At 42.2% G+C, this 280,615-nt stretch overlaps 7 protein-coding genes and 2 non-coding genes across 12 annotated transcripts; 4 read left to right on the top strand and 5 right to left on the bottom strand.

Annotated features, from left to right (window-relative positions):
- Nucleotides 1-24,403: 24,403 nt before the first annotated feature.
- NUFIP1 (nuclear FMR1 interacting protein 1) lies at nt 24,404-49,083 on the bottom strand. The gene is made up of 10 exons (XM_057426916.1): nt 48,615-49,083; nt 48,291-48,379; nt 46,375-46,479; nt 45,689-45,751; nt 45,296-45,372; nt 37,936-38,028; nt 34,197-34,459; nt 30,729-30,857; nt 28,798-29,030; nt 24,404-25,579 (listed from the first exon to the last, which is right to left on the bottom strand). The coding sequence occupies exons 1-10, from the start codon at nt 49,081-49,083 to the stop codon at nt 25,238-25,240; spliced, it is 1,863 nt and encodes a 620-aa protein (XP_057282899.1). The 3' UTR covers nt 24,404-25,237.
- Nucleotides 49,077-66,232, top strand: GPALPP1 (GPALPP motifs containing 1). 2 transcript variants are annotated; one of them, XM_057426925.1, is made up of 8 exons: nt 49,077-49,188; nt 54,076-54,217; nt 55,207-55,317; nt 59,125-59,233; nt 62,960-63,094; nt 63,304-63,468; nt 63,876-63,974; nt 65,908-66,232. In XM_057426925.1, the coding sequence occupies exons 1-8, from the start codon at nt 49,104-49,106 to the stop codon at nt 66,124-66,126; spliced, it is 1,065 nt and encodes a 354-aa protein (XP_057282908.1). In that variant the 5' UTR covers nt 49,077-49,103; the 3' UTR covers nt 66,127-66,232. The 2 variants fall into 2 exon arrangements, with proteins under 2 accessions (XP_057282908.1, XP_057282909.1); XM_057426926.1 differs by lacking the exon at nt 62,960-63,094.
- Nucleotides 66,233-86,005: 19,773 nt separating this feature from the next.
- On the top strand, nt 86,006-182,993 carry GTF2F2 (general transcription factor IIF subunit 2). Of its 2 annotated transcripts, XM_057426927.1 has the most exons (9): nt 86,006-86,198; nt 95,977-96,050; nt 96,519-96,537; nt 98,273-98,417; nt 106,194-106,232; nt 136,101-136,182; nt 169,744-169,843; nt 175,072-175,215; nt 182,132-182,993. In XM_057426927.1, exons 1-9 carry the CDS (start codon nt 86,133-86,135, stop codon nt 182,249-182,251), a joined length of 789 nt encoding a protein of 262 aa, XP_057282910.1. In that variant the 5' UTR covers nt 86,006-86,132; the 3' UTR covers nt 182,252-182,993. The 2 variants fall into 2 exon arrangements, with proteins under 2 accessions (XP_057282910.1, XP_057282911.1); XM_057426928.1 differs by lacking the exon at nt 106,194-106,232.
- On the bottom strand, nt 125,173-126,586 carry KCTD4 (potassium channel tetramerization domain containing 4). The gene has a single exon (XM_057426929.1). It carries the CDS (start codon nt 126,403-126,405, stop codon nt 125,632-125,634), a length of 774 nt encoding a protein of 257 aa, XP_057282912.1. The 5' UTR covers nt 126,406-126,586; the 3' UTR covers nt 125,173-125,631.
- Nucleotides 182,994-190,644: 7,651 nt separating the features above from the next.
- LOC130608740 (small nucleolar RNA SNORA31) lies at nt 190,645-190,780 on the bottom strand. Its single transcript, XR_008974633.1, has one exon. It is a non-coding gene; the product is annotated as a small nucleolar RNA SNORA31 (small nucleolar RNA).
- Nucleotides 190,781-191,465: 685 nt separating this feature from the next.
- On the bottom strand, nt 191,466-196,570 carry TPT1 (tumor protein, translationally-controlled 1). The gene is made up of 6 exons (XM_057426930.1): nt 196,408-196,570; nt 195,976-196,049; nt 195,388-195,578; nt 194,554-194,659; nt 193,091-193,207; nt 191,466-191,691 (listed from the first exon to the last, which is right to left on the bottom strand). Exons 1-6 carry the CDS (start codon nt 196,433-196,435, stop codon nt 191,689-191,691), a joined length of 519 nt encoding a protein of 172 aa, XP_057282913.1. The 5' UTR covers nt 196,436-196,570; the 3' UTR covers nt 191,466-191,688.
- On the bottom strand, nt 191,751-191,880 carry LOC130608739 (small nucleolar RNA SNORA31). The gene has a single exon (XR_008974632.1). It is a non-coding gene; the product is annotated as a small nucleolar RNA SNORA31 (small nucleolar RNA).
- Nucleotides 196,571-220,582: 24,012 nt separating the features above from the next.
- SLC25A30 (solute carrier family 25 member 30) lies at nt 220,583-231,980 on the top strand. Its single transcript, XM_057426944.1, has 10 exons — nt 220,583-220,604; nt 223,576-223,654; nt 224,695-224,842; nt 225,521-225,615; nt 225,888-225,973; nt 226,905-227,004; nt 228,733-228,853; nt 229,393-229,531; nt 230,431-230,511; nt 231,271-231,980. Exons 2-10 carry the CDS (start codon nt 223,591-223,593, stop codon nt 231,307-231,309), a joined length of 873 nt encoding a protein of 290 aa, XP_057282927.1. The 5' UTR covers nt 220,583-220,604; nt 223,576-223,590; the 3' UTR covers nt 231,310-231,980.
- Nucleotides 231,981-233,841: 1,861 nt separating this feature from the next.
- On the top strand, nt 233,842-267,087 carry COG3 (component of oligomeric golgi complex 3). 2 transcript variants are annotated; one of them, XM_057426938.1, is made up of 23 exons: nt 233,842-234,013; nt 236,730-236,876; nt 237,414-237,475; nt 239,177-239,342; nt 240,128-240,202; nt 240,324-240,416; nt 240,707-240,832; nt 243,153-243,233; nt 243,442-243,485; nt 243,688-243,814; nt 244,259-244,350; nt 246,781-246,920; nt 248,163-248,323; nt 250,666-250,771; nt 253,683-253,807; nt 255,411-255,500; nt 257,350-257,470; nt 259,677-259,765; nt 259,865-259,999; nt 261,173-261,248; nt 262,860-262,987; nt 263,868-263,966; nt 264,945-267,087. In XM_057426938.1, exons 1-23 carry the CDS (start codon nt 233,852-233,854, stop codon nt 264,972-264,974), a joined length of 2,475 nt encoding a protein of 824 aa, XP_057282921.1. In that variant the 5' UTR covers nt 233,842-233,851; the 3' UTR covers nt 264,975-267,087. The 2 variants fall into 2 exon arrangements, with proteins under 2 accessions (XP_057282921.1, XP_057282922.1); XM_057426939.1 differs by lacking the exon at nt 233,842-234,013 and having other exon boundaries at nt 236,862-236,876; nt 239,181-239,342.
- The last annotated feature ends 13,528 nt before the right edge of the window (nt 267,088-280,615 follow it).

Below are 280,615 nucleotides of genomic sequence, written 5' to 3'. Positions count from 1 at the left end.
AAAAAAAATCAACCAGGACTGGCGCTGGCACACGCACCAGATACACCCCTACTCGATAAGAAGTGAGCAAACAGGCTCAGATAAAGCTCAAACCCTTGGGAATCTGGCCCAGGCCATCCCTATTTGGTGCATCCATCTGTCCCGTGTCCAAAACATCACTGGTTTTATTTTTATTAGGAGATTATCTTGGCCCTGGTGCCTTCCTGTGAAATGCAGCGGGATCCACTGCCTCTGTCCCACCAGCCTCCTGCCTGCATTGCCCCATGAACAGGAGAGGCTGAGGGTGATGGAGATATGGTGGGGAAGGGGAGCAGGTCAGTGGTACCAGGGTGGGGGCTCCCAGCCCCTCGCCTTCCCCACACACTACCGCGCTGCCTACACCATACTTTGGGAGAGTTTATCTCATCTTGCCTTGAATGCATTTACTGTTTGAACCGTAATTACCTTGCTAGGCAAAGTACTCTGTTATCTGATGCTGCTCCTGGTAGATGTTTTTTTCCAGCAACATGAACTCAATTGGGCTTCTGTTAAGCATCACTCATTTATTCCTCCTTCTGCTTGGGGTACCCAGCATTTGTAATTGCCTTTTTTCTTCCACCCAAGTGTTATCCACCCAGTAGCTTCTTCCACCCCAGTGTATCGGTGCGGGAGAAGGACTGAATACGTAACTAGTATTTTACAGCTTATTCCACTTGCGTGCTTTTTATTCAAACAAGAATCTTCAAAATGTAAAAGCTGTACAAAGGGCTGCAAATGAAAATGGAGTCAAGCCTTTCAAATCTGTGAATTTCAGATGATTTCAGATATGTGAACAACAGCCTTTAAAATGATCTGCTCCTGCATGCTTTCGAAAGGTATTTAATATCCATCCAGAAGTTACACAAGCTGAAACTTCAGGAAAAAATAACTAGAGGAAAACAGAATAAGAACACAAACATGAAATATCTCTTCCTTCCCAAAGAATTTCTGAGCTTTCAAGCTAATGCTATTAGAACCCTCAGAAGTGAGCAGAAATGCCCTAAAATTAATAGGAAGTTTTGTAACTAACCAATGAAGAGACTTCAAAGCCAAAGCAATCTGATTAAATACTGTGAATCCAGTTGGCATCCTCCCATATCATTTTGTATCAGCTGCAATCTTTTAATAGCACAAGCCAAGAGGTACAAAAATAATGCACCACAATGGCATACGGTTTCCTGAAATACAATTAAACTTTTATTAGTCAGATTAACCTGCAAGAATAATCACTTTTGATTGAATACAGTTATATTCTTTAATCTTATTTGATACAATTAAAACAACAACAAGAAAAAAGTAGAGTAAGAAAAACCCCTAATACAGTGGTTATGAAAAATCAGGAACAATCCTTGAGGATGTGAGAAGAGGAAGAGAAATTACCCAGAAAGTGTATATGGAAATTCCGCACCCCACTCCTTGGCATCAGATCGAGTGGCTTAGGCAACAACAGGAGCAAAACTGTGGCTCGCTTGCCCTTTTTAATTGTTTTTCCCTTTTTGTATTGATACAAACCAGTGCTGCTCAAAGGGGACAAGCACTCCTATGTGCTGGGGCGCTGGAGCCTCTGACGTGAGAACAGAACTGTTTTCATAGTTAAGGCGTGATCATTACACATCCTCCAGAGTATAAACCAGAAGGCTTATGCAGAGGCAGGCATACCAGGAGGACAGTGCCTGGCTTGTCAAAAGCCAGTGTCTGGCACAGCAGGAACCAGACCTTCCTCTGAAAACACCAGCCACAGGTTTCCCACTGCACAAAGCAGCTCCCCTTGCACACATGTGAGAAAGGGCAAAGTTCAGCACACCCTGACACGAGGTAGGGGTCTAGGGGGGGTGTTCAGCTTCTTTCTACTTTATGGTTGCACTAGATCCTGAGGAAATAGACTCACCCTGGAACTTGGCAGTTTTACTTATTTTTAAATGCCTTACGTAGCTTCAGCAGCCGCTGAATGCACCTGTCATTGGCTGGGGTTGCACAGACCCTTTCGTGGTATTGTTGCAGTGATCTCCAGATTATATAGGAATAAACACACCAGGTTGTAGAATAAAACTTAAAAATAAAGTAAGAGTGCTTGGGCTTGGCGTGGGGAAACATCAGAAATGAAAAGCCAAAACATGCTGTGTGCTTGCAAGTGCTGTAAAAGGAGCAACCTGTTCATTAGAGCTGAGGGGCAATTTACTCATCCGAAGTATTTCCTATCTCACTTCAGGACCTGAAACACATTCTTAGATCAGCAATAAGGGAAGCAGTGAAAGCAGTGCCTATTTTTTTTCCAGACCAAGCCTTTGGGGTTAAAAGCCCCAGCAGTGGATCACAGCTGTGCTGGAGGCAGCCATGAGATTCCTTCTTGCCCACTCCCTCAAAACCATGAGTGGATCCTACATTTACAAGGGGTTAATTTTGCCTGAAGGGGACATGAGTTTAGCTTTGCCACCAGCTTTCAGAGCTGCTTGAGCATTTCCTATCAAACATTCCTATTCTACCTGTAAAATACTTATGGCACATTTCTGCATGGGTAAGAAAGATAACTGTTTTAATTAAATATCAAAGATCCCATTATTTTGCAACATCATAGAGAAAATTCAAAATACCCAGAACCTAAAGCCTGTCTTTGCCAGTGGTACTCCTGGCAGAGAGTTGTTTGGATCCATGGAATTTAGGACTTCAGGGTTAACTCCAGTAGCTCACATTGCTCAATTTCACCTTCATGAACCCTCCTGCACTGCAACAAATCACACACAATTTTGTAAGTGCCTAGGAGAAAACAAGGATATTAGTAGCAGCTAGCACACATCAAGCTCATCTAATTGTATTGAGTTATGTCAGGCTAGTCTAAATTTGTTTTCACAACAAGATAGTGGAAGAATCAGTAAATGTCACATATCTTGACTTCCAAAGCTGGAAAAGTATGGTCTAGATTAAATTATTTGAGGTAGTTGTAAGAGTGGCTAGAAAATCATTGCTGGAGAGTAGTTCTCAGTGTCATAGTGTTACCTCACAGTCAGACTGAGAGGACGTTTGGGCAGCAGTCTGTGTGCTCTGTCCCAATTCTGATGGCACTCCACATTAGGAGCCAAGTTGGACATTAGGGCCTGGAAGGCTTCCTAGAACTGAAGATAAGGAAGCCCTGGAGAAGATTATGTGAGAAAGCTGTGTCTTCTTGATCACTGAAGGTCTCCACCATTGACGGGTGGGCATACATCTGTCAGGAATGATGTCGCCCATGTGGAGAAGATGGACCTGAGACCCTGTGGAGTGGGTATATGCCCTGGGACAGGCAGTATTTCAAAGGGATCAGGAGATGAAGCTAAACTCCTGGTTTGAGGGGCCCAGAATGCTAGCCTTAAAATTGTGGCAGAGGTGCTCCATCCCATACTTCAGTTGGCGTGTAGGTTGCTGCAGCAATGTGCTAGGTACATAGCAGATGGACAACCCCCAGAAGATAATCTAGCTAATACCAGTTTGTTTGTTTGTTTGTTTGTTTGCAAAATCATAATGATACTGTCTTTACCAACCTGTTTGTTCTTAAATTTAGTATTCCCTTTGGATCCTTTCTATAAACATCTGTAAGGGCACAGTGCAGCCAAGTCATCATGCCACAGGAATGTAGCCTGTAAACCCTCATAAAGTTGAATATATAGGGAGTTTTTTTCACCTCTTCATTGTCAGACAAATATGAAAGCCAAAGCAGAGTCCAATTGCACGTACCAGCCATAGCAGAGGGAGCTGTCATCTCAGGCTTCCCGCTCAGCTGATTGAAATTCTGATTGATGCACTTAAAACACACATATATCAATCACTCTGAAGGTTAAGAGCTCAAGGTGGGGAGAAGGGGAACCAAAACAACAGGAAGTGTCCAAAAGAAGAAAAATATTCATCTTCCCCTGAAAAAAAAACCACAAGAAACCCACCCACCTCCTGAAAAGAAAACACTAAACCAACCAAAAAACAACCCACCGAGGCCAGAAACAAGCCACGAGCAAGTCATATTTTGGGTGTCCTCTATTCTCCACTGCCTCGTGTTCCCAGGATCGATTGACTGTCAAGAACTTTGAGAGGTGACATGAACGGTAGCAAGAATAGCTGTGTTTTCACTCTCCTCTATCTATTTGTGTGTGCTGCCTACATTATGGCTCAGGGTCTTACGCCAACTCCAATAATGCACAACCAGACACAGAACATTAAGCAATACCTCCAACTTTGTTTCCTTTTGAATTTCACTGCTCAGGAAGAGCACCAGCCTGACAGCTCAGATGCTGGCTGGTTACTTTACAGACCAAATGCATGAAGAGTTTTGTGATGCCAAATCTGACAGTGCAGAGCAGAGTTGGGGTGTCTGGACAGAGCGGGAGCAAGGGGTAATGTCTCTCCAGCCCAGCTACAGAACTTTTGGGCAATGGTTCTCAACATAAGAAGGATTTAACCCTGAACCTAATCGCTGTATTTCACAACTGCTCAGCACACATCCAGTGCCAAGGTCTGCTGACCAGTGAAGATGGCATTGGACATACATCTGGACAGGGGTCACCTGAAGCTCCTCCTGCACTCAGACAGCATGGACTTTGTTCCACAGCTCGTGCACCCCCATCCCTCCATCCCCAGCAATTCAAATTGCAACTGGTACAGAGGACAGAGATGAAGAGAATCTTTTTGGCCTTCTTTAACAAACACATAGTAAAACCTGCAGAGAAGCCCACATGGCTGCACCGAGTTTTTTTCATCCTGAAGAAAAGAAATAGAGCTGTTTTCAGCTGGCAAGTGAAAACTATGTGGTAGCTAGTTAAACAGCACACGTGATTAATAATTTACCCCAGGTATTTAGGACTTGAAGCCTTTACCCAGGTAATACCAGGAAGGAGTGGAAGGGAGCTGTGCAAGCCTTGCATGCTGCACTGGGACCTACAGATGATGATTTGCGTATGTCAGAGGTGGAAATGTTTTACGGCAGTTTCAATGCAGAATATCAGTAAGCTTGGAGGGAGTGGCAAACCTTGATAGCTACCATCATTCATCTTTCCTGTCTCTTGTGTTAGTCTCTTATTTTAAAAGTCAGCTTCTTTTAAGAGCCATCATTACGTTTTCAATCTCTAAACCTTCCAGCTTCTCTGGAGAAACAAATGAGGGAAAAAACCACCACCTTTTCAGAGCTCAGAAGGAAATAATGGCTTTAGCGTGATCATTTCCTTTTAGGAGATGGGATGGTAAAGGATTTCCAAGAACAGACTCAAGTCAGGGTGCGTTTTGTGTTCAGCAGTATTGCTGGAGAATTTACACACCTGTCACCTAATTGCCGCTTCCTTTGTAAAACAGAAATGACAAACCCAAGACTTTTATTGTCTCTTTTTTTTTTCCTTTTCTCAATAGCAAAGTGCTTGTCACCCTTTTGAACAGAAACCACAGATTTCCTCCATGCTTTGGGATTCAAAAAGCATCTGCAGTCTTCAAGATGTAAGCAGAGAGGGTTTCCTTTGAGTCCTTATGTTATCAGATGGTGCAATGTATTATTAAAATCCAATTTAAACTTCGTACTCTCAGGTGCCAGATGGCCACACTATGTTTGCAGTCCTGGAGCAGAGCTAGGATGGGCTTGTCACATGCTTCTGCCACTGTCACACCCTTCAAAATAGAAATTTCTAATGTCACTTTGTTTTTTAAGCAGTTGGAAGCCTCTTAACCATTTGAGCTCTAGCATGTCTATGTGCTTTACGGAGCTCTGTCATGATGCACGAGCACTCCCAAGACTATGGCGATCCTGCTTAATTCTTGCAAAACCGGGGTGGTCCTTAGTCGAGTGGTGGGAATGCAACTGGGGCTGGACCTTAATCCTTGTCTCTTGCTCCTCTGCCCTTGTGGCAAAGCCGTGAAAAAAGAGAGAAGTGATGGGCACAAGGAGCCTACATTCCCAAGCCCTGACCAGACTTTTCAGATTGAGACCAAACACGAGGTTGGGAGAACCTTGTTAAACAATAAAAGAAGAGAAATCAAGGAGAGAAATTTATGTACCTCCGGACTTCAGGGGATTTCTTGCCAGGAAAGTTTTCTTATTTCCATCACCACCCCCACTCCCCTCCCCCCCCCCCATGTGTTTCTCACTGGCATTTTCTATGCTCCACTACATTTCCCATTGCTTTGTAATTAGGGATTTTAGAAGACAGGACAACTTTTGAGGTGGCAGGCTAACAAGAACAAGAAAATTACACAGGACGTGGCTTGGATGGAATTTAGCCCAATGACTTCATGGCTGCATTACAACCTCTTCCAAAGAAAAGCAGCCCCCAGACCACCTACAGATCATCCTCCTTGCAGAACTGTCCCACGGTTGTCCTTGGGACAAACAGGATGCGGCAGAGGCAAATGCAACATGACTACAGGGGAGGTGGGCACGTACCTACCTACAGTCCCATGGGCTGGAGCTCCTCCAGTATGCTCAGCTGTATGCATGTCTCCTCCAGGGAGGATGTACTACTGCTTTGGGCTCATAAAGAGCACTCAAGCACTTCACTGAAGGCTCCATGCCTCTGAGGGTCATCTTCCCCAGAGGAAGAAGCCAAAACACCCACTCCATGAGGATGTCTCATGGAGCCTCCTGCAAGGTTTCTGTATGTATTTCCTTCAGAAAAACAAAGATAAAGCCAGGTTTATCATCTGTAATAAGGGGAAAGGAGGTCCCCCATGGGAAGGAGGAATAACAAGCCCAATCGTTACATCATTGTAATGGCTGCATGGGGGCTGGGAATGGTTCGAACTCTTCAGAAGCGCAGATAGCTCAGCGTGTTCAGTAGCATGGCAACGTCACCGAGCCATCCTCCTTGAAGCTAATATCACAGGAGATTAACTCTGAGCAAGCAGGCAACAATAACAGGCTCATTGATATGCAAGGAGAGCTCCGCTTTGACCACACTGAAATACCCCTTCTCCATTTCAAGTTTCTCTCGCTGCTGCCTGGTGTAGGTGCCTTGCCTGTGTGGCAAGTACCCCCTTTTTGTGGCTGTTGTCACCAGCTCTGCACCTTCAACAGCAGCGTGCCTGAGAGGTGTCGGAGTGATGTGTGGCAGTGGTACCATGGCAGGGAAGTTCCCAACCTGGCACAGAGTTGTGACAGGAAAAGGAGAATGGGGAGGGCGTTGTGAAACTGGGGGCAGGTGGCAAACTGAGATGCAATTCCCAGCAGAGCTGGCTGGAAGAGGCTGACTGACACGCTGCAGAGAGGGGATTTATCCCATCCTGCTCCCCGCAGGCCCCCAGAGGAAGTTAAACAAGGCGTCAGATGTTTCTATTTTAGGAGCAACCAGGGAGGCTGGCAACTACAAAATGAAAAGGAGGGGAAGGCAGAAGTTGTCTAGTAAAATTAACAACATGTTTCCCTCCCTGCCTTCCAGAGAGCGTGCCCCCTTCCAGCAAGTTGGGGTCTGCACAGCATCAATTATTCCTGTCTAAATTTGAGCTTGTGCTGTTGTTTCTGCCAAGTGTTTACTCTTGAAAGCCGTATTTTTTCAGGCACAGATAACACTGGCTGACATGTGTCATCACAGGACGTGTCCTTGAGAAATATATGCTGTGAAATTGCATGGATGCTCTCCAGGATGAGCTGCTCACGTGCACAGAGAACACAATCAGAAGGTTTTGGTCAAGAGGCTGCTCATCTGTCCCACCATGCCCAAGCTCTCCACTGCCAAATGTCACCATGTTCGCATGTCACCACTGAACCACACGTGCGTTTGGCTTGTACAGATAAGACCTCTGGGCACCTTCTCCCACAGATATCTCTGCACTTTCATGAATGAGACCTGTCCTCCTCAAGGCAGTGATTAAAGCCACAACTTCATCATCTGACACAGGTTTCTTAACATCCAGAAGCTGTTTCAGGTACATTCCTCGCAGCACAGCAATCTTGCACCACTAGCAATCACCATAAGGGTAAAAGAGAGATGCTGGATAAATATTTCACTGCCATTTGCATTCTCCCAGACCCACATTCCTGTTAATCCCTTTTGGCTACGTGCCACCTGCCAGCACCAAGACCATAGCTTCTTGAAAATGTTGGATGATCTCTTTTTACTCCTATTCAAATTGCTGAAAGCTCAGGTCCATGCAGTGTGAGTGACAAACCAAATCACTCGAATACTGTGCAGGTCTATTTTGGCTGTACCAAGTACTGACTTTTATGGCTGGGGATACAGTGGCCATATTCTATCATCAAAACAAACATCACTGGGCTAGGCAAGCTCAGAAGGCTCCTAATCAGCTTTGGCCTATACCTACTCTTAGGATTCTGTCCAATCTAAAGCATGCAGATTAAAATAAAAGGTATATTTAAAGAGAAGGCTTTGTACCCCAAATTATGGAAAAATGATTTAAGTTACTGCCATAAGGCCCAGCATGTTGAGGTTAGAAATGTTCTTTTTTCATCACTCTGACACCATATGGCCAAAGTCAACAAGAGGCTGATGTGAGTTTGATATATGGCAGCCCAGCATGATTTCATTTTTGGGAGGTCACAGGATTAGTGCATAAAACGGTCAGATGCAATTAACGTTAGGCACTGTAACAGTGCAGAGATGGACGGGTATATCGCTGTGACTACAGATGGAGAGCCAAAGCCAGATGAAGGTCAAACGGGGCATTGTGACTGTCCGGGCAGTCAAAACCTGTGCCATCCTACCCCATGTGGTGCTGCCATAGAGGAAATCCATTTGTCCCAGACTGCCTCTCAGTGCCATCAGCGTTACTCTGCTTTGCAGCCTTGGTTCGCCCAGCACACCTGTCTGCTCCAGCAGCACGCAGCAAATGGAGGAGGACATCTGTGCCGGGGAATTGGTTTCTGCAGTCTTCTGCTATTTTTACATGGTGGCTGAGAAAGCTTCCAAAATGAGACACATTGCCACAATTAAACTGAATGCATTTAATAGCAAACTAGATCATGAATTGCAGAGCAAAGCCACTTCATATCTCCATGGGGCTTGCTAGAAAAATAGCTCCAATAATGAGGCGCATTGTAGACTTGTTTATGTTCAGCTGACTCTGTTCAAGCAACAAATTATCTGTGTGTGATTATGAGGCCAAATTCACCCTATAATTTTTCATTTAGCCTTATTTTACTGGCTGGCCTGTTCCACTGAGCTGAGGAGTTATTCATGGAGCAGAACCTCCCTGTCCTTGCTCCCAAGCTGAAAGAGGTCTTTACAAGTGTTGCACAAGGTCACAACACCCCATGGATAGCCACCACTTGGTAGTACCAGCTTCCAGGTTCAGTTTGCAAGCAGAAGGCTGAGTCATGTTTCTGGCTTGGTTTGCTTTTCCCTGGACTCAGTAACCAGAATCTAAGCAGAGAGAATACTCTGGAGCCAGCTTGGAGTGGTAAAATTCATGTCAGAAGCATGCACCAGCTCCAGACAGAATTGGTGCCTCAGCATTTGTAGAGAAAGGGCCTGATCAGCTTTACCAGCTGCCCCATGGCGTTCGCAGGGAAGCACATCCCTGGCATGCCCTCACAGGCCATCCAGGTCCCAGCGCTGTAATTGAAACCACCTAACGCTGCAGCGCCCTGCCATGAAAAGCAGCAGAGGTTGCATTTCATCACTAATCTTGTGGTTTTGCTCACAGCTACAAGTAGCATTCCCAGTAAAACAGGCACAGGAGAATTCCTGTGTGCTCTTCGTGCGGCCGCGTAGGAGGGTCTCTGGGCAGAAGACTTCCCAGGCTGGAGTATTTTGGGGTAATTCATTATGATGTTTCACTGCATGTTTTAGAACAAGCCGAGTCTCTGTCCCAGCAATTCACTGCTGTGGGCACGCTGGGATTTCCATGCAAGCCGTGGTGAGGGAGGGATGAAGACAGACAGAATAGCTATATGTTATAACCCTGAATTAGGAGAAATGTTCTCAGCCCTTCTATAGTGCCTTCAGTTGTGCCACATGTGCAGTACCAACCTCAAAACACCAACCTTCTCTTTTCCCTTTCCTGAGCTGCTGGAAGAGGTACCCCAGAGCAGCCCAGCAGCAGAGCTCCCCATCACAGCACCAGTACCTTGGTGCTCAGTCCCAAGAACAGGGACATGGGAACCCTCATTTCCACAGTAACAATTGCACAAACCCTATATATTTATAGCATCCCACAAAAGTCCTGAAGAGGAAAAGATAACACAAAAGCACCAACCAGAAAAGCAAGCAGAAGAGCTCTGTGTCCTTGTGGTTCCACTTGTTACTCAGATGCCTTTTATTTTTGGTGCCTGTCCTAGAAGTTTCCAAGAAGTCTCCCCCTATCCTACTTCTATGGGGAGGTATAGCGTTACATTCCAACACTGCAGGCACAGACATCTGAGGATGGAGTCAGGCCGTGAGGTCAAGCCTGTATTTATAATACAAGACCTGAGTGGGCCAGGTCACTGGAGGAGACTGCACTTGTCCTCAACTAAAAGATACTCCAAGGGTCCCCAGGATGACCAGGAATTACCAGTGGAGTCCTGCAGGGTTGGGTCTGCAGATCAGCACCACACAGAAGAGCTGAATGTGAGACACACCACCTCACCCCTTCCCTGGGCAAACAAGTGCCTTGTGGCAGGGCTCAGCAGGGGATGGGCAGAACTGCCCGGTGCTAAATTCAGTCTCTGCTGTTTCAGCTGGTTTGAGTTTTAGCGAAAAGACACTCATTTTATTATACCAGCAAAAGTATGCCAGATAACATTCATCACTATTGCTTCTACAGGATTAAACCATGGGTGCCTTTTGCTATTTCAGATGTTTCCTTACATTAAAATTTATATAGCTGATCCATTTGTCTTTGGCAATAAGGTCCAAGTCAGACAGAGGTAAACATTATCAAGATGTACCAGGAGCAAACTTACCCAGGAGCATTCCTGTGGGCAAAGCTTTACCCAGGTGCCTCCTTCTTTTTTAATGAATGGTCTTGGAGACATTTTAACTTGTGGGAAAAAAAAACCACCTCCTAGCCCCTTAGGTTCCACTGGTCCTGTTATGAGAACATAATGCTTTCCAGTGGTAACTAGTTGGGATGTCACAAATAAAGGATTATACCTTCAGGTGAGGCAGAGCTTCTTATGAGCTTACTGCTTAGCTACTAGAGATCCTGTTCTCATGCAGAAATTACATACACATACGGATATGTGGATTATTTAATACAGAGCAGCAGGACTGCAGATGGCTAGAGCTTCTAGCTCAGGAAAGCAGGAGTACTGATTTTTGCTCCTCCTGTGTAGCCGCCCAATACTGAGGTGGAGAGGATGAAATATGTGGCATTACCTGATAATTCAGATATACTTTTAGAACACACTATCCAGCAGGGAAGTAAAAAGATGTCTTACTTGTAGTCAAGTGCCCCGTGCTGGATTTGGGTTGATGTTTTGACAGGCTGCAGTTGTCAACCCTGCAATAAGGTTATTCCACTTGGATATTTCTGACCTTGTGCTAAAACTTCAAGAAGAAAGTGCACTTACATTTTTAATGTGCATCCTGCTGACACACCACCTTTCCCTGTGGGAGAAGCAGTGTTTGAGGAGGGAAGAGTAAGAAAGAAGTTAAGTAATTCCTCTCATGAGGAATTACTCCTCCAATGACTTGGATAAACTCATGGGTTTCATGTGCACAAGTTGCAGAAGAACAGGAAGTCATCAGTGTATGGTTTTTATTATTTCAGTGTGTGGCAAAATGTTATTCTAAAAATAACATCAACCTACCATGGGAAGCCACACGATTTCTATCAGGATAATTGATAATTCAGACCTTTATCTAATGTTTCTCTTCATAGAAAATTACAGCCTTGGAGAAGAAAGTATTACTGCAGAGAAAGTCAGAGTGAACACTGAAGAGCTGACAGCCCTGGCTGGAGGCAGAGGTTGCTTTTCACTGAAAATGCAGTGTTTTGCCAGTGCTAAACTGATTTGGACCATATGACAACCAAAGTAACAACATCTATGGGGCTTAATCTGCTCTACGACCCAAGGAGTTGCAAGAAGATTGACCTTTTACTGCACTTACCATCAAAATATGTAATACATTTAAAAACACAAACTTGGAGGAAGTCTCCAAAGAACATGGGTTTTCCATCATTTTCCCCCTGGAAAAGAAGGATCAGCTGCCCTGACACCAGATGAAGCCATTCCTGAGACCTGTTTTCTAGCATTGCCTGGGCAGAAAGCCTACTGCGACAGCAAGCACTTCCGATGGCCTCGGCCATGGCTCCCATCTTCCATATCATCTTCTGCAAAAGGGAAGCCAGACAGCTGTTGAGGAGCTTTGGAAAAAATCTTGTCAAAAACTTAAAAGGAGACAGTGTGCTAGTGTCCGTGTGTGTCTCCAGCTGGCTGCTGGCATGGCCCTGGCTTTCTTCTTTGTTTCCAAGCTGCAAAATAACCATAAAACTGAAAACCTAAGTAATCTGTTGATGGCTTGCTTAATTTCACTTTTCCTGCGTATTCCAGCACTGTATTCATGTAGCCCCAGAGATCTTCCACTCTGTAACTGCAAACAAAGGAGTCTCTAACTGTGGAAGAAGGCAGAAGAGCTGGTGTGAGTTCACCAACAGTAAATAACACTGCTGTTTCATACATACAGTTTGAAAGCAGTGAAAAAGGAGACGTTTCAGCTCAGGGAGAATTAAGTGCTCTCTGACATTTTCCATGAGCACCTCAGAGCATGACAAAATGCAGAGCTGGGAAGATGGATAAATGATGCCTTGGATTCCCAGGGAAACTCCTGTTCCTTCATGGCACTGAATGCGGCACAGCAGTAGAAGATCTGGATTTGTACTGCTCCTACTGGCCTCAGGATGGTCATCCTGAAGGCCAAGCATGCTTTTTAGAAACTCTTTTCTTGAGAAAACAAGTCCAAGAACAGACAATAGGGAACAGTTTTTCTTTTGCTTCATTGCTTAGCTGAATTCAGGTTAATATTTTAAAAAATCACTCCTGAATCATTCAAAATCAATGCTGTTATTCAGATATTCGTAAGCCAGCACAAATGTTGTATCATCTTGCCTTTGACCTACCACTCTACAAATTCCGCATAAACTTACAAAACTACATGAAATTTAACTTAGTTAAGGTCTTAGTTCTGTATCCAGCAGAACACATACAAGCATGCACACACCTTTTTGGCATCTGTGTCGCAAAATGCCCACACCATTTAAAGTGCCACAATATACCACTAACATGATTATGGTAGGCATTACAGACATATCTTTTAATGATGCTTTTATTTCTTCTGCTTGCAAATGATCACTTCTCCTGGTGTTTTTCTCAAATATTACTCATTTTCTGTCACTGAGTGCAAGAAACCATCTGTCTTCTTTCAGAGAAAATCAGCGAAAACAGACAACCTAAATCCTGACCCTGGTCCTTCTACAGAGAGGGGTTGGTCAGGTTAAAGAAGCAAGGTTTGACACAACCTACCATCCAGCTGCATTTATGCCCTGCTGGCCTTATTGGTCATGAAATCGACATGCAAAGCCGAAGGACCCTCCTAAACACTTCATTTGCTTTGCTGCAGGTTCTTTACGCTGCAGAAGACCAAATTAAGAGCACTGCTAGATAAGCAATTCAGTCTTTCTCAAGACATACTGCTAGTGTTTTTGGCTTCAGAGTCCACAAGAGCAGCATGACGCCCTTGGCTTTTAATTAGCTTAAGCCAGAGGGAGCAAAGATCTGAGCTCTTGAGTTATACTGGAGAGATCGAGAGCTGAAGAGCTGAGGCAGAGCTGCCATAACCTTCCCCCCTGCCATCAAGTCCTCATCAGTATGAAAATTAATATGTTTACTCCCCATCAGTGGGTGAAATCAGAGCCCTCATGCAATTTCTGTCAACAATTACTTGATCACCCCATTTCTGTGCAGGCCTGATGACTTGGATTCTGTCCGGGGACCTGTGAGAGGCTGGGAGGGATCAACCTACTGCTTAAAACCAGAATGCGACACCGAGGAGAAGCAGCTCATGTTTTGCGGAGCCTTTTTTTATTCACATGCTAAAATTGTTTCATATTAAACAAGTTGGTCTAATAGACGTGGCAAATTAAGTGCTAAGTCAAGCCTGCCTTGTTCCACTGCTGCAGCTGTTCATCTGACTTTTGAAGCCACCAGCTTGCTAGGCAGTATGAACACAGTTTGCTGGATGCTCTCATGGCTGGTGGTGCAATGTAAGCACAACACTTGGAATACAATCCACCAGTGTCCCCACGCCAGATCCCATAACCTACTTCCTAGGCCTGCTGCCAGTGTTGTGCTATGAGTCACGAAGAGAAACAAACACAGGGAATGTCAGATTAAATAGGACGCAATGCTTTCACAGCATTTAAAAGCAGAGCAATTGTGCTGCAGCATACAAACCTCCCTGGACTCCTCTTGGATTGCTTCTCATCTTGGTAATAAGAAACATCCCTTTAATTAGTTCCACCTAATGAAATTCATAAGCCAGGGAGTGGGAGTTTTGCTCCTGGGTAGAAACTGAAAACTTCTCTCCACTTGATCTGCCCATTTTCTGCAGCAGTCATTAGCAAATTTTATCAAATCTCTGCATTAAACAGTAACGACTATTGTTCGCCCAGCACACAAGTCCATTTATGAGCTGCAATACGACACGTCTTGGAAACCCCAGGCTGAAAGGCACTTCTTTTTTTATTAAAAAAAAAAAAGAAGTTAGGACTGGCGAGAAAAAGACGTTTCAAATTGTCAAGAATAAACAATAGAGAAACTTCTACCTGAGCTTTGTGGCTGCTGAGATCAGAGGGGTTCCTTCACCTTTCTGGGTTTGGGCAAAATAGCTTACAAAATTTATTCCATCTTCTCTTACAGTTAAGGGGCATCCATTACCTCTCCAGCTGAAGCTCTGTGTGCTTCATGCTTCTTGCACCAGGGACAAATAAAATGACTCTAGGAAGCCTCAAGATGTGCATTTACTCCTATGGAAATATTGACCCACAAGGGTCTGTTTAAATCCAGTTTGGTTATGTGTTTCTCAAGACAAAGCAATATCCATGGCAACAAATAACTTCTCTGCAGAAGATAGAGCACATCCAGAAACAGTGTAATCTCTCTCTCTATCAATGACTAAAAGCCTGAAAGCACGAAGTTTGAGCTCTCAGGCGCCAGCACCAGTGCTCTGCAGGATACCAGGGCCTTTTACAAGGACACTTTTGCAAGGTCCATTGTAGAGGACAGTGAGGGAAATCGAAGCCTTGCCTGCTGTTTTAACTTCCAAACTCGCTTGCAAAGAGATGTGTGGTTGCAGTTGCCACTGCACTTCAAGAAGGTAACAGAAGAGAGTGAGGAGTGAGCCGATTGTCAGTTACATTTGGAGACAGCAGAAGCACAAATCATCACTAAGGCAACCTGTTAGGATGGTCAGGATTTTGGTATGAACTATTTTCAGCACCTACTGGGGCCCCTTGGTGTGTTTGCGTGTTTTCCACAAAGTGGCAGCTGACCAATATATTCATCCTGTTATTCCATATTGGGTCCCATAATTACAGAGCCTGATTTACAAAGTTGGTTATAGCTGCTATTGTGGGAAGCTACGATGCTGGACACAGTTGCAGTGCTGATGGGAGTAGGAGGGAGGAAGATGCATGCGGGCAGCTCTTGCGTGAACACTTGCCACACTGGGCAATGTTAACAGAGGGAAAGGAAAAACCCACAGCCCCTCTGGGGTCTGCTAAAGACTCCTTCCCACATACAAAACCATTTTTGATTTGGGCTGTGAGAGGTAATTTTCTAGTTCAGCACTCAGGGGTGAGTTTTTCAGAGCTTTCAGCAATAGCTTGAATCAGCTCTGCTCTCAGGACCTGCTAGAGAAAGGTATTGGTGCAGAGTACATCATGCTGTGGTCCCACTGGAGCTAAAGGATTGTTTTGCAGGTTCAGTGCATTTTATCTCAGGAGTGTCTTACCCTGCCCTGAAACCCCTTGCCCTCCTGGCTGCCTGCTAGCATTTGTTTTGCTCTCCAACCTCTGTGCTCCTGCCTCTATGCCAATGGATATCTCAATGAGATAAAAAGCCCCACCACCATTGCTCAAGGCTTCCAAGGCAATCTCCTGAGCTGCTGGAGTCCTACCTGCAAAACAGACCCAGCACTCGCTTGAAGATCTGTGGAGAATGGGTGCAGGGTTGCCAGACAGGCAGACACTGCTGCAGAGGGAACACAAGAGAGACCCAAGGCTAAATTTTTCAGGCAGTGTTTTGGTGCCATGACCTAAATGCTATGCAGCCACTCGCAAATGATGTGATTGATTACAGATTATGTCAACACCACCCTATCAGAGCTTCTTGCCTACAGTGGTGCTGACAGAGCACCCAGCAGCTTTATTTCTGAGAACCCATAAATGCAGGAACTGTAAGGTCATCCCCTTCACAGGGAAAAAAAAGGATCCGTGTTTTGAAAGCCAAAGTGGGTTTATTAGGAATTCCAGGTTAGGGTACTCAAAGGGTCACACATTGTCCCCTGAAGATTTATGAAGGGTGAGCACACGTCCCACAGAAAAGACAAAGTGCAAGGTGTTTGCTTTGTCCAGGAGAAAGACCAGGGTAATGGTTTCTTTCAGGGGTTTGGCTTCTTATACTTGGCCTTTCTGTCCCAAAGAGGAGCAGGTCCTACACTGCTGGAGATCAAAGCTTATCCATTGAGGACACAAAATTGTTTGATGATTAACACTGAATTTATAGCATCTCTAGTTGAGATCAGGAGTCAATTTTAGGGATTAGACTCACCTGAGTGGAAAAAATAGAGGCACTGCCTCCCCATCCATGCACTTGCAAGTGCCTATAAACTCCCCCTCCTGTATCTACCTCACCCCACCACCATTCATCTGAGAAACCCCACCTCCGTTACTGCAGGGGTTTCCATTTCAGCTGCAGTAGAGGGTGGCCTCTCTCTCTGCAGCAGCAGTGATATATTACCTACCCAGGTACTGACCAGGCTCTGTGCATCATCTTATCTGCCAAGGTCTACTCCCATGACCCTTTGTCCCTGTTAGCCTGCTGAATTTATGCTCCTCTGATCTACTGCTACATGAAGCTGAAGGCAATAATGAAGTTTTTCTGGTGGTGCAGTTAAAACCATGAAGGTAAAAAAAAGCCCATGCGCAGAACTGTCTCACTTTACCAAGATCAGGTGGGGTGCAACCTTGCTCCCTCATCTGGAACATGGTAAACATCAGTTGATCACAATGGCTTCAGGTATAGCACTTTTAATACAAATTTGAAAGGGCTATAAGAAAACATCAGTGCTGTCTCAAGGGGATGCTGGCCTGAATTTAAAGAGACCTTCAAGTGATTGGAGCCCAACTACACTGGTCAGAGTGATAATCTCTACTTCAGTGATTCTCAATGAAAAGGCAAAATGACAAGCTAGGTTTTTATTATGTTTAACCCTTTTGGTGCTTACTGCTGGATATAGACACATATTTAGATACTGTCATTGCCTGCTGGTTTAAACAGCATCTTCCTGACCAGAAACTGATGACTGGTTGCCCATCTGTCTCTTGGGTCTTTTCTCCCAGGAAATTGTGGGTATTTATAAGCTAGCACCCTCTTATTGGCTTACCTTTAATAGAGCAATGCATTCCCAAAGCCATCTATCAGAGCTGGGCTGGCTGGCTATGGAGACTGAACCATCTCCTCCTCTCTTCCCTTCTCTCCCACTTCCTGACCCATTATGCCTCCACTAGCAGTGGCCGCGATCCGGCTGAAGCAGATCAGATTTCAAGCTACTCAGCAATCCCAGCTCTCAGGGGAGCACAACACTCAGGCTGGAGAAGCCTTTTCTATCAATATTCCCTGGAGTCATTAACAGTCAAGAAGTGATCTGTGCCAGATCTCAGCTCTTCTCCGGTTACATCCCCACCACCCATGACCCTAAGCAGAAATCCCAGGCTTATAAAATTAAACAGGCCATTCCCACGAGCCACCCTGGGATCACAAGCCATCCATGCTTAGATGGGATCAGGGGAAGGAGTGGAGGCACGTCTGCTGCTGGAGTACCACAGTGTTTTTTTTCATAGCTGCAAGTCAAACTGGACACGGATGTAGCACAGTAACCTATTGAACCAGATCTCATTAGCTAACTACTGAGCAGTCTAGCAGACCATTAAAAATTAAGCTAAATATAGGCACATATAATAAAACCTCTAAGGCTCTGAGCCTAATCCACCAGGGAGCGGAAAATTGTAGCACGTGGGACGTTCTTCAGACGATGCAACTGCAGCTCTAGTGAGCCAGACAGCTTTAACCAGATCTCCAGAATCACAGGGACAATTGCTGTGCCTCTGCTCCACTGCCAGAAAACCCAGCCTCCTGCACACCTAGTTATTTTCCATGCCCAGACGTGAGCGAGCTCTCATGGCAACCCAGGGATGTGCTACCGTTTCTACTATCCTGCAGCTCACTCCTGTTTTCAAGGTTCACTTGATATCCCAGAGGACAGTGGAGGTTGTATTTGCCTTGAGACCAGGGGTGTTGGTGGCAATCAGCCTTGAACAGGATCAGCAACCAGGCACAAGCTCCTGGTCCAACCCCTGCAAAGCCACTGATATTGTTCCTGTGCTTTTGGCTCACACCTGGGCTGCAAGGACACCCAGCACTGTTAGCTGGGTGTCAAGGGCAAAGAAAATGTCTTTTAATTGAGAGACGGGTGCTGCACAGTGGTCTAAACACAAGGCTTAATGGAGAAACCTACAACCTTCCCACCTATTATAAAATTAAACAGGCCATTAAACAGGCCTTCAGGTTTTACCAGACAGATTGAATGAAGTAGATGGAGGAGAGACCTTACCAGCTATAAACCAGGATCTTCACACTGGTCCCATGAGGTTAAATTAGTTGTGCAAAGACTTTGGGATCACAAGTAAGCTTCTGGTTCAAGCCTCCAACATTATGTGAAGCACAGTCCTTTTAAGGGCTGAATTACTTCACAAAAACTTCACAGCCAGCAAATGAACTTGTACTCAATGACATTTGTGTGCAGTGCTTTGAGTGAGTTTTCTCTGCTTTTCCTAGTCGCTGTGCAACACTCAATTAAAAAGCACTGCTCTCTTTGTAGCCTTCACTGCAGTACGAGGTTTATTGTCCTATTTATCATCATTGACTGGCCTCAGGCTGAATTATTTATAGGGCTGGTGAAGATGAATTAAGTGGTAAATTCAAAGTGGGTCACAGGGATGTCGCCTTGGCCTTGCAACCCAGAAGTGTCAGTGGGCTGATGTCTTCACCTCCTCCGCTTCACAGGATGGAGCATCATTGTTCACACTCACCCCGAAACCATGAGCTGTTTGATTATGCCAGGGATTCCCCAGATACTTTAAATGTCAGAAGTTGGGGAGCCCTCCCACAGGCAAACAGACAGCAGGTTCTTGGAAAGGGTCATCTGAAAATGAGGTGGAAAATGTGCTCCTGGCCATGAAACCAAAGGACAAAAGAAGAATCTTTTTTCTGTGCTGTTGATATTTTCTCTACATGGTGCAAGGGCAAGCAAATTTCATTATCTCTTGTGAGAAAATCCTCTATCAACAGTATCACCTAATAGCACTAAAGATAGGACAGGCACTGAAATTCAGAATCAATCAGCTTTAATAGAAAGGTTGTGAAGCAGCCTCCACTTTTGGGAAGCTGCAATAACATTTTGTCCCTATGTGATGCAGTCACCTTCCCTTCAGTGTTGCCTGGTACAACACTGACATCTTGCCCTCGCAAATCAAAAAATCTCTCTGCCGAGAAACCAAATGAAAATGAAGAGGGGTTAGATTTAAGTACAGCAGGATGGAGTTTTAGCAACAGCAAACTTGCCCAGAGATGTGGCTTAAGTAATCCCATTGCTATTTTCAAATTCAGGTTGAATTTACTTAACAGCTCCAGCAAATGAGAGAGCAGGGACCAGACTCCCCAGCCCAGGCAGAGGAGGAGGAGGAAGCAGACAGCTTTAATTAGCAGGCATGTCAGCCAAAGCACTTGCTTAGGAAGGTATCACCCCAAGGACCTGGACCCCCACATCTCCCTGCCCAAGAATGCTCCAAGCATCACAATGCATCTCTCCAGTATCCTTGGGCTTGCTTTATTTAATTCAGTTTTGCAGAGGTCCAGCCTCCCAGGTGAAAGATGCAGCCCCTGAGCAAAGCAGCCTGTGCTCCTCCGATTATATACTGCATTTGTCCCAATTGCTTGTCCATATCATCTTGGTCATGATGATATTAGTTAACCTGAAAGAAAAAATGTTCAGCTGAAATCCGTGCTGGATTTCCCCTCACCCAAAACAACAACTGCTCCTGTGACCAGTTAGGGACTGTGTGAAGTGTGTGTGCAAGCTTTGTTTTACTGAGCTGGTATTGCTTTTAAACATGAGCACACACAGCTTCCCTTACATATACAATGGAGATTGTATATGAACTATACCATGCCAAGAAAGTTGTTTTACCAAACAAAAGCCGCCACCTGAAGGGTATATTTATAAATTAGAGGACATTTTCAGAAGGGAGTCACACAACATAAGCCAGAGAGTGATGAAAAGTAGGGGGAGAGTGAGAGTTTCTTTCAGGTATTGAGCACTCACAGACTGCATCAGTGAGTACCCAGAACACCACAACAATTTTTCACCTCGCCAAGTAACAGCAAAACCCAGCACTTGCACAGCATTTTTCATTCATGCATCTCAAACTGTATCTCAGTGACAGTTAAAGCACTGGATTTAGCATCCCTCCCTGTAAACTGATACACGGAGCTAAGTCCAAGGTTGTGCAAAGGCAAATGCTATGGACAAATGTAGGCCATGGAGTCGTATCTGTTGTTATGGATGCCGAGTCTGGACCTTCTCTTCAGCTCTGGAAGCAGCCTGTCAGCCTTGTGTGGGCCGGGCAGCCTGTGGGGCTGGCCCCCTCTGTCATTTCAGTAGGAGCAGAGCTTCCAAAGCAGGTGCCTTACACCAAGAAATGATTTCAAGCAGCACAGATCCTGTTCAGCTCACAGTGTCCCAGTGCTGCTGAGGCTGACGGGCACCTCTGGGGATCACCCAGCCCAACTCTTGCTCATGAGCAGGCTACTCAGGGCTGTGTCCTGCTGGGTTTTGAACATCCCCAAGGATGGAGATGCCACTGCCTCTCGGGGCAACCTGTGCCAGTGTTTGACACCTCACAGTTAAAGCGTTTCTTCCTATATTTCAAATAAATTTCCTGTATTTTGATTTGTGTTCCTGTCCCTGGGCATCACTGAGAAAAGCCTGGCTCCACCTTCTTTACTTCCCCCATCATGTATCTATCCACATGGGTAAGATCCTCTTAAGCCTTCTCTGCCCCTCATTTCAAAGGTGCGCCAGTCCCTTCAGCATCTTTGTGGCCTTGCACTGGATTCCCTCTAGTATGTCCATGTCTCTCCTGCACTGGGCAGCCCAGCCTGGACCCAGCACTACAGATGAACCTCACTAATGCTGATCAGAGGAAAGGACCATCTCCTTCAACTTGTTGGTGACTGATCACAACCCTCGGAGCCTGGCACTTCAGCTAGTGATCAGCCTACCTCATCATCCACCTACCTATCCCGTACTTCACCAAGGAGGATTTTATGGGAGACAGTGTCAAAAGCCTTGCTAAAGCTACAATAAGCAACATCCCCTGCCCTCCTGTTAGCCACCAAACAAGTAATCTCACTACAGAAGACCTGTCCAGCTGATCAAGCGTTTCTCCTTCCTAAATTCATGTAGACTAAAACCCATCACCCTCTTGTCCTTATTACGTCTGGAGATAGTTTCCACACTTATCTGCTCCACCACCTTCCCTGGGGCCAAGGTGAAGCTGATGAGCCTGCAGGTCCCCAGACCCTCCTGAACTGATACTTCCTTTTCTTCCAGTCCTCAGGAACTTTCTCCAGTTGCCTGCTGCTTTTAAAGATATTCAAGAGTACCCCTTCTTGACAACATGGGTCCACAGTATGCTAGAGTGCCACTTCTAGAGAGCTTGGGGAATGCAGTATTGCAGCCCAGACAGACTTTTGCTTTTGACAGAACAACTGGCCCGAAGGGTTTTTATTTGTTGCTCAATCCTAGTTAAATATCTAAGATCTGCTAGGACTGCAGAATGTTATTCCTGAATAGTGACTGCACCACATGACTTGGGCTAGTGGTCACAGGAACAAAGGGAAGGAGAGGGACACCCAGCCATAAGGAGCTGACACAAAGGATCAGAGCAGATAGCAGGGACAGCATCTCTATCAAACCACCTCTCCTGTGCTCTCAATGCAAGGATCAAAACATCAACATGTAAGATCAGCTGCAAAACTCCTCACTGACCAAGATACCATACAGATCAGAAATGCACACCTGCTTCCCTCACCCTCATGTGAGGAGCAGTTGTGACTTTGCTCACAGCAAAGTCTAGATTGCCTGAGCTGCACCACCACAACTGAGTAAAGCCTGATTTCTCCCAACTGTTCTAGCTCCGTAGGTGAGATGGATTTAAAACAAAAACACCACCAAAGCCCAAGGGTACCAAATTGAAACTAGACACCCACAATTACATTTTCAGTAGTTAAGCTAGAAAAGAAGAAAGATAAAAATAAGATTTAAGGAGTGTGAAGGTTGTTATGGGAATATTTTTATCTGAAGTGAGTCACAAAGCCTGAAGTAGGATTTTTTTCCCTAATAACACTGGAGAAAAAAAAAAAAAAAAAAAAAAAATCAACACAAAACTACCACCCCACACCAAAACAATGAGAAAGTTAAAAGCTACACAAGGTTTAATCGAGACACTGGCTCCTGCAGCATGTCAGAAACAGGCTTCCCTTACACAGAGAGGCATCTTATTAGAAAGGAGTCAACAAAACCCACCCCTCTCAACCCAGAACAGGAAAGCCACAGGGACCAGAGAAGCCTGTACAGATTTGACCATACCAGAGTCACTCTGGCAGCTTTCCTTTCCAAAGGCTGAATCCAAAGTACAAAGAAAGCACATTCTTGAAGAGCAGGAGGGGGTAAGGTGAGGTCTGACCATGGTCTAGAAGAACAGGAAAAGAAAAAGAAAAGAAGGGAAAGACCACTTGTTGACCAGACCGCAATTCAGGGTTTAACATCACTGCAGCACATGTCTCTACATGTCTGCGATGAGTTGGCAGAACTCACCATAAGAACAGCAACAGCAATTCTGCATGTATACAACAAGTCCTAGGTTAAAACTCCCAATTAATGCCATGTACAGCTCTCCCTCAAAGGAAACCTACTTCTTCCTATCTACATGAAACAGAACAGATTTTCTTTGGACAAAGCTTTTGTTTTTTTTTTTTTGTGAAAGTTTAATATTCTTACGTCCATAATGACAACAGAATAAAGAATTCAGATTAAAGGGCATTTGGGCTATTTTCTTTTTTTTTAAACAAAAGGTCAGAGTGTACAGTCAAAAAAAGCTCTGCCATCAACTTGATAAGGACAGAAGCATGTTAAGGGGTGTTTAAAGTGCAATTTAGTAGCAGTCCTAAGACAACAATTTCTTTTCCTGCAGCTGTTACCCATGCTTTCAACAGCACCAGTACCACTCCACTCAGAAATCAGGTTCTGCTGAAGTGCCAGATCTCTGTGGCTTAGAGTCCTTTGCTGGTATTTTCATCAGGGTAAAACTTTAAGAGCCATAAGCAAGCCAGTGAGATTGAGATGGCTCGTGGGATCATTATGGGAAAAATGAATCATCTGCCTTGAAAATATAAATGTTTATGATTACTGCTTCTATTCTGCATACGTATTCTTGAGACACAACTTCTACATGGGTGTTGATATTTATATAATACCATAAATTTAGATAGTGAATTACAAACCCAATATGCAGTCACAGCTATAAATAGCAAAGCAGTGGGACAGACTTCTCAACTATTTCTTGTTTTCTGTGCACCACAAATGAGATGCATGGCACAAGTTAAGGAAGTAGAGGAAAGAAATTACAGTTATTAGGCAAAAAAAAAAAGACAAACCACGTGAGTCTCCCCATTTTAGACGGTGAAACGGAAAGCTGGACTTCCATCAAAGAACAAAAATAAGATAAAATAAAAGCAGTCCCTGAGATTTAACCATGTCCCAGATTTAACCATGACTAAAAGACAACAGATTCTGAAGTGAAGGTTTTGGTAACAGATTATTCTCGTGGGATGTTTTCAGTGTCAATGTGACAAACTAACACCTGCCCTTGACAAGAAGCATTCTCACAAACAAATGCACAATGTAATCAAAAGGCTAAACTTGTTTCTAAACCTTGGCTGATGCTTTTAGTGTTCACAACACTATGGATGTACACACAGATCTATGAAAAACAGATCACTGAATGTTGTAGGAACACCATAATAATGCACCAAGGAAGGCATTCTTCCAGGAGGTCAACTAATAATCTCCCAATGCACATTAAAAAAGGTCAAACCAGTAAGTCTTGGTAAACTTTCTGAACTTTAATAATATTCTTAATATCAAGATTTTGCTTCAAAAGTTAGATCTGTCAGGCAATGACTGCAACAGCAGTTACGGCTTAATATTGGGTACCTGAGGTCAGCCAGCAACCTAGCACTGATGCGAGCAGTTAACAGCCACATCTTTATTTATTTATTTATTAAAAAATGCTTCTTGCATCAGTCTGCACCCTCATTTCCATTTCTCTGCTTGGGCAAGTTGGCTCAGAGAGGAAGAGACTCCTCCTGCAAGCACTGCTTTTAGAGCCAAGTCAGCTATATCTTCCATTTAATTTCTTCACTGTATACAGGACATATTGCATTTATATTGGATGTATTGTATCAATAACAGCTGGGAAAAACAAAACGTGCAATGAATTAAAATTTCAGAAGGACACTGAAATAATCCTGGATACTTAAGTTCCTCCCAGACACACCACACCAGACCACAATTTCACACAAGGAAGATACACCCTACCACAGTATTACTTGGCTCTGGTGATGGACTGACACACACTTCCTAAACAGGTAAAACATTCAGAACTCTGAAGCTCAAAAGTGAGGATCTGCACCTACTCTAGGCAAGGTCCTACTCTGTGCCATTGCTGCCTTTCTGCCACAAGGAAATGCAATTACTCAAAGCAGATAATGTTTTCACAAGGAAATGGCTACCTCAGGCAGAACAGATCAGAAAAGTGGCTTTAACAGTTCTCAGTATGTAATTTAATGATCATTTTGTTATACCAATGTTTTTCAAAAAGCATCAGTCAGGTAGAAAACATGAGCCTCTGCTTTACCGTCCACAACAGACATCATCTACAGTACTTGTTCACACTGAATTGATGGGGTTTCCCATGTGTCTTCATCTGCCAAGTGAGCCATCTGCGAAGTCTGATCCTCGGGTGCTTTCTCACCCTGGGCCATTAATAATGCATCTTCTCTTCCTCCTGCTAACTGAAGGTCAGAGCTACAAGAACAACTAGATTCATTGAGTTTGTCTGCCAAAGACTCTGCTGTATCTGTTGTAGAGGGCTGTTCAGTCTCTGTTTCAGCTTGTGGTTCTGTTTTAAAATTAAGTCCAAACACGTTATTCCGGATGAGGTATCGAATACACTGCAAAATCACATTCCTTTCGTGCCTGATGTCCTGGGCCAGTAACTGGAAAGAAAGAAGAGATGATGATGCACATTTCCCTCTGTTGCTCTGATACAAGACTAGAATATGTACGGCTCTAGTCAATAATTTTGAACATCTCTGAATTAAAATAGTTGGCTTTCTCACAGGAGTCCTGTCCTGGATACATAGGGCAGGAGACTACCTTACCAGACATAGCACAGAAAAGCCACATAATCCCACATTCGGTGTCTTCCCACTGACTGAGGCTTTGGCAGAGCCAGTGATTGTGTTTGACAGCACTACCACGCAGCTTGCTGGGCTGGGCAGTCTAAGGGCTTGCTGTCCCCTTGGCTAAGGGGAGATCAGACCCCTTACTGCATCAGTTCAACTCACCAGCCAGGAATAAAATGAGCCTGACAATTAGCAGCAAGTAGTGGGTGTTCTGGGGTTCTTTTATTCTTTGTTTAGGGTTTTTTTAGGGTCTTGTGTGTCAAAAACTGAACAGGGTCAGCAAAAGGCCCAGCACAGCAGAGAAAAAGAGGCGGGGAGCAGGCATTCAGAGAAAAGGCAGCACAGAGGGAGTTGCTCTTCTGGGCAGCAGCACACGTTAGTGGTCAAACACCATTTCTAGTGATAGAGGCTCATAATAGCCATGAGTCACTATGGTAGTGGCACACAGGTGTACCACTGAAAAGGACAAAAAACAGTTATGTGCGACAGTGCACATACTTAAGCACCGCTCATTAAGCACCATTAACGCACTAAGGCAGGTAGCACAAGCTGGTAACTCTCATGGTATCTCTGGATTAAGCTGATGGTTTCATTTTGCTCAAGTGGTAGAGAATCTCACTGAATATACCTATTCCTATATTAAGAATTTTCCCCCCAGTTATCCAAGTGCAGACCCAGATGACAATGTTCTCATACCATGGACTGTAATACTAGGCAACACATTCCAGTACATCAGGACAGCAAGTCTATTAGCATCTTTTACACTTCTCAGGTTATAGTGTATCTGTAATTTAACATCCCATGCATTTTTTTATTAGAAAACCCCTCTGAGTAAACGATAGTTATAAATTCAAGAAAAGGGCATGTTTCATCAAGTACTAGACTGGATTTAAACAGCAATAACTGGTTTAGGCTGTAATCCACTAATACAGTATCTTAAAGTGCTAAAGACCTCCTGCATCTCCTTTAACTTCACAGAAGTTCACTTGATGTTAAAAAAAATGAATCAGCCAGAAGGCTGAAGGACCTTTTGTCATTGTGAGTGTCAGCAGAACCAGTACTCTGACGAAACGAGTTTAAAGCAAGTGGCTAAATCTGCAACTACCTGATCATTTCACACTTGCAGGAGATCTAGCAAAATCTGGCTTGTAATTTCACAGAGCAGCTTTTCTGTTGCTGCAAGTTTCAACAGTGGTTTAACCAGCCACTTTAATGTGTGCATATTTCTATTTAGGCTAGTTACTACAAGGTGTTACAAGCAGCTGACACCTAAAATGGGTCTTCAGAAACCCCCCATCTGAACAAAGAGATGCACATTAGGGCAGAGATGGGACAGCATAGCCATGTTCTCTTTGCTGGACTAGGAGGAACTGCTGAATTCCCAAATGGCCAAATAACAGCACAGATAGGATGCACCATCACCCTACCCAAAGACTCTATCTTTGTATTATATTTTTTAATTCAGGGATAGGTATCAGTGGCGTGATGCTATCCAAGCCTTTTATCAGCATACAGAATGGCTAAACACACATTACTGTTTGCATGGCTACAATAAGAATGCTTTACTAGTGCCCAAGCCCACTGCTGAATGACTGCAATAGACATCTGCAGCTGTTCTCCTACCCGCTCTTTTATAGCAAAAAGGGGAGGTAGGAGAATGAAAGTATCATTTCACTGACACAACATCCTTTTCATAACAATTCTACTTCCTCACTTTTTGGATGAATTCTCAGCAACGACTCACTGTAAAATTTCAACCTTGCTTCCTCAAAGTTCTTACACAATGACCATTTCTGACAGTGGCAGCCTACCTGTGAATCTCAGGCACTCCTCTGTGATTCATAGCCACAGTACACATCCTTTGACTACAGTTTCGAGCAACATTAAAAGATAAAAAAAAACCCACACACACCAAAATACAGTTTTGAAAATGAACTATACTGGCAAGCTACAGTTCAGGCTTCCAATGTTCTGCCAGCTTCTCTCAGCTTGTGGGACTTCATCTGACTATTTCAGAGTCCTCTTTTGCTTTGATCACCAACAACTCTGAAGAGCAAGAGATAAAGACAACTGCATGCTTAGGGAGCTACACAAAGGACAAACATTTCCTTTTTAGTCACTAGGAGCTATAATTCTTGGCAGCGAACAGTACTATCTGCTAAAAGGACGATCAAGGGTCTTCTCCCGTATCTGCAGCTTGGGATTTGCCTTATCAGGTATCTCTTGCCTAAACATCCTGTGCTGTTTCAGGGCCCTGATGTCAGTGGCACCCTGCTTTCCACTGGGTTCTGTCCAGAGCAAGTTTTCCCTTGATGGGGGAGCTTTATGCAGGCTGTTCACAAAATCACAAGGGTAGCCTACTATCTGATACTGCTTCTGAGTCCTAAAAGCAATAAAAGCTTCAAAGAAAGCCACCAAGCTTTCAAATAGGATGCTCTGAACTATTACCAAAAACAGAATCGTAACACCCCAGACTACAAACCTCTCCTTAACTTTCTGAGACACCAACAAGTTCTTCAAGGTAGCAGTGCTGTCACTTCTTCAGATTGATGTAAACATGTCTACCTCATGCATATGCAGGTTGCAGCTCAACACCACTCTACAGTTTAAGACACCAACACCCTTATCAGCATGATCTTATTGACTGCATCTGAAAAAGTTATGTGCTCCTTGGTCAGAGGAAGGCAGCTGAATAGCAAAGTCAGGAGCAAAGGGAGAAAGCTGGAATAAAGCTGATGGGATCACTCGCAAACAAAACCTATTGGATAGGGGAGAAGGAGGAGTAAAGGTTTTGTGCCTAAAATGAGCTGCACAAAGGACATGTTTAAGCTGTCATCTCCTGCTCACCAGGGTACTTCTACCTGTGTATTTAAGCATCTACACCTTCTCCAAGTGAAATGCTCACTCTGCTGTTAAGACAGGACCTTTGCTAACAAACTGCTCTAACTTCCAAGAGGGAAGAGGAGAACTGCTCATGTATAGCACTGTTCTGGTACAAGGAAGCATTATTTTATCACTAAGACTGTTACCATTTCCAGCAGAGTTGGACGGCGCTTTGGAAGGAGAGGTAATGTTTTCTTGCTGCAGTTATCAGGCCCTCTGGGGGGACGTGCATTTGAATTTGAGCTTCTCAACATCGCGCCTGCATGTTCTGGACGTTTTTGCTTCGGGTTTCGGCTCCAAGGAATAGAAGCAGTTTGAGGCGTATTTTTGAGTGCAGGCTGGTTTTTCTCAGTTTTTGTTGCAGTCTTGACAGGGATTTCTTAAAGAAAAAGAACACACTTTCATCTCAAACTTAAAAGCCTTTTTAACATCATTATATCTCCATGCACTGGCAGTTAGTTAGCACTATTCTTGCTCACATAACCTGATGTGAAGATGTTCAAGGTTTACTTGAGGGAAGGGAGGGTTTTGTTTGGTTTGGAGTTCCTTTTAAAATACAAAGAATAATCTCCATTCACAGGGAAGAAAACAAGATATTTATATTCTGCAATACAAAAAGAAAAACAGAAGTAGTAAGAGCTGAACGAGATTTTCCAGCCTCTGCCTTCTTATCACCTAGAAAGTACATTGCTCCTGCTTCAAAAAATAGCTTGCCATAAATTTGGCCGCTGAGAAAAATCAGAATACAGTTAGGGCAGAGAATTCCCAAGTTAAATTCTAGATACTCTGTAACTGTGGGTAAGCCATCCAGGGCACATAAAGCATAGTAACTACCTGCAAAATTGAGAAGCAGCAGCAGTTCCATACCATACACTGATGCATACATTCAGGAGAAGCACAAAATTCAAGTACTAGAGAATTCACATCTTACTGCAACACCCAGCAGTCTTCTATGGAAAAAGCCCTTAAGGACATGGAAATTTGTTCACAGGGTGAGCATAACAGCTTTTTCCTGGCACTGTTCAAACAGGATTTGAAGTGAGACTGAGGACAGGTTTCTTTTTTCTTTGCCCAACTAAGAGTAAAAAAGGCTCGGGAAATTCAATTACTCATCAATTACTAACCAAAGGCATTTTATACTCCCCCTTTAACCCAGCACATGCTGCTGAGAAAAGGCAAGCAAAGAGGAGTGAAAAAACCCACCCAGTCTTTCAGTAAACTCTTGATGCCTTCTGAAGTATGCTGGAGGGCTGGGGAGCAGGGGCACGAGATGTGATACAGGCCAAGTGGAAAAGGCCATCCCATGCCATGTCTGCACAAACGCTGTGCTATGTCCAGGTGCTTCTCTGAGACTGGGAGTTAGCACCACACTGGAAACAAGTAATGGCTCACTCAGTAACCCTAGTTAGTGCTCAAAACTGGGAGGAGGGAGCAAGGGGGAAACAAGAGGAGCAGAATAATGGCATAACCTTTTACTCCTCCCAGTCCATCTTTATGCATGGCTTATACCAGTATGGGCTGTCACTGAAAGTAACCTGGAAAGGGTCTATACCCAGACTGCAACAACATCCATAACTTTTAACAAGTTTCACTTTTTACTTGTATAAGTCTAAAAATGAGCAGATACAAACCAGCTTATTCAGAGCTGGTAGGCAGGCCAGAAATTGAAAGGCATTTCCATAGCCAAGTATTTGGAGGTATAGCAGCTGAACTGCCATTACTTTAACATCTTTGCTAAATGGAAGCCACAGCTTACACATTATATTTTCTTCTGCAACACCCTTGATTTCTCTCAAAAGTTTTTTTCTCAAGAAATTGTAGTGTACTATATAGGTTCTGCTTTCAGCAGTTGGAGACGTAGAGCTACCACTGGGCTACTGCACTCATAAGTGATATATTTGTGAATACACACGGGCTGGGCAATGAGATGAGAGTTGACAAAGGACCAAATAAATACAGGAGAGGTGAAGCCTCGCCAAAGAAGAGTAATTTGTGATCAAGTTTTATCATTGCTTGGAGTCTGCATCAGCACAGTGACATAGGGTAGAAAGGGAAAAAGGGATGTGCTTCTACATACCTTCAGACTCGCTGTCAGATGCACTGCCATAGTTGGCTGACAAGGAACTCAGAGCAGAGGTGACTTGCTTGGGAACAACAGTCAAACCCAGCCTCCCGTCTTCAGCTGCTGCTTCATCCTTGTCGGATTCTGCAAGGAAAGAAAAGGCAAGAAGGGTTTTTTCAGTACTCCTGCATGCCAACAGCCATCCTTGTAGGTGAATCCCTATCTCATTACTACAGAAGCCTGACATTGGGCACCACTGTTCAATACCATGGACTGACAGGAAAGCCACACATTTGCCTACCCTCTACAGATACTCAGTGGCAAAGTCATCTCCCTGCTGGTTTACAGTCCTGCCAGCAAAACTACTGTAGCAAAAAGTTTCCTGAACAAGAGCTTGAGCTTTCTAGTTCTTTCTTTACATACCAAACATAATTATAGGTTTTTAGTATCAAGTGCAGGTAAAGAGAGAGAGAAGATATCATAATATGTTTTGAAGTCTTATTGGATTTAGTCCTGCGGAGGCGAGGGGTGGGGGAGAATGATTCACAAGCCAGTCGGGGGAGAATTAGGCTCATTCAAAGTGAGAATTGAACAGCAAAGCAATTTTTTGATAGTAGAAGAGTTCATAGGGGACATTAAGAACCAAGGTTACAAATCAAATGATCAAATTTCAGCTGTACTTCAGAACACTTGCAGCTGTAATGCCCTGCAGAGCATTACAGACATGCAGAAAGAGAGGTATTACAGTCTCAAACTACCAAGAAAAAGGATTTCAGGAAGATAGGAGGCAAGTAACCAAAAATGCTAAAATTGAGGATACTAGGAAAACAGAGCCCTAACAGAACAAGATTCCTAAAAATAAACAAGCAAAATTGTGACAGCTTTAGTTTGAAGCAAAAGATCTGTATGCACTAAAATCTTGGAAAGAATCTAAGATGAACAGTGCAAGAATTAGCAGGAAAACTAGGAAATGCTTTTCACTAATATACTTGCATATAAATTTCATACAAACACACACAAAACTCCTAGAAATAGTTTGACAAACCAGCTTGTTGAAACTTCTAGGGGAAGACTGATTGCAATCTTACTTTCACAAAGAGTTGTGCCTTCTCCCATCCTTTCTCCATCTGAGCCTGTCCCACAGGAAAGCTGCCTCACTCCTTAGAAAGGTTTACTGAAATACAGACTTTTGAGATCTTCATTTTGAAATCACAAATATTTCTCTACGCTCTTCTAATGTACCGTTAACAGCTTACAATTTGTTTCACTGGAGCTCATGCTTTTGGGTAAAACAACTGTCAGATAAATAGGTGCGCATTTATCTCAACTACTTAACCTCCCTCTTTCAACTCTGAGCTCTTTTTGAGGAAGGTTGATTCTCACCAATTTAATAATCATGCCAATTTACACTGGAAGCTCATGCCGAACACAGTGGCTTTTTCTAAGGGAGAATACATAGCACCTGCATATACTTAAGAGATTATAAAAACAGCATTTACTGCAAGTTATTCCAATTTTTTCTGTCTTCTTTCCTAGCTCATCCAAGATGTTGAGTGCATAGTGTGGTTGGGTGCCTTTTTATTAAAGTTTAATGAATTAATTTTAATTTGGTTTTTAGCAAATTAGGAAAACACATTTACTGCAATATATTTTCTCTTTGAGAGTAACACATTTGGAGGAACTGTTATGTATTACTGAATACAACTGAGTGTTTCTGGTCAGTACACACCTCAATTTTATGCCTGACAGGTCCATCATCCTACTTTGTTCCTGTTTATAAATCAAGAGGAAAAAATATTTGTTTTGTCACCTCCCATTCAATTTCTTATCTTTGAAGGAACTGACCACTACGCAGAACTTAAATGAATGCATTATACAAAAAAAATACATTCCTTCTAGAGGAAGGGCTGCTGCTGTTAGGATGGTTTAAAAACCTATACTGGAAAATCATGGATTTCAGTTGCATGTTTTTTCTGAAGTTCTACTTAACACTGTGTTGTTATTATCTGGGTAGAATAAAGACAGCACCTGGCTTTAATAATGCATAAGCAAGTACCCCATTCCTTTTCTATCTATTACAACAGCAGTTACTAGCTGTACTTTGGTATAATTAGACTTTTTAACATTAAGTAAAACACAGATGCTGTGGGGAAATAAAATTACATTTAAGCATACTTAATTTTCCCAACATGCAGAGATCAGTGGAATAAACAAATTGCATAGGGATGCTGAGTTCTTGTTCCCATTAATTGAAGATTGCTTTCAAGAAGAAAAACTCTGCATCAGACATCTTTCCAGGGGATGCATTCTAGCCTTGTTGCTAAAAATAGCTAGTGTAAGTCAGCTTACATGCCATATTCTAAGAGTACTGCATCACTCTTGACTATATTATAAATAGTTATATCTGGAGTTTATACTGCTGCCAGAACGTGGAAACAAGACATGCTCACCAAAAAAAACTAAGCAGCAATATTTCAAAGAACACACACATATGGAGAGTATCAAGAGTAACAATACAGCAAAAAAAAAAACCCCAGAATTAAAAGAAAAATGCTGACATTTTAAGTAATTCACTTGACTCCTACAAGGAAATCCATTTGTTCTCACATTCTTAAAACTGCAACAGGATATTTAATAGTCTTTAAAAATAATTTGATTGTTGAAGTACTTTATTCTTCCTCTGACTTTATAAAGATTTTATTTCACATTGGTTTAGCAACCTAAGCTGGTGCATGTCCTTTAGACTGTTGCACAGTATTTATGGCAGAACATGTAATACTGTACACAAACCTTATGGACACACTTTCAAACCCCTGACTAGCAAGGAGAAGCTTCAGCATCTAAATACAGAAGAACTCAGATGCTGTTTCTTTTCTTCTTCCTGAAGTTACTACAGCGTCACTTCCCTATGGCCCAAACCACTTCCTATTTGCTGCCTCTCCCATCTAAGTGCTTTGGACAACAAAGCATTTCTAATCAGAGGATTATAGGTACAATAGGATTATTATGATAAAGTGCTTGTTAAAACAATGACAGAATTGAGGTGCTCCGTTAACAGCCCAGAAAACCTCTTCAGTTTGCTAGCCAAATATTGATTTAAAGCCAGTAATGTATTTTAAAACACATAAAGCTAAGATAAGTAAGTATCCAGGGTGGTTAATTTTCAAATCCAAGACACACCCACATCCTGTCTACCAACATCTTTTCCTCTTTAGGTTAAGCATTCTTAGATGATACAGAATTGTACAGAATTCTTTAGAGAAAGCACTGACCCACTCTTGCACAATAACTATCCTGGGAATTTTCTTAGAAGACCATGTCCTGAATCAGGATCAAGCTTTACGGACATTTCCATTTAAAAGTTCTAAGTGCAAGTTTTAGGTGCGAGGATGTTTGACTAACCCAGAAGTTGCTAGTTACACAAAAGATCAGAAATAACTTCAGCAGTACTACTTAAAAGTACTCCAAGTTCCTTCATCTTACCAACATCACTGTTTGCCAAAAGACCAAGAGGGTCTACATCCTTCACGTATGGCTGAGATGCCAAAGCATGCTGGTTTTCATGTTCCTTTTCACACATGCCATTTTCTGCCCCATTTGCTTCATTTTGAGTTTTATGTACATTGTAATCGTCACCATTTTTCCTAAATTTCTTCCAAAACGGGCGCTTCTGTCTTCTCTTCTGTCTTCCTTGCTGCCCAAGCCTCTCTTCATTTCCTGAAGGTTTCCACATCCCCTTCATTTTGCTGGAGAATAGAAACACAAAGCTCATACAAATGACAAGCTATGAGAATAAACTTAACTGACAAAATCAAACAGCTTAGATTTAAGACTCAGCAACACAGCATGATGCCAGGACTTACTCCAGCTCAGCTAACATGTGGTGACAGACCAGACAGGCAGTCACAGCTCATCTCATTGGCAGGACAATATGACAAAGCTGGAACCTAAATGAAGAGTTTGAAGTTCATAACTTATTTTTTAACAAGGCAAAGGGTTCATAGGCTATGCAAGTTCCTTGATCTTCTAAGGTGCCAGGACACTGAGTGCTCATGTCACATTACCTAGACAGAAAAGCCAATATAGAAGGGATAACCTTAGCTTCCTGAAAATACTTATTTTCAAGCAACAGAAACTTAATTCAGCAAAGCCAGATTGCTACTCACCAGCTGCGCATTCCAACCACAAAAGACACACAAGATCTACCATCCTGGATGAGCCCCATGGTGCATTCTACCCGTACTCTATCCCTCAGCCTCACCTACAGCATGGCAGAGGTCCAGTTATTCCTAGTCAACTGTACCACACTTGGTACAACAGCTTCTTACTGAAATTTCTATCTAGATCTGGAGTCATGTACCTGCATGCAGAGTCTCACAGGTGTATTTCTAACCTGTTGCATTCTCACTGAGAAGCAGCCAGTGGAACAACTGAGGAAATTACAAAAAAAGCATAAAAACAGGGTGGCAGGGTGAATGGTCACTTTTCTCCGCACCTACTTTTCTGTGGTGTACCACTTAGTGACTTTCTCTCACTAGAGGTGCTCCCAAGACAACTGATGGTTTTGCATCTCACTCTGTGGGATGCTGTGTGAACGGCTGGCATCCCTGAAATCTTGTAGCAAGGTGTTAACATTTTGTGAAAAATTACTTCCTTTAGTTTATCTGCATTCTGATGTTTAAAATGGTCATTTGGTACCTTCCATCCTTTTCGAGCTGAAAAAAAACAATGCATAACTGCATTATATTCACCTCTTCCCACCTATAAAGATTTTTCTAGACCTCCATCATACAGCCCTTCCAAGCTACCCACTTCTTTTCTTGTAGAGAAACATTCTTATTACCAACACTCCTCTCTTCCATACCTTTCCAGCCTAATTAAGTTCTTCTTAAAAATAACTGGTCCTGCCATAGCATTCAAAACGGCTTTATATCGCAACAAAACACATTTCATTCTCCAGTCATTTCATGACAGTGTCTAACACTGACTGCTCAACCCTGAGAGCATCATCCACTGTAGCGCTCCTGTGGCACAAGAGGCAAGCCATCACCTTCCTGTTCATCAGTCTCTCATCCACTAAAGGAGATCAATACTGGCTCCCAGAATTCAACTCCATTTAGACAGAGAACTGCATTTCTGAATTTGTATAACCAGATTCTAAGTTCAGGATACTGTTGTATAACCTATAAGATATTGAGAAAATACAGACTCAACTAGAGGTGTTGTCCTTGACCAAGGGTTAAAAACAAGAGTTTGATTTCCCTGGGGCCTCAAACACCCAGAAAGGAACCCCAAGGTCAGAAACACATCCCAACAAACATCAGCCTGGCACGTGCCCTCTGCTTTCCCCTCATGAGAGATACACTAGTTTTCACACCCCTTTTAGAAGGGATAAAGAGCCATGTGCTCTTACTCAGCTGTTGCAAGACACCAGACAGACAACCAAAGTGGTCCTTTTGCATCTCTAATCTCACACGTGGGGATGCTGAGAATTAGCAGTGTAAAGCACTTCAGACAACCACAAATGGAAAGCACCGTGGAAGCGTTAAGTATCTAATCCTTCCTAAATCTTACTTAGCCATTTGCTTTAATAGTACAGCTTGCAGAGAATAAGCTGCATTCTATTTTTACCTCATGCATCAGTAAATTTGCCAGATAAGCACCAATTCCAGGATCTTCACTGTTGACATACAAAGCAGAAATGACAGCTCTTTGGACAAGTCATCAAGTCTATACCACTAGCAGCTCAGGGGAAAGAAAAAAAAAAAAGGTATTTCTAGAATCAACCACTGTTAAAGGTCACTGAGTGAAAGCAAACAACCTGTAATTTTAAGGACTCTTTTTCCAAACAATTTTCCAGATATAAAGTCACTAACAAACATAATAGTATGGAATTGCTGATTGACATTTAAGACTACATAATGCATCCGACTCACAGCCACAAAAGTTACCAAATAAACCTGCAGACATCAGTTTGTTACTGTGATAAGCAAAATTCATCTTTGTTTGTAAGAATCTCCAAACATATTATATGTTTGCAGCTTTAGTCTCAGCGCCCAGGTTTGGTTCCTTGGGCCCAAAGGACTTCTGCAACTTTATATCCTATGAAGGAAGCTTTACTTTCTTCAGACTTTTATAAATCTTTCCTTCCAAAATCATGAAAGACAACCAGCTAGAAGGGGTGGATAAATGGATCTTCTGAAACCCACACTGCACTAATGTAATCTGCACTATCACCATTTCACAAATTATACTAGCCTGACATGAAACCTATTCTGCACTGTTTCAACCACTTTACCACGGTGCAAGTTTTTATTGCTTTGGTGTCATCCCTATTAAGAAAACAACCAAAGAAAGCCCCTAGGCAAGGTCCAGCTTCACTTCCATGCAGCAGCAAATGGTATTTAGCAAGAGCCCTTAGGACTGAGTCTGCTCCTGCCTTCCACCTGAGTTGCTCTAGTTTAAATAGGTGACATTCTGTGAGCACAGATCATTATAACGTTTTTTTTTTTAAACAGCCTTCCCACAGGCCCTAAAGTAGAGCTAATGAAGTTAGCTGGTTCCAAAGAACATTGACACTGATGAGAAAAGAACAAAGACCATGCTGGAAAGTAATTTCCCAATCAAAGGGAGAGAACAGATACAAGTTCAAGAGGAGTAAGTATTAAGCTCATAACAAAGGTAACAGGTAGATAAAGATTACGGAGGGTATAAGAAAGAAGTGGTACTACTTAAGCTATGGAAATTAAGTTAAATCTTCCTCCCCTCTTCACCTTATTACTTATTTATCACCTGAAAGGAGAGAGTAAGAAGCCATATCCACTAATAAAAACTCCCTTGGCCATTTTCAGGCATTAAACAATTACATCATCTGTATTCATTATGCTGCACGACTTCTGTCCCCATTATGCCTTCTTCAGAGACCAAGGTTACACTGGTCTAATGAATGGCCACTAGAACATGGCTTTCTCAAACAAGCCAGAGTGCAAAATTCAGCAAGAGCATCAGATTTCTAATACAATGATTGTTTAATTTAACTGGACTACGAAGCACTGTAAACAAAAGAACATTATATCTGCAGTTTGTCAAATGACATGTCCCCATCAAAGGGCAGCTAGATAGTGCATAGAGTGGAAGCAGTAAGTGCTGGGAGACCACACCAAGAGAGTGTACTTCTGCACTCATGAGGAGAAAAGTAACTAGCTTGTTTTAAAACACTTACCCAAACTGCTGGGTAGTCAGCACTTCTCCCCTTTCTTCCTTCTGCATCTGCATCGCCTTCTTCCTTTCAATGTTTGCCGATGTAGGAAAATTTCTAGAAGGAAAAACAAATTCACTGGATCTTAAATGATTAATTGTACTATGCCAATTCCCTCTTTACCAAACCAGCATCCTCTATAAACATAATAAATCTTTTAAGCATTTCATGGAAGTTTAGCAGACTGTTTCCTTCTCTAAAAAGGCATTGGTTAGGAAAAGAAACCTGAGTTCACTTGGGCTTACATATTCAGATTATCAGAAAATAAATTATATCAAATTGGCATGATTAGATCTACCAAACAGTCAAACAAGCTACAGACAAACAGTGCAGTTACACTTACAGACCCTCTGCCTATCCCTACATATAACAGCATGATTTAATCCTGCAATTTGATTTCTATGGTGCTTCAACTGGAGTATTTGAATGATCTTAAACGGCACAACATGCCTCTAGCAAAGCAACTGCTGGGTTCTTGTAATATAAGAAGAAAGCTTGTAAGAACAGCTTCTGGGTGCACAAGATTCCTCTAATGCGTCAGTCAATGAAAAGCACACAAGTTTCCTCTCAAGCAATATTCAGTATTGTGCTTGCACACTGACCTCTAGTTCACCAAAATTACTGCCCCTTTTTAATTCAGCTTCAAGAAAAATTGCTAAGTCATGCAGATCAAAACAAATTTGCTGTTATAACCATATCCCAAACCACCCCTCTTCTATTCCCCACCTCCCTCCCTCCAGACAAACACCACGCTGGTTCTAACATGCAAAGGCTGCTGCAAATTACCAAAGCTCAAAAATGGCTCTGCTAGTTGCTCTGTAAACATCAGTTAGCTAAAACCCAGTGCTTTGAGATACAGGTGGCAAATGAGAAGCATATGTGCACGATCACCACTCCCCTCAGCTTCTGGATAGAAACACAACGTGTGTATTTGATAAATCTATTAAAATGGAGTAATAAGAAATTCGGAACAGCTACTCACTATACGCAGTTATCAAGAAGGATACGTATTCGTCTCTAAATATTTAATCTTACCACATGCATATTCTCCATTTTACAACATGAATGTTAAGTGTCACATCGATGCAAGACGGCTTCAACCACGTACCAAGAGAAAAAGATGAAAGCATTTCCTGTGGGACACACCTAAACATGCTACAGAACTTGTTTCCTTTAAGAGGATGTGAACATGGGATGTCAATGTCTATTTTCATTGGATTTCTCCCGGAAATCCACCATACAGCAAAACCGAGCATAGGGATGTGAAGTTTTATCTCCACTCTGCCCTGTTAGCTACATTTGCTGATCCATCATACTACACTCCCAGCACACAGCAAGCATGCAGTGAATTTCTTAATCTCAAGAGCTTCGCACTGGCAAAGACTCTTATGCCTGGCATCTCTCCACAGCTTTAGGACATGATGCTTTCCTTCACACAAATAAAGCTCACAAGAGAGTGAACTACAAAATAAGTAGTTATGCTCAGAAAAGCCTCAGGTTTGTCTTAGAATTTCTTTTTTCTTTTAAAGACATAAGGGAAGACCCTTAATCCTGGAGCAAATGAGTCTTCAAAGTGCTCCTGTAGTTATGCTGATTAAGGACATATTCAGACATGCTCTCGCAACACGATTTGAGATGTAACTGCCTCCCACTTTCATTCCTATGAGTTACCACTCCCTCCACCAAGCCACCATAATGGACGTCATGAATGCTTTCAGTTCAATGCATTGCCAAGACAGATTTCTCCTAAACCACCCTTCCAGTTGATACAGGCAGTAACTAACAGCTGATGAGAGCTCAAGTTGTAAGTCCAAGTATGCCTGCAACAGCACATCTGAAGCAACCTGTAGTGGTTGTGTTCATTTTCCCCAGCTCTTCTCAAATGTTAAGTAAAACATTAATTTTACTACCTTTACCTTGTGCAGAATCTGAACCTATTTTGACAATACAGGTGCAGTGTTTAATTTCATTCTCAGTGATCACACAAGCACCTGCTAGTTTATTATTCTATCTAAGGACATGGTGGGCAGTAAGCTCTAGATGCGAGAGTCCACAGGTCACCAGCCTCCATTTAAGGTAGGCTGGGTTCACTCCTCCATAGGTGCTCTGCTGTGTGAGGATGAGACTAAGCTAAGCCCACCAGTGGATCTTGGCCAAATCAACCCCAGTTGTCCTGCAAGGAGCAAGTGGACCAGAGAGTCATGGACCAGAGTTACCCACCCACCACAATGTACCAGCCCCAGTGCAAGTTCACAACCCATCAGGTACCACAGCCCCAGCACAAAGGGTCTGTGCACCTTCTAGCATCAGCTAGATTGACCCATAGAGGCAGGAAAACGCAGCTGGACCCTAAGTGGAGGCAGATGCCTACAATGGAAACATTACGGTCTTGAGGCACAACTCTATGTCAGACTCTGCAATTTTCACTATCTAAGGACAGCAACAAACTACTCAAGAGAGATCGAAAATCAAAGAGAGGAATTTATTTATTTATTTTAATATACAGGGGATTCTTATTCAGGAAGGCTGCTCCTGAGCAGAGGTGTGACAATGCAGAAGGAAGAGCCTATACTGAACTTCACATAAAAGGCCAAGTGTTAAAATCTGATGAACTGACTTGGGTTTGAATCCTTCTCAGAAGACATGCCCTCCTCCTCTCCTAACAAAATGAAGTTCTTAAAATGCTACCTACAAACACCACTGAAGTAGAAGTGCTTCTTAGTGAATAGGGCTTCCCCCAGCCCCTGGTAATGAGTGCACTAGCCAAAGTTATACATTTTTTATAAGCCAGCGTACTCTATCTTGCTCACATCAACATCACAGTAAATTAGCTCTTAGCAAACAGTGGAAAACCAGAGGTTTGCCAATGTGTAATAGAAGAAAGACTTGTTTCTATGGCAGTTTACACACTTTCTGAGTAGAAACCTATAAAAGTTTATCACCTTTATAGGAACAGCACTAGGATCAAATTGCCTCAGTAATTTCTTGAGCTGCTTTTGATTGCATATGCACAATCAACAGCAAAGTGGACATGACAGCCCAAAGGGAACAAAGATGACCCAACACACAGCTGATAAAAATCTTGGTTTAAGACTTCCAGGCATTTTATCAGGCATTGCATCTCTACAGTGATCTTACCATATGGTAGCTGAGGCAGTTTTACTGCTAACTCATCCCTGAAGTAAATTTCAGAGTAACTTTATGGTATCTAAGTTTACCTTGATCTACCAACACATTCCTCCTATTTGCTTCATATTCTCTACTTTTACTAGGTGGCAAGAAATTATTTTCCTTCTTACATATTTAACTGCTACAAACACAACACCAGGGAGGATTCCAAGCTACTTCAGGATTATCATTATTCAACTAGAAAACCACAAATTAATTAAAAGTGGTGTGGTTGACAGTACTGGCCTTCATTCATTAAGCACATGCTCAGCCTATGAGATGTATTGCAAGGAAATACAGCAGTCAATCCCTGACTGAACAAAGAAAACCAAGTAGGTGAGAGGAGGGGAAGAGAGGGAGAATTTACAGGCAGCACACAAGATCAAAATGATCCTCCAATGTTACATTAGGACCTGAGCAAAAATAAGTTTAATGATTCTCTTTAACACCAGAGTACCCTTGCCACATTCTAATAACCTTTGCTCAAGAAGAACTGTATTAGAAACAGATGAGCTGAAAGACAGATCTCACTTGGGAAAAAGTGAAGACAGTAACACCTCATTCTGACACATCAAGGAAATGCACTGTAGATACTTCCCTTCGAGCCTGTGTTTAAGAAAAAATATGCTGAAAACAGCATGTTTCTCAACACTTGGAAGGGATGGGACAAATCAAAACACGAAAAGTGATCGTTATCACCAAAGTTGATGTCAGACTTCACAACCATCTGTCTGCAAAACATAGGGGAACCCTGAGATTCTGCAGAATTTCATCTTTATTGCTGTTGGCTTAATTAGATTGCCTGGCTCAGCAGGTTCAACAGGCCACAAACCATTAAAGAATCTTTCAGGTAAGCAGAGGCATGAAGGCTGCAGCAATGAACAGGACACTGTACAGAATCAGGGAAACAGCATTCTAGCCCAGCATACTTCATCCAGAGATACGCACTCCTTACCAGCTCTCTCCCTTCTCTTCCCTTTACATCAGTAAGGCTGCTCATTAAACACAGACTCTTTCTAAAAGATTTTAAGCAGGAAACACAACTGAGCAACACAGCAGCTAATTAAGAAGAAAAAAAAATAATCTCAATTCTAAGTAATTATTTATAGCAGCTGAAAGAACAAGACAGGATTGTTAGGCATGCAGCATGGAAACACACATGTTAATTCACAGCAACCTAATTAGAAACAAACTACTAACGACCTAAAAGATTCATTCTCAGCTCTGACTGGAGCTTCTTGAAAGGAAAAGGCTTTTTCCTGTCACCATAAACCAAAACCGCCTAATAACTCAGTCTCCCTCTGGTGTCCTTTTTTCCTGTACAATGCAACGTTTACAAGTCAACAACAGACCTTCAGTACTAAATTGATGCTTTGCTGGCGACCCAATTAATGTGTCACAAAGGTTTCAGCTGGGTTTCTCTCCCCTTTTCCTTTTTAATTAAAGGAAATAAAAAAAGGCAGGATGCAAGTACAGTTTTTCTTGCTGTACAAAGAGTAACAAAAGACACCCAGGTAGTCATTCTACACCCATCCATTATAGCCAACTACGATGCCCACAGGACTGAATATACCAATATAAGCCACAGCTGCTCCACCTAGTGGCACTGGCTTAGAAGGTACCAATCCCATACTGCATTTTTTGGTTGTTGGTTATGACTATTGGACTTTCTTTCCATTGATTTTACTGCACTGCAGTGAATAAAAGCTTTCAGTACTGTTGTACTGCAGCCAAATTATACTTACCTGTAAAAAAAAAGCAACGGTATCCACCATGAGATTCTCTAGAAATTCAGCAAAAATAATCTCAGACAGAGCATCATTCTTACAATTAACAGTAGATAACTGTTGCTTTGTAGATAAATGTTGCTTTGTAGATAAAATGCTGCTCTGACTTGCAGAACATACTTCCCAACAGTATCGAAAACATGACTGGACATTCAGATCCTGCTTCCCTAACGTTCTACTATATAGTAGTGCATGTACAGACACGCACATCTTACGCATAATTTCAACACTTAAAACTTGGCATCAGCCACTAGAGAGGAACTTTCCCAAATGCCTCACAAAACAGAAAATTGTATAAAAAGTTGAAAATGAGTAGCAAAGACTCTGCATGCAAGCACTGATGTTTTTCCTTAGACCTAATGTTAGAAAATTAAATGTAGGCCATCAGACAGACAAATCTAAGGACATTTTGGTTTTTGCTATCCCTGTTAGCACTTCATATTGTAAGTGACAGAAGTGGCAAGTATCACTGTTGGGGGGAAAAAAAGGATAACAATATGTAGACCACAAGCATATAAAACCCAAGCCCTCAAGTATGTTATGAATAGAAGGAAAACTTGGAGCCAAAAATAATCTTATTCCAAAGTTACACTTGCACATATCACAAGCAGTTTTCATCTGGTTAACTATAGCAGGCTAACCATGTTTAAGCATGGGAAGTATTGAAAAAGCTGAACCGATGTCCAACAAAAACAGGGATCAGCTTACATGGGGAAAAATTTTGCTTCTCCATAGAGCAAAAAGTGACACAAGGCCATAAAAGAAATCTCTTCCCATACAGTCCACTCATTCTTCTGTCAAAGCCACCAGGTAAAAAATTATTAAGGGAAGCCACAACAAGAATTTTCACAATGAGAAAAATCAGCTATTGGAATATAATATTCCCTTCTCCTCAGGGAAGTGGTGGATTCCCCAACACTGGGGAGGGTGCTGGGACATCTTGTCGAGGTCGAGGTCATGCTTTGCCTAGAAAGGTTGGACCAGGTGACCCCTCAGGTCCCTACCAACCTGGTATTCTATGATTCTAGAAGTCAGGTTCAAAGCAAGAATGCATTAACACTGCTTTCTGACATAAACACAAGCTGGATTCATCATTATGACTGCATCAGGCAACTAGGTTTATTTTCATTTAAAGAAACCCTTGAAACTGAGTTTGTATCACTTCCCACTCTGTATATAGGACTTCTACACTCTGTATGGATCACTTACAAGACTATATTTTAAGTCAGGAAAAGTAGTAAGGAAAGCCTACAGCATCTTTCGCCTGCTGGAAAAGGGTAGATTTTAATCTGTTCAACTCATTTAAAAAAAAAAAAAAAAAGAAAAAAATCAGTGGTATAAGGCTTATGGAAGTACAGTGTGATTTTTTAACACTTCAACACTGGTCAACAGAAAAAAGCTATACCACCATGAATGAGAAATAATGAGAAATACTGGTTACATGGTAACTTTACCTTACACCATAGGTACAATGCAAATTAAGAGTACCCAAAACAGCATCATTCACAGATGCTGTTCTCTTTCAAGTAGAAAAGAAATAAGCAATATGGAAAGTATCTGAAGGGGGCCTACAGGGATGCTGGAGAGGGACTCTTCATTAGAGACTGTAGTGACAGGACAAGGGGTAACAGGTTAAAACTTAAACAGGGGAAGTTTAGGTTGGATATAAGAAAGAAATTCTTTCCTGTTAGGGTGGTGAGGCACTGGAATGGGTTGCCCAGGGAGGCTGTGAATGCTCCATCCCTGGCAGTGTTCAAGACCAGGTTGGACGAGGCCTTGGGTGATATGGTTTAGTGTGAGGTGTCCCTGCCCATGGCAGGGGGGTTGGAACTAGATGATCTTAAGGTCCTTTCCAACCCTAACGATTCTATGATTCTAAAAATCTCAAAAATTAGGAAAACTCCCTGTTGGGGTATACTTGCACAACAAGTCACCTGCAACAAGCTGCAGAAATTTTCACACAGCTGGAGGTACTGCAATTATAGCCAGTGTAGCAGTTCCAGATTTCTTAGCTATTGAAAATCCACCAAGCAAACACACACATTTCTGACCTAAAATGTCTCAGAGAGATCAGGCTAAAAGGAATGAGTTGTTCACCTTACCTGGGGTACCAAATCAAACATCTAGGAAATCTACTTCCTAGATGTTGGTATCTTGCCTTCTGTTATAACCATCCAAATGATTATAGTATCTACAGCTCACATCCTCCTGGCTCAGGCATTCTGACACAGAACACCATCACAAGAGTTTTGCAGAGTCCAAGGAACAGCAGCAGCCAGCATGTGCTGTTACTGCCCTTTAGCTATCATCTAACAATCACACAGGGAAAATACAGTAAAACAAATTCATAGGTCATAAGCCTTACTCACTTTTTTCTTTCTTCTCTCCATTTAGCAATCTCTTCTGGACTATCCAATTTTATTCTTTTAGCACCAGGTGCATGTGCCTAAGAAGAAAGTATTTCATAGGTGTTTAAAAGGGGAAGGAAATAAAACATACATGGGAAAAAGCATCATTCTCTCAAACTATAGCAGTATTGTACTGTTTACATCTCCAAAATTGGTGAGACACAGTGATAATAAACCCATTTAAGAAAGTCATAGCTTTCAACATATTCTCATCCACAGTATTGTCTTGCAACAGATTCTAGTCAGAGGCGATACATTTGCCTTCCAGAAGGATGAAAGCAAGCCTCTGAAGAGCAAAAGGGTCTACAGTAAACACCGCACAGATCCATATTCTGGACCCAGGGGGATACCTACATTCTTCCAGTGTAACTGAACTATCTTCTCGTGTGCACTGAAATTGCAACCTTCTTCTGTGCACTGCAAGACAAAGTGATGAATTTGAGACACACCGAGTTATGCAATCAAATTATAAACAAGCATTTGAGCACACTTAAAACTCAATGCCAGAAGCCTGTACATTTAGTTACACAGAACTTTTAAGCTACACAGTTTCAAAACAAAAGTGTTTGTAAAAACAGTCAGAAGGGATAATGCACTTTAAATTTCATCCGATCTTAGAATAACCAGTGAAGCCAATGTATCTGAAAAATGGAGAGAATGTTAACCTAAGAGAAGGATTTGCAAGACTCCAATTTCAAATGTTGATACTTCTTTGCAGTAAAGGAGTGGATTTTAAAATATGTTTTCCACAAAGTTTTTTCACATAAAAAATTTTTATGCTATACTGATGTCAATGAGTTAATTCCTACCATTCAGCAATGATCCACAAGACAGGCATTAAAATGACTTCAACAGTAAAACCAAAAATACAACTGAGACCTCCCTTACACACAACATTCAGAAAAAAATCTTCTTCTAACATTTTTTGCAGCTCTGGAATCTCTTTGCAAAGACTCATTCAAAGAGTGACTACAGCTAACTACTTATCAGGGACAGAGTTGAAACTCAAAGTGTAAATAAAATAAGCCGAACTCATCAACCTGTTTATGCTGTGAAACATGTTCATCGTACTTCTCCTGGTTTTTATAGCCACGGTCACAGGTATCACAATAATGAGTGAAGACGGGTTCTTTTTTCTTTTTGTTCTGCAAAACAAAACAAAATAAAAAAATTATGAGATCATGTCAAGAATACAGTTACAAGACAACAAGGTATTCATGGCTTTAATTAGGGACAAAACACTTCCATGAGTATTTTTGTTAATAAAGCCATCAATAAAACATGTTTCATCATTCAACAAAGACGAAGTTCAAATCACTTCTCTTCCAAACAAAGCAACCTGCACTCAGCTTTTTCCACTACCATCTTTCCATCAACTGTAATTTCTGCAAACATAGCATAGAATCATAGAAGAGTCAGGGTTGGAAAGGACCTTCAGATCATTTACTTCCAACGCCCCTGCCATGGGCAGGGACACCTCCCACTAAACCATATCACCCAAGGCTCTGTCCAACCTGGTCTTGAACACAGCCAGGGATGGAGCATTTTCCACTTCTTTGGGCAACCCATTCCAGGGCCTCACCACCCTCACAGTAAATAACTTCCTTATATCCAATCTAAACTTTCCCTGTTTAAGTTTTAACCCTTTACCCCTTGTCCTATCACTACAGTCCCTAATGAAGAGTCCCTCTCCAGCATCTTTACAGTCCCCCTTCAGATACTGGAAGGCTGTTATGAGGTCTCCACGCAGCCTTCTCTTCTCCAAGCTGAACAGCCCCAACTTTCTCAGCCTATCTTCATACAGGAGGTGCTCCAGTCCCCTGATCATCCTCGTGGCCCTCCTCTGGACTTGTTCCAACAGTTTCATGTCCTTTTTATGTTGAGGACACCAGAACTGCACACAATACTCCCAAGTGAGGTCTCACGAGAGCAGAGTAGAGGGGCAGGATCACCTCCTTCGACCTGCTGGTCACGCTCCTTTTGATGCAGCCCAGGATACGGTTGGCTTTCTGGGCTGTGAGCTCACACTGAAGCCGGCGCATATTCAGTTTCTCATCAACCAACACCCCCAAGTCCTCCTCCGCAGGGCTGCTCTGAATCTCTTCTCTGCCCAACCTGTAGCTGTGCCTGGGATTGCTCCGACACAGCGGTAGGACCTTGCACTCAGCATGGTTAAACTTCATGAGGCTGGCATCAGCCCACCTCACAAGCGTGTCAAGGTCCCTCTGGATGGCATTCCTTCCCTCCAGGGTATCAACCGAACCACACAGCTTGGTGTCATCGGCAAACTTGCTGAGGGCGCACTCAATCCCACTGTCCATGTCACCGACAAAGATGTTGAACAAGACTGGTCCCAACACCGATCCCCGAGGGACACCACTCGTTACTGGTCTCCAGCTAGACACTGAGCCATTGACCACAAATCTTTGTGTGGGGCCATCGAGCCAGTTCTTTATCCACCGAGTGCTCCATCCATCAAATTGATGTCTCTCCAATTTAGAGACAAGGATGTCATGTGGGACAGTGTCGAATGCTGGGACACCACCCACTAGACCAGGCTGCTCCAAGCCCCATCCAGCCTGGCCTTGAACACTGCCAGGGATGGGGCAGCCACAGCTTCGCTGGGCAACCTGTGCCAGTGTCTCACCACCCTCACAGGGAAGAATTTTTTCATAATGTCTAATCTAAACATACACTCTCTCAGTTTAAAGTCATTCCCCTTTGTTCTGTCACTCCATACCCTTGTAAACAGCCCCTTTCTATCTTTCTTGTATTCCCTGGTTAGATACTGGAAGCCTTCTCCAGGCTCTCTCTCTTCTCCAGGCTGAATAACTCCAGGCCTCTCAGCCTGTCTCCATAGGAGAGATGCTCCAGCCTTCTGACTGTTTCAGTGGTTCTCTGTGGCCTCACTCCAACAGGTCCCTATCTTTCTCGTGCTGGGGAATCCAGTCCCTACCTTTGGTTTGTTCTTTTCTTCTGGATGATGTTTGCCTGACCCAGGCCCTTGCTCGCCTTGCCATTTCTGGGAGAAATTGCTGTTTCCACCTGCCAAAAAAGTTGAAAAAAAAAAACAGTTATACATGCAGCTAGTAAATCACAGCCCCTGCTGTGGCGTGGAAGGGGCCTGAGAGACAAACCAGTGCTGCACAACCAGCAAGAACAGCAGGTCACGCAGTCAGAAGGGAAGTCCTCCACCCTCCATGGGTCAGGGAGGTCCCTACCAGTGAGGGACTGTGAGGAGTTCATGGGCCCAGGAGACTACTTTCCGCACGCCCCTCACCAGCGTACGGGCCTTGCCGTTGCTCTCCGTAGGCCGGGGGGTACCAAGCGACGGGAGGCACGTAGCTCTCTGTCTGCGAGTAGCGTTCACCTGGCGGGCAGCTCTCGGCGGATGGGCAGCTGTCGGCCGGCTGCGAGCAGCCGTCGGGAGGAGGGTAGTGCCCGCGGGACGGGAAGGCACCGGGAGGAGCCCAGAGGCTGGGGTCCCAGGGGGGCGGCGGGCAGAAGGGCGGCGGGGGGAACCCCGGCGGCGGGAACCAGGAGAACGGGTTCATGTCGGGTCCGGCGCTGGCCTGCTCCGCGGTGCGCTCCCGCCACCACGTGGGGCCACCCCAGCGGCCGCTACAAAACGCGTCACTTCCGGGTCTCGGCCCGCTCCCTAAGTCTTTCCGAGTAGCGCAGCGCCGGAAGTGTGGCGGCGGAGGGGCGGGGCTGGACGGAGGAGAGTAGGTGGAGTCCTTGTGGCGCATGCGCGCTGCGCAGCCTCGCCATGGCTCGCGAGCTGATCGGTCCCGAGCTGCCGCCCGGCTTCCCGCGCTGCGCAGAGCCGGACCCGGATGAGGACTTTAGCCGGGGTGAGGCGGGACGCGGAGGGGTCGGTGCGCACCGGCGGGGCCGCGGTGAGCGGGTGCTGCAGGGTCGGCCCGCGGGGGCGCTGAGCTTCACGGGGAGGTGTTAGAGTGCCTTCCTCAAGGGAAAGCAATGTTCTGTTCAGCCCGGAGCAGAGCAGGCTCCGGGAGACCTTAGAGCAGCTTCCAGTGCGGGAAGGCGCTACAAGAAATCTGGAGAGGGGCTGTTTATAAGGGCATGTGGTGAACTGCACAGGGGGGGATAGCTTTAAATTGGAAGAGGGTAGATTTAGGTTAGATGTTAGTAAGAAATTCTTCTTTAAAAGGGTGGTGAGGCACTGGCACAGGTTGCCCAGAGAAGCTGTGGCTGCCCCATCCTGGCAGTGTTCAAGGCCAGGCTGGAAGGGGCTTGGAGGGTCTAGTGGAAGGTGTCCCTGTCCATGGCAGGGGGGGTGGAACTGGATGAGCTTTAAGGTTTCTTCCAACCCAAACTATTCCGTGATTCCATAAAAAGGTACTCATATGATGTGGTACTGCAGACATGAAATGGCCTAAATTTTTTTTTTTTTTTTTAATACTGCATGGGTTTATTATTTTCCTGCATTTTTATGCCCGTGTTCATTAGTAGCTCCGAGTGTGAAGTTAGTGGGTAGAAAAATAAAACAAGGCAGTGATTAGGTCTTGCCTCCTGTTTTCCTGTGTCAGACCAAAACCTGTGAAACTGCTATGTTCTAGTCAGTTTCCCTCAGGATGCGGAGCTGGAGCTGGCCTGTGAGCAATGAGGCTGTGGTGCTGCACCTCCTAGGGTATCTGGTGTTGACAGCAGCGGGATGCCTCCGGGGCCAGCTGACTGCCAGGCTGGCTCTTCTGCAGTGGTGCTTGGATACCCCCACTGTAAACCCATACATGCTGTAATATCTCTGGAAGTATCAGTTTGAGCGTTAGTACTCCCTGCCTTTAATCCATCCTCAAGTCATTAGTGTATGTATGTTCAATTACTGGCAGTGTTTCAGTGAACATTCAATTATTCCCAACAGTGCAGCTCCAATGGGAAAGGTTTGGTGTGCTCATCTGCTCTTCTTATTTTTTAATCCAGAAGAGGGAGCAGTAGGAAGGAAAAGCAAGGTGCTGCCTTAGCAATCCCATAGCAACATCAAGCTCCAGGTCCGCAGCTTGGCTTTCCACTCAAGTCCTGACTAACACGCCTGTCTGAAATAATGCAGCTTTTCCTAATGATATATGTGGTGATGACTTAGTTTCCTTACACCAGCGTTCTCATACATCATACATGAGATACAGATATCTACATTGTGTATGAATCCACTGAACAACATAAGTCAAACTTACCATTAGACTGTGGTTTTGTGATACCAAGTGTTTTGGCAATATCTAGTCTAGGTTATTCAGCCTGCTGTGTCCACGTTTTGTCCAGGTGTACAACCCTCTGGACACATTCAAGGACCTGCACATCCTTCTTAAATTCTGGGGCCCAGAGCTGCACACAGTGCTCCAGGTGAGGCTGCACTAACTCATCTCAGTGGTTGTGCTGTGTTTGATGCATCCCAGGATGTAGTTTGCCCTCTTGGGTGCCAAATGCGACAAGGTGACCCACCTGGTTGATGAGGGAAAGGCCGTGGACATTATCTATTTGGACTTAAGTAAAGCATTTGATAGTGTCTCCACAGTGTTCTCCTGGACAAATTGGCTGCTCATGGCCTGGATAGGTGGATTCTTCGCTGGGTTAAAAACTGGCTGGATGGCTGAGCCCAAAGAGTGGTGGTAAATGGCATCACATCTAGTTGGCAATTGGTCACTAGTGTTGTCCCTCAGGGCTCAGTGTTAGGGCCAGTGTTTAATATCTTCATTGATGATCTGGATGAGGGGATTGAGTTCTACCCTCAGTAAATTTGCAGATGACCCCAATTTGGTGGGGAGTGTTGATCTGCTGGAGAGCAGGAGGGCTCTGGATCTGGGATCTGGACAGGCTGGGTTGATGGTGGGTATGGGGCTCAATGAGGCAAAATGCTGGTTGGAGTTGTTGGGCCACAACATCCCCATGCAATTCTACAAGCTTGGGGAAGAGTGGCTGCAAAGCTGCTTGGCAGAAAAGGACCTGGGATGCTGATTGACAGCTGAACATGAGCCAGCTTGTGCCCAGGCAGCCGAGAAGGCCAGTGGCATCCTGGCCTGTATCAGCAATAGTGTGGCCAGCAGGGCCAGGGCCGTGATCATCCCCCTGTACTGGCACTGGTGAGGCTGCACCTCAAATCCTGTGCCAGTTCTGGGCCCCTCACTACAAGAGAGGCATTGAGGTGCTGGAGGGGGTCCACAGAAGGGCAATGGAGCTGGTGAAGAAGGGTCTGGAGCACAAGTGTGCTGAGGAATGGCTGAGGGACCTGGGGGTGTTTAGTCTGGAGAAGAGAAGGCTCGGGGGACCTCATGGCTCTCTACAACTGCCTGAAAGGAGGTTGTAGTGAGCTGTGGGCCTGAGCTCTTTTTTGTTCCTCCTTTGGTCTGTATCTTTTCACTTTTCCATGTCTTCCAGGGAATTTCTTTCACAGACTTCTCATTAGATCTTGGCCCCCCTCTTTACCCTTTCCTTTCTTTGCCTCTAGAACCTATGCATAGCAATTCCTATTCCTTCCTTTCTACTCTTTCCTTGGCTCCCTACCCTGATCCATTGCTGTATCCTTACCTGTACTGATTAAAAGTCTCAATCAATAAGAGTCTCAATCAGTACCAGGACCATAGTAATTTTTAATCCCCATTCTCGTAAATCTCTTTCTCCACCACTTCTTTCACCATGTCCAAGGACTTTTCCTTCCACAGGCTTTAAATGCCATTTTCCCTTTGTGAACCATTCTCTGTTCTCTTATTTTGATTCTGGTTAGCCTTGCTTAGACTACAGTTTCACAAAGAAACAGTTCTTTCAGGGGAGTGTTGGGTTTTGCAGTGTTATTTTTATGCTCTTAAGTTCCCTGAGCCAGTTTATTGCATAGCCCACGCAAAGGGTTGTGCCGTCAAAACGAAGAGGAATTGGGATAAGAAGCATGTGTGTTAACCCTGATGTTAGCCAACACGTCGGTGGGACCAGTCTTCTTCCTTAAATAGTTTTGGTTTTATGAGTTCTTTCCAGTTCACAAAGCTGCTCCCTATCTTTCTCTTCCTCTGCAGTGTCAGGCTCCTCAAACTGCATCTCTCAGTTTGCCCCTTTTAGTCCGAGGCCTTCTCTTACTTGTCTGTGTTCAGAGCAAATAAAACTCTGCTTTCATGATATCAGGGCACCAGGTAGCTGGAGAAAGCCATTGTTCAGGCTTTGTCTGGTTTTTAAGTGCTCTTTATCCAGTGGTGTTTCTCATACCAAGATGGGAGACTTCTTAATAGCAGCCTTTATTCTTATTTATCCTTGATTTGTTGGTTCCCTCTCATCTTGAGCTTACTTTACCTTTATAGGCTGGGGTGTTGCGGGTTTTTTTTCTTTCTTAGTGCTGAAATGGATTTGTATATCCTGGTTAAAGTTTTTCCCATTAAAACAGAAAACAAAGTAAGTGGTAGATCTGTCGGGATGCTTTGTAACTAATAGACTGACCTTGTTCTGTGTCTTGTGCTAAAGATCAGTAAAAGCTTTATGAAGCTCACTCAAAGGACTCAATTTCTGCCTGGCCTTTGTCAGCTAACAATGGAACCACAGTCTGTATCAGGTTTTATTTTGAACCATCAAAAAGTCATAGTTCTTTATCTGAAGATGTAATTTCCTGGTACCCTTCATTTGTGTAGTTTTATTCCTCCTCATCTTTTCATCTAACTCTTGACAATTCATAAAGCTAACCATGTCTTTTCTCACCAAAGCTTCTTTCTGTCCTGTCAGTCTTGGACTCGGTGCTTGAAATACTAAAAGGAGGAGCAGTGTCTGTGTTTCTGGATGCTGAATCTTCAGTAGGATTAAATCTCCGTTATATCAGATGTCTTTTTGTGTTGTTTGTGTAAATTGTTGCTGGCCCTGGGTGTGGGAAGGCCTCTTATTTGGGGCCTTTGGTGGTCTTTGCTTACTCCAGCTGGCTCTGTTTTGATTGAGCCTGTGGGGGTGTCTGTGTTAACACAGTGTCTCATTTGGGGGGCATTTGGTGTTAGGATCAGTAGCTAAGCTGCTTCTGAACCCAGCGTACATGGCACTATATCCAAATAAGTAAAGAGTGTGCCTTCTTGTGGAGACAGTGCCAAAAGTGGCTCAGGCCTGTTAGCAGTGTTGGCATCTAATTCTTTCCTTTGCTGGGATATTCCCCCTCATACTCCAGAGTGTAAAGGGTTGACTGGATGATGAGAGCTCCATCCACTGCCCCAGCCTTCTGACAGTAGTGATTCTTTGAAGTATGAATGCCTAAATCATCCCTTTTTTCAGCAGAGTACTTAAGTCTGTGCTTGCTGTTCATGCTTTGCTGAACTGGGAATAATTGTAATTGCTAAACCATTCCTAAAGCAGGCTGGCAATTAAATTTCACTAATCTATGGTCTCCCATGCTGTGTATGCACAAATGGAGTGATTCTTCACCAGTAGTATGCAAATGTTTTATTAAGGTGATAGTTTCTTTTAAATATACCAGTTCATGCCATATGTATTGTGAATCAGTTGATAGATAAAATGGCTTTCTAATCCCGTTCCAGAAGACACTCATGTAGTAATGGATTAGTAATTTACTAATTTAATTCGGGGGGGTTGTTCATTGAAATGTGATGCTGAAAAAAGTAACTTCTAGAAGTTTATTTGTCTTCTCTAAATGCTAGACAGAACAATGATTGAATAAACTTAATTCCAGGTAGATGTTTTGGGAATACCAAAATAGATCATACTTATTTGAAATGTGTACTAAGTATCCCAAATACTGGGACATTCAGTTGCAGGACCAGCATTGCCTCCAGGCTATAAAAGCAGCTGTAGCTCAGAAACTCCTGACAGTGATGATGACTCGGAATCAATTCCTCTACCCAGAGATACAAAGAGAGATTCTGAAGAAGAGATAGGAGATCCAGCACCCAAGTGAGTGTATTCTTTGGTTATTTGTATATTGACACTGTATTGCAAATGAAACATTTCTGTATAAATTATGAGACAGGGACAGTATTATATAAACAAAAATTTAAACCCTGTACCTGTGTGAAACTTCATGACATGTTCTGCACGTTCTTTGTGGTCAAGGATGTCCAGCTGACCTGTCTGACACCCTCCAGTGGAATTAAGTTATTTTGGGCAATCAGATCTCTGTCTTTACATTAATTCTGCCATTAAAGTAATAAAATCCTTAGTATTTTGCTTGGGTTATACTAAGGTCAGACACCACTTATAATGTATGTAGTCGGTACTTGAGTTTTACCCTGTTTCTGGTATACTACTTCTCACTGAAAGGTCATAAGAACTGTTTATAGGCATGAATTTATGTCTATAAGTCAACTCTAATGAAAAAACATGGGTTGTTTAGCAAATAACAAGAGTGTGCATATACTCACATTTGGTGGGGTTGAGTACTTACAGCTGCTGTGTTAAGAACTTGTATGTGTTTGTGATACGCCTTGTATAAAGCACTTGAAGGGTGTTATGCCATCTTAAGAGTAAATATTACTCACTTTTTTCTTGTTTTACTTCACGGTTTTTCAGTTAATTAGAACTGAACTGGGGAAATTACTAGTCAAAATGCAGACAGTGTATAAAAATGCAGAAAAAGGTGTTGAATTTAAAATTTTGTGACTAGAAAATGGTATTTCAACATTACACTGTTCTTCCATCTACAGCAAAAGCATTCTTAATGTTTTTTTCAAATGCCAAAGCATTTTTGGAGTGAAGCTTATGCTCCCAGTTCTTTAATTGCTTCAAATTATTTTGGATCTTTTGCACTGTTTCCTTGGTAACAGCAGGATATTTAGTACATAGGACTGCTTGGAATAATTTTAAGGTTTTTTTTTCCTTTTTAAAATGTTGATAATTGCTGTGCATGTCGAGGTAATAATTAAGTGAAATCTTTTTATTTGCAGAAAGCCAAAAAGAAATCAGGAAGATGATGATGATGATGATGATGATGATGATGGCTTTTTTGGGCCTGCTCTTCCTCCTGGATTTAAAAAACAGGATGATTCTCCAGAGAGGTAATTGAAGTTGAATTATTTTCGGACTCTTTTCCTTGAAACATGGTTATTTAAGGTAAAATATTTTGTTGCGCTACTACAGAACACTTCCAATTGTGCACTTCAGGTTCAGATGATTAGAGTTGCTTCCTCCACATTCTGAGAACGGGAATGGCGTTCCTTTGAGATAGAACACACTGCCCTCCTAGTCCTGAGTGGAGAGAAAAATTAAAAATTTGAGTTGTCAGAGGAAATTTGACATTCAAAATCTATTTCTTATGGTAGGTCTCAGATCAGTGCAGAAAAAAACAAATTACAGGTGCAAGGACTCGGTTCCATGTTTAATTCTGGGCTGAATGTGTAGGGCAGTTAACTTTTGTGTGGTGCAGTGCAATGCAGGTTATTGGAATTGTCATTTGCTAATGCATCAGGGGTTGTTTTTGAGTCTCCAGGTACAAAACTAATCTGAACTGTGTAGGTTTCTAGAAAGCAAGAGCTCAGGTCTAAGAAAATAAACATTATTTATAACCTCTATCAGAAAGTTTTCTGTTAGTTTGCATGCAGTTATAAAACACTTTCCCCCCTCCCCCCAAAAAAAACCAAACAACTGTTTATGGATTTTCTGTGCAGAACTTAACCATGTCTCACAGCATTCTAGTCTTTACATTAATCTGTGCACTTCTTTCTATAACTTGAAATGATAATCCGTAGTGAAATTGGCACTTCCAAGGGGACACTTACTGATGGAAGGTACAAGGAAGTCCTTTGATCACTGTTACCTTACTCGGAGCAATAAAGAGCTGGTAGATAAAATGCATCAATACTTGCCTATCAGGTAGGAGTTTTCGGTTTCTAGGAAAGGGACTCAATTTGTTGTTGAGCTGTGTAAGTATCCTTTCTGTATCTGTCTGGTTACGCTTTGCTATAACTGACCAACTCTTCTAATTGTGGCTGTCATGCTCAGTGGGCTCATTTGGTGGTCCCAAGGGTAATATTTTTTCTTTCTTCTGTTTCATATGCATAATTGTTGATCGTAAAATCTAGGAAATCACTAAAATGTGATCTCTAATAAAGCAAGTAAATACTTGTAGCTTTTAATATCAGCAGTGGTAGCCTTCTTGTTTTCTTGATTTTTGACAGGACCACTCCTGTAGTAAAATTTTATGTCAGTGTGCAAAAGAAAAGAGGAAGGAAAGAGGCAATTTGTAGTTTGGAGGTTAGAGAGATGAGCAGTAATGCAGGTGCTGACCCATCATATAATATTTTTTTGTATAGTCACCCAACTTTTACTTCCACTTAGCAGTTTATTTCCAAAATGTTGGGTAACTTGCATTTACATTCAGAGGGCAGGAGTCTGCTCTGTGTCTAGAGTGTGAAAGATTAAAGCAGTAAAAGGCGCTTGCTAAGTTTTTTTTTTGTCCTAGCTCACCATACAATTGCTCCTAGCACACACGGAAGGCAGATTGAGCAGAGCCATTCTGCACCCTGAGTAGGTGGGAAATGTGTGATGTGGTTAGAGCTCTGTGTGTCTTCCACTCCCATACACCTGGGAGTCTGACACACTGAGGCATGTAAGCTGTGCAGGGTGTAGACACCATGCTGTTAACTATCTCCCTGCTGCATTGCCTTGAGCATTGAGCAACTTGGTAGCTCACTGTTTAACCACGAATAATTGAAGCAAATGCCAGCTGTTTGTTTTAATGTATAGACATAATGTTTATTAGCTGTGACATACTCATTCTTTTAGAAAAGCTTTTGTTCTGTTACATCTTCTCCAGACTTGCCAAAGCAACATATTCATGTTTAGGAGCAGCTCATGTGGGAATTCGCAGCTTGTTAAAAATAAACAAAATTGTTGTTAAAAATAAATCATTCCAACATAAAATATATACATGAATGGTTTTCCTTCGACTTTGGAAAGGATTTTGCTGTTTAGCAATGCTAGACAGAAGTGCGGCACTCATAAGTATTCCCAAAGTATTCACACATCACGGTAAAGAACAAAAGTTATCTTAAAAAATGTTGTTACACATCAGAGGAATGCTGAAATGCCCACCTTGAAACACCCTTTAGCAAGAGCTCCAGGTCCAACAACAGGGAAGAGTTTTTTGCTGTATATGAAATCCAGTATTCCTTAAATTAGAGCTTAATTCATGCTAAGGTTTTTTGGGGTGATTTTTTTTAAACACATATATAGGTAGAGAAGTTGCCAACAGCAGCAGAATGTGTTTAACAGAGTTAGATTCACTTTACCTGTTCAGAGAGTCTTTGGACATCCAGGAAACTGTCAAGAGTCATGTTAGCCATGTGTTGCTGAGGGAAGACCCAAGCAACAGTGTTATTCATGTGAAAAACAAAAGCATAGAAATGGAAAGTGTGGGAGGGATGACAATGGGAACTGTTTTTCCATTCTTTGGAAGAGCCTTTGGGCTGCAACAGAAGCAAGGCACATTATTTGACATGTGCTCTTTTTTGCAGGTTGCACAGATACAGCCCACAGCATTGATGTTCTCATATATTTTAGTAGAAAGCTTTTTTTATAGTTTGGTTTAACTGTCTCTCATTCTCCATTCATACTTGTATGCTAAAATAAGATTATTTTGGCCATATCTGCATAGGTTTAAATTCAGTCTCTTTAAATTATAATGGGACTTTAAAATATGGCCCTAACAAGGAAGTAGTCAGAAAGGAATGGAGGAAAGTAAAAGCTGCTTCTTTTTTTCAGCAGCTAGGTGGGGGTGGAACTTCAAATTTAACCCAGACCTCTCGTCTAGGTTTGAAACCTTACCAGTGCCCTTGTCCTGGCCTGAGCTCACTTTTATTGCTTGTATCTGTCTGTGATTTGCTTTCTGACAGGACTTTCTGCTTTTTATTTACCATCTTCAAATCTTGACAGTAATATCACTTACAGCAGGGCTGTACTGATTAGATTATGCAGGATTTAGTAGGAGACCACAATTAGCATAATTCAGTTCATGTTGTGTTACGCTTGATTGCCCTAAAGCTCAGAAACTGAAGATCATAATAAAGTCTCTGCTGATGCATTGTGAGGATACTGCCACTTGGATATCTCTTCAGGTGTTAATTGTTTGGGGGTTTAATTAGCTTTAAAGATTATCTTGGTGGATTATTAAGAGGAACTTGTATAAAAAAAAGTCTTTCCGTGCTGCAGACACAGTCTGTAGTATACTTTGAACTGTTTTAATGACTGAAAAGAGATTCTCACCTTTCTGTATTCCTGGAGACAATCAGATTTCCTGCTTGCTGAGCTGCGGCAAAAAAAAACAACAGTGAAGTTACTTGGGATCACAAAACTTCTTCTCTCATCCCCACTCCAGGAGAAAATAAATTCAAAATCAGAGCAGTTCACTGAATCTGTTTATTGAAGGGCAGCAAAACTGGTGCAAGACAAGAAAGAACAAAATTGGCTTTGTTGCTAGGGAAAGAGTAGTGTGTATTTGACCTCCCACCTTTCATGGTTCTTGAGTCTCCTGAAGGAAGAAAAATGTGGATTTCCTTGAGTACATGCCGCAACTTTCCCGGTTTTCTTGCATCCCAGCTATTTGCAGAGGTCCTCCTGGAGAACGGAGAAACTCTTCTTACTCAGTTATTTCTGTGGTGTGCGCATAGGGGCACACTTGGCATGGGGAAGAAGGAGAATTGCATTTCTCATCTACATTTAATTTTTATATTAATCTATTACATGTTTTCCTGCAGCAAACAGTGAAAAGCTGTCACTGAGAATACTGTCTATGTTGCTTATGTTACTTCTTGGGTTTTTCCTGTCTCCCAGTTGAAGATAAATTAATTTTTTTTTGTTCCTTCAAGGCCCATTATAGGTCCTGCATTACCTCCTGGCTTTAGGAGACCTTCACAGGACACTGGGAATAGCAGATGTTCCATAGGACCGTCTGTTTCATCAGAATTCCATACCCAGGTTTGTGGAAACAGAAGCCTTTTGTTTTAATACAAGCTATCAGTAGGAGCCTGAAAAAGTCTACTAGACATACTTCTCAATGACAGTTTAACTTTAAACCAGAAAGTGTCTTCTTGCAGAATGACTCTAAGAGCAGGACCATAGAGCCCTGGAGGACTGTGCGAGCAAGGCAGGGGTGGCCCCCACAGGTAACCAGAGACCGGACATGGGAGGAGAATGTGGAGGAAGCTGTGTGGGGCTAACCAATACTGTTGTGCCAAGAAGGAGTGGCTGAATACCACTCCTATATATGTGTGAACTGCGTCACAAATAAAGTAGAAGTTTGCTTATCACCCATATTGGGTTGGCCTGTCTGCTTCTTCTCACCACTTACAGTGTCTGGCATATTTTTTGCCTGAGTCAAATATTAGAGCATAAATAAGCCTTGAAAAAGAAAAAGGCTGGTCTGGTTTGTTGTGATTTTGCTGTTTGACATGTTGCACTCAGTGAACACAAGAGATGTAGGCATCCTAAACTGCAGTCACAGTAACACTTCCTCGTGCTTTTTTATTTCTTTTGGTGTGATATCCTTCACAAGTGAACATCTTGGCAAAGTTCAAATTTTTAAAGGCATGAAAGAAGTAATGCAAGCTGTAAAAATGAAAATATTTACCTATAATTCAAGCTTTTACTCTGTTGCTGTTGGGGAGCAAAATGATTGAGTATTTCGCATATCTTCGCCTCCTTAAAAATGTTTATTAGTAGATGTGTTAACTAAGTGTATCTGAAAGGATGCAATCAAGAATGATGCCATGGTGTTGCTAACTGTTCTTATCAATAGTCTGATGATACTTGTAACTGGGAGTAAAGTAGAGCAGAACAGTGATGCTGACACGATTTTTTGGGTCGTGTTTTTTGACTGTTCTCATCAGGTTGGGTAAAAACTAGTTAGAAGTCCTATAGCTGATAAGCCCTAGCCACAAAATGATGCGTGTACTCCTAAAGAACATTCAGGACTAAGATCTGTGATTAAAATACAACCAGAAGTATGGGGAAGATTCAGCTCCTTCAACAGGGCCTTTTAGCACCATTCCAAATGATCTGTATTGTCTGCAGTAGGCTGGCAAATAGGGAGTAGCACCTTAGAGAGAAGCCTACATCCTTCTTGAACAGCACGTCTGAAGCCAGGCAGGATGCTCTAAGACATCAAAAATCATGTTGGATACCAGCATTTACGCAATTGAGTCTCTCTCATGCTATAATTAAATATTAATTCCTTGTGAGAATTAACAGTTACTGTGTTTATTTCTAAAATACTTACATTCTGAAGTTTAACTCCCAGCCACTGTGAGGCATGCTAGGGAGGAATGAGGCAATGGCTGCTCTGGAACTTTACTTTTTTGGTTAGAAGTTGTGTGGTGCATCGTTCTCTAGCTTCCTACAGCAAAGTGTTGCCATAATCCTTCATGAAGGATGATTGTCTGACATTTTGAAGATACTCATCGTCTTGCAACTCCAAATAACAAGCAATTTATCATAATGACAGATTTCTTGAGGCAGGGATGTCAAAAGTGGCCTGCTTGTATATTTTGCAAACGTAAAGGTCTGTTTTAATCCTAAATAGATCTAGCATCAGCTTTGTTGGCTTACTTTTTTTTCCTCTTCCTAATAATACTTTATCTTTTACCTTTGAATATGAGTGAGGTTGTTTATTTATTTTGTATTCTAGCACATCTTTAGAAGCAGCTTATTCTATGCTGACTTTTCACCTTCTATTGATTTCCCCTTTAAACTTTAAGGCAGTATTTTTTAATCTTCGTTTAATTTCATCTTGTTTGAAGCAGGTGGTAATGGAATGAATTGAACTTCAGACATGAGAAAGGAAATGAGACACACTTCAATTAAAACTCAGCCTGAGATTTGTCTTTCATTCTCAACTACTTCACACTACTATTTGTTGTGAAAGTGTTATATATTTGCATTTTTATTTGTTTGTACACAGAAGAAGGAAGTGGTTTACTACTTTGGTTTCTCAAGATGGTTATTCTTTTTCTCCACCTGCTCCCTCTTTGAAAAGAGAGAGAAAATGCAGTTATCCCATTCTCTAAAAGCTGAAGCAATATTGCAGCGGTAGATAATCAGTGAAAGCTTGGCTATGTAAATGTGTTTGAGAAAAATCATGAGAGAACTTGGTGTTACCACACTACATTGATGGTGTTTATAAATGAGCAGCTATTTATTACCTTTCTCAGTCTTTCAGATGCAATTGGTCATACAGCCATTAAATTTGCTAAGCCTCTTCTTGCACCTTGTGGTTTATAGCCACATGAAGCTGTGTCTCTTGCTCCCTGAAGCTTGCCTTTCTGACCGTTTGTACTTCCGTTGACTCCAAAAGGCAGACATGCCAACTGGCTTCACCAGCTTGGAGCAGTGTTTCTGTTGCAAATGGCACACAAGAGTGAAGTAGCTAATTTCACATCTCCTGTCTTCCTTAGCACAAATCCCTCTACAGCAGAGAAATGCCAGCTATGAGCAGCCTGAAGTATTAGGCTTGAACTCAGTATATGGATAACTTTCCTTCTCTCCTCCTCTGTTCACCCGACCTCCATTCCCCATGCTCCTATTAGGTAACTCTTCCAGTGAGGTTCTGTACTCCATTATTGTATCCTCCACTGGGTCACCTCTGCCTCATGAGCCTTATTTTATATGGAGGGATACTGATACTGGTTTTCCACTGCTCATCACTCTTGAGCTGCTACATTCTCTGATGATGTCCAGTCTTGATTTTAAGATGCCCACCAGGTAACTGAAGTTTGGCATGACAAAAGCAAGCCATTCCCCCCAGCCATCTTTCATTTGAAACTCATTTACTACCACCTTATATTCTGGAACAATGCTCTCTGCTTCCTGACTGTACAGCGTTGTCCTCATCCTACTCCTGTTGCTTTATCACACACGTTCAGGCCGTAGCTGAGTCTTTTCACTTTGTAGATGCGGGGTACCTCAGCTTTGCTTCCAAAGCACTGTGGTGTCATTATTTCATGTCTAGTTCTGCCTCTGTCCACATCTGTGCTGTTTTAACTTGAAGGGACGTGTGAGCTTTCAGTACAACCTCTGGCATCCGTAAAGGGTCTTATTAACACCTAGTGCCTTTCAAAGTTTGGGGTTTGGGTTTTTGGAGCCATTCTCCAAATAATTGCTTGGAATGTGATGTTGAAAGGGTTTGAAGAAGAGCGTAACAGAACCAACAGGTGAGACTGGCAGATTACTATACACCCAGGGATGTAGTACCATGCATGTTACTGTGCCGTAGCTTGCATGCAACTCTTCCTAGCACCCTTACAGAGTCTAAACTTGAGACAGCTGTGATCCTTATTCCAGAGATTGATCCAAATGTTGCTAGTGATGGTGAAGCGCAAAGTATCAAACATGTAAGTTTGTGTGTTGCAACTTTACCTGGGGCCACAGGGGCTACATGGCTGCATGCAGAGAACATAAAGTAGCAGGACTTTGCCCCCGTGTTAACCAGCTGTTTTGCTTCAGATGAGATGATGCCTTTGGAACCATGGACACTAAGTATCCACGTTAAAGTACTAGAACAGGTCTAATCTGGAGTTTTAATCCAGGTTTTAGTTGCCTGGCAGGTGCATTGCATTAGGTTTATAAAATCATTCTAATCCTGTGAAGCTGAAGTGTTTCTTGATGGTCTTAGAGCTCTGGATGACAGAAATGTTTTATTTTTGGAAGGTAACAGATAGTAGTGAGGAAGAAGAAGATATTATAGGCCCAATGCCTGCAAAAGGACCAGTGGAGTCTGATGTCACTAAAGAATTTGAACGCAGAGCTCAGAGAATGAAGGAAAAACTTACTTCAGCAGACAGCGTAAGTTGCATTTCTTAATTTCTAGTATTTTGTTGCTGGAGCGTATTTTTTTCTTTGCCTGTTTCTGTGTGAACACAGTTGCAGTTCTGCTCAGGACACTAAATCTTTCAAGAAAAATTCATTATTTCTGCTGGAAGCCAAGAGATTCAGACAGCAATTCTTTATTATGCTCTTTTTACTCTTCCTCTGCACCCGTTTCTTTTATAAAGGATGAACCCAAGCAAATTACCAGGGAATCATGGATGACAGAGCTTCCACCTGAATTGAAAAGCTTTGGATTTGGCCCAAGAACATTCAAGAGAAGAGCTGATGACAAATCGGGAGATAGATCTATTTGGACAGATACTCCAGCTGACAGAGAGAGAAAAGCCAAGGTGAGCATTTACTCATCCACGTACACCTGTGGGCAGTGTGGATGCTGTTGATATTCTGTGAAAGCAAAGATTCCCTGAGCTGGTCAATTAAATTTGTTTGTTTTGAGTTTATCCTTTGTTTCCAAAACTTACTAATTGGGGCTTAAAGGTAAGGGCAAGGAAATAATGATTTTAAGTAACATTGACACTCATTATTCCTTCTTCCTTCTGTAGTAGTCAGGTACTCTGTATCAGCTCATTCAATTTCCAGTTACAGTGTGTTGTTCTTCTTTTATCAAGCTGAGCAAAAAATAGCTGGTAGCCTCTATTGTGGCCTCTAACCTTCAGATTTAATTAAAGTAAATATAGATTTCCTCACTTTTTTCCTTCGGACATTACTGTAGCATGTGATTGCTTCTATTCATCAGGAAAGAGAAGAGGCAAAAAAGTCAACCAGTAAGGATGATGAAGAAATCGTGTTATCTGGGAGAGATAAGAGACTTGTTGAGCAAGTGGCTTCATACAATGTAAGTGTGATAGCAAAATACTTCCTTTTCCTGCATTTCTTTTAATTCTTCATACTTTTATTCTGGTTCTCATTCCTAGCACTGCTGGTTTCCATGATGATGCTACTACAGTCTTCCCTTTTAGTGCCCAAACCTAATGCTGCGTAAGTCATTAGAACATTTGCCATTGAATTCAAGAAGAGCAGGATCGGGGCAGCCGACGGCTGCTGAAAACAGTGTTACAGAGTTGGGGTTTGTGTGTATTGGCTGGTCTTAGGTGGGTTTTCCTTAAATCATCTTCACATCAGGACATGATTGCTGGCAGTAGACAACCTTCATTCAGATACTAGCTTGCTTCACCAAGTTACCAGCTTTCCAGGAATAAAACAGTAGTAAAAGTTTAACTTATAGGACAAAATATGCATTAACCCAAAAGAAGCTTGATAGGCTAAGCAGGTCAATGCATTAATTATACTTCTTAATTAATTACATTAACTGCTCATTACAGCAACATTATTATTTGAACTTTTCCTCAGTCTCTGGAGAAGGAGACCATTTTCACAGGCTGATGTTGGTTACTAGAAATCTGAACTCCATGTCAACTTCCCTCCCACTTCTCTGTCTGCCAGCCCTGTTCACCAGAGAATATGGACTGGTGCCTTACACCTGTTCGTTCCTGTTCGTCCTTTATTTAAGGCCTGATGCCTTCAGCAAGTCAGTCTGGTCTCTTGAGAGTATAATTCTTGAGAATCACAGCCTTGGCTTATATTACATGATTTAAGTTTATCTGGCACTTTTAATTGTCATACATTAAATCACATGTGCCTCTTGATTTAGAGGCTGGCAAATCCAGAGTTATTAGCATACTGCCTTAAATTCCTTCTGTATTGTCTGTTTCCACTATCATTCTGAATATAGTTCTTTTCAGGAGCTTTAGTTCTTAAACTGGTTTCTTACAGTTAGTTCTTCAATGCTGCTGCCATATACATTCTCTAGCGCAATGCTGTCAGCACTGATGCAGTTACACCATGAATAAATATTACCCATTTTCTGTTTTCATTTCTTATGCTATGTATGAATTATTATTTGTATGTGGGACGAAGTGTTTGCACAGGGAGTGAGGGAAAGTGAACCTCTGGAATAAAGATGTCTTGTTCCTAGACATGAGGAAACAGAGCTGCTCACCCTTTGCTCTTTCTGATGAGAGAGTTGGTTCAGACTTATCTTTTGGATGGTCTGTAATGATTTGAGAGTCTGAGAAATTGACTGCTGTGAGATACACAAATACACGTAGGTAAAGGAGGGGATGCGTAGCCTTGTGAGAACTATCCTGCTCCTGTGTGAAATCAGCACAAGTTTTATGTAATATTTGAGCTGGATTGCGTGTTTAATAAATGGAACCAAAGTATGTGACGTGGCAAAATGTGCTCTAGCTCAAACCTGTGACTGTCCTTAGGCTTGCAACAGGCAATTCAAATACTAAAGAGAGCACACCTTAAAACATCATAACACATGAGAGTAAGATCGGAAGGGTATCTAGCTTGTTGCTGCCCTTAGCAGTGACCAAATGCAGATGCTTGGGGAAGTGTATCAGAAACTGAGCCTGTGCTCTTGATATGTTGTCTGTATTTGACTCTAAGAATGGCAGAGCAACTTTTGTATTTCTTTTGCATTATTTTTATAATTAATCTCCACAGTTTGCAGAGATTCAACATCCTTATGGGTATCTTTAACATCAGTGGATTATTTGCATTTTATTCAGTGTAGAGAAGATTATACGTGCTTTCTGCTCTGTTGTGTATGGCGTATGTATCATTCTCTTTTACACTTCCTAAGCTGTCTTTTTTTTTCTGGAATTTTCAGCCTTCCTAATTCCAACCTTTCTACTTGGATTTTCTCTCCCTTGTTGATGCTTGTAATACTAACTTCCTCTTCCTTCTTCCCATTTTTCCAGGAGTCAAAGAGGTCGGAATCTCTGATGGACATACATCAGAAAAAGCTAAAGAGCAAGGCATCTGAAGAAAAGAACAAACCTCAGGAAAGAAGGCCTTTTGACCGGGACCAGGATCTCAAAGTCCATCGATTTGATGAAGCACAAAAGAAAGCTCTTATAAGAAAATCCAGAGATCTGAATAGTAAATTTGAGCACAGTAAAGGCAATATGTTTTTATAACATATAAGCATGAAGCTTTTTTGAAGTCAGTGAAAGTCTGAATACTTAATTTTTTAAGTATTTTCCTGTAAATATTTCTATGCAAAATAAATATCCTGATGTTTAATTATTTTTCCTTGTCTGTAAATATTCTGTTAAGGAGGATCATCTCTACTAAAGCTAAACTGGTAAAGGATAATCCTAGTATAAAAAAGGTAATGTAAATTTGCTACTTTAAAACATTAAGATATTTTTTGCTAGCATAAAAATACTTAAATAGGTATTATTTTAAGGAGCTCTACATTTGATTCGTAGATTCCTTTAGCTCCTGTGTGTATGTGATGAAGCTGAAGGGAGAGTTGTGTTATGTATTTAAAATTAGGCTTGCACTTACATCCTTTTTCTCTTGAGTAATGTTTGGGATCCATTCTGAGGAGTTATTGAGAGTATCTGTGTATGAAAGTAATCTTATATGAGAGATGCTGGCAACTTGTTCAGAAATGTGACATATTTTGTGTGTTAAATACCATGAGATTTACTGTAAAAAGGCTACCGTGGCAGACAGTGTCTGGGTTGGTTTGTGTTAATGAAGCAGTGGCCCCACAAGCCCCAGAAATAAGTGGCTAAAAAGTTGGTCTTATTTTATTGCCCATGTGCATGAGCCCAAGGCACAGGCTCCATGTGCTGCAAAGTCTTTTGAGAATGTTCAGTATCGCAAATCAATGATTACATAAAATATATTTAGGTTCTGCTTTTTTTAAATAGACAATTCATTTTGCCATCTGAAAAATCTGCTACCTTCAGGAAGAAGTGGGACTGGCTTTGTACTAGGTTTGGTTTTAATCAACTTTGAGTTCCTGAGTCTTTTCTCTTTGAGGTGAGAGGAAGGTTTAAACAAGCACCTTTTAGTTTTCCTCCCATAAAACAGGCTTTTCTTAGTGCCCCATGCTTTTTTAGCCCAGCAAGCAAGGCCTTGCTAAGTTTTTTTAACTCGTGGGTTGTTGCCTTCCCTTTTTTGGGAGCTCCTCTGCAGCTGGGGGTTAAATAACATGTCTAGCAATTCAGCAAATGTAGGTTCCTAAATTGGAAAGGCAGTATTAGGAATATTTGGGAGTTTTTTAGGCAACTAAAGCAATGACAGGGTGAGCATCACATGATTGGCTAAATCTCCATGGTTGACAAAAATGATCCTTATACCCTTTTGGATACCCTACTGCCTTGAGAAATCAACTATCAAGCATTGCCTTATGCTGAAAGAGCTGCTCTCATGAGCACGTTGTGCAGTTCAGATATTGTGCATCCCTCATTCAGACACGTCTGTAGCAGGAATGAGGGCTGTTTGTATTAAGGTTTTGTTGCTGTTACATGCTGTGTTTCCATTTTTGTTCTTTAGTCTCTCCCCCTCCAGACTGAGGACTGGTCATCACATCTGGCAGATGGTCAGGCCTTGCCCTCCAGCTGCATCCCTGCTGTCTGCTTGCTACCCTTTCTGATCCCATCATGGTCTCCTGCCCCCTCCAAGGATGTGATGGAGTGGAGGCTCTGTGGTGTTGCTGGAAAGGGGAGCTGTAGTAACAGGAGTGCAGGCAGATCCTGCACAACTGTGTGGCAGTAGGTTACACCTCCATGTGGGATGTGTGGTTCTAATTAGTGAAGCCTTGATGTGAGCTGGGAATTTGTTCTCTCATCTGCTTCATCTTTTTTTTCCACTCTGAAGCAGCCTCTCAAAGACTCAATGAAATCCCTGTTATGAACTTGAGATAGGGGGAAGATGGAATTCTTGAGAGTTAAGATTAAGCTTTTCATTATGTTGTGTAAATTGAGTGAACTATTGAATTGCATTAATACATAAACTAATCTTTTTACTGACGCCAAACCATTCCCTCCAACAGTCATTAGAACAAGCAATAACTCAGTAAACTACAAGCTCTGTAAGCTTTTGGGGGAAAAGATGGGTTGTCCTCTACAATTTGGACAAGCTATAAACAGTTTCTGCAGAAATGTTAGTGGGCGATTCTTCAGAATCTCATTTGAAAAACCAGAATTTACCTCAAAGAAATTCCTCCCCATAATTACTTTGTAGCATTACTGGTAACCGGCTCCCAATGCAGATTTAAAGGATCCTATTGCTATGCTGCACTGCCAGCGTGTGTCACAGTGTATCGACTCCATGCATATCCGGAAACTGTTTCCTCAGGGAGGTTTTCCTGCATGGGAGAAGCCCATCAGCCTAAATTTTAAAGCACTTCCTTTGTTTTCTGCTGGTACAGATGTCCTCTGTTAATACTGATGGTAAAAATTTCTGCTCAAGAGTTATGGTCCCTTCCTTCTGAAAAGTTAAATATGTGTGGAATTCATAGTGAATTCAATAAAAAGGCTTCTGTGGTAGGTGTATCATAAACTGGGTGTTTATTTTTAAGGAATATTCTATGTTAATAACAAAAATTTAACCCTGTTGAGTCTGCTTTTACAAAGGAACAATTAAAAGCAATAAAGCTATATGAAGAGAACTTACTGATTTGTTTGTATGTATCTTCAGGACAAAATACTGCGCTACCATGATGTTTGAGCTGGAAAATTTTGTTGGAATATGGTATTGCGATACTGTCACCTGAGGAAAATCTCTGGTGTTCTCATTTAAACATGTATTTATGGAGGGTTACTCTTCGCTTCCGCTCTTGCAGGCAGCGGATGTGCTCTGTGTGTTGGCTTTCCTGGATGAAGTGTTTATCAAATAATAAACATCAATACAAATGCATTTTATTTAAGGCTTTGGTAGTGTCATGGTGATAGCACAAAAGGGGCATTGTCAAAATAGCCTTCTCAAAAGAAACATTGAGGTGAAACATTGACATGTTTCTCTCCAGTAGGAACGGAGGTTTTCTGCATGAAAGAAGCTTCAAAATGCTCCAGGAGTCCAGGGCTGCTTGTGCTTTTGAGGGCTTGTTTAGTTTCTGAAATGTAAACTTTGTTATTTCTTTCCAATTATAAATTTTACATTGATTTAAGAGTAATTTGGCATTAAAAATCAGAATGTGAGAGACCTTTATGTGCATCTTTCAGCTGCCTCACCTGTCTACAGTGCATATAGTTTCTAATTGTGCAATTGCCTAACTCTCAACTTCATGCATGTGATTTTCTGACCTTACGAACAGTGTGCAGCAGTTTATAGGCTGGGGAAAAAGAATCCTAATGTTATGTGGTGTCTGCCAGCCACCAGCTCCGGATTTTTCTCTCATGCTCACTCACTAATGAAGGTGGTGTCTTGTTAGCTGAAGTCAGTGAGGAGCACTAGTGGGGGGTGCCGTTGTGCACCTGTGAAGCGCATCTTCCTCATGCTTCCTGCTCTGGCACCTGAATGAGAAGCGGTGACCCTCAACTGTAACTCCCCTACATGTGGCATTTCTGTTGTTTTCAGTCACAACATGAACACAGAGCTAGTCTTTTCACAACAGCCACTTCACAGTGGCCATCATGGCAATCAGCAAAGCCCATTTTCTAACATCCCACCTTTGTTCCTTGTTCCAATCATCTGTTTTCTTATGCTGGTCTTTAAACCAGTAACAAATCTTATTGAAATTATACGCGTTTTGCATCTGCGTGGCAAATCAAGCCTTATTTTGAAAGCTGCTCTCAGGGAGTGGGAACTGCAGGTCTCTAGGAGACAGCAGCACAGGCTGTCACTTCAGCAGGAACAGCTGCAGCTGTGACTTCTTCCAAATAAGCAATTTAAACATAAATATTCAAAAGCAAGTCTCATGGGCAGACTTCAGAGGGAGAAAAAAAGAAAAAGGTATCTAGCCCAGGTTCTCAGGTATTTAACACTGCCGTCACTTCCTTCACTTCATAGGGTTGTAGCCACTTGTGCTAACACCTGACCATGAGTTAGACAACTGCCCAGCCTCAGGGCAAATTACATCTTCTCTCTGTCCGTTCCTGTCTGTTTCTTTCAAGGAGCCTCGCTCCCCATGATTGCCAGTGCCTGAGCTGCTACACAACACTTGCTGTACGTCAACAAATACTTTTTGCTATGTCTGAAGTTGTGTCAGCCCTGGAAGAGCCACCGCAGCTCTCCCCATCGTGGCTCAGATGAGTCACATTTAGTGTGACCACAAGCTAAGCTATGGGAGAACAAGGCGGTCCCTTCCCACAGCCTGCAGCAACAGAAGGCAGGCTGTCCCCATCTCACCTGCACTCAGGGACAGGGACTGCACTGGACTGCGTCCACTCCACCATCCACAGGCTGATCTGACCATGCTAAAATACAGAAGGCCTGGAGAGCATTTATACACTGAGGCCATGGAAGACTAATGATCCTTTCTGCTGCCTGGGGTTTGCCCCAGAGCACCTGGAGGTGGTAAGTCAAAGATGATGGTTTCAGAGGCACAATGGAACTTCAGGAATAGGAGGCCGGCCGGCAGCTGGTGTGCACAAAGCCCACAGCCTGGAGGAATCTGTCTAGAAACCATCAAGAGCTGCCTGTGTTTCCAAGGTAACTTCCATCTTCTGTGACCCAGGTGAGGCTCAGCCTTTATAAACACAAGGGCAGAATACAAATAGTGGGTCTGAGGTGAAAAACAGCACCCATGAAACACTTTGTGTTACCCCAGCTGCTCTCCTACTGCCTGCTTGCCTTGCGCCCTTCCACATCTGCTCACAGAGGCAAAGGGCCAGGAATGAGGAATCACAGAATCGCCTAGGTTGGAAAAGACCTTTAAGATCAAGTCCAGCTGTTACCCCAGCACTGCCAAGTCCAACACCAAACCGTGTTACTGAGGACCTCATCTACACGGTGTTTGAACGCTTCCAGGGACAGTGATTCCACCACTGCCCTCGGCGGCCTGTTCCAATGCCTGAGCACCCATTGGGTGATGAAATTTTTGCTAATATGCAATCTAAACCTCCCCTGGTGCAGCTTGAGGCTGTTCTATCACTTGTTACTTGCGAGAAAAGACAGACCCCGCTTCACTCAATCCTTCTTTCAGGCAGTTGCAGGGAGTGATAAGGTCTCCCCTGAGTCTCCTCTTCTCCAGACCAAACAACCTCAGTCCCCTCTGCCACCCCCCATCAAACCTGTGCTCCAGACCCTTCACCAGCTCCATTGCCCTTGTCTGGACCCACTCCAGCATCTCAGTGTCTCTCTTGTAGTGAGGGGCCCAGAGCTGAGAAACTGGGAGTTTGGCCACTGTGGCTGAATCTTCACAACTTGCTGTCAGAGGGAAGCCAGGTAATTCAAAATTACCATAGGTGGCTTTCCAGCTGGAGCCATGGCTTGAGGGCCCAGGGACCCTGTTAACGCACAGCTCCTCAGCACCCATATCACATGGCTTCAACTTCCCCATGGGCGCACCTGAGAGCATCCTCAGCCCATCAGCTGGGCTCTGCTGCTGCCTCGAGGACATCATGGGATTTTCTGAGGAAATAACAGAGTCAGTGCTTCCCAAACTTCATCTTTGTGGCTACTACGGGAGACCTGGGCTGCTGCCACAGGAGAAATGGGGTCACACAGATCAGGTACTGTTCACCTCTGGACTGCCTGCTACAAAACCACCACGTTTTAATTGCCTCTTCAAACCCAGTGCAAGAGAGGAAAACAAGCACAGCGAGAAGATGCACTCACAGGCATGTACTGAATGCAACACCTGAATTCTGTAATGTATGAATTATCGTCTGCAAAAAAAAAGTTTCCAAGAGCAGAGAAACCAAGGCCATTGACAAAGGCTTCATGCAGTTCCTCTTGTCGCTATCATGCTGTGCACAGGTAGGGAGCCCACCCCAAAAATGACATCTTCCTGCAGAGCTGACAGACACATGACCAGATCCTGACACTTGCAGGTGCCCCTGGTCCAGAATGTGCTTTCCATCACCCTTATGCAACCAAGGCCTCAACTGGGAGAGGGACACAGGTAACAGGTTGAGCCTGTGAGGGCAGAAGCTAGCACAAGTCCACTGCTGCCATGCTGTGGGTTATGGGTGATGCTCTTAGAGAGGTTTCTGCACAGTGCTGAGGCTCTGCAGGAACCAGAAGAGGGCTTGGCAATGACACCTGCTGCACAGATGGTGAGAAGACACTGGTTGGAGCTTCAGGAGCAGCCCCCTCAGACCTGCTCTGGAGATGCTGTACCCCCAGGCAAGGAGGGAGTGAAGATCTCATGCCGCAGACAGGTAAGTGCTGCAGCAATGCCAGGCTGAGCAGAAATGTGAGCATGGAGCCTGTCCACCCCACAGGACCAGCCTTCTCCCTCTATGAGGCTGCACTGGCCTGCAGGAATGTCATGGCCTGCTCTGTTGAAGGACACAGAGAGATGCACTTTGCCTTTCGCACTCCTGGGATGAAATGATGTCTCACCATCAGCTGAGGCAACCAGTGAAGTTTCTGTCCCATTCCCATGTGTTGAATCCTGCTCATCAAGGTCCTGGAAAACTGTGGGTGGAAGGAGCTGCCTGGCCACAAGTTGGTGGTGACCTCCACTAGCACTGGGAGACGGGCACAGCCCAACAGGCTAATACTTCCTGGAACATGGACCTCAGGCTTGCTCCTTTTGACACTTCCTGTATCCCTGCTGCCCTAAGGAGGAAGCATTGCCCAGAGGTGGACTTGGAACCCTTTGGCTGGCTTTAGGCACACAGAAAAGGCACGGACCCCCACCAGCATCCAAATCCCAACAGTGAGTGAAATGAGGCATGATGCAGGCAGCTGAGGCGTCATCCTATTTTGACTGCCGCACACCCCTCAATTAGCAGCTGAGCAGTTTTAGTTGCAGTCACATTAAAATCTCTTCACAGGGAGGAATTCTTGGCATAGCTGACAGTGAAGATCTGCCAAATGCTTGGGAGTTTAAATTCAATAGGCACAACTTCGCAAAGACAAAAGAAAGGTTTTTTCTCAGCCTGTCAAAAGATACAATCTTCAATTCTTCATACAATTCAGCTGGGACGAAGCACTTCCAACAGGCAACGTGTCTTACAGTGTAGTCATTCCACCTCTGATCTCCCAGCCCCGATTCTCAAAATTACAGAACTCTCCCTTGGTAAAGCTGGGAACTCCATCTCATGACTTTTCTGGATACTAACATATTAGAGCATGTTACCTTCCTGTTCTTTTCACCATTCCCACTAATCTCTCCGTGCTCTACATTGTGCTGCTACTTTTCTACAAATTACCTGCCTTACTTTTTCCCTCAGGAGACAACCACCAATATCCTCTTTCAATTCCACAGGTGCTGTCAGATATCTAGCTCAGACATAGGTCTAATTAAACCCAGAATAATTGTTCCCCATGCGCAGTTAGGTTTGAAATTCACTGCGTCTTTCCCAAGGAGTTTGCATGCCCCAAACCTTATCTGCTTTCTCCAGCTATATTAGCTGTCTCCATAAAAGCTACTACACCTACCTAAAAACCTTTATCTTTAAACCTTTGGCTCTAACAATACTGCCATGCCAAAAGGCTGCACATAGTGGAAAGAGGAGGAGCAGCAAGCAGCTGGTTCTGTTTTATAATATGCAGAGGTATAACACTATGACATGCTTCACAAAAGATCTTAAATTCTGTTTTGCAGGACTCAGTCAGGTTTGAGCACTAGTTTAAAATCAGTGTTCATGTTTGACTAGCAACATTGATCCGTGGCTAAAAGCCCCAGTGCAGCTCACACTCCCCTTCTCTCCTTCAGCCCCTACTTGGAAGAAGCACCTCTTCACTTCTTTCTCCAGAAGGGAAGCAGCCACTGAGCTGCCCTTTAACTGAGCCTCAGTTTCCAGTCTGTAGAATAAGGAGGAAATGGTCTCCCTCAGTCCTGGGAGGACAGACTCATGTTTAGCCACTCCAGCCTGCCATCAGCCCCACTGGTTATACACCACTGCTTGTGTTTACCCACCACTGCTTGTGTTTACCCCTGACTATGCCCTGTCTCTGCAGGAAGCCATCTGCACTGCTGTCCTCCAGGGGTTTGTACCAACAAACCAACTGGCTACCAACTTACTTCATGAGTAGGACAGTGTGTCCTACCAATACCTCCCAGGGCACCTGCATGATACCCCTAGTTACACAACGAGAGAGAACCTGAATCTCTTCTCCTTGAACCTAGCTATCCACATGCAGAGCTTCTGAAGATGGCTTACCAAATGTCTGCGAAGCCCTCACATGCTACAGTAGCAGCTGCCATGGAAGATCTCATGAAGAAGGAGCATTGCTCATGGAAGGCAGCGTGCAGGACAGAGAATGTGCGACTCCCCACAGTGTGGGCGAAGCCAAAGCTGTAGCAATGCCCCCATGGTAAGCCCTGGCCACATGGGGCTGGGCTGTGCAGGAGAGCAAGGAGCTTTGAGACCAGCAGGCACCCAGCCTGCAGGGTGACCTGCTGAAGAAACATCACCACAGTATGTATTTATCCCATTCAGAGAAACAACAGAGGAGGTAAACCTTGACTGTGGCCAAGTGTTTAATAAAGCAGGGAGACCAGCTGAGTTTCTTCTCATACCTGGAGTATTTTTAGCATCTTTTTCCTCAGGTTGCTTTTCTATGTGCCTAGTGAGTGCTAGGTTTACACTGCTCCCTCTCTCACTGGATCTCTAGCAGGACCTCCTTCCTCCATTAGACCTCCAATTTCCATATATTTATGGCAGTATAGTATCTTTAAGATTTGTTTGAAACTGGTGCATGGTTTCAAAAGTAAGGGAGGGGACAACTGTAAAGCCGACATACACCTACACAAACAGCATGACTGCAGGGGCCTCCTTCCCATAGGAAAAAGAATGCTATGTAGACATGACATTCAAGGCTCTATTATAATGCAGTAACATAGATGCACATAGTGCTGCATGGGCAGCCTAACATTTTGTCCTCTTTTACCTTAGGTTACTTGACATTGCAATTTTAATGACTCTTAGAAGGAAGTGTTTTTATACGCAATGCAGTGATGGCATATTAACTTTGATGGGCTGCGTTTAGGTGGAAGAAGACACCTTTCAATTTTGTGTTGATTTTCACCCTTTTACATTCTTCCCACACTCTCCCCCGCTAAGAGTAGATTCACAAATATGTGCACACATACACAGAGCATCAGCAATGCAAAAGCCCTTCATGTCTTTGTCCCAATGCTACAGATGATGCAAGGCCAGTGAGTCTGATCCTCGAGCCTTGCACTTGACAGACTTACTGAACTTGACCGCACCACCTGCGTGCAGATGGTGTGACTCACTTGATGAGAGGCTGTGGGATCTGCCCCTAGTTGTGGAGCCGCTTTATTCATAGCAAATATTAGCTGTTCAAACAACACTCTTGTTTCTATTCTAGGTCACTGTTTACAAGTACAAACAACAGCTAAAGAACAGGAATCTGCTACCAGCCAGTGCTCTCATGGCACTCTCAAAAGCAGCTGACAGAAGCTACATTTCTGGAGAGGGTCAGAATAGACAATTGCTGTACACATGTTAAAAAGATGTTATAAGCTGTCAGAGATTTCACATTTCCTAAGAGGAAGACGAATATCTGGCACTTTCTCTAGCATGTTAGAGGAGTAATTATCAGTGTGGAGACTGAGAGGCTGACTCTTACCTTTGACAGGTTGTCAATGATTTCTGAGACTAGGGAAGTTTTACAGTGTTTTCAAAATACCAGCAAATTTTCTAGTGAAGAGCTGCACTGTTTGGGATACTTAACTGAAGCACCTCCTAACGGCTGTCAGAAATAATTCGCACTGTCACTCAGCAGAGGCAATGGATGGTTTAATATCCAGGCATTTTGTTAGGCACAGACATCTCAGATAAGTACATATCTGGCCCAAATGAAATTGCTACCCATTCTTTTCTCCAATAGCCAGTTCAAAGTCCCTCATCAAAACCATAATTGTGGTTCAATCAATAACGTTTTACAAGAGGGAAAATGCTTTGACCCATAAGAGCTCAAAATGGAGGTCAAGCCAAACCCACAACACAGAGAGATGTGAGGACATTCAGCATGACCTGCCTTGATTTTCAAAAGCTGAGTTTTATTGAGTAGTCACCTCAATGATTTTATGTTGTTCACATTTCTAATACAGCAGTGGGCTCCTCTCTGTAACAGAACTCTGTTCTAATGCCTAGAAAGCCCACAATGGCAGTGGCTGGCAGGCACAAGGGACCTCCCATGTCTGACGTTTCTTCAGCAGAAACACAATTGTATGGCACTGAGAGCACAACAAAAGGGCTAGGAAGGCAAGTCCCAGAAATTTAATCGCAGATCTGCCACTCACTTCTCCACATGGTAAGAAAATCCTTCAATCTTTCCCTTTTTCAGTTTTAGCCCTTTACGTGTTGAAAAGTAACATATAGCTGTTAATGTAGTACTAATATTTAAGATTTAATGGTGGTGAAAAAGCCTGCCTGAGCCAGTCAAGCAAGACACTGGATGAGAACGACAGTGGATGAGAAATCAGACTTCATTATTCCTAGGAGTACCAGAAAAATGCCTTCTCTCTCACACCAGAATATCTCCATGCAAACAAAGACGGTCCAGGTAGTTTAACTACCATGCTGTTAGGGAGATGTTATTGCCTAGTGGAACATGCCAGCAAACGAGGATAAAGCCTACAGCTGGCTTGAGGTCATGGCTGTCTCAGCTTCTGATTAAAAGTGTTAGGATCTTCAGTGGTAGCCTGGCACCATCAGAGGTGCTGGTGGTGCACACAGGGATGGCAAGATGAGCGAGAAGCTTAGCTGGGGCCAGCATTGTTCTTTGGTGTTTGTTTGTGAGATGGCTGAGTCAGACCCAGCAATGACAGCAAATCTTTAACAGCAAATCACTAAATTAGGGGCAGAGAAGTTTAAGGTAGGAGACGCTGTGGCTGGTGTCGGGGTGTTCCTAAAAGGATTATGTTCCATTTATTTTCTAAGAAATAACTAGATAACGTGCCATGCAGGCATGAATCACATCCACAGGGCAAAGCAAGGCAGGCAGAGGGGGAATACTCGCTCTTAAAGAACAGTGTAGAAAAGCAAGATGCTGCTAATTTGCTGAGCAGCTCTGAGCCCCAGATTGAGGAAGGACAGATTAGACAAATGGTCTGCTAATAAGAATACTGGAAGGATAATGTTAGCTGTAATTGATGTAGCACTGGTCCTGCACAGAAAACAAGGTTTTAAGAAGGTGCATAAGAACAACAGTAAAGCCTTGAAAAACTGTAGCAACCAGGAAGGTTGTTTAAGTGAGGACACCTCTGCATGTTAAAAAGGAGCGCAATTAAGTAATGTGATAAAGTGAGGGCCAAGAGCTCGAATTCATAGGACACTGAGAGCCACCATAAGCCAGAGGGTAAAAGGAGGAACGGTCCTGGGAATCTTTGCGCAGGGAGAAGGAATGGGATGGGGCTTGTAAAGGCAGTGAAAATATTGCAGGCCCTGAAGGGAAATCTCATTGCAGTCAGAAATGGCCTTTTGTTATTTATGGCTTTTTCTTCTGGTAACTTTAAGAAAGAAGTTAATGTTCAGCTTTGTTAGAAAAAGCTTTAGTGATTCATCCTTAAGAGTATATGAAGTGTTGAACTTCTGATCACGACGGGTCTCCAGAAATGAGAAGGGTATGTGAAAGAGGGTGTGAGAGTAGGGAGGTGGACATATCCTGCAAGATGCCAGTGCTGACTTGAGGGCTGCTGCTGCCAAATGCTCGGTCTCCAGGAGAAATCATTCTCAGTGATAAGCTTGCAGTTTTCAGCAAGAAGCAGACTATGAGGAAATAGCCTCTGATGATAAATAATCCCAGAATAATTGTATTTCTGTTCCCCAGCCTCATGTGCCATTTTCCAGAAGATAAACTGAAGGAACGCAAGGCTGTCAGGATTAGCTGGGGTCCCTGCCCTCTCACCACGTTTTGGCACCCATGTTCTCATCAGGTCTTCTTGTTCTCACTGATTTTATTTGCTCGTCTGCTTATTTTCCTCTCACTGACTGAAATGCCGGTTTTATTCTTCTTTCATGTTTAACTCATAATAATTAACTAGACACCAAAATTTCAGACTTATTTAACCTCATTCATCAACAGGAATCCAGTAGAATGCAATCCATTCCAGTTTATTCATTTCAATTCAGTGGGATAGCCCTTCTCTGTGGCAAAGAGAATGTATTTTGCTCTGGTCTGTACTAGCATTATTAGCTTATGCAATGAGAAGACAAACCACTTCTGTAAAATCATATTTATTGGATTATTAGCACTGTTTTAGAGAAGTGCCAATAACTGGCACTTAGGGAAGAAGAGAGCTGGTGGTAAAGGCCATTAGGTGGAAAGGCTTTGGAGGGAACCTGCAGGCAGTTTGCAGCAGTAATGAAGCAGACATGTCTGATGCCTCCAGTTGATTATCTCATTGAGAGCTTGCTGGGAGGCACTGCTGTGGCTGAGCTGCAATCAAGTGCTAGGGTGGGACATAAGGTTGGATGCAAATACATGTGATTCATTTGCTTTAATGATACCACTTATATTTGTGGCATTGTAGGGTACCAGAACAATCACTTCTGAAGCAATGATGCCCACAAACTAGATGCCTTTATCACATTTATATACAGAATCATAGAATGGTTTGGGCTGTAAGGGACCTTAAATCTTGTCTAGTTCCAACAAGAAATAGGATGCAAAATAACACCTCAGAGGAACATATACACGATCCCAAAATTGTACATACCTGCCTGTGCTTTCAATCGTGGGCAGCTGCAGGAGGTCACCAGCCAGTCTCTTACATGTTCAAACAGTGTGACTCCTATACAACAGGCTGTCTGCCTGGGTTCCCAACAAGAACATCCTGTTTTAATTTAGTAGCCTACTAGATTTGTTCTTCTGGTCACTAATGTTTTAGCTCAGCTTAGTCACACAGTCTTCTTCTAGGGTCATTGGAAATCAAAACAATAGTCCACTAGGAGATAATAAATGTATCAATAACAAACCCTGGCAACTCTGTGTTGTCTATACCTACAAAATTATGGCAATATCGCTGGTGTATAATCATGTTTGTTTAATTGTATTACAAGGGAAATAAATCCATTGAAAACCTTAGGGATTTTTTTGGTAGCTAAATGGAAAATGCCTCACTCTTCACCAAGTTATTAGCAGAAAGTTCAGAAGATGAGTGCCTGTAGGTACTGCTGACCTTTTGTGCTGAGGTGGTACATCATCAGAGAAAACTCAAGGATCAGAAAAAACATAAAGGAGTAGAGGACTGGAGAATGGGTAACACTCAGTTCTATGTAACATCTATTCAGCTATAGTGAAAAGGCACTTTAGAAAGAAACAAGCTGCTCAGTGCTCACGTTACTTTTGTGCTATTACTGGATTAAAAATGTTGCACGCTTAAATGCCTTCTTGAGAAATGCTGGTGAAAAATGCTAGCTAATGCTTTTTTATGTCAGAGAGAGGCAAAAAGGACCTTGATTTAAAGAGATAATGTCAATTTTATGGTCACTTATAAAGAAATTATTTTAAATTAGGTTCAGATCAAATATCTCTGAAATTCTCTGACAATTGTCCTTTGCTTTTTTTTTACAAAAATTTTGCATCTACATCTTTTAATTCTCTTTTTTTCTTCCTCGATATAGTGAAAATAAAAAAAAAAAAAAAAGAAGCAAGCAAGCAAGCAAGAGACCAAGCTGCCTATAGTCAAGCTCAGTGCACATTGTTAATGCGATGGAAGTCACGGTCTGCATGAAAATGTAAGCACAGCAGCAATTTCACTAACATGAAAACCAGGTATTCCTCAGTGCATAGCATACATAAAAATGTGTGGCTGTAAACACATAGTAAGAATTTAAAAGGGTTAATTAATGACTGAAAATTGCCTTCTGATCAGAACTGAAGCTCTAAGTTGTGTTTTCAGGCAGAAGTGTGATCAGGTTTTCATACTGCCTAGCATTGTACTGAAATGGGAGCTCTGCTGTGAGCTCGATGTTTTGCACTCTGACACAGAACAGCTTGGGGTGAACAAGTCTGTTATTAATGTATTGCTCAAAGGCAGACTGAAAACACAACGAATGTAACATATTTTTGGCGTTAAAGAGACACACTGAGAACCCTTTGCTGCTGGAGGAAATAGATACGCAGCGTGATGGCCCATGCTCTGTTTCAGGAATAAGCTACATAGAGTTACCTTTCTTTTATTCCTAAATAAATTATTAATCTCTGCCCAGGTGTTTTTTACCTCTCTGGAGATGATTTCCTCTCTTTTTTTCCAGGTTACATGGAAAAGCAATTCTCTTGCAGTGCAGGCAAGAGAATGATGCATCACAGTTAAAAATGGTAAAGGTTTGCCATCTGCTTGCCTAGACAGTTCAAGGTAGTTTTGAGACTCAAAGAGGTGGTGGTCCTGCAATATGCTCAACACCAGCAGCCAGAAAACAAGGGTGCTCCAGCTGTCCCTGAGGAGACTTGCCATGAGATGGAGTGTGAAATCACCCAAATGAGGTCTCCTAGGTGCATGAATCTAAGTGAATGCCTTGGTCTTAAATAACCAAGTTTCTGGGCTGTGAGATGACCAAGCCACATCTGACCACAGGAAGGAGGTTGTGGCCTCTGGATTTTAGAGCTGCCCAGCTGGGTGGCCAGCCCTGTGTCCTCTCCCAAGCTTTTTCCACCCCTATGTTTCCCCAGCCACAAGAGCATCGTGATGGTATGGGGGTTGCTGGCTGTACTCCAATGCCTTTCACAGGAAGGGGAGCCTGTGGCCCAGTGGTTTGATTTACCTTGCTGGGAGAGCCCACTGGTTGGACGCCTGTGGCACATCTGGAGCATGAGTCCCAGAGCAGCAATGTCACTGCAACAGTTGAGGTAGGAAGGGGCTTTCACGTGCTTAATGCGATTTCACAGGACCATAGCCAGGAACTGCAGTCTCTCTCTTCCTCGCCTTGTGCCAGATACACACCTTTCCTCTACATGGAAAGTTATAAAGACAGGGGGTCCACAAACTCATTGCTGGCAGAGCAGTGAAAAGGGAGCCAGTCGACTGTGACTCTGTTTTTGTCACTCAAACTAATGATCTTCTCTGCTGCCCTGCACCTGGAGCAGGGAATTTTTGTTCCTCTTGTTAAAATTCCACACATGCACTCTGCCTTGTTTATAAACTAAAACCCAAGTTGGGATCCTGCTCATCTCCCCTTATCCTTGCTGGGCTTTGAGAGATGTTCGTGAGTTCCTGATGGCAAAACTCAACTTAAACAGGCTAGCATGAGGCTTTTTGCATCCTCTGCTGTGCTGGTTTTCAACCAGCAATTAGCTTCTTCCTAAAACCAATGGAGAGAAACCGTGTGCGGCTTCTGCTGACACTGCAGACTCTTCACCTCACCTAGTAGGATGGAGGGAAAAAAAAGATAAAAAGGTTGTGTAAGTCTGTATTTGAGCACCTATTTCCTCAGACACGTTTCCCTGCAAGCACAAATAAAATAGGTGACTAACATGCAGTTCTGCTGCTCAGCAGCTGGCCCCCTGATCCTCCTCCATGGCATTAAATGTGTCCCTGGCAAACAGGAGGTTGAGACTTTAAATGAGGAATTAATGAAAATGCACTCTTTTCCTGCTTGTTGTCCCTTGAAATTCAGTTTCCATGGGAACGGATCTGGAGAGGCTGCCTGGAGGGAGCCAGGAGAGATATCTGCCTGTCCACCCTCCCCTCTGGGTTGCCAGCTGAACCACCCCAATTGCCAGGCTCCTGCAGAGGTTTTTGCTATTGTTGTTTATGCCTGGAACAGGAGCAATGGTTCCTCATGGGTCCTTCTCTAAGAGTGGAGGTGGTCAGTCACGCTGCTGTCACAGGTTTCTTGCAAGCAGCGCTCCTCTCCTTCCATCAGATGCCTGGTGGACCGAACCTGCCGCAACTCCACCTTGCTGAAAATGTTATTCCTGTCAACATCATCAATTCCACTGCTTTTCTTTGTTAAAAGTGGTGGTGGGTGTGATGTGAGCACACAGACTGAGCTGGGAGCATTGCAGAGGGACATTGTCATTAATTCAGTGTTTGTCCTAGGGAAAAATTTGAGACCCTACCCAAAGTACTGCATCCAGCTCTGGGGTCCCCAGCACAAGACAGACATGGACCTGTTGGACTGAGTCCAGAGGAGGGACACAAAAATGCTCAGAGGGCTAGAGCACCTCTCCTGTGGAGATAGGCTGGGAGAGTTAGGCTTGTTCAGCCTGGAGAAGAGGAGGCTCAGGGGAGATCTTATTGTGGCCTTCAGTACCTAAAGGTACTACTAACTTTTCATCATGCCCTGTACTGACAGAACAAGGGAGAATGGCTTTAAACTGAAAAAAAGGCAGATTTGTATTAGATATAAGGAAGAAATTCTTCCCTGCGAGGGTGGTGAGACACTGGAACAGGGTGCTCAGAGAAGCTGTGGCTGCCCCATCCCTGACAGTGTTCAAGGCCAAGTTGGACAGGGCTTGGAGCAACCTGGTCTAGTGGAAGGTGTCCCTGCTCATGGCAGGGGGATGGAACTGGATGAGCTTTAAGGTCCCTTTCAATCCAAACCACTTTGGGATTCTAGGAAAATTGTATCACTAAGCCCCTCATTTCTGCCAGACCATCACCAAGTTGTTTTATAGCATCATGGGGTACAGCAGGTATCCTAAAAATATGGCCTGAGAGCTTTTGGCTGCAGCCAAGGGTGCAGTGTTTCTTGGAGTTATGCTGGAAGACTGTGCTGGGTACAGAGTGCAAGGCAGCATATGGCTGCATCTATATAACCATCTTGGATATCCAGCTCTGCCCTTGGAGGGAATTCACTGCCTCGTTCTGAAAGAATATACTGTCCTATGTACAGCACAGAGAATCAGTGGAACTGGACCCAAAAGCAATTAGTGGAATAAGACCCACTGTAAAGTGATGGTGTTTGTCTGTGTAGATCCACCCTTTTTCCAGGTAAACAAAACCTACAGATCTTAGACCTATAGACCTGTAGGCCCACTGATGAACGGGATGGGTGCCCTGGTGACAGAAGATACAGAGATGGCAGAGTTACTGAATGCCTTCTTTGTCTCTGTCTACTCTGCTGCAGGTAGTCCCTGAAGAGCCCTGTACCCCTGAGACCTTAGATGAAGTCAGGTCGACGGAGCGGTTTGCCTTAGTTGATGAGGAATGGGTTAGAGACCAGTTGAGCAATCTGGACATCCATAAATCCATGGGTCCAGATGGGATGCACCCGCAGGTGCTGAGGGAACTGGCGGAAGTCATTGCTAGACCACTCTCCATCATCTTTACCAAATCTTGGGAAACGGGAGAGGTGCTTGAGGACTGGAGGAAAGCAAATGTCACTCCAGTCTTCAAAAAGGGCAAGAAGGAGGACCCGGGTAACTATGGACCGGTCAGCCTCACCTCCGTCCGTGGGAAAATAATGGAACACCTTATCCTTGGTGCCATCTTAAGGCATATCAAGGATAAGAGGGTTATGAGGGGCAGTCAACATGGCTTCACCAGGGGGAAATCATGCTTGACCAATCTCTTAGCCTTTTATGAGGAAATAACAGGGTGGATAGATGATGGCAGAGCGGTGGATGTGGTCTACCTTGACTTCAGCAAAGCATTTGACACAGTCTCCCACAGCATCCTCACAGCTAAATTGAGGAAGTGTGGTCTGGATGATCAGGTAGTGAGGTGGACTGCGAACTGGCTGAAGGAGAGAAGCCAGAGAGTTGTAGTCTATGGGGCTGAGTCTAGTTGGAGGCCTGTAACTAGTGGAGTGCCTCAAGGGTCAGTACTGGGACCGGTATTATTTAATATATTCATCAATGATTTAGATGAGGGAATTGAGTGTACTATCAGCAAGTTTGCTGATGACACTAAGCTGGGAGGAGTGGCTGACACCAGAAGGCTGTGCTGCCATCCAGCGAGACCTGGACAGGCTGGAGAGTTGGGCAGGGAATAACTTGATGAAATATAACAAGGGAAAGTGTAGAGTCCTGCATCTGGGCAGGAACAACCCCAGGTTCCAGTACAGGTTGGGGAATGACCTGTTAGAGAGCAATGTAGGGGAGAGGGATCTGGGGGTCCTAGTGGACGACAGGATGACCATGAGCCAACACTGTGCCCTTGTGGCCAAGAAGGCCAATGGCATCCTGGGGTGTATTAGAAGGGGGGTGGTCAGTAGGTCGAGAGAGGTCCTCCTTCCCCTCTACTCTGCCCTGGTGAGACCGCATCTGGAATATTGTGTCCAGTTCTGGGGCCCTCAGTTCAAGAAGGACAGGGACCTGCTGGAGAGAGTCCAGCGCAGGGCAACGAAGATGATTAAGGGAGTGGAGCATCTCCCTTATGAGGAAAGACTGAGGGAGCTGGGTCTCTATAGTTTAGAGGAGACTGAGGGGTGACCTTATTAGTGTATATAAATATCTAAAGGGGGAGTGTCACGAGGATGGAGCCAGGCTCTACTCAGTGGCAAACAACGATAGGACAAGGGGTAATGGGTACAAACTGGAACGCAAGAGGTTCCACTTAAACTTGAGAAGAAACTTCTTCTCAGTGAGGGTGACGGAACACTGGAACAGGCTGCCCAAGCAGGTTGTGGAGTCTCCTTCCCTGGAGACATTCAAAACCCGCCTGGACACATTCCTGTGTAACATTATCTAGGTGTTCCTGCTCCGGCAGGGGGATTGGACTACATGATTTTTTGAGGTCCCTTCCAATCTCTAGCATACTGTGATACTGTGTAATATTTCAGGGTTGCCCAGTGCCAGGAATGGTGGCTGTTTTTACCACTGTGGAGATGCGTTTCTTACATTTTCATTAGCATTTGAGGAGATGCCTCTGGTGTGTCTGTGAAAGGTTGTCTTACTGAAATCTGAACTTTTAGTGGACGCTGACTAACGGTACAAGCTTCATCCACACTCCCAGCTGCATTCTGCAGACAGAAACATGTCCAGTGTAAAAACAAAAGTAATTTTAAAATGCAACTGAACTTAATCAGAATAGTTCAGTGTTTGTTGTTGTTGCTTCAGGTACACATGAAAGCATTGTTGTCCTTGGTTACCTGGATGCTTGGCTGTAATTAGAAAGACAGGCTACCGTATCTGAAATGTAATAAAGAGATTGCTTTCTGCAAGCCAGATGAACAACGTCTTACTGTACCAGACATACTCCCTGCTTGCTGTTGGTGCAGTCCCAGAGTATGACCTTCACTGTTTTGCAAGCAGACTACAAGGAGGATGTAAACCTGTACTCGAGAGAATTCAAAGAACAATGGGCATGACCAGAGGTCTAGGAAATATGACCTATGAGCCATAATTGAACTGTTTAGTATGAGTGGAGACAAGACAAAGGAATACATCTCAGTGAAAGTATAAAGGAACACTGCAGAGAGGAAGGTAATAAAATGCTTTCCATGTCCACAGTGGTGTCCCCGGTGTTAGGAACAGAGACATAAAACAGGGACTTTGAGAGGTTACCAAAGCCCAGCACCCCCACCTCAAAGCAGGACGGGCAGACGCTCCCTCCTTATTTAATTTCAGTGTCCAAGACACCATCCCACCTTCAGCCTGTTCCACTGTTTCACTGTAAGTCTCCTTTGCGGAAAGCTAAGTCTAATTCTTCACTTTTTACCTATGGTAAAGGATTCACCTGCTTTATTTTTCCTTACTTTTGTGACACCTGGGGACACTGTGACGCTCTGACCCCTTTTCCCGGAGCCACTCCCATAGCGCCATTTCCTGCCCACAGGGAAGAGCACTGTTACGGTGGTGTCTTCCTCTCCAGGCTGCTCCTCCCGTTTCTGTAGAACGTGTTGCTGCCATTCTCCAGCATGTTCAGATAACCCTTCCTGTAAAGGGGGGGGGCTGTAAGAGGGCTGGGGGCAGTAGATTTTGTCGCCGACATGTCGAGGCCCTCCTGGCCGGCGACCGCGCCGGGGCGGGGACTCAAACAGGAGCCCCACCTCTCTGCCGCCGTGCTCCGCGAGCCGAGGAGGTTTGTTCGCCGCAGGCCACCGTCTGCCGGGGGTGAGCTGCCGGGTGGGTACAGCGGCCGCAGGAGCCGGAAGAGCTGGTCGCGTGTATCGCCCGCGAGCCCCGTCCTGCGCCTTATCCCGGCCCTGCCATGAGCGAGAAGGGCGAGCTGGACCTCACCGGGGCCAAGCAGAACACCGGCATGTGGCTGGTGAAGGTGAGAAGCCGCCGGTGCAACCCTAGGCCCGGCCTGGCGCGGCCTGTGGCGACTGAGCCTGTCTCACCCCCCACACACTGTGCTCGGGCTGCGGCTGGCGGGTCCCACGGAAGAGGCCGGGTAGCAGCGCGGAGTTGGGCCGTGCCATGCCTGGGGCGCGACAGGAGCTGGGCTTGCCCGTGTGAGGCTTCCCTGGGGCTGAGTTGCCCCGTTTCCCGCCTGGTGGGCGAGGGACTGGGCGAGTAGCGGGACGCGGCGTCTTCCTGGGCAGCTGCCGGGGTACGCAGATTCACAGGATGGTTTGGGTTGGAAGGGGCCTTGAAGATCAACTAGTTCCAATCCCCCTGATTTGGGAAAGGATACATCCCAATAACATGGATTTCCCCAGGGAAGAGTGGGCTACCTTCGGGCTGTCCTTGGCTTGGGCTTTAGTAGGGGTAATAAAAATGGTACTAGTTTTCCTAAAACTCTCGGAGTTGGTGAAAGTTTGAGTGCTCCCAAATTCACATTTCGGTTAAACAAACAAACAAAAATACCCCAAAGAAAATAAACGCCTTTGTCTCATCACTACAGCTCACCTCGTGCTAAAGAAGTACAGCTATAGCAAAGGTGCTATGAAAAGGTACAAAAGTCAAAGCACCTATCTGGTGCAAGGCCATGCTTGCAGCTACTGACAGCTTGTCAGCTCTCCTGTGTGGAGGGACTTTCTATCAGGATGTCTTGGTCCCTTCTGCTGGACACAGCAAGCACTGGTTCAGAAAAGAGGAGACTTAACAGCTGAGGGTGGGGAAATATGTGCCCTATCTCCCTTCTTGTCCTCTGTAGATTTGCCCCTATTTTTCTAGTCCTGTGTTTGCTGTGTCTGAGGAGAAGCAGTAGTCTCCTCCTCTTCCTGTTTTGGGGATATAAGGAACAAGCTCAGACCATCAACTTGAAAGACTGTGGGGACATGGTAGTACTCAGCTACTGGTCCAGGGTAGTGAAGGGCTGTGACACAATCATATATCAGCTACCAGAATATCTCATTGTGGCCCGTGGAAATGGTGGGCAGTTTCTGACTTGCTTTGCTCTCTAAAAGTTCTGGTTGTGGGTGGGTCGTTACATCTGGCTTCCTCTTTTGTACTGACACCTGAATGTCTGGTTTTGTAAAACCATAATGAGCACTCCATGGTGCTCTAATTGTAACAGCTTATCTAGGACAGTAAAAATGAAAGCTGACAGCAGAAAGCTGCAGAAGTATATCGAGACATACCAAGTGACAGGATGATAAATGGCAGATGAAATTCAGAGTAGAAAAGTGTAATCTGGTGTGCACAGAGAAAAACTATCCTAATTATACATACACAGCAATTAGTTCTCAGCTGGTTGCTGTCATTCAGAAGGAGGTTTAGGATTTCAGTAGATGTGGATAACCCCTAAGAATGTTGTGTCAGATGAGCAGATTCAACATTAGGCATGATTGCAAAAGATACAGAGAACAAAAGAGAAAATATTGCGCTACCGTGTTTCCTGTATCTTGAATATTGTGTGTAGTTCTGATCTTATCTTCCCCGTTGTGGAAGTTATAAAGTGGACGTCTATAACCTGTATAGAAGCAGTACAGAGAAGTGCACCTGGGATGAGCTGAAGAACAAGGAACGGTGGCTATGGAGGAAACTCCTATATATGTTGTTACCTATCAGGCTGGCAAGATGATTGATGTGGAAAGCTTACAGAGGTCTGAAGGCATGAGTAGTGTCACAGGTGAATGAGGAAGAAGTGAGTAGGGAAGAGTCAGCTCGAACACAAGACTTAGGGGTGTGTCAGTTCATCTGATGGGACTCAAAGCGGTACCATTTTGCACAATATGTAGTTAAATTTTGGAAGCTGTGAATGTCAAAACTGCAGAAGCTCAGAAAGCCATTAGACAAATTCAGACAGGAAAATCATATTGAGAGATTAAAAGTAAATATGTGTCCGTACTCCAAGGTTTCCGAGTAAAAGATCCTATAAATTAGAAGAGCATGTTGGAGAAATACCTTTTCTTCTTATGTTCTCCTCTTCTGTGAAGCACCCACTGTTGACTGCATTTGGAGGCAGAGCCCTGAACTTGCTTGTCTTTTAGGCTGATACAGTTGGTGTTTCTTGAAGCAAGACAGGAATTTTTAGGCACGTCTGTGTTTATGGTTGATGCCACTCAGCACAGAGCCTGGGAAAGCTGGTCTAAAAGGGACACTTAAATATTGCTCTTCCAAGTAAGTGTTAATCTAATCCTTCATGCACATGATCTGAATTTATAATTTGTCTGCCGCCTTGTATAATAATGATGATAAAAAAATATTACAAAGTTGCTAATGTTAATAGCCGTAGCAAGGGATGTGTAGGGTTTTATCTTTTGAATTCCTTCAGACCTGAACTTGGAAACAACCGTCCTTGTTACTAGGACTTTCAACACATGCAGAGGCATGACAGTGTGTAGCACCTGTACTTTTTTTTCTTCTTCTTTATAAGGTAATAAGGCTGAAATTATCCTTTGTCTGAGGGAGAGAGCATCAATTCTGCTGGAATAAAAAATCTATCTTATTTAATTTCCTTTTAGCATATATTGTGCCAGCACAGGAAATATTCCAGAGAGGCTACTTAACAGGCAATAAAAAATGTAGTGATGAGTCTTTTAGAAGCATAAGCAGTAAAAAGAGGTACCAGCAATTGCGTTGCTTTAGTACAAACCCAGAAAGCAGCACAAATATTTTTTCTGTGTTTTCAGTGAAAGCTAAGATAAGGAAATATTGTAAGATCTGTTGGTTATGTACTTGTGATAAAGCGAAGCCCATTTAGTGTTAGCCATTAGAATTGGTTGTTTGTTTTTTTTTTATTCCCTGTGTGGTGGTTTGGGTTCTTTCTTTATTTATTTAATCTGCTGCATTGATCTATATTTAGAAAGATGATATTTTTATATAATTTTTGGGGGGGGATGTTCAAAGGAAAATGAATACATAGATAACTGACATCAGCCTTACTCAGTTTCTGATGTACCTACTACGTATGGATCGCTATATAGAGAAAGAACTGATTAAATTTCGCACAGAAAATTGGAAGTGTTTTTTTTTACAGAGAGGGCCTGCTTTGCGTTTTTTGTTCCAAAGGCAGATAGAAAGCTATGAATAAGCTGAAAGATGCATGGAGCAGGGGCCCTCGTGTCATACCCTACCTGCAGGGTGCCTGGTGTACTGGAGCCCAGGTGTTTGTGTGATATGAATAGCAAGTAGAAAGCAGAAGTGTGAAGAGGTCTTGGAGTGATGCTATTTGGTACGTCATATTTCTTCTCGTGATTAAATTGTATGGGTTTCTGAGAGAAGAGTGTTCTTACCTACAAATCTCATAATAAAAGCCTTGAAAATGTTTAATAGTCTTTTAGTATGTGAGGTGCTCTGTCCACAAGGAAGTCTTTCTGTGGGTATATATTCTTCAAAATCCTGCTGTGGGATCTTTGAATATTCTTTCTGCTCTTTCTGTGAAAGCTGGTCACCCTTGTTTTCTGTATGTTCTTTCAAGGAGTATTAAGAGCTTGAAACCCAACTGTTCTCCAGATGTTAAGCTTCTATTATGCTAAAGCTAAAAGAAAGTGGCAAATTAAGATATCTGCAGTGTGTAAGACTAGTCATTCCTGTGATTGTTTGCGCCTCTAGTGTGGTTTTGAGAGAGCCATCTGGTTTTAGCAGAAGTATCTCTGTATAGATGTAATCCTTTGATCACAGTCCTTCATATCCCTTTTTCTTCCCCTGCATAGCCCTTGACTGCAGGTAGGCCAGGAGAGACATTATTAATTGCATTCTTTGATACCATTTCCCATGCAGCTGAAAGAAATAGGACTGATCTGCAACCTCTTAATCTGAAAAAAATCCCTGTCTGACTACATTATTAGTCATAGTCAGGGATTTGGGTGTCTTGAACACGAGACCCAAGTTTGTAGACCAGGTCTACTGCAGGCTGGTGGAGCTGCTCTGATGAAGGGAAAGAGTGGTTTTGGTAGAAGGCTTGCCAGACTGGTCAAGGATACTTTAAACTAGATGTGCTGGGTGGGGGGGGGCTTCATTCCATCCCAACGCACCCAGTCAGTTGCCAGCACCTATAATAAATGCTTGGAGCAATGTAGAGATATTCCAGCCGCTCCATCCAATGAGCCGGCTTCAGTTGGAGCTCGGCTCAGATGCCTCTATACAAACACCCATAGCATGGGGAACAAACAAGAAGAATTAGAGATGTGGGCACATCTGCAGGGGTATGATATAACAGGCATCATAGAAACATGGTGGGATGGCTCCTATGACTGGAGTGCTGGAGTGAAAGATTACAGGCTCTTTAGAAAAGACAGGTCTGGCAAGCGGGAGGGGGAGTTGCCCTTTATGTGAGGGGTAGGCTGGAGAGTATGGAACTCTGTCTGGGGACAGGTGAGCAGTCAACAGAGAGTTTGTGGGTCAGGGTTAAAGGGAGAACAGCCATGGGAGACATTACTGTGGGGATCTGTTACAGACCGTCTGACCAAGGAGAACCTGCGGATGAAGCACTCCATAGACAGATCGGAAGAGCCTCACACTCACAGGCCCTTGTTCTCATGGATGACTTCAACCACCCTGACATCTCTTGGAGGGATGGTACGGCCCAGCAGAAGCAATCCAGGAGGTTCCTTGATTGTGTGGAAGACAACTTCCTTCTGCAAGTAATAGAGGAGCCGACAAGGAGAGGTGCCCATGCTTGACCTCGTGCTCACCAACAGGGAAGGGCTTATTGGAAATGTGATGTTCCAGGGCAGCCTTGGATGCAGCGATCATGAGATGCTGGAATTTGAGATCCTCAGGACAGTGAGAAGAGCGTGCAGCAAGCTCACTGCCCTGGACTTCAAAAGAGCAGACTTTGGCCTCTTCAGGAACCTACTTCAGAAGGTTCCATGGGATACAGCCGTAGAGGGCAGGGGGGCCCAAGACTGTTGGTTGATATTCAAGGATCACCTGCTGCAAGCTCAGGAGTGTTGCATCCCAACTAGAAGGAAGTGCATCAGGAGGGCCTGGAGACCTCCTTGGGTGGATAAGGAACTGCTGAGGAAAATTTGAAGGAAAAAAGAGGCTTATAAAAAGTGGAAGCAAGGACAGGTGGCCTGGAAGGAGTACAAGGATGTTGTCTGGGAAGCTGGGGACCAGGTTAGGAAAGCTAAGGCCCAGTTAGAATTAAACTTCGCTAGGGATGTTAAGGATAACAGGAAGGGATTCTATAGGTATATAGCAAATAAAAGACAGACTAGGGACAACGTAGGCCCCCTCCGGAAGCTATCAGGAGAACTGGCTACCCTGGATTTGGAGAAGGCTGAGGTTCTTAATGACTTCTTTGCCTTGGTCTTCACTGGCAAAGGCTCTGACCACACTACCCAAGTCTTGGAAGGCAGACACAGGGACTGTGAGGATGAAGACCTTGCACCCACTGTAGGAGAGGATCTGGTTCATAACCATCTTAAAAACCTGAATGTACACAAGTCCATGGGACCTGATGAAATCCATTCGTGGGTCCTGAAGGAGCTGGTGAATGAAGTTGCTAAGCCACTGTCTATCATATTTGAAAAATCATGGCAGTCAAGTGAAGTTCCCGATGCCTGGAAAAAGGGAAATATAACCCCCATTTTCAAGAAGGGGAATATGGATGACCTGAGGAATTACAGACCACTCAGTCTCACCTCTGTGCCTGGCAAAATCTTGGAGCAGATTCTCCTGGAAGGCATGCTAAGGCACATGAAAAACAACAAGGTGCTTGGTGACAGCCAGCATGGCTTCACTAAGGGGAAATCCTGCCTGACCAATCTGGTGGGCTTCTATGATGGACAGGGGTAGAGCAGTTAATGTCATCTACCTGGACTTGTGCAAAGCATTTGACACTGTCCCACACAACATCCTTGTCTCTAAATTGGAGTGACATCAATTTGATGGATGGACCATCAGCAAGTTTGTCCGATGACACCAAGCTGTGTGGTTCGGTTGATACGCTGGAGGGAAGGAATGCCATCCAGAGGGACCTTGACACACTTGTGAGGTGGGCTGATGCCAACCTCATGAAGTTTAACCATGCCAAGTGCAAGGTCCTGCACCTGGGTGGGAGCAATCCCAGGCACAGCTACAGGTTGGGCAGAAAAGAGATTCAGAGCAGCCCTGCGGAGAAGGACTTGGGGGTCCTGGTCGATGAGAAACTGAACATGAGCTGACTTCAGTGTGCACTTGCAGCCCAGAAAGCCAACCGTATCCTGGGCTGCATCAAAAGGAGCGTGACCAGCAGGTCAGAGGAGGTGATCCTGCCCTTGTGAGACCTCACTTGGGAGTATTGTGTGCAGTTCTGGTGTCCTCAAGATAAAAAGGACATGGAACTGTTGGAACAAGTCCAGAGGAGGGCCACGAGGATGATCAGGGGACTGGAGCACCTCCCCTATGAAGATAGACTGAGAAAGCTTGGGCTTCTCTTCTCCAGGCTGAACAGCCCCAACTTTCTCAGCCTTGAGAAGAGAAGGGTGCGTGGAGACCTCATAGCAGCCTTCCAGTATCTGACGGGGGCTATAGAGATGCTGGGGATGGACTATTCATTAGGGACTGTAGTGACAGGACAAGGGCTAACAGGTTAAAACTTAAACAGGGGAAGTTTAGATTGGATATAAGGAAGAAGTTCTTTACTGTGAGGGTGGTGAGGCACTGGAATGGGTTTCCCAGGGAGGTTGTGAATGCTTCATCCCTGGCAGTGTTCAAGGCCAGGTTGGATGAAGCCTTGGGTGGCATGGTTTAGTGTGAGGTGTCCCTGCCCATGGCAGGGGGTTTGAACTACATGATCTTAAGGTCTTTTCCAACCCTAACTATTCTATGATTCTAAGTCAGTGATTTTAATAGCATGCGAGTCCTTCAGTCCTTGTCCACTCATATTTGGTGTGTGTCTACCTGGCAATATAAATTAGATAGAGATTAGGTGCGAGCACATAGTACTATTTCTATTGAGTCAGTTGGAGCACATGTCATAGCATTTATCTTGGCTTTAGAAAGAAAACGATATCTGATCTGGCATGAATCCAATAGAAAATCCACTGTAGAAAATTATCACTTTGAAACCTGTGGGGAAAAAAAGTCTTTGTTGATTGATTGTGCCAATTCATGGATTTCTGTTGTGCATTTGTGGTGTATTTGACCCAGTGTTAGGACTTTATGGATACCTGGACTGACATTAAGTTTGGCTGAGCAGATGGAGGACCTCCGGATTTTTCTAGCTATTCCACAGCACTTCATAGGGTACTGTGAGACCAAAAAAAGTGCTAAGCACTGGTACTGTGATGCTTTCTGAGGTTGTTTTTTTTTTTTTGAAGAACAGGTAAATGTAAGTTGCTGTTTGTCAGCGAGTTCTTGGAACAGGCTCTTTGCCTTCTGAGCTGTGCAGTGGAGCTTAGCTTATTTTTTTCTCAATACAAGACTATGATGTGCCTCTTTGCTATTTGAAACAGCAAATGCCACAGGCATAGCTTAGTACTTTCTCACTGTCTGTGTCTCACACCATTTTTCTGTGTGGGCACAGATGTTTTCAGTAGCTGTGGACTGTGTGAGCCAGAATAAACTTTTCTGTACCAGTAAAGAACATTGCTGCAAAATTACAGATTGTAAATTTGTCCTGATGTGTCATGAGCATATGAAGAAAAAAGTTAGAAAGTTCCTGTCTGGAATACTGTAGTATGTGGCGTTGGAACAGTAAATGTTTTTTCTTTTAACAAGTCACTGTTTTGCTAGGCACTGAGACTACTGTAGGTCTTTAAGATGATCTCACAACAACTGCTGCATCTTTATTAGAAAGAAAGAGGTTATAAAGAAAGAATAGTAGTTTCTCTTAGGCTGCGTTCAGCTCTTTCCTTTAGAAAACAATCTAGGTTTCATATCACTTGAACGTGTTACATTTAAACTAGATGTGAGATTGTCCCGTATTGCCTCAGGTCTGTATTCCATCCCTTAATGGGCCGGAGTACTTCTACGTCTAATAGCTTGTGTGTATGGGAAAAACTGCTCCAGTCTCACATTGTGCTAATATGTCATGTCCAGTCTTTATAAACAGCCATCATAGAAAAGACAGCCAGAATTGCTGAACGGTGGAGATGGGGAAACTGTGATCTGCAAATCCATGTGATCTGCAAAACACTGCACTCTGTGCTTATAACTGATTGAGCTGTCTTCTTGCAAGGAAAGGTAGACAGGGCTACGACTTGATGGCATGCAGTGAAGGGCAGTAGATAGACAAGTTCCTCATTGCTCTGAGGATAAACTGCTTGAGGCTTGAGGTGTCTCACTAGGGCTGGATGCGTGGACATATGAGCTGAGTTGGGACCTCCTCTCTGGGCAGGCCACCTTTTGAACTGTGCACTCATACAAGTATTGAGGTTTATAGGTGTTCATCAGCAATAGCACCTTATATCAGAACAAACACTTATCATTTGATTTCACAGATAAATGTCATTTTTAAACTTGTCTGTAAGGAGAACCAGGGTAACTCTGTTGAGCATGGGACACATTCTTCAGGCATTACTCTGTCCAGAAAAAAGAAATGCTGTTGCTGCTGCACAGAGCCGTGCATGCATCATCACATCTGGGACACATGTGGGAGTCTGTAGAGCATGAGCATACATGGGCATACGGCATGGCGGCAGCAGCAAGGCGCTGAGGCTGGCTGTGGAAGTGCACTGGCTCTCGGGGTGCACTTTACGTGGCAATAGTTAGCTGGTACATTTTTGGCCAGAGATTGAAGAGGTAGGCTGTGATTTCACCTAACAGTACATTGATGGGAAAAGAAGAGAAATGGGTCCACTTGAAAAGACAGCTTCCAGCTTATTGGTTGGTAAAGGAGGTGCCTGTACTGTCCATTATGAGCCCCGGTCACCCAATGCTACAGACACCAAAACCTTTGTAACTGAAGGAATTTGTGTGGTGTTATGTCCTTGCAGCTTGGACAGCTTTTATTTCTTGAATGTATGAGGTTAAGCAGGGCTGCTTGTTCCTGTCCCTGCACTGACCTCTGCTTTGTGCAGCCATATCCTGGCCTGCATCAAAAGGAGCATGACTAGCGGGTTGAAGGAGATGATCCTGCCCCTCTGCTCTCATGAGATTCCACCTGGAGTACTGTTTGCAGTTCTGGTGTCCTCAACATAAGAAGCACATGGAGCTGTTGAAGCAAGTCCAGATGAGGGCCACATTGATGATCAGGGGCTGGAGCACCTCTCTTCTGGAGACAGGCTGAGAAATTTGGGCTTGTTCAGCCTGGAGAAGAGAAGGCTCTGCGGAGACCTTAGAGCAGCTCCAGTACCTAAAGGGGGCCTCAGGAAACCTGGAGAGGGACTTTTAACAAGAGCCTGTAGTGACAGGGCAAGGTGGAATGGCTTTAGCATGAAAGAGGGTAGATTTAGATTAGATATAATGAAGAAATTCTTCTTGAGGCACTGGAACAGGTTGGCAAGAGAAGCTGTGGCTGCCCCGTCCCTGACAGTGTTCAAAGCCAGGTTGGATGGGGCTTTGAGCAACCTCGTCTAGTTGAAGATGTCCCTGCTCCTTGCAGGGGAATTGGACTAGATGAGCTTTAAGGTGCCTTTCAACTTAACCTATCCTGTGATTCTGTATTGTCTACTATATTTGGTTCATATTGTAATCTGAAGTGGTCAAGGTAAAAGCATTTAAATATATACACATACACACTTCATACAGAATTTTAAAATCTGCTTTTTTTGAGATCTGTCTTCTTTTCTTAGGTCCCCAAATACTTGTCACAGCAGTGGAATAAGGCTTCAGGAAGAGGTGAAGTGGGAAAACTAAGGATTGCCAAGTAAGCCTTTACGGTACCTTTACTGCTTGCATTTTATAGAAGTTACCTGTGGCAAAGTAGATTATGTTGCTTCTTTTATAATACATAACTCTGTTTCTTGCAAATACTGTGCATATTTCTCTGATACCTGAATGGTACCTGCTTGTGTAGTGATTATGAAAATAAATTATATGAAATTATAGTGGGGAGTGGTTATGTGGTGTTTGATTTCTTAAACTCAAGAAATATGCACAACTAGCTGGAGAATGTTCTTTAACTTACATGTGCTATTTTGCTGCTTCTGTTCTCACCTGCTGACTTTTCCCATTTATTCTTGGGCATCAGCATGACAAAAATAAAAGAATACTAAGCAGCTCAGGAGCAAAGATGAGTAACAGAACTAGAATTTGAATTTGCTTTTTTATCAGGGAAGCTAAACTTGTGGAATTAGATTATGGAAACTAAAACATTAAATATTTTCTTTTGCAGAAATCAAGGAAGAACAGAAGTAAGTAATTATTGAATACAGAGGCTGTGAATGTGTTACATTTTGAATTCTGAAAATTTGTTTAGAACATGCTAGTTTCTATTCAGTTTATTCATGCTGATTTTCTATTTTATGATTAGAACATGCTGGTCACATATTTTTTGCTACACCTGTAATGACGCATTGTGCCAGAGAATCAGGAGGTGCAAATTCTACACATATGAGCTCTGTTCCTGGATTTTTTTTGGTCTCTCTTCGCTAAGTTTGTTTACCCATCTGTAGCAGCAGTCTTATATCACCCTTCTCTAAACATTTTGAGATGTGTTTGTGCAGAAGGCTGTCAGAACTAAGAAGGATGACAGTAAAGCAAATGAAGTTGAGATGGAAGGTTTGCAGTTTCAGAAGGTATTCTATTATATATTTGGAATTTGGTCCTACTAAATATAAAGCAAATTGAAGATTGTTCTGCATGCAAAGGTAACTGCTTTTATTAGCAGCCTCAGTGAATGAGAGTAACTTCCTGTATCCTTTATAGGAGGTATGGGAAGTTTCATTAGTTAGAATTACTTCAAATGCCACATAGGCCTCTAACTGCATTGGAAGAAGCTGTGGACAAAAAAAATGGCAGGGAAGCAAGCTGCATTTGCTGTTTGATTACCTGGCCAAATTCTTTTCAGAATGAGTGGAGAGAATTCTACTGGAGGTTTGGATGTTTGGTTGGTCTCTTCTATGCTAGAATATGAGCCAACCTTCCTGATTCAGTGAGCTCCACACCAAAATCTTGATGAGAGCCACAGAGCTCATTTTGCAGTCCGTGTAGAGCCATGGGGTGAAGAACCCCATGAGAAGAGGTGGCTTCCTAGGGACTCTGTTGCTGCATGGCAGAATGGGGCTATAGCAGAACTTACGGGAAAAGCACATAGCCAGCCAGAAATAGCCCCCTTTTTCTCTTATAGCAGTTTCTCCCATGTGAGAATCATAGAATGGTTTGGGTTGGAAGGGACCTTAAAGATCATCCAGTTCCAAACCCTCTGCCATGGGCAGGGACACCTTACACTAGACCAGGCTGCACAAAGCTCCATCCAACCTGGCCTTGAACACTGCCAGGGATGGGGCAGCCACAGCTTCTCTGGGCAACCTGTGCTGGCACCTCACCACCCTCACAGGGAAGAATTTTTTCCTAATATCCAGTCTAAGTCTACCCTCTTTAAATTTAAAGCCATTCCACCTTCAGGTTTCTTGCTGTGTCCTGCAGCTAAAGATTCTGGCTACCCAGTCCCCCCAGTACTCCTCAGCTCCTGTATTGGGCATACAATGTAAACAATAGTAAAAGAACTGTATTTAAGCCTCTGCATGTGATTCAGGAGTCCTCAGACTAATGACACTTGCGGTACATTAGCAATTTTTTTGGAACTCAGCTGTCTCTGTGAAACATTTTAAAGCACTTGTACTGAACAGTGTCTGGAAACCTATCATACTTTACATTTTAATAAGTAAAATCAAATTGTTCTCTGATTTCAGGAGGAAGTAATTTACAATTTTTTTAAAAGATGAGTAGATTTTAGTAAGTATATGAAAGCTTTGAATTCTGTGTTTCAATAAGAGATCAATATAGTAAGACTCTTATCCCACTTGTTATGTTTTTGCAATTAAAATGTGCTATACTACTCGGGTTTTCTTTCTTTTTGTTTCCCATAACTTGTAAAGCTGAGTAATTGAGTCTGTTTAGTAACACTGTGGTAATTGTGACTGTTAGGTGTCATTTACTTTGAATGAAGAGCTTGCAAGTATCAATGATATTGGAGGAAAACCTGCTTCAGTCAGTGCACCAAGGGAGCATCCATTTCTTTTGCAAAGTGTGGGAGGACAGACCTTAACAGTGTTCACAGAAACTTCAGTAGGTAAGTTAGAATTCAGCTTATTTGTTACAGTTCCAGTATGTTCTGTGATTCTGTGACAGGGTCATGTTACACTGTACAGTAGGTTCAGCAGACTGCCTTGTGTGTAGTTCTTGTGTGCTGTAAGATTTTCTACTGAAATTACATGGTTGTGTTCTGGATGTTCTGAGACAGAAAGAAGGTGTCTGCAGAGCATATCTCATTGTCTGCAAAAGGTATCTCAGTTTCAAGCACTTAAGTTATGGTGTCCCTAGAAGACAAATAATAGTAATACTTTCTGCTACTTCTGTCTTCTGTGGGGCAGAAAGCTACAACATGACAACCTTCTGATTTTTTGATGTCCATAGGCTGGCAAATAATTGCTGTAACGGCAGTGTGACATTTTATCAGATAAATGGGGGAAGGAGAATTGTAACTCACAGGACAGAGCTAGAATACTTAGTAAGATTGACCACCTCCTTTTAAAAATCCATTTAAAGATTTAATGGCTGAGCACTGAGATATTAAACTACAAATAGTTTGGCTGTCTCAGTTGTGTTTAGAAAGCCGAGCTCTTGCATATTTAGAAATGCAAGCTTTTATGCTACAACTCAGGCACTTTTCATTTGTTATCATCCCTTTACCTGAAACTAATGTAATTGTGTTACTGGTTTCTCACTTAAAAAAAATTTGTATTTTAGAGTGCGTGACTTGCAGCACTAAGAATACTGGAGTTTATAATTCATAGATTACAAATGTGAAAAGATACAGGGAGCAAGTTTTCAAGAATGTAGCAAACAGTGCCTCATCTTTTTCCAGTTCTCTGTGCCTTAACCTCAGAATGCTTGACAAGGGAAAGAGATTTTAGGTGTGAAGATGTATTTAACATTATTTGGTGACTTTTGCATGTTTGATGCAAATCTCATGGGATTTTGATTTCCAGGACACCTTTTGATACAAAATACTGCTTCAAAAACCTCTGATGATAACTTAATCTGCAGTGGGTGCATATGCTTAACTAGAATGTGGAATATTTGTCATCAGTTAGAATGAAAGTCATTAGAATGTTATGACAAGAAGTTGCCCATTTATTTCTGGTTTACCATCTGTAATACCAGTGTCTCAAAAACTTTAGGTACTTAGAACCTGTCCAATCTTTATGTAATCAACTAAAAATTTTGCATTTCTTAGCAACTAGAAAAAGTTATTCAAGGACCATGGATCTTTTGAGTAGAAGTTATTATATTAATTGGGAACAAAGGGTAGTTACTGACATTAGAAATGTTTGGAATGAAGCACGGAACAAGCATATACCCTGTCAAAATTGTTTTTGCTTGAGGTTAGCAAGCATCACATGCAGTCAGTGAGTTTTCATGAAACTTGCTTAAATGCAAAATGCCTAAAATGTGTTGCTGTTGTATTAAAGCTGGCATTGGCAGCACAATCGAAAATAAACTTTAATGTGCTTTTCTTGTGTGACTCTTTTTGGTTGTAAAGATGAGTATGACACAGGTACTCCAAATTCGTCAAATTTCTTGCAGACACCATGTTCCTGCAGCCACACTCTTGTGTTTAAATGTGTATTGGCAATATGTTTTGAGCTCCAAAGCCAATTTCAACAAGTTTTGTAGTGAATTATGGCTAGTGTGAAGAATCTGGTGTCTGAAGAGTGAAACAAAACTATATGGCTATCCCAACTGAAATAAAGTCTGCTGCCCTGTTTGATGCCAGAAAGTCCACATGGAAAAAAACACTATAATTATATCAAGCATGCAAAAAAAGACTCAATAAAAACTTGCACATCTTTGTACATCAGTCAATCCACAGTAAGAAGGAGTCACAGGAAATTGAAATTCATTAATTCTTACGTTCACAGACAAGTATTTTTTTTCAAATTAAAATTAGTGTATTTTTGTGAAAGGCATTTGTAATCTGGTTCCATTTTCTTTTGCAAAGTGCACCATGTTACAATATCAAGATGCCAATTTGAACTGTGGGCCAAAGATTAAGCTGTTTTGGAACTGCAGATGGCATGGCTAGTGCTGCATCTGGAAGGATGTGTTTGAGGGATTATGCAAATGAAATATGAATAAAAAAAGTGCTTCATGCACTGCTGACCTCAGTCAATACCCTTCTGGAGGACTGAACCTAAAATGGAGCAAATGGCGTAAATCAGTTGGGTTTCTCCCGTAAAGGGTCTCTTTGGTGGTGGGTTTGTTGGATTGGTTTTGGTTTGGTTTTTTTCTTCCCTTTTTTTTTTTTGAGCACATTAAAAGCCCTAAGATCTATTCAGTGTGCTCTTCTCTAATCCTGGGATCCTTGTGTTATAGTGGCCATCTTTTTTTGATGCTGTTTCAGAAAATGAGTGAGGGCTAACAAAGCTGCCTCTGAAATATTTTGTAATCTTGGAAGATGCTGCAGGGAGTTTACATATTCTGGATAATTGAGCACTTCACATTGACTCGTCAGGTCACTTAGAGCAGGCAAAAGAGATCAGATTTGACAAGCAGTTTAATTTTTCCTGCATGATGTAATTTCTAGACTTCTGAATGTATTTTCTGTGGGTTTTGTTTTGTCTTAGCTGAACTTGCTTCTAATACCTGTTGTAGTTGAAAGAAGTCCTTTCGCTCTTACATCGTAAACCTCTTAACCTCTGGTGGTCCTGTATTAGTTAATGGACAGCAGCAGTCTCTTTTGAGGTGCCATTTGTTGTGTCCAAAGTGTAATGAATTGCAGTTTCTTGGTCTTCTGCAGTGTGTAGTAGATCTAGGCTAATATAAAGCTGGGTAAAGTGGATTCCATCCCAGATACTATTAAAAATCTGGTCTATGCTGGCTTTTGTACGTGGTGCACTTTCTGTTTAGACTAGCTGTGGGGTTTCTCCTGTTTCTGTTTCTCTTTTTAAATAGCTCTAATGAATAATACAGAGTACAGTACACTCCAAAAGTAGTAATTGCAAAATAACTGTCTACTTCCTTTGCAAGGCTGTTTGCACATGTGAGACATTTTTGTTGTCTTCATTGCTGGGCAAATGACTAAGACCTGCCATGGTGTTCCCGAGCATCAGTTTAGCAAAGCTGGTGGGAAGTGTGGCTTCTGCAGAGGCATCCAAAGCGCAGTTGTCTCTTGCTGTCTAGGTCTTGCTGTCTAGGCTGGTTTCAGTATTATTTCAGCATTAAATATGAACTACATTCTGTTCCATAAACATCACCATATGTACATCAACAGTTGCTATGCAACAATGCTATTTGTGCTTCTAGTCATTTTGTCTTATCTTTGTCATCCGCTATCATAGCTGTAATTTTTTGGGTGGGAGGAAAGCAGAGCATTTTGCATATATTTCAATATGTTGTATTGAAGAAAATGAATTTTTCTTGTGTGTATGTAGCTAAGAACTACCTAGGGGCCTGATACAGGATATGTTTGGTTAAAATTGTGTTTTTTTTCTGAGCTTCCTACTGGCAGACACCCTGGCATAAGGAAGTGCTATAATTTGACAGTTTCATTCTTGGTTGAAGGAATGGGAACATGCTTTTGTTAAACATTTAACAGGAAACTTTTCTGATTGTGGTTATAAATTAATTCCCTTACTGTTTTAATTGCCTGTTGCTTAATTTTTCTGCCAGCAGGTAGTTTTGGATTACTGGGTCTAAATATAAATAAAAAATGCAGCTATGTTACAGATAATGGTACAAGTTTCTTACTGAGCTAGTTCTTAGACAAAATGTGCTACTAATGTGACTTGGGAAAACACAGACCTTGGCAGGCAATTGCATCTCTAGCTGTAAAGGACTGATGGGTGGAGAGGAAGGTTTTACACTGTAGGCACAAATAAAGTATAAGCTATTTCTGTAAAGTTGGGTGAGATGACTCATTTTATTGAAGTTTTGAATATATTTTCACAACTCCCACTTCATAAGTGGGATTGCCTTAATGCCTCTTTCAGTGACTTTAAATTCCTTCATGCTCATTCCATCGTGTGGAAAGCACAAAATGTTCAGAGAATTCCATTGACAGAATGACTAGCAGGCCTTTGTTTCTGAGCAGCATTCATGCATGGATTGTTTCACTGTTTCATGCTTCACAGAGGATGGCTATCTCTTAACATTGCATCCTTCTCCGGTTTTCTGAGCCTTCTCTTTCAGAATCTCAACTCATGAAATTCAAATATTTTTGTATTCTTGTTCAGTAATACACATAACTCTGCCTGTATATCTTAGAACAGCTCCTTTATTCCCATACTCTTTGAATCTTCTTGCCTTGTTTTGGGTTGATTTTTTTTTTTTTTTCCTTTATACAGCTTCTCATATATGAAAGATCCTTTTCTGAGTTTGTTTATCAATCACACCTACTGTGTAATGTGCAATGTGCAATTGTATTTCAGGGAAAATGAATATTTGGAGGGTTTTATTCTGTATTTTGTATATTTGTATTTTGAAATATCAGATATCATATTTGTATTTTGAAATATCAGCCATTTAAAGAAATGTGAAATGAAGAAACACTAAATAAAATCCCAGAAGGATGTTTCCTTCATTAAAGCAGTTACTCCTTTAATTACATTTAACTATTTCCAGTAAAATATGTAGTGCTCAGAATCTTGATGCTGTGTAATGTTACTTCCAATCGTATTAGATGAATGTTTGACTTCTGAAATTCCTCATCAAACTGCTATTTAGGAAATAAACATCCCTCCTTCATTATTCTGTCATCTTAGCTCTGCCTGCTGAGGGGTTTTGGTATATACCTCTCTATATCAGCAGAACTTTCCAGGTGTCTCTGTTTGTTCAGGCTGTCCCTTAAGCACACATTCCACTTCCAAAATGCTCTGGGGTCTTACTTAATGCTTGTTTGTTCCTTTATGTACTTCAGTCTCTTATGGACTGTTAGCAAAGGAAAACTTAACAGCAGCCTCATGATCAAAAGAAAGAGAAGCAACAGCAGCCTTTCAGATCTCTGGCATTTATGCAGATTTCCAAATATTTCTGAAGATCATAAAGAAGATGCAACCCATGATCAGAAAAGCAGAGTATGACTCAAGCTAATCTAATTACAGACAGCGTTTTGATGGGGCAAAATTCCATATATATTATTGTGACATATGGTCCATTTAGAAAACAACTGAGACTGCTTGGATCATCTTTCTCCTCCATCTCTAAAAGATTGAAATTATATTTATTTACTTCATATGGGTGTTGCGAGGTTTAACAAATTACTGCAAAGTGCGTTCAGCTGGCTGGGAGGGGTAAGCTAATTTTCTTTTCATTTTTGTTATTAAAGATATAGGCTGTTAATTCTTGTACAAATTTAAACAATTGAGATTGGATGCACAAAATATATGGTATGTTAGAATGGGCTCAGTGTGGTAGGAATAGAATTGGCTTTCTGCCTAATTCACCTCCTTAAAATTTCTTTATTTCTTTAAGTCTCACTGATTGTGATAAATTCCCTCCCCCCCCCAAGAAAAAACAACCCAACCCTACAAGCAACAACAAAAAATATCCCAACCAACTTGCTGACATTTATCTGTGAATCTTGCATGTTGTGGAGGAGGCTGAGCAGCTGTAATCTGCATTGAGAAAATATATTTAATAGGCAATAGTACAACTTCCTTCACTTTCTTCATTGTATTAGTACAGAGAAGATTTTTAAAGCAGAGACTTTTTTGTTACGATTGTGACCTAGTCATAACAAGACCAAATTGTCCAATGATGAGGAAAAAACCACCACTTTTTTGCAAGGCTTAATTTTTGTCTGTTTTTTTTGTCTCTGCTCCTCTTGAGGGCAGATTCTGTTGATACCAATGAGCAAGCACATGCACTCCCCCTGTAGACATGATATACATTTATTTTTATTTGAATCAGAGATGCTGTTAGCAATTTTGAAGTATGATGTCTTATGCCGTAGCTTTGGTTAGGCAGCTAGTCTTTCACTGAAGCAGAATTAAAAAGAAACAGTTTTGAATCCAGCTGCTTCTTACATTTCAGTTCAGTCAGTATCTTAGTGTGTTTGCATATTCTTCATTATGTCCTCTTTGCTTCTTGTGTGTGTACTAAATGTTTCCTTGATTAAGTTGCAACTCAGTTAGGATATTGGTTAGGTAATAACATTATGCTTTAAGTGTGCTAAATGCACACAAAAAATTATGTCAGTGAAAAGATACATGTTTTTCTCTACACAGGCTATCCTGCATGTGTGTCTGAATGTTGGCAGGCATCTTAACTTGCTTTGTGAATCCTCATGGGTGGGAAGAGGCCATATAATGATGTTTTCTTGTTGAGAAAGCATGTTGCCTTCAGCTACTAAGACAGCTACTGGTAAAGAAAGAAGGATCTGTGAGATACTGCTTTTTCTGTTTGCATTAGTCCTCAGGCTGTCAGCCATCTCAATGAGAAAACAGGGCTACCAGCCGTGAAAGCCAGAGAATCAGTGGCATGAAAAAGGTTTTGTAAAATATTTCGTGTTTTCAGTTCTGTTAATACCCAGCTTGTATATGGCAGAAATGATCAAATGAACTGAACTCAAAAATTACTCTCTGAGTTAGAGCAGTAATTCACTCTTGCCTGTAAGTAAATAGTCTGTAATGATAGCTGTGACATGTCTGAGTTGAAAGCTAAGGATAAGTATATTTCACCATTTTTAAACTGTATTTCAGATAAGTGAAAGTGTTCTTCTTTATTCTCTACCTTAGAAGATGTGTAAAAAGGAGAAATACAGGAAGAGTAGTCAAATTTCAGATTGACAGATTTATGTAGGGGTTTAATTTCATAGGGCTTGGTAAGTGTTAGAACTCAGTTTACCAAAATATATCCACCGGCTGCCATTTCTTGAAATGTGAGATTGGAATTTCATGCAGAAAACTGTTTCTGATTCTGACTCTGCCATTCACCCGAGTGATCATCTTTTGGCAAGTCATTTTTCAACGCTTGTGTCTCTTTTTTTTCTTCAATGCATACTTATATTCTCTGCCCTGTGAAACAGGAGATGCTTTTGATTATGTGGGTTTATTTCCTAACCTGCTGGGCTATAGTACCATTTGAGGTCAAATGATAAGAAAGAGAATCATAGGATCACAGAATGGTTTGGCTTAGAAGGGACCGTATGATCTTCCACTTCGAACCCCCCTGACATGGGCAGGGACACCTTCCACTAGACCAGCTTGCTCAAAGCCCCGTCCGACCTGGCCTTGAGCACTACCAGGGATGGGGCAGCCACAGATTCTCTGGGCAACCTGTGCCAGTTCCTCAACACCCTCACAATAAAGGATTTCTTCCTGATGTCTAATCTAAATTTACCCTCTTTAGTTTAAAAAACCTATCACTACATGCCCTTGTAAGGGAAAGATTGAAGAATACTTATCTGCAGAAAGGGTAGAGAAGAGGTTGGTCAAGTTAAAAAATTCACCAGTGCCAATTAAGAGCATTCTTTTGCAGAACTTTGATTTTTTTTATTTTTTAAATACCCCAAAATAATGTTGATCTGTCCAGAGTGTGATAAATGGATACTATCCATTGCTTAAGCATAACCCTACTACTGATTTTGTATAAATGTGTAACTTCATTCTTGAATGAGGTGTAATAGAGTTCTCTCATTGAAGTTGTGAATTTGCGTGCTAAAGATGTTTATTTTTTTATTCCCGTTGGCAAATTATCCTTCAGAAAACAAATTTATAAACATCAGTCAAACCTAGTGATTGTGATTTTATCATCATTTACCTTTCTTTGCTTTGCAACCCACTTTGTCATTTCACATAATCAACATAGAAACATTTCCTTTTTTGTTCATTTGTTCTTTCTCCAGAAAGCCAACCAGAAGAAAAATCTGAAAGCAGCAGCACTGGTGAGTATGGACACTTTCTTTGCAACACTTGAGAAATTAATTATGACTGCAGCTTTTCAGTTCTACTTTTCAAGAAAAAGGAGTCTTTTTTTTTGTTATATTTGTAGGGTAGAATACCATAAAATTGAAACATGACTTCATAAACTGATCATCTGCTGTGACTAAATGCTTAAATTACTTATTTTATTTAAACGAAGGGGAATATAATGATGAGGGAGAGATTTAGAAATGTAATGTTCTTTCGAATGTTATATTATTTTCTTTATTCCTCAACTTTTTTATTTTTTCTAGGTTCATTGACTCTGTTTTTAAGTTTGAACTCTTTCCTCTCAATTGGAAAGTCTGGCAAATTTCCAGATCTTTTATTATTTGATCTTAATTGCACAGGCTGAGCAGGCAGAAAAAAAAAAAAGATAGTGTTCTAGTATTGTACTTTATTCAGTTTTTCTAATAAAAATGAAATTCTTGTGAAAGACTTGTCAGTTCTTCGGAAAGAATCAAAAATGGTTAGTTCCCTGATATTGCCTTCCAGTTACATATTAGTCAGTCCAATGATATCTTTGGTAGAGTTAAAAATTCTAAGGGTGTTTCTCAAACTGCCGTTGCTAGAGTAAAAGTGTTGGGATTTTTACACAGCTCAGAGTAGTAAATAAAAGTATTGCCCTTTGATTGGTATTTTTGTGTAAAATGGGCAACATGCTTATTTCATGTAGGATAGCAGCCTTAGGAATCTAAATATTTTATTTCAGGTCTGTGCAGGCTTCCTTTATAGCCACTGAAGGACATCGTTCCAGAAAGTCTTATTCTAACGTAGGTATATCTGAGTGCAATTCCTCAGCAGCTGGAGCAAAGCTCTCTTTGAGGCTCTGTGTTCCTAGCTCGCTGCTCCCTTCTCTTCTGCTAAATCCTTTGGGTTTGCATTACTGAAATTCCCCGGTAGGTACACAACAGCATGAGAATCTTACAGTGTCAAGTAGTATTTAACAAAAATCCCCTTTTCTGCTTTTATTAAAAAGGTGTTTCAAAAATAACATTAACGTACTAGCGCAAGTAAATGCCAGTGTTAGGAAGAGCCTGTGAACCTGGGAAACTAGGCACAGCTAACACAAAATATATAGACAAATCTCAGTTTTGTTAGTAGAAGGATTACCTCTGATGCACGCATATTAAGTAGTATTGAAAGTGGGCTGGCACTCGTAAGTGGTAATGGCAGAGGCAGCAGATGGACTGGGAAGAGTCTCATGCCTTTCTTAAAAAGCAGTTCCTAAGCAGAAGAGTAATGCTGGTGGGTTTTCAAAATGTCTTCTTGAAAGTAGTTTTTTGGACACTTTAACATGGAGATACCTGTTTTTTTAATATTTTTTATTTGAATTTCATTTCAGCATCAGATATTGTCAAAAGTGTATACTTTGTGTCTGCGAAGAGTAGGGTTTGGGTTTTGTTTTATTTAGGATGGAATTCTGTATAATATTGAGATTCATTTTATTACACTGGCTTAAACATAGCAAAACACTGGTGTTAGAACTGTTATAGCCTGTAAACTTGTACTGAATCCACAGTGTGTTTTATAGCTTGCCATTTTCCCAATTACTTATTAAAATCTGGTCACTGGTTATATGTTAATCATGGTGCAGTTTTAGGGTTATATAGGGCTATTTCTAGAGATTAGCTTTTATCCCACTTGAAACCTGAGACTCACTGCTGTGGGATGTCTCAGATAAAACAGATCTTGAGAGATTAACTGCTAAAATGAATCAAAATTTTGACACTTACATTGCATTTCTCTGATGTCCCTTAGTTGTAGGGGCACACCCTGGTTTTGCTTTGCTTGTGGAGTTTTTATTCTGTTTGGGTTTGCTTTTGAATGATTGTCTGCTCTTCACTCTTGGTGTCTCTTTGTTCTGCAAATACTGTGTAAGATGGTCACGTGTTTAGTTGTTTGTATTTTTGCTTCGGTCAGAAGAATGAGTTACTGTATGCTGGAGTCTATTTAAATGTGCTGACAAGATTAGTGCTAAACCCATTTGATGGAATCTGGCTGGTTGTGGATTCAGTTTCTGAGTAAATGGTAGGTGGTTACACTGCAGCATTTAAAGGAGGAGTCTTGGCCATCAACTGCACTTCTTTGCCTATTCTTTTTTTTTTCTGAAAATCATCATGAAACTCAGATGACATTTTCCAAACTGCCTTTCAAGTAATTCAGGTTATGGAGTGCTCCATTTTGCTGTTAATCTACTTTATTTTGGACTGCATAAGTACTTTGAGGCAAAGATGGTATCTTTTATGCATTTATGTAGCATTTAAGTATAAGAACACCCAGGTAACTGCTTTTGGGTATTACTATAATAAAAGTATGTAAGGTTTATGTGTAGTTTGGTAGTAGATAAAGGAGGTAAATGAGGTAAATAACAATCAGAAATCCTTTGATTTACATGCTTAAGAATTTCCCCGACACTTTTGCATTGGTACTATAAATCTTCAGAATTTTTTATGTTGTGAATTGTTAGTATTAAATGTGACTAAATCAGATTTATTGTCACAATGGTTGTAAACCACTTACTGAAATGCGAGATAGTACCAGCACTGCTATTCTACTTGATACCATTTGGAGAGAAATGACGTGATCCTGGGTCAGTCCAAAGGTTGGCTAGCTGGTATCTTGTCCTTGGTGGTGGTGAATAGCAGATGCCTTGGGAAGAGTATAAGAATGATGTGAAAACATAGTGATACTTCCCCAGAATACTTCTTCTAGCCTTTAATGATTCACAGTTCAGAGAGATCCAGAGCCAGGGGTGATAGTGTTTTATTTAACAGGTCCTCATGGATTTTCCTTCTGTGAAATATCCCTGTTTGTTGAGCCCATGTAAACCTGAAGTATCCATAATATCTTGAATGATGCTATGGTTGTGGTCAAAATATTCAGGAATTAAGATAAACGTGGAACAAATTTACTGAAACTAAGTTTGAGCTCCTTTCGCATTGTTTTAGGTCACTTTTTCCATACAGATATCCTATTTGATTAGTGCTTATGATGAGCAGTGCTTGGTGATTCAGCCAGTATTCTTTAGTGCCTGAAGGCTGGTTTCTGTCAGATAGGAAAGGAGTGTAGCAAATTGCGCACTCAGCTAATGGAAAAGAGAAATGAGAATTGGCTTTGCTTGTTCCTATATGATAATGAGCAAGTGATTTAAACTAAAATATGTATAAGTAGTTCCTGTTTGCATATGGCTTTGCTTGCACCTGCCTCTAGGTGCTACTGGAGGTGACAGAAGTTGTGAACACCAGTCATTTGTGACAGTTAAAGTGTGACATGCTCCTCATCTCTCCCCAAATAAAAATACCCAGAAGCTGCTGTCGTGAGTCTGTGTAGTGTGTTAAGAATGATGTAAAGAAATGCCTTCTCACGTAAGAGCAAATGTAACTAGGTACTGTCCTTGTGCAAGTGCGTAAGTGAAAGTTGCACAGGCAGCAATTGATTATGTTACCTAACCTTTGAGAATGTAGTTTTGAAAGCACAGCATTGCTTTTGGGTGGGAGGGAGATGTGTGAGGAGGTATTATCCAGGTCTGTACGCAATGTACAGATGCACTTTCTTCTTTAAGAATGTGTGTGTCAGGCAGTGTTATGTGCAACCTCCTAGTTGAAATTCCTGAACCTTCTTCAAGCGAATTGAACTCCTGGTGAATCCAGATTTCATCTCTTGAAGTCTCTAATGTAAGTTTATAGCAAATACTGGCCTTCACTTCTTAATGTGCCTTAGGACAAGGTGTTAGTCTTTTCTTTTCCCTAAAGCTGCCAGTGAGTAGTACAAGTGCCTTCTAGTGAAGGGAGAGGCAGCACTGGAATAATTTCTGAATTTACTTTTATTAAAAGGAATAAATTATCTGAGCTGCTGCAGACAGTACAGTGTGAATCTAGTATTAAAATGTTGCCAGTTGTTAATGTGCACTTGCAGAGACAAATATACACTTGAATTGTCCTTAGATGACACTTGCTTCATTTTTTGATGTTGCAATCAGGTTGTTGTTTGTACATGTATCAGAATATTTGAAATTCAATGTAAGCACGTTGATAAACACTGAACTGCAAGCGGCAAAATCAGTGATTTTTTGTTAAAGGGACAGAGTTCTTACATTAGAACACAGGACTGTGTAAAGCTGCTAAATGCACATTTGATTTTCTTTAAAGCAGTTAACATACTAATTTTACTTCAGAAGTGAAATTCTAACTGAAAAATTATCAGGAGGGATAAACCAGTAATTCTTAATTTAAACACTAGCTTGCAACTCAGTGTTGAAGATAACTTATTTATGCAATCTGCCATTTTCAAGCCACAGAAAGACTTTTGTCTTGAAATTATAATTTGTTTTGTTGGCAAGTAAATGCAACAAAGCTTAAAGTACAAGCTTCCTAGTAGTTTTCCAGGAGCCATAATGAGTAATGAGACTCCATTTGTAGCTGGTAAAACACACAAAGAAGCAACAGTTCCTGCTTTAAGGTATATGTACTCATTGTCTATCATGCTGGTTATAATATATATAATATATATATATATATAAAGAATCATGGAGTCATAGAATGGTTTGGGTTGGAAGAGACCTTAAAGATCGTCTAGTTCCAACCCCCCTGCCATATATGACAAATATATATAATACATATATATATTAGATATACTGGTTATAATAAATATGGTGGAGAAACAGGGAAGGTGCACTGGTAGAACAGCAAAAAGGATATGGATTTAATGTAGGTCAACACTAACTGGAGTTAAATTTTTTAAGAACTTGCCTTTGTGTGGCCTTCGTGTTCTTAAATACTGGCTATTTATTTTAGTATACTGTAGGAATATTCTAACATTTATATTTGCCTGAGTGGCACTGATGTATGCATTGTCATGCAGCCTCTATCCTGAGAACAGTCCCCAATATAAATCAGTGGGAGTCAATCCCAGAAACCTGTGCTGTCCGTTAGTGATGTCTATGTCCAGCTTGTCGAAGTACTGTACTAAGCAGAAGTGTGCTGTTGGCTCATATCAGAGTTCTTGGTCTTCCCTTCTGGCTCTTGAGAGATCCCATGAATTTCAGCTGTGCCTGGCATCACAGATCATGACTCCGCAAATGGGTTTGTGTTTGTCTTCTGTGAGCTGATTATCGCAGCTCACCCACCTGCTAGTATGATCACATCCGATGGGTTCAGACCTTTGTAGTATTGCAAATTAGAACCTTGAGTGATGGATCAAAGGGGCAGAGGGAGATCAAATGCTTGCTGCATTGGCCCGTGCAAAGCTGGCATGTAGCTGATGTAAAACTAGCAGGAGGCATTTTTAAAGTAAATAAAAAGGTGGTTCTGCATTCAGGATATAATTGAGCTATTGAATTCTTTGCCACAAGATGTGGATGTGTAGGTGGTATTTGCTAAAGGCTTACGTGACTGACCTTAGGGAAATCAAAGAAAATCCGTGAAAGGGTACTAAGCTTGAGAGGACATCTGATTTAAGAGATCCCAATCCACAAAAGCCTAGTGAACACTGGGATGCGTACCCAGTGGAAGAATCATACATGGCTGCGCTGTCCTTAGGCTTCTTCATAGATAATTTGCTTTTGGCCACTTTGCTGGAGTCATGATGCTGAGCAAAGCAGACCTTTAGTCTGATCCAGTACTGTTACTCTCAGGCTCTGCTTCCCTCTGTTACACAGCTTGCATCAGGGATAGTTGAAGTATCTTTTTTTAACCATGGAAGTAACTTTTTGAGAGGGAAGGCAATGAAGGCAAAGAGCAACTCTTCTAATGTTGTGTGTATTCATTTTCTTCTGCCTTTGCTAGCTGCAGCTGCGAGAGCACTGGAGGCTTTAGCACAGTTGACTTGAGCTTTCTGTATGCTTGAGTATGGAAACAATCTACCAGAGCTCATTTTGTGTTCTTCCTCAGTTATAAGGCTTTTCCAGCCCCAGCATCATGCCAACGGCCATGGTGATAACAGGAGCTGGAATGGTGTGTAGCTGTGCCACAGCAAATTGTCTTACTCATGGAGATTGTCTTAGGGATTTCTGTATGCTGTGAGTAAACTCTAAAGTCATCATCTGTGCTTGGCAGAAAAGTCATACAGAGATGGACTTTTATCATCATGTGAGAACGTATAAAAGAGACTGCATGTTAGATTTCTGCCCTATTGGGAAAGAACATTATTTGCTGTTCATTTTAGAAAATGTTTTGGAAGTACCACAAGACCTGGCAATACTGCAGGCCTTAGATAAAGTTAGTATTGATAACACTCTTAACCCACGAGTACCTTTTTCTCTCTTTAGCTGATTCTTACCAGCTTGGCTTCCAGGCTCCTCTGAAATTACCAGTTTCAGCACTGATAAAATGTACTACTTTGTCTCTAATACTTGCCAAAGGCTTTATTTAAGTAGTAGAGAGGTAATAAATGATTGGGTTTGGTGTTAGAGTTGCTTCTGTTTACATTTTTTTAATGCTTAGCCTGTTCATTGCTAGTTTGTTTGCTTAATTTTTCTTCCTAATTAAAAGAGTCTGTACCCACCTCTGACCTGTGCTTTTTTTCCTTTATCTGTTCACTATGGTACAACATCAAGAGCCTCCTTTGAGACAACAAGCAGCTTTCTGTGGAGCTGTGACAGTAGATCTGTAGCTCAATGTTTTCTATTAACAATTTTTTAAAAATGGGAATTTCTCTGACTTCTGCTGCAAAAAAGAAAATTGTCTTTCTGAAACCTGACATACGAGAAGCCAAAAGAGAATTTTATATTATTTATTTTCTTAATTTGTTTTAATGTAGTGCTTTCAGGATAATTAGATGTTACTTGTGTTATACACCCGCAGTGTTGCACTGTGTTGGCATCTGCCTTCTCCATGTCGTGGTTTAAACCCTAGCCAGGCAGCTTGTTCACTCCCAGTGAGTGGTGAAGGCCTGGAAGCAATCGAGGGCCCCCCCCCCCCACCCTGGGGCTCTCCCCTTCCCCGCTCCGGAGGAACGGGGAGGAGGATCGAAAGAGTGCAACTCCCATGGGTTGAGACAAGAACAGTCCAGCAACCAATGTACAACACAAATCACCACCGCTACCACCAACGACAACAATGATAAGGGAAAATAACAAGGGAAGAGAATACGATACCACCGGCCAAGAAGCGAGTCCCACCCGGAAGCCCGTGTCCTCCCAGTTACCCCCCACCCCGGCCATGACGTGCTGTGGTATGGAATACCTCTTTGGCTAGCCTGGGTCAGGTGTCCTGTCTCTGCTTCCTCACAGCTTCCCCTCCTCCCTGGCAGAGCATGAGCCTCACAAAGTCCTTGGTCAGGGTAAACATCACTTAGCAACAACCGAAAACATCGGTATCACCAGCACTGTTCCCAGGCTGGAAGTCAAAACACAGTGCTACACCAGCTACCAAGAAGGAGAAACATGACTGCTACTGCTGAACCCAGGACATTATCCACCCCTTATTCCATACCATTCACGTCATGCTCAGATCCCACATTTTCAATACACCATCGCTCTCCCACATATATACATCCATATACACACAGACCAAGAGAAAAAAAATCATTTTCTTAGTACATGGACCAATCCCTATAATACTGCCAAGTCCATTCGGTCCATGATGTCAGGTTCCATCTCTTGTAACAATCTTTCAGGGCAGGAAAGGCTGTGTGCAGTATTGGATCGTTGCCTGCTGATGCTGGTCGTTTCTTTACTGTGGAACTCATCTGGTTCTATCAAAGTCCATTCTCTGTTGGGATGATGGTTGGAGGAAAGTCAGGGCTATTCACTGGTGACCTGGAGACATCTAGTTGATGGGCTATAAAAGTATTACACAGCAGGCAACAGCATACAATTAAGTTCATTGGCTGTTTTCCCCTAAAATCAAAACCCCTTGAGGTATACATCAGACTTCCCCATCTTCCCGCATTACCCACCAAGTATATCCAGGTCCCTGAGCAAAAGCAATCCCACGAGTGGGTTTACATTTACCTGAAGCAGGAATAACCCAGACTGTCTTCCCCAGCAAATTCTTCATATGCACCACGGGAACTTTGTCCCCCTCTACAATATATAAAAGTTCTGACTGGGCTGGGCCAGCCCTGTTGACAGGTGCTCTGGTGTTGACCAACCAGGTGGCCTTTGATAAGTGTGTATCCCAATGCTTGAAAGTTCCCCCACCCATTGCTCTCAGTGTATTTTTTAACAGCCCATTGTACCGTTCGATTTTCCCAGAGGCTGGTGCATGGTAGGGGATGTGATATACCCACTCAATGCCATGCTCTTTGGCCCAAATATCTATAAGGTTATTCCGGAAATGAGTCCCATTGTCTGACTCAATTCTCTCTGGGGTGCCGTGTCACCACAAAATATGTTTCTCAAGGCCCAGGATAGTGTTCCGGGCAGTGGCATGGGGCACAGCGTATGTTTCCAGCCACCCGGTGGTTGCTTCCACCATGGTAAGCACATGGCGCTTGTCTTGGCGGGTTGTCGGCAGTGTGATATAGTCAATCTGCCAGGCCTCCCCATATTTATACTTCAGCCATCGTCCTCCATACCAAAGAGGCTTTAACCGCTTGGCTTGTTTAATTGCAGCACATGTTTCACACTCATGAATAACCTGGGCAATAGTGTCCATTGTTAAGTCCACCTCTCGATCACGGGACCATCTGTATGTTGCATCTCTGCCCTGATGGCCTGAAGTGTCATGGGCCCACCGGGCCAAAAATAATTCACCTTTATGTTGCCAATCTAAGTCCATCCGAGCCACTTCAATCTTAGCCGCTTTATCCACTTGTTGGTTGTTCTGGTGTTCCTCAGTGGCCCGACTCTTGGGTACATGGGCATCTACATGACGTACCTTCACCACCAGGTTCTGCACCCGGGCAGCAATATCTTTCCACAGTGCAGCAGCCCAGATGGGTTTACCTCTGCGTTGCCAGTTGCTCTGCTTCCATTGCTTCAACCACCCCCACAGGGCATTTGCCACCATCCATGAGTCAGTATAGAGATAAAGTACTGGCCACTTTTCTCGTTCAGCAATGTCCAGGGCCAGCTGGATGGCTTTCACCTTGGCAAATTGACTCGATTCACCCTCTCCTTCAGCAGTTTCTGCAACTTGTCGTCCAGGACTCCATACAGCTGCCTTCCAGCTGCTTCCTACAGCTGCCTACCCATCAGTAAACAAGGCATACTGCTTTTCACTTTCTGACAGTTTATTATATGGTGGGGCCTCTTCAGCACGCATCACCTCCTCCTCTGGTGACATTCCGAAATCTTTGCCCTCTGGCCAGTCCCTGATGACTTCTAGAATGCCTGGACGACTGGGATTTCCTATTCGAGTTCGTTGTGTAATTAGTGCAGCCCATTTACTCCATGTAGCATCAGTTGCATGATGTGTAGAGGAGACCCTGCCTTTGAACATCCAGCCCAGCACGGGCAACCGGGGTGCCAGGAGGAGCTGTGCTTCAGTGCCAATCACTTCCGAAGCAGCTCGAACCCCTTTATAGGCTGCCAGTATCTCTTTCTCAGTTGGGGTATAGCTGGCCTCAGATCCTTTGTATCCCCGACTCCAAAAGCCAAAGGGTCGACCTCGAGTCTCCCCTGGAGCTTTCTGCCAGAGGCTCCAGGTAGGACCGTTCTCCCCAGCTGCAGTGTACAGTACATTTTTTACATCTAGCCCGGTCCGGACAGGTCCAAGGGCTACTGCGTGAACTATCTCGCATTTAATTTGCTCAAAGGCTTGTTGCTGCTCAGGGCCCCATTTAAAATCATTCTTCTTCCGGGTCACATGATAGAGAGGGCTTACAATCGAACTGTAATTTGGGATGTGCATTCTCCAGAACCCCACTGCACCCAAGAAAGCTTGCGTTTCTTTCTTATTAGTTGGTGGAGACATTGCTGTTATCTTGTTGATCACATCTGTGGGGATCTGTCTACGTCCATCTTGCCATTTTATTCCCCAAAATTGAATCTCCTGTGCAGGTCCCTTGACCTTACTCCGTTTTATGGCAAAACCGGCTTTCAGCAGGATTTGGATTATTTTTCTCCCTTTCTGAAAGACTTCTTCGGCTGTATCGCCCCACACAATAATGTCATCAATGTATTGCAGGTGTTCTGGAGCTTGCCCCTGTTCCAGTGCAGTCTGGATCAGTCCATGGCAAATGGTAGGGCTGTGTTTCCACCCCTGGGGCAGTCGGTTCCAAGTGAACTGGACACCCCTCCAAGTAAAAGCAAACTGTGGCCTGCACTCTGCTGCCAAAGGAATTGAGAAAAATGCATTGGCAGTATCAATCGTGGCATACCACTTGGCTGCCTTTGACTCTAGTTCATACTGAAGTTCTAGCATGTCCGGTACGGCAGCACTCAATGGTGGTGTGACTTCATTCAGGCTACGATAGTCTACTGTTAGTCTCCATTCTCCATTAGACTTTCACACTGGCCATATGGGGCTATTGAAGGGTGAGCGGGTCCTGCTGATCACCCCCTGACTCTCCAGTCTACGGATCAGCTGATGGATGGGAATCAGGGAGTCTCGGTTGGTGCGATATTGCCGCCGGTGCACTGTTGTGATCGCAATTGGCACTTGTTGTTCTTCGACTTTCAGGAACCCCACAACGAAAGGATCCTCTGAGAGACCAGGCAAGGTGGACAGCTGCTCACTTTCCTCAGTCTCCAAAGCAGCAATACCAAAAGCCCATCGGTACCCTTTTGGGTCTCTGAAGTACCCTCTTTTGAGGTAGTCTATGCCGAGGATGCATGGAGCCTCAGGACTAGTCACAATAGGGTGCTTTTGCCATTCCCTCCTAGTCAGGCTCATTTCAGCCTCCAGCACAGTCAACTCTTGGGATCCTCCTGTTACTCCAGAAATATAGATGGGTTCCACCCCTTGACAGCTTGATGGCATCAGGGTACACTGTGCACCGGTATCTACTAGAGCCTTATACTTCTGTGGGACTGATGTGCCAGGCCATCTGATCCACACAGTCCAGTAAATCCGATTGTCCCCTACCTCCACCTGGCTGGAGGCAGGGCCCCTCTAATGGTCGTCACAGCGTTGGACACTTAAGTCATGGTGAAAGGGATTATTCTTTGTTATCACAGGAGCTGGAGTAAAATCAGCTCTTCCACTCCATCTGGGAACCTGCTCACCAGAGACTGAAGCCATAGCTCTCATGGGATGATCAGTCTTGGCCCTTGCTCCCCTCTTCAATTCACTCACCCATTCCTCCAAAGCTGAAGTAGGTTTTCCATCCCACTTTGTCATGTCTTCTCCGTGATCCAGCAGGTAAAACCATAGGGTAGCCTGTGGCGTATACCTCCTTTATCTTCTCTCTTGAACAATAGGACGCCTTTTGTTAATAGCTGAGACGTGTGTTGGTACATGTGAGGAGCTGGATAAATCAGATAGATCGTCCCTCAATTGTTCGAGGTCCTGGGGCAGTTTTTCCACAACTGAGATGATGGAAGGGGTGAGATTGTCTTCGAACTCTCAGAGTTTATGAACCATTTCATCCACTGTTAGTGGTACTACGTCATTCCAGGTTACTGTTGCCAATGAATGGGCATATGATGATGGTGCATTCCGTGTAAGTTTTCGCCACATGTGTCGTGTGCATTCAACTTCATCTGGATCTATGGGTATATCCTCGTTATTTGCCTTGATGTGATAGATCATCTCTACGATGGCCGATTCCCTCAGAGACTGGATGCCTTTGCCTATAGTAGTCCACTTGGCCGAACGACTCATAACATCGTCCTTTTATGGAAACCTTTCTTTCACAGCTGCCAAGAGCCGCCTCCAAAGGCTGAGGGACGTTTTCTCTCTTGCAATTGCTTTGTTAATTCCCCCTTCTCTAGCAAGTGATCCCAGCTACTTGGCTTCTGTACCTTCTAGTTCGTGACCATCGGCCCCATTGTCCCAGCATCGGAGTAACCAGGTGATGATGTGCTCCCCTGGTTGACGGGTAAAATCTTTTCACATATTCCATAGCTCAGTTGAGGTTCGAGGTCGAGAAGTTACCTCTTTTTCTTCTTCGTCATGTGATGACTGGGAGGGTAAAAGGATGTCTCCTTCACAGGTTGAGCACCTGAGAAGGAGAAAAAATATGTGTAATTGCTAAGCACTCCTATTATATACCTCCCAAAGTATAAAGATGGTGACCACACTGGGAACATAAGCCAGATCAGTTTCATGATCAATGATTCTATTGTATTACAAGTCATTACCATAAAGTACAATGAGACAAAAACCTTAGCCCAAGCCCCACACTTGAAAAACACTAATACAGCAAATACCAGATGGAAGTAAGGTATGATATATTGAAACTGTGAGATCAAGAGGAACAACCTTGAGAGCCAATAAATCAGCATTGTGACGAGTGACTATTAATCTGGTCAGATCTGTTGTTATCTCAACCCCATCTCTGCTTCCTCACAGCTTCCCCTCCTCCCTGGCAGAGCATGAGCCTCACAAAGTCCTTGGTCAGGGTAAACATCACTTAGCAACAACCAAAAACATCGGTATCACCAGCACTGTTCCCAGGCTAGAAGTCAAAACACAGTGCTGCACCAGCTACCATGAAGGAGAAACACGACTGCTACTGCTGAACCCAGGACGCTCCATAAACCCAAGGCCCTCAGGTGGCGGTTATTGACACAGAGTTCCTCCGCCTTCCTCGTCATCATCTCACAGTGCTCAGATATTGTAGACTCTCTCCCCACACTGCTTCCTCCCCATCCTTGCTGCTTGGGGAATCCAGCCCTGCAAGCTTCTCTGAGTATAAGGCCCACAGCTTTAGGAAGACCCTTGGATCCTCATCTTCCTGGGGCATTTCTGTAGCAAGAACGCTTGGGCTTTTAAATCTCAATTCTCAGCTCTCTGGTGTGCTTCTGTGGCTGGTGAAGTGCCACCCCTTTACAGAAGACATCGAATCTCCCTTCAGGTGATGTAAGCAAGAAAGCCTGCCACCTCTTTTTGGCCCAGTTTTCCACATCTGGAACAAAGCTGCTGTTGAAGGCTTGGGTTGGGGTGGTGTCAAAAGGCAAAAAATGATGCATCCTAGGAAAGAGTAGAGATCTAATTTTTCAGGTAACTGAGATAAAACCATAGAATGGTTTGGGTTGGAAGGGACCTTAAGGATCATTGATTTCCAGCCCCCCTGCCACGGACAGGGACACCTTCCACTAGCCCAGGTTGCTCAAAGCCCTGTCCAACCTGGCCTTGAGCATTGCCAGGAATGGAGCAGCCACAATTCCTCTGAGCAAGCTGTGTCCCAGTCTATCACCACCTCACAGTGAAGAATTTCTTCCTTATATCTAATCTAAATCTATTCTTTTTCAGTTTAAAGCATTCTCAGTTAAAGCCTAACCCTTGTCCCGTCACTACATGCCCTTGTAAAAAGTCCCTCTCCAGATTTCTTGTAGGTCCCTATATAATAAAAATATGTATATACAATAGCATATTTACATATATTAATAAATATGTATGTAGCAATATAAAATATTATCTATGGTATGTAATTTATATTTACATAATATTTATATATAATATGTATAATGCTTTAGGTGGAACTAGTGGAATCACCCTTTACTGTCCACAAAGCTGGTGGGTTCACGAACTCTCTGTAAACCAAGGTCCTGTCCCCCAAAGTCATTTATGTTTCACCAGTGAACAAGGCAATACCATAGTCATTTTTAATGTTATCAGAAGTTTACATACCTTCAGGATGGCTAAATTTATAACAGTCATCATCTAACTACTTGGTTTTGAAACCTTAACATGTTGAGCTTGCATGTCATTGTGTGCTAATAGTGTTTTAAATGAGTAGCTGCTGTGTACAGCTGTAATTATTGTACCCGCTTTGTGAATGATTTTGTGTCTGAAGTCAAAGAGCAGTATTCTCTTCTGAAGCTTAAAATGAACAAGTGTGGCATTAAGTGATAATGGCAATGATGTTGAACTGTTACCAGCAGAGATGGAAACAGCTTTTTGGGAGACTGTTGCTTTAGCTGTGTGTGGTACTCCTACTAAACACATTTTTAGGAAAAGACATCCACTGTCTAGTTCCACAGGATATTATGCAATTTCCCTCAGAAAGAAAGAGAGCTGTGCTTTCTTTTCCCGAGTGCTTGCTCATCTGCATTCTTCAGGTGTCATCATACATCTCCCTCCTACTTTCCCCAGTCCTTGCTGTGCTGCTTGTTTTCTGGCATTTTATTGCGAATGATGATGGTTTATAGCAGCAGTGTTCTGCAACGGTGTTCTTTGTGATATACCAGCACAGAGGACTTGGAGAACGTCTATTTCAAAAGTAATTGAAACCCATAATGTTCATTTTCTGATCTTAAGTTTCTTGTGCCATATCGATGGCTTTTGTCTCAACCTTGTGAATTACGCAAGCCTATCTCTTCATATGAAAACACCTTCAGGTTTATAACTAGTAGTCTCTTCCCTGTCAATAGTAATTTCTGTCCTTTGTTGCAGGACAGGAGACAAAATAAGGGTTAGGCAATAATTATTTATCAAAGATGAAACAGTTCTAGCTGAAGAAAATAATACTTATTTTGTCATAGACCCAAGTTAACTTGTCCCCTTCGTCCCCAAGCCTGATTCATAAGTCAGCAGAATCAGGGCAACATGACACTTCTACCCAAATAAATTCATGGATGAGGCACTGCCATTATTAAATTGTAGTATTTGTTGCCTGCCGTTATTCTGCTTGTATACTAATGGGGAGAGGAGGAGGAAGATCATTTTCTTCAGCTGTTCTCATCTTACTGAATAGAAACCTTGTAATGCTTGTAAGAGGTGAAAATAACAGTACCACTGATTGCTGCAAATGATGATGTAATTTTTTTCCCCTTTAAGATCTAGAAAAATATTACCTACTGTAGAAAAGAAGTGACCAATTGCCACTTATACAGTCGTATTAAGTACAAATGTAAAAAGGCAATTAAAAATAAGACATGAGTGAAAATGTCAATAACGCAATTATGACGCTGTGAAACACTGGTCAGTGGGTGAGCAGGTACTGAAGGTGTAGCTGGAGCTATAATTTGACCTTGTGCAGCCTGCATGTTTCACAGCATCAGTGCTACCTCCAGAAACCACATCTGGCTCTAGAAGTCATTGGGCAGTAAATGGCTGGAGACTGAGGAAGTACTTCAAGGGAATATCTTATATATTTTTTTTTCCTGGGTTTATCTTCTTACCTAGGCATCCCTAACAAAGCACAGTAACGTGTCTAGTGAAAGGGAGAGGTATGGTGAAAGAAAAGTGAAAAGTAGTTGTATGGTGGGGTAGAGGGAAACAAGATAAGGGGAAGGATGTGAGGGTCAAAGGATCAGAAATGGTGGTTCTACTCAGAGATGTGGGGGATCAGGGCATGGAAACAGTTCACAGTCACCAGGGGACGCTGGGCTAGACAGACCTTAGTCTGATGTAGTGCATCAACTCTTAGGTTTTGTCCTTATGTAGAAATAAACCAAATAGTTGGTACCTACGCCAGCGTACTGCCAAGTGTGATAGAAGAGCAGCTGACTTCTCCTCCACTGATGGAAAAGGTGGGTTTCCAAGTGTGGGTGTTTTGGTCAGTTTGTCATTTACCTGTATTTTTTCAAGGAATTCATAGGGGCAAGGATATTCTTTTTGTACTGCATGGGGGTCAGTCCTGCCTTCAGCTCCCTCTGTTCTTTCTGCTTGGTGGCTCCTTTTCTCAACCAAGAAAATGGTCAGGGAAGCAAGTGGAGCTGCCCAAGCCTGGGAGCAGGTTAAAGTGCCTCCTTGGGGAAGGGGAAGGAATTTTTTATTGAAGATCATCAGAGAAATTATGGAAATTGTCATTCCTTGCTGATACTTGTAGGACTCTTCTGCTAGGTTCATTGTGATCCAAGTCTTAATGAGAGAAGGAAGAATAGAAGTACTTTGTATGCACATCATATTTGAAGTAAAGTTGTTCCGATAACTGTTAGTATTTCTGACTTAAGCACTTGGCTGTGAACTGTTCTTATTGTCATAGTATTAGTGCCTTTTTCTGATACACCCTACAATGGTGGAACACAAATAGCCACCTGAGTGACTGAACATATGCAAAGTATATTTATGTTATATTTAGTATATTTACAGAGTAAAAAGCAAATGTTATTCATAGTATGGAGGTTTTATGTGGTCATTTTGGTCATACATGAAAGCAAGACACCTCCGTGCCCTGGTTTGAAAAACTGCTGAAGTTTTTAGCTAGCTTGAAGTGGTATGGTGTGATTCATCATGGTTGTGGCTTTGTTCAGTGTGAACAGGGAAGAGAATGATTTTTTTTTACCCCTATTTTCCTTCTGTTTCTGCTGTGTGAATCAAACAGCAGAGTGAGGTGCCTTTGATCAGGGATGGCATGTAAAACTCTCAAACCCTGACACTTGTAGAAATGTATGAGTGCTCATGAAAATGGGAAGACAAGATTGAAGTTAGTGTTACAGCAGATGACTTTACCTGTGTGCCATAGATGTCAGGGTTATTCACACAGAAATAAAAAAAAATATATCAGTGAAAAGTACTTTAAGGTAATGAATCATTCAGTTTTAAGTAACAAAAATAAAACAACACAGGAATTTATTTTTACTAATGCTTAGAAAACACTGTAACATGGAACAATTACAAGTACATTTTTCACTTGGGGAAAAAAAAATGGTATCAAGTTCTCTTTCTTTTTCATAGGCTTAAGAAGGAAGCCGGTTCTCTGAGCCAAAGCCTGGCAAATAAAGATTTTCCCGTAAATCGTTGGAGAATAGCTATAGAATATTCTTAAAAGATGTTTCAGATTGTTTGAATTTTACCTGCAATTATGAGCTTGTGAATAGCTTATATTCCAAAAGCGTTTTCTACAATAAATGCAGTACAATCAAATTCTCTACTGCTTTTTCATGAGTTAAGAGAGGAAATACCGGTAATGCTTTCGGATACTAAAGTGCTAACAGTTCCTTGATGTTTGCCATCCTAAGAGCCCAACTGAAAGGCAGGCAACCACAATATATTTAACTTAACATGTATTACTTATTTGAAAAAAACCCTGATTTTTGCAATTTTTTTTTTGTACTTTTCAACTGTAATGATCTTTTAAATCTCAATCAAAGATCCGTTAAAAGTGAAAGTGATAACCAAAAGTGTTTAAGTGAAAATGGATGATTTGACATCCTAGGAGCAACAGCCTCCTCCAGACATTGTGCTTCTGCAGGCTGTGTACTTGACAGCGCTGGGAACATGCTTCTTTAAAACTTGCAAATAACTTATGGACCTCTTTTAGATTGTCTTGCCACTTTTTTTCTTGCTTATGTAGACAGTTGTGTCCACAAAGGGCTTTTCATGTTAATTGTTCCACGTTATAGTGTTTCTATCTCTTGACGTAGAAAATCAGCAGGATTTTGGATTTCTTTAAGGGAATTTTCACATTTACTTTTCACAGAATTCCCACAGATTCTTGTATGTACAAGGTTAGTGGTTAATAAGGAATTTTTTGAAGATACCAATTTGAAAATAACTTGCAGGAAGCAAAGGAGGGGGGCTGACACATGGTGATGGTGTATGTGAAGAACTGTATTTTACTATGTCTTTTGTTTGTAGGTAGTTAATGAAATAGAACAAACTCAGAGAAGTTTTGGGATACATGAACAGCTCTAGAGCTCATATGCTTGAAATGTGGAGATTTTTAAACAGTTCAGTTTGAAAAAGTTCTACTTGGAACCACATCTTTTATTGTCTGTAACATGGGGACTGCATAGAAAAGTTTGTTGTTTCTAAACAGTGGGTTCATTCTGATGGAGTATTCTGGAAAGGATTTCTCCATTTGATAAAATCATATTGTAATGTTTCGGTCACTGCTGCCTGGTCTGGAGATACACTGTCCCTCTCTCAATTCATCTCTGTAAGGGACCTAGTTAATGACACGCATTAAATGTTACAAGTGAAATAGTATTTAATGTTGAAGGATAAGCAGACTTTGCATTTACATTCCCAGTCACTACTACTAAGGGTGGATTTGTTCCCCCTAAAAGCTGAAATGAAACTGTTCTCAGCCTATTTTGTGTTAGCTATTTTCCTCGGTTGTCACTTCTTGCATGGAGTGTACTGCATTTTGTTGACATTCTTACTATGTCATTTATTTCTATAAAAGTTGATGTTTTGGGAAAGTTGGGGAACTGGTTGGTTTTTTTTTTCTTTTATAAAATTTCACTTGAATTTTGAGTTCATATGAGCTGGAATAACAGTTGGATTCAGTGATGAACAAAGCTTAAATTTAGAGTTAGTGCAGCTTCTTTCTGCCTCTTGTGATGATTTTTCAGTCTGCTTTTGCAGAGTGGCTGGTTTGTAACACTTGCAGTTAAATTAGATATAGTTGTTTCATAGAAGATAGTAAAGCTTTGTTTGAAATATAAATGAAAAGATTTGATAAATAGTGGAGATGGGGAGAAAGAAGGTACTTATTCTGTTACTTAGAGTGTAATGCCAGCAGGTGGTCTATTGAAAGCTAGTAGTACTATTTGCTTTTAGTAAGCCATTGTGGAAAGCAAGGGGTCTGTTACTCGACTGTCCGCACAAGCACAAGTGATTGGTAGGAAATAGTGACTTCAGCAGTATAGGATGTCATTACTGGAAACCTGTTACATGAAACTTTATGTCAAATATTTTTATTAGACATTTGAGATGTATATATAATTATAAAATTTAACATTCTGTGCAGATTCAACTCATTTCCAGTAATAGAATGAATTCCCCCCTCCTTACATTATTTTGTTGGTTTACATGCTTTGGCAATTTTTATTAATGTAATAACACAGCCGTAAGTTTAGTTTTAAGTGAATTGAGAAATCATTTAACTTTAAAATCAAGTTGGTTAATCTTAAACCCTTTTTTGCAAATTCAGTACAATAGATTAGCATAAAGACTAATGAACATTTAAAATAATTTATTCCAGTTAAAATCCACTCTGAATTTGTTGTAAGCAAAACATATTTTAAGCCTGCTTATTATATGAAAATGCTTTCACTACTTGCTGTTCAGCAGAGCAGTTAGGTGTATGCATGTTAATCACCCAAGTACACAAAGATTCAGCTAGAGACTGGTTGAAAGACAGCATCCAGAAAACATGTATTACAAACAGCATAAAGCATTCAGTCTGTGTTTACAATGTTTAGCAGATAATTTTATTAAAGTCAGACATAACATTTTCTTTCAGCTTAAGTAAGCCAGAGATGGATGTCATTGTGAGATTTACATACCATTAGCTCACAGCAATTGATCAGCAGCCAGCTCTGTGGTACAAGGCTAGTTAGATATATTATCGTGATGCCAGGAGGCTGCAGGTCACGGAGGCTTACTGGCTGCATGCTCGTTTCCTTTGGTTTTGTGATTACTTGATAAAATGAAGTGCATCGCTGTGAACAATTGACCCTTTCGAACAATCCAGACTGGTCAGCAATCTGAATCCACATTTTAAAGCTGTCATTATAGCCTCAAACTTAAGAGTTTCCAGGGTGCAGACAAAGGTGTTGTCCTCCTTCAGTACCAGCCGTGTACCGTTCTCAGACTTTATGAAGTACTTGAATTGAATAATATTTGAAGATACAGAAAACTCCTCTGGAAATCCATCCAGCCTGCTTTTGGACACCAGTACAATTCTGGATTTTATTTTTGCAATGAAATCAGGAGCATTACAAAAGATTCTAAGTCCTTGTGAACGGTCGTGGCTGTCAGTTATTTCCAGGAAAGTAGTCTCCCGAGATGCTAGCTGTTCCTTCTCCCACTTTGATTTCACTGCATCCGAGAGTACCTTAAGCTGGAAAAAATCCGCTTCTTGTGCCAAAAGTTGATTTTCTCGAAATCCTTCTGGTAGAAGAAGTTCTCCATTTCGTAGGAAGTTGAGAATGTGTCTGAAAAGGAGTCCATCTCTGTCTATGAAGTAATGACCATCTGCATCAAACGGGCACATTATTTTACCATTTATGATCCCTTCCAGAAAAGAATCTGGATACTTGGTTAGTGTCTGTTTTTGTGTGATGTATAGATAGCCACCAACATTCAGAGTAATCAGAGACGTTTTATAGTCCTTGTCTTGCTCAGAGCCTTCGGAGTTGCTGTGTTTTTCTTCGCATTCATTTTCTCTTCTGCTTATTTTTCTCTCCATTATCAAAGCAAGGACAAAAAGCCAGCTATCTTGCTTTGTTCTTGTCAGCTTGAAAAAAGAATTTTTTTTTCTTTTTAAAAAAGCACCTTTATTAAGCTCCGGCACGATGTTGGAATGGAAATGCTGCTAGCATTGCTCCGACTGTCAGCTCAGCTTTGCAGTAGGTGGCGTATCAGCTGTGTATGCAGGGAGATATCAGGAATATGACTGTAAAGGAGAATTTGCATTTAACTATATAAGGGACGAATGATATCACAACTGTTTGTCTCTCTCTTTCTTTAAGAAGTTCACATAGTCTCAGGGGTTATTCACAGAAATGCACACTACTATTCTAAATGGCACCTTATTTTTAATATTTAAGATACATTTGTAGTATTAGCTGGCCAAATCATCTTTAGTACTTGCAGTGTTAAACAGATAGCTTCATTTATGTTTCAAAGGTTTTAATTTTCACAAAGCCTCTTTTCACATTTGTTTTGGTCCTGATTACAGTACCTGATGCATACAGCAGGACAGTATGTAAAGGAGAGGTGTCCCTGTCTGTAGAAGGGCGGGGGGGGTCATCTATGAAGTGCATGGACATACATATTCCTCCTTTATCAGACATGTGCTCAGTGGTAAGATTTTTTCACAGAAAATACTCTGGAAGTTATGCTGAGGACTTGTTGGTCTGACTGGTTTAAGTTTGTAGTGAAATCTTCCATTTGCAGTCGATGGGAGTATCTGCACCAGCAAAGAACTGCAGCCTGATGAGGTTGTGCTTTATCCTTCTCTGTGCCATAGATAAAAATTGGTTTAGAGAGGGATTTACTCTTTATATTGGTGATGTTTTTTAAGTCACCAAGGCTATCTAGCATCAGTTTGTTCTTTCTCAATAGAAATAACTCAGCTGCCCTGCGGAACAAAGGGTTAGTGTGCCTGAAGATAGCTTTGAACATCAGATAACATTAGAGCTTAGCAACACTTGGTACAGGGAGGGGGGAAACATCGGCAGAGCACGCTTGAATCAAATTGCTGTTTTCTCTCCATGATCTGTGCTCTGAGCTTACTCTCTGCCTCTTGGAACAAGGTTTCCTTTAAACATTTGCAGCTTGGAGCAGGAAAGGGAAAGCTCCTTGCACATCTCTGTGTGCTTCCTTGTGGAGGGGGCAGGAGCTGCAGCATGTGTTCCCCAGCACGGGTGGAGCGAACATTTACCTTGGGCTGGACCTGGAGAGGTCCCACCGTTTTCAAGATGTATTTGTCACAGGTAGATGTTTCCTGTTTTGTGCAATTAGCAGTGAAAAGTGAGATTATTCTTCTGTAAATTCATCTGCTCTATTACGAAATACTCCTCCTGCTCCCACTGTCTGTAAGCCTGTTTATCAATACTGTAGAGTCATCACTGTAATATTTTATTAATTGATAACTGAAGATAGTAAAAATAAATGCACTTTTTTTATTTGCTGTTCTCCCTGCCCAGGGTATCCCTAGTACTGGTATGCAAAATTTTTCTGCTGCTGTATGTGGTATATTAAGCAGATATTATTCATTAGGTGTGATTTATCAGGAATTAGTCATGGTTTTAATTTTAACTCTTTGCTGTCATTGGTATGTTTAGTGTAACTTCAGTCAAAGACATTTCAGGCAGCTTCCGATGTTTCTGAGGATTTTTTCCTCAAAATTAACTCCTTTCACAATTATTGAGTGTATAAATGAGAAAATGAAAAAGCCAATTAGTTTCAAGTGTGATTTTTTGTTGTTTTTTTTTTTTTTTCACCATAATAGGAGGCATCCGTTCAAATTTAATTTACTGTCAAGTAATGGAAAATTCAGTTGATGTGCTTAGACTGTGCATAGTTACATATCTTAGTGGCTGTTAAACCCTAAAAGAATGATTTCTGTGGTGCTTTCATCTTGCACTGTGATCTTGAAATACTTTGAAGCTGAGCTAGGAATGTCCTGGCCCAAGTATATAGGGATTTCCAAGGAGAGACATGACATTTTTCATGGCCAGCTAAGCTGTCTACATTTTAAGACACACCAGTTACAGAATCCTTAGTTTTCATGCTCATCATCTTCTCAGCGTTCTAACACTTGCAGTTGAAATTTTCCACTTTTGTGAACGAGTAAGCGTTCTTTGAAAGTTCATGTAAAATTTTAGTGGTTTGTATGATAAAATATTCAAAATCAATTTGATGTGGAAAACACTCTGTGGAGATCATGAATATTTACATTTAAACCTTTGAAACTTGAAAAATGTTAGAGCTGCTGTAAAATTTTCATCAGCACCAACCCATGTAACTTCCTTCACTGCAGCTGACAGTCATCAGTAGCACAGAATTAAAGCCTGGCATATCTTTGAGAAAATTTTCCACTTTTTGTGCTATACTACAAGACTTTTCCAAAGAGCCCTCATTCTTCCTGTGTACTTAGTGATACATATGGTATTGTGCCGTGTATAGTTTTAGTGGGGTGGTTCGTATAGCTCACTGTTCTCTGAAGGTGTAGCTGTGTCTAGAGGAACTGGATGTCCCTTTTTTCTGGCCTATTGTCCATGCACTGGAAGATCATTCAAAAGTTCATTTTGGTAAAGGTATGCGAGTATTTTTGTTAAAGTTAAAGACTTTGATCGTTCTTGTGCTCTGAGGGTCTCTGTGTTGTGTACCAGGCATGTGATAGCTGAGATGTGCCCTGTACATCCCCGCTCTTCTTGATTCCCACTTAGAGACAGAGCAACTTGCTGCTGTGTGCTGTCTCATACTTTGAGCGAACTGTCTGTTTCTGCCCTATCCAGCTGAAGTATCCTGCTTGCCACTGTTGGTAGCTAGCAATCCTGAAGTAACTGATGCTTCCCAAATTGTTGGTGTCACCTGTATGATGCAATGGCTATTCAAGCAAGGAATAGCGCTGGAATCCAGCAACTGAAAGGATATCATTTTGATTCCAGAATGAGTCATAAAATATACTTAGCACTCTTGCACACACTTACGAGACTGGCTGTAGTAGTACTCTTCCATTTCCAAGTTACAGCCTTTAGGCTGTGCCAGAGAGGACAGTCATCCAGAGAAGCTGTGGCTGCTCCATCCCTGGCAGCGTTCAAGGCCAGGTTGGATGGGGCTTTGAGTAGCCTGGTCCAGTGGAAGGTGACCCTACCCATGGCAAAGCGGTTGGAACTGGTTGAGCTTTAAGGTCCTTTCCAACCCAAACCATCCTGTGATTCTAGGATTCTTCTTGGTCAGGCAAGCTGTGCTGGAGACAGTGAAAATGCAGTGCTGGTGTCTATCAGCTACACAGGAGAAAAAGTCCAAGAAGGAGTGGGCTAAGCATCTGCCCCTCATTCTGTCTGTCGTGGTTTAAACCCAGTCAGGTAATTCGTTTGCTCACTTCCCCCCCCTTTCTTGCCCTCCCCCTGCTCTCGGAGGGACGGAGAGGAGAATCAAAAAGAATGCAACTCCCACGGGTTGAGATAAGAACAGTTTAGTAACTAAGGTATAACACAAATCACTGCTGCTGCCACCAATGATAATAATGATAAAGGAAATAAGAAGGGAAGAGAATACAACACCTCAGCACCAGCTGACCGATAACTCGCCCCCCAGGCCCGACCAAGCTCCGACCGATACCTCCTCCAACCCTGCAGTCTCCCAGCCCTTCCGGCTAACTCCCAGTTACATCCTGGGCATGACGTGCTGTGGTATGGAATAGCTCTTTGGTCAGTTTGGGTCAGGTGTCCTGTCTCTGCTTCCTCCCAGCTTCCCCTCCTCCCTGGCAGAGCATGAGGCTCACAAAGTCCTTGGCCAAACCAAAACATCGTTATCAGCTCTGTTCCCGAGCTGAAAGTCAAAACACTGCACTACACCAGCTACCAAGAAGGAGAAAAATGACTGCTACTGCTGAACCCAGGACACTGTCCTACATGTTTCCTTTTGGAAAGTAACCTCACTCCTCCTCAACTTTCATCCTCTTCCTGTACCTCCTGCTCTGGAAGCTTAAGTATGCCATGGAGCTGAGGATTCAGGACTGGAGCACAGCACAGGAAAGTTGGTGCTTTACCAGTGTTTCAAATATGTTCAAATAGCATCAGCTTCACTGAGAGTCCTGTCAGTAGAAATGACCTCGGTTACAGAAAACAGCTACTTTTATTTATTACAGTATTAAAGTGTATGAGGAGAAATCTCAGGTATAAGAGGTAGAGAATTTTTGAAGTGTATTAGGAAGCTGTGCTAATGCAATCTGTTGGGGTTATTGAGGTAATTTGCTAGTCATAACACAGAAAATTTGCCAGGTTATTGGACAATTAAGCCACTCAATAGTTACTGTCACACAGTGTTGGTAGCATAGGCATTTTCCTTCTAATAATAACTTCAGGATGTTGATTAACAGCTAGTGAAGACAAACTCTACACACTAAGTAAAATTGAAGATTTTCAAATCAGCAAGTCTGAAGAATTTGCGTTCAAGAGATTTAAAAGAGCCATCTAAGAAACTCTTATCAACAGTTGCCGCTGAGGTTTTTAACAATTTTTGAGCACTGCAGTCCTACAAGACTGAAAAAGCAGAAGACGTGCCAGTATTTGAGAGGTGAGTTGGGTGGGCCAGGTATTTAAAAACTAGGAGGGACTGTACAAAAACCAATAAAACATCAGACTTGGAAGTCAATCAGTTAAAAAATTAAAAGAGAGTAATATAATCATAGAATCATAGAATAGTTAGGGTTGGAAAGGACCTTAAGATCATCCAGTTCCAACCCCCTGCCACGGGCAGGGACACCTCACACTAAACCATGCCACCCAACGCTCTGTCCGACCTGGCCTTGAACACCACCAGTGATACTGTGGGTGGAGGTAGAATGATTGTGCCAAAATTTTTTCCCCTTTTCTTGATTGCAGTTTGTTCGGCAAAGCAGGTGATGCTTTTCTCTGTTAAATCTCTCACTATGTCTCATTTGTCATTTCAAATTAGAATACATACTGTATTAGTTTGCCTTTCATCTAACTGTACAGAAAATATCTGCAGGCTTTAAACTGGCAAATGTTAGGCAAAGAATTACCATTAAAATGTTGCTGTGATTTGGTCCTTGGTCCTATTTATTTTTAGTCAGTGATCAAGGAGATAGTTCCTGATAAGTCTGGAGATGATGCAGGCTGAGGATGTAATCAGAAGGAGATATGTTGCTGACATACAACCATTTCACAGAATCATAGAATGGTTTGGGTTGAAAAGGACCTCAAGATCATCTAGTTCCAATCCCTCTGCCACGGGCAGGGATGCCTCACACTAAACCATGTCACCCAAGGCTTGGATAGTTGGGTTAGGATCATGTTTTAATATGACCAAATATAAGGTCAGGTCTACAGGAATACACTGTAGACACGCTTGCAGTACATGCGTTTGCAGGATGGTTAGGGCAGAGGCTCTGTCCTACAACTGAACGTGAGGTCATTATTGTGAGCAGTGGTCAGTAGAACAAGTGTACTGTGTATCTTTGGATGCCTGAATAAGGGAGTGACAAGTGAAGACCAGGTGATCCTGTTCTCCAGCTGCTTAGGTACCAGGGAAAGAATGTCTGAGAAGGGCATCAGCTTCGAGGCTGCCCTTTGAATGGCTGAAAGGTGCCATAAAATGCCTCTGGTCTGGAAGATCAGAGCTGAAGTCTAGTGTAGGAAAGGTCTGCTTCTTGTCCAGCCATTATATGCAATAGCCAGGGAAGGTGCAGAGTAGTGTAAGTGGGCAGCAGGAACTACTGGGGCTTCTGACTTGGATGCTGGGAAGCACAGCCCAACTTCCACCTACCGAGGAGCTGGAGTCACACATGCCTATATCCTGTACTTTCTTCCAGTTTTTCCTGCTGCCTGGGAATTGTGTGTCCTGAGGCAGGTCTTCATCTCCTCCTTTGTGAGCAGCTGGCACTGCTCACAGAGAGCAGGAGCTGGTAAACTCCAGATACTGTCTCACAGGCTGTTTATTCTGGCTGTGAGAGGCAATGTCTCAGGAGAGACGTTAGTGAACTGAACTTTCTCAGGCCAATAAGAATGATTAAGAAGCTGAAAAATAGACCTCATGGAAGATTTAAAAAAACGCTATTTTAATTAGGCTTGATAAAGGTGGATATTCCACAAGTGCTTGGATGGGAAGAAATGCTTTCATAGCCGGCTCTTCAACTTTGCAGTCGATGGTCCAACAAGGCCTAGTGGCTCGAAGTTGGAGCTGGGTGCAGCAGACTAGAAAACTCATTAAAATCTCCAAGCCAGTCCATCTCTCTCTAAACTCCTCAAGCTGTAACCAAACACAAAAAAAACCCATCACAACGCCTGTTAAACTTTTTCTGCACAATTTCAGTAAATTTCTCCATTGCCTCTTTATTAAGGTTACCTTAAGCCTTTTAACTAAGTTCTGTTCATTTGGTGATGATTGTCACCAGGATTTGAAGCTGGAATTAGCATTTTCCTGACACATCTCCCTATCCCTGTTGCAGCTGTGGTCATGCAACAAGTGAAGACAGACCTAAGTTTCTGAACTTGAGTTTGGTGTGTGAGAACTAATTAGACTGGAAAGGGAGTAATGTCCATGTTCCCCATCTACAGTCACTCATCCAGAGGTTTGCATGCATCATTGCAGATTTATTCTGGTAGGCTCTCTGGATGTGTTAAAATGCCCAAGAGAGTCCAAGGAAAGTGGGACATAAACCTCGGCTTTTGGAGCATGGATGAGCTTTGACAGCAGACTAGCTTAGCTGCAAGATGTTCTTGGGAGACTGTGGACAGCCTTGTACTGTCAAGTGACTGGAACATTAAAGCCAAATCTGGATCAGGAGTAATTAAAAGAGGGTATTAGTCAAAGACATCAAAGATGAGATATTACTAAGAGTAAGCATGTTTAATTGGCACGTTCATTTCCTAAATAGTTGGTGTGTGGGAGCTGTCTGGTTCACTGATCCTGACTCTTAAAAATAACTTGAAAATTAAGCAAGGTGCAGAAACTCACAGCAGCAAGTTGGTGTTCAACAGCTGGCCTGGGTGGCTGAGGTGGTTAGAGGCTAGTTAGCCTTGAACCTGTACCACAGAAACTAGTGGGAAAATTGTCATGGAGTTCAAGAGGTAGAACAGATCAGAAATATAATGAATGCTGTCGAACATGGCTTTATATAAAGTTTTTTTTGTCAAACAGACTGAATTTTGTTTATTTTGGAGATCATGAGTTTAAAGTAACATCATGTTTGCAGCTTGTTTAGCATTTTGTAGTATTGCACATAATTTAGAATCTTGTGACATTCTGATTTATGTCTAAAAGAAAAATAGCAAGCACAGAACAAGATTAAAAACTGGCTGACAGTTATCAGAAACTAATTATGAGTAGGAGGCCACTTGGGCTGCAGTTTGAAGGGCTTCCTCCAAGATTAGCAAAAGGACAGTGTCCTTTAGTGTCATAGTTGACTCAAATTCTGGACAGGCAGTGAAAAACTGTGACAGGACTTGCATGGTGTGACTGGGATCCTTAATTCACAGAATCTGTTTAAAGACAATGCATTTTAACCAAGCCAAAGGCAATTATATACCTAGGAACAGGGCATGCAGTGCCCATGGGTAAAATGTGAGGCTTAGAGAAAACCTGAAATACTTGTGTTAGCAGTAAAATAGCCAGTCAGCTCTGTCAGTACCCAGATTGATTTTTAGAGACTAATTGATCTTTACCCAGTTTTAGCCGTGTAAACATGAAGCACAGTTATGGGACATAGACAGACCCACCACAAAAAGAATCCCCAAAACTACAAAAACCCTACCAGTGCAGGGCAGATCATTGAATCTTAAGAGATGAGACCAATTTTTCCTCTGACAGTCTCCATTCCTCCCTCTCTCAGCTGAATTCAGATATTTTGCTGAATAATCTTGAGATGGCTGACGTGAAATAAGAAAAATGCCAGCTCCTTTATCTGTTATTTTACCTCTGTATATGGTTATGGTAAGATCAGTACAATAGTGTTGTATCTTCTGGTGTCTTTATTCTGAAACCATCATTGCAAGGCCGAACAAGGTACAGAAAAGACAAAAGATCCAAAACTGATTTAAATGTGGTGAAAATGCTTTGTGGTGAGATAATGCAGGAGCTTGAATTACTCCATTTATTGAAGAGAAGATTGAGAAGTGACTTGATTACAGTTTGTAAGTACTTTCAAAGGGAGGTAACACCAGGTACTAAAAGGCTGTTTAGCCCAGTATAGAAAGCCATAGGAAGAATCAACTGCTAGAAGCTGAAGTCAAATTCATATTAGAAATTAAGCAGCAATATTTGTACCACTTTCAGCCACAAATAAGGTTCTGTACGTAAGAAAGAGGATAACATTTATCTATCTGTAATACACAGGAAGTCAGGCAAATTTGCTAAGTTTGCCTTTCCTGACCATAAACTTTAGGAATCAGCAAAAGGTTTAATCCAGAACTACCTGGAAAAGTGTGGCATTCTTACTCTTTTCAAGGCTTTAATTTAAATCAAACTAAGAAATTTTAGGTTAAATAATTTTAAAATACATGCTTTTGAAGTAATCACTCTCTGCGTTATTCAAGGAGAGCAGACTTTGATTTCCAGATGTAGTAATATTTCAGTCTATAAGTTAATGTTAAAATTAGTGGTGTCCCAGCATGCCTTGTGTTACTTTGATTCAACACTTCTAAGCATTTTTTAGCTTCTGTGACATTGCCAGCTGAAGGTGACAAGTGACAGTGTAGTACCCTACACTGATAGCACGATGAGACTCTGTTGGAAAGATATTTTAAATAGTGAGAGATAATCAAGCCATTAAAACTCATCCTTTCATGTTTTCAGGGCTGTTCCAGAGGTGTTGGTTTAACAGATATTGCACTGGCTATGGCCAAAAGCAATGGATAAATTGCCACACACACGTACTCTGCACTAGAACATCATAATAGAAAAGCAGGTGTTTGACCACCATCGCTTCTCTCTTCCTTTCTACATGAAGTTGCTTCTAATTTTTAGGGTTTTCCACCTTTACAGGGTAGGCTGGTACTATTGTACCACTCTGTTAGTCATCTTTGCTTTAGGTGTTCACATTGGATTACAGAGTGACTGTGTTACAGTGAATGTACAGAAAGCAGTATTAACTAAAACTTAGTATGTGCTCTCTGCAAGTTTTTATTTCTTTTCTCCAAGTGTTAGCATATGCAGTATAATTATTCTATTGCATTGTGTTCCTTTAGTGAACAGTTTGGGGTGTTTTTTATTGCAATAAGGTGAAAATAAGTTACTCTTTTTTTGAGGATAAGAACAAAATTAGTCCTTATGATATCTTCCACTGATTTTGGATACTTTGATGATTGGGTTCTCGTTATAGGTCATGTTTTTCATGGTCACTGACTGTATTCAATGCACATTTCCCAAAAACAGTTCCTAGATAATCTGAGTGCATCAGTCTGAAGAAAGGAGGACCACACATCGCTCATTTCAGACTTGGTCTTTGTGATTCATTCTTAATATGTAAAACATCTGATGGCAAAATAAGGAAGTCTACAGGATACCAGCTGTGCAAGCATATTGCTTCAGTGTGTAAATAGCAGAGATTTTAGAACTTAATTTGAGGTTTGAGAACTTATGATTACATTATATTTACTAAATTCTTAATTAGTGAAAAATAACCCAAATGTTGACGTGTTGGTGAATCTTATTTTAATGTCCAGGTTTACTTTGTTTTTTTCATTCTAGATAAACTTGCCTTGGAAGGAATAGTGGTGCAACGTGCTGAATGCAGACCTGCAGCTAGTGAAAATTATATGAAACTGAAAAGGTAGGAGTGCTCTATGACAAATGGATATGTGATATCTGACTTGGATGCTTTTATTATTACCTTACTAGCGATGGATGACTTTAGTATTATCATGGCCTTACATAGGATTTATACAGGGTCAGAACTGTTCTTGCTTTTGGGGTGGGTTTGCGGTAGGGAGGGTATGAAGGCTGACGTGGGGCTTATACCTCCTTCTGGTATTGTCTGATGGGATGGTGTAGTGTTCTGCATTCCATCATGTGCAAATCTCTTAGTAGAGCACACATTGTGCTTCTTAGTACGTGAACCTGTGAATGTATAGCTGTCTTCAAATGAGATTGAAGCTGAATTTCCTGAGGACTTAAAGGTTTGCATTGGTCTGGTCAGGACATGCTTCTTGAGTATGAGTTTCTGTGTGGATTATCCAAATCTAATTCTACGTAATACTGTGCTATACTAGGAAAAACGCACCTCTGGAAGTATATTTAAAATGCCCCAAATAGGAAAGAATTCAGGGAGAAGTGCTAGACCTAAACTGGCATACTTGCTAGAAAAGGTAATGGCTGAAAATGTCAGAAATGGGATGGAAATCACAAGATATACATTTAACAGAATCATTTAGTAACTTTAGAAAATTTAATCTGATACATCCAGAATTTACTATGTGATTCATATATCATATGGATAATGAACTTGATGATGTTCTCTAGTAATATATCAGAATTAGAATTTAATTGTGCATGGTATTAAATGCATATATAAATATTTTAAGCATGTGGGTTTTCATTAAATCACCCTTTTATATTGTGAATTTGTTGTCATTAGAGAAATACAAAGCAGGATATTTCAGGAAGAGGATTAGTTTATGTGACTAGTTTATGACTAGAATCGTCAAAAGAAGTGCAGAAAAGGCAAAGTGATGTTTTCCCCCAGTTTCTGATCTGTTTTCTGTATATCATATGCTACATTTACAGTATCTTAGGTTTTATTAACCTCCTCTGTCATCTAAACTGCTCCAGTATTTCCTTATTTCATCTATTCAATTCCAAGACTTTATGTTCTAGCTATTGGCAAATCAGTACCATAAGTTTGCTCATGTACAGTGAACTGCTTCATTTCAGACTGAGCTCTGTCATTGCTATAATGATTTTTGTCATCAGTGTGAAATGGAGTATGAAGCAAATGTGATGTTACTAGGAAAAGCCTCATTTCAATCTGGCAATTTTAAATTTATACAAATATAGTCTGTGGAATGTATTTGCTTCATAATTATTTTAATCACAGGTTGCTTGATCCAAGTGCTTGTTTGCATTTTGTAGTTTTCTATTAGTTGATCAGATAAACTTCTGGTAAGGCCACAGCAGGAGACCAAAACAAAACTGATAGCTTTAATGACGCACTACCCAAACTTTGATCTTTTTTCAGCATTCTTTCTGTCACACACACATGCATGCAGCCCCTCCTCGTCTTTGATTTTGTGATGTTCAACTCCTACAGGAGCAACAAAGATACAGACATGAAAGCAGGTCTTGTGTTTGGAAGCAGCGGCAGCTGAAACCTGATGCTACCGTTGTTTTTTCGTTACTGTAGAAAAATTGTCAGGCTGTGTATGACTAGTTTCTAACATTCCATGTTGTTAAAAATTTTTTGCCTTTTACCAAAAAGTTGGGGTTTTTTTTAATCTTCTCTGGTGGGAACCAGCATGGGATTTAGCAGATCCAGCAGTCACAGGCTCAGGAGAAATTGGTTTATGTCCAAATAACATCTCTGGTATTTGAGTAGTAGGATCTAACTCTTCTTTTCACTCCCTTTACTCTCTCCCACCCTCAACATGCCACAGTCTGTATTTGTGCTTAGAAAAAAAAAGTGACAACACTGGAGATAAACCATTTAAGTTATAGAACTGTGTTATATTAAACCATTTTTATTCATTTTTCTATTTACTGTTGTGCTTTACATGAGAGAGACTCTTCAAAGGGTGGAATTGGTAATATTGATTAAACAGCTAGTCTGTTGAGTAGGCTTTAAGTGCTACAGTAGTAAGTTGAGTTGGGTAGGAAATAAAATTAAAAGATAAATGCAATTGCTTCAAACTTTGAAGATCCAGAAAATGAAGTTAAGCTGCACACTCCAATAACTGTCATCATTTGTCTTCTGAGAGCTAGCAGTGACCAAAAGGGATTATATACCTTCCTGGTATTAAATGCAGATATGGATCCTGTCTGTTTTACTGTCTGCGTCTGGGCCAAGGATACCAGCTGATGGGTGCGTGGCGTGGCATTTGATTTCCATGCTGCTCTTCAGAGTTTCAGTGAGAGGACAAAGTGATGGTCTTGTGATGGGGCTGCCAGCCGTTAGGTGGGAGATATGTGTGACGTGGGGGTTTCAGGGTGGGTAATGAAAGTACAGGATTTGGTGACGTGTATGCGTGAAAGTGTTATAGAATATAGCAGACGGGAGGGGTTTCTCCCGGGGAGCAGCTTTTTATTTGGTTACAGGAGGTTGTAGATGGCTGATGTAGAACACTTTGAATACAAGGCATAAATGTGTGCCTGCAGATAACTAATCAGAAAGGTAAAACAAAAGTGATGTGACCTTCCCTTGGTATTTTCCATTTTGGAAGTTTTGTTGTTGGCAGGTTTATTTATCTTTTTCCATTTTCCTGACCTTCAAGTTATGTAAGGGGAATAAATACCACTAAACACCTGCTATCCTTCACTAGGAAAGCTCCATCCTATTGAATTTCCTGGAATTTTTTATTAACAATGAATTTGTTCCTTGTAGCACCTTAATGAATAGTTATACATTTGCTGGTGATGCTGGTGATGCAATTGCGGCTAGCTGGAAAATAATGTGTGGTTTCCAAGCACCTGTCCTAATTTGTGTCTTGTAGGAGTGGATCTCATGGTCCCCCTTAAAAATACTGGGATTGTGTGGTGAAAAAAATAGGCAGACTGTTCCCAGCTGCAGACTGTTTGACTATATGGTGGTCACAGAAAATACTGCTCCTACACTGCTCTTTCTGGTTGATACTTCCCCCCTAGCCCCATAAAGCCTGGCAGATGAAGGAAGATGGTGACATGTGAACTGTTGTAGCAGAGGGTGTGTGTGTCACAGATGTGACACACATGCATGTCACATGCATGGCTCATTGTACAGCGCATACTGTATTTGCACCAGTCTTGTGCCCTCACCATCTGAGTCACCTTAAGTATGCATCCTTTCCCTTCTGCCAGGCTGCCCTAGGTAGGCTTCATGGACACCACAGCCAGTCCTACCCGAACTAGACTATTTTCCTCATCTTACTTTAGTCAGCTTTCCACCATGAGGAGTCATTATATGTCAATTAATTTTGTTTTTCTGAGGCTCAGGAGACTTTTGTTTCCATTACGTTCATTCTGTGATGCCAGTGTTTAACCAACTTGGAGTTAATGACTCCCTGAAGAGAGAGGTCCACCGAGACGCTTGTCTGCACTGGGAAGGGAGAGAGAAGTTCCCCAAGCATTTGGCATTGTCTCTGGCTCCAGATGATTCAGAGGAGATGAGAATGAGATTTTGATACTTCCAAGGGCCTTTTGCTATGCACAGAAGATGGAAAATGGGGTCCTGGTATGCACCCCATCTCACATTCTCTCTGCCAAATTACCTGTTTCCATCCTTGTACTGGTCCTCATATCTGTACTCTTCATCTCTCTGACGATAGCAAACCCTCTTCTTCCCCAATTCTTTCTCAGTCCCCCTTTCCCATGTTCTAGAGTAATAAATGAACTTTGAGAACTCACATTTCTTTACAGACATATTGTATGGAGGCCACTAGAAGTCCTGACACTTGATAGTCTGGGCCAAGCAAGTGAAATTTAATTAGGGCAGATGAGTTGCTCATCTTCTCTAAAATACTGTAAGAGTATTGACTGACAGCTCAGTATATTGCTAGAAATGAGCATTATGCCAGGATTGTTGGAGCAATCCCAGGCACAGCTACAGGTTGGGCAGAGAAGAGATTCAGAGCAGCCCTGCGGAGAAGGACTTGGGGGTGTTGGTTGATGAGAAAATGAACATGAGCCGGCAGTGTGCGCTTGCAGCCCAGAAAGCCAACCATATCCTGGGCTGTATTAAAAGGAGCATGACCAGCAGGTCGAAGGAGATGATCCTGCCCCTCTACTCTGCTCTTGTGAGACCTCACCTGGAGTATTGTGTGCATTTCTGGTGTCCTCAACATAAAAAGGACATGGAACTGTTGGAACAAGTCCAGAGGAGGGCCACGAGGATGATCAGGGGACTGGAGCACCTCCTGTATGAAGACAGGCTGAGGAAGTTGGAGCTGTTCAGCCTGGAGAAGAGAAGGCTGCGTGGAGACCTCATAGCAGCCTTTGAGTATCGGAAGGGGGCCTATAGGGATGCTGGAGAGGGACTCTTCCTTAGGGACTGTAGTGACAGGACAAAGGGTAACAGGTTAAAACTTAAACAGGGGAAGTTTAGGTTGGATATAAGGAGGAAATTCTTTCCTGTTAGGGTGGTGAGGCACTGGAATGGGTTGCCCAGGGAGGCTGTGAATGCTCCATCCCTGGCAGTGTTCAAGGCCAGGTTGGACAGAGCCTTGGGTGATATTATTTAGTGTAGGGTGTCCCTGCCCACGGCAGGGGGTTGGAACTAGATGATCTTAAGTTCCTTTCCAACACTAACAATTCTATGATTCTGTGATTTTTACCAAATACGCCCTACTAGCAAAAGAAAATTAATAATTTGACCAGCATGCCACTTCACATATATTCTTGTAGATATGCTTGGTTGCCTGTGAATTCCCTTTTAGAATGAGTATATATGCCTATATTAGTGCCTTTGCTGCAGAAGCTGGCACACTGCTTAAGTGCTGTTCAGTTTATTTGAAGTGGGAGGCCATTTTTTACACAAAGCTGAGATTGCACCTGCCTGTCAGTCAGTGAAACCTTGATTTTTCAAGTATCGAAGACCAATTTCTTTTTCTTGAAGTAAGATTCAGCATAATACAAAAAGACGTTCCCTAGGATGTTTTGTGGGTAACTCATCCTTAAGTACAAAAAAGATACTCTTTTCCATGTATTCGTAGATTTCCAATCCCAACTGTTCCTGGAGAATAATGTGCAATTTGTAGAAAATTGTCTAATGATCATCTTCGTAAGGGTTAAGCTGTATTGGTAGGAGTTGTATTTTATATTTGCCTTATATTCCTGGACACCCACCATTTTTATGAATCAAGCAAATCACATTCTACTTGTGAAGAACAGGACTGCCAAATAGCAGGCACACTAGTGTTTAAGTTTCTTTGTCCATTTTTGGTCCATTTTTCACATTATTTGAAGAGAGTAACGGAGAAGAGCAAGAGAGAAAAATAAGGTTAAAGTGAGATGAGTTCAGCAGCACAGAAGGGTGGCTATTTCCCATTTCAGAGGTCAGGAGAGTTGCTTCTGTTGATTTGCGACCAAACCAACTTTGTGACCTTAGGCTCTTTTCTCTGTCTCTTGTTCTTTCCATTTTGTCTGTCATCTTTTACTGTTCTTACAAGTGCTATTCTGAGACTGGATTTTAATAGGTCTTTTGTAATACCATACTTTCTTGTTCAGTGATATGAAAATGTCCTGATTTTGGTCCCTGCTTCCAGCCATTATAATAATGCTAATAAATAAGGAATAACCTACTGGTCGTAATGCAGTGGATATTTTATCATGTTTCTCTTAAACCTGCAGCTCCATGCAGAAGGTCAACATGTCCTTTTTACCCTCCTGTTATTTTCAGCTTCTAGTAGCCAGGTGTATATGGGCCACTTTGGGGAGGGGAAAGAGGCGTGATACATTCTTCTTTTTGCAATATATTTTTGCAATGTACTATCATATGAATCACAATAGTTATGGAAACTGCTGCTCTCTTAAATTGTGGGAGAGATCATTGATCTGATCGTTTGTTCTTAGATTTCTTCCTTTTGCAAATGCCTGGAGACAGAGGACGTAAAAAAGTGGGCTTCCTTGCTGGCTGATTTATTATTCTCCTTTTATTTACCTTAAAATGTCTTTGTTACAGCATGGCGTGAAATTTGACTCCTTTCTGTCTTCTAAATATCCTTCTGTCTTTTAAATACCATAATTTCCAGGTGACAGGCACAGAATCGCAGAGTGCTTGAGGTGGGAAGGGGCCTCTGGAGGTCATCTGGTCCAACCCCTTGCTCACGAAGGGACACCTAGAACTGGTTGCCCAAGACTGTGTCCAGAGACCCCTGCATTTCTCTTGAATTGAAATCATGTGATAGGGTGCTGATGGGATGCTATCATGGTTCTTGATAGTGGCCCTACTGAATGTGTTCTGTGCCTCTAAGAAAAGTACATTGTTGAGAGGAGCCTAACATGAAGGTCATCTTCAGAAAGAAGAAAGATTCTTAAGGATACATATTTAAGAAGAGTTTATGGCAGATACTGCACAGATTTTTCTTTGTACACTGGGGAAGGAAATCAGTAGTCATAGTTGGGAGTTCTCGTGGTCCTGTTTCATTAACACAGAGTTCATGAAACATTATTCCTCTTCTGCTGTTTACGCTGCTCCTTTTCCCCTGCCATCAGAGGTGTTGCATTGAATAATGTATCCAGTTTGCCTTTGTGGTAATGAGCCAAAAAGCATCCATTTACTTCTTACGTGCTGAAAGGGGCAAGGCTAAAAATAGTCACCCTGGAATACATTTAGGTTTCAGTCATAGTCAGTTTTTTTAGGCTGGAAAAAGCCTCATTTGGAACCGGTACTCAGCACCTGAAGTTCTGCGTACTTGTATTTGCAGTAAATTGAAATGTCAGTGGCACAGTTCCCTTCTCTTGAAACCAAAGTCTTTGGTGTCATACAATGCTGGAGGTCTTTTTACCTTACTGGTACTAGGACTACAATAATTATAAAAATGGCTCTGCTGCTAAGGTGCTTTCCAAATGTCAATGAGGGGCTTGTTTAGTACTTAGGGATATCCTTCCTGTTCCCAGGGCAGCACCAATAACTTACTTTCCATCTTCTTTTCCCATCTGTAGTATGAAAGTCACACTATAATGGGTGAAAATCTCTGAAAGAGAGTGCAGTTTAAACTATCATGACTTACCTTGTGTTACTAGGCATACTAACCTTCTGTTCTTTTCATTTACCACTATATCTGACTCTGTCAATGAAGGCAGGATAACTACCTGGTATAAAAAAGGCCGTTTCTACATTGGTGTCAGAGTTTGGATGTAAATCTTCCATTTTCCGTGTTGCAGAGCAGAGCTCACCGAAGCTTATGGATCTATTCCTGGCCACCATGCTAGATGCTGTAGTACTGCCGGTGTTCTGAGTTCTGCAAAACTGCTTTGGCAACTACCAGGCTGACGAGCTCAAATTTACACAATATGCAGAATGTCAGCACCGCAGCACATCTTCTATTTTTAAGCAACTTTGTTCACATACTACTGATGGTATTTGCAGTTTCTGAGAGATCAGTAGATTAGTATTGTCCAGCAGTTACCCTGCTGCCAAGGAGCTCCAAAAATTGTATGATATCATTGACTGCAAAAAGTTATCCTTGTGTAAAAACAAAGATTAGAATAGTCAGATGGCAAGGTCTGGTGGTGACATTCTCTAAATATATCAGATGTTCATAGCACATAGTGAAGCACTGCAACCATCAGTTAGTATTCAGATGTGATACTGAATGTTTTCCAAAGAGAGGATATTGTGCAGCTACCTGCCAGTGCTTGAGTTTGGGACATTTTTTAAATGGCTTGGGAGCTGAATTCTGAAGAACACCATAAAATGAAAAAGAACAGTAAGTTACATTTTTTGAAGAGAAAGGTATAATGTAGGATCCTTGTGTTTAAGTCATCTAGAATCCTTAAACTCACTTTCTTTCACCTTGAATTACGCGGAAAGAAAATGAGACTGCAAGTATCAGAGACTAACAGATTATACGAAGTTGCAAATACAGTGAAGGAAGTGTAAGATCCTAGGGGGTTTATTTACATTTCAAATCAAGTGCAAATCATTTTCAGTAGTATTTTTCACAAAAGCTTTTCTGCAGAATGTTACTTTCCACAGCTTGAAAGAAGCAGAAATGGGTACAGAGAAACACTGCCTAAAATATTTCTTGTGTACATTCATGTGCATGCACAAATTTAACAATACTGAAAAAATTATGGTTTTCAACTTCCTTGTATTTTCCATGCCTGCTTTTAAATACAGACACATCTGCTTATGGCCTTAACAAAATATATGCTGCTATTTTAATTCGGTTACTATCACAAGGCCAACATGGCTTTGAGAGAATGAGATGGTGTCCCTTTGAAATGGTATTCTATCAGCAAAATGTGACTTAAATGTCAATGTCCACTCAGTTCCTTCCTTCCCTGCTGCCCATGTAGAAAGTTGAAACTGAGCAGATTTCTGACAACTACCCATAATCATTAAGGTTTAGGGTCTGTGTTACTTCAGTTTACAATTTTGTTTGAGTTTGTTCTTGTGTAATGTGGTTGTCTTCTGTAGCATGCACATGTATAGGATAATATGCAAGGTCCTGCACCTGGGTCAGGGCAATTCGCAGTATCAGACTAGGTGATGAATTGGTCAAGAGCAGCCCTGTTGAGAAGGACTTGAGGAAATTGGTAGCCGAAAAAGTGGACATGACCTGGCAATGTGTGCTTGCAGCCCAGAAAGCCAGTCATATCCTGGGCTGCGTCAAAAGAAGCATGACCAGCAAGTTGAGGAAGGTGATTCTCCCCCTCTACTCTGCTCTGGTGAAACCCCACCTGCAGTGCTGCATTCAGCTCTGGGGATCCCATCGTAAGAAGGACATGGAGCTGTTGGAGCAAGTCCAGAAGGAGGCCACAGAGATCAGAGGGCTGGAGCACCCCTCCTATGAAGACAGGTTGAAAGACTCGGGGTTGTTCGGTCTGAAGAAGAGAAGGCTCTGGGAAGACCTTATTGTGGCCTTTCAATATATAAAAGGGGCCTTTTAGAAGAAAAGACTTTCAGAAAGAAAAAGACTTTTTACCCAAGGCCTGTAGTGACAGGAAGAGGATAAATGGTTTTAAACTGAAAAAGGTTAGGTCTAGAGTGGACTTCAGGTGGAAATGTTTTACAATGAGGGCGGTGAGACACTGGCACAGGTTTCCCAGAGAAGCTGTGGATGCCCCATCCCTGGCAGTGTTCAAGGCCAGGTTGGACGGGGCTTTGAGTAATCTGGTCTAGTGGAAGGTGTCCCTGACCATGGAAGGGGGTTGGAACTGGATGAGCTTTAAGGCCCCTTCCAACCAAAACCATCCTGGGACTCTGTGGAAGTAATACATGGATATAAGACTGGACAACCAGTTTCATGCCTAAGGCAAGGAACTGATTTGTTCCCATGCAGTGAAAGCAGAGATGCCACGTTGCACAGGAGTTTTGGATATCTGTTTTTCCTTGGAGGCAACTGTTCCAGGTGGCTGTTCTGTGCTTTCCCAAATCCCCCCAAAAAGCCTGAAATGTCCAAATACAAATTTAAAATGGATAGTGTGGCATCTGAGAGTTATCAGCTCCTCCTGTTTCAGGAACTTGCAAACCATGAGTTTGGAAGGAAGGTATTGCGTAAAATGAAACTGAGAGAGATTATATGTTGTGTTCATTGTGAAATGAAAGTTTCCAGTTGAGTGTATGTAACACAGGAAGGCCACTAAATAGACAGAAAATGGAAAGGTGTGCTTATCTTCACCCAAGTTTCTGACCCACTGAAACACCGAAAAGTTCTGCACTAAAAGTGATTCTGCAGAACTGAATTATTATCCTGATGATATCCATATACATCATATCAGTATATATTGATGTATGTCACCTGCCCTATCAAAGTTTTCATTTTTTTCTCTTTGGAATCCATTGTCTTTTCTAAGGCGGCGTAATGTAGCTGTCTACAGACATTTCTAGTTGTGCCATCTCTGAACAATTTAGAAACCACTGTGTGCACAGGCCAGAACTTTCATTTACAAGGTGGAGGAAGGCAATAGTGAAACCTGCACCTGCAGACTGACTGAAGTTGGGAAGTTTTGGAGGGCAGACTGATCTTTTTCAGTTGCTCACTCTGTGTCTTTTCTGCCCCACACTTTTCCTTCTCTCATCCAGCGTTTTTACCTCACTGAAACTTTTAAGTGTGCCAGATGCTCCTACTGTTGCCAAGCACTGTTGAAGATTTGCTTACAGGAATTTAGGGTTGCCCTTTCTGACTCAGATGAAACTGTGAGTGAGTTTATCCAGGGGTCGTCTTCCTCAGCAGTTTTAAAATATAAAGCAGTTTAATTCTGTGTTCAAATATACAATGTATTGTATTGACAGTTTACATTTGATTTTACAAATAACTAATGCCAGGGATGGCAAACTTCCACCTTCATTAATGTATTAATCTGTCCTGGCAAATGTTTCACAGAATTCATTCTACTGCAAATCCAAAAACACCTGCCAGAAGTTAACAGGTACAGCACTATCTCACAGGTCCTGAACATGCTGAAACTGAGAGAAGTGTGGATAGACTGGGTTCTAACCACAGTTAATGCCAACAAAGTGTTTGCTTCAGTATTTTTGCAGGAATATCTGGCTAACCCATTTTTTAGTGCTAGTGGCAGAACCAGGAGGAACTGTATACTGTGAATTTTAATACAAATTTGAATTTGACCTTGACATGCTTGAGTTTAAGCTTAAGAGGGGAAGTTCAGGTTAGATATAAGGACAAAGTTCTTTACTGTGAGGGTGGTGAGGCACTGGCAAAGGTTGCCCAAGGAAGTGGTAAATGCTTCGTCCCTGACAGTTTTCAAGGCCAGGTTGATCAGAGCCTTGGGCAACGTGGTCTAGTGTGTAGAAATCCCTGCCCATGGCAGGGGAGTTGGAACTGGATGATCTTAAGGTCCTTTCCAACAAAAAACATTCTATGATTCTATAAATTACTGTCCTGCTGTCCTGTCAGATGTGTGTATGTGCCTGAGTGCTGACTGAGACCTTGCCAAGGAGGAAGATAAGGAAGAAATAGTAATGAATTAGGAAAAGAAACAGCTCTCCAAAGAGCTTTCCTATGCTCCTTCTGCTCTTGGACTGTATTCAATCCTTGGGCTTTGCATAACACTCCCATGAACAGGCATAGTGAAGTCTGGGATTTTGCAGAGTCCATTTCTGTGAATAACATGAGGCTCTGGCTTCATGATTCCAGTATGCTCTCCAGTGGAGACACATTGGCTTCTATCCTTCTGCAGAATTGTTTATTAACCATGTTAGCTCAGGTTAGAATAAGTTAGGAATGTGACAACAGCCAGGTTGGATGGGACTCTGAGCAACCTTGTCCAGTGAAAGGTTAGAACTAGATGATCTTTAAGGCTCCTTCCAAGCCAAACCATTCTGTGATTCTGTGAAGACTCTAAATGTCAAAATATTGGCTATCATGAGTGCTTAACTTTTTGTGAACCCAGGCTCCTGTTAATCTGTAGACCATCATGACCATGACGATGCAACAGATTTAAAAGCAGTGGGAGGTGAAAAAATAAGTTGCAAAGTTGGTTTTTGAGGGGAACACAAAAAAAGGTTTAGTTGGGAATAGATGCAATGAGACACACTTTCTGGCTGTTAAGCTCATTTTTAAAAGTTCCTGTGTCATATCTGAAAGAAAGAAAAGAAAGGTTCCTAGCTTTCCAACAGCATTAACTATAGCTGTTTCTGAGGTTAAAGAAAGTCCTATGTTCAAAACCTGTTACAGGGCTGAACATTACCTGTATCGTAGTTCATTTCATTTTTCTAACTGGAAAACAGACAGGAGAAACAGGAGCACAAATATATCCAGGGCCAGATTTCTTTATGTATAAAAGGGGAAGAAAATCCCAGCTTTCTGGAATATATTTTGAATTGAGAAGTCATCTTGAAAGAGAAATTTCAGTGTATCTGATTGTAGGCAGGGAGTATAAAAACGTGTGATAAAAATAGCAGACTGTATGGTATGTGGATGCATACCTGGAGATGTACATGGTAATATCTGAAAGAGAAATATGCTTTAGGTTTGTATTTCTATAATAAATTTCAAAATAAAGACATAAAATATGATTTTCAAATTATATTTCAAATCATCCCTTTATTTTGAATTCTAATTTCAACTCAGACATTGGCTCCTGTTCTCACCTTTGGGAGCTGCTTAAAAAAATCAAGATCATTTAAGTACTTTGCAATTGGTGGCACATGTTGGAAAGGAACTTTTCAACAAAGTCCCTGAAAAGCAGGTATTCATACTCTGTAGGAAAATGCAGGGAACCAGGACTGCATCCTAAAAGTCTCAAACTGATTAAAATGGTTAGAGCACTAAGAAATAGCTGTATTGCAGAAATGGCCTTTCAGTTGACAAGAGGTTAATTGATCAAAATCATTATTTTAAAAACAAGTGGATGTTTTCATAAAGCACTACTATGGGTATAGCATATTGAGGATTTTCATGCACAGTTCTTTTGGTATCAGAAGCAAAAGATACATTTTGTAGACTGACAAAGCATACAACTTCATGAGGTTAATTTGTTTATACTGTGTAAAATAAACTGCCCTTTGAGTCAGTATGGTAAACCAACTAGGAAAAACATTGATACTTTCATTTAGCACTGTTTAGTGGTTCTTTTACTGTGCCTAATGTCTTCAGAAAAACACATTTCAAATGTGCTCTTAAGTGTCAGTTGATCTTTGTTATTATCAGCATGATGCAGGAGCAGCATCTGTCTATGGGAATGCAAGTTATGATAAAATACAGCTAATTAAATCCCTGGAGGATTTATAGTCACACATGCTGTGAAACTGAATCATAGAAAGTTGGGTCTGTTCAGCCTGGAGAAGAGAAGGCTGCGTGGTGACCTTATAGCAGCCTTCCAGTATCTGAAGGGGGCCTGTAGGGATGCTGGAGAGTGACTCTTCATTAGGGACTGTAGTGATAGGACAACGGGTAATGGATTCAAACTTAAACAGGGGAAGTTCAGGTTAGATATAAGGAAGAAAGTTCTTTATTGTGAGGGTGGTGAGGCACTGGAACAGGTTGCCCAGCAAAGTGGTAAATGCTCCATCCCTTGCAGTGTTCAAGGCCAGGCTGGACAGAGCCTTGGGCTACATGGTCTAGTGTGAGGAGTCACTGCCCATGGCAGGGGGGTTGGAACTATTTGATCTTAAGGTCCTTTCCAACTCAAACCATTCTGTGATTCTATGATTCTAAATATTTCCTGTTAAATTGCAGCAGGATTAAAGTGTCTGCTTTAATATCTGTGCACCCAAACCCTTTTTCCCTGTATTTTTACCACAAATGTAAAGTAATGTGAAATACACTCTATTACTGCACTATCGACCAGGAGAGATACTCGGGGTAATTTGGAGAGAAACACCTACAGCATAGTTATGGTGCTGCGTAATGGAGTAGGAGTAATGGTGTAGGTTTTATAAATTGACACCTGAATCACCACATATGAGTAGATTATTAAACCTTAAATTTTATTGCTGTTTCTTTTTTTTTTTTAACTCTTTTTAGCTCATTTTTATATTAGAAGACAAATATTCAATGTAGTATCCTCTTGCCATGGTTTAAGCCCAGAAAGTGGCAAAGTGGAGGATAGGATAAAGTTTTGGGGAAATAAATAGGATTGTATTTTTATCCCAGTGTATGTACTAGGATTTCATCTGTATGAAGGAGAGCAAGATTTGTGAAGGCTTCTTGAAAAGCAGCTGTGTGGCCTAAACAGGGCACAGTCATTCATCTGATGAGAGAAAAGCAAACAAATCATAAACCTCAAACAGGTAAAATAAGCATTTCTTTTAATACAATAAAAAAAAAAAAACAAATCTAAAACTGTATGTAAGGAGTCACAGGTAGAGTGTTACTAGCTTTAGTGAATCCAAGCTGGTGTGTTTTAGCTGTAGGTGCACAAATTAGGAAATAAAATGGCATACATGTTTTACTTGTGGTTTTATTTCTCTGAAAGGGTCGGTAAATTCAAATGAACTTACACACCTCAGAGACTTCTTGGACCCTGAACATCTGGATGATGAGGCTGGAACTAGGCCCTTGAAAACAATATCCTCTCTTGTAGAGGAGTACAACCAAATTAAACGTATTGTTTAGTGATGTGTTGCAGTCTGTACATGGGCAGCTGTACAATTGCTGCTGTTACAGAGATAAACATGAGTAATGAAAATCAGGAAGTGCCTAATTACGCGTGAAGTAATTTGGAGTTACATAGATGATGGGCAGATCAATTTCGGAAACTAATGAGTGAAGCACAAGTGTCCTATATATCATCCAGAGAAGAAGCGGATTTATAAGCATATTTACTCAAATGTTGCATATGCTGTTATATTAATAAAAGAACAAACATAAGAGTTCAGGTCTGGGATTTAGGAAGCCTGGTGAATGCAAAGTAGAGATGTCCAGAACTTGCTAGAAAGAAGTGCAAAAGTTCTTGCAAAGTTCAGAAGGACCTGTGACCTGGTTGGAAGGAAGGGAAACATCTAGTTACACTGTCAGCTTTGATGTTTAAGTGGGCCTTTAGATATATATAAAAAGTGACTGATGTACAAGACATTTATTTGGCCATTTAAAACCGAAAAGGCAAAAATTAATGTTTTAAATTTATGATGCACTACATCAACCAAATGGTTATTAGAGCTGTTAGGGCCTGATCCCTAAATCCTACCAAATGCAAGGAATGCAAGAATCAAGTGCAGCAGGTATTAAATCCAGCCCTTTAGTGCTGGTGCAGAATCCTATGTCTCAGCTATATTTTGTTGTCATACGCTACTTGGTTTTGTTTTTCTCACTGGCCTACCTCTACTGTCTAAGCAAAATACTGCTGTAATGGTGGGGTTTTATTTTTCTTGAAACAAAAGGCAAGGTTGAGGCCACCCACCCTGTATCACTGCCTTCAGAAAGATTAAGTGTTGCTTTTTCACCCAAGAGCTCTTTGGATAACCTGGCTTCTCATACTGGCTTGACAGTTGCATCTCTTCTCTTTATTAATCACTGTGAACACAAGCAAGTGGCCTGGACTTAGTTACTGTCTGAATGAAATGAATTAAACCTGGCTTTGTCTTCAGTTCTGAGTGTGAATTGAAGGTCCCTTGTGAAACGAATTGAGGCTAAAAAGTGTTATCCGCACTGAGCTCTCAGGTACCAGGCAGTTAGCACACACTTCCTTTTTTAGTTCTGTTAAGGCAAATCCGTAGTTTTCATTCAAAGTATAGGCATCTTTGTTACTTTAAAAAAATAATGTTTTGCTTTGATGTTGTTCAGAATGTTAAAGAAAAAAAATGTTGAAGGTTTGACAGGATGCAGAAGTACTTCCAGTTCATTGCAGTATTAATGAAGAAGGGAGAGAAAAGTCAGGTTTAAAGGATTTAGCTATAGCAAGGCCAGCTGACAAGAGAATCATCTTGTTCATACATAGCTTCTGGCTGCAGTAGATAGGAGCTTTTTGGAAACAACTCTGTCAAAGTAAATGACTCAAAACAAGCATCTCGGAGCCCATCTCCAAGGAAGACAAAGCTGTAGACTTTTTTTTTTAAATAAACAAGATTACAAGAGAGAAATACTTGACTCCATCGATAGTTTCTGCTGCTCATTGAAATAACCTCGAGGATGCCCTGGTTTGACTTTTGGATGGAGATTGTAGTACAATAGCATATTCCCTATCTCCACCTGAAATGGACATGTTTCTCCTAAGAACCCCCAGTTTATGAACAGAACTCTATCTGATGTACCTAATCTTCTGTGTGGAGTACAGAAAATTAGTGTCTTATGGCTGTCTGTTTGCCTCTCCTTTCTGCTTGCTGATTTTATGTTCTCCCCCATATTGCACCTTTACACCTTTTTGAAGAAATCTTTTATTTATGTAATTTTAGCTTCCTCATTGTATTAAAAAAAAACAACTCTTCCAAAAAACCTTCCAATTTTTTATGATATTTTTCTGCCTACATTTTTGTGCTTCATTTTCTCTCGCTTTAGGAGATGGGCCTGTCTGAATGTCTGTACAGGTGCTTAGGGTTCCCTACTTGAGACTGTCCTCATCAGGTGATGACTATGTTACTTTATCCTACTAAAATGTAGTAATTCTCAAACTTGTTTTTTGCTTTATTTTATTTCTTCTAGTTCTTTTTGTCATGGGTGTAAATGCCCAGCTTTCTCATGGATGTCCATCATGAACAAGTAATTTAATTTATCTGCAGTTTCATTGGGCAGCAGGAATAAATGTTTCACTTTGTAGTTCTTCTGCCTCTTTTTGGCTCAACTACTTAGCTTGCATGTTATTCCGAAGTGGTACCTCTGTGTTTATTTGCATGCTGTGGGCATGGCCCAGTGGAGTTTGTTAATACTCTGTGTAATATGCCCATATCCAGGAGTCATGACAGGCTTTGCATTTAGATCATCAATTTTCAGCTGAATTTTCAAGCAGGGAAATAGACACATGAAGAAGCTGACTAGTCCAGATTTGGCAAGTGAACTGATGGTGGTGTTCTGATGTCCTGACAGAAATTCATTCTGTAGCATGGTCACTTCCCAGCTTCAGGCAAAAACCAGGTTCATCTTATTTTTCTTACAAGATCTTTCTTCCCTCCAGGAGTCTGAAGTCAAAAGCCTTGCTTTTGAAATAATACTTGGCACAGAAAGTCTTCCTTTCAATTTTCTTTCTCTCTCTTAGACTTACTTCCCACAATAGGATTGAAACAATATATGCCTTTGTGTCCTTGTATTGGATCCCATCCTTCTGTTAAGAGGTACCTTTGAGCAGAAGCTAATTAAATCTACCACCCATTTTGAATGACATTAAAATCCTTTTTTTTCCTTCCCCCCCCCCCATCTACTGTAGCTGTTTATGACATTTGATTACTGGCCCCGTAATTAACATTTCTCAGGACTGTCATTTCAAGTGAGTGAGCAGAAATCACAACAATGTCTGATATGTGTTCTCTTTCTCAATTGTCAATTTTATTGAGTTGCAGCAAGCGTTTAGCACATGCAAATCTTCCAGCTATGTCTTACAGACCTGCTTGTAGCTATGCTGTAGTTCCAAAGGAGAGACTACATGGCTGCTCACTTTTGGTGTGCAATAGAGGGCACACCTCATACCTTGCATTGCTTGAGGGGAGGGGAGAGTGCACTGTCCCTTCAGTTTTCCTGCTAAATTCAGCACATTTTGCCCGTGCTGTGGTACACATAATGTTACTTTTGATGCATTCTACATGTTTTATGCCTGAATTTAAGACTGTCTTTGGTGGTTCAGAGCAAAAACTGTGTCATCCAATGTGAGATAGAAATAATAAGTGGCTTAGAGAGAAGACTGTTAGAATGTGCTTCCTCAGCACAATCCTTGAGTCTCCAGCAGTTCATACCTCAAGGACTTTTGGGTTGTCCTGGTGTTTAAAAGCCATCAATACAGTTATTTTTTTAGGAATTTATCCTTTAGCATCCATAGTATCCTGCAAGAAGTTCCGTCACTTATTTACAAGTTGTGTGAAGAATACCTTTCCTGTGGTGTTCTGAGTTTTCCTATCTTACAGATTTAATGTGTGCTAGTTCTGGTATTCAAACCATACAATTGTTCTTTGTTTGTTGTCTTGCTGGACCAAATGATACTGTAGACCTCAGTTATGTCTTCATCTTGTCATTTTTTGCTTTTCCAGCCCTGAAGAGTCCTCCACTCTGTTTTCTCTTACAACATAGCTTGTTCCATACCTGTACAAATTTATACTAGGGCATATTAATGCCCCAATAGTTCGTTTCTTTGACTGTCCTTTCAAAAAAGACTGTCATACCTTATGAAATACTGTTTCATTAGTTGCAATATCTCACTGGCCTGGAAATAATCATCATTGCTACTGAGGATAATAAGAAAACTAGAATAATAATGCTAAAATCTCACCCTGGCTTCTCAAGTGTTTATCTCAGGTTCTTTTTTGTGATCCCGGTATATCAGATGAGCGTCTAACCATTGTGTCAGCCTGACGTTTTAGCTGCTTATGAGAAGACGTCTTGAGTATGAGCTGTCAGCGTTTCTGAAGTCATCTGGCCGGCTGCCCTGATGGTGGGTGGCATGAGGAGTCAGCTGGCCTGGGGATGCAGGGCTCTGACATTCCTGGGCAATTCACACAGCTGCCCTGCCAGAGACAAGGCACCATGTAGATGCTCTGGCAGCCCCTGGGCTGGAGTCTGGGGTAGCTTTTGTCATTTTTGTCACCACAGCAAACCATGGAAATGACAGGAGTTGCACTGATTTCAGTCAGCAGCTGCTGAGGATACTGGGAAGGCATATTTTGTTTTGGGAACATCATGTTTGGGTTTCCAAAACAAAATTTTGAAGCATTCCTGTTCCATGAAAACTTTAAATGTTGGCTTACCTCCTGATTCAAGGGTTTTTTCTTTCTTGAGAACACAAAAGGCGTGTAATAAAAATTCAGATTTCTGGCCATCTCTGCTTAGGCTCCAGCTGGAAGATTATTTCTCTTGTTTCCTACATGTTATTAGTAAGAAATCTTATTACATCTACGCTTTTTGCGTTTGTATTTCTCTCATCACTGCAATGACTGTTAGTGTCCCAGTGTGCTGCTTAAATTTTCTTTTGCCTAATTTGCTTGCTTTATTTCATTGCACAGCCTTCAAATAACCTGCTTCTCTGTTACACCCTTGACATCCTTGACATAAATGACAGTGCTTCTCAGTCATTCCATAGACTAAGCTATCGCTATTTGTCTTACAGTCTTCTGATTACAGAGTAAATATGCAGTTATGGAAAATACACATTCTCTAATGTATATTAGTAGAAGCAGATGGTGCAATCTGCTCATCGATGGAATTCAGTTTCTAAAACTGATTTAATCTGGTTTGGAGCAAATATCACTCCAGTACCGTCTGTCATGGAACATGTGCTAAGGGAGAAGTCCCATTTCAGGTTGTTTGTATTTAATTGCAGTAAGGTGTTTATTTCATGTGTTACACAGGGTATCACATACCAGAACACCTACTGTAAAGACATGTTGTTTCAGTGCATAAAACTACATTCTTTGTTATTTGACATTTTCATATATTACTATTTGTTATTACCCTGTCTGCATTACAAAGCTGTGTACTGCCAGTCCCTTTGGCAAACCTAGTTTTCATGCAGCCATTAATAAAATTTGCACTGGAGTAGAAAGGGTGGTGAATTATTTTCTCAGTTTTTGATGTGGAGAGGAATTAGAAATTAATTATAACAGTGTTTTGCATAAGTTGGCATTTTTCCCATTGTGAAAAATAAGTTTCCTATTTTCTTCAGAATGGAGGATTTTCCGAAATAGTCAAGGCCAGAAAAGCTGTTTGTGTTCTGCTTCTGCTAAGCCAGAGGCAGGAAAGAATACAGTGTGTAGAATGTTGTCTTCTTCAGCTCAGACAGATCCTGTAACCTCTAAAGCAGGAGCTACTTAGACTGAAATGGTTAACTGCTGTAGGAGTCTTGAGGCTTGGTATAGCTGAAGAAACGTACTAGCAGAGACAGCTTTCTTCTCCCCACTTACACAAGCACAAAATGTTTGTGGCTCTAGATACAGGTGTTGCAAGCAATAAGGATGGGAAAGTGGTAGGTAATTTCATTCCGTTTCCTTCTGCACTGAAGGATGTGGGAGTCCTCCAAAATCTTGCAGAGTTAATAAAGGGTGTGATGAAACAAGTAAGTCTGAACAGTATTGCAGAAATAACATGATACAAAAGCATCCATTTGGAAGAAACCTTTACAATTCCTTACCTTTCTATGTAATTGCCTGACTGTTCTCTGCATTTTGAGAATTAAATATTTGCTACAGCTGCTTCTTTCTTTGAAGTGATTCTTTTTCCCTGTTCTTTTCTCTAGAGTGCCCTCAGCTCCTCTGAACTTAGGGCTAGAATTTAAAAATTGATCTCCCACACAATTTCAACACTGTCCACCAGCTCTAAAACTGTCAAATATCACTATTTTAACAATAAATGGTTTGCTTCCTGGTTCCCCTGGAGATGCTTATAGCTTTATTTTTGTACAAAGCCAGTAATTATACACAAGAAAAATTAATACACATTCTTCAAGGTGATAGTATTGTGGGGAAAGAAGGGAATTTAATACAAGACATGAGTGGGGAAAATAAAAACTGCCTTTTTGTAAAGCATTAAATATATGTGATATACCACAAGCATTCCTAAAAATATACCATGTATGCCACTGAAGAGAGGACAAATACCCAGCAGTTCACATTGTTCTGATCTGATCTGTATTTACTGCTGCATATTCTCTGCAGTATATATATGTAGTACAGAGTACTTCTCACATCAGTGTTAGAAGTTTTTAAAACATCTAGAGCTCTCAAAATCTCTAATCCCAAGGTAACTTTTTATAAAATTACACATTTATTAGTGCTTCTAAGTGTGGTGCCCTGACCTTGGTTTTGGCCATCAGATGCCCGCACAGCTGTTCTCACTCCCTGGCCTACTGAGGGCAGGGGGAGAAAATAAGATGGAAAAACTCATGGGTTGAGGTAAAGGCAGTTTAATGAAAGAAAACAAAGGTTGTGTGTGGAAGCAAAGCCAAAATGAAGGAGATGTATGCTCTGCTTCCCATCAGAAGGCGATGTCCAGACACTTTGTGGGAAGCAGGGCCTCAAGATGCATAGCAGCTGCTTCGGAACACATGTGCCTCAATAATGAATACCCCTTTCTGCCTTTCTCTTAGCTTTTATTGCTGAGCACAACATCGTATGGTGTGGGATATCCCCTTGGTCAACCGGGGTCAGCAGTCCCAGCAGCATCCCCTCCCAACCTCTTTCCCACCCTCAGCCTAACAGCCTTTGTGGGGTGTTGGAGAGACAGCCTTGGTTGTCTGCTGGTTCTTGCTCATCAGCAGCCAACACGAGTGCATTACCAACACACTCCTAGCCGCTATCATAGAAATCAAAGAATCACAGAATGTTTTGAATTGGAAGGGCCCTTAAAGACAATGTAATTCCAACCCCCTGCCATGGGCAGGGACACTTTCCACTAGACCATGTTGCTCCAACCCCCATCCAACCTGGCCTTGAACACTACCAGGGATGGGGCATCCACAGCTTCTCTGGGCAGCCTGTGCCAGTGCCTCACCACCCTCACAGGAAAGAATTTCTTGCTAATGTCTAATCTAAATCTACCTATCTACATTAAAGCTATTCCCTCTTGTCCTATCCCTACATGTCCTTGTAAAAAGTCCCTCTCCAGATTTCTTGCAGGCCCCCTTTAGGTACTGGAAGGGTGCTGAAAGGTCTCCCCAGAGCCTTCTCCAGGCTGAACAAGTTCAACTCTCTCAGCCTGTCTCCATAGGAGAGGTGCTCCAACCCTCTGAGCATCTGCATGGTCTCCTCTGCGTGGCCTCCTCTGCGTGGCCCCAGCCTTCTTTTCTATGTGGGCTGCTGTGGGGAGCATCCCAGCCAGACTTCGTATACTTAAGTTTTTGGTTTTCACACTGCTATTTGATATGTATGTGCACACTGAATTAAAAATTATGCAAGTTTTTGAAAACAGTTCTCTTTTCTCAGTAATAATAATTTCACAGTATATCGTACTTCATGTTTGAATTACTGACTAACAAATCCAGTTCCATGGGGGTTTATGACCAACCAATAAAACTGGTGTGGAACATTCCTTATTGTATATATATTTTTTTAATTGCAGCCTTAGGTGCAGAAAAACTGCACAGAGCAGGCTTTAAAATATAATAGTCCTGAAGCTTCTTTCAAGACTTCATGGGTCTTTTTTCTGCGGAGGATGTATTCAACCAAATTACACCTGCATGGAGTCTGCTTTCACACAGATCTTATGGACAAACCCAATTATCCAGCTTCCTGTTAGGGAAGCTAGACAACATTTGTGCTTCAGCCATTAACTGGTTGGAGAACTTTTCATGCCAGGCAAATCTATAATCAAATCTTTGAGGGGGTGTTATTTAATAACAGAATAGGTATGGCTGCACAAAGTCCGGGTCAGTTTCTTTGTGTTCACAAATAACAGGCACTCCTCTGAAAATCTCTAATTAAGAGGAGAATAGTAATGTGGCAGAGCTCAGAAGTGTATGGAGCTAAGTTTATTTCTTAACAAATAAGCTCCCTAGGGAGTGTTCAGAAGATAGTATTCTGAGCTACCAAGCTCATGTTGTTGTTTTCTCCAAAACAAAGACGGAGTTAGCTTTTAAATTCTATTTTTAAAATGCAGAATGAAATCTTACATTTTCTGGGCTCAGTTGCCTCAAAACCTTCTTGTGCCTCGTGGTCATCAGTGCATTTTTAAAAGAAAGATACTTTGTTATAACTTTTATAATTTTTGGTTTAAGGCGGTAGCAGAGCTCAAAGCTGACTCTTAAGCCACAGCCTCCAGATCCTGAAGGTATTTTCAAAGTACCGAGTGATAGGTCTTATCAGGGGCTAACCTGTGGCTGTGATGAGAACCATTCACACTGAAGATGATGCACAGAAGCCATGTAAGGCTTTTTAAGAAAATGACATTCATGTTTGCCCTCTGCAGCAGGGTTTCAAAGACCGGACCTTGGGGAAGGTGACTGGAGTGAGGCTGAGCGATGCAGGGCTGGTGTAAAACCATCCTTCACACAGCCTGGTGAGCGGGAGCAGAGGTCTGCAGCGGGTGGCCCCACGGTGGCTCTTCCTTCCCTGTTGCCATCACCTCCCGGCCTCAGAGCAGCCTGGCAGCTCCCACCCCTATTGCTGCTTCCTGGGCTCCCTCCACACGGCTGCTTTCTGCCTCTGGCCTCTCTGTGCTCTGCTTATTAGGGCATGGTCCCTGCTCCAGTGCCTGAGGGATGTCATAACAGCAGTTCTCAGGCGGAGGTGGGTAGGTACGTGGTGCATCTGGAGAGGGAGCTGGGGAAGCACTTGTTTTGCAAAATAAGAGGAGGTAAAGTGTAATTATTTTGAACAAATGCAGCAGAGCATCAGTGCTGTACAACTAGCAAAGAAGACACAGTTGGCCGAACGAATGATGATCAGACTTCATAAAAAAGCAATCTGTTTTCTGCTTTAACTGATACATCTTTCAGTCTGCTCTTCGGTTGCATTGCATTTTTTTTTTCCTGCAGCTTGCAGGAGAAACTGTTAAGTTTTCCAGTGGGAGGATAAACAAGACTGCTTTTTCTCATGGACTAGGGAGAAAAACAGGTTTCTTTCTCTAATGCTGATTTTGTTTGGATTAAGCACATTTTCAGAGTTCAGTTAAAACCAACTTGGTTCCCTTTGCTTGCAGGGAAGAGTGTTGGGTGGATTAAATCAGCAGTTGAATATGAGCTAATTCAGCTGTTTAGTGCAAGCATATGGTTAACCTATTTAACAGTAGCTGAAATGTGCAAGATTACCTTGTAAGCTATTGATGACAGTATACAGTTATTAATACATTGACCCATAGGCATGCACATAGCATGCCTATGACGGTTTCATTTCAGTACCCTTTGCAGCAGTTCCTCACTGGTTGATTACAAGTTTATTTTAACAGAAGGAGGTGAATGTCCTCAAAAAGGCGTTGTGCTATCTGGCATTTTAGTTCTGCAGTCTAAGGAAAGAATAGGCCGAGAAAAACTCATTGAACTTGAGGAATTGAGCCAGCTAGGTTTTCTAGGGAAGCAATCCAAATGTTTCCCAGATTGCCACAAACTGTTAAATTGTGTACAGTAAACTTAAACTGGAAGATGCCCAATGAAGCCAGATGCCATGGCTGTTTGCAGAGCTGTCAGGGGAGTGGCGAGGTATCTGGGAAGTGGAGTTGTAGGAAGGGGGGCACGTAGTCAGATGCAGAGTGCTGTCAGCTGTGACTCCCTGAAGACATTTTTCAGGAGAAGAGGAGAAGAGGTTCAGATTGAGGAGACTTAGCTGAGGTGCTGTAGCCTTTGGGTTTAGGTTTTTTTTCATTTAAGCACTTGTAGCCAACAGTCTGCCTCTTTCTTTCCAGTGTCTCTTTAGCTGTGAGCAGTTTCATTGCAAAGTTAATTGACTGAGCTTGTAAATCATCCACCTTTTTACCAGTAATTGAAGACATAGGCCTTTCAGGGCATGGTAAAGATGTAGCTTTTTCGTCTAGCAGACTTCTTCCTAAAATTCTCCTTTCTTGTTCCAATTAGCAAATTGTTAAACCCTTTCTAGATCTGCTGACACTGTCAAGAAGCGATTGGCTTTGTGTTGCCTGGACTCGCAAGTCCCCGTTATTTATATCATTGGTTTCAAAGCAGAAACAAGCACTGCAGATTAGTTTTGGCAGGAAAATGAAGATTATGCGATTTGGAGACCAAGTCTGTCTGTTTTACTTTTAGAAATAAGTAATAGTTGCAAATTTTAAATTCCTCTTCTAAAATCTAAATTGAAATAGTGTCTTACATAAAGCTGTTATGGAGAATTTGGGGGATTGAGAAAAAGGGGAGCAGGAAAGGAAACTGCATCTTTGAAAATGGAAATGTGAAAGGAGGCTTTATCTTTAAAAACATGATATAAAGGCATAAACATACAGTGATTCTTCATTATTTTTGTTCTTTTGGATCATGACAGGATGTTTTTCTATAAATGATAGAATCACAGAATGGTTTGGGTTGGAAAGGATCTTAAGATCATCTAGTTCCAACCCCCCTGCCATGGGCAGGGACACCTCCCCGAAGATGGTGTAATGTAGCAAAATTGAAATTATATCACTGGGTACTCTTCAGGTGGTAATTCACAGGAGAAAAATTTTGACTATCATTTCATGATAATGATGGTAAATTCTGTCTTTGAAACAGATAAATACCTGAAAGTAACTTCATTTTTAAAGATATTTATCTTGGTTTTTACGCTAGGGTGTCAGATTTTTTCATCCATCTTATCTCCTCAGGCATCCAAGTATAATATTGTTACTAACTGGTTTACAATACCAATGAAAATATTCAAGTTTTTCTTAAACAGGAAACAGTTTATAGCAGCAAGTTCCCAAGTACAGGTACATACACTTTCAAACACATTTGTATTGGTATTGGTTGGAGAGTGGGCAACCCAGGGTAGTCAGGACAGACCCAAAGTGTAGAATGTGGTGGTCCTCAAAGTTTGGATAAGAATGGGACTCCAGACTGCGTAATTTTCAGGAAGGTGTACTTGGTGGTGTAACAGGGTACAGGACTTGACCTTAAACACATTTTATCCCAGGTTTCTGTTCAAAAATCTCAGGGCCACAGGTGTCATTTTGTCACCTAGATCAAAACTCAAAGTGCTTGGCACTTGCAGGGTTTAACCCTTTCCTCCATGCTGTCAATTTTAGCAGACTGTATTTTGTTAATGATGTTTCATACTTATACATACTTTACTTATGTATTGGTTGGTTGATTTTGATTGTTGACAATTTAGAATAAACTTCCCTTTTAATAAGAGGCAAGAAATTTCCAAACACCTGGCTGCAAAGGAAGAAAAAGTCTTGAGCCAGATAAAACTATTCTATGATTCCTTACACTTTTGCCTTAATAATAATGAGTTCACATCTTAATAATGTTTTTGCCCGTATTTAAGCTCACTTGTATATTTTCAAAAAGTCTCACCCCCCCCGAAACCACGCAGTCTTTATTTTCTTTTCCAGCTTACCGTCTAAACCATCTACTAGGATAAGAAAGGGAGAATTGATGTTGTCAAGTTGTTTCTTGAAGAATCTTGTTTGATAGGAATAACAAAAATAGGTGTACATGCATAGTTAAAATTGTATGTGATCCTTTTGAAGAGAGTACCTCTGGGTTTAATTTAGGATGATAATCTTCATGTTAAAATTAAAGGGATGGGCTTTTTCTGTCCTCCTTAGATCACTAATGAGTCACTTTTCCTAGAGCTCCAGTCTTCACCCTCTCTAGTATTAGTAATGGGCTTGTGAGATTTCTCGTTCTTCCCTCGAAGCAAGGAATCGCTTTCCTTGGTTATTCATTCCTAGTGATATTTAAGACACAGACATCTGTGTATGTTGTGCAGCCTGTTGTACAGATGATGTTGAATGGTTAGCTCAGAGGTAGAGAGGTCTGTAGATTTTGGCGTACATGTTAGGCTGAACAAACCCAAAGGAAAGCTAAGACTTTTTAACCCAGTTTTTTCCCTTTCTTGCTGTTTTTCTGGAGTATGTTCACCGCAATCCTCCCTATCCAGCCCATTATGTCATGCTTCTCTTCCAGCCTCTGTGTCTCTTCCGTATCTTCTTCCACGTGAGACTGATGTGTGTCATGTAGATGTCATGCTCTCTTCAGAGCTCTTTCTGAAATTTCACCTGTGTTCCCATTTCTTCTGTCATGCTGCTTATTTCTTCTGCTTGGCCAGCACTGTCACTCTGCCAGTCTTATGCCTCATCTCATACCTGTGCTCGAGGTAGCACACACGCTCAGGACAACACAAATCCAAGTTTTACTTCACCTTAGTTTTAAACCTTTCTGTCACTGGAATGAACCACAAGTATAAACACCCTGGTATAAAAAGGTACTGTGTCCTGCCGTTTTATCCACTTAGAAATTAGGATGCGGTGCCCCATATAGAGTAATAGAGCAGGCATAGATGCACTTGTAACCCTGGCTTAGTTCTAAGAGAAGAGTGTCCCCTCTAGTTCTGCTTTTGTTTGTTCTTGATCTTTTTGCTTGTGTTGGGCTGAAAAATGAGCAGAACAGAGCCATTCATGGTGTGACTGTTAATAAGAAAATGTTGAAAGTATGGTAGGAATCAATAATGGAGGGTTTGTTTCCCCCTTGGTCACTAATTGATTGAATGTGATAGCCACAGGATAGAAAGGACTGCAAAATCCTGACATTAGCAACAACTACAGAGCTGCAGATCTCTCTGCTCTTCCAGAGGACACGAATTGTAGTAAGAAATGTTCATTTCTTTAATGAACAAGAAGTTACAGGGCAAGAGGAAACAGCCTCAAGCTGAAGCAGGAGAGGGTACTAGGAAAAAGTTCTTCACCAAAAGATTTGTGTAGCATTGGAACAGGCTGCCCAGGGAAGTTGTTGAAGTATTTAAAAGACATGTAGGTGTGGTGCTTAGGCACATGGTTTAGTGGTGGATTTGGCAGTGCTTCATTAACAGTTGACATCAATAATCTTAAAGGTAATTTTCAACCTAAACTATTTTATGATTTGGTGATTCTATGACTAACTGCGCAAGGTCTTTCCGTTGACTCACAGCATGATAGCAGTAGAAGGGCCTTTTCACCCAGCTACAGGGTGATGCTGGGTTGACCCAAGTCCTTCTGGAAGAACAAGGAGAGTGCAGAGGCTGCTTTGCTTCTCAAGGGTAAATCGGTATCTGCACCCTTAAGGATATATGGTCAGGGACTCTTTCATCAGTATCAGACACTTTTAGAGGAAGTATCTATAGACACATGTGAGCTTGTTTAAAAAAATATGCAATGTCAAGCAGATCTCATAAATTTCTTCATGGTAATTGCACTAGAGCATCACTTAAAATGTTTAAAGTTGAGATCACATAATAAACTTACTCAGTTATATCACTCCTAGAATGCAAAAGTCAGTCTTGCTTTATCTTTACATTATTTATCCTCAGAACCTCAGCCCAGAAGGTTTTTAATCATTTGCAATGCTAAATTCAGAGAGGAAAAATGGGGGGCTTAGTGGTTTTATTCAATTATTTCCATTTTAGCAAACCAGAAAATAAAATGCATAAGAAATTGTTACTTATTGTTGATTTCCTATTCATGTCACCTCATCTTCTGTGCTGGAGAAAGGTATGTAGAATTTGAGTCTTCAGTTATGACTATGGTGCCTATCTCAATATTAGACACAAAATTATCTTATATTCATATGATTCATTGCTCAGCCTTCAACATATGTAGTTGAAGATGTCAACTTCAGAAAAACCTAATAGATTTCCTCAACATATAATAATTGCAGCACTTTTCTTGTAATGCCAGGATTTCAGGACTTAAAATTAGTTATAAATCATATTCTATATTAATAATCTGAAACATTTTGTTATTTAACACTGACAAATGCACTTCTTAATGCCACTTTCATTCAGCTTATCCTCTTCTCTGTCTGCCTGTCTAGTCTTTATAAATGGGGACAGGCTCACTTTGCTTTGACTGGGTGTGTGTGCTGGAGTAACAGTGTCTGAAGGAGAACAGTAAGTTCATCTGCGCAACAGGCTGCAGTCATCTGCCTCCATTTAACACGAGACAGTAGGACTTCTTACAGTGAAACACAACATGCTGAACTGGCATGTTGCTAATTCTCATCTTTTAGAATATATGACAGATTGTCTAACAACAGATTGTCACCATTATTATTAGATAATGTATTTTTACTCATGTGGACATTCTGGTAATGTCCTGTGTTGTCTGTGGTTGGGCACTGCCATGGGGTTGTTTTAGCAGGATGTGCTAAAGTTCCCATTGTTCTCACAGAATTACAAAAACATTAAGTTTCAGCAGTCTCGTGGGTGTTTTCATCTCTTGCCCATCATCTGTTCACTTTTTCTATTACTAATACTCTTGCCTGGAAGAAGAGTCAGAAAAGATGCTACGTGAACCTCCGCAAGTCACAGTAGTCCAAACGAACATGAGAGAAGTAGGTGTGGAGCAATATTATTGCATTTATTTTATTAGCTTGTTTTGGATGAGATTTTGCAGGGTGTAGGTACATCTCATCATGTTTGGGATGTTTGGCAATATAAAAAAGCAAACAAAAAACTTGGTTGGCCATATTGGGTATCATGAAACTTCATGTAATGCAGCTCCAGTGTCTAGTTCAAGTGCAGAATTAGTGAGTAAAGGACTAAGAGAGCATTAGTCCTTTGTTTTCACTCCCCTGGGCTGGGAAACCCTGCAAGGAGTCAGAACAACTGCAGAACTGCGCAGAGCTGGAGAGCTTTGGGCAATGGGCTTGCTCTCTTCTAGTGCATCTCTGTTGCATGATACTGCACAGGGAGAAGCAAACCAACTTTTCCTTCATTGCAACAGTAGGGTTGGCTCCTTACTTGCTAGTACCGCGTGTAAACACAGCCAAGCACAGAAGGCCAAGCACACTGAAAACTTTTCAGTCCTGTGCATAGAACAATTTCTTTAGAAATGTCAAGTCCTAGCAGCATTTCTGATTAATAGCTGCTTCTGGTCTTTGCAACATTTGTTTTGTGGCAGAAGATTAATCACAGGAAATCATCTATTCTAAAGGTCTTTGGTTTATTTTTTATTTCTGGAAGATACATATATTTAAAAGCCTCTCCTGAGGCTTTTTCTCAGTTTCTTCTCCTAGGAATGTACATATTGCCTTCATCTGTCTCCCTTTATGAGCCTGCTGCATGTTGACAAGTTCTATAAAATTATTTCCAGCCTGTTTGAATGTTTTTTGCCCGTCTTCAGCTGGAGGCACAATGACAAATCAGAGTTGCAGTATAAAATGTATTTTGCTGGGCATGACTGTGGTGAATTCAATGCCTTGCTGGTAACTCACTGTATTTCAAGGCGGAAGAGCTATATTTGATCTTGGGGGTGGAAGAGAAAACCAGTGTACAGGCTGGTGGCTGCTGTCACTAATTTATTGGCAGTTTGAGGGAAAAAAAACAAACTGCATTTTCTTTTTATCTTTAGGCCAGATATTAGCATGAATTATGGCACTAGCTATTTCAACAAGAGTTCAGTGGAAAATCTAACTCTTTGGAGAGTTGTGTGTAGTTCTGAGCCATAACTAAGGCTTTTAACTGTCACACTCCTGCAAATCATAATAAATGGTAATAGGTAAAAAGCCACTGCTCCTTTAAATCAGTGTCACCAGTGACTCAGAATATCTATTGATTTTTTTCTCTTTATTCCTACCAACAGTTTCAATTAAGATTCACTCTGAGAAAACCCTGTATAAAACACTTCATAATATTTTGGTTTAATACTGCCTTTTGAATTCTGTGTAAGAAATGAACATTTAGAGGTAACTATTAAACACATTAAATCATTGATCTAAAAGGCTAGTATAATGCCCGATTCATAGCTTTTGTTATAAATGTTTGAGTGTATAATTACTAGGCTGTATAAATATATATTTCATCAACTTTTTTTCAAACAACAGCTATACAAATTTTAAAAGTCAATTATATTCACTCAGACATAATACTTTCTGAATGCAGGAGAATTACAGCATGGTTTGGGGAAAAAAGAAAGGGAAAAAAACCAAAACAAAACCACACGATATTTTTCCTTGCAAATAGTGTCTGTACCAACAAATCATGTGGACAAAATGATTACAGGCTATTTGTCTTTACTCTTTGTAATGCAGTAAGCAAATTTCAGTGCTTCAGCCGTACATGAACCATTTGCTAATTTGGGGTCTCTACCGCATTTATAGCACATTTGTCAGGCCCTTTACCTCTATGTGTGTGTTTTGGGGAGGCTGTCTCCAGATGGGCAGCAGCTGTCATTCCCCGTAGGATTGTGTGACCATATTCTGCATGGAAGCCCAGTGGAAAGAAGGCAGCCTGGGTCTTTGTCATTCTCCAGGAGATCTTGAAAGCTGCAGAAAAAGAAACGTGAAGGGCAACCATTAGGGAGAAGAGCAAGATGCATGTGTACAATAAATGCATATTAATAAAAAGGTTTGCCTCCTGAGTCACCGTGCTTCCCATTTAGATTTCCATAGTGGCATGTGGCAGCTGCATTAATTGCTTGCATTAAAAGTAATACTGGGAATATAATACATTTTTAGCAGACTGTGTTTTCTAGAGACCACGTGAAATTTGTGAGTTGTGATTTGGAAACCTCTGGCAAGAAATCTTGAGGTACAACACTGACATCTCTGAAATTTCTTTCAGAGATACGTACATTTGTAGCCAGTACCTTTGTTGGTTCGTACATGTAGATCTTTCTGAAGTCCTCTGCCATTTCAGAAACAAACTTAGATTGTCCATTTCCATTTTCACTTGGCAGGCTTCCATCCTGCTTCCTAAGCAGGCCGGTTGTTCTTAGCTTTCAAGATGGTGTGCTGGGGAGCTTCACATGTTAAACATGATTTCTTTGCCATCAACCTTTGGAGGCCTCTGAGAAGTGCATTAGTTGTCCTACACATTCAGTTTTATACCAGTCTGGAAATTAGCAGGTTAAAATAAAAAAGCTGGAACGCACATCCTGCATGGCAAGTGAAAAATGTTAAGAAATAAATTGCTGGTGTTCTTTTATGCAAAGAAGGATTAATTTCTGGAAGAGGCACTAAAACGGGGGTTGAAATTTCCTGTATTGTAATTTTAAAATGCCGGAACAGGACGAGACCTTCACCACTGAGTGGTGTTTGAAGTTCATGATAAGCTAAAGAGCCATCAATTGTTCGCATACTTAAAAATCTGATTTATTAAGGAGCTGGAGGGCATTTGACACCACAATTCTAAGGCTTTTCCCTCTGAGGACAGTCTGAGGTGTTCAGTTCAGGTGTTTCAGTGTTCTGGCGTTTCAGTGTTGAAGGGCCAATGTTCTTTGGCTGTTTTCCTGAAGAAATGGAGGATATTGTGAATCTGTATTGTAAAAGAGTAATGAATATAAAGCCTGGTGCAAGGAGGATCTAATCCTGCAGAAATACCACCACTGAAATCCTAGTGCTCCCCAAAATCTTGAGACCACCCGATGTATCTGAATATTGTTAGGAACCTTGTCTATTCCTACATGTGCTACAGGTGTAATAAGAAGGAAAAGCTTCACAAACCAAATAGCTAAATCTGGTCCAGGTGAAGGTGGTGCAGTGGCGTTGGAGGGGAAAGGAGCCCCTTCTGGAGCCACTGTCTCATGAACAGGAGCAATATCAGTAAGTAGGTTGGGCAGGAAATCTCCTTTACAGAAAGGAAAAATGTGAGAGGAGAGAAGTGAGATGAAAAATAGCAACAGTGGGGGAGAGGAGGGAGTGGAAAACTCCCCCGGTCAAAACAGTAGGAAAACTGGTGAAGAACTGCAAGAAAATATAATATTTTTTTTTAAATTTAAATATTTTAAAAGCCATTGAGACAAAAAAAATAAAATCAATGAAGTGAAGAAAAAGACTGACTTGGAGAAAAGGGACTGATTTAACTTTAGGCTGAGCCTCTTTGTGAAACATGAGTTTAGAAGACCTTTGGAAACCAGATCAATGAAATCTTTAAAATCATTTAATTATATTGAAGGCCAGAAGATAAACACTCATGATAAAAACTTCCACTTTTATTTGCCAGAACAGGAGTAAGACTTGTTCGCTGCTCTTTTACCTTCTCATTGATTTTCCTTCAAGCAAAGGAAAAACATGCTACATTTGGACAGAGGAAGACATTGATGTACCTTCTGCTGATTTAGAAATGTAGAATGCAAGGCAATGGTCACTTAAGGGCAATTAAAACCATAGAACAAATGATAAGTCTACACAGATTCAAGAGGAAGCAAGTTTGTGTGTGAGATGAAACTGCCAGCAGCTGTCCAGCAGTGCTGGCAATGAAGTATAATTAATTGGCTTTATTTCCAGTTGCTGCAACTAAAGAATTTATTTCTTCATTTACTGCTTACTTCAAATGCAATTTATTTAGTTTGTTCAGGTGTTAAACCAGAGCATGCTAAATTTAAATGTAGCTTTTGGGGTGCATTATATTTTTACAGAAAGACAAAAAACAAGCTTTTTTTGTCTCAAACACTGTTTTTTAAGTACTGCCTTGTTTAGCGAAAATTGATTTTTCTGCCTGGAAGAGACACTTCTGGAAACACAGTAACTACACTGATGGTAGCATATTAATTGCATGTACCATAAAACTATATTCTCTGAAGGGACTTTGTCCTGTACCTTTCTAAACCTTGGTTTCTTGCATCTTCATTTCAAGTATTAGTTCTTGGAGTGCTAAACCTGAAGTAAACAGAGCACTCCTTCTACATGATCATGGATAAACTTTAAATTACATACAGGTGAGCTTGACAAAATGCGTTCAACCTGTGACCTTCTCAGAGTCTTTCCCAAAGAGGACTGAAGGTCACCTATTGTTAACTCTATGACTGAGACTTGATTGTACGTTGGTTTGAACCTGGGTGGATTTACCTATCTTCATGGTTTTAAAAGTGCTCGTAAAACAGTAATTTGTGCTTTGTACTATAATGCCAGAAGAAAGGCCAAGATATTTTACATTAAAATATCAAAGAGAAGGTCATGGAGTCTGGTCTTTATTGTGCTCCGTGAGTCAGCAGGGATGGATCAAAAGCTGGTTCAGCCCTCAGCTGAGTCAGCTGGGTGATTCTGGGTTCATTTGGGTTGGATTAGATCTTTTTTAAGAGTAAGGGCTTCTCTTCCACCTGAGTGTTAGACTCTTGGACTGAAATTTGTGTTCAGACATGGTCACAGCTGCTTGGTTTTCAGCATTTCGGTATCCTCTATAATACATAGTGTCCTAATAATTCACAGTGTGCTCGAGCAAAAACAGTAGGAAAAACTTAATTCACGAGAGTGCATCTGTTTTGCCTTATGATTTGTTTGCATCTGACCTTTGATAAGGGCTGGTTCATACTTGCAGATTTTTAGAATTATTGAGTGTGTTCCTGTCTAAACTTCTTATCAATTCTGTTTTTCTTCTCTTTTGCAGGTTACAGATAGAAGAATCTTCTAAACCTGTAAGGCTGTCACAGCAACTGGACAAAGCTGTAACCACAAACTATAAACCGGTGGCTAATCATCAATATAATGTAAATAGCTTTCAGCGTTTTCCCTTCTTCTCTTCGGGAGGAGTCTGGCTCAGGACTCACTGTTGGCCACTGTGTTTGGAAACACTCCCATGTTATCTGGTTTCTCCCTGATTTGGTCTTCTGGGGATCTTCTTTCTGTCTCAAGACCAGTATCACCACTGGGGCTAAGGTCTGTCAATTCTGACAGTCCCATGTTACCAGATGGAGGGCAGACCAGCTTTACCTAAGCCTTTTCTAGTGACTTTATTACATTCTTCCTCTAGTGTTTGTTTTTTTAAAATGTAATTTTAAAGTTTGGGGATAAAAGGCAGTTCTGGCTCTGTGCTATGAGATGTGGAAGCACTCCTTTGAGCCAAATAAAATACCATACGGAGGTGGGTAAAAGGCTTGAAAAGAATCATTAGTTCCCAGTCCTTCGGAGGAACTGACAAGTAAGAAAGAGTAACAGCTGATAATTTTTCACAGTTTCATACCTTCACAGTACGTGTTATTAGCATCATTGGCTCTGTCAATATTACACCCACACTGCTGTTTCAGATCAGTTGATGTACATACAAACTATAATGTCCTTTTTCTTAAAGATCCTCTTTGAGTAATTTGTAAGTATGCATATATAATCCCTGTTACTGTTGAATGGGGGAAATGTTAAGTCATTCTGAAAACGAGTCACTCTCTTAGTCATTTAAACTTTTATGCTTTTTATTAAGATTTTATTTACATAAAACAAATGACAATACGCAGGATGATATTTAAGCATTATTCTGAAAGGCAGTCTGTTTCCACAGAACCCAAAATAATTGTTTCTTCCTCATGGGACTGTTTTGTAGTAGTTACTGTTCAGAGCCTGATCTATACATAGATGATCATACCAATACAACTATTTCAGCTAAGGGAATGACATTTAACCAAAATAGTCACACTGGTATATCCTGCTATGCAAATGCAATTTTATACGAGACTGTTACTCTCCTCCTTTCATTCTGGAAGAAGCCACAGTGATGTACAGCTTCTTTTTTTAGTGGGATATTGTGTCATTTCCCTGACACTAGCATAATTACAACAGCATGACTTCAACCTGGAGATAATATTTCAATTTTCATTCCAGTTACAAACTGCTGTCATTGTATCATTACAGAAATCTAAGTCTTGTGTGAGCTTTAGGGGGTATAAGCAGGATGTAACCATGCTTCTTAAAAGTTAGGGTGCTCTTCTGTCCTAATTATAATGTTTTTATTGGCTACGTAGCTGTCCATGCTAATGGCTATCTGTTGGCAGTGTGTTTACTTTTCATATCTAACTTAAAGGAGTTCTAGTGGGAAAAATCTAGTAGGAATTACTTGTACTTGAATCACTCTTGGCCTTGCCTTGACTCTAAAGGGCCAGGCACGACTACTCTCTACACCACCTTCTTTTTCATTGAGTCTTTTATTAAGGTTCGTGTTAGATGGCTGAAGGGGTGTCCAACCGGGAGAACAAGTCCATGAACTTTTTAAACCTCTTGGTTAATTTTTTTTTTCCTGCTGTTTTCAAGAAGCAGTTGCTTTCTTAACACTGGCTGCACTGCTGGTAATCGTATGACATGGTGGGGACAAGACTTCTCACAAGGAAGAAGAAAAAATGTACAAACTACCACACATACTGATACATTCAGTCGTCTTCTGGGGAGCTTCTGAGGAAAAAATTAGTGTCTACTAAGTAAGAAAGAAAAGAGTAACATTTCCTGAACGAAGATGATAGAATACTAAATGGGGCTTAAGCTTATGTACCCATAAATGAACATACAACAGGAAGGAAGAGGGAAATAAAATACATGTAGATGGGAAATAGTAATAGCTTGCCTGAATACAAGGATGGGGAAAATGATTTCTTTTTTTCCCCAATAAATTGTAATAAGCCTACCATTTTATTGGAAGAAATTGCAATGCCAGTACAATATATGCCAGGATTGTAGCCTAGCTTTTCTTCTCTGGGAAAGTGATATGGAACTTCATTTTCTTTGTATTTGTAACTATTACACATATATAAGTTTATAAGGTTGCGGTGTTGATATTCTTGCAGCTGGAATCCTTCTGCAACTGAATTCTTGTTTCTAATACAGCAGAAAAGTACTTTAGTGGTGCTGGTTACCCCTTCAGAGGCTTCTTTGTGCTTTTCCCCTCTTCCCACTCTCCCATACTGTAGAGGTTAGTATCTGTGCACCAGGAGATGGGAAAACCTTTCAGACTTATTTCGGGTGAAACTTCAGACTTAGTCTCACTTTTATATCACCTTTGTACTAGCTGTCTACCAAAGCAGTGTAGTACATCAGCTTCAGCATTAATGATACCTTCAGGAAGGCAATTTTGGCAGCTTTTCAGCAAGCTTAGCAACATCCTGGGAAGGTAAACAAAGAGAAATTGATTCCTGTATGAAGTCTTGCAGGGATAAACTCACAAATGCTGCACTCAACAGCCAGTTCTAAAATGGTCCTTCCTTGAAATCAAATCGTATTTAGATGCTTTTTATATTTAAAAACCCCGCAAATTTAAAGAAATCTTACTATGTACATGTGTTCGGTAATACAAGTCTCAAAAAGTGCTTTAAGCCTCCTGCATAAAACATCCTGATTGCTCATAACAAGTTCCAATGCAGCCTTTCATTTTTTTTCATTCCTGTTTTCTTTGCAGCATAGGCATAAGACAAAAAGAAGAAAACAGCAACATATACCATGCTTTTTTTCACTTCACAATGTGCTCCATGTTTTTTATGCAGCAGTGGGAGCTGTTGCTGGAGTTCAAGGAAAATGCTGGAGTGTTTTCTAATTAAAATATGGGCAACAGGGACACCAGCTGCAAATAACTTTTCAGCAAAGGGAGGGTTTGATATTCAAGTGTTTTTCTGTGGACTGATTTTATACATTAATCACAGAATGGTTTGGATTGGAAGCTACCTTAAAGCTCATTCAGTTCCAACCCCCCTACGACAGGCAGGGACACCTTCCACTAGACCAGGTTGCTCCAAGCCCTGTCCCGCCTGACCTTGAACGCTTCCAGGGATGGAGCAGCCACAGCTTCTCTGGGCAACCTGTGCCAGTGCCTCAACACCCTCACAGCAAAGGTTTTTTTCCTGATATCTAATCTAGAGCTACCCTCTTTCAGTTTGAAACATTTCCCCCCCTGTTCTACCACTACATACCTTTATAAAAAGTGCCTCTCCAGCTTTGTTGTCATTCATTAATTCTTAATTAATTAATAATAGTAAAATATCCACATTACATTTGTACAGGGAATACAGACACTCTTCTTTGATTTACTGTAGCTTGTCCAGAGAATGTAAAATGGAAGCTCCTGCTGGCAAGAGTGTGCTGAGGCACTAAAATAGGAGAGAAAGAATGCTGGGCCTTGCAATTTACTAGGGAAAAAAAAAAAAAGATTGTGTTTTGGTTAAATAGGCCACTTGATGTTATTTTCTGGGAGACTGTTATTTGTGTAATTAGGATTTTATACCTGGTCATGAAATAGTCCTGTCAGAGACCTAACCTCTGGGAGAGAATGTTGAGAATTTCCTTCTTGTTACTTTGCTCCTTTGTGTGGGAAGCATCCATTTTAAAGCAATTTTTTTCTCCTCATGGAGGGAGTTGTACTAGTAGCTAGTTGCTAGCTAAGCGCGTTTTCACTGTATGTCATTTGAAGAGGTACAAACTGTACTGTGGATTTTTTGTTGTTGTTCACAGAGATTGTCTTGAGAGTCTGGGTTTGTGTGGAGAGGTTGTATTTTTTATGACATACATACAGCTGGAAAAGCACACAAGTATTTCGTTGCCCAAGCCCATCTGAGGTTTTAAGCAGAAACAGAGAACTTCAGGCTACAAGTTGGGAACAGTTGCTCTGCATTCAGTTTAATGAGGTACATCTGTTTCAGGATTTGAACGAGAAGGTTGACTGGCCAGAGAGCTGTGAGGAATGGCAAAGGTGGTAATGGTCTTTAGCCATTTTGGGACAGATACCAAGATACAGGCTATTTTCACCGAGAGGGTAGGAGGGAGTTAGCTGGGAAGGAAACATAGGAAAAAAAAAATTGTGCCAAAAAGCTAATCTCTCTTATTAAAAATAAGATTTTTAGTATCCAGTAGAACTGTGATTTTCATTTCTAGGCTTCTTCTCTGAAGGTCTTCCTTCTGAGGATCAGGTTTGAGACGTGAGAGGCAGAACAACTCCCATACAAAATTATCTCACAGCCAGGCTTGTGTCCCTTACTGGTCACGAGGATCTTTTCTGCTGTACATTGTGCCTCTTCAGATTCACCCACACAGTGTGTCTGAAAGCACTTGATGGTTACATGAATTATATTGCCTTCTGGGTCACCTTTGTTGGTTCCAAGGAGCTTGATGGTTTTCTGGTATTGAGGGTGGTATTGGGGGTGGATGGGGTGATGTGATGGGAGATGTTGGTGATTGGGATTTGTTTGGGATGTGCTGGCCTGTGCAAATCTTGCTTCTGATGATTAATCTGAGGAAATGTTGGAAGTATTTTTGGAGGCAGTCTTGTGCAAACTGTAGTAGTTCAGTACTTTTTAATACTCATTCTGAAGTAGGGTGATGTGTGGCAACAAGAGGCCTCTGCTTGAAATAGGTTTTTTCAGAGCACTGTTTAACTTTGCATGTGCTGCTCAGGTTTCTCTTGAAGGGATACCATCTGCATGCTCAAGTGTGTCTTCAGTTGATGAAGTTTGGTTTTATATTGGTGGAGTGATTGCCTTGAATGCTGTTCCTGGAGCAGATGGCACAGTGTCCAAGGGCTGTTTGAGCATCCTTTGTGCAGGTGGTTGTTGTGATAGCCATGCTGGTCTGTGGGCTTTCTAGAGAATGTCATTTTGTAGGTTTGAAATTTGTCATTAAACTGCAGAAGCTGATACCAACAGAGGTGGAGTGAAAATACCATCTCAGGATGTATTCCTGTACTAATACTAATTCTCTCTCCAGGTTTGGGCACATGGTGCAGGCTGTGTTACTGAAGCTGGTTAAGGCAGAGATACCTATCTGAAAAGCTTAATTGTGCTGAGGACAAAATGCTTAGTTTTATGTTCAGAAAAGAACATTTGAATGCTCAGGAGAAAATTTTCCAGACGAAAAGCACTGAGTCATTGAACAGTGTTTTATGAAATAGGTTTTTTATGCCTTAATGTTCAGCACTGAGAATTAGACAGTGTTACATATGAATGTCTTTAAAGATGTGTTTTCCATTTGATAGATTGAGTATGAGAAGAAGAAGAAAGAAGATGGAAAACGGGCTCGAGCTGATAAACAACAAGTGTTGGACATGCTTTTTTCAGCTTTTGAGAAACATCAGTATTACAACATTAAAGACCTGGTGGACATAACCAAACAGCCAGTGGTATGTACTAGCTGTCTTGTAATATAACCATTTTCAGTAGTTCCTACTGTGTATATTTTCCATATCCAGAAAATAGTTTACTATGTATGCCTTTGAAACAGCTCTCTAAAACATAAATCATCGAGTTTTAAGTTCACCATCATAAGACTCTGTAGGAGTTGCAGTGAGTATGCTTTTTCTTGACGGAGGTGGTTTAGACAACCTAAATGGTTGCTTTAATACTAGAAACGAATTTCTGCACTGCTCTGAATGTCTCCCATGCTACTCCTGTCCTCACTGAAGTAACAGCCTCATTCTGTTACGGTTGGCAGTAAAGGGTGTGAGTGGTCAGCCCTTCCTTCAGTTTCTGAACTTTATCTTGGCATAGCAACAGGGGTTACTCTTTCTCTGTGGTTCTAGAAAACTGTGTTCCATGTGACTAGTATTAAATGCGCTCATTGTCCCTGTTAGGAGCTCAGGCATCATGTCAGCCGGCACTCCCAAAATCACTTTGTTTCTTTCACAAACAGAATAATTTTTAGACTAAGAGTTATGGGGTTGATACATGGGATTTATTTTGATTTTTTAAAAACATTTCTGATGTTTGTTTCCACAAACAGGAAAAGCTTGAAGACGTGTTTACGTGCTGGTTTTGTTATCCTGCAATATCTGACAGCCTCTTCATCTATGAACACTAACTTCCCAGTTCTTTCTCCCCTTCCCCCTTCTTGAGCAGACCAGGCAGGAGATGGGGGAGACAGTGACATGTGAAGTATGTTTGGTGCTTTTGATGTTTTTCACTGCTAACTTTGATGCCTGTCCTAAATTCAGCTGCAGTTTCCAGAAAACTTAAAGGGACTTAACTATGCTTGAGTCTAAATGCAACAATTTCAAAAGTTCTTAGGGCTAAGGCAGAAGAAGGAACAGTGACAACTGGATTATGGGAAAAAATATTCCTCTGTAAAAGAGGGGGAAAATGGAGATGGTTTTGTCACTTCACATTTAGTATGAAGTGGACCTGTATCAGAGTGTATCAGAGGATTTGTATAAGGTGCACAATCTGTTTGGTTAAGAAGCTGCACGAAGATGTTAACCCAATTCAAACACAGCAGGTTCATGGTGTTCCAGTACCTTGGGAGAAACTACCTGGATAATGTATTCGTGTCTTCTATGTCATTCATTTATCTAATGAGTCAACTCTTATCTGTGTGGCCAGAAGGTGTTTGGATCACGGGAGCTGAGAAGGAAGAAGGAATAGGAGGAAGATGTGGAGAGAGGGGCAAGAAAATGTATAGCTTTTTTATTTTTCTAAGAGATAGGTGTAACAGTCACTATGTTGATCACTTTGAATGTAAGACTCATAGAATAAAATCATAGAATTGTTTGGGTTGGAAAGGACCTTAAGATCATCTAGTTCCAACCCCCCTGCCGTGGGCAGGGACACCTCACACTAAACCATGTTACCCAAGGCTCTGTCCAGCCTGGCCTTGAACACTGCCAGGGATGGAGCATTCACAACCTCCCTGGGCAGCCTATTCCAATGCCTCACCACACTAACAGGAAAGAATTTCCTTCTTGCATCCAATCTAAACTTCCCCTGTTTAAGTTTTAATCCGTTACCCCTTGTCCTATCACTACAGTAAGTAGGTGCAGATTTATCCTGTTATCCCACCTAGCATGACTTCAGCTTGAAATAGTCACCCACAACTACCATTTAAGCCACGGGAGAACAAATGTTTTCTTCTTCCTGTGATGTGATTTACCTCTTAAATGTACCTGTCTCTGCATCAGCTCAGAGAAGCCTGTGCTTCTAACACAGATTTCTTCATTAAGCACCAAAAGTTGGGCAACATTAATCCCAATTTTTGTCTCAGTCGCTGCCCCAAAGATTAGATTTATAGGGTAGCTATTAAATTAGATACATAGAGCAAAATACCTCACATGAATTCTTCTATTACACTTGCAATGAATTTCTATGCTTATCTATGTATCTCCGCTGTCATCATATTTCCTGAATATATTCTGCCTGTAGTATAGTGGATCTGTGCTGGTACTTTCATCTCAGCAAATCTAGCCTTTTTGTTTTTTCTTTTTTTTAATCATTTTAGTAATAAAGACGTATTAGTAATAAAGACATATTTAGTAATAAAGACATATTAAAAGGAAATTGGAGACTAATTTGACCCAACATCACATGTGATTTGGGCTATATTTTTGCATCTGTGTTTCTTGAGTCTCTCTGTTGATGGCTAGAAGTTCTGTAGGGCTCCGGAGATTAATCAGACCATTAAGCCCCCCCTCCACTGAGTGCCATCTCAGTTTTGAGCTGTGTGTGGGAGTTAAGGGGTTTGTGTTCATTACCAGCCAGGTTTTTGACATAGGTGTTGGTGCCTATCCAGCTTCCACAGACCCTCTGAGAAAATAAAGGACCCAAATTTTCTTCCTGATGCCTTTCTTCAGCCAGTATGGTGATAAATTCAGAACTATCTTTCAGTGCATCATCTACCCCACATCTAAAGCTATCCTAATTTCCCGTCTGCGTTCCCATTAAAAACTTGTGTAGGGAATTGCTAATAGCATCCATTTCCATTTAAAAATACTGTCCCTCTGTTCCTGCCACTTAGCTGCTGTTTGCTCTGTGTGTGTGCACCGCTGGTGCTGCCGACTGCAACCTCTGGTGTGCAGCTATGGGGATTTTATCTGAAAATGAAGTATCCATTCCTAATGCCCACTGTGACTTTATTGTTTGCAGAGAGCTATAGCTGACAAAAAAAAAGCCAAATGCCAGCAGGTGAACAGGCATCCGTTCCCCACACTGTACAGAGGCTGGCTGTTAATTAATCTCTACTGAATGCTCACTGCATTATTTTCTGTCATACTCTCTAAGATTGTCTGGGTATGTAATTTCTCCTCCAAGTTTCTAAATGTTGCAGTTATTTTCAGACATGAGGGAAAAAGTGCTGCTGCTGTCTCCTTGGCTCCCATTAAAATGAAGTTGTAGGTGCTTACCTCACTGCTCGATAATATTTAAAACACATTTGTCTAAGGGAATTAACATCCTTATTAGTGACGGAACAAATAAATAAGGTTGTTTTTCTTACATAATGGTAAATGTAAATAGTAAATGAAACCCTTGCTGCAGAGTATGTTGCATGGTACATGGGAAATTGGTGCCATCTTTATTTTGCGATCGTGAAATCACAAAGCGAGCCTAATCTGAACACAAACTGTTATTATATTTGGGAAACCTGGGTTTATTTGTTTTACTTTCTAATGAAAAATAAGAACTTGCAGTAGTAGTCAAATCTGTTGCCACCTACCCAGATGTAAATACTGAGTGATCCCTGGAAATAGTGCAGTAATTCTAGATTTGGACTTGATGGCTGAGAACATAACATGCTTTTTGTGTCAGCAATCAAGTATTTGTGAAGAATGGAACCAGTGGTCTGATGTGAACTGTATTTTTCAAAATGGGGCAGATTGTTTGCGGCTTTTTTCTTGTGTTTCAGCTTTAAGTAATGGCTGTCCCAAATACAGTGGGGGTTTTTCCCTCAGAGTTTCAGAAGGGTTTTCAGAGCTCGGAGGTTAACTCCTCTCTCAGAAATTTTTGTCCCCTAATTCTATAATAACATTTCCCTTTCTATGTAAAGAAATCATGAGGGAAGGGAAGATGCCTTAAATGTACAAACAGCTTGGATAGAGATTAGCTTCTGTGTTAGAATTATATCAATCTGTGGGCCCCTGGTTAGCACTCACCAGGCTCTAAAATTCAATATTTGGCTTTACTGGAGGAAGTGGAGGATATTTCTTGATGATATAGCATCAGACTGAGTAGTCTTAGTTTCTCCAAAATGTATAGGCCAACCTGGCACAGCACAGACCCAGGTGGAGGGTCCTGGTTTATGGAAAGAGAAGAGATCCCACAGGAAAATCGTAACATCCTCCAAACTCATCTCATCAAGCCACTTGCTCTCAAGTTCGGTACAGTACAGCAGGTTTATCTCTGATTTTTAATTGTCTAAAAGCTCCAACAGTTCCATCTTATGTGTGCACACAGAGTGATTTTTCGGGTTAACACTCTCTGCTGCCCTCCTAAAACCACTGCTGCTTGTTTCCCCCACAGCAGAGATGGCCAGCAGGAGATCCTCAGCTGGTGCTTGGAGTGCTCTCACTTGTGGCACAGATTTTAACCTCACTATTCACTTTAGGTTGGTTTTGTTCCGTTTTGTTAGGCTGCGGATTCAGAACTCTTGGAAGTTTTGTTCAGAGAGAAGCAGAAGTGCCTGGGGAATTGGGCCTGAAACCCAGTTGAAATTAAAAGTGATCTTTGTATAACTGGGTGTGCGATTTGGAGGTGTGAGCAACTAGTGAGAGTGAACACTGCTATCACCCAAAGATATTGCCACTGAACAGCAGGAGCCATGAACCGTGCAGCCGTAGCAGTTTCATTCTGCCTGAGCCCTGCAGCATCGTCATGCCTTGTGACCCAGCTTCCCAGATGCAGACTAGGTCTTTACACCAGCAACTGCATATCAATGTACTAAGGAACTAAGCGCAATTACACTTTTCCCAACTCTCGTTAATCTGTCTGTGTGGTCTGGAGCAGAATTTAACCTTGAATCTGGGTGTTCCTTCCACCCCCTCACCATCTTTAGAAGTGTCTGTCAGTGACACTACTGAAAGCTCCACAACCTCCATGGTCAGCCTGTTCCAGCGCTCTACCACCTGCAACGTAAAGAAGTTCTTCCTCACGTTGAGGTGAAGCTTCTTGTGTTTTAGTTCATGGCCATTGCTCCTTGTCCTGCCATTGGGCACCACTGAAAAGAGTACAGCACCATCCTCCTAGCGCCTGCCTTTGAGATATTTATATGCATTAATGAGATCCCCTCTCAGTTTGCTCTTCTCTAAACAAGCCAGTCTCCCTCAATCTTTCCTCATAAGAGAGATGCTCCAGACCCCTCATCATCCCTGTGGCCCTTTCCAGTAACTCCTTGTCTTTCTTGTACTGAGGAGCCCAGCACTGGACACAGTACTCCAGATGTGGCCTCACCGGGGTTGAGCAGAGGGGTAGGATGCCCTCCCTCACCCTGCTGGCCACACTGTTTTTCACCTGCTTTCATCACCTTTAAAAGATGCGTTGCACAACAGCAGTGTCATCAGACAGAAATGTTTGCGCACCAATTGCTGTCGTAGCGGGCACATTCATGAGTAATGACAGCATCTCTGCGCTAGTCGAGACGTGGGAAGCTGTGTTGAGCTGTACATTGTTCTCCTGCTGCCACCTGCTGGGGTCTGCCTTGTGCACCCTCGGAGACTGACGAGCCATCCCCGCAGTGCAAAATGAACTACTCCTGCGCGCAGCCGCTCTGCTCCAAGAAAAGAGCCTGAGAAACTGCTTTGTATGTGCAGTCTGATGGGGTCAGCTTTCTTCTTGACAAAGACCCCTCGTTGCTTTGATAGGTTTTCAGGGAGAATTCTGCTCCATGAGTCCACCTGGAGTCTTGTCATTAGTGTGGGATCTGGGGTTTTGCTGCTTTGTCAGTTTTTGACGTGTACTTGGAGAGCGAGTAATGATCAGTTTCTCTAAAAGAGACTTAGAGACTGTCTGAGAATGGGAAATAAATTAAAAGCCCAATTTTCCCACTTAGCAAAAAATAGGCAGAGTGTGAGGAAGAGACTGGGCAATCAGCCTTCCCTTTTTTCTTGTATCATCAACAAATACTTGCTTTTTTTGATGAGTTGAAGACGTTGCTATTTGAGCTTAGTGGGAGTGTAGATACAAAAGATACAAGGGTTCCAGTAACCCCAGGTCAATGTATGCACTCAAAAGAGGATTAAATTGCTCAGAGTAAAGCAATTATGAATGTAATGTGGGGATTCTTAAGCTGTGTCTGCAGTTGCCATGGCAATCTACTTGCATCAGTCGCCATTAATATTTAAACAAACAAGCAGGCAAACGGCTCTTTAAAATATGAAACAAATTACGGGTGTTTATTATAAAGGGTCAAGGAGGGTGCTATTAGCGAGCTGTCTGCTGCTGAAGGTTATACTGCTGGTGTAACTTGGGCTTTAATTCTCTCCCTAGCCTTAATATTTGAATATATTAGAAAGTTCTTTGGCACCTACTCAGCTCTCCTCTAAATCTTACCTAGTAAAATGCTTCAGGCTTTGCACAAAGGCATGAAAACCAACAGCTCCTGGCTTTGGTGGGGTCTCAGTAAGGCAGGGAGTTTCAAGATAATTCCAACCAAAGCAAGACAGAAAGCCAAGAGCTTGGAGGGCTCCAAGCAGGAGGAAGATGTGTGAGATAACTTTGAGCAGCTTCCAGTACCGAAAGTGGCTACAGGAAATCTGGAGAGGGACATTTTACAAGGGCATGCAGTGACAGGACAAGGGGGAATGGCTTTAAGCTGATAGACAGTAGAGTTAGATTAGATATAAGGAAGAAATTCTTCCCCATGAAGGTGGTACGGCACTGGCACAGGTTGCCCAGAGAAGCTGTGGCTGCCCCATCCCTGGCAGTGTTCAAGGCCAGGCTGGACGGTGCTTGGAGCAACCTGGTCGAGGGGAAGGTGTCCCTGACCATGGCAGGGTTTTGGAACTGGATGACTCTTAAGATCCCTTCCAATTCAAACCATTCTGTGATTCTATAACCTCAGTATTGCCTTCCCAGAGGCACGGAGAGCTTCATTTCAGCAGCCTGTGGAGCATCCACCTAGGGAGTACCTGCCTCTCTGTGCCCCAGCAGGTCTGTTGCTGCCAGGGGGTTGAAGCCTCAGTCATTATCACACAAGTTTGTGCCCATCAGCCCACCTTGCTGCCCAGTGACATTTGATGATTATGAACCAAGTCGGTGTGATGGAGCAGATCATGAGATGCTCTGTAGGAGCCGTGGTGATTGCCTGCCTGTATAATGTGGATTTTTTTTTCCTTTCAGATCTACTTGAAAGAAATTTTAAGAGAAATAGGCATCTACAATGTGAAGGGGACCCACAAAAACACATGGGAGCTGAAGCCAGAATACAGGCACTACCAAGGAGAAGACAAGAGTGATTAACAATGGCATTTACGAAGCAAGAGTGAATTAGAATGGTTGCACTGAGGGAACTGTGGTGGGTTTACAGGCAGGACTGAGCACAGCAGTTCTGCAGGTTAAATCAAGGCAGATGATACTTTGTTATTTTCCATAGCTTTGTTGGTTTTGTTTTTTTTTCTCCCAAGGGATATTTCTTCTATGTTTCTACAAGTGTTTTTTGTTTTGACAGGAAAAAAATATTTCTAGAATAAACTTGGTTTAGATTTATCTTTATTAGAAATCCTTTGAGTTCTGATCTTACTTTTTCCTGGTAGCTTTGTGGATTTTCCGAGCCTCAGTGACTTTGAAGGAAACTGTAGTAGAATAACCTGTAAGTTTGTGTGTTTGCATTCCAGCAGAACTACCTTCCCTTCTGCTGGGATCTGTCAGGGCTTTGTCTGCAAAGCTGCAAAGGTACACAACCCTTTGTGCGCTGTTTGGGTGGGTTGGACATGATGCTCCTGTTGGGATCAGCCTTTAGGAAGAACAGCCACAGCTGCGGTGCTCATCACAGTCTTAGACTTCATGGGAACAAATGAACACAGCTAAATGAGAAGGCTGTTTGATAGCCAGGTCAGTGACTCCTCCAGGTGATTACTGAGAAAAAAAAGTGAAACGTCTGTCTAATAAGTAAGTTCATCAAGGAATAGATTTCTGTTTGGTTTTGATGATGTTACACGTTTTATGTTGAAGCATATCAATAAAAGCATTATTTTAACTTGTACCACACAATGTTCTACATTATTAACTGAACACAAGCTCTGGTAGTATAGGTATGACAGTTTTTATTGCTGGCTTTGCCACTGGGTTACTGTGTGTTTTGGGCAAGATGGCTTGAGGTATTTGTGTCTCTGTTCCCCCATTTTCGGAATGCATGTTGCAGGGGTTGTCTGTTCAGCATCCTTTTTGGGAAGGAGCAGGGAGGCAGATGGGATGGGACTAGTTCATTTGATCCTCAAAGCTTTTAAGTTTAAAAAAGAAAAAAAGGCAAAGAAAACAGTGGAAACCCCTTGTTGATACACCAGTAAATGAAGCAGAAGGTGAGGTTTTACAGCACAACTTTCACATTCCCTCAGGTCCTTCAGGTGTGTGCATCCCTTCAGCACACACTAATAAAACAATCAGTCTGCATGAAAAGCTAACAGTCCATTACTGGTCCACTTGGAAGCAATTAAAGGTTTGGAGCACGGTTAGATGCCTTTAGAGGTCTGTGAAACAACCTTGATCCTTATGCACAAGTCACACATTATTGCTCAATTCACTTTTCTCTAGTATTGCTTGTGTGTGTATATATCTCTCCACAGGAACACTTCCTGCTGGTGCTCAGCTTCCTGTGGCATGGAGCAACCAGTTCCTAGAAGGTGGACTGTAGGAGGTGGACCGCTGAGAGTTCTGGAAGAGCAGGCCACGTTCCATGGATGTGTGCGTGCTTTCATAACTCATTGACTCAGATCTCCTCAGGTTCTCCAAGCAGGACCCAGCTTGATAATGGCTGCAGGAGATACCTGAGGATGCCAAGAGGAACCCAGGAAGTCAGCCTTCACGTCTTGCTACGGTATGTGATGTACCCCCCAGCAACAGCCAAAGCCTGCACACACTGCTGTCCTCCTCATGCTGTTCAGGTCCTCTGGAGACTTGCATTCACAATCATGTTGGATGAGGACTTCTGCTTTCCATGTGCTGGGCTCCTCTGTTGGATTCATATCCTGTTTGAGCAGCTAAGGTACCTAAAAAATCTAGGTCAGCTTCTCCCTTACGTTGCTCCTCATGTGGTCTTCTAAAACCATGCAGGGCACGCAATCCTGATATAGTAATGTTGTAATTCAGTGCTGCAGGCAAAAATAACCGTGCTGTTTCAGAGGGAAAAGGCTGCCTTTAGAGGGATCCCAGCAGGATTAGCTTAGCAGGAATGTAGTTTTGGTTTTATTTGAGTTTACTGCTTCACAATTTGTGTTCAGTTGAGAGGGACCTAATCAGTCAGTGTGAAATGGCAGAAGATATAAGCGGAGTAGGTATTTTATTGATCTGCAGAGTGCCTTTGGACAGGGTAAACAGGCTCTACTTAGGAGCACTGGAAAGCGTGCAGAGCATGCTGGGGTTTATGGGTTTTACAAAAGACTGATTTTTTATGGGCATCATTACAAATATGGAGAGTGCTAGAAGTAAATGAGTTTTCAACCAACAAGCAACAGAAGGGTTGGGGAAAGCCAAGGTGCTCTGGTGTGTTTGGAGCCTTCTCTGGACTAGCACCAGGTTTCAAGATAAAATGGGGAACAGTGAGGAAACTGTATTTCACAAATGGAACTAGGGAATGCTATACTAGGATAAACTAATAAAAGCTATCCAGTGGACAGTCCAGCAACCAGGCAGCTCCTGAAGCACTCTTTTACCTGCCTCCTTAATTTAAAGGCTTTCTAGCTTGTTGGGGTGTGACTGGAATTTTAGCTCCAAAAGCAGCCACTAAATCCATGTGGCATGAGGGAAGGGTACAACTGAGCCCCCATAGATGCTGACCTAGGAACTGAAGATGCTCTCCTGTGCCAACATCAGGACCTGTGCTGTGTGTTCAAGCACACTGCTGGTTCCTGCCTTTTGGGAGCACATAGTAAGTGTGGAGGTGGAGTTGTTAGCTGCTGTTGGTAGGTCATCATCCAGCCTGCAGCCACGCCGAGGTCTTGCAGCACAAACCACCCTAGACAGAAGCAGCAGGGTAAACCCGCTGGTGTGAGCCCCATATTCTCCCTTCTGTGGTAACTCACGGCACTGTGGGACTAGTCAAATTTCATGCAAGGTTACAGTCACGATTGAGCATCTGGGGCAGCCTCATTTGGATCCAACACTTACCAACCAACAAAACCTCTCCAGCTCTGCTCCGCTGCTTGTGCAAGGGGTCCTTAGCAAGTGCTGTTGGCAGGATAGCAGGATTGCCATCTGCCAAAAGGGAGGAGGAGGAGGCTCATAGGCATTCAAGTCTGATTCCCCGGCCCCCACATTTGGATTAATTTAAACCCTGAACTCACAGCAGTGATGAACACTGATTCCCTGCTGGTCTTCCCATGTGCTGCTGTCTGTCCGCTTGTTCTTGAATATCAGTGGTCAAAACATCAGTCCACGTGTGAGTCCCATAGGCACGAGCAGAATTATCAGTGTGCTACATGCCATTAAATGAGACTAAAAGCCTACTCTCTAGCACCAGTACTTGGCACTGGTGAGGCCGCACCTCGAGTACTGTGTTCAGTTCTGGGCCCCTCACGAGACATTGAGGTGCTGGAGCTGGCCCAGAGAAGGGCAATGAAGGTGGTGCAGGGCCTGGAACACAAGTGCAATGAGGAACAACTGAGGGACCTGGGGTATTTGGTCTGGAGAAGGCTCAGGGAGACCTTATCATTCTACAGCTGCCTGAAAGGTTGTAGTGGGGTGAGGTCAGTCTCTTCTCCCATGTGACAAATGATAGAACAAGAGGTAATGGCCTCAGGCTGTGCCAGGGAAGGTTTAGACTGGGTATTAGGAACAATTTCTTCACTGAAAGGTTGCTCAGGCATTGGAACAGGCTGCCAAGGGCAGTGGTGGAGTCACAGTCCCTCAAAGTGTTCAGAAACTGTGTAGATGAGGCCTTTAGTGACATGGTTTAGTGATGGACTTGGCAGTCCTGAGGTAACAGTTGGACTTGATCTTAAAGGTCTTTTCCAACCCAGGCGATTCTGTGATTCTCCCAAATGCCCATTTGTGTAATGAGAAACTTCATACGAGGTAAGCCTAGGTGGTGCTGGCATGGACATGAGCTGTGAGGCAACCATGGCACAGCTGCCCCAGTCGAGACATTGCTAGCTGCCATTGTCCCAATGAATGCTCCCTAAAAGCCATCCATGCTTTGAGTCAGCTGCGCGTTGTCTTCACCAGCTGCTTGGAGTTGGCTCCAGCTGAAGGTACCTCCTGCGTGCATCAGCTGAGCCCACCCACATCCTCATGTCTCTGTTCCAGGATGGCATTTTCATTACTGGCTATGTTTACTGACTCCTGGCAAATCATTCTTCTCACTAACACAGAGCTGAGCTGTTGCTCTGGGCTCACCTGGATGGTGGCTCTGCTTCCAAGAGCTGTGGTTGGGTACAACCTGTCCCATTCCTCACATCAGCAAGAGGACTGGAGGACTTTCTTGGTTCTCCTAACTCAAACTGAGTGTGGGTACCAGGCTGCAGGGCCAGCCTTCTTAGGGAGTGTTTAATTATTCCCACAGGGATGACAAACTGAAATAGGAAAGATCAAAAAAGGCTCTTTCCTGAAGAGCTCAGCACCTACTGCTGCAGCAAGTGTCTTAAGGTTCACACCTCTTGTCTGGCTCAAGGTCAAACTCTTCCACCTTCAAATCTCAACAATCTCAAAACCTTTTCGAGCTCACTGCATTGGAACAAAGAATTGAAGTGCAGCCACCTGAGAGGGGCTTTCTGCTCCTGACAGTGTTACACAGGGGTCTGGGCTTCTGCAGATAATGAGTTTGCAACTACAGGCAAATAAATAGAAGGGAGAAGCTGCTGTAGTTTGTTTTCAATCTTGAAAGGAAAAGAATGACTGTTCCTTTTCCCCTCTATCCCATTAATTAGTTTTACCTCTGGAGCTCATTCATGAGTGGGATTTCTATAGGGACATGAGCACCTCCAGGAGGCAGGGGAAGCTTCCAGCAGCTCCAAGACAGGTAACAAAGTACCAAGCACAAGAGTAACAGGCAAGGGGAAAGGCTTGATTAAAAGCAATGAAGGAAGTGATGTAGGGTCCTTCCTCAGCCTCCTGGACCTATGTCTGCATCCATCCAACTGCTTCCACCAGTGCACTGGGGGTGAGAAATGAGACTGACCCAGCCTGGGCTTCACACATCTAAGTTTCTCCAGAGAGGCTCACATAAAAGCCAGCACGGATTCCTGAAAAGCCTCCCTTTGCCACCCAGCCAAGCCTGGAAGAAGCTATTTATAGGAAGAGACTATATATAGTCCAGCAATGGGAGAGGCTGCAAGCAGCAAGGACTCTATCCATGCAGGGTCCACCAGCACAAGCACCCCCAGCCACATCTCCCTCCTGTGTGTCCTTCCCAAAGACTGCAGTAACCAAGGTGGCCATGAACACAAACCCCTTCTACTCATGTGCAGCTGCAACTTGCCTGTTCAGCTTAATACTCAGGTGGGTTTATGGGGGTCTGAAGACTTTAAGCCCCACCACAACAGATGAACTGGATGTGCTGCCAGATGGCTGCTGGGCCAGGGCAGCCCAAACCAATGGGTAAAGGGCTGCACTGACCCCTTAAATGCCTTTTTGTGGGCAACTTGACCATATGGCTGCAGGAGGCTAAGAATCATCAAACCCTGACTCAACTGGAGGGGCCAAAGGTGCCCAGCTCAGGTACAGGCACCGCTGTAAGAAAAGGAAATGAACCTCAGCCCCTGAACTAGCCTATTCCAGTAGCAGCAGCAGTGTTTTGCCTGCTGTACATCCACTGAGCAGGGAGGGAACATCCAGCTTCACATGGCCTTTTTTCAACTACACTTATTACAAAGAATTTGGGAAGTTAATCCTTAAATCCTTTCTGGACATACGATTTTTTGGACATTCCCTATAAAAATCCGGCAGCTGTATTGCTTTGGCAGTGCTGCCAGCCTGCGCACACCTTGCCGAGGAAAGGGGCTACGCTCTGAAATGCCAGCTCTGCTTCTTTGTGCTGCTGCTGCTGGTGGTAGTAGCAGACCAGGAAGCGAATCCCAGCTGTTGGCCCCCTGGACAGCAGGAGGCTGCAGAGAAACTATTGCTCAGCATTTTTCTCACCATATTCAGCCACTACCTCATCAGTGAGGCTGATATAGCCCTTTTTAGACTATTTTCATGCTCTTGGGTTGCTTTTCCTTTCTGCCGTAAGCAGGTGATGAATGCAGCTCTAATGGCTAGAAACACACATCAGCTATGCACATCCTCAACAACATCCTCCTACTCCTGCATAAGACACTTCCAGGTCACCAGCATTTGCTGGCCCGCAGCCCTGGCCACAGCCACTTGGCTGTGATCTTTCCTTAATAGCTCCCAACTGCAACTACAACCAAAAGGCAGCCAAGGTGCAGGGGCCACAAACCAGCACAATTGTGCTCCTAGCAATGGATTTTGGGTGGTTTATGGCAGACTTCCAGCCTTGGCAAGGCTTTTTTTTAACCCCTATCAAGACATTTATCTCTGAGCTAAATGAACACCTTGTTTAAATGCTGTTCTCCTATTGTGGGCCAGCAGCGATAGAGATGTACTTGCTGGCTGGTGCAGGGTGAAACATCTCGGTTCACAAAAGCAGCTGCATCTGGGAAAGCACAGCCGAAGGTGGAGTGGAGGCACCTCACCTGCTCCAAGCCAGCAGCAGCAGGTCTGTTCCCTACATCTATTCATGTAGGACCTTCCCTCTACAGGTTCTCTTTCCTTGTGCTAAAGCTGAGGGCTGCAAAAGGCTCCAGAACTGCCACCCACCTGGTTTTAAAGCTGTCACAGAATCATAGAATGGTTTGGGTTGGAAGGGACCTTAAAGCTCACCCAGTTCCAACTCCCTGCCATGGGCAGGGACACCTTCCACTAGACCAGATGGCTCAAGGCGCTGTCCAGCCTGGCCTTGAACACTGACAGGGATGAAGTCCTTCAGTTCAGGCTGAACTGAAGCACCAGGGTAATTTCTTACGATGCAGCATTTTCATCAATTCAGTAACTCCAAAGCTGTAGCATTACAGCAGCATGAAGCTTTGCCTTCTCCAGTAACTTTAGCTTTTCAGTACCCAGAAAACAGCTGCATGAAGAGGCACCAGAAGAAGGGGAACTGGGTTGCAAGGAAACACACCAGCTTCATTTCCACCTCAGAGCTGCAGCACAGACTGTTGACAAGTGCATTTACCAGCCACAGACCTCCCACTTCACAGCACATAGCAACTCCCACAAGGCATCGGATCTCAGCGTTCCCTCACCCTGCCTTGACTGTGGGCAGCTGCCACAGCAGCACACCCCAGACCACTGCTTGTCACCCCCATGGTCTCTGCCATCAAGGGTAGTTAAACCTCTCCTCCCTGCTGCCTGGCAGGCTTGGCACCCGAGCAGTGAGACTTGTCCATTTCCCTGGGAAACTGAAGGCAGCGGTGCACTGTTGGGAAGCGTAGCCAGCAGCAAAACCACTTCTCTTGCAGCTCACTGGAGGGATGAACAAAAACACCTCCTGTATCTCAAGAGCCTCTGAAGTGACTTTCCTACAACAGGAGAGAAGAGAGACTTGCCATCATATGCTCCACCCTGTAGAAAAGCATGAGACTATGACCTACGCGTTTGTACACACCATTTCAACATCCCAATTAGCCAGGAGTAGCAATGATGGCTCACAATGTGCCCTAGGCCATTCAACCCAACAGCAAGGCTGTGCTCAGCATGCTTTTAAACCACCTGTTTTTCAAAGCACCTCCTCATTCGTACTCAACTGTCACACAACAATTTGCTTCAGGCTTGTTCCCTGGGGATCCCATCCTCACCAGTCAAGCCAGGGCAAAAGCCCTTTCCATTCCCACATGCCAGCTCCCTCCACTCAGTTTTGGATGTTTTAACTCACTGGAAATGGGAGCCAGGGATATTAGGGGTTGCATAGCAAGACCAGAGGCTGCATGGCCACGCAAGCACTGCCCTGCTGACACTAACTGTACTCCACTGAGAAGCAGAAGTCTCAGACTAAGCAAGTACTTGCTCTCCCCTTCAAGGCTCACAGCTTTTAACAGAACATAAGAGAACATCCTCACCTGGCCCCACTAAAAAACCCTCTGCAAGGAAAGAGAGTACGCTCAGTGATTTTATTTAGGCTGTGAACCTGCCTTTCGACCCCATAGGGTGAAGGCAGAGGAGCATCATTTTACATTGCTCGGATGACACCATTACTGTACCTCAGCCAGAAGTGCAGCTGGTCCAAGCCCCCTTCTTGGGAAGGTGAAAGATATGTAAATGAAGTTCCCACACAACTAAAATAGGGAGTATGTAAACTAGACAGGAACCTCTGAGATAAGTAGGCCACTCTCCCCCCCCTCCTCCACAGCCAGTATCTCACTCCTCCCAGCCTGCTGCTTCATCTGTCTCACCCCCTGCAGAAACCTATCTCTGGCCAAACCTGACAAAAGGCAGCAAAGATGCCAAAACTCGGCAGTGGAAGCCTAAGAACTCACAGATGAACAGGTGGCAACCAGGTCATGCCCTCCCCTTTTGGCACCTTAACCTGTACCTCTGCCTCCACCACAGCAGAAAATCATGGGTGATTTGCAGCCCAAGGCAATATCCCTGTGCTGTCAGCAGCAACATAACCCCCCCAGCCCCATCTGGGGCTCTGCAAAGGCGTTTGTGTTCCTTTATTCAATCCAGGCTGCCACAAGTTCAGACAGGCAGAAAGCGCAAGGAACCTGTTACTGTCGCATCTCAGCAAGAACCAGAGAAGCAACCGCTGTTTGCTCCAGGTCTGTCAAACAGATGCACTTCCTAATGGGGAACACAGCAGGAACACCAAGTTATCAACACTCGGCTAAGTCTCAAGCCCAGACACACCTGCTGTGTACAAGCTAGGACAGGGCCAGGCCATTCCAACATTTCTCTCACCAGTAAGTACAGAACACCCCAAAAATCCTGCAGTTTGGGAGTTCTCATTAATCTGCTCCTGAACAGCTGTCAGATACACAGGAGCCAATACCACAGCCAGCCTGCATTGGAAAACCCTCTCCTCACAGTGTTCCCAGTACCTGGGCTCAGAGGGAGTGCTAGTGTTAAACTCCTGCTCCATCCGTCCTCCTACTTTGATCCTGAAGTCGTACTACAGCTGAAAACAGACTCAAACATCCTTGTCTGACAAAGCAGCTCAATAGCACACATTCCATTCTTGGGTTTTGTTATTAATTTGGTATCTCTTCCAGAGGTCTCTGCAATCATGAAAGATGAAGGGGATCCACTCCATCATGATGACATTTCCTGGGCTTTGCCCGATTGACCTTAGCCTGCTCTTGCAGTCCAGTATCACAGGTAGAAGCTGCCTGAAGTCTGTCGTCAAGCCATAGTGTGCCAGGACCAGACTACGCTACTGACAGTACCAAATCCTGGAACACCTTGCTGCAACCTCTCCTGCAAGTCACCCTAAGAAACACATTAGACCAAAAGCCATCACCTAGAATGGATTTAAATGAGTTTTATTTTAGACAATCTACATGACAGATGTTTGTTGGTTTTTTTTTCTTTAAAACAATGCCTCCACTCCAAATCAGGGTCAAAATAAGTGAATAAAGCTCAAGATGACATCAGTCCAGTTAGACATTGCCAATTCCTGGTGTTGTGCCGATGAAGAAACAGCAGCCAGCTATGAAGACAGGTGATCCAAAACCATACTGTTTGATTTGTTACTGAAACAAGAGTAGCAGATGTTAGTTCAAGGTCACGACAGTAAGTTTCTATAACTTACTTGTGTATTCCCTAATTCAATCTGAGCTGCCATAGGCTGGCAGGCAGAAAGCGCAAGGAAGTTATTTTCGCATCATAGTGCAAACCAGAGAGCAACAGGAAAAGTGCTCGTGGTCTATCAGAGGATGCTGATCATTCTTCTGATCACACAGAGCAACTGGCAGCTGCTGAGCAAGCCAGACAGGATACTCATTCATACCCTTTTTGCTTGACACACCAAGTTTCAGGTTTCCTTTCAACTAAGGGCATATCCTAAACAAGTACTAAAGCTTACAATGTACATACTGCCTCTTACAAGAGCTGTACCAAGAAGCTGTCATAGGGTTTTTTTTTGCCTCCCACTAGAACACCCTGCTACTATTTCTTTTACTCCATCCTGAAGGAGATGGAGATACCCAATTTACACATCCAAAAGGTCTGCCCAAGTAGGGGAGATGAACACAAGCTTCTGCATTGAAGAGGCACCTTCCAGGTGACCTAGGCCTGTTCCAGAGTGCAGAACAGGTATTATCTCCCCTCAGGCAGGCTGCAGGAGGTGGTGTGTCTGTTCTGGCCAATAAAAGCATTCCTTTAGTTGGGCTTGTGTTCCACACTACGAGTTGGTTCATCTTTACATGACCTGCACACCAGGAAGCCTCTAGGAGGCTTTACAGATAAATTTAGCTGGCTATAAACAGACTTCATGAGGCCACAATGACTGGGCAAAGCAAGCAGCTACCCCCCACTACCAGTCTACAGCAAATTCCATGGCACTCCAAATAAGCCTAAAAATGCAAGTGTTGTGATCCAAGGACTGTTTTGCTGCAACCACATTCCAACAAAGTCATTAAAGATAAAGCAGACAACAGGAGATGTCTGAGCTCAAACAGCTGGAGATTCCAGACAGTATAAGGTGAAGTACTTGATTATTACCATGTTCCCGAATTCAGGGCAATTTTTAAAACACAGTTCTTGCATAACAAAAAGTGGCACCAGAATAAGCAAGAGGGAACCTGATCAAATAAGATATTTCACAATTAACACCCTGTCGTGGTGCATTTCAGAGAACATTGTCTTTAAATCACATAGTTACATCTCAGAAAGGCAATTCTTTCTGCATTTCTTAGCCATGAAGTCACCATGAATCACTGCAGTGAAACTACTTCCCATTCGGTGTAACTGAATAGCACGAGGGAAGTCTCAGGCACTGTGCGTAACACAAAGCACCAATTAGGCTGTACTGACTTCAACCTTTAAAGTTTAAGCTGGCAGCTACTGTTCAACTTTAACAAGGACACAAGAGAACAAGTGGTGCACTGAAAGAACTAATCATGTGGTTGGGCACATTCACCCAGTACTTACACATTTCTCAATTTCTAAGCCATCCTTAAAGAAAATCATATATGGGGTCACACCATCCTCACGGAAATCCAGGAGAGCCACCATACCATCTGGATTCATGTTCTCTCCTACAAAGAACTTCAAAGAAACGCATTACTGAGACATTTAATGAGCTATTACCAGGAGAAAGTGCCTTTTTACACAAGAAAGCTATAACATCTCCAAGTTCAATTTAAAACTCCCCCTCACCAGCTGCAGGGATTTTGCTTTCTGCAGCTTATCCATTTTAGTGCCACCTAGGTACCTCAGCATTCAGCACACCAGGGGGAAGGGATGCCATTCAGAGGTACCTTGACAGGCTTGAGGTGGGCCAGTGTGAACTTCATGAAGTTCAACAAGGCCAAGTGCAAGATCCTGCACCTGGGTCAGGGCAACCCCAGGCACAAATACAGGATGGGGGAGGCTGGATTGAGAGCAGCCTAAGAAGGACTTGATTGAGGGTGTTGATAAGCTCAACATGACTCAACATGCATTTGAGGCCCAAAAAGCTTCTGTATGAGGGCTGCATCAAAAGGCACGTGACCAGCAGGTCAAAGGAGGTGACTCTACCCTTCCACTCTGCTCTTGTAAAACCTCTCCTGCAGTGCTGAGTTCAGATCTGAGGCTCCCAGCACAAGAGGGATACAGACCTGCTCAAGCAAGTCCAGAGGAGGGCCACACAAATGATCAGAGGGCTGTTAACACCTCTCCTGTGAAGACAGGCTGAGTTGGGCTTGTTCAGCCTGGAGAAGGTCTCCAGGGAGATATAAGAGCAGCTTTCAAGTACATAGAGGGAGTACGAGAAAGCCTGAAGACTTTTTACAAGGCAATTTTGTGACAGGACAAGGGGGAATGGCTTTAAACTGAAAGAGGTAGAACTAATTAGATATTAGGAAGACATTCTTCACTGTGAGGGTGATCAAGGCAGTAGAACACGTTGCCAAGAGAAGCTGTGGTTGTCCCCCATTCCTGGTAGTGTTCAAGGCCAGGTTGGACAGGGCTCAGAGCAACCTGCTCTAGGGGAAGATGCCCCTCCCCATGGCAGGCAGGTTGGAACTAGATGATCTTTAAGTACCCTTTTAACCCAAACATTCTACCATTCTATAGTTTTACCACACTGTTATAAAGAGCAGAGTAAGACACAGCAGGTGCCAAAATTATACATCTTTCAAGTCTTAAAACTCCTCGGCTCCTAGATGGTGCTAGCTACAAATGCAGTTCTCTACAAGCATTGCAAACTGAAATGAAATACCTGAACACCCCAAGAAATTCTATGCTATTTCTTTTCTCTGACTCTCAAGAGTCTCTAATACCCCCAAAGAAGGGCAAGTTCCATGTCCTGACTCCCAGAGTCCTCAAAATTCTCAACAAGCTAGTTCAGCCAATGAACCAACCACAGCTTGTATCACTGCCACACTACTGTAGGGATACATAAGTTTCATTACCTGGTAGTTTTTGAAATTCGCAAGGATGTGTTTGATTTGCTCTGCAGCCCCTGTCATGAAAGGCTTTACTCTCTCTGGCTTGTGTTCCTCAAGTCTGGCTTTGATTCTGGAAAAAAAAATAAATCTGAAAACATGTTCTAGTTTAATAACTCCACTGAGCAGCATCACATCATAGCAGAAAGATTTGTTAGCAGTCAAACTGTCTGATTTTGCTGCTTTTCCCCCACCCACTCTTAAAGCCCCAAAATTTTAACTTAACTTTGTTAGTCAATTAGCAGAACCGTGCCTGACACTTGTATCATTTTACTTCCAAGCTAACAGTAGACAAAAAAAATAGCAAACCATTTTCACAGCACAAACAGTACTCTCTCTCAGCATCACAGCCTTTTCTCCTTTAGTACTAACCCACTGAACCATAAGCAACAGAAGTTACACCTTGAATTAGCAAAAGTTCCATTCACATGTTATTTATGGGCATTTAAACTGCCAAGTTACAAATACTTCAGTAAGCTCTTCTTCACCACCTCACCCCCTTCCACATGAACACCTGGTACCGATAAATCCAAAAGAAAACGGTAAGATTACAAATAACATTCAAAGCACATGACGGGTCCTGTACATCAGCCAAGATAAACTCAGATATTCCACTATCAATTCTTTAGAGCTCCGGTTTTGCCAAATATTAAGACATTATTCAAGTTCACAGCAAGTTTGGTACCTGTATCAGAACTAAGAACTAACACCTACAAGAACAAAGTTCAACACTGTTTTCAAAATCTCAGCAACCTAAAACTTCTGCAATCACGTTTAAAGAAAAAGCCTGCTGACACTTACGCTTTCATGTAATCCTTGATGTACTTCTTGTAGGATTCTTTTGTAAAGCTGGTTTCTTGCAGGTGGTGGTTTATCACTATATCAACACCAGTTATGACCGTGGCTTCTGTTCCATCTCCCTCAGGACCTTCAGCAGAGGCATTGCCACCAATTAGAGAGTCATCAATTTGACCCTCTGTCCTGGTGACCATCTAGATTTAGAGACATCAAAAAACTTAACGGCTCTGCAAAAATCTTAACGCTACCGCTCTTACACATCTATGACCTGACAGCAGGGCATGACTTCAGAGCCACAGTTAAATGCAAGGAACCTGACTGCAGCCCAAGCACAGGCTTTTTAAGCCAGGCTCCTCTCCCAGCACCTGACATTCACTACACCACCAGCACTGAACTTTCACACAGCAACCGTGGTAGCAGCCGTCTCTGTCCCAGCCACAGGCACCAGGCCGGGCCGTGCTCCCCCCGCTTAGGGCCCCTCGCAGGGAAGCCAAACCCTCTCCCCAGCCCCAGGCTGGCTCTGAGTCACCGCGGCGAGGCCTGCCTTCCCTCCCCGCCATAGTCCTTTCCTGAGGTGGACAAGCTACTCACCTTCCCCTCCACTTCCAGGCACAGGCCGTTCGCCACCTCCCGGATCTTGTAGATGTCCGAGAACATCTCGTCCTCTGCGGGGGGACGGACACACACAGGCGGGCGCCACCGCGTCAGCTTCCGCCCTTCGCGTCCCCGCAGCCGCCTCCCCTCACTGCCCTTTCGGGCCCCGCTCCGGCTGCCCGTCACCCCCATCCGGACCCAGCGCTCAGGCCCGTGCCGCACGGCCTCGGCCCGGACTGTACATTAACCCCCCCCCCCCCCCCCCCCCGCGATCGCCGGCGCGGCTCCCCTCAGTGCACATGCGCGGCACCGGCAGGCCCAGCAGCTGGGCGCAGGCCGCGGCCAGCCGCTTCTCCCCTCCCGCCAGAGCAACCTCCCGCCCTGCCGGCCCGCCCGGCCCCCTCCCCAGCGCGGGGCCGCCGCCCTTACGGCTAATGCAGTCCCGGTAGATGATCATGGCGGCGGCAGGCGCGGCGGCGGCGCGGTCTCTGCGCAGCGACCCGAGATCGGGCGGGAGCTCGGCGGAAAGGGCCGAGTCAGCGCCTGCCGCAGCTCATATAGCGGGCACGGCACGGCGCGTCACCGCGCACGCGCGCTCCGCCAGCTCCGCCCCGCGCGGCGCCCCCGCGCGGCTGTTTGAGGGGGAGGCGGTTGGTGGCCGTGATGGGGCGGTCCGCGGCGTGTCGGGCGGGTGTGCGTGTGTGATGGGGGTCGGTAGCGCAAACCGCCCCCCCGAGCCACAGCCGTGCCGGCGGGAGGCCTGAGTGCCCGTGCTGACGGGGCTAGGGGAGCTGCAGCGGAAGGCCAGCGCCTCTTTGCCCTCAGGTGAGGCTTGCCCTCAGGTGAGGCCGGGCTGTCGATGTAGCGGCCTGTGTTCCTTGAGTGGCAGTCTGCTAGGTCGCTGTACCCTGCTTCCTCAGATTTCTGAGTGCTCCACTGACCTGGGCATGAATCGCAGAGTCAGCTAGGTTGGAAAAGACCTTTAAGATCATCAAGTCCACCTGTTACCCCAGGACTGCCAAGGCCACCACTAAACCATGTCACTTAAGGGCCTTGTCTACATGGTTTGTGAGCACTTAAAGGGATGGTGATTCCACCACTGCCCTGGGCAGCCTGTTCCAATGCCTGACCTGAAAAATTCAGTGAAGAATTTTCTCCTAATCTCCAGTCTTAAACCTCCTCAGGTGCAACTTGAGGCCGTTACCTCTTGTCCTGTGTCATGGTTTAAACCCAGTCAAGCAATTCGTTCACTCACTCCCCCCCCTTCTTGCCCTCCCCCTGCTCCCGGAGGGACGGAGAGGAGAGTCAAAAAGAATGCAACTCCCACGGGTTGAGATAAGAACAGTTTAGTAACTAAGGTATAACACAAATCACTGCTGCTACCACCAATGATAATAATGATAAAGGAAATGGGAAGAGAATACAACACCTCACCACCAGCCAACCAATAATTCACTCCCCAAGCCTGACCAAGCACCGACCCATACCTCCTCCAACCCTGCACTCTCCCAGCTCTTCCGGCTAACTCCCAGTTACATCCTGGGCATGACGTGCTGTGGTATGGAATACCTCTTTGGTCAGTTTGGGTCAGGTGTCCTGTCTCTGCTTCCTCCTGGCTTCCCTCCTCCCTGGCAGAGCATGAGGTTCACAAAGTCCTTGGCCAAACCAAAACATTGCTGTCAGCTCTGTTCCCAGGCTGAAAGTCAAAACACTGCACTGCACCAGCTACCAAGAAGGAGAAAAATGACTGCTACTGCTGAACCCAGGACATCCTGTCACTTGTTACTTGGGGAAAAGAGACCAGCCATCTCCTCACTCCATCCTTTCAGGTAGTTGTAGAGGTTCCCCATGAGACTTCTCCAGACTAAACCTCCCCAGTTCCCTCAGCCGTTCCTCATCATACTTGGGCACCAGACCCTTCATCAGCTTCGTTGCCCTTCTCTGGATCTGCTCCAGCACCTCAATGTCTTTCTCGTGGTAAGAACTGAACACAGGATTTGAGGTGCAGCCTCAGCAGTGCTGGGTACAGGTGGTGATCCCTGCTGGCTCTTCAGCTCTGGCATAAGCTCAGTTTTGAAGAAGAACCACTCTGAGCCTTTCTCAGACACCTGGAGAAGAGCTGCTGTGAGTCGCCCGCAGAGCTGGGGGTGGCACAGTGTCATCACCACTTACGTATTCCAATATGGCATTTCTTAAAATGGGTAAAACAGGTGATGTTCGGAAAAACCTGTGATGCTCCCTCTGTTCACAGCCTGATGAGGTATCAGCTGGCCTGACTGCCTTCTCCTGTGGTCTCCATCATCGGTAATGACTTAACTGCAGTGGGGCTGTCCTCACTGCTGAGGAGCTTGACGCCTTGTGAGGGTTGTGACAGGTACTAAATGCTGTGCCTTCTCCAAATAAATGATTTATTTTTAATAGGCAAATAATTAAGAAGCTCTTAGACTTTTCCTGTTATTACTGCCTCAGACTAATGAAGTTGGGTATGTTTGGAGACACCATTTGTATGCTTGTGAAAGGACTGGTTGGGACAGGTATATTTTTCATTACTTTTGCAAAGATAGAATCATAGAATGGTTTGAGTTGGAAAGGACTTTAAAGATAATCCATTTCCAACCCACCTTCCACAGGCAGTGACACCTTCCACTAGATCAGTTTGCTCAAAGCCCCATCCAACCTAACCTTGAACACTTCCAGGGATGAAGCATCCACAGCTTCTTTGGACAACCTGTACCAGTGCCTCACCACTCTCACAGTGAAGAAATTTCACTTATTTACAACGACTTAAAAATAAGAGAGATTAAGCCCAGCAGTCAGGGTCAAGATGAAAGGCAGAAGCACAGTAATACCTAGGCCTCTTTTCCTCCACTTGCACATACTTCACTGCAGCAGCCTGACACAATTGAAATAAATGTAGACCTCCCTTGAACCCTTATTCTTAGGTGACATGACAAAATACTTTCTAAAGACATTATGGTACCTAAAATGCTTAATGTTTCTAATGATCCTGGACTTGACAGAGACACTAGGGCACAGGGTACAATTCCCTGTCCCTCATCCTCCTCAGGCAGTAAATTACACAAGGCTTTCTTTGTGCTCACCTTTTATCTCCTCCTCCCCTGCTATCTCTTCCTTTGCTCCAGATATCAGTGCCCCCCCTTTTTTTTCTCAAGATCATCTAGCTGCTTACATAATCTTGATTAAATTTATCAGTCATTCTCTGCTGGTTTTCACCTTCAAGAAAAACCTTCCCCTACTGTTGCTATCTCAGACCTGAAGAAGGGACTTCTGCTCAAAAGCTTATCTGTTTTTTTTTCTAGTAGCAGCTAGCTTGATAAGAGCCCCTCTTTATACAAACCACATATCTTTAGCAGTGGGTTGAGTGACAGGGGAACATTTGGCTCCTTCTCATAGTGTAATATGCAGCTAAAAACATCCATTTAGTAGGTGTGCTTCAGTTTGGTTTTCATTTGAAGAGATTGTTCTAGAAAAAGGGATCTTCCTATAGTATCGAAACCTCTTACAAATTCAGCGGTTGGCCCTGTCTACTGGAGTCAGGGTAGAAACCCTTTGCACAAGTGATGAGACAGATGGACCTTCAGGTTGCTTTGCCTGTAGGTCTCTATTCAGAGTTGTGGCTGTGAAGTAGGAGGTATTACTTAAAAATGCGTCAGTTAAATAGGTCAAGGCTCCTGTGTGAACATCAATTTGACGTGAAGTTATGCTAAATCAATATCAAGTGGAAAAAAACCTTTAAATGAGACCAGAAGTGTTGACATGACAAGGTTTTCATCCTTTTAACCTGAGTGGCTTTTAAAATTGATTCAAACTCAGACAGCTCTGAATAAATCCCAGGACTAAATTAGTGATACTTTAATTGGTGTAGGTTTTGCAAGAAGCACTTTACTGAGGTACCAGTGCTAAAAATTTCCTGTGATGCCATATTAAGAGATAATTCTGTCATGTGCTGATATTAAAAATGCCTTCCTCCCCCTCCCCAAAATCAGCATCATTTGAAGAAACCCTGAGTGTTCCACACCTGCTTTCTGTGTCTGTGCAGGCAGCCCCTTCAAACATCTGTCATATCCAGGCAAGGTTAACACATTCCACAGTATTAGGATAAAAAGGTAGTCCCTCTGCAGCAGGGTATTTTTAGGTGGGAAATGACAGGTTATCCTGACAGTGTACTTCATCTTTGGAGACATGTGAATCCCCAAGCACTGATGAAAGTCCTGTGTTTTTATAGATGGGGTTTTTAATATCACTTGAGGTGGATTTTCTAGGCAGGTGTCCGCAGTCTCAGGAGAATCCTTTCTCATGGAAGACACAGGTCATTGTGAAGTATTGCAGTGTTACTCTCACCAAATATTAGCAACTGGGCATGATACAACTTTGTGTCTTGGATTCAAATGGCAGATGACAGCTGATACTTCACTGTTCTTTCTCTAAGTGAGCAGTACGTTTTCAGCTCATTGTGACCACTCCCACTGAGCTGTATCAAAAGGGAGGAGATCCTGCCTGCAGCCAAGTCTCCAGCCAGGTGCAGTCAGTGGAAGGAAATGATAGGTGGGGCTTGGCTATGACCTAAGGGACATTCTTCTAACCTTTGTAAAAGGCTGCGAAAGTCACAGTGTATATAAGTGTATAGATATATTTATCTATATTTATATAGATATATATATCTATTTATCTCTATCTATATATATTTTAATCTATGTATCTCTATAGATAGATCCTGGTAGAGAGAAACTGGAAAATAGAAGTCTAAACAACCAAGTGAGACCTGGCACTGTAGAGAGGCCTGGCAGGGCAGCCTGGCAGTGCCCAGTGCCCTCTTCCCCAGTGCATCTCCTGACTCTTGCACTGGGAGAGAAGATGCACAACAAGCCTGTGATCAGCTTGTGTCTTCACAAATCTGGCTGGAATTTATGACTGAAACAGGAGCTGGGACTTCGTAGCCCTGCCTTCCACATATCCAGATGGAAACTGTAGTTCTAACTGCTTTTGTTCAAGTTCTTTCCCCACGGGGGTTAAGGGCACTAAAGAGGTCCTAAACCTTCTTATTATTAGGTTACACAATATAGCCAGCCTTTCAGTCCCTGGCAATCCTTGGAGATTTTTGGATGTTCAGCCAAAAGTCATTATTTGGATCTACACTGGCAGTGTACTAAGACAGAGTCCCAGATTACAAGATTGGTACTTGAAAGAACTGAACTTTGAGCATCAGTGTAGTTTATCAGGTCTGATCTATTCACAAATAGAATATGTCAGACTGGAATAGATAGATAAACAAATCCCCAAAGAATCACTTTTTAGGATATGAGAAAGGTCTTCAGCTCAGCAACAACCCCTCCTGCACTCAGAAGAAATGCAGGTGTTGTTACACTGACGTTACAGTATTTGCATTTCTTTCTGGTTCAGCTGGGTCCCTGAAAATCCTCTGCTGCTTCCTTGGCTATACACCCATAGCCCAGTTTTAGGCTGCTGGCTGCACTTCTTCAAACAGACAGAGAGGTCACTGCACAGCTACGAAAAGCCTTTTCGTCTGTGGCATTACACGCATCACTCCAGCTTACCTGAAACTCTGCCCGTGGGGGTGGATGTGTGAGGGCGTGCACTGCATATACCAGGGGATGCTGAGCTGATGCTATGCTCCATATGGGCGCTCTGATGTTATGCTCTTGAGTGCAGAGAGATGTCATCAGCTACAGACACAGGACAGAGATCTGGGCAGCAGTTCTGCAGAAAACATCTGGGGTACTGGCAGATCCAAAGCTGAACCAGAATCACAGAACTATGGAATCATAGAATCTTTCAGGTTGGAGAAGACCTATAAGATTGTGAAGTCCAACTATAAACGTAGCACTGCCAAGCCCACCACTAAACCAAGTCCCTAAGCGCCACAACTGCATGTCTTTTAAATACCCCCAAGGGATGAGGACTCCACCACTTCCCACTGCCCACTTCCCTGGGCAGCCTGTTCCAATGCCTGACAACCCTTTCAGTGAAAGAATTCTTCCTGATATCACCTGTCTTACCTATTTTAAGAAAAGCCCATGCCATATTGGAATATATGTGGTGATGTTACATACAAGAAACTTCTGCTGTCTTAAAGATGTGAGGGGTTGAGCTCTATTCCATGCTGCTAATACCTCCTGGAGAGCTGACTCCACCTTTAGCAGCACACTTTGGAAAAGATACGGACTAATCAGCAGGGGTTCAGAAAAGCAACAGGAATAAGTAGAAGCAATATGATTTGGTTTATTTTGCTGTAAGAGAGTTTTAGGTAAGGCATTGGAAATGCTTCCCAGTACTGTCAATAGAGAAACAAGGAGTAGGCTATCTACCTAGTTCTCTGTCCCTGCAGGTTTTTGAGAACAGTCCAGAAACCTGCTCAGGTGAGGTCAGAAAACATGCTAGATCTACCATGAATGACATGGGTAACAGCTGATCCCACTCCACAACAGAGAGACAGACTGCCTCTAGACCCTTTCCAGCCCTCTTCTGTCTCACCCAGTGATTCTTAGATGAATTATGTGCTGTCATTTACACCTGTTTAGGCAATTGGTTATACAGTTTGGATAAAAATAATGTTCTTATATCACTATGCAGAATGAAAAAGAGGGCTTGGAAAAGGGAAATTGTCAGAAAGGAATGTGTTTGTTGTCCTGCATGGCAAGATGGGCCTGCATGGAAGCTTTAATCCTGGTAGAGCCCCTGCTTTAGTCCTATTTAAACACAACACAGTCCTTTGACTATGACTAGAGATATACTGCAGAAAGGGTTTCTTACATGCCACACCTAAGGGGAAGGATTTGACTACTTGTGCTTGCTGGGACACTTCTTGGTCTTCAGGCAGTAAACCTGGATGTCTCTTCAGAGAGATCTGCTCTTACAGCAGTTGATTTAGAAACTTACCCACAAACATAACGCTGCTCCCCCAAAAAACATAACCCCAAAACATATAATCCTGCTCCCTCCCCCCAGTATGTCAGCACCAGCCTGGCTGTTTCAGTTGCTTTGCAAAGAATGAGGGTGGAATTCATCCTATTTAACCTCCGCAGCAGAGATGGCTCACCACTAGATCCTTTTGCTAAGTGAGCTGAATCCAAGTTCTTACAAAGTAGCAAGGCCTGTTACTTAAGGGAAGGCAAGCTGGGTGTGTAGATGGTGGCAAGGCAGCAGTACCCTCTCCAGCAAAGTCTCAGTCCCATGGTGCTCCAGTGAGGCCAGTGGAGCGGAAGGTCCAAAGTCGAGCCAGGGCTGGGATATGCAAGACACAGGGCCAGGCATAGCACAGCTGCAGCACGTAAAGCAGATGGGGAATGAGGAATGGGCCTGAGCGCAAACACAGCTGCTGAGATGTGAGGAAAGATGGCCCCACTGAGGCTGCTTCCAGCTCTGTCCCACACAGCTGCTGGTTGTATTGCAGTCTGGGCCAAGGTTACAACTTCTATGCACAGACACCCTTCTGAAGCTGAACAGCTTTTTTTTTTTTTTCTGAGGCAAACTAACCTCTGTGTTTGATTTTTCTCTTTGAAGACACTGAGCTGAACTGTAACCTCAGTTAACTTAGCAACACCTACACAAAAGACTCAAAGAAGACTAGACCTCTGTGTTTTCCCTCCAGATGTAACTCCACTCATTGGGGTGCCAGTGACATACGGAGATACCCCACTAGATGGCGGGACAGGAGCCGGTGGATGGCAAGCCAGGCTCCACTTGTCTTGGTAGGAGGTTTTTCCATTGGTGTTGGTGCCACGCTGTATCACCTGGAATGCCCTAGGACCAGCACACTTGATCTTTGGCCTGTAACTGATACAACCTCTCTGGGCTCCTGGCCAGTTGGATGCTGCACACAAATACCATCCTCTTTAGATAATTAGCATCCCCATGCGATGATCTTGGCTCTGTTGAGATTTTAACCATTAGAAGGGCTAATCCTGCCATGCTAAACTCACTCAGCTGCCATTTTTCAAACTGGCATTTGCTTCATGAATGTTTTGAAGCCTGAAATTGAGTTCTGCCATTTTAATGCATCACTGCATGCTTTTTAGTTCATTGTTATGCGGTGTAAGCTCTCAGTCTTGTCAATAGAGAAATAGTCATCAGAGCACGGGGCATGTTAATGGTGTTATTCCTAAAATTCTAGCACTGTATTTGCCAGCAGGTAATAAATAATGAACACAGTTACAACTATAAAGCAAACCCTGTTGCAGGTGTTCCAGAAAATGGCAGGAATGGCATTATAAGGAAATAGGTAGATCAACCTTTCGGTCTCCCAGTTGTGCAAAGCATCACTTTAAAATACTGTAGAGGAAAGGAGGCAACAGGACTGGAAGAATTTTGGAAAACAGTTTCCTAAATGGCAATCCATTAACTTGAGTTCTTAACACTTGTCAGCTGCAAAAATAAACCTGCCATTATTTTCAAAGATCCCAAGACAGATTGGTTATTTATTCTTTTCTGATAAGAATTTTGTGTCTATCATATTCCCCCAGTCTGTGAAAATCAAAAGGGACAAAGGATATGTTAGAGCGTTTGGAGGTATCACCCAGCTTCTGAGTGATTTAGAATTGCTCTGGCTTATATTGGTTTAGCAGCTGTGAAATGAAAGTTTTAATGGAAGGATGGTAGAAGAAGCTGTTTGATAATTGTCCCCCACAAACATGCTCTGAGAAGAAAATGCTGATCTGTTTATCTGTCTGTAGGTGGCTGATAATCTCAGACACTTCAAGATTAGGGTTGGAAGGGACCTTGAGAGGTCAATCAGTCTTCTTTCAGCATGGGGATTAGTTAGACATGCACCACTCCAGAGAGATGTTTGCCTACCTTGTTTTTCAGATCTCCTGATAGTGGAGATTTCCATCTTCCCCTGCAAAGCAAACACTTACTGAAAAAGGGGCTGGGGGATGGGTTCTCCCATTCCCCTGTATTATAAATAAAGGATGGATCATAACCTGTATTAAAGTGGATTTAGGGGTCTGTCTGTTGCTCAGATCATTATGGAGCTCAGTCTGGCTCATTCTACATGGACACTTGGCTGCACAGTTCCCATATGTATAAAAAAAATTTCTGTATTAGTTGTCAGCACTTTCACACAGGATGAAGAGGATGTTGCTCCTCACTGTTTGATTCCTTCGCTTGGGCCAATGGGCACATGGAAATCTATCTGCAGGGCCATGATACTGTAGGTAGAGAGGAGAAACAGAGGAGCCAGCCCATCTCATGTGTTTCTACCAGGAAGCTTTACATATGAAAGAAGCTTAGCAGTTTAGCTAATGGATACAATTTAGGGCACAGTTGCCTGAAGTGGTAATAGATACTTCTGTGAAAACAGAAGAGCAGTCCTCAGTGTTGATCACAGGACTAAACTATTACTGAAATGTTAAGAAAGAAATAGAGAATAAAACCAGAAATAGAGAGTAAAACCAGAAACATCCCTGCCATATATATGTCTGCATACACAAGCAGAGAGTAAATACATATACATATACATACACATACACACACATTTTGTATATAACTGCTGTATGCCTGAATATCAAATGCCATGTGCTGTTCTGGCCTCCCAGTGTTATAAAAGTAGTAACAGTACCAAGAAGAGAGGCAAAGAGCAAAATAATAAACTGTAACAGGACACAGCAGCTTTAAAAAGAGATAGCCGGGCTGGTGGGTATGATGGCAGTCTTTGAAATTAACAGTGACGCTGAGAAAGTTAAAAATGTCAATTATTCACTGCCTCTCAGCTATAGTTCTCAGGAGCTATGGGAACATCAATAAAACGATGAGGTTGCAGGTTCAGAAGAGGCAAATGAAGGTTCCTTTTAACATCCTGGGTATAGCTGTATTGTGGAACTTGTTCGAGGATGCCATGAATGCCAACATTTTAGACTATTGCAAAAGCAATTAGAAAGAGTCATGGAAAAAAATGCAGAAAGAGCTATTAAGCACTTCTAGCTTATGAAGAAGTGCTTCAGGCAAGGACTGCTAAAAACCAGGAAATTTAACACTGAAATGTTACCTTCCTATGCATAGATTTGTAGGTTTGTGGGATAAAGGGTTTGGAAGAGATCTCCCATATCCTTGAATCCCCTTTATTAATGTATCAATCACATGCAGCCTCAGGGAGAGATGTTCCTAGGAAGGAAGACGGAGAAAGAAGATCATGAGGAGGCTAGGGAATAATTTCTGGCAGTTTCTCTGCCCTGAAATAACCCTTGGCGAGCTATGGGGCCATGCTGAGGTGAGGAAGTACCACTGCCCACTCTGCCTCTCCAGCTCCAGCTATCCTAATTGCAGCAGCTGCTGCCCTGAGGATTTTTCCTCGTCTAATTCTGCTGTCTCATAGTTCTGACCTGGTTTTGACATTTGAAAGAGCAAGTGAAATCCTCGTGTCAGGTGGTTTAGCTGCTGTCAGTTTCCTTACTATTTAATGGCTGAGCCCAAATGCCCAGCCAAGGTGGTGTTGCATATCCCTGGGTAAGTGAAGGATTATGGAGGTACTGCAAGGTCAGGCTGTTTTGTTTCTGCTATGCCAAGAAATCATGTCCACCCTGTGCAGTCTTCTGGGCAGCCTCAGGCCCCCTCCATCTGTCTTATTTTTGAGATGTTCTGCAGTATGGTTCAGTCCTGTGTTCCTCTACCCGTGGCTCACTGGGCATTAAATGGTAACAAATTTCCCACCTAGGACATCCTGACATATGTGTACACCTCAACCCACAAACATTGATATGTGTGCAAGCAAACGAAGTGCATCAAGAGATGGAAAAGACATATATGTACATCCAAAGTTGAGCGTGCGTATTTTGATGTTGTAAATGAAGACCACAGTAGCCACAATGTGCACAGAGGGGCAGCCACAACATCTCAGGGCAACCTGTGCCAGTGTCTCACCACCCTCGCAGTGAAGAATTTCTTCCTAATATCTAATCTAAATCTACTGTTTTTCAGTTTAAATCTGCTGCTCCTTCTCTTTGCCACTACAGGCCCTGGTGAAAAGTCTCTCTCTCTCTTTCTTATAAGCCCCCTTTAGGCACTGGAAGCTGCTCTGAGGTCTCTCCAGAGCCTTCTCTTTTTCAGGCTGAACAACCCCAACTTTCTCAGCCTGTTTCCACAGGAGAGGTGCTCCAGCCCCCTGAGCATCTTTGTGGCCTCCTCTGGATTCACTCCAACAGGTCCAGGTTCCTCTTGTGTTGGGTCTTCAGAGCTGAGCACAGTACTGCTGTGGGGCAATCACAAGAGAAAGTAGAGGGGGAGAATTACCTCCCTTGACCTGATGGATTTTCCTAAAAGGTTGTGCCACTCTTCGATTTTCAAGAGTTCAACAGCTTGTGTGGGAACACAGTATGCACCTGGGACACAGCACATCAATTCCTGTGGGCCAGAACTGGCATTCACGGTCACTCTTCTCTACAGCAGCAGTCAGTGCGTAACCCTCCTGTCACAGATTCTCCATGCATGAAATGAGGCTACTGATGTTTATCTACCTACTGTGAGTGCTGGTGGAACAAATCGTTATTACTCTATGGTGAAACCAGGAAGAAACCCCACTGAATTAATTAATATATACAGGCGTAACTGGAGAAAAAGAAGGAGGCTTGGGGGCATCTGCTCTTGCAGCACAAAGCAAATGATTCTTCACTGAGAATGGCATGAATATGGAAACTATGCAACAGATGCACTGTGCTGAACAAATGTATGTAAATGATTCTGCTTGTCTATTTGGTGTACTTCCTCACTATTCATGAGAGGTTTTGTGCTGAACGTCCACAAGAAAAGCTGAAGAGTTGGTTTTGGTTCCAGTGAGTGTTGCAGACATGTGTCAAGAGCATGCAAGGTATGGTGTGCTAGTGCTGCCTGGAGCTGTGGTCGGCCCCTAAATGTCAGGATAGAATTTGGCCTCTGCTTTCAAACTCCTCTGCAGCAAGACAAAGGGGTCAAGCCCCAGCCAGGGACCTAAGAGCAATGCCATGGAAACTGGGCCAGTTTTTTTCTATTAATCTGAGCTCATTACTCACTCCTTTGGATTTCTGCTGGCAGCCAGTGCTATTTAAAGACTTGGCTTTTGTGCACAGCCTATACTCACATGCATCATATAATAAACACAGTCAGAAAAAAAGCAAATTCTCCGTTTGTTCATTGAACAGTTTTGCTGATGACGATCACGAAATGCACCATTTCAGATTCTGCATGCAGTCCTGATTTATAAGCACTAAATTTGGGCTTCCATCTTTGGGGTTCAGTCCCTTTATTCATAACATGTACCTGCGGGCAGAAACTCTGACCACACAGAAGTACCTTGCAGACTTATGACTAATAGCTCAGAAGGGCAATATTTGGGATGAGATCCTTGATGAAGAAGGCTGAGTATTACAAAGCATGTAAGAATTGCAGCCTGTGCTCACAGTTGCAGAGACACAAACAGCAAGAGGCACTGCTCCAGCCACTTCTCATTACCAGTGCAATTTCATTTGTATTCAGGATTTTGAAGCCCTTTATTTGCCCTTTTACACCATTAATATGAAGGACCTACTACCTTAAAAACTGTAACTTGGAATAGCTATGGATTTACCAGGAGGCACAAAAGGGAGAAAGACAGGTTTGTGCTGTCCCCCCAGTATCTCAACTATACTGTTATCATCCATGTATCTATCTCAAAGAATTAAACATTATATTAACAGACAATGTCATCTACAATGTTAACACTAAGTAATAAGAAGTATTTTTTATATGAAAACTATGTGAGACCGCATATCCTGCACCCATGGACTTGCATATATAACTCTTGGAGAATGTACTAGTGGTCAGATAGCTTTAGCCTTTTAATTGTAACTTTAGTCTTTGAGAGGTGGTGAGCTTGTGACTATATGTGCTCACATTCTGTTTGACACAGTAGTAATATTATCATTGGTATCAAAGAATCATTTAGGTTGGAAAAGACTTTTAAAATCATGGAGCCCAACTGTTACCCCAGGACTGTGAAGCCCATCTCTAAACCATGTCACTGAGAGCAAATTGATTTCCCATCATGATCTTCAGAGTCACACCTTATGGCTGCTCCCTTATAGTAGCACCACGCCATATAGCTGCTGCCCCTACCCTTCATGGCCACCCCTCCTCTCCGCTTAAGATCTCCCCCAAGATCTCCCCTCTTGCCCACGCCTCACAGCCCATGGTTGCCCCTGGTCCCACCTCACGGCTCTCACCGCTCATGGCTGCCCCTCCTGTCCCCTCACAATTTCCCCTCCTGTCCCCTCACAATCTCTCCTCATGACTGTCCCACCTCTCCCCTCACAGTCTCCTCTCATCCCTCATGGCTGCCTCTCCTATCCCCTCATAATCTCCCCTCACAACTCATGATTGCTGCACCTCTTCCCTCATGATCTTCCCTCATGGCTGCCCGTGCTCTCCCCACACAATCTTTCTTCACCCTTCATGCCCACCCCTGCTCTCCCCTCATGATCTCCCCTCACACCTCATGGCTGCCCCTGCTCTCCCCTCAGGATCTCCCCTCATCCCTCATGGCTGCCTCTCCTGTCACCCTCACAATCTTCCCTCACCCCTTGTGGCCACCCCTGCTCTCTCCCCAGGATGTCCCCTCATCTCTCATGGCTGCTTGTTCTGTCCCCTCACAACCTCCCCTCACACCTCTTGTCTGCTCCATCTCTCCCACCATGACCTTCACTCATGGCGGCCCCTGCTCTCCCCTCACACCTCAAGACCGCCCCTGTTCTCCCCTCACAATCTTCACTCAGCCCTCATGGCTACCTCTCTTGTCCCCTCAGGATCTCCCCTGACACCTCATGACCACCCCACCTCTCCCTTCATGATCTTCCCTCGTGGCCACCCCTGCTCTCCCCTCACAATCTCCTCTCACCCCTCATGAACATTTATCAGAAATCTTTCCTAGTAATGAACCCAATTCTCTCTGTCTCTCCCTGCTTCCTTTGGTTCTGTATTTCATTCTATAATAACCTACAAGAACCTGCTAAACATCTCTCAGTCCTTGGAGCTGCATTTACCATCCCACCAGGATACTTAACACCAGCAGAGAATCCTGAACAAGATTTTCAACAGCACCTGTGCGGCGAGGAGACAGATTTATGAATATTAAGATGACTGTAGTTGCTACATTTATTTATTATGTAGTTTCCAAGACAAGAGCTGTGAGTCACAATGCAATGTTTCATTTTCTGTGTGCTGGCAATTGACACTATGGCTTCATTTTGACTTAGTTGAAACACAGTTTTTTATGTTACTAGTGTACAGTGAGAAGAAATTAAGCCAAACAGTGAAGATTTACAAAATTTTAGATGTAATCCTTTTATGATTTCCCACTTATTTTTCAATGCTTGCTCTTCAAGGAAGTGCATTTGAACATTTTTAAGCTAAGAAGAAGAATGGTCTGAATTATTATTGTGTATGAGCATAGTTGGCGTAATATTTTAGCCGACGCATCATCATTATTGCCACTGTTATTATGAATTAACATGTTGAATATCTGTACTGTATTAGGGTACAGTAAGTTTGCATTCCTCAGGCAAGCTTTATGTTTACAAATGCTTGTGATTAATTTATAGTTAGTATAAAATACAGCACTATAGTTACTATAAAATACAGTACAGTGTAAAATACAGCAAAATACATTGCCAACAGTCATGATGCATTTGCTACAGGACCTTATGGATTCTCTACAAATGTATAAACAACTTTAATTTGCACTACTCTTCCTTGTTTTCTTGTGGTCACACATTTATTTTGTAAGTGCTGTACGTTCTTCTCTTTGCACTGCTTGCAGTAACTCAGACATGAATCCATTAATGCAATTACAGGAGTGTGAAGCAGAAGACTTACTTTTTAATACACCAGCACTGAGTGACCCCACAGTCAGGTCATGCTGCTTGCACTGGCTCCTGTCTGTGGTCAGGAGAGGTCTCTGGAGCTGGTTTTGGAACCTGGCACAGACTCACTCTGTCACGCGCTACTGGGGGGAAAGTTCAGACGTTCAAATCTGGGCTCAAAACACAGGCAGTGAGAGCTGAGATGCAGTTCTGGGAGAGAGGATTTATTACATATTTTGACCTGTTCCACAGAGCTCCTGACTGCCCTTTTGCCTTTTAAATTTCATGTTTGCAAGCATCAATTCAGGTATGAAGTAAGGTTGGGATTGGGGTGGCAAGTATCTCTATCTGTGGCTTTCAGTGATGGCAAACATATCCGTTTGAGATTTTAAAACTGAGGTACACTGGAGTCAAGATGGACCAGTGCATTAATATGAATAAAACCAGACAGTCTTCATTATCAAAAATTTCTTCCCCTCTACTCTGCTCTCGTGAGACCTCACTTGCAGTATTGTGTACAGTTCTGGTGTCCTTAACATAAAAAGGACATGGAACTGTTGGAACAAGTCCAGAGGAGGGCCATGAGGATGATCAGGGGACTGGAGCACTTCTCGTATGAAGATAGGCTGAGAAAGTTGGGGCTGTTCAGCCTGGAGAAGAGAAGGCTGCGTGGAGACCTCATAGCAGCCTTCCAGTATCTGAAGGGGGCCTATAGGGATGCTGGGGAGGGACTCTTCATTTGGGACTGTAGTGATAGGACAAGGGGTAAAGGGTTAAAACTTACACAGGGGAAGTTTAGATTGGATATAAGGAAGAAATTCTTTACTATAAGGGTGGTGAGGCACTGGAATGGGTTCCCCAGGGAAGCTGTGAATGCTCCATCCCTGGCAGTGTTCAAGGTCAGGCTGGACAAAGCCTTGGGTGACATGGTTTAGTGTGAGGTGTCCCTGCCCATGGCAGGGGGGTTGGAACTTGGTGATTTTAAGGTCCCTTCCAACCCTAATTATTCTATGATTCTATGATCAAAAATTCAAAGTGACGACTATTATGCTTTGCCACCTTTGAGTCCTCACCCCAATAGGCACAGTCAGCTAAAATCAGCAGAGCAAAACCTATATGACCTCAGAGCAGTGTTTGAACATACACCTCTATATTTACAGTGTGATACTTAATGTTGGTGTCTCTGCATGTCTTTAGGTTTAAAGTGCGCTAGAAAGGATCATCAGCTCTATAAATTCAGCTGCATCTTTTGCAGCAGCACCTTAAGTGCAAGTACATGTGAAGTGTTTTAACATTACCTTGTCTAGCCTAATATTTCAAGATATGAGGTTAGACCCTTGGTTTAGGATGAGCAGTTCTTGGCATCCTGACAAAATCTGCCAGACATATTTTGAGCTTGATTTTCATTCAAAACTATTTTTGCCTTCAAATCTTATGCCCTGAGACCTTCACAAAATAATAATCAGTCTCCCACCACTGCTCTCTGAAATCTGAAAGCTCTGCCTTTCCAAGCATTTTCTCAGTGCACTCCTCACAAAGCTAAGAGAGATCAGCTAAAACTTTGAGGTAAACCTAGGTCCATTTAATAAACCTATCACTCATTAACATTTACATTGCTAGTTGCTTCAGGGCATTTGAAGTAAATGAAGCAGGGAAAATAGAGGACGAAATGAATGTCAGTGAGAAGCTCTAGGCCCAATGCCGTTGCCACTAGTCAACAAATGGCAAATGCCTCCAAACCCGACAAATGTGCTCTAGGGTTGCTAAAACTGTTGGGAGAAAGAGCACTGGATGTTGTGACCTCTCTGAACAATTGTTTTCTGGAGAACTGATATATTTTGCAGTGGACTTAGAGGAATTAAGAAAAAACAAAACACAACACAAATCTGTCCAGCTGAGCTTTCTGGGTAAACTTATTTTGCTGAGGAATGTTATTTATGAAAATGCAAAAATGCTCTTGTTGTTTCTAACGCAAAGCAGCAAAATAAAATACAGCTTTGATCATAAAATCCCAATTTTTATTTCTCCTGCTATGAGATGTGCTGCACTTGTGACAGTGTGCCAAGTATTCTGCTCCTAATGCTGTGTTCCTGCAACACGTAAAGGAAATCTCGAAGGTCTCACTGCTGCTGCAGCTCTGAATCGTATCACAGTTGGTAGGGGATCACAGCATAGCACAGAGCTCCTGCAGAGCCTATGCGGGCTTAAGTAAACCCTTAGAACAGTATTTGTGGCAGGTACCCAGAAGCCAATGTCTGGCTAAAGCTTAGAGGGCTTTTCAGAAACAACTCTTCTGACGCTTGACACACATCTAGGTGTGTTAGCATTTAGATCAGAAAGACTGACACATAGCTATGTGTTAACATGGCCAGATGAGAGGGCAGCTCAGTCTGGGATCTATACCCTTCTGCAGTGGTGATGAAGGCAGTGGTTAAACTTAAGATCTCTTTTGCTGATTAGAGACTTGCTGAGCTAATTGGATGAGCTCTGTTCAGATAAACCAGATGGAGCTGCAGGAGTCTGCACACCACTGTGATTTCTCCCCACCTAGTATTTAACCACACAATTTAAATGCCTCTACGATGTGCCAGGTATTACAGAGAGAGTAAGATCATCTCTATCATATACTTCATTTCTCTTTCCACCTCTCCTGTTCCTTTCAGGTGCTGTACACTTCTTGATCAAAAGCCATCTTCTGGAGTTTCCCTGCTTCTGGAACTGCTTCTGTACTCCAAGATTTTAGAAATACAGAACATCCTGTTTATAATTGCCAAAATTCAGTGTTACAATGGAGTTTGCAGTGACAACATCAGAATCAACATCAGTGTTGTCATCTGCATATTACTGAGAAGCATTTGAAATGAAGTTGTATAGCCTCTCTAGTTACCACATTTTCAAACATATACACCTATTACAGACGCCTTTCAGGTGGAGACCATAGTTTCAGATATAAAAATAATAAAAATAGTGGATATATGTCTTCTGGAACCATATATATATATATATATATATATACAGCTTCTAAAATCCAAGATGTTTCAGAATTACAAGAGCTGGGTTAGTTTCCTGTAAGATTTACAGATATTACAAACCTTCAAAGTTTTAACTCCGTCCAGGGTGAAGTATATAATCTACTGCTAAGTCCTACTCTTCAAACAGCCTGAAGGATGGCCATGCTGGGTCTTCTGATGTGTGACTGTGCAGTGCTGTGGTCTTCCAGTGTGCCTTAATACCTCCTCCAGGAAATTCAGCTCAACCTCCAGCCACTTTCCTTGGAATGTTTTGGCTGTCAGACTGATGAAGGCATCAGAAGTAGCTTTCACCAGAAGCAATTTCCTCTGGAACAAGCTACCTAAATGCCTTAATCCTCATGTCAACTATTACAGAACTGGCAGACCATCTGTTTTGAAAAGATCACTTATTCTTTTCACTTACAAAAAAGCTCTTGTCATTTCAGACAGTCTAGCACCAGTAAAAGCTTCTGCACAGTTTAGACATGCTTGTCCTGCTCATGTCTTATCTCAGCCTTCATTTGCACTATCTTCTCACATCCATCTATGTCACTCTTAATTGCTTTTTTGCTTGTATTCTCTGTCTTCTTGCTGGCTTTGCACTTGAAATGAAAAGTTATTAAAATTATAGGCTGTGTTTTTGATTCTATAGGACTGGATTCTCCATGGCCTTATAGCTGAAACAAGGCCAACCCATCTCCTACATGAATTAGGCTCTGCATTTTTAGCTGTACTGTAGGAGTCCATGTGAAGTCCTTAGATGAGGTTTTACACATGGTCCAGCTGGTAGCCTTCAAGTATCTGAGCAGTTTCTGTGCCATGACCTTGAAGAAGGCTGGAAAATGTTGTTAGTGCATTGCGTGATGTCCAGGGAAGTCCACCTCCTCCTCACACTGCAAGCCAGACAGGAGGCCAGAGGTGTTAGCGTGGCATCTGTAAAGAAAGAGGCTAAACACACACACAGACACACACTGCTTTCACAATTAGTTCTACTTTATTTGCTCAAGCATGGTAATATATAGCATACAGATACAAGTCAAGCCATGAAGCCAAACAGCAACTACATCATTCCCAGTGACCATTTTCTGTCACTATAAATTCCATTCTATAAACAATCACCCCCCAGGCTATTTCCCAGCCTGATCTTGCACACAAACACTCCCTGGCTTACTCAAAACTCAGGTGCACTATCAGCAATTCTTCACCTTCTTCTTTGATTAACCACATAGCAGGAACAGGATGGCTTGCAGTTCCCACAGTTAGGAAGTGGCATTAAAGGCAGGATACATACTGCAACCCCTCAAATGCATTTGCTGTTCTAGGTAATTGTGTCTAAGTCTTGTGGAACGTTGAGTCATTCTAATAGTTTGAGGTTTCCAAAGGGAACCCACTGCACTGCTTCCATTACACTGGTGCTGGTGCCAATCTGAAGCCAGTTCAGTTCCATCAGTTGGCAAAAGCCTAGATTTTGATGGGCGCCTTCTGTAAACTTAGTGAGTTGAACCTGCTTGCGAGTCAGATTAGAGTTATCACCAGTGTGAGCAAAGGGCCAGAACCATGTCTAGGAATGGGAACGGGATGTTGGAATGTAAGTGAGCATCCTCCTTGCTGGCAATGATCTGCTACAGTGGTGCTGCCATGTTGCAGAATACTTTTATTGCAGCTGTGAGGCGCATAGCTGTGGTCACTGCTGCTGCGACCTAAGGCACGAGTCCAAAAGCCAGCATGCAGTAAACCCTGTGTGGGGAAGGATGACTATGGGAAATGGAGGGAGGTGTTTGGACACATCAGCTGTCACGTTTCTGTAGAAGCTCAGGGTGTCTATCACTGCAGTGTGTGCCTGTCCAGCCCCTGAACCATCTCTGCTTTCCCACTCTATTAGGCTTTGTGAGTGGAGATGCAAGCTCCCACCTGCGGCTGCTGCTTTGCAGTGTCAGCAAGGAATCCCACTGCACACTAAATATACTGACTTGTCCAAGATATGTTTTTCATGACAGTTGTACATATGTCCTTTGTGTCAAGGACAAAATCCTACAGCTGTTTCCCCCTGCTGTGCAGAATAACCCATCTTGCTCAAGGTTAACAGCAATCAGCTCATCTTGGCCAAACACAGTGTTAATTCTGGGACCCTGGTGTTGTCATGCCCGTGAGTCAGCAGGTTTGCAAAGCAAGGAAATACTTCTTCAGAAAGCACCCTGTCTTTTCAAAACCTTTTAATTTCAAAAAACTTTGTGATGATACTTAAATGTTAATTTTACAAAATTTTGTAATGTACATTTTTAAATTGAAAAGGAAGGAAATGGCATTCAAATCCTGCTAGGAAAAGCTGGGTTACCCAAAGCCAGACTGTGGTAAACAGAAGAAAAGATGGATTATTTGGGTAATAATTTCATGCAAAGTATTCTATAGGTACTGTGGGAAAATGATCAGAATTTAGGAATCAGGAAAGAGAACAGTGAGGCTCCTTTAAAAACAACAGCGCTGAAATTTTGAATTTTCCTACATAGGTATGTCTGTGTTTTGATCAACCTGAATCCTGTCCTTGAAGGACATGGGCTTGGGTCACCTGCCACCCCATGTCACTGTCCATTGTCTTGTATGAGTCACATTTCTCTTGCTGTAGAACTATTTCAACTGCAACTCTGCTTTCGTAGGACAGTCAAGTGTAAATATGTATTTCCCCCAGCAGGTATTTCCCACTGCCAATCAAGGGGTGTACTTAAAGTGGTAGAAACCATACCATACATACCATGTTCTTTGGCGTCACACTGACCTCTCTGTCCTTCATTCAACACTGAATAATCTCCTCTTGTGAAAAAGGTTAGGTCATATCTTAAACCACGTGCTGCCTGTTTTTTAGTTGGGCATAGAAACATGTTTGCTTTTCCTTGAGTTGCACCTACTAGCATTCACATTGGCATCGCTTCTTGCAGCTGCTACTTGGTTAGCTGCAGTGCCATGTTGGACAAAAGCTTCTGTGAAGCAATTGTACCTGATTTTTATTTGGCAAGTGATCAGAGGACAACAGCCAACTTCTCAGATCACCTGTTGAGGCTGGAAAGTGTTCTATAGTAGTGAAAGGCCTTCTGTAGCACTTTCCTATCTGAGAACGGCTTTTCGTTTGTTCATTCAAATAACATCAACACCATGACATATATAGGGATTATTATCTCTGTAGAGAGTATCAGAAATGAACAGAAATCAATTTCCCAGGAACTGCGGGAAGATTGCAACACTTCCAGAAAATTTTGCCTGAATTACAGGTTTACATTTATTAGAATTGTCTTGCTGGGAACTCATGCTGTGTAACTCTCTTATCCACTCAAAGCCTGGAACTGTTCTCAGTTCCTTCACCCTCAAAGCCAGGAGCTGTCCTCCGTTCCTTCACCTTTTACACATTATAAACAAATAACATGGTCCTTTTATACCCACAGAACTAGGATATGATAAAGACCTTTGGCTCTTGCCAAGGCCAGAGCCCAAATCAGATTACCAGAAAACATTAACAAAAAGGCTACAAAATAACATTTACTGTTATTCCTGCATTGGTTGCTTTCTCATTGAACTCTGCACAGCAGAGTCTGTTACCAAGGCAGAAACTTCAGTCTTGATGATTATCTTTTAAAAAATAAACAAGCCTAGTTCTCTCGCTCTTTCCTTGCAGATTGTGTTCTGTATCCCAAGCCTTATTCTCCTAACTCCACAGCCCGCCTGAAATGCATCACAAGTAGGTGGATATGGCTGCAGCTGAGGCTTTACCCCTGGCAAACATGATGGAGGAACTATTTGATATGTCTTGTAATTTTACACATGCCAATAGCATGTTGAGTGTTTATTTTCTTCCAACAAAGTCATCTGCCGTATGACTGGGTGTCAGATTAACTCCTTCTCAGACAGAAAGTGCAAACACCAAAGATGAGAAAGCTGTGGCGGGGCAGGAGGGGATTGGCTCCCATGTGGCAGACTTGCTTTCATCATGCAGCCAATAGATATGAACAAAGCTAATTAATTGTGTGACTAACAATCATGAAAGTTTCTGAGGGACAAAGGAAACTCTCCAGTGGTTACAACTAGTTTCAGAACAACAAGGAAGTTTGAATAATGCCCATAACCATCTGGGTCACTTCACTAACCATTCATTTAAGCAGCATGTCACTGAGCCAAACTGTCTTCAGTGCTGCAGAGATCAGTTGAGAAATTATTTTACATTGTAAGTAGTAGTGGAAAAGGTCAAACAAGAATCAGTGCACAAAAAGCAGAGTTCTCTGGCAGAATTGTTAGAGGGTGGTTCTCTTTCGCTTAAAAACTGTGTGTGGAAACTCAGGAGTGGTAAGGTTAGTGGTCTGGGAACTAATTAATTAAACAGGGGCCCCACACAGCCCAGCAGGAAAGAACTGGCCTTTGGACAAAACTGTTGTAAGACTGTGCAACCAGTAGCATACCGTTAGCTCATGCATGGTTCAGAGACATGTGAAAAGATGCTGAGCACTAAAGTCAACTGCTGACATGGCACTGATGTCAGGCTCAAGGCAGCCTGCCAGAAATAGTCTATTGGCTGCTGATAAAAGCATTACATATATTGTAGTATGAATCTGGCTGAAAAGACAAGAAAAGAGGTTGTTCAGAGGACTCATCCGAAAGTCACTAGAGGTAACAAAAGTTAGCCTGAATTCCTTTGTACTCAGAAGTACAGGGCTGAGTACTAACAGGTACTTATAAAATGTGATCAGGTGGAAGCTGCAGTGTGGGAGCAGGAACTGGTTTGCATCAGAGATAATCCAAACGGGCTGCCTGTGTAAGGAGCTGGCCAAACTGCAGGAACAATTTAAGGTCAAACTGGAACTGAAGTCCTTAAAGGGACACAGAAATTGGGGAAGTCAGGAAACAGAAGTGGCTGTCCTGCTGAACCACTCAGCGTTAGAATCAGTTCAAATGATCTCTGTGCAAAAGGAAGGAGCCACTCAAAGTTTACCCCAAATAAGAAACTAGCTGCTGGAGATACAACACTTGGAAACTACTAGACAGTTTTTTAGGAGTTTAGGAGGGGTCTGAACACGAGTACAGACTCTGAGCTGTGAGTTTGTACCTACCTTCCAAGAAGCCCATCTGCAAAGAGAACTTTGCCACACTGCAACTGAAGCACAAGCTCCGTGGGCTGCCCACACTGTAACAACCAAAATGAAAACTTCTGGGAGGTCTGTGATGGACTTTGGTGGTTGTATTTTCAGTACATGTATGAGATGTAGTGAAATGTATTTTCACTAAACATATGAAGCATTTCCAGCACACTGGGACCCAATTTTTAATTCCTTATGTTTTACTGACACATGAAAGTAAGGCCACAGCCAGCTACTTCATGAGAGCTGAATGGGCATTAACCCCTTCCTCCACCAGCCAGTAACCTTAAATAAAGTTTCTCAGTTACTAGCCTTGCTCTGAGATCAGTGAGGAGAGTAGTACTGCAGGATGCTTTGACCTTTTGGGGTAAGGCATGCCATCCAGTTGCAAGGCAGTGGAGTGACAGTGGCAGCAGGGTAGACCCTACAAGTAGGTCTGGCATCTCCTCAATCAGAAAGGGAAAGTGCTGAGTTGCCAGAACAGGTTGCCTTTGGGGGCAGAGGAGGAGCTAACTTCAGCTACTTCAGAGGGAGTCCTGGGCTCTGACCCAAGGGAATTGACTAGTTGCCCGTTCATCTAGCCTTGGTGGGCTGGTCACTGACACCTGTACCACAGCTGAGACCCGCCCTTTTGGGTAGCCCCTCTGCCACCATCAGTGTCCCCCACCATCAGTGTCCCACTCTGAGCTTTCTGGGTGGGCATTGGATATATATTTACAAAGCAATGTAAAGCCGAGTGCATAATTTCAGCATTGGTAATGCAAAGAAATTGCGTTAGAATTGCACAAAGCTGCATAATTTGACTAGATGACCTCTGAAGGTCCCTTCAAACCCAAATATTAAATAATAATAAAAAAAAAAACTTGTGGAACTATATTGTCAGAAATAGTTAACCGGGTATTTTAAAGAGCAAAGTAGTTATTTAAACCCACCCTGCCCCTTTCTGTTCCTTCTCAGAGCAGATATCCAAGTTTCCTGTACCAATTTAAGGAAGCTTAACCCAGATACAGCTGGGGTGTCTCTAGGCAGCACGGGCAGCCATGAAACTGTACACCTAGGGACAAAATAATGTCGTTATAGTTAATGATGAGGAGGAACCCTTAGGGGTGAGCATCCTGTTCACCAACCGAGGAGCACTGCAATGCCCAACATTCGTAGCACAGTCTCCCAGGTGGCATTACTAGTGGAAAATACCACACTGTCCCGGACAGCCACAAATCTCGAAAAGCCAGCAGGGAAGGGAGGCTCCTGACGGGAAAGACGGGGGATCAACTCCTTCCTCCTCTCACCTCCCTGGTTTATTACAGGCTCGACAGCACCCTCAAATCAATTCCCCTCCGCGGGCCCTTTAAATCCACCCCTTCCACGCACACAGGGCTCCGGCCTTCACCGGGTTGTTGCCTCAGGCAAGCCCGCCCAAACGGCCGAGCTAGGCGGGGCCGGGCCTGGCCGTGCCCCGCCCCGCGCTCCCCAGCCACCGCCCCTCCTGACGGGAGCAGAGCAGCGCCTTATAACCGGCAGCGGCGGGGTGGTGGCTGTCGGCATACCGGCACGTGGGGAGGGGAGGCTCGGCTCTGGTGGTGAGTGCGGCGGAGGCAGCGGCTGGCTCCTCAGGTCGCGGGTGCTGGTGAGGGTCATCTCCCGGCCGGGTGCAGGTATGTATTTGTGAGCTTCACCGAGCGCTGCCTCTGAAGGAGGGCGAAGGTTTGCTGAGCTTTGCTCGGCACCCTCCAGGGCCTTCCATCACCGAGCAGTGACATGCCGCTTCCTTTTTTTTCCTTGTTTTCCCCTCCTGATGAAGCTGTGCTTCGTTTCGTAGGTGGTCGTTCGTTAAAGGTTGTTTGGTCGGTGCAGTGGCTATTCCCTCCTCCCTTCGCTCCTTCACAGGTATCTTTGGGTCACTGCTCTAGCTGTTTAAAAGTAGGCTGGCGGTGCTGCTCAGGGAGGCACTGCTGCAGTGCATCCATTTAGTTGGGAGGAGATTTCACTGGCTTCCTTACTTGTAAAACAGCCGTTATTTTGCAAGGACTTGCCACGAGGGCTGCTAGCTTTAACCCTAGCCTTTTTCTTCCTGATCATACTTCACTGCTTGAATAAGAACTGAGCTGTGTGGCTGCAGGATAATCCATGCAGTTAAAAAGTATTCCTTGGATAACTGTCTTATATATGCATGTTTATATTGCACGTAATAACCTTTTAGGACTAATAGTTCATTAGTGTAAGCCTTTTGTAACAGTCAAATTAATTTTAAATAGCTAAAATTACTGTAAACTGGAGTATACTGTGGCTAGTATGCTAGCAATATGTTTAACAAATAAAGAATTAGACATATTTCTTTTAAAGTCTGTTTCCTAACAGGGAGATACCTAAATATTTGTCCTAATTGATTCATTCTTCTATGGAACTTTGGCTCTTGATTTTATTTCAGTTACATTGCCAGTTGAAAGTGATCAGACTTGCTTCTAATTTTTGCAGTGTGTGGATGATTCTCTGTATTAATTTAACCCAGTGTCCCTTAGGGAGAGTATCACTTCTGTCATCTTACTGATGACAGTTTTTTAATAAGACCTGGTTTTAATAAGACCTGAAGACCTCATTCTAATGAGGGTTAACTTTTAAGTAGTTTGCCAGTTATCTAATATGGAATTCTTCAAAGGAGATACCTTTATCAGAGTAGGAAAGAAGTTCTGAGTAAAAAGCAAAACGGGAATTCAGAAAATAAGGAGGAAAAGATTCTTTACTATGAGGGTGGTGAAGCACTGGAATGGGTTGCCCAAATAAGCGGTAAATGCTTCCTCCCTGGCAGTGTTCAAGGCCAGGTTGGACAGGACCTTAGGTGACATGGTCTAGTGTGAGCCTATGTCAGGGGGTTGGAACTACATGATCTTAAGGTCCTTTCCAGCCCTAACTATTCTATTGTTCTATGAAAATGAAACAGCTGAGGTGAAAGAGCAGAATTGTTTGCTGATGTAAATTTTCTGAGATTATGTATATATATTTAAATGAACTCTGCCACTCTGCTTCAAGCCTTTCAGAGGTACAAACCTTGACAGTGCTATGTAAGGCCCTCACCTTGGGATGCATTAAAGGAACAATGTGCTGTAAAAATTCTGCATTAGGGTGTCCTACACATGTATTGAAAGTTCAGCCAGCATTAGTAGTTCTGTGTACAAATGGGGAACTTTATTTGGTGGTGTTTGTATGCTTCTGCATCATGCCAGTGCCCCAGAATTACTAGTAGCTTTCATTGCCCAGCAGAGTGAAATAAAGATGCAGATATGTATCTTAATTTTAGGATTGTTAGTGTTTGATGAAAGTTTGTTAATGTGTTGAGGGAGGAAGGTAATTGTATTTTAAATTTTGACAAGTTTCTCAAGATCACATGCATGGCTGATAGTGGGGAAAATGAGCTTGCCTCTCTCTCTGTTAATTAAATGATCTGCCATTAATCATGGCAGGACAGGAATACAAGGAACTTGGAGGTGGAAGTGTCCTCCCTCTGGCACAGTGTCATACCCGTGTGGCTCCGCTGCTTTTGCGTTGCAAAGCTGGCATAGTCTAAGCCTGTGGCTCCTGATCTTTGTACTGTGCTCTTCTTGGCAATGTAGTGGGTGTCCTTACTTGCCTTTTCCTCTTTATTTTTTTATTTATTTTTTTTATTTTTTTAATTATTTTTACATCAGTGGTGATCTTGGCTGCAGCCTGAGGAGTAAGATGGTTTTGTGTGTGCTTGGTGGTTGAGTATTTGAAATTGTGCTTTGAGCTGTGATGGGTTTTTTATTGATTGGCAGCAGATAACTGTAGAATCCAATGTGTAGAGGAGGATATTCTAGAAAATGGGGAATGGGAAGTATTTGCATTATAAGAAGGGGAAAAAGTAAGCTGTGGAGAGGCCTACTTTATTTTGGGAAGGCCAGTTTTGTATTGGCTGCACTAGTCTGGTTTTGCAGTTCTTGCCTCTTTTCTAAGGTAATGGGATTATTTCAGCATCTTTAAAAGGCTGTGCAAGAGGTAATTATGATTTGTGTCACTTTGTCAAATTCACTTAATTGACTTCCAAGTTAGAGCAGCCTTTATTTACTGTAAAAGGCCTTATGCACCTGACGACATGAAAATAGTGTAATGTTCACAGGAATTAACATTGTGAACACTGGTAGCTGAAATAGGCCTTAATGGAAGCAAAGTGTTGTGTACACCCTTATTTTCTGACCAACTGTAGGAGCTCAGTTCATGTTAATGTTAACCAGAAAAAAAGGAATAGAAGTTTAGTAATGACTTGTAAAATTTCATTTGATTGTAGAACTTGGTCCACCTAATTCAGTTTGGCAAGAGCTGTTGGAGGTTATTCACTGCAGTGCTCCATAAGATCATGTCTGGGAGACTAACTACTTTAACCTTTCATGGTGAGGATAGTGGTGGCCCAAATACATAGTAGAGACATTGATTAGTGCCCAGATGCCTTTGTATAGTGTTACTGACTTTAGATTATAAAAGGTAGTAAATGCTTTTATCCTTGGTGTGCTTGGAAGGTTCATCTTAAATGGACAAGACACAAAACTTTATTAATTGTTGGCTTATATATTTATATAACAGATGTACTTACAGAAGCACTGTCTTATTTTGCAGAAAGAATAATCAACAATGTCAGCACTAAACTGGAAGCCCTTTATCTATGGAGGATTAGCATCAATCACTGCAGAATGTGGTAAGCTTTTCTCTAACTATTTAGAGAACTTCCACTACTCAGTCTCTTTTATAAAACGAGCTTGGTTCCATGTTATCAGTAGTATATGGTGGCCTAAAGCATAGGAGGCTTTTTCCTTAATACTGACTAAGGAGCTGCTCAGGACTTTGTTAGTGTCAGAACATTTCTGTCTGTAAACTCTCATCCATTGTGAGTCTTGTTTATACACAAACTTTGCCTTTGCATTCTATTATTTGGTGTTTGATCTGTTCCTGGGTGGTGGTCATAAGTATACCCAGCTTTTGTGTTTTATTCTTTTATGAATAATGTTCAGACTTGAGTTTGAAGTGTCTCTTACTTGACTCGTTTGAATGGGGCCAATGATGCCAAGAGCTTTGTGAGAAAGACAAGCAATTCCTAAAAAGCCTTGCTTGTCTGGTAAACCTCATTAGAAAAGATGTAGTTAATCCTGACTCCTGTTATTGTTTAGGTGAGTATGGAATGTTGAGGTTGTCTCTTTCCTAAAGATAAGCTTTAGAGGAATAGGCTTCTAAGCCCCTTTCATGAGGGAACATGGAGAGTGTGAACTTGACATAGCAGCAGGCTACAGGAAAGCAATGACAGAAATGGGTGCTGCTGCTATTGCTTTTTTAGTTTCCAGGCTGGAATCTCTATAGCTAGCCTATAGAATTTATTTCTTTGCCTTCAATTAAATGTTCTTCAAAGATGTTGGTAGAACACACATCCAAACTCTGTACTTGATTGTGATTGCAGAGTCTATTCAGCATGGCTATTTACAAACAGACAACATCGTATTTCCTAAAAATATAATGAATGTGAAACAAACATAGGAGGTAGGGCCTCTGACAAGCTTCTAGAAGAAACAAAGTGACATAAAATGAAGCACTTGCTTAAAAGAAAGTCTTGGTAAGAGACTTTTTTCCTATGGGAGTGTTCTTATGTATTTTGGTATATAATAAAGGTTTTACATCATGTTCTTTGTGTTTGGTTAGGTAAGTACTCAATTTTCTGATTTTCTTTTTTTTTTTTTTTCCTGTAAGGTACTTTTCCCATTGATCTGACAAAAACACGTCTCCAGGTTCAAGGTCAAGTTAATGATGCCAAATATAAAGAGATCCGCTACCGTGGAATGATGCATGCACTAGTCAGAATAAGCAGAGAAGAAGGATTGAAAGCCTTATACTCTGGGTAAAACTGACTTGCAGTAATGGTTTATGAGCAGTCTATTGATAAGTATGAGCCCATAGTATGTAAATTCTTGGGCTTCAGAATTACAAGGCTTTTGGTTATCCTCAATCTGGAAGTTGAAAGTCCAAGCTTAGATTCCTTCAGTGTTTGTACTCTGCAATAATATTTCATCTTGACATCCCCCCCCCCAAAAAAAAGAAAAACAAACAACAACCCAAAACCAAAACAACAAAACCTACTGGGGGGGGGGTGTGTGTGAGGGAATAGCAAAGCATAAAATTGTTCTGTACAATGCTGCTATGGTTGTTCCATCTCATGAAAAATTGAATTAAAATTTGTGTATAAATGGACATGCTTATCTTTAAAGCATGCAAGATGATGGGGAAAGATGTAATCTACAGATTATATTTCAGACAGGCTTGCCAGCTATTTCATAGATTACAAGTTGAGGCATGCTCTAATAGTAATCCTTCCATAGTTCATTCATGTTCTTGCAGGCTTTAGTTAAAAGAACCCCAAACCCCGAATCTTTTGTCTATAGTGAATTTAAATCATTGATTTAAATCTGGTAAAGATATCTGGTATTTATCTTTTATTCAGTTTTGTGCTCTAGAAAGTATTTGTTCATCAGTCTTTTGCAATTTAGAGCGTAAATATTATCATTACCTCTTTTTACAGGATTGCACCTGCGATGCTAAGGCAAGCTTCATATGGAACTATAAAAATAGGCACTTACCAGAGCTTAAAAAGAACATTTGTTGAGCATCCAGAAGGTGAGTGGGTTATTTCAATTTAATTGAGGACTGATTTGCTTGAAGCTGGTTGTTTCCACTTGGTATTTTTACTGTAACAGTTTGAACAAGTCTACTGAGAATGACTTTCTGTGTACCAATTAAAGTGAACCAGCAAGGAAAATTTGTCAGAATAGTTTGTAAGGCTTCTGTAATTGGTATTCGCTCTGCTTAAAGGAGGGGTGGCATCATCCTGCCCTGATGCAGCTAAAGCTTCGTAAATCTGCAGCTAAACTTCTTTGTTTATGGAATAGATGAAACCCTGATGATAAATGTTCTATGTGGTGTTCTTTCGGGAGTAATCTCATCATCTATTGCCAACCCTACAGATGTCTTAAAGGTAAGTATCTAGAGTTCACCTGTACCTTTTTTGTCCTTGAGGAAATGCAGAATCTCCTGATGAATAAAAGATCAATAACCCTATTTATTCTCATCTCTTGACTTTTAAAAATGAGTAACATCCTGAATTCTTGGAACCTCCTTTTGGTCCATACTAATAATTTTGAAGTATGCACCAGGAAACTGATGGCTTGGGGGGGGGTAGTTGGATCCATATAACATTTTCTCAGGGTGGAGAGAGAATAATATGGCTTAACTTTTATGCTATGTTGTGTGTGGAAGCCACACTGCATATTTCATCTATACTTCTTGGCAAGATAGTTCTACTAGGATGTTGTAGAGCTCAGACGGATTGATGGTATTTAACTCGCAAAACTGTAGCATATGACTTACATGGCTGCCTTTAATGAAAAAATTAAAACTATTTGAAGTGTGGGAACAATTAGTTATTTCCTAAAATTACGTCCATGTACCAGCTTACTTGTCACCAGACTTGTTCTTGGGAACCTGACATGGTAACTATCAAATACCTTCTTAGAAATCCACAGGGTTGAATGCTGTGGTTTTCACTAGCTGAAGCCTTAATCTTTTTAACCTTCCATTTTAACATATTCCTGTGAGAACGCTGTAAAGGACATCCTGCAGAACCCATCTGTCAGTCTAATCTAAATGGAGTAGTGTGCGAGAACAGAAATAGAAGTGACTTAATGCAGCTAAGAATTATACCATGCACTTGTTCAAAATTAGCAGCTGCATTTGGATAGTTAAGTCAAAAAATTGCATCATAGTTGTGATAATGTCAGCTATTAATTTTTATTCCAAGAACTTGAATTTACTAAAAATGTTAACTTAAAATGTCAATAAAACTGTATTAAGCTATTGTTGCAAGTTTGAAAAATATTTATATTCTGATTTTTTTAAATAAATTGCAGATCAGAATGCAAGCCCAGGGTAGTATGATTCAAGGAGGAATGATGGGTAACTTCATACAGATCTACCAAAAGGAAGGCACTAAAGGCTTATGGAAGGCAAGTTTGTTGAACTGTATTCTACCTTTTGAGCATATGTTCTTGCTCAACTGAATTTCATGTACTTCTACAGTATTCTCTATTAAAATATGGAGAAGCTAATATGGATGTAGTTTGTTAGGACAACTGCATTGCTGGTGTCTTTGTGTTTTGACAGAGGGTTACTGCCAATCTTGTGTTCAAAGATTAGCCACTTAGTAAAGGGGAGATAAAAGGAGGCTTAAATTGGGGTGACTGGCTACAGGACTAGTTTAGCAACACTTTGCAAGACACCCCTCAATCTGTATGCTCTGCTTTTTCTAAAACATGCTAAACAATATTTAGAAGGGAAGGCACTAATAATCATCCTGTCTAGCTCAGGAATTCTTATACTCAGTCTTGTAGGTTGTCTCTTATGCCAATTACAGCCAGTGAATGTATAACAACTGAAGATCCAAAATGTGCGATTGTTCTGAAACAGCTGGAAAATAGAAATGTTTTTCTTGGTGGGCTTTTCTCTGCAAAGTTTCTTGATCTCTATTTTTTCTGTTCATATTCCTTATTCTGTCAGTTTTTCAGTTAGCATTAAGGGACACAGTATCATCCAGTTGTGGAGGTCATAGCTTGATGTTGATCTAAGAATTTGGATGATAAGCAAAGGTGGGGTAGCATACAGGAACTGAAATTGCCATGCAGTGTGGATGCTAGACAGGGACTTGTCATCAGAGACTGTAGTGACATGACCATGGGTAATGGGTTCAAGCTTAAACAGGTGAAGTTCAGGTTAGATGTTAGGAAGAAGTTCTTTAGTGTAAGGGTGGTGAGGCACTGGAACAGGATGCTCAAAGTGGTAAATACTTCCTCCCTGGCAGTGTTCAAGGTCAGGTTGGACAGAGCCTTGGGTGACATGGTCTACTGTGAGGTGTCCCTGCCCATGGCAGGGGGGTTTGAACTAGATGATCTTGAGGTCCTTTCCAACCCTAACCAGTCTGTGATTCTAAGTGTTCTATCTATCAATTTGAATTTGTGGGCTTTTGGAGCACACACACATCTGAGACTTGTGCTAATTAGCCTTATTTGTATTAACAGTGTTCTTAACACATTCATGGTGTGTTGCTTTGTATTACTAGAGTGTCCTGGTTTTGGCTGGGATAGTTTTCTTCCTAGCAGCTGGTGCAGTACTGTGTTTTGGCTTTAGCCTGAGAATTATGCTGGTAACACTTTTTTTTGAGTTGTTACCTAGTAACACTTACCCTGATCAAGGACTTTTCAGTCTCTTATGCTCTGCCAATAAGAAGGGGTACAAGAAGCCAGGTGGGAGCAGAGATGGAATCACCTGGCCCAAACTAGCCAAAAGGGGTATTACATAGCATACAATGTCATGCTCAGTATATAAACTGTGAGGAGTTGGCCAGGAGGGGCTGATTGCTGCTCAGGGATGGGCTGGGCACAGGTCAGTGGGTGATGAGCAGTTGTATTGTGCATCACTTGTCTGTCTTGGGTTTTATTCCCCTTTTTCTTATTTCTATTAAATCATTTTACTTCAATTATTAAACTGTTCTCATCTCAGCCCATGCGTTCTACCTTTTTCTGAGTCTCCTCCCCGTCCCACCAGAGGGCGAGAGAAGTGAGTGAGCAGCTGTGTAGTACTTTAGTTGCAGGCTTGGATTAAACCATGACAAAAGCTAGTGTTTGCTGCTGGCGCACAAAGCTAATTTTAAACTTCACCTGTATGCTTTCTTTTGCCAGGGAGTATCATTGACAGCACAGAGAGCTGCTGTTGTTGTAGGAGTAGAACTGCCAGTGTATGACCTTACCAAGAAGCACATAATTATGTCTGGATTTATGGGAGATACCGTATATACTCACTTCCTGTAAGTCTGCAAAACTGTTTGCATAGCTCATTGTTGGTTAGGTCTCATTAGGGGGGTTCAGTATTTTGATTTGTCATCTATATATTTAAATATACAAGTTTAAAATATATATTTAAATATACTTCTGATGTATTTATACTTTTTAATGCAGTAGCATCTAAAATAGTAGCATATAGCATGGTATTTAATTTTATTTAGAATTTGGATTTAACTTCCTTTTGAATATGGGTATTTTTTTTTGTGGGTGGTCCAAATCATTCAGCTGTGCAAATAGAAGTTAGAGGAAAGTTCCAAATATTTGCTTTTGAGGCACAAACATCTGTTCAAGTGTCCAGAGATTGTATATAAGAGCTGTGTAGCAAATCTTCAAAATTATGCTTTATAGTAAATGAAAAATAATTTTTCAAATTTATTAGCAGATGTAATTTTTAAATAAATCATTAAGTGCTCATTATTCCCCCTCTCCAGAAAACATGCAGTATTTCTTGCACATCTCTAAATGTGCTAGATCAAATTTCATTAAACCCTTCTTTTGCTAGCTCAAGTTTTACTTGTGGGTTAGCTGGAGCCCTTGCATCCAACCCAATTGATGTTGTAAGAACACGCATGATGAATCAGAGAAGCCAACAATATGGGGGACACTCAAACTACAAGGGTACTTTGGACTGCTTATTACAAGTAAGTAGTTAATTTATCAACTTTAGTAGGAAGTGGTGCCATTGAGCAATGATTTTTGGTATAGAGCTCAAAATTGTTCTAAGCTTCCAAGTAACTTAGGTATGCTTTTTGCCATAATCCTCAAAAGGACTACATTGCCAATAACACACTGGTGTGAAAAACATCTACTGTCTTGACAGAATGGCAGTATATACTGCAGGCACCCAATTTCTTTTGGTGCTTGTATAGGGCACTGTCTCTTACTTTACTTTGCAAGATGTAACATTTAATATAATGATAGGAAATGACTTCATAGGTCAGTCCTTGAAGAACATCTTCTGGGGGGTCGGTCGTTTTCTCTGCTTACTGCATATTGGAGAGGCTAGTATAGCCAAAGCCATTATCAGTGTCTGATTTTGATTATTTTGGCTTGGGTTGTTTAAATTCCTAAACTAGGTATGAGGTTGGAGCATGACAGCCTTTTACACGGAGAAGAGTGGCTGGACAGTGCTGTTTCTATTGCAGAACAAGTTGCACTGTTCAGTGCAATTTTGTGAAGTTCATAAAGCAAAATGGAAAATCTCAAGTGGGTACCAGATGTGAGCTGCAGGTCTAAATATACATTGTGTGTGTGTATGTATATATCTATATATATATACACACACCCCATCTGCAAGGGAATTTATAGGGGTAAAAAAAAGTCCAGGAATGTAATTTGGACAAATCTAGGTTGGGTACTTAATGACCTGCATCTTAACCTACCATGGTGATGTGGGCTTCTCTAATTTTAGCTTTATATAGTGAAATGTTTTTGTCTCCTCACACAATATGTTTAAGAGATGCTGCCTAGGTTTCTCACTAATAAGAATGAATTGTTCTTACTGTGTGGTGTGTTTTTGTTTTTGTTTTTCTTTCCCCAGACATGGAAGAATGAAGGCTTTTTTGCTCTATATAAGGGGTTTTGGCCAAACTGGTTAAGACTTGGTCCTTGGAATATCATTGTATCCTTTTCAAAGGTGTGCAAAACTATGAAGCTAGCAATAAAACAGCAGGTGTTGACAGTTTCACAGACTGCTCAGTGTGCAAAGTGTCACGTCAGCACAAATATTCCTTTTGTATGAATGGAAAATTGGGTAGTTAGTTTTCTTCATCAGCTGCTGCTGGTCAGAGTGAATTTGTGATACATGTAGAATGAATATTGGAATGTTATCTTGCAAAACATTTTTCTGTTCCTCCAACTTCATACTTATCCATTTCTGTGGTTTGGAGCCTAGCTTTAAATAAAATTGCCCAGATAAGTTAGGAATGGGGGCTGCTTCCAGAACTGGGGGAAATGGTGCTTAGCCATGAAATCTATTTTGTTTATCTTTCTCACACAATTTTCTTAGTTTCAAGAGCCAGCTGATCAGAGCCTTGGGAAGTGAGTTGGTAGTAGTGGTTTTTACCATGAGCAAACCTACTTTAGCCCATCAAAGTTAACTGAGCAAAGACTCTTTCAAAGCTTTCACAGTGTTCTCCTGCCTCCTCAGTCTTGTGTTTAAGATCCTGAGGAATAGGTATGGGAAAGTGATTGGCATCACCAGCCTTAAAAATTTCATTTCTTTGTCTAGTACTGTGTAACAAAAATGGCCAACCAGCAGGACTGCATAGGAGGCAACAAAATGGAGCAAAGCTTCACACAGATGCAGCTGTACTGTAGTGGTGAGGTGATGCATTTTCCACATGTGAATATGAAAGTTTTCCTTAATCAGCTGTCCCAGTTCTTTCTAACATACGAACAGCTGAAAAAATTAGACTGACATGCTGAACTGTATCCTGAATTCTGTGAGTGTACTGTTTGAGTTTAAAGCAACTTGTAAGTTGTCTTGAGTATTTACTCTTTGTTGTCGGAGATGCTGGCCAGAGGAAGAGGTCACTGTGAGACTGTTGTGAATGACAAGAACCTGGAGAAGTGGTTTCAAGGCTGACTGGCTCCTGTAACAATAGCTTGCTTATGTGACTCTGTGGGTGATGTGCACTGTTTTCTAGACAGAATCAAATATGGTGGCATTCCATCTGTCAGCTGTGTAAGTTTACTTGAATGTGAAGGTCTGTAATACAGCTTTATGCTGTTGAGACTTAGATGCACAATGTTTTTAAGAGGCAGAGAAAGATAGGTAGTACCACAGAGCTGAGTTTCTCCTTCCATAAGGGTATGCAATTTGACTGTGGTAGTTTATAGTTTCAAAGTAACTGGAAGTGTCACAAGATGCCTTTTCAGGCTTTCAGTTCAGTAAAATACCTGCTGCAAGATAAAAGTCTGCTTCTGGTTTTAGAGCTTTCTGTGTTCTAAGACTTTAGATGTTGGCATAAGTTGCTGTAAATGATCCAGTTTCCTTTGAAAGCATGGTTGCCACAGCTGTCAGTTTTGTATAGCTGCAAGTGTTCTCCCATATATTCTTGATTTTTATTTTTTTCAGCGTGATTCTTCAATGTATGCATATGTAAATTCACAAGTAGGAATGAAGTTCAAGCAAGTCCATGCTTATCTGCATGTCTTGCAGAGAAACTTTCTATGCCTTTCCTGTTGTTGGGAAGAGCTATTTGTAATGGATGCTGGGTGTTATGTATCATCTGAGATACAAGTTTTACACTGAGCAGTTCTGGCTGTGTTATATAGGTGCCACAGGAAAAGAACCAGGCCCCTCCAAAGGTAAATCCACAATAAAGATCATTTTCCTTGTTTAAGATAACACCCAAACCCAGAACTACTGAGTACTTCCATACATGCAAGTAAACACCATGTAGAAATCAACCACAACTGCCTTCAAGCATTACCTTTTGCCTGAAATGAGTATCTTAAACTTCAGGACCATTAACTAAACAATATATTAAGGTTCTTAAATGCTGCTGGTGAAGTCCAGGCAAGGAAACATGCAATTATGTCAGTCATGGTGATGGTTCCTCTGTATTTACAGAGGATGGCAAAGTGGGATGTATAGCTTTGTATTTTTGTATCATTGTGTATATCTCTTAAACATTTTTGGTTAATTGTACATTCCACTTAAACTGTTATGACTTCAAAATTACTATATTCTCATAAGATCCACAAATGGATTTCTAAATGCAGAAAGCACTTTCTTTCCTGAAGTACAATGTTTTTCTATGTGTGGTGTTATGCTCTGTCCAGTGGTTTTCTGTACAGCTTTTCTGTGATTTAATACAAATGCTTGTAGAAATTTTTGTACACTATGTAAGCGAAGTGTATGGGTTTTGTAACCTTATTACAAGTTTTCAAGTCATTGTGTGATGACTCTGAACTGCTCACTTGGGAGTGACAGGGTGGGAGTGTGGAATATGCTATACCCGTTATACTGAAGATGGACTAAACCTAACTGCTGAGCACTTAAGGTGTGAGAATGGTGAAATGAAGTTATAAAGTCCTAGGATGGCTTGGGCTGGAAAGGAGCTCAAGATCATCCGGTTCCAACCCCCTTGCCACAGGCACAAACAGCTTCCACTCGACCAGGTTCCTCCAACTGTGTCCAACCTGGCCTTGAACACGGCCAGGGATGGGGCAGCCACAGCTTCTCTGGCCAACCTGTGCCAGTGTCTCGCCACCCTCACAAGTCTGAACACATGACCTCTCTTACTGTCTTTACCTGATGAAGAGTCTCTAATACCTTCTAGGTCCCCTTCAGATACTGGAAAGCTGCTATGCGGTTTCCACGCAGCCTTCTCCAGGCTGGACAGCCCCAACTTTCTCAGCCTATCTTCGTAGGGGTGATGCTCCAGCCCCTGATCATCCTCGTGGGCCTCCTCTGGACTTGCTCCAGCAGTTCCATGTCCTTCTCACATTTCCAATCTCCTACCCTTAAGTAGTGGTTCAGGATCTCGGCTGAAGGTGATTGTTGCAGGCAGTGCCTTAAGCTCTTTTAACTCAGAGGTGATTTTGTTTGGGGTGGGGAGCTGATGCCCAGGTGGAGCGTGGGTTGCCTGGAGCAAGGTGCCATCGCTAGGGCTGTCCTGCGGCCTCGGGAAGGAAAGCCCCTGGGTATAGGAAGGACGAGCACCCGCCCGCCCCTCCTTTCTCCAGGCCGCCGCCGGTGTCCCTCAGTCCCGGGCAGCGGGAGAGCGGCCGCTGCCGTGCGGTGGCCAAGCCCGGGGATGCGGCAGCCGCTTCGCTCCTCCCCGCCGGCAGGGGGCACCGTCCCGGCCAGCTGATGCTCGCTGACGCCCTTTTCCCCACCAATGACGCTACTGTCACGCGACGCGGAGGGGCCGCGCTGTGCCTCCCCGGAAGCGCTGCCGCGGTGTTCCGCCGCGCCCAGCCCGGCGGCCGCTCACCCGTTCCCCGCCAGCATGGCGGAGCTGCCGCCCGCGGAGCCGGCGGGAAGGGACGTGCTGGACCGCTTGAGCCTGTGGGACCGCCGCCCACAGCCCGCCGCGCCGCTCAGCGACCGACAGACCGACTCGGTGCTGGAGCTGAAGGCGGCGGCAGAGAACTTGCCGGTGCCGCCCGAGGTGAGGCGGCGACGCTGCCCGGCTGGAGAGCGAGCGCGCGGGCGGGAAGCGCCGCAGTGCCACGTCGCCAGGCGGCCGGGGGTGCTTGCGAGGCTGCCGCTGCCCGCCGGTGACCACGGGGCTCAGCAGCCGTTTGCGTTCCTGCCGGGTGTCAGGCCGCAGGGCACCCGGCGTTCCCCTCACTGCGCTTCCCCGGCCCCCGGGAGGATTCGTCCTTCCCACAAGGGCCTCCTGCCGCGGTGCGGGCGCCCGTCCTGGCTGGCAGGGGCTGGTAGGCAACGATCAAAGTTTTCAGCCTAAAATCCACAGGGATTTCCTTGCCTAGCCTTATAGCTTACATCGGTTCATCGGAATTCTTTCTGCTGAAATAGAGCTACCATCGTGATCTTCTGTGGCTTTCATAGAATCACGGAACGGTTTATGTTGGAAGGAACCTTAAGGCTCGTTTAGTTCCAACCTCCTGCCATGGGCAGGGGCACCTTCCACTAGACGAGGTTGCTCAAAGCCCCGTCCAACCTGGCCTTGAACACAGGCAGAGATGGGGCAGCCACAGCTTCTCTGGGCAACCTGTGCCAGTGTCTCACCACCCTCATAGTGGAGAACTCTTCCTAATAATAGTTTTGGTTCTCTTAATTTGATCCTGATCAATACATAGCTGCTGGCACTAGTGTTATTTCCAAATACCACTTACAGATGATTGAGCAAGACATAAAAGGCAGGAATAGTGGCAAAAGCTTAATAACTTGTTATTACCATGGAAGACATGGTCTTCTCTTCAGTTATAAAACATTAGACTGATGATTATTGATGAGTACTCTTTTGTCTGTAAAGGGAAGTGGAGCAAAATGTTTGCATTCATTAACTATGTTTTTCATGGGAGGTTTTGTATTTGAACAGGAACAGTGTTCCTAGGTACAGTGAACTAGATAACAGTGCCATAAAATCAAAAAGTTGGCTCTCGTCAAGTTCTGAAAGGTCAAAATAACAAAAGAGAAGGGGGTAAAACAGTTCCTCCCTGAAATGCACCTGTTTCATTTCATGCTTCCTGGTCTGTTTTTTTGTGTAAGTTGTATGTATCTGTACTCAAGTAAATATTGGCAGGTATCCAAAATGATTGTAGAAGCTTATGCTGCGATCAGAACAGGTTTTTAAGGATCCAAACAAACTTTGCAAGAAGGCAGGTACTGTATTTGCTGTACAGGACAACAGGGATGCCAAGACATTGAGTAATTCAGCTGGTCTTGGCCTCTGCTGAAGTGGATTGGAACAGTGGTGACTTAGCTGTTCTGAAAAAGCAGGCTCTGATGTACTTGTCTTTTCCTCAGGGAAAAGGGTTTTTCTTGTGACTGTTTTCTCAGTAGTAGTCACAAGAGAAACCCTGGCTCCCAGCTAGGGATCCTGCCTGTTTTGGGGGCCAGGAGAGGGAAGAGAGATATGCTTAGATATTTCCTAATGTCTAATGAGCTCTACCATCTTTCAGTTTAAAGCCATTCTGTCTTGTCTTATCCCTACATCCCTCCATAAAATGTCCTTCTCCAGATTTCTTGCAAGCCCCCTTTAGGTACTAGGAGAGTGCTGAAAGGTCACCACAGATCCTTCTTCAGGCTGAACAGCCCAACTCTCTCAGCTTGTCTCCATAGGAGAGGTGCTCCAACCTTCTGAGCATCTGCATGGCCTCCTCTGGACTTGCTCCAACAGGTCCATGTCCCTCTTGTGTTGGGGTTGCCAGAGCTGAATGCAGAACTGCAGGCGGGGTCTCACGAGAGCAGAGTAGAGGGGGAGAATCACCTCCCTCGACCTGCTGGTCATGTTGTTGGTGATGCAGCCCTCATACAGTTGGCTTTCTGGGCTGCAAGTGCATGTTGCTGGGTCATATGGACCTCCTCATCAATCAACACCCCCAAGTCCTTCTCAGGGCTGCTCTCAGTCCAGTCTCCCTCAGCCTGTATTTGTGCCTGGGATTGCCCCAGCCCAAGTGCAGGACCTTGCATTTGAAAGAATATGAAACACTGCGAATAGTGGCAGTATTAAGTCTTGGTTTATCTCTGAATATCTGGTAAAAACATCTTGACAATTCCTGTGCAGTGGTGTTGCCATGCAGTGTAGAACATACATGGCATTTCTTTTTTGCTTCTGCATGCTTTCTGAATTCTTCTGTTCTCAGATACTTTTCTAGTGCATTTCTGTGAGTATAGAACCTGACATAGTAGCTCATCAGTATGTTGTGTACATAGACTCATAGAATAGTTAGGGTTGTAAGGACCTTAACATCATCAAGTTCCACCCCCCTGCCATGGGCAGGGACACCTCACACTAAACCGTGTCCCCCAAGGCTCTGTCCAGCCCAGCCTGGAAAATCACCAGGGATAGAGCATTCACAACTTCCTTGGGCAACCCATTCCAGTGTCTCACCACCCTCATGTACATTCAGTTTCTTTTTTTACACAAATATGTAATTATATGAAATTCTGTATAATATTTTCTAACTTTAACTAAAAAAAACCAAACAGTTGTTAGGTGCTTCTGAATATATAGATATGGTAGTTGTCGGTGTATTATCATATTGGTAGATAAAATGTTCATTGCATTTGTTTCCTCAAAAGTAGATGCCTGTAACTTTCTCAGGTTGAGGCTTTGGGCTGTGTTATTGTAGTAGAGCTGAATATACTAATTCTTAGTAAGTTCTCTAACAAAGTTTGTGGGTTTTTGTGAGCAGCTTCCAATTGAAGATTTGTGCAGCCTGACGTCTCAGTCGCTAGCTGTTACGCTGACGGCTGCAGTGCCAGAATCCACAGAGGATGTCCTTTTGAAAGGGTTTGCAGTACTGGGGATGGAGGATGAAAGAATTGAAACAGCACAGCAGGTAAGTGATGCTGAAGAACCTCCAAGGTGCAGTAATCTTCTTCATAGAATTTGTGAGATTCTGTGTCTCTTGCCTAACTTTTGGTGGGTTTATTAAATATTTGGGGATGTTTTCAAGGTGCATGAAGAAACTTGGAGGAAAAATCCTTAAGTCTTATCTCTTAAGTGATAGATACTTTTCCCATTTTGAGTGGAGTCTTTTGTGAGAGTAAGACACCCCTTCAGTAAGGTGGTGTTGCTCACAATATGAAAGAATCTTTGTGCCCCCTCCCTCCTTTCAACGTGACAGCCTTGTTCTCATGCAGATAAAAACAGATTAAATTAGTCTTTTCCATTTGAATTTAGCAAGGGAATAGAATATGTTTCAGTTGGAAGTAACCTAAAACAAAGAGTTATAGTTTATTTCCTTGATTAATTATTAAGTTCTGAAACAGCTCTTATTTTTAACAAAAGCTCATCTTAATTTCGTAGATCTGATTTTATTTTTACTTGACTTCATGTGATGTCTGTAGTTTTCACACCATAAAATCTCTTCTAGTTCTTCTCCTGGTTTGCTCAGGTACAAACACAGATGGATCAAGACGAAGGTGCCAAGTACAGGTACTTGTTCTTCCTCAGTTCCTTTCACTGTGAGCAGTTAAAACCTTGAAGGGCTTAATCTCGTCCATATAATGTTAGCACACATTTGAGTTCAGCTGGCAGGGAATGGGGGAATGTTTTGGAATAGCTGGAGCTTTCCAAGGCAATATGCACCACTCCCAACCTGAAGGCTATTGCCCTTGTGGCAGAGAAGTCAAAAGGGATGCAGATTTCTTTCTGAACTGCCCAGTATAATAAAACAGATTTATATTAGTTTGGCTTATAGACAGGGCTGTAGACAAAAGCAGTCTAAGAGCTTTCATATGCCTTTTCAACTACTACTGCTGCTGCTATTAAACTGGCATCCTCTGAGGGTGAGACTGTGTAAGCAGGTGTGGTTGGTAGTCATTTATGCTCTCGCCGTTTGGTTCCCCAGTGACTATGGCTGTGATTCTATATATGCATTCCCTTCATTCCTTGACACTTTGCTCAACTCCGATTTTGAGACTTGGCATTCCCAGCTGTTTTTGTCAAACTGACTTTTCTGTCAGGCTCAGAAGAACCCTTTCCCACTGACTTGCACAGTTACTCCTCAAGAGTCTGAAGTACAGGTGAATGGCTTAACCAAAGCTGCTGATGGCTTTTATGGAAACTGGCTTGTGCTTTGAGACTCTACAAATTTGCCCCTGGCCACAAAGAGATGCTGCTGTATTCCCCTCTTCTGTTTTAATCTGCTTTTCTTTGGTCTGTCTCTTATTCTCTTGCTCTGACGTTTAAGGACGTGATGTTTCTTAAAAGCAGAGGTTTAGGCATAAACTAAGCCAATGATCATGTCATTAACAAGCTAAAAAGAGTAGCACCCTTGCATTTTGTCAGTTGACATGTTTGTAATAGCACACAAAGGTGCTTAAGTGTGCCATGGACATGGAATGGTTTGTAGGAAGGCCAATATATAATTGTTTGCAGGAGGCCAGAGGAGGAGGAGGAAAATTAATAATTTCTTTTCCTGTTGTACACTAAAGGGTTGCACATGACTACAGAGAACTGGTACTTTATATGTGGTAAAGTAGAACTCATAAGTTTTAGCTGACATCCAAGAGCAATTAAGTTAAATGATGTTTTGGTCAGGCTGAATGGTTGGCATGTATTTAGTGATCATTTAGAGTTTATATCTGCATTGAGCCTTAGACAAACTGGGTGACATTAGATACTGGATCTATTTCATTTAAACCTCTTTCAGTCCTCATAGTAAATTTTGAATTCTCTGGATAATTTCAGCTACTTTAGGAAAATAAAAGTGTTTTCTAAATGGAAACTGAAAATTGTATAGAGGAGGAGACCCAAATTAACACCACAATTAGAAGCAAGGCAGGCAGAATTTGGCTGATGACAGTAGTCAGCAGTAGTCACTGTGTTTGTGCTGTCCATTTAGACAGGCTTCATGTGCTCTAGACTAGCTGTGGTGCATGCTGCTGCTTTCTGGGTAGGCTTGATATAAGAAATGTTAGGGAAATGAAGTTACTGTGGTGACTGTTCCAAACCCTATAGCTCTGTTATTTCTGTAGGTCATGAAGCATCTGCTTATTGTGCACTCTTGCTTTATGCACGTTGTCCTTTATTCCTAGAGAGGGAAAGGTAGTTGCAGTTCCCTATAGGCAGCTGAATTTGCAAATAGAGAAAGTGAAATTTTACTCCTGTTATCTGTTGATTCTCTTTTTCCAGACAGATGAGGGATTACTTGTCTGGCTTTCAGGAGCAGTGTGATGCTATCTTGAACGATGTGAATAGTGCCCTTCAGCACTTGGAGTCACTGCAAAAACAGTATCTTTTTGTGTCCACGAAGACAGGAACACTGCATGAGGCCTGTGAGCAGCTTTTGAAAGAGCAGGTAATCTTTGATGGGTGGATTACTGGGAACTTAGAAGATACCATAAATTAAATTTGCTTATTCTCAGGCTGGGAAAAATTGTGAGCTGTGATGACAATGCCTCTGTTTGCTTTGGACCTCATTTTTGGTGTGTTTCATCTGCAGCTAGGCTGTCAGGTTCTGTGCAGTAAAATGTCGACTATGTGTTGGTGTACACTGTAATCAAGAAGGATAGCCAGTTAGAGGAGCTTTTGTAACTGATGCCTGACAAGTGCAGACTTTGAGATTAATAATTCATATAAAATGCAGAAGTATTTTGAGATGATTATTGCAAGAAGAAGGATCTAAATGACAAGCTTCTTTCCCAGACACTTTCCTCATAAACTGCTCCAACAGTATAATAAACATGTCTTTTTAGCATGACTGGATAAGGGAGAACTTCTTAAGTATCCAATCCTGAAATACAGGATTTCTACAGTTCTCTATAACACTGATGACAGCACTGCTGTTTTTATGCAGTGTTATCTGTGGAATGCTGACCAACATGTAAAAAGTGTGTGCTTTTAAATACACTATTGAGAGTAATGTGTCTTTCTCTGGTAAGAGAGAGCAAGAGAACACTGCTGTATTCTGCATCTTTTATTGCACTTATTTAGTTTCATATTACCTACAGCTAATTAACACTGGTGTGTGCTGAGAGCTGAAAGGGAGGCTGAGTAATATATATATATTTATATACATAAAAAATATATATTTGAGCTACTTCCTAGGTTGCTGATTTTCTTTTATTTATTGTTTTTTAATAGTCAGAACTAGTTGACCTGGCTGAAAACATCCAGCAGAAACTTTCTTATTTTAATGAGCTGGAAAACATCAACACAGTAAGTATTATTTCACTGTTAATAGTCTTAGAAAATGAAGGTGTATCCATCTTTTGAAGTTTATCACCAGCACTAAGTTACTTGGGTTTCTTACAATGATGCTTTGTCTTGTTTTCCAAAGAAATTGAATTCCCCTACGCTGTCCGTGAACAGTGAAGGATTCATTCCCATGCTGGCTAAGCTTGATGATTGTATTGCATATATTTCATCGCATGTAAGTAATGCTGTATTGGTTTTGGTTAAATTTTAATAGCTTCAAAACTATGTCTTCATACTATTTTTGTGGTGTTCCCTCCCCCCTACCCCTCAAAATGTCCTGTCTGCTAAATACAGTAAGAAAGCAATTATGATGGTTTATAAACTTAAATATTTACTGAATATATTTAACATTCTGCTAATTTTTATAAACTGCTACATTTCTAGCTAGTAAAAAGAGTATTTTAAGTATTGATAATTTTTTACTTTTATTGTTCATAATTAAAGTGGATTTTTTATTTCTTTCAGCCGAATTTTAAAGATTATCCTGTATATTTGATAAAGTTTAAACAATGCCTTTCTAAAGCTATGCACCTTATCAAGACTTACACTGTGAATACATTGCAGAACCTCACAAGCCAGTTAATGAAAAGGGTAAGGTGAATCTGTAAGTGGTAACTCGAGCTGTCCTGAAATGTCTGTTGTAACACTGTACAGCTTTCTTCTCTTTTTATTTCCTGGAGGCTGGGTGGTGCGAGCAGTTTTGTTTGAAAACAGGTCAGTCCTTTTCCACAGTGTTTGTGTAGATTGGCCAAGTTCCAATGGAATCTGTCAGAGAACTAGTGATCCAAAAGATTTTAAAATAGTAGTAATTAATAAGTCCTGGAAATTGAAGATTGAGAAGTGGGTGATGAGGTAGGTAGACGGTAACCTCAATGAAGGCCAGAGGTGGATAAATGACTGTTAGGGGGGGCATCAACCAGCAGGCCAGAGAGCATGCTTTCCTGAACCAGTTTGTGCACTGAATCAGCTCTAGTGCATGCTGCTATCTCTGTTGCCAGATGGGAAGGCTGCACAAGAGAAAGATAGGTACTGTGGGATCTGTTTTGGAGTTGGGTAGTTAGAGACAGAGAAGTTGCAGGGAGTGCTTAAAGTATACAAGAGCTGGGTGTCATAGGATGAAAACTGTTAAAGCACAAGTCTAACTTATGACATGAGTCAGTATTATATTCCAGTAAGTATTTTTGGGTGTTCTTGGTCATCTAAATATTTTTGAAAGGTTTGTGTAGCTGCAGAGAATAGCTGTGACAGGTTCCTACCAGTTTTGGTGGTATCTTTTGGTTAGTTTTAAAGTGTTGACAGAGAAGTTAGAGAGTCACAGGGAAGAGTTGGGTGCTTTACTCCCACTCACTCCAGTGTGATTTAGTCATAAAGGTGCGTAGGGAGGTTTTTTTGTTTTCATTAAAATGTTAGTAGTCTCATGCTGCAGTATTTTGGCAGAAGAGAAAGCAGAGGGAAATGTCTACCCCCTTTTTTTTTTCTCCAATTAATTGTTCTGTGCCTCATGCGCAGTCCTGTTACAGGCAGACTTGTTGTGAGGGATAATCAGTGAAATACAAAGATGCTAGAATTGAGAACTGACAGACATAAAGGAAGGGGACTTTAGACAATCTTACTGGAAACTTGTGAAGGATACTCCTGGAGTGATGATCCTTGTTAAATGGCGTGAAACATTTTTCATGTTTGGTACAAAACTAAAGAAAGCAACATAGTATGGTTTGATGCCAATGGATATTGATGATGAAGCTGAATTCAAGCAGAATTGAACATCTCTCATAATAAGCACATCTACAGAAAGAAGTGACTTGAATTGCTGCTTTGCAGTTTTAAGTCAGGGAGAAGACCTCTCTTAGGATTCAGATGACCTCTTTCCCATCTACGTGGGGATTTTGTGGATGTTTTGCACATTTCTCTCAAATATCTAATGTCTGCTTTCTGACATGAAAGCAGTCATTAGATCTGGATATGCAGTAGTGGACCAATGGTCTTTAGTTGTGATCAAGCATTGAGATTTCCTATTGCAACACAACAAGAGGTCTTGTCAGGACTGGAAAGGGACTGATGAGATCTTCATGTTCTTTGTTGGTTCTCACATGTGAGTATTTGGGGATTTGATCTGTATTTGTAGAAAGATGATCAGAATGCTCAAAGGGCTGAAAAGAGGTGGGGAAGGCAGAAGAGTTTTCGTGTCCCCACCTTGTTTCAAGGGAAGGACATCTGCTTTTCATTTTGTCATCAATGGGGATAAGAGGAAAAAAGCCTGGTGGCTAAGCTGGGTCTCTGCTCTGCTTCATTAGTACTTTAAGTCCAAGGGGTCTGCCTGGTTAAGCTTGGGAGTCCGAGGGGTAACTGCCTCAAAACTTGACGTTCCAATTGAAGCTTGAATGTGAGCTGAAACTTAGCTTCTCCATACTGGGACTCACTTTTACTGGCATGTAAAAGGGGATTTTTTTTCCATTTTAGTACTACAGATTAAGGAGCCACAATCTGTATCAGATCCAAAGAAAATTGTTGTCTCTAATGAAGAATCATAGAATGGTTAGGGTTGGAAAGGACCTTTAAGATCATCTAGTTCCAGCCCCCCTGCTATGTGCAGGGGTACCTCACACTAGACCATGTTGACCAAGGCTCTGTCCGACCTGACCTTGAATGGCATAATTATTGAAAACATTACTTTTGCTGCAGACTGTTGGTTGAAACTTCTGTTTGGGTTTTCTGTTCTTCCATCTGGCTTTATCAGAGTTCTGAAATGAGAAAGCTTTTCTAGGTAAAAAATGGCAAAGTGCTGTTCTACTGTCAGTAGAAGCATAAAGAATCAGTACCCTGTTTCAGAGCCTAATATTTCAGATGTTAACTATTAGAGGCCAAATACAGTGTTTTTCTTTTTAACCCCATTACTCATCTCTTCTTTCAGGATCCTTCAGCTGTGCCAAATTCTGACAATGCCTTCACGCTGTTTTATGTAAAATTCAGAGCAGCTGCTCCCAAAGTCAGAGTAAGTAGGGTGGTAACTAATTGTTGAAAAGGAAACTATGAAAATGGGGTTTGAATTGGTTAGTAGTGTGAATGCAAGGATTGCATACTGTGCAAGTGTGAATGTCCAAAGATTGCATATTGTGTCCTTAGGAAAAATACTGAAAACTGTTTTCCAATTAGTAGAAAAATTGTTTACTGATAATACTTTTTTTTTGTTTATTGAGTAGACACTTATTGAACAAGTAGAGCAAAGATCTGAAAAAATGCCAGAGTGAGTATGTCTACACAGTTCATTTTCAATTCTAAGTTTTGAAAATCTTTTAATTCTTTTAAGTACTGTTTAACGCATCATTTGTTCAAAAGGAAGTTTTAAAAATTGAATTTATTACCCTAAAATAGGGTGTTAGTATTAATTTTATGTTTAATAGGAAATGAGCTTTGGGATGCAGTTACTGTTTTAATTTCTTTTCTAGATATCAACAAGTTCTCAATGAAATCCATCAATGCTACCTTGACCAGAGGGAGCTTTTGCTTAGTCCAAGTATCGCTAGCACTGTTACAGAATTAACCAGTCAGAACAACAGAGATCATTGTGCTCTGGTAGGTAAAGTAATCGTGTGTTGTGGTGTTTTTGTTATGTTTTAATCCCCTCCTCTCCCAAGTAAAATGTACTTATTTAATAGTTGCTTACCTGCAGAATTGTCACTTTTGTTTGTGGTTTTGGATCATTAAAATTTTACTAATACTTAGTAAAACTACTACCAGCCTCACAGAGGAGCATAAAATGTGGTTACTTAAATTTCATCAGAACCAAAAAGGGACAGAAATTGCACAATGAACTTTTATTTGGTTAGTGACATTTTTTCAATCCTTAATTTTATAGTTGATCTCAATTTTTAATTTTGCAAAGCTTCCATTTAACCAGAACTGTAGTAGTAATGATAATACAATATATAATATAATGATAAAATATACAATAATATCTGTAATAACTCCTGTGCTAGGTGCCAGGAAAACAATTTAATTTTATTTCTGTGAATACAGGTACGGAGCGGTTGTGCCTTTATGGTCCATGTATGCCAGGATGAGCACCAGCTTTACAATGAGTTCTTCACAAAACCAACACCAAAACTGGAGTAGGTGGTACATGCTGGTTTTGTTTTACTGCATGTTGTGTTTACTGTGCTGTGATATAGCAGACAATGTTATATGCAAATAGGGTTGTATTGAAGCGGTTTGTTAAGAGCTAGCAAGAAAACAAAATCCCCTTACGTGTCAGAATTTGGTATTCTTTTGTTTTTGTTTTTTTTAATTCAAGCAAAGCTGGTAGTTTACTTGCTCCATAAATAATCTATGTAAATGCTCTGCTGGTGGTCTGAAAGGGATAAAGACAGAGTTACTTTGGAAATAGGTGTAAAAGTTTACAGTGCTACAGCTCTCAGCTGGTTTTGTACTGCCTCTGTGCCAGTGGTTTGCATAGTCAGTAGCAGAAATGCTTTTCATTTACTTTCGTGTAAAATTAAACTGATGAATTCCAGCTGTTCTTCACCAAGGATTTAGAGTTAGTGAGCTGCCCTTATTGTCAAGGAGTATTCGCATGTGTCTGTATGTGGGCTGAACAGAAGGCAGGGTAGCAGGCACCTGACAAGAACAGTACCTGTATATGGTCTGCCTGGGTCTATAAGAGGGACAAGTTGTTGTCTTCACATGGTGGTGGCATTATAAAAGTATTACAATTTTTTTTGCAACAGACCTGTAATACTAGAGCAATTGAGTGGGTTATGCCCCTTCTCCAATTGGTTGGCATGTTTTATAATTATATTTAATTTTGAAATTAGTGCAGGTCATGTTCCCTTTCTAAATATTTATGTTCATAAATAAAGTATATTCCTATTAATGTAACTAAAACACTAGTTTTGAGTTTGTATTATCTTAAAATTAAGTGCAGCATGACTTGAATAAGTGTAACCTAGAAAAAATACTGCCTACTACCTTCCCTGTCCTCTAAAGCTAAAGGAAAGCTGTAAACACATACTAGAAATAAGCCACAGTGGCAGAGTAGTAGCAGTCTTTTCTGAGGAATTGAGGTCTTGAGTGGGACATGCTCAGGATTAGAGGTGACTTAACTACATTATCTTAAGAACCAATTTAGCTATCTCAGTGTAAATCCTGAAATAAACATCCCTAATTGTTAACAGTGTAAAATGCTGTTGAGACAGAAGTTTCATCCTTATTGCACTTCACGCCAATAATGAGAAGAGGCTTCGGATTTTTTTTTGAATCTTGATGAAAAGTAGTTTTACCTCCTTTGTAAGAACTTGCTTCTCTTTTTTCCCTAAATCTAAGTAAAGTATTTTGAGGAAAATGATTCAAATAGTTTCTACTTTATTAGATTTTTCTTAGCTACATAATCAATAACTTTTTTTTTTTTTCTGAAATGCTGTGGTGATCTGAAGTCATAATAGCCGGGTATCTATGTAGAGATAAAGGAGTTTACAAAAAATCTAGCCAAGAGTAGAGATCTGAGATTGAGTGTTGTATTTAGTAATAAGGCTGTTGAAGCTTTCTTTGTTTCTGCTTATAGCATGGGGAGTTGCTGTTTCATCAAGTTGTTTGTATACCTGTAGAATACAAGAGAGACCTCAGAATGTTTCTTCTGTGAACGTTCTCTTGTGAGCATTTTTAGTCCACAGTCTGAAAGGAACTGAAATGTTGTTGTCCTGTTGCCAGACATTCTTTGTGAATTAGGAAAAAAAATTACAGTGCATTAAACTTGACAACTGTACCACACTGTAAATACTTGCTTATTCTTAGTGTTTATATTTCCAAGTCTAACTGGTGAATTACTTGAATTTTCAGCTAGTGGCAGCAGCATTATTAGCTAATCTGTGATTAGTAAAGGGAGCATTGAGAATGGCAAAAATGTCTAGAATGAATGTTACTGGTGTCTTAACCAAAATATGCATCACTTTGTACAGGAAAGAAAAAAATCCAAGTAGGATTCCTGGTGTTTCATTTTGCATTGGTATCATAACTTCAGTTAGATGGGAAAGCGTGTGCTGCAGTGTTGGAAGTTGTTACAGAAAAGGTTACCAGGGTTCTCCCCTTGTGTCCCTCTTCTAGTTCTAATAAACTATTGAATACTTGTAATCAGGTGAACCTTTTCTCAAGGGGAAATCTGGGATATGGTTCAAAGCTCAGCAGGACATATCTTTACACAGAAGCCAGGTAAACCAGTTTGCAGTATATTCCCTTTTTAACAGGTTGAGTTGTTTTTTGTTTTGTCTTGGTTAGTTGGTTGGTTGTTTTCTTTTAAAATGAATTAAAAACTATGCCACCAGTTTAAGCAGTTAGTATCCTACATCTCTTAAAAGTCTTTGTAGGATATCAGGGATTCATGTTTTGAACAGTCCTTTCTAAAGTCTTCTATTATACTGTGTTGCATTTTTTCCCCACTCTCCACTAAAAATCTTTGCTATAAAGTAATTCATGTTTGTGATTAAAATTTCATTTTGGTATTGCAGGATCCTGAAAGTGTTTTGCTTTGTTTTATTTTTTCTTCATAGTGAACTCTTGGAGAAGTTGTGTCTTTCACTTTATGATGTCCTGAGGCCAATGATCATCCATGTCATTCACTTAGAGACACTTTCCGAACTCTGCGGGATTCTCAAGAATGAAATGCTTGAAGATCATGTACAGAACAATGGTAACTGATAGATGGAATCTGATTTTTTTAAGTTTCATCTCAACTGATAAAATTCTTAAATTCTGTAGGGGAAAAAAAGTCCCAGATTTTTTTTAACAAGTCTTAAACATGTCAAAGATGAGGTTAGGTTATTTTAAATAAATCATGTTTTTTCATTTATAATGAAAGGTCTGTATTACTGATGTTATAGAGCCCTATTTTCTCTAGATTGTACAAATGCAAGCAAGCAACCATCCAGTGTGTGTATGTGCACCGGGTTTGATTTAAATGAACTTTTTATATGAATGAATTGCTTTGCTTGGCCCTGCTAATGCATCATCCATGTGGGGCTTTCTTCATGCATGACGATAAAACAAAGGAATGCAAGCTTGATTTTTTCATTCTTCTTGACTTAGTGTTTCCCAGACTAGAAATTGTAATTTCAACAGAGGAGTTATGTAGCTGGTAGAGATTTTTGAGTTTTGGAAGTGATCAGAGTTCACAGTCTCATAGAAGTGAGCTGAACATGAGAAAAAAATCTGGTATCTCTTTCCTTTAGTATGATTGGAATTATTTCACAATCTTAACCTTGCATCAAGCAACAAACGGAAATCATTCTTGGCTGCTGGTATATAGCACAGCATAACTCTTTCTCTCTGAAGCTGTGCCAATGTCATGAAAAATTGCTCATTTTCCTGGAAGCAGAATTGTAACACTCTTTGGAATGAGATAAAAATTGGTGATATAATCTTGCAGCTGATCTTAAGAAGTGACTTTCTACTACTTAACCTTAGGCTGATATGATAGTTCTTAAGTTGGACGTGAGCTGCTTTGGATCATCTGTTCTGGTAGGTAGATGAGTTAGCTTGTCAGCTCTCAGCAGTCACACTGCAGGCTTTGGTTATGATAGAACCAAAACACATTGATTTGGTGTCCAGGCTAAAATGCCACTTGACATTCCCAGGTCTGAAATAACTATAAAGCTTATTTCTAACATGGCATCTGATGTCATCAGTGTGAGACTGCGTTTTCACAATCTAATGAAAATTTAGGAAGATGAAGTGGCTGAAGTATGGAGTTCAGTAATTTCAGTAATTTTGTCACAAATCTGTCTGCATGATGCCATTGCAAAAATAGTCTGACTTCCTCTGCAGCAAGGCAGTTTTGTGACTGTTCTATATGTGATGCTTCAAACTTCTGTGTCTATAAGCTTGTTTTGTAATCAAATTAACAAATTTGTGCCTTTTTTTTAACCTTTGTCAGCTGAACAATTGGGTGCATTTGCAGCTGGTGTCAAGCAGATGTTAGAAGATGTACAAGAACGCCTTGTCTATAGGACTCACATTTACATTCAGACTGATATCACAGGCTACAAGCCTGCTCCGGGTGATCTTGCATATCCTGACAAGTTGGAAATGATGGAGGTATAGCATCAGCTTTTTTTATTGTCCTTAATTCATTTACTTTTTATATGCAGCATATACAGTTGTGCAGTATAGTGCTTTGCACTTGTGGTTTTCTAGTTCTCAGATGTATTATGTGTTACTGATGCTATCAAGCCTGCACCTACTGATTGAGTTATGACCCTAAACTAGATGTCAGAAAACACTTTGTCAAACTCGGTAAAATTGGCAATAGTTCTCATAGTTAACATTTTTATCTAATTCTGAATCTTCTGCATTTCCTCTCATAACAGTAAATTTTCGTTTAATTTCAGAAGTAGTAGGTATTAAGCAGTGTATTTTCTAGTTGAGCTGGAGTTGAGGACAGCTTATTGACAGAGTTGAAGCCTTAGACAGGTATAGTTAGCTGCAAGTTTGTTTTCAAAATTATTGGTTAACTAATGTTTGGTGCATCTGTCATATGCTATGCTCAAACAGTATGAGGGGAGACTTGCTTGTACCTTTTAATAATTTAATATGGCAGCAGTGGTTTCCAGTAGCCTTTTTCAAGTTCTTATCAGCTATTTTTGTAGTCATTCCAAGCCCTTTGAGTCAATATTCCTGTTGAAAGGAATCAAACTGATTCTATTTACTAATTCTACTTTAAAAGGTTAATACTTTATTGATGACAGATTTCAAAATGAAACTACTCACAGAAATAAAAAAGTGATCAATGAGAGACTTTAAGTCTTTGACTAGAGCAAACTGCATTTGATATGCAGCTGAAAAGTATTATTGCATAGAAAGGTTTAGTCATAATAAAGACCCTTCCCAAAATAAAAGTTGTCATTCACTTTATAATGAGAAGCCCAAGCTGTCAAAGGATTGAGATGACCAAGAATGGCAATTCCAGCATGGATTGTCAAGATCCAGATTTATTGCTCTATTCTGCTTTCCATCTGTCTGTCAGAATAGTTGATGGTGCTTAGAAAATTGTACGACTTATGGCAGCTGACCAGTTGGTAGAGAACCTGTTATTTGACTTCAGGATCACTACTTGTATAAAACACAGAAGCTTCATAGCTATATGTATACATATATGTGTATTTTGGTGTGTTCCATTCTTGCCTGTAGACAGACAAACACTGAAAGAAACTTCTTAGTACTGAGCACATGTTGCAATAATCTTGTCATAATACATCTCTAAAGTTTTTATTATGTTACAGTTTATGCTTTGGTGGGGACATTCATAGCTTTTTTAGGAAAGCATTTACAAATCCTGAAGCTAGTGAGTTTGTAGGATACTTGACCTTTATACTGGAAGTATAAAGACTAAAAAGCTTTTGAAGGAAAAGCAAAAATAATAATTGAGAAGTAGCTAAGTGGGATCTATATGTTGAGAACAACTAGTAGTCTGAAGTTTGACCAGTATTAGCTTTAGGAGTGAAGATTTGTTTGTTTATTTGTTTTCTAAAATGGTGTGAATAGAACTGGATAAAAAATGATTGCGAGAACATTTTAATGTTAGTTGTAACTTCTGTGGGCAAGCAGTGCAGGTACTTAGTCTGTACGAGACCTTATTTTCTAACTAGGGTCCTCTGGCTGTTCAGTTAGGAGGAAGAAGAAAGGGAGTTTTCCATTCATTCTAAATTGAGAAATTATGCTGCTCTTCATATGTCCTCAAAAAACTCCAGTTTTTGCCTGGTTTGACATTCATTTTTGCTACTTGATTGCTTTTAAACCTTACAACCTTGCTATTTAGAGAATAAATGAATTATTAAAATGATAAAAGCACAGGACAGAAATATTTCTTGTGCTGTTCTGCTCAAATATTAATGCAGATACTTGCCCATTCTTGCTGTCTCTCACTCCTTTGAAGCAGACCAAGCAGTGAAAAATGTTGAAGTGTGGAAATGTTGAGTAATGTTAGAGGAAAGCTTTTTGTTGAAATCCTGCAAGGAATAAACTAGAGAGTACTTTGGGGCCATCTACATATATCATTTATAGGAATAAAGGCATCACAAGAATTACATGTATGAAATTTAGGTGAATATTGAATTGGGTTCCCCTATTTAAGTTTCTCTTTCTAGGTGACTTTGGTGGTTATTATTTAGAGATCAGTAAAACAAGGCAAAATGGAAAGAGCAGTGCTTTAATCAGATCTGTGTAATATTTGTGAATCTTAAATTGATACTGAAACATTTCTGCTACTGTTTTGGAAACATCTATTTCTTTTAATGTCTTTGAAACACTGGGGAGCTGAGTGTAGCTGACTCCTGTTGCAATTTAGTGTGCTTTTCTCTGTTGCAATCAAAGCAGCGTAATGTTGCTTAAATTAAGGATGAAAAAAAGATTACAGTTTTGTGGTATATCTTCCTCTGCAGCAAATTGCACAGAGTTTAAAAGAGGAGCAGAAGAGGCTGCCATCTGAAGCTTCATTTTCAGATGTCCGGCTAGAAGATCCCGAGTCCTGCAACTTAGTTAAATCTGGTATGAAATAGATCTCATGTTGTCAAATTAATGCATAAAGCTCATGGAGAGCAGGTATTAACTTGAATCATCAATGAGAAATTTTCATGTATCTTAAAGGGTTATTTTCCTAGAGAGGTTTGTGAGAGATTTTGAAAGTAAACTTTGTCTCAGGGTTCTTAATAACTTTTTTTTTTCCTGAATGGGAAGAACTTAATCTTGTTCTTTGTGTGGCATTTCTTTGTGCTTCCAGTGCAGTCTGTTCTGTGAAGCAACTACTAGTATATCTGACAGCATCTATTTGTACTTTATATAAAACTGAACTGTGGTATTCTCTACTGCAGAGTAGCCCTACCATCAAGATGCATGCCTAAGGATTCCTCTGTTTGCTAGCTGTACTAAGAAGTGTGAAGAGTGGTTTGGTGTGCCAGACACGTCTCCTAAATGAATGCTTTCAGCATCTAGGAGTGTCTTTGTTGCGTGCCTTTACCTGGGAAGGCAGCTTCTTCCTTTGAATGCATTTCCACTTACTGAAACTAGTCAGTAATTTTAGTGGTTTACATTAATTCAGAATATAGTCTTTTTAAATATGTGACCTTTGTGCCTATAAATTACAGTGAACTGGAAGCAAATTCCAGGAAACGTGACTCTTTAAATTTCAGTCATTTGAGTGTTGCAGCCCTTTAAATTTTTGTCTAAGAGCCATAAATAATTTCTCCCTTTACTTTTAAATTGTTCATTATAGTGTTATTTTTCCCAGCATCACCTTTTTCAGCTCTTTGTCAGTTGTTTCTCCTATTTCTTTTGATTACTCGGTATTTTCTTGCTTTTGGCTTGCCAGGCCTGCAAAGGTCTTTCTGGCTGTTTCTAGCTGGACTCCATAAATCATGTTGAGGGTGGAGCTCATCTTGCTTCAAGACAAGTGTGTGGCATTCACAAGACCTGTAAATCCCACCTGCATTCAGGAGGTGGAAGGAACCCGTATGGTGTAATGTGAAGTTAAGTGTCTGAGATAATTGAGATTATTTGCCCTTCCAAGGTGCCTCTCCCATTTAAGTGCCTGCTGCAGAAGCTGAAGTGACTGATAAATAGCCTAGGACCCTCAAACTGACAGCTAAGGTCTTACAGGACTTCTAATTACTATGACAATGAATCTATTGTTGCAAAAAGGTAGAAAGATACTGCTAAATTATTTTAGACCATTCCTTCACTGGTGACACAAAAACCTCACAAGTGCGTATTCTGTCATTAGGTAAAACTTAAAATTTTACCTGTGTGAGTGGTTGCTAATTAGAACCAGAGTTCTGATGCTACTGGCTAAGATGTTTCCCAGGATTTAGGGACAAAATGAAAGTAAGACAAGCCTTTTGTCCATCACATGTTGTGCAAATCCATTTTGGGTATACGGAATTACTACAAAGGTTACCCAGGAGGAGCACTTTCTTATCTTTACAACTCCCTCATGACAGAATTGGTCTTGCTGTTATTTTTTTTTGTTACTAACATGGTGCTCAAACCATACACTTTCTGAAACTGTTTAATCCATTTTTAATCCAGGATTATCTCCAGCAGAAAGGAAAGCTTCAAGAAGTAAGATTCATAGGATCATAGAATACCAAGTTGGAAGGGACCTTAAGGATCATCTGGTCCAGCCTTTCTAGACAAGGATGACCTAGACTAGTTGTGTCAGCACCCTGTCCAGCCAAATCTTAAGCGTCCAGTGTTGGGTAACCCATCACTTCCCTGGGGAGATTATTCCAATGGCTGATTGTTCTCACTGTTAAAAGTTTTCTTCTTGTGTCCAATCAAAATCTCCCCAGGAGTAAGTTGTACGCATTATCCCTCGTCTTTTCCATATGACTCCTTGTAAAAAGGGTGTCTCCATCATCTTTATAGCCTCCCTGTAAATAGTGAAACACGGCAATAAGGTGTCTCCTGAGCCTCCTTTTCTCTAGGCTGAACAAATCCAGTTCTCTCTGCCTTTCCTCATACAACAGGCTCCCCACTCCTTTGATCACCTTTGTGGCTTTTCTCTGAACCCTCTTCAGCCTATCTACAAATTTTTTTGTATCATGAGGTAGTTGGGACTAAAAAATTGATTGAATGGGTTTTTCTTCCTTTTTTTTTCTTCCTGAGCAGCTCCTGTAGTTGCATGGTCACTAGCCGTTTTTTATCTCCTATGGTTATTTTCCTCCAGTAATTTTTTTTATCATTTCAGCTGTTGAGCTAAGCTGGGGAGGGTGCGCCCTTGGAGACAGGCCTGTAAAACTAACTCATTAAAAAAGGTCGAGCCAGGCCATGCCTGAGAGCAAATTCATCTCTTTCACGCCATGTGCTTTCCACACATGAGAAATCTAGTACTGACTTCTCAGAAGTAAAAAAAGCCAAGCCAAACCTAACCTCTTTCCATGCAATAAAGTATGTCGTCTTAATGTGGAGTCACGGTAAAGTGTAGTTGGTACGAACCATTTCCTGTGAAGTCAGGCTGAGAGAGTTGGACATGTTCAGCCTGGAGAAGGCTCAGGAGAGACCTTGGAGCAGCTTCGAGTGCCTAAAGGGGGCCTTCAAGAAATCTGGAGAGGGAGTTTTTACAAAGGCATGCAGCGACAGGGCAAAGGGTCATGGCTTTAAACTGAAAGAGGGGAGATTTAGATTAGACACAGGAAAAAATTCTTTGCTGTGAGGGTGGTGAGACACTGGCCAAGAGAAGCTGTCACTGCCCCATCCCTAGCAGTGTTCAGGGTCGTGTTGGGTGGAGCTTCGAGCAAACTGGTCTAGTGAAAGGTGTTCCTGCCTGTGGCAGTGGGGTTAGAACTTATGCTCTTTAAGGTCCCTTCCAACCCAAAGCATTCTATGATTCTATGATATTGCAGTTGTCTTCAGTTAGGAGAGATGGTCAAGTTTTTCATGTGTGTGTTTTACTTTTAAACAGGTTCAGCAGAAACCCTTAATCCCAGGCACCAGACCACGATTTCACCAGCAGATCTGCATGGAATGTGGTATCCTACTGTCAGAAGGACTCTAGTGTGTCTCTCCAAACTGTACAGATGTATAGATGTATGCAAAAATTTCTTTATCTATTTTTTTATTAAGTGAAGTGTGCAGTACCATGTCTAAATATTTTAATGTAAATTTGGAATGGACAGTACTGGCCTCTGTTATCTTTTTGTTGCCATCTTTATGTAAAACAAGTGAGCTGACAAATTTAGGTCACCAACACAATTTTATATTTGTAGAATTAGAAAAAAAGGCACTGGTTTTACATCTATTGCTTTTGCTATTACAGAAATACTTCATTGTCTGATGCTCAAGATACTTATCACACCAAAGTTGCGAAGTGAATGGGGCAAGAGAAAATAGGAAGTTCTGGGTCAATTATAGAGAATGATTTTATTGCTGAAATTACTGGGTGAATATGTTTCTTGCTATGTGCTTTGCAGGACATCAGAGAGTGATGTTTCTGGTCTAAAAAATGGTGGCTCTACTACTCACATATTTTGGAATTCTTTTCAAAAATTTTTGTGGCACATCTTTCCACCTTCCAAAATGTGGGAGACATTTCCAAAGTTTAAGCCAGTAGGAATCTTCTATAATAGAAACAAAAGCAGTGTTTATTTCAGAAGTATTTTGAGATTTGCCCTGTAGAATTTGATTTATGTCTGTCACCTAAAAGCAGAAGTCTAGTAAGACCCTGAGATACGTAACGCCAGTGTTTTTACTTTTGTGTATGTTGTGTCTTTATTAGATACGTCTAATGCATTTCAAAATACATGTGTTATGTAAAACTGCTACCAAGATGCTATTTGCTTAAAAAGCTGGGAAATACTAATACTTTGTTGTTTAATATATCAATCTCATTAAAGATAAATGAGTGTTTGCCCTTGTTTTCAACTAGACCTTCGGAAATGAGGTCATTTTTGCATTGTTTGCCAGGCTCATTTCTAGTAGTGTATCTGCATAGGGATTTATTTAGTTTTTCTCTGAGATATTCTAGTAGAGCTATTACATCTGGCCTGCACCTTGTAGACAGGAGAAGACATGAATGAAGTGACGCTGGCAAGTCTCAGGGCAGTCAGGGCTGTTAGGTACTGCGCTGGAGTGCTGGTGGCGGCGAGCTGTGTTCCTACAGCTAGCTCAGCCATGTGATCTAGTTGCAGCTTAATGAGTTACTCCATGTCACTTGGGCCATGGCAGCTGTTATGTTTGTTTACTAACCTTGTGCAAGCGTGAAGTAATTTGAGTTTGCTTGAGGTTAAGCTCAGTGGAATGATCTCATGTCTATTGCATGTGTAAATTGGACACACAGATAGTTACCCTCACACATGAAGTGTCTAGTCAGGTTACCCAGGGAGCATCATTCATGCTGTTAGCTGTGAATGCTTGAGGTATCACTAATCATGGCACTCTTCAGGTCCAAATTCAGAGACAGAGAGTGAACAGGGTATGCTTGTTCATACCTGTACCCAGGCTAACTAAATGCTGTAGCAACCTGTTATGTATGAATATTCCATCCTCCTCTTATTGCAGTTAGATGTGTTTGTAGCTAACTAATCTAGACTTTTATGTGCTGGTAAGCGCATCTTTCGTAAACTACAGCTCTTAAATTCTGTTTTAAGCTTTGCTAACATCTTTTTTTGGTCTCATTTCCTTTTCCCTGCAGAGGGCAGTGTTTCAGGGATTATCTCAAGAGGCCTTATCTGCCTGCATTCACTCACTGCTGGGAGCTGCTGATTCTATCAGCAGGAACAAGGTTAGAATCTGTGCTTTGGGTATGATTTCTTTTTCTTCCCCGGCCATATATGTATAAAGCCATGAAGCAGTTGTTCAGAATTCAGTGAAACCATATTGCTCTGCCCCCAGAGACCTGATGGATTTGCCAGCTTTTAGTTATGGTTAATGTATTGTAAAGCAAATATAATGATTCACATGCTAGCCTGTCTGAAAAGGTGGAATACAGATTCTAGCAATTGTATTTACAGGCTGCTCTAACTCATGTGATCAATCAAGTGGTACCTAAAGAAAAATTTCTGCTAGAAGTCTCTGCTCCCTGTATGCTTTCATTGCCTGTTACTCTTTTCTCTTTCTCTCTGCCTCCATTGTTTGAATTTTCAAGTGTCTTTTGAAGTATTAAATTCACTGGGAAGATTTGTTAAGTGTTGTCTGCTCAGAAGTGTCTGTTATTAAAACATTTGGTCCAGTGTGTTGCTCAGAATTCAGTGCAGTTTCATCAAGTCATTGTAACTTTAAGTGTTGCCTTAATAGCTGGACTAAACCTTTTTTCCTTTTGTCACATTTCCTTTAATACAAATACTGTAGTAATTTCCTAAATTCCTAACAGCCAGGAAGTGAATTTAATGGGAAAAAAAGAAAGTCATAGTATAATCCAAAATTGGTGGATTTGTATTAGCGTAAATATTTAATGATGAAAAAGGTTTTAGTTGCTTTTAGAAATGAAGAGCTGGTTTGAAGTGTGTCTTTTGAGTGTCCTTTAGAAAGTGTTAAACATACTATCTTTAAAAAGAAATTCAAATCATGTTTGCTTCTAGCTTGAGCAAAAAAACATTTCATATGTAATTGATTCAGAGTTCTACTGTAATTATCCATTTCAGCACTGCATATCAGCTCAGCATTGACCTAAAGTATTGCATAGGATGAAAGTCATCCTGCAGTGAACCCTAGATAGGTTGTATTAGGACTAAGATCTGTTCCACTTGATTCTTGCTGCATGTTCATTTAACATTGTCTGGTGAAATTATGTATTTAAAACTAAAAAACCCACAAACTTAAGAAACCTTCCAGCACTTACATTTAGTAAACAGTTCTAGTTGTTCAAACTGCAGATTTAAATCTGATTTCTTCGTCACTGTCTTATATACCGTTATACCAAAAGAAGTTCTCTTCCAGCTTGCGAAAGCAAGTTTGAATTCTTGGGTCCTCCTCATTTACCTCAATGAGCCATGAACTTCAAAGGTTAAAAGCAGCGTGCAGTATAAAGCACATAGCTGAGATACCAAGCAGTGCAAAACTCATTGTCTTAGTGGTGTGAACTTGGCCTTGTTTTATTCTTTCTATCTTTGCTGTACTGTTTAGAAATTAACTAAGCTTTGTGTTTAATGGCATGAGAAAAATGCCTTGTAGGACCTTTGCACAAGAGCACCGTTAATCAAGGTTATTATAGAAACTGTTTGGCTTTTTTTTTTTTTTAAATCATCGTAATGAGTAAAAAAAATTTAGAACCTCATGTTTTTTGACTATAAATTATATGAATTACTTGAAATAATTCCTGGCTATTATGAAGAATAAGTTTGTAGCTTTCAAATAATGGATACCTGTATTTAATGTGGACATTTAGTAATACGTAATCTGTAATCTAATTCTTCTAAGAAATGTAAATAAAGTCTGCTTCTGTAGAGCAATGTGTTGGGAACAGACACAAGTGGGATTTGTTGATCCCAGAGTGTAGTAATGGCACTACAGGCTAATGGAAAAAGCTTCTTAGTAAGATTATTAGTATTAATTTTGTTATAGGAAGTAACTGATAAAAGTGAAGGCATTGAAATAATGCTCTTGTAATGCATGTTCTTTCTCTTGTGCTGTAGACCCAGGTTGACGGACAGCTTTTCTTAATAAAACATCTTTTGATTCTTCGTGAACAAATTGCTCCTTTCCACACTGATTTCACCATTAAGGAAATTTCCCTGGACCTTAAGAAAACTAGAGGTACTAAACAGTTGCTGGCTACAGAATGGGATGGGATTGTCCTCCCTGAATGTGCCAGCAAAAGTTCTGGGTTTATTTTATGTTCACTTGCAATGATCTGTACGCTTGTTCTAATCTCTTGCTTTGTTCTTAGCTTCTCTGAAAATAATAGAACCATTCCCCTATTGAGGGTTATTCAAGATATGTCTAACAAATGCTTTATTCATGTATGAAATGTGTCTGCTTTTTGCTGCTGACCTAACTTATTCAGTCTTTTTTAAGAAGACCTAAGTAATGTACTGTTGCACAAAGATGTCTTTCCCCTTTTCTGACACTTTAAAGGAATATCTTTAATTACCATTCTTTAGACCTTACTGTGAGTTTTTGTTTTGGAAAAGGATTTCTTATGTTGCAAGTTCAGTAAACAGTATTGCTGGATAGTTTTATGTAGAAACCACGTCTGTTGTCCAAAGGGAAAGTAAAGTAGTGCCCATGGTCATGATTTTTAAATTGTGCTATGGTTTCTTTGTAAAAGGCAGGAAAACCCTCTTAAATACAAAAGTGAACTGTCATGCACTTGTCAAGCTTGTAAGGATATTGGGAAGAATAATTGAAAACATGTCAAATTTCTCTTCTTCTATTCCAGAAGAGAAAGCTGAAGAAATAACTTTTCTTTCCTGCCATCTAATATGCTGCTGTTTTAACTCTGAAGCAAACAATTCTTGCACTAACCATTTCACATGTTGCATTTGAACATCAATGAAACCTCCTACCTGTTGAGTAGTTTCTAGTTGACTGGAGGTTGAAGGGTAAATACGTCCTTTTGGTGTCTTGTCCTGGCTGACACACAAGTTTGTTCTCCATTTTCATTTAATTGAATAAATTTTTGTGCCAGCCAGTGTTTTGCAGGCGGTAGTGGTAAGTAATGGAAAACCACTTTATTTTGGGGATGGCAGTGGTGTTGAAAAGATGTACATTGTGTTTAATTCTGAAGGGATTTCTTAAGGCTAGTAGGGCTTTTATATTTGGGTTGAATTGTATAAGTGCCTAATAACATGACTAATAGGAGTTTTACTGTGTCCTAGCCAAGCTTTCTGCACATAGATTTAATTTGGGATTTGTAGACAAAGGGACACTGCTTAATGTAAAACTAATGTAATGCTAAGGTTCATGTAAGTGAAGTGTACAGTGGAGAGAAATGACTTTTACACTGACTAGCTCATATGCTTCTAATCAGAACTTAAGCTCTTTGTGGAATCAGTGAAGTTTCTGGGAAATAATTGAGAGCAAAATGAACCTTTGTCTGCAATTTCCTTTAACTGCATAGGAGTGCAGATTCTTAGTTCAGTGCAAAACCTACATGCCTACATGTCTGGTATTCCTTTTTTGTTTAATACCTTTGGCAGCATTTCTTTAACTCATCTTGTTTCCCTCACATTGTTTTATATAGCAAGAAGTGTGCAAATTGCTTTTGAAATTAATAAAAAAACAAAGGCAGATGAATGTGTAGGATGATAAATGAATGTCATTAAGCAATAAGCCATACTGAAACTGTATTGATAATTTTACTTGTTTCCAATTTGATCAAATTTCAGGTTGACAGCATCCTGTTAACACTATAGGAATAATGTCAGATTCTTGTGCTAATTGCAGACATTGTTACTTTTCCTTCTTGGGACTCCTGTAGAGACCACAAAACATGAGTGTATATCAACCTTGGTCTTTTCTTGTTTAGTCCTAACTAAAATAACTAGGCACAAAGGAAAATAATGCCAGTTCTAAGTTACTTCATGCAACCGTATTTTGTTGTCCCAGGCAACCTGGGCCAAATTCTGCAATATTGTTCATAAATGCTTAACTACACAGCTTATGTAAAAGTCTTTTACTTGTAGATATAAAGGGAATAGAGCTCACACAGTTTGCATGCTGATAACACTATAGCTGGTATCAGTCATTTGTTAGGTTCATGTAATGTATTTATCTGGTTTGACTGTGCAGCTGTTAGATTGAGGTTTACCATTAGGGGCAATGAAAAACTAGTGGATCAAGCTTTGTGTGCTTCTGTGCGTGTGCACTTGTGCATCCACACCTAGCTACAGTGCAGTCATCAGTGTGATAGTCCTAATCATGCTAGGCCATTTTTTAGGTATAAATGAGTGATTAAAGTTTTTAATTCCTGGAAGTGAGTCCCATTGACTTACAGTGTGAGTGACTTTCTGATTCACAGATGCAGCGTTTAAAATCCTGAACCCTAAGGCAGTTTCAAGATTTTTTAGGCTGAACAGCAACAACGCCTTGATACAGTTCTTACTGGAGGTAATATGGAGTCGTACTGCATTAAGAAAAAATGGGTCATTTAAGCGGGTGGTGATCTTTGGCAAATAAAAAGGAGAGAATTGTTGTCTTCTGTTCAAGGGTACCCCAGAAATCAGAGAACACTATATTGACTCTAAGAAAGATGTAGATCGTCATCTGAAATCAGCTTGTGAGCAGTTTATTCAGCAGCAAACCAAGCAGTTTATAGAACAGCTGGAGGAGTTCATGACGAAGGTACAAACATGTTGTATGTTCATTAACCTGACTGAAATACTGGTAGGGCAAGTGAATTAGTATTAAATTGGGTATAGGAGAAGCTGCTAGTTTTGATTAGCTGTAGATGCTGGCATTTCCTATTATAAGGTCATGTTTCCTTATAAATTCCAACAGTAATTTTCTGGGCACCTTTGAGATTAATGGATTAAAGGAACATGACATAGTTTGTTTTTGAAAGCATCCCTTATGCTCTTTGGTAAAGAAGCTTTAATGTTTCATTGATTTGAAACAGTTGGCAGCAGTTTTTCTGTTTGCAGAAAAACTACCTTGACTGAATTTGTAAGCCTTCAAAAAACAAAAATCTTGGGTCATGTGGGTTTTTGAGGGAGGCCTTAGGAGTATGGCTGTGAAGTATGTTTAAATGTTCTATTCTCAGCATATTTTACACCAGTGTGGTGCTTGCTGAGCAGGATTTTCCTCCCCAAGTCCTGTTTGCAGCAGAAGTTCCTGATAAAAGTTGGTCAGAAAGACTAGGCACCCTAGGGGTAGGAACAGAAAGATGCCTCATTACAATTCTTTCTAGAACCTGCTCTAGAGCCCAGGATTTCTAGGTATCTTGAGAAGACCATGCAGCAGGATCTATTCTGGAAAATGGAAAGTGTGATGTGGATCCATATGTACTGAAAATAAGTGGCATGACGTGTCAGAAACTGGGGCTACAGCATTGCAGGGACATTACAAATATCCCAGCTGCTGTTTTTTGAGAATTTAGAAGATTACAGCACTAAAGTTACTGATGTTTGTCATGCTGGGGTGCAGGGTCAATGGTATGTCTAAAATATAGATGGGTAACTGGTGAGATTGACAGATTGTTCAAGTGATTCAATGATTCATTGGGAATATGGGGCATTTGACTGACATGCTTAAGTATAAATCTCATTTGAGGTTTTGTATCCTTAGGTGCCTAAGCATCTTAGTAAATTTAATCCTTTTTTGAATTTCACTTTCAGGAAGTGATCGTGGTTGTAATTTTGGGTTGCATTTCTGTCAAGCTGCTTCCCCTGTGTAGAACAGAGAGAACAGGGAATACTGCAGGAGAGAACAGGGAATACTGCAGTAGAGACTTGTGCAATTGTTACTTGGTCACTTTGTTGTGTAAGAAACTAATTTTGTTGATTGTACTTGTTTTAGGTAACTGCTTTAAAAACAACAGCTACTCAAGGAGGTCCGAAGTACAGCCTTTCACAGCAACCTTGGGCGCAACCAGGTATTTTCTTTGTTCTCATTTACTTCTTTGAAACTTCTCCTGAAAGTTTCTCATCAAATGGAGAAAAAGACCCTTTTCCATTCACCATTTCTGGTAGAGCAATATAAGCTGCTTTGTATGGGGCCTGAGTATTTCAAATGTCATGAGTCTGTGTGCCCCGCTTCTAAACCACAGGAATCTGAAAAGCTGGCTAGATTAATTTGGACTGTGAGACTGTGATTGATTTGGAAAAATTCTAAGTACCTGAGAACTGTCTGTCTTTTTTCTTGAAAATCCTGGCTTCCATTTTTACCTGTGTGCTACTTTAAATGTCTTAAGATATCTCTAAATCAAAACCTGACAAACTTCAGAATATGTATTTAATTGGTGCACTAGAGGAATGACTTGACTATTCTCAAGCTGTGATTGTTCTTGCATGGAAACAGCATTTCCGCAACTGCATATGCAATATGCTTAAGGAATTATTTGATTACATTATGATAAAGCTTTTGCTTTTGTAGGAAAAAAAAAAAAAAGAGTCTGCATTGAAGCTTTTATTGTCTGTACATTTGGTACCTACATCCTTTTAATTTTCCTGTCACTGAAAAGATGGAATCCAGCTTTGTTTCCGTTTCTTAAGAATTCAAATGTGATTGCTTTGTAGGAACACTTGGAGTAGTTCAGGTGTTACTGGGTTGTTTTGTTCTTCACATTACAAAGTTGTGCTTCTGGGTGATGCTGAGAAATCTGCTTATTCCAGTTCATACATTGGAACCTTCTGTTGCCTCATGTTCTTAAAATGCAAAGCCTTCCATGTTCATTCATAATTCAGTGCTGCTTCATGGGTCAGGCACTCTCAAGGACTAACTTGAGCTTCTAGTTAACATCTTCTGCTTTTGCAGGAGTATTTTTAATGTTTATTTGGAGATAATTATGTGTGTAGAGGCATATCTAAGAGGCTTCTGCTGTTTCTTTGCCTGGGAAGCATGAGTAGTCAGAAGATTAGATACAGTAGAAACTGAGGAAAAAACCCACCATAATATGCTAACTTTGATACTTTAAAGCTACAAAATGTATTTTTCCCCTGCCCTTTAAACGGAGATCTTGTAAAATCATTAAAATACCTAGCAATAAAGAAAGAAGGTCTTGTCTGAGAGAAGATTCCTGTCTGGTTGATTAAAAATCCAGATGGCTGTGCAGCCTTCCTTCTTGCAGATGTGGCCTGTAGTCAGTGAGGAGAATTTGTGTTATGCTGTTCTCTTTGCTAGCACTGTTTATTTCCCAGGCAAGTTTTCTAGGGAGGGGCCTATGCAGAACTTTGTTGGTGTTGGAAGGCTGTGGCTTGAGGAGCCTCAGGAGGATGTGATAGCTTGAAAAAAATAGGTTGGATGCATTTTCTTCAGGGAAAGAGAGGCTGGTGTGTTCAGTAGGTCCCAAAACAAAAGCCCTGTTTGGTGTGTTATGGTTGTGTGATGGCTCGATGCTGCACAGCCCAGTCACCCCGTCTTTCCCTTTCACTCAGACCTGTGGTTGTGATCAGCCCCATTGAAGTGGAGGTGATACTCTGGAGTGTAGCTTTCAACTTGCAGAATGCCATTTTAGTCTATTAAGCATATTTTCTTTTGCTTTCAGCAAAAATCAACGATGTGGTCTCTTCCACTTACAAGACAATAAAAACAAAGCTGCCATCAACATTGCGAAGCATGTCATTATACTTGTCCAATAAAGATACAGAATTAATTTTGTTTAAGCCGGTTAAAGTGAGTATTGCTAGATGTACCTCAGCATGATTTCCTGTAGGTGATGTGCCCTCATTTAGTTAAAGACTTTAAACACGTTTTGTGGGATCATTCACCCTGTATTTCTGTGTATGTGTGGTTATATGTCTATATATATACCATATCTATATAAATGTATGTATGCATATAAGTATATATATGCAGGTACACATACAGACACGTATCTGTAGAATTATTCTAGGCTACCAGTCCAGCCAGTAACAAATAGCATGCACTTGTAGTAGTGAGCAACTATTACAATCACTGTGGAGTCCCTGATCTGAGAAGCTTGTTGAAAAGTCACATGATAAAAACCAAGTTTTATAATGGTATGTTTACCTTAAAAAAAACAAACAAAACAGACTTTGTCCTCCTCTCCACTGTACGCAGCCTGCATAACTCATGTTACATGTGACTAACTGGTTCTTTTCATTCTGTGCATCTTCCATGTGGTACCATAAGAACTACTATAAAGAAAATGAGTTCTGTCCCGTCCGAAACCAGTATAGCTTGGTCAGTTATGCATGGATGGAAGCACTGGAGGCAGAGAGCATGATGCAGATTCATTACTGTAAACCCATTGAAAGAAGAAAACTTGAATTTTAAGTTGCCAGGTTAAGTCGTAGGACTCAGGTTTTCCAGCTTAGCATGTCGTAGCTGAAGTTTTTATCTTGCAGCCAACATGAATTCATTGTAGCTGTTTTGGGGCTTGCTTTAGAAGAAAAGCTCTTAAAGCTTGACCACTTCACCATACCTGATCCACTTCAGTAGCTATTCCGTGTACACTGTGCTTATTCTGGTTCATGTTTGAGATGAGTGTTGTGTTTTTTAATATTGAGTTTTTTCTTCTTTCCTTGAAAAGAATAACATTCAGCAAATGTTCCAGAAACTCCATGCTTTGTTAAGGGAAGAATTTAGTAATGAAGATCTCCAGATCATAGCTTGTCCTTCAATGGAACAGGTATATATTGAAACTCCCTGTTTTATCAGTTGCTCTTTCATGTGACTGGCTCTGACTTTTTCAAACATTCATTTTATCATTTTTAGTATTTTCCGTGTTCAGAATCTTTATTTACTGTTCCGCTTAATCCTGGATGATTAAACACAGGGCTTTATCTTAACTCTAGGCTTTCAACTAAAAGGAAGTTTTGTTTGGGTTATTTTAATGAATATCCCTTTGAGGTTTTAAACTGAAGGTGGTGATTGATGTTGCTGGGGATTGAGTTGTACAATGAGTCTTGCCATTTCTGGGCATTGTCTTTTTGGAGAGATAGGAAACTAGTGAATAGGCTTTAAAACAGCCTGTGGGTGTGAAGGCAGCTTGGCTTTTGACAAATACAAAAAGCAGCAACTTTTATATTTGGGAAGCATGAGGAAGAATTACAAGGGTTTATTTGAAGTAAATTGCATTGGGAAAATATGCAGATGTTTATGGGAATGTAACCCTACATGATAAGCTCTTTAGTCTCAGAGATGATTGGGGTTAAGAAATCTCTGTAGTAGGATGCTCTGACAGAAGCCAGGTAGGTTTTAAAAAATCTTGCTTCGACCTTAGTGGTCCAGGGAATGTGAATAGAATTGTGATTATCCTAGGATGCCAGTATTTAAACAGAAAATCTGGTTTATGGAGTAGACTACCTTGCCAGTGTGCATATTTTTTGGAATTGCTTGACAGGGCATAAAGTCATCTTAGAAACTTTGACAAATTAGGTTGTGACTGCTGAAATAACTAGTCAGCATGGTCAACAATTATGTTTTAAAAAGCCTCTGAGCAGGCATTTGACTGGCAATTTTGGCCAGTTGTTTTGTAGCTGTCTTCTTGTGATATGTCCAAGTCTCTATGTGCTTCCTAGGAATCCTGTTTAAAGGTTAAAACATAAGGCATCAATTCTGAAACTTAGCTGCTGTGTCTAATACAGGCTTTCCTTTTGTCTTTCAGGTAAACTTACTCTTATCGATGTCCAAGTAGCCCAACAGTGAGGCTGCTTGAAAAATCTTCAGCTGAATGCCAGCCAGTGAAGGAAATGCAAAGACATTTGCTTGAAGTAAACGAAGGATCCCACTGTGCAGTTCAGTCTGCATCAACTATCCAGGCTGCTTAACCTTGTTTTAGGGAAAAAAAAAACAAAACAACAAAACAAAACAGTTTTATTGATTTGTTAAAGGTTTTCCTGTTCATTGGCTTGAGACGTTGGGGAGAGAAAACAAAACCAAACCCCCTTTTCTGATCACTCTTATGAAAGCTTAGTTACTGCTTTATCCGGATGTTTTCAAAGTTGAAATCCCATTTTTTTTAAATGTAAAAGCCTTTCCTTTTTTTCCTTTAATAATCTGACGTATGCAGTGAAAAGTTACACTTTCAAAGACACTAGAAATAAAGTGCAGAGAATCAAATGGGAGCAGTAATAGGTATTTGCAAAGCTTGGATATAAGCACATTGGTGTGACAATTTGACTTAAGCAAGCATGCTCTGATTTTCTTTAACTCCCATGAAAATCCTGGTAATCCACCACATGCTTGAGCATAATTCACATGTTCTTAGTTGGGAAAACTTATTTCCCGCATGTGAAGCATTTCTTGAAACGCTGGATGTGCTCTTTTTCTTATACTGATTGGGAGCTGTGAGGTCTGACCTAAAGTTTCATGCTCGGACCTTCATCATGGAAGGAATCTTAGATCCTTGGGATTTGCAGTGAAAAGCTGTGCAATATAACTTCTGTTAGTTCTGAGGGAACTGCATGTTTTCAGATGCTTTACAGCAAAGCTTAACGTGGAGGTTCTCAGGTACTTAGGTTAGAGTTGTGGGCTTTTTCCTTACCCAAGATTAAGCGGTGGTGTCACATAGTTTAAAGTGGGAACTGAAACGAACTTTCACAGCCTTTGTGTGCTGGAGGAAGTGTTAATAAGAGGGTTTGGGGATGACAGAAATTGAATGTGCAAGCCTGTCATATCAGCATTGTGAACAGAGGGTAAGGACTTGGTAACCAGTAAACAATGCACGCTTTTCAGTGTGCATCAGTTGGTCATTATTGAACACTTGGTCATTAATGGAATGAAACACTTCAAGCAGCTTTTGGGTGTCTTGGTGTGTAAGTCTTCATTGTGCTGCACTGCAAAAGAAAAATGTGGTGATTTAAATGGCAGACTTTTAACTTGCTTATAAAACCTGTTCTGTACTTTTAAATATGTCGAAATTTCCATGCACATTGGTGGTGTTTTGATTTAGGGATGTTCCTGTTATAAATCACATGGCTGTACACTAATGTAGGATTTAAACCTACCATGAGAAGTGTTGCAGCAGTGGTGCTGTGAGGTACGTAAATGGTACTGATAGAACCTTACATGACTCCTTAAAAATTAACTAAAGGAACTAACAAGGAAGATAACTTGTCCTTTCGTTTTTACTTGTAGAAATACAGGCTGTAAAATAATGTCCAGTGCATTGTAATATATGTATATTTGTTTTTTATAAAGTTTTACAGAAGGACTACATGGTCACTGTACAGAGTTATGTCTGACTTAATACACACGTTGTACAGGTAGGGCATGAAGGGTAACTCGTTGCAGTAGTCACTCTTGTGCTTGGGGTCTTTTTCTCTTTTAGAATACCCAGATAGCTCTAGGACAGCTGATTGAAAGATAAGAAGAGCAATCAGTTTATACAGCCTGTTTGCTAAATGAACATTTGTTTAAACATGTACAGTTTCAGATATTTACGTTTACAAATAGTGTAAATACTTTCAAAAGATTAATTTAAGATGCTTTATATTATCTGACTAGAAACTTGCTGTTTTTAATTTTTTTAAAATAAAAATGTTGCCTCCTATTTTGGTCCAAGAGTAAAGCTATATTCTGTATCCTGAGGCTTGTCTGTCAAGATAACTGTAATACAGAGACAATAAACATCCTGTAAGCACAGGCAGTGCATCGCTGAGGAGAAGTGTTCTTTTTTTAGCAGTAAGAGAATTGACATTTTTGGCACAGATGTATACCTGAGTGCTGAATGTACAGCTAATTGTTAAAGTAACGCCTCTTTATGGTTATAATAAAAGTAAATTTGTATTTTCTTTACTGATAAATGATCTTGTGTGACTAAGCGGTCTCTTGCAGTTTTGTGAGGGGGAAGAAACTGTAATACAAGAACATATTTTAACATAAGGCTTGGCTTTTACTTAGAGAAAACTTGAGAGCTGGTGCAGAAGGCACAAGTATTTGATAGCTCTGCTCGTGTTACCTGGTTACTCACAGACTCTTCCACCTATAGTTTCTCATTACCACATGCTGTTCCTCTGGCTCTTGTAGAAGCACATCATCCAGAGGCTTGTGGTTGTCCTCTGTAGTGTCAGTGTGAAGCTTCCCTTCACCCTCTGGCTTTGACAATGTCATTTGAGTGAACGAAGGAAAAAAACTCCTTTCTTGTGGAAGTTGGCTTCTCTCTGACCGGTACAGGGCAGCAATGAGTGACGATTGATTGCCTGCTTGGTGCCTCCTGAAAAGGTTTGTCCCTTTTGGATTATATATATCATTGTCCTGGGTTCAGCAGTAGCAATCATGTTTCTCCTTCTTGGTAGCTGGTGCAGTGCTGTGTTTTGACTTTCAGCCTGGGAACAGAGCTGATAACAATGACGTTTTGGTTTGGCCAAGGACTTTGTGAGCCTCATGCTCTGCCAGGGAGGAGGGGAAGCCAGGGGGAAGCAGAGACAGGACACCTGACCCAAACTGACCAAAGAGGTATTCCATACCACAGCACATCATGCCCAGGAGGTAACAGTTACCTGGAAGGGCTGGGACTCTGCAGGGTTGGTGGAGGTATGGGTCGGTGCTTGGTCGGGCTGGGGAGCGAGTTATCAGTTGGCTGGTGGTGAGATGTTATATTCTCTTCCCTTGTTATTCCCTTTATTATCATTGGTGGTAGCAGCAGTGATTTGTGTTATACCTTAGTTACTAAACTGTTCTTATCTCAACCCGTGGGAGTTGCATTCTTTTTGATTCTCCTCTTCATCCCTCTGGGAGTAGCGGGAGGAAAAGAAGGGGGAGAGTGAGTGAACGAGCTGCCTGACTGGTTTTAAACCACGACATTCATAAATGAAGTAAATGTCAGAGCAGCTGGCCAGACATTCACACTTCTTTTTGTTCAACAGTGGTGCCCCAACATAGCTTGTGCTGTGCTGGGTGCTGTTCATCATCCATCTTCACCAGCCCAGGAATCTCTAGGTGAGAGCCAAAGCATGCTCGCATTGGTCACATTTGGTAGAAGTAGTTCCCTAAATCCAGTTCATCAGCTGTAGGAAGAAAGCCATTTCCTTCAAAGTACTGCAGGTTCAGTGTATAACCCCACTGCCATCCATCAAGTGCCTTCAAATGAGATGAGCTTAGTGCTACAAGGACTTGATGTACAGGAAGATAGGCATTGTGAGCTTGAAATAAGGAGCTTTATTTTCATCACAAAGTGACTGTTAATCACCTTGGTGAAGGAAAAGTTCTGAAATGCTGATGTAACTGCTTCCTGCAGGTCTTAATAACTTAATTTCAGTATTTCCCACAGATAGAAGATACTGAAACACAAGGAAGTGATATCACTAAGAGAGGGGTTGCCAAAAGTATTACAACACTGTCTGTATTTTGACAGCAGGCTCCTGAGCTGAATCGTTTTATACTGAAGAACTTCACTTTGCTTTCCGTCCACCTAAGTTGGTGACTTGTCTCTGGGTCTTTCAAATACAAAGAGAGTTCCTGCAAAGTGAAAAGCAGAAATCTATGAGGAGCAGCAGTGGGTCTTGAGAAGTCTGAATTTTAGGGATGGAGGAGCAGGTGCTAGTGCTTCATGCTTCTGCATACTGACCTTGGGTTGTTGCCACCTTTTTGAATAGCTGCCCCAGATGTCTTCATTAGCAGTGCATTTGTGGCCAGGGGGAGACTATTGCTATGAGGGTTGTCAACATTTGGTTTGTGCCTGCATCAGGATAGACAACTTGAATCCTTCACTCTGAGGCTACAGCTTCAAAGCAAGCATGAGCTCCCGGTGTAACGTCTGACCTGTGTTTCAGAGCTGACCAGTCATATCTGCATCCAGTGAAGGATGGGGATGCACAGCATTAGGCTGGGACAGTTGCAGTGGGTGGCCAGAACAGCATTTCCACCTCCAGGAAAGGGTGAGAGGTGGGAAACCTGAGTTCCAACGAACACCAAAGTTTTTTGACACTCCTCTCCCCAGATGCTTGTTTCAGGTTAAGTCAAATGTTGTTTAGATAAAATCAGAAGCTTTGTGTGTGTATAGACATTTAATATAAATGTTTTGAAAAGAAATAGTGTTTCAAAATGAATTTGTGAGACTTACTGTTCTTACCCTTCAGCGACAGCATTTCAATCTTATCTAAATGCTTTCCTGGAAGGGAATTTCATTAAGATTCACACAGGCAGGAAATTTGCTTTTGAATGAAACGGTGATTTTTCTGCCTGAAAGCTTCTGACCAGCCCCATGCAGCAGCCCCAAGCTTATCTCCACTGGGTGGTTTCCCTGCTGCTGCTGTTCTCCACTTTGAGCTGGCACCCCATGATGAAACGGATGTGATTGCTACGGCTGGTGAACAGTAAGTCAATTTGATCCTGAGCCATGATTTTAATGGTGATGTGGCCATTAGGTTTCATGGTGGGGGACTGGAAAGGAGGGCTGTGAGCATAGTGGCTGAAGTCATGCCACTTGCAGCGTTTCTGGCTGGCCTCTACCTGCTCCAAGAAGATGCCAGTGCCAGGGCTCCAGGGCAGGCCTGGCAAACACAAAGCTGAATGGATCTAGAACCAACAACTTCCCAGTCCCAAATGCCAGGTTTGTGTGCAGTTGGACCAAACATCTTATTTTTGACATCAAGGAGACACTGCTAGGACCTCATTTATCAGGTCAGGGAGAGGTTTGTGGAAAATGTTATTGGCCTACAGTAAAAGCACACTACAGAAATTGGCTGGCCCCTGGGGGAACAGTGAGTCCCCAAAGGGCAGAGAAAGTCCTCATGGGCTCTGAAGCATGTTTGTGTGAGTCCCCCTCTTCCTATTGTGAGTCAACATCTGGAAGTCCCTGGTCATGGTAATTTCTTTTGTTCTGACAACCTTTATGCTAAAAACAGGTCCTTGTGTGTGGTGCTGGGTACAGGAAATGGCCTCGACAAACTGCAAAGGAGGAAGAAATGCAGTGTTTGGTGGAAAACAGCCTGTGTTTCTGGCATACAAATCCAAATCAGTGCTCCCCATCTCATGACAGCTTGGGCAGGCAGCTCTGGGTGCTGGAGCATCCCCCAGCCATGGCACGCAGGGAGTTTTTATCATTCACGGAGTGTGTTACATCAATCTTTTCCGGCCTAAGCATGAAGAAGTTGATTCTCACTGGGCTATGAGAGCTGCTCAGGCTCCCCCAGCATCACCACATGCTGCAGCTCAGAAAAAACAGCAGGAAAAAAGGATAAAATCTAACATTGCAGCTCTGATGTGCTACCGCAATGGATGTGGACAAGCCTGAACGGGTCCATATGTGGGACAGACAACCTACTCACAGGATTTCTGTTTTCCTCTCATCAAAGCTATCTACTATCTTTGTACATATCAGAGCGGTCACTTAGCATTGCCCTTAATTTACAAGTGCTGGGAAAGGCCATAGCAGCTTCCCTCAGCTCAGTGGCAAAGCATCAGCCAGTACATGGCTAACGCAGATGGCAAGTGTGTGGTCCGGTGGGGTCAGGAGAGACCTACGGTGAGGTCTGTGATGGTTGAGTGCTTCTAGGGATCACCTCGGAGCCAGGATGGTTGCTGTGTGATGCATGAAACGACAGCACGACTGTAGGCGAATGGTGGGATTGCAGGAGTCTGATGAAAGCTTTATTGCAAAAGCTATTTAAAATCATTTGTAACGGTCAGTTAAGCATTTAAGATGTCCATTGAATACTCTCAGCACAGGGAGGATTTGTAAAACTAAGATGGGATTTACTGATTCCTCCAGATACTGGTTTTCTGAAGGGAAGCTTTGGAGACTGGGGTTAGGGAGTCCTGGGAACAGGAGGAAAAAATGTCTGTCCCTCAGGATAATGGCATCTTATAGGATCAGGAGAATGGCAGTGCTGCAGAAGCAAAAGTAAGGTGATGGGAGCCAGGTAGGAGTGTGGGAGTAGTTCCATGGGAATACCTGCCTGGACACAGGAGACAAGGATAGTCTGCCCCAGGCTTTCCTCTCCCCACAGTAGTAACCAGCCCCAGAGCATCACCAAAACATCACAATCTGTACTTTCCACATAACCTTGGCGGTTTTTTTTTGTTTGTTTTCTTACTTAAATCCTTTTAAAAAACTGAAGAAAACTCATCCTTCACTTCTGTGTTTTTGCAGTTCATGTACAAGGCTCAGCTCTTCTTATGTTACGTTATTAGCTGCTCTCTGATGATATAATTTGCCAAGGGCTCTCTTTCCATCAGACACACAAGTAATTTATCCCGCAACACACTGACAAGTGAAACAGAAACATTTCTTTGCTAACAGCTTAGCTCCCAGCATTATGAGGGAGCTGGGTTTAATGCTTTCTCATAGGAATAAGGAGCATTACTCCCTGCTTCTCTGGGAAGAGTGGAGAAAATCTAGGAGAGGGGGGAAGCGGGGAGACCTTGCTCTTCCCGTTTAGCACCATCGTTAGGAGCAGCAGCAAACTGTCAATGTGCACAGAGGTTTTGTCTGTCGTGGGAACTCGAGGGGCTTGGCCACAGCAGCTCCCCTATGGAGGCATTTCATACGTGGGAAGTGGCTGACCCCAGCTGTAGATGCAGCACTGATTTATATCCTGAAGATGCACACTCCTGCTCTATGGAATAGCTGGGAATTACCTCCTGTTTGTGAGGGACGGAGGGGAATGAAAAAGCAACAAACCAACAATTTTGTTCCTGCTTTCATTTTTTAGGCTTTTTATGAGGCTAAAAAGACATAGGGTCCCAGGCAGGAAGATTTGCTGCCACTGTATTTCAGGAGGGGAGAGCTGTATAATGGGCTTCTATATAGAAAATAAAAAGCCAACCAAACCTCTGACTGTGTCATTTTCTTGCACATCTGCAGGAACTGCAGTGCTGTTTGGTTTGCGAAGGGAGAGGAGGGGCAGGGGAGGGCAGAGAGGAGTGTGCTGCAGGGGGTGAGCTGGCAGGGGGTCCCATCCAGCCCCCCACAGTCTCTGCTGTGTGGCTGGGTGCCCTGCTTCACCCCACCTGTGTGTTGTGTTCCGGGACTGCCACTCTGGTCTCTCAGGTTAACCCTCAAGTTGCAAGGCTGGTGGGACCAATTGCTGCATGCCATGTATGCTGCTGACCCCTGCAGAGCCAGAACACAGACCCTGCCCAAAAGGCTCAAACCAGGTCCACTGCCAAAATTGCAGAGATGAAGCAGCTGGTGGCTGCTGAGCCCTCAACTCTAGCTGCTCCTCATCAAGCTATTCAGTGCCTTTTAAGGGTTCTACAGTGAAAATGAGCTCTGTAGGGGTTCTCAGGCAAGTATTGCCTTGGCACCACTGAACCATCCCTCTAACATTTTATTCTGGCTCCATTCAGTGCTGCTGCCTGCTCAGCATGTTCTGCTGGGAGCAGATGATGGATCTTCCTTGCCAGTGGTACCATCATAGGACTGACATGAGGATGCCTCAATGCTTGTTGGTGCACATGGGCAGCAGTGCAGTGCCACAAGTAAGCTCCCACCAGAAAAATCCTCTGGGGCAAGAGTGAAGAGGCCTAGTGATGGGGCTGTTTTCCCAGCAGAGCCTGGGACTGATCTCCCTCAGCCAATTACCATCCCAATGGTTACTCCTTGATGCTGTACCTCAGCTTGGCTTGGGAAGAGTTTGAATGGGAAGTGACATCCAGCTCTTCCTCCACCTTCACTCATCAGTTCTTGTGTGACAGCATCAAATGCTTCCTTATATCTCCTGCAGCAAAAGACTTGAAGGGCACACTTCCCATCAGGAGCAGTGGAGCTGGTATGGGGCATCTCGGTGCACCAGGGTCCTCCTCACCCTCCAGCTCCCTCTGTCACATCCCTCTCTGCTGCTCCCATGGGATGACTGTTCTCCTTTTCTGCCAGGAAGAAGTTTCATGTTACAGGCATGCTTATGGCTTACAGGTAGGGTCCCGTTTTGCTGGGGCTGTTCCCTCAGACCCACCACTGTTGTGACTCGGTTTTCAGGGTGTTGTGGTTTAAACCCAGCCAGACAGCTCATTCACTCACTCCCCCCCTTCCTCTCTCTTTCTTTCCTTCCCCCCCTCCTCCTCCCCCTACTCCCAGAGGGATGGGGAGGAGAATCGAAAGAATGCAACTCCCATGGGTTGAGATAAGAACAGTTTAGTAACTAAGGTATAACACAAATCACTGCTGCTGCCACCAATGATAATAATGATAAGGGAAATAACAAGGGAAGAGAATACAATACCACCCACCGAAATGAGCCCAACCCCCAAAACAGAGCCCGTGCCCTTTCAGGTAACTCCCAGTTACCCCCCACCCTGGGCATGACATGCTGTGGTATAGAATACCTCTTTGGCTAGCCTGGGTCATGTGTCCTGTTTCTGCTTCCTCCTGGCTTCCCCTCCTCCCTGGCAGAGCATGAGCCTCACAAAGTCTTTGGTCAGGGTAAACATCACGTAGCAACAACCTAAAACATCGGTATCACCAGCACTGTTCCCAGGCTGGAAGTCAAAACACAGCACTGCACCAGCTGCTTAAGAAGGAGAAAAAATTGTCTGCTACTGCTAAACCCAGGACACAGGGGCACTACAAAAGGTGCATTTTGCAGAGCCTTCTGTCTGGGTGGTCTCCTCAAGGGCAAAGGAAATGCAGCATCAGCATCATTAATCTTGTAAAAAGTCAATTGGGCTTAAGTCTAAGCTGTTGTCATAAAGGCAACCAAGCCAACTACATTTAGTGTAACACTGGAACTCCTTTATAGTATTTATATATATATCATGTCGGGAAGCGTAGGCTGTATTTAAATATCTGTGCTCCCAAATAAATGCTGTTGGCATGTTTACGGCTCCTTCTTAAGAGCTCCATGGAAAGTTATAGTTTTACATATGAAAATGGGAACAACTTTTTAATTTGGTCTTTTTTTAAGATCCTGTGAAGCACTGAGGAAGTGGAAAAAACAGCTTTAGGCCTTTTTAAAATCCCTGAAATTTTATTTTTTTAAAACTATTTTTAAAAAGCAGCTCCCTTAAAAAAAAAACACCAAACTTTTGAGAAATCGTTTGAGAAACAAGACACGCTCAGTTTTTAAGGCAATCCTGATATAGAGAAACTTCAAGGGAAATGAGCATGTTCGCATTTTGGAAAGAGAAAATAACCTGTGTTTGCAAAGCATTTGTGGTGGAAACATTCATGATTAGCTTTTCTCCTCCCTGATTGGAGAATCCCAAGTACAAATACAGGCTGGACAGAGATTGTATTGAGAGCAGCCCTGAGGAGAAGGATTTGGGGGTGTTGGTCGATTAGAAGCTCAACAAGAGCTGGCAGCATGCTCTTGCAGCCAGAAACCAGCTGTATCCTGGGCTGCATCACCAGCATCATGACCAGCAGGTCGAGGGAAGGGATTCTCCCCCTCTAGTCTGCTCTCAGGAGACCCCCAGCAGTTCTGCTTCCAGCTCTGGGGACCCCACGCAAGAGGAACATGGACCTGTTGGAGTGAATCCAGAGGAGGCCACAAAGATGCTCAGGGGGCTGGAGCACCTCTCATGTGAAGACAGGCTGAGAGAGTTGGGCTTGTTCAACCTGGAGAAGAGAAGGCTCCAGGGAGACCTTACAGCAGCTTCCAGTGACTAAAGGGAGTCTAAAAGAAATATGGAGAGGGACTTTTTACAAGGGCATGTAATGATGGGATTGGGGGGAGAGAATGGCTTTAAACAAGATGGAAATAGAGACTTCTGCCTTTGTGGCTGAGCACCTTACCCACTGAGAGGAGGGGTTGATGGCTGCAGTATCAGTGGATCTGACTTCTCTTGAATTTCTGGCTTGTGCTGTGGATCTGCGAAACTAGTGGGGTTTTTGTTTTAAAGAGTGTGCATTTTTTTCCAGGAGACACAAGTCTTCCTGCAGCTCAAGAGGCTTTGTGCCTGAGTCACTGACACTGATCACTTCTTTTCTCATCAAACAGATCCTGTTTTTTTTACAGTTAAGCTTCAGTCTCTTAAAGGGGAGAGCCTCTGCCCTTCGGAGAAATTTTTGCTCCATTATCAAAGAGACACTGTCTTTTTCTCCCCTTACAGCTGCAGGAACATTAAACCGCCTCTGCAGCGCATTTTTCTGGAAGCCCCGTGCCTGTTCTGAAAGGTGCCTCACCAGAAAGCTGCAAATCCTGCGGTGCCTGGCTCTAAAGCTGCAGCAAGAAATCCCTGGTTCTGGGGAGGCGAGGGAAACATGCTCTGTGCGACCCTACTGCTCCAAGGTGCACCACTGGGCAGAGGTGAGGAACCCTCCAATGAAGCCGATCCCTTTCTCTTCTGATTTTTGCCTAGGTGAATTCATTTCATGCTTGCCTCTGGTGCTGGAGTGATGCTCAGTCCGACTCCTTTTGGCTACAAATAGCAGCGACAACTCTTCAAACTCTTACCGCAGACAAGGTTGCCCCAGCAAGAAGGAGTGCCCCTTGTTGTACTGATCCCCGATGGGCACTGCTGCAAGGTACTGCTCCACGGGAAGAAATCACCACTGAAATTGTGCTCATCGTTGGTAACTTCTGGTTTCTCTCCCTAACTGACCAGCTAGTCTCACCTCACCCAGGTAGAGGGCAGATGCCAACCCATCATCCTCCTGCTCTCCTCCCATGGACAGAGGCTTCTTGTCCAACTCCAGCCTTAGACTCCTGGGCAAGCTTGACAGGCTTTTTGCAAGGAAGAATTGCCAATTAGCTCCTATGCATTTGAAGTGACATCTCACAACTTTGTGTGCAGAGGCTTACACAGAGAAAGGCTTTGCCATCCATTGTTTCCCTTCTGCCTCCTCTCCCAGGGTCTCAGGACTTCTGTGCACATCTTTGTGTCTGGGCCCAGCTTCAGCAGGAGAAAGAGCCACCATAACCTTGTCCATCTCCCACTGGTCCTGTACAGTCTGGTGGAGGGGGCAGACACACCTCCCAGAAGTCTGTTTGTGCAAGGGGAGAGGTAGACATGCTGGTTAGGCACAGCATCATCCATTCACAGAAACGCCAACTGATCTTCAGTGAGATCCCAAGAGCTTGGGAAGCTGCATTTCTTCCTTCTGCTTGGCACCTGGCACTTCAAATTTGAGAGGGAAAAGGTGCTAAATTAGCCTGAACATTGTCCCATGCTTCCAAATATTAATAAATGATCTCAGAATAGCAGAGAACAAGGAGAGGAGAAGCTTACTGATGATATTTAGGGTGGTTGAGGCAAAGGACTGCCTGTGAAGAGTTACAGAAAGACCCTTGTGGCACCGAATAAAACGGTAATGGAATCACAGATGAAATCTGATGTAGATAAATGTAAAGTGATGCGCATGGGGAAAGACAATCCTAGCTTTACGTACAAAATAATGGGTTCTGAGCTGGCTATTTCCACTTGGGAGTGAAATCTTCAAGTTGTAATAGATAGCTTTATGCAAATGTCAGTTCAACACTGAGTAGCAATCAAAAAAGCAAACAGAAAGCTAGACATTATTAGGAAAGGAAGAGAGAGCAAAACAGACGAAATCATTATGTTGCTGTATAAATCCCATCTCTTGAATGCTATTGTGCAGTCCAGATTCACCAATCTCAAATATGATACAGAAGAAATAGAAAAGTTACAGAAGAAGGCAATTGAAGATGATCAAAGGCATAAAAGGGCCTCCATTCAGGGAACAACTGAATAGATTAAGACTTCTTATCTTGGAAGCAAAAATGACTGAAGGAAAAATATGACCGAGTTTCGTGATGGGAAGAGTGGCGTGACTACGGAACAGCTGTTCACATTATTCAGTGCTCTTCAAAGGAAGAGAGTGATCATCACAGGAATCCATCAAGTGACAAGTTCAGAATAAACAGAGGAGGTTTTTAGCTGCGGCACTCCTTGCCACAGGGAACAGCGGAAGTTTAAAGTTTGTGTTGGTTCAATAGGGTGTAAACTAATCTGTGGAAGAAATATCCATCCAGGACTATTAAATGCAGAGATGATATCTACAGTTCAGGAGGTTCCTGAGTCACAGACCATTGGGGAATGGGGAGTATTCTAGGAAGTATAAACACACCTTTCTTCTATTTTTGTACTGCTTCCTGCACATCTGCTGGCTCTTGCCCATGGCAGGATTCTGTGCCAGGTGCAATCTGTGGGCTGACCCTTTGCCATCATCCCTATGTCCTGCATTGCACACCAGGCTGTATCTCCCAGTAAGGCAAAACAGCTTAAATGTAGCCCGAGGTGTTTGGTGCTGCTGCCTGCCACCATTTCTAAAACAGCCCCTGCATCACAGAGACAGAGCTGCTTGGTGGCTTTCCAGCCTCAACATACCAAGCACAATTCTTAGCTTAAAAACTCTTCACCAACACCCGCAGGCAGGTGCATCCCTTTTTCCTTTAGCTCTCAAAGCAAAAGCGTCTGTAGGCCAACCGTTTTGGAGCATGGATATGACATGGGACAAAGACATGACCCTTGTGGCTGTTGGTGGGACCCCTGAAGCAAACCTTAGTGACTGAAGGAAAGAAGCAACCCACCTGAGTGCTGGCTGCCTTCACCCTGGTGGTGGCTTTGTCTCAGAACAAGGATGTTTTATGGCAGTCAGCCTTCCCCCAGCCTGGCCTGGATCATCTTGGTTTTTATTGTTCATTGATAGAGAATGCATAATTATGAACAATGGGAGAATGAAAAAAGGAAAATGTTCAGCAGTGTCTTGAATGGTTGGTCCAAATCTGAGTCATTCACTCAAATGTTCCCCCAGTAAATTAAAAACAAACACTTGGACGCTCTGCTGACACAATATATAAGTGCCTCTTCTGGCTGGAACCTCACCACCTTAATGACAGACCATTTTTTGTCCCTGTGCACTTCTCCAAGGTTGCCTTAAAAGTCATGTCTTGGCTGTTTACCAGCTGACAGACACAAACTGGGAGCCTTGATTTGCACCTCCTTTCCAGCTAGAAATGAGGATGAAGGATAGTGACTATTATAAGGTAATCACACCCTGGAGGAAATTCCTGAGCTCAGGTATCTCTGCTTCCCAGATCAGGGTAATCCCCTTGGACTTGGCTAGCCATTGGCAAAGCCTGTTGAGCTGGGTCAGCTTGTCAGTCTCTGCATTTGGGATCCTGCCCTATTTCTGGAGGCTGCTGCATTGCTAAAGCAGCCTCATGTCAACGTTGCATGCTCAGCAATGTGGAGGTGAGGCTTATTTTCTGACCATTTTCACCTATAAAGCCTAATTTAAAGTAACTGTAAGGACAAACTCTACTCTTATTGACACCCGTGCTATTTTGCAGCAGCCCTGAAGGAGTAATGAAACAGGAGGACAATCAGACATTAGGCTGGTCAATTGATCTTCAGGAGAGAGAGCACAAAGGGATCCATTACACACACTGAAGCAACGCTCACATGGTGACTGTTATGGGAAAAAAATCCTCACCCACTTCTATTTCCCCTAGTTTTCCATTAGGAAAAAAAAAATCTTTGGCTCTGTAGGACAGGGAGGGAGAGCCTTGAAGGCAGAGTGTGAACTGCAAGTAGGCAAGGGCAGGAATCTTGGCTGCAATCTGGGGAAATCAGGTGTCTTCCTCTCCCTCTTCCTCTTCCTTTCCTTCTTCCTCTCCCTCTCCATCCCCCTCTTCTTTTTCATTTTCCTCTTACTCTTATTTTCTCTCTCTTTCTTCCTCTCCTGTTGTGGCTACCTCTCTCACCCACTCCTCCTCTCCCCCTACCTGTCAGTGGCTGGGGCACCCTGCAACCCCAGCAAAGGGGGTGACCCAGGCCAAACCCCAGCCCAGTTCCCAGCACATAGATTGGCCCTGTCCCACTGTCCCTGGAGGGAGCTTTTAGGCGCATAAAGGCAGACCCTTGGTACCCCATGGCCACATGCCTCATGCATGCAGCATCACGGGTGCAGGCTCCTCACTCCTGCGATGGCCTTATTGTAATGTATTTGTGCTGAATAATACATATTTCTTGTGAAGAAAGGTGGTTATTTCTGTGCAGGGGGAGGTTGGCAGCTCTGAATACTGAACAGCCGCTTCCTCAATGCAGTAGGATTCAACCTGGTAATCAACCCTATTAGCGTTAAAAGGAACTGTCTAAATGTCAAGCCAGGTTCAATAAATAAGCACTAACACATTTAGAAATAGCTTAGAAAGGGGAATTAAAGTTTTGCTGCTAATTATGTTTCTTATTTTAGATTTTCTGTCAATTCTAGCTCTTCCATTCAAATGAGACACTGCTAAGATGAGGGAAATGAGATGGCCTGAAAGCTGGAGGTTGGCAAAGCTGTTCATATATAATAGAGCACACCCCTCTCATGGACCAGTGGAAGCACAGTAAAAATAGGGCCATCAGACCTTTCAGTTAGGTACCTTCCAGCCTTCTGTTATAGGGTGTTCCAGATCCTCTGGTACCTCTTGATCCTGCCAGAGTCAGATGAAGAGTGCAGGCTCCCCTGACCAGCTGAAGGCATGCAGCCCAGGGTACAGGCAAGCAGAAGCAGGGAGCGTGGCTTGCTGGAGGCACATTGTATAAGCAGCTACAGAAATCAGCGCTGGTTTTGACAACTGACCATACCCCTCCAGACCCAGCCACCTCTAGCACTGCCTGGATGGAAGCAGCTCACCCACGCCTGGTGCTTTGATGCTGTAATGACATAGAACTGACACTGATGGCAGAGGCTAATCCAGTCTGCCCCATAATGTCCCCAGTCAATCATGCAATATTCTGTTATTGGAAAAACTCATTTTTGCACCTCTGATGGTAATCAGTGGATGCCCTGAAGCACAAGGCTTGATAGTCTGTGTAATTTGCAACCTAGCTAAGTGCAACTGCAGATGTTAATCCTATTTATACAAACGCTTGACAAGCAAAAGTAGGGATGGAGGGATGAGCTGCAGGAGAAGGCATAGAGCTGGATTTCCAGGAATTCTCCTGCAGGTGTCAAGCTGGTACAGCCCCAGTGATGGAAGACCTCGTTTGGAGTGGGCAAAGGGAGGTAGCACAGGCAGCAACTCTGCAGTTGTGCCCCTCCTTTGGCCTGGTATCTATTCTGGAAAATGAAAAAGCAGACCTCACCATGAAGCACGGCAACCATTCTCTACCTACAAATGTGTGTCAAAGCCTGTGAAAATAAAAAACTAAAAAAAAAAAGAAATTAAAAAAGGGAAAAAAAAAAAAAAGAAAAAAAACAGGAAAACCAAAATCCTCTTCTGTCTGCCCTCTCCCCTTTTTATTCCAAAAAGAAAGGAAGTGCTTTGCGGCCTAGGTCTTTCTTCCACAGCCTGATTCCTCTGAGGACTGCAGATGTCCAGACAGAAGAAAAGGGGGTTTACCTTGTCTGCACTATCTTGTCATCAAACTTTCAGTGGGCAGGCAGGAGTGCTGCCTTGCTGAGCCTATCTCCGCTCTGCTCTCTGGAGTCAGCTGCTC

This window comes from Pezoporus wallicus, unplaced genomic scaffold (assembly GCF_028554395.1).
Source record: "Pezoporus wallicus isolate ANWC-B61680 ecotype Strahan unplaced genomic scaffold, APGP_CSIRO_Pwel_v1 contig_7113, whole genome shotgun sequence".
Classification (NCBI taxonomy): Eukaryota; Metazoa; Chordata; class Aves; order Psittaciformes; family Psittacidae; genus Pezoporus; species Pezoporus wallicus.
Note: the sequence above shows the minus strand (reverse complement) of the source record. Positions and strands in the feature narration are given on the sequence as shown.

Bases quoted from the DNA above. Each gene is read 5' to 3' on its own strand.
- NUFIP1 (XM_057426916.1), bottom strand. From the start codon at position 49,083: ATGCGCCACAAGGACTCCACCTACTCTCCTCCGTCCAGCCCCGCCCCT. The intron at 30,858-34,196 runs GTAAGATGAAGG...CTTTCCTTGCAG, and splicing joins TTTGGCAAACAGTGATGTTG to AATCCGACAAGGATGAAGCA. The intron at 29,031-30,728 runs GTATGTAGAAGC...TTTTTCTTTAAG, and splicing joins ATCTGACAGCGAGTCTGAAG to AAATCCCTGTCAAGACTGCA.
- GPALPP1 (XM_057426925.1), top strand. From the start codon at position 49,104: ATGGCTCGCGAGCTGATCGGTCCCGAGCTGCCGCCCGGCTTCCCGCGC. The intron at 59,234-62,959 runs GTTTGTGGAAAC...TATTTTTGGAAG, and splicing joins CATCAGAATTCCATACCCAG to GTAACAGATAGTAGTGAGGA. The intron at 63,975-65,907 runs GTAAGTGTGATA...CCATTTTTCCAG, and splicing joins AGCAAGTGGCTTCATACAAT to GAGTCAAAGAGGTCGGAATC.
- GTF2F2 (XM_057426927.1), top strand. From the start codon at position 86,133: ATGAGCGAGAAGGGCGAGCTGGACCTCACCGGGGCCAAGCAGAACACC. The intron at 98,418-106,193 runs GTAAGTTAGAAT...TTCTTTCTCCAG, and splicing joins GTTCACAGAAACTTCAGTAG to AAAGCCAACCAGAAGAAAAA. The intron at 175,216-182,131 runs GTATGTACTAGC...TTTTCCTTTCAG, and splicing joins ACATAACCAAACAGCCAGTG to ATCTACTTGAAAGAAATTTT.
- KCTD4 (XM_057426929.1), bottom strand. From the start codon at position 126,405: ATGGAGAGAAAAATAAGCAGAAGAGAAAATGAATGCGAAGAAAAACAC.
- TPT1 (XM_057426930.1), bottom strand. From the start codon at position 196,435: ATGATCATCTACCGGGACTGCATTAGCC. The intron at 195,579-195,975 runs GTGAGTAGCTTG...CTCTAAATCTAG, and splicing joins GCCTGGAAGTGGAGGGGAAG to ATGGTCACCAGGACAGAGGG. The intron at 194,660-195,387 runs GTAAGTGTCAGC...TTTTTTTTCCAG, and splicing joins ATCAAGGATTACATGAAAGC to AATCAAAGCCAGACTTGAGG.
- SLC25A30 (XM_057426944.1), top strand. From the start codon at position 223,591: ATGTCAGCACTAAACTGGAAGCCCTTTATCTATGGAGGATTAGCATCA. The intron at 223,655-224,694 runs GTAAGCTTTTCT...TTTTCCTGTAAG, and splicing joins ATCAATCACTGCAGAATGTG to GTACTTTTCCCATTGATCTG. The intron at 229,532-230,430 runs GTAAGTAGTTAA...TTCTTTCCCCAG, and splicing joins CTTTGGACTGCTTATTACAA to ACATGGAAGAATGAAGGCTT.
- COG3 (XM_057426938.1), top strand. From the start codon at position 233,852: ATGGCGGAGCTGCCGCCCGCGGAGCCGGCGGGAAGGGACGTGCTGGAC. The intron at 236,877-237,413 runs GTAAGTGATGCT...AATCTCTTCTAG, and splicing joins GAATTGAAACAGCACAGCAG to TTCTTCTCCTGGTTTGCTCA. The intron at 240,417-240,706 runs GTAAGTAATGCT...TATTTCTTTCAG, and splicing joins TTGCATATATTTCATCGCAT to CCGAATTTTAAAGATTATCC.